A 288,358-nucleotide genomic window follows, 5' to 3' on the forward strand; every position below is an offset into this window, starting at 1 on the left:
AGCAAGGAGGTTGTGAGAGGGAACTGCTTGCTTAAAAGAGGGCATCAGGGTCAGCCTAAAGAAAAGTGATACGTTGATCTGAGCTCATTGCATTTAGATTGCTTAGACGGACACAAGGTAGATTTTAAAGCAGAATCAGACATGCCTAAACTGGATTTTTAAAAATCACGCAAAAGCTCAGCCCATTTCTATAGTATATAAGGTTAAAACAAATAAAGAAATCTGGTGACTACGAAAATACAACCCCCAATTCAAGACTCTCCTTAACCAAACCTGTTCTTTCACAGGTATCAGGGCCACGGGGAAAAAAAATTTTAACACCTCCCAACACCTGGAGACACCGCACTGAAGAAGTGAACCTGGACTCTAGTCACTGTACCTGGAAAACGAGAGCAGGTGCTCTGCCCAAGACACGAAGGAGTGGGTGTGAATGGCTCAGAAGCCAGTGGAACCAGCTGTGCCGCGCGCCATGCTCTGCTAGCCAAGGTGGGCACTGTGCGAGCCATCCTCCTCTCCTCCACTGAAACAGGGTATCTTATCTACGACGAAGACACATACCTCAGCTTCCACAGTTTCAAGCAACTCCAGTATGAAGGCAGTTAACTAATGGGGAAAGGATGGTAGGGTTCGCTAAGCAATGCAATTCGGTGTCCCATGAGAACAAAGATGGCCTTGATAATTTTGCTAATGCAGTTTTGCTTAATCAAATAAATCTTACTATTCTGGATCGGGTATTTAACACAATGCAAAGATATTCATTGCTTTTTGCAAAGGGCCCACGACCTTCTTTGCGCAGGATCTGAAGGACTATCCCCGGTGTCATCATGGCTCACACACATACATCCTGTTATATGCATGTATTGCTCAAGTTGGGGAGCTAATTAGAAATCTAAAATACAAAGCACAGCCACAAAAGGCTCACCAACTCCATCTCCTGTACAGAAATCCTCTCCTTATGAAGGCACCATATCACTTTCAAACTTCTGTTGCTCCTTCCTTCATACGTCAAATGTCATCGAGTGAAATCTGAGACCAATGATAATGTGCTGTTGATGACGACTGCAAATATTGATGTTAGTATGTATGTCCTGTAGATCATCATAAATTATATACATTTTGAAAACTGAGAGCAATCTATTTTGACAAATTTTTGTTGACAAATTTTAAAGGGCTATAAAATTTGATAAGCTAGATCAATGAACAATGTTTTGAGCTATGTTTTTCTCCAGCCACTGAACAAGCATTTCATTGTTGTAAGTCTGTATGGGAGCTGTGGCTTTGGGTATTCTGTTCAATTTCAAAGAAACTTTAGAAGCTCACGCATGCCTTTGAGCATGCAAAACCAGGGGCAGTGCATCTAAACCACAAATGGAGAGTATGCTCCACATACATGTGTAAATTAAAACCTATAAAATAACATGGACATTGTAAAATTTATGTTAAAACTGATAACAGCTTTACTGATTTACTGACAATGAAAATATATAGCATTTTTTCTGTCAGAGCATTTATCAACACTTGGCAACCCTGCACTAACTTGACATGTAAGATGATCAAAATGGATTATGTAATCTTTCCCATTCATTTCTATTGATTTTAGTTATGATAAAATTCATCAGTGTGCCTGGGAACCCTCAGGCTGAAAGGCTCTAGGAGACAAAAAAAAAAAAAAAGAAGAGGGGGGGGGAGGATTCAGCCGAGTTATAATAGGATGAATATAATTTTAGAATAGGATTGCACAAATACAGAAGTCGTGCCCTAAAGGCTCCAGCAATAAATTAATACAAATAATCTTGGCAGTCTAATAAAATTACATCTGTCTTGGCAGTGATTTACTTTTGAGATCAAATTACAAAATTTCAAGCTAAAAGAATTAATGTTTAAGTGCTATTAAAAACAGTTTTTGAAAATATTTTCAAACTTTTTTTAAAACTTCAACAGCAATCAAAGTTATTTCTCTGACTGCAAGTAACATCAAAATGCCAGCAAATGGACCATTTTAATCACTTTTATTGATTCATGCTTTCAGTTCTTATTCAGTTAAAAACAAGGCACATTAAATACATCCTCTTATTGCTCTATAAATGCATGCAGCTCATTTCGTATATCAAAAGTAATAAATAATGGCGATAAAACACCAAGACAGTTATAAAAATGACAACCCAGCCTCAAACATAGCATTTAACAGTCCAATCTAGAACAATAACCCAACACGACACATAAAAGTGCCACATGTGAAAACATTCACTGTGTATATCCACCTCAGTACTGGGCTTATACCTGATATTCTTTAAAAACACAGTAGGGCCGTTTACTCCCTAAAAAGGGGTAACATAATGCAAAACAGTGCAAGTTACAGCATTATTGATGTCAATATTACCACATTCATATGCCAAAAATCTTTACAAATACATTAAAAAAGGAAATAAGATCAATGATCATTCTTACAGTATGTTTAGTAAAAGTCAGAATGAAATTTTCATTGTACAAAAGAGTAAGCCACATAATTTGAAACAAACAAAATGAAGCTAGAAACTAAAGCAAAATACGGAGCATGCATTTAATAGTAGAGACCCTAAAGTTTCAGTCAGTATAAATTGATTGAAAGCAAGAACATTGCAAATAGCATGATGGGTATGAGGCAGGCAACCTTGGCTTACATAATCCAGCATTATCACTACGGTTATGACTGAGGTAGGGGCTATTTAAAGGAGCATCTAGCTCTCACCACGGATGAGGGTTCCTTCACCTGAATCCCCTTAAAGGCTCTTGAAAGATTCACTTGATGATAAAAGACCATGTACACCCATACCCTATCCCCACCCCAACAGAATCACCTACATTCCAATTATGCGAAAAGCGAAAAAATTCTTTTGCACTTGGAGTAGGATTTTAAGGGGTTTATCCCCCTATTTCTTTTCTCCTTTTCTGAAATCAGGTTAAAAAAATAAACCTATACAGGTTTAATTAAGAACTAACACAAAACGTAGGGGTGCTTTATTCACAGTAAAGACTTGGAACCAGCTCATTTCCAAGACGAGTCTCTGGGATTGATGAAGGAGCGTATGTTTTAGAATTAGCAGATTTTAAGCAAAAGCAAATATGCTCAAAAGAAGAAAAGTGTGCTCTTCTTTGTCCTTAAAGGAACTTCACTCATAGCAAAGTGTGTATAAACAAGGCCTGCGTTACAAACACAGCTCTGCCCGGGCCAGTCAGGTTTTAAGCAGGATCCCCACTGTAATGGACTCGGGGAGAATGCAAGTCATCCTTATCATGCTCTAACTAGAAAAAGAGAGAGGGGGAGAGAGAGAGAGAGAACAAATGTACAATACTGTGGTACATCATCTGTAATATTTTAAAGGGCAGAACTTCTACTCATTAAGTGTCACTGGATTCTAAACAATGAAATTTATTGTCGGGATAAAAAAATACTGAACTACAAAGCCACGTGTTTCCATTATTTAAAAAATAAAATAGAAGCCAGTGTAAAAAGTTCTCACCCTGAAAGCAAAACTTCATTCACAGTGGTACCCGGGAGCATCGCTTGCTGTGTTTTAGATTTTCCTTTCAAAGAGGCAAATCTAAAACATCCTCTTTAAAATCAAAAGGAGTTAGAATGCTATCTTACCTGTGTTTCGAGGTGGGGGTGGGTGCTTAAGGGAATGAATTTCCAGTGTTTATATTATGACATACAGACTCATATCCCACTAAAATGAGACATAAAGATATTCTACAACGTTGACATAAACAGAAATAATGGCACAAAAGTGTTTTATGTACCTGTTAAAAAAAACTAAGACTCTACACCCACGCAGTGAAAACCTGTCGTTAGATACAGGGTTAGATTTCCTACTACCTACACAACCTGATCTTGAGACACAAAGTAGGTAGTTCGCAAGAGGAGGGCACAATGATTGGCTAAAGTGCCACCAAAAACATTGCTGAAGCATACCAAAATGACCCTGTCAATTCAACACATTATTTGTTAAATGCAATACAGATTGATTTTTGTTTGTTTTGTGTCTGTGTTGGGGGAGAATGTGTGTACTGTGTATGTTCTTATTTTTTTCTTTTTCTTTTTAGTTGACTGAGAACTCTTCCACTGAGTAAAGAATGAGAAGGGCTTTACAGTAACCAAAAGGATGTTGAGTATTGTGCCTTTTTACAAATAATTGTAAATAAAGTTACCTAAGGGCTCGTTCTCTCCTCCTTAGTATCTGTTTACAAATACTCCCTCCAAACAGATGCAATAAACTGAGCAAAACAGGTCATGTTTGACAATGTCACATGCCATAAGATTTAGGATTAAAAACTGTGCTTTTATATGTAGATATATAAACATAGGCTTTTAATTCTTAAATTTGTTATTACTGTAAAGATTTGAGAAATTCAGTCTCATCCCATTACATCCAATTTATCACTCAAAAGCTGAATTTAAAGTAAAAAACAAAAGCAAGGATCTTCATGGCAACTGTAATAGTGAAAGAAAAACCAGCAGTGACTTGAGGGAAAAAAACGAATTGCTGAGATGAAACTATCACTGTAACTCCCAGCAAATGTCAATGCTATCCTTATCTTATACCTGCGATTCTGCAAGCTTTCAGACTTTCTCCTTCAGACTTGTTCCTGTAAGCAGATCAAAATTTTTCTGTCCCTCTCTAGTTTTGCCAGTCATGCTCTGGATATAAAATTGTGCAACTGTTTGGATGGGGAGGCAGAAAAGCTGAAGGGAGAAGGAAGGGGCTGAGAGGTAGGTCTGCAGAAACTATTATTTTAATAGTTCACTCCCAACTCAATTTCTTTCGAGACAAATAATATTTACAAGCTTAATACCCAGAGCTTTGTGTATCTCACAAAATTTTTCCAGCATTTTTTTTATTTCAGCCAACAATATTCTGCCTCTGGAATTCAATTAGAATAAATAAATACACAAAAAGGGAGTCTGTCAAGTCTAACAGGTCACAAAATGGATACAAAACATTAAATCAGGGTGCATCAAAAATGAGAAAAAAGATAAGGTACACTTTTTAGAAGCTAGAGTGAATGGCAAATACAAATAAAGGGGTATACGTCAACATCCTAAAGCTTTGGAATGTTTCCCAGTGTTGAAAAAACAGCAGCTATCCATATCCACCATTACGGAGTGCTGTATTTTGTAACTGTTGTTACATGATGATTTGTTGTTCCTATGTTTGTTGGCTGACGATTTACGTGCACACACTCACAATCCTCCGCAACTTCGGTCCACCGGAATGGGAACTCTTCGGTCCAGGTTCTCTTCTGCTGTTTTCATTAGGATCGCCAGCCGGCTTCCAGACACTCTTCCTTTCTGAATAGCACTCATCAGCTTAAGAGAGAACATACGACAGACTCAGAAGGCAGGCTGGCTTACTCCCTTTTTCACGGCATTTTAATGGTTACCTTCTCATAGGCAGAGGTCATTAAGTGTTCCACCAAATGCCATAGCAGGTCCTACAGCTCAAATAAGAATATAATTTTTTAATGTTTCAAAAATGGGGGAAGGGGTAGGTAGTTCACCACGACTGTAAAAACCACATTAACCTAGCAAAGTCAGTCTGCCTTTAAATGCAAATCAAATGTATTAGTGTTTTCCCCTTAATACACTTAGGACACAAATGTTTTTGAGCAACTCAAATATTGGATCTTCAGTTCCATTTAAAGATCTTAAAAAAGAATCTCAGGGATTGAACAAAGACAACCCGTGATCTATATTTAACTACTCTTTTTTTTTTTTCTGTTACTGTACTTGACAACTTCAAGTCCTCTAAATCCAAATTCCTTAAAGACTTGATAAAGTAATTTACATTTAAATCCTTGAAAATGGACCCAGAGATCTACCTTAAGAATTAAAAGTACTCCACAGCCCAGATTTTAGCTAATTCATTTTTATCCAATGGATAAAATCAGAATTAGTCTTGAAATTACATGCAGTCAGCGGGCAAAGGCCTTTAATCTGGAAGGCACTCTGCAATTATGAGCTTGGGTTTTTTTTTTTCTTTTCAAGTTTATGTGTTTTTAACTATTTGCTTTTCTTCATATCACTTCCCCAATCTTTTCAGTTATTCATTTAAAAAAGAACTGATTTAGCCATTCACTGGCGGGGGGGGGAGGGGGCAGGGATGATATATATATGCATACACATACATGCGCACACACACATATACACACACTCAAAATATTTTCTAGGGCTAGTTTTTAGCTCACAGAGATACGTTCCTTTAAATGGCTCTGAATAAGAAGAGTCCAAGGCATCTGCCAAGGTGCTGGATCAGAATTTCATGACCTCATTAAAAGCTGTTTCACAAGCTACTGCTTATTAAAGATTGACTCCTACATGCAGAAGTGACATTAGAGCACAAACCTAAAAATAAGGCCATATAACCGTGTAATACCTACAGTGAACCTTCCATGAGGATTACTGAGAAACCAAATCTACACTAAAAATGCTGTTTAATGAGGTAAACGTGGGCTCTTAATCTTAAGAAAAAAATACTGTACTTAATAAAAAAATCCTGAAAACATACTTTACATATGATGACTGATAATAACATAAACAATGCTGACAGCTAAAGACAGAACAATTTATTGTTTATTGTTTATTTCTCTGATCGCATAAAAACCTTCAAAGTTTACCAGAGCCACCAAAACTGATAAAGCTGGAGTTTTTTCCTTATCCATAAACATTACATGATGTGCAACCTTAAAAAATTCAAGAGTTTATTTAAACATTACATGTATCTTGAAACCATAGTACAAGAAAAAAGTAACACTTGGGTGTGACTATGTTTCATGAGAAATACGGTCAGCATTTTTTTTAAGTTGAAAATTACACTGTATATTTGTACTTAGTAGAGGCAAGAATGGTCTCTTTCATTACGAACTGGACAAAAAATAAGGAATACTCAATTATTAAAAACTGTACAAGAAAACCTGCAGGTGATTTACATTACTTTCTACGTGTTTAACTGTACTGTATTCAAGAACATTACTTAAAACCCAAACCACACAGGACATCCACAAAATTAGATTCTTATTATTTCTAAAATCCTAGGTCTTCCAGCCCTAAATACTGTTGTTTATGTATAGTACACGTGAAGTAAAACATAAACTATTTCTTTAAAGTTTTCTAAAATCCTGGCACAAACAATAAAATATTCTCAAAAAAAACCTAGCCAAAAATATATTCAATGGTTTCTAATTGTCAAGTATAAATTTTAAACTCAATTTAAAATGTGCACTTAGACAGTAAGCTAAAGAACTAAACATTCTTTTTTGTAATGCTGGACACAACCTGTGAAAATTTTCTGCATTTAGATTCAACAATGCTCTTATCTGCAGCTCATCTCCAGAGAGACAATTACCATTTCCTTTGCCTTGATCTTGTTTGTTTAACTTGACACAGTGAAGAAAGGGCTGACATTGACCAAAATCCCCAGCATTAATTTATTTCATGTTCAGCATTCATCATTGCCATGGCAAGCAAGACCTGGCATTCATTTGAAATACCTGCCCAAGAAGCACTACAGAAAAACCCTGGCCGCTCGGAAGCCAATGTATTCTTGCTGTGATCGGAGTCCTATGGACGGACAGCCACAAATGATGCACAGGGTCACTGCATCTGTCTCCTCTAAGGAATGACGTGCAGCATCCAGTTTGAAGTTAAAGTAACAAAATGTGTTTCCTTCATGGTTACGATTAAACAACTGAGCCTTGAGTAAGTGAAAATAGAAATGCTTGATCATATGATATTGACCCCAGAAAGCATATTTCCTTTCTTTTGTTTTTCACATTCTTCATAATATAAGAATATAGTAATTACATTGCCGGTTCTCGAGTAAATATGATTCTTAAATGAATGCAACTATGATTTTTAAAACGTCTTCTTCTAAAAACTTATTTTCCACCTTAGAAATGTGTTCCTTCTTGAAGCAGGCGTGGTCCAGCAGTGGTACTCCATGGCATCCTTCTTAAAAAAGCACACTTTTTATTCACCCCTTTAAGCCGTAATTAACTTCAACTTACTCTAAATGGTTCATCACGACAGAATGTGTCTTACAAGCAGAGGAAAAGAACATGCACCACACTGAGAGCCTCATCCTCGAGAGGACACAGATCAACCTTCGCTGGCGTCAAGCTCTCTTTTTTCTTCAGAATGAAGGGACAACTGTGTGGACTTAAAACTCTTGTTGAACACGCACTGACAACCAAAAGATAAAAAGCAAATACATGTGTTTCCTTTTAGTACAACTCACCTGCAAAAATTCATTGAGTTCAACTTGTCCATTTTTGTTTAAATCTACTTCATTCAGAATCTCATGTAGTGTATTTTCATCCATTTGGACATTGATGCTCTAAAAAGCACAAAATAACAAGGTTTAACTACAAATCATGCAGATCCCTTTTAATAATATTACCAACTTTTCAAAAATTAAAAGAGAAATATTACCTTTAGAAAGCACTAGATAAAGAAAACATTAATATAGCCTTTACATTCTTTGCTACCCAAGACCATTGAACAACAACAAAAAAATTACCTCTAACACACGCTGAACATCAACAATGGTAATAAAGCCCTTTTGGTCTGCATCAAACTTATGAAATCGCTTCTTGTACCTGGAATACATCAAATAATAGAAAAATGTGCTTGTGTAGGTGAAGAAAAAAAAGAGAGACAGAGAAACTTATTGGAAGTACCTGTCGATGTCTGAGGCCAGTAGGCTAATTTCAGAGCGATCTGTCAACTGTTCTGATCGAGATTTATAGCCCATTTCATAATACAGAAACTTCCTGGCTGTTTCAAGTTCTTCCTAAAACACAGACACACACAAAGGTGAAAGATTCATGAAAAAAAAATACTGAATTTTTTCTTCTGGTTTTCTAAAACGAGGCTAGCTCATCCTCACTTACCTGACCAGTACACATTTTTATTTCTTCCAGGTTTATTGAGGTATTATTCATAAACAATAAGCCCCACCTACTTTCGGTATGTAGTTTGATGTACACTCTGCTGTGATCAAGACGTCAAACATTCTCTCACCCTAAAACGCTTTCTTTGCTTGTTTGCAGCTCACATGTTCCCCTGGCCTCTAGTCCAAGGCAACCACTGATCTGGTTTTTTGTCACCTGGTTTTTCTTCTTCTAGAGTTCCATGCAAAAGGGTTTACATAGCAGGTGGTCTGTAGTGTTTGACTGTTTCCGCAGCAGAATGATTCTAAGATTCATTCCTGTTGTTGCATGTTTTACTACTTCGTTTCTTTTTACTGCTGAATCTTCTTCCACAGTATTGACTAGCAAAATCTATAGGACCAAATCCGTGTGGGTTTGGAGACAAAAAAGCAATTAAACGTAAAGAAGATATCTAAGACTTGATCAACTACTAAAACGTGTTGTGCAGAACATCAAGACAGACATCACCATAGCTATTCTGAAATTCTGTCACTAGGATTCCAATAGTTGGGTTGAAGTCACAGAATAATGAGAAGAAACAAGCTATCCTGACTAGTTCCTCTTCCTGTTTTCAACGTCCCAATTACAACTGACACTACTGCTGAGGATTATGTCATTCATAGTTTTCATCATATGTGTCTCCTATCTAAGAACCTTCCAAATGACTCTACTGTACTATATATTGTTCATAAATACCTCTTTCCTCCCTTATACCTACACTAGTATATAAATGCCGAGAGAGGGGTATAAATCAGAGAGATCCAAAGATAACCTGGGGTGTGGGAAAGAGCCACAACAGCTAACATGCAGCCCTTGTATAATATGAGTGAAAAATAAGCACTCGCCATGGTAAGCTGGTAAGATTTTGAAGTCGTTTTTTGATAGCATAACTTAGAGAAAGCTCGCTAGTAAACAAGTCTAAATCCCCCAGACTTCCTATCAAAGGATCTTATGTAGGTGTCAAGTGCCTTTGCTCCTTCTTCTTGGGAAGACAAATGAATTTTCTGGATTATGACCTCTCTTCGTTCCTTTCTCTTAGGAGAAATGTATAATATTTACATGTTTTAATATAAATGTATAAATAACAAATATATATTATAGCAAAATAGCTATAGTATACATAAAATTGGAAATGCTAAAATATTATCTCGGCTAATAGATATATAATATATACTACATACTATATACACTATATGATATATCACACATATACAAACACAACACATAAGGTATATATAACATTTGTAAAGTCACAATGGGCATTCTTTTATGAGAAGTAAACTTCTATGAAGTTTACTCTTCCTAGAAGAAAATCCACCATTAATAAAAACCAATATTTTTCCATTGTATCTATTTTACCTGGTTACGTTCTACCAAACTGATTCCAGGTTCATTTCCCTAGAAATAGCATCTCTGATGCTTCCCTCCAAGAATAAGCTCTTCTTTGATTCACGTCACTTCATCACTCATGTAATTTAGCCATACTCCATCAAGCAAGGAATCACGGAATTTCCAAGCTGGAAGGGATATTTCCCCAGAATTCACCCCATGTACCTCCCTAAGCCCATATTTTCTTTACAACATTCCCAAAATGGAAGATGAGGTCTCTACTGAAAGAACTCTTACAATCGGACAATAACTCAATGCCCCTGAAAGTAGCTCGAAGGGGATGTTGAGATTAAACCCATCTCTTTGCAACTCCTCCAATTTGTTTGGGATTTCCAGGTACCTGGAAAGGAGTAACTCTCAGCTTCACCAGCCCAGAGATGATTTCTATTAATGTAGCTTAAGACTGCAATTGCATTTGGGGGCAGCCACGACCCAATGTTAACTGCTTTGCATTCACAGATAACAGAAACCATATTTCATCTTCGCATGTGCTACTGTTAAGTAAGCCTTGTCAAATCTATCAGGAATGGATGAAGTTGTTTTTCTACCTATTGCAATGTTTGCCATTTATCTCTATTAAATTATATATAATGAAATTTCACCCCTGCTTCCATTTGTCATCAAACATTCACTCTCCATCCAATTTCTTATTATTAATATACCACAGATGTATGCCATCAACACTATAATAAGCACTCGAAGCAAGGTAGACTAAGTCGAACCAAGGGCAGAGTCCTCAGGACCTGCTTGCTACCAGAGACGACTTCTGAGGCAAACAGTGATCATTTGACTAATTACACATCCACCAATTTAAAAAAGACATTACATGGGGCTTCATAAAATGCATTGAGAAATTCAAATACATTATGTCTATCACAATTGGCCTGATCTAACCACCTTACTAATCTTTATAAAAAGAAAATGAGATATCCAGGATGATTTTTTCCTAAGCAATTCTTTACCAGCATTCAGTGATCACTATACTTCTTGTGAAACGCTGATAAACTTTAAATGCCCCAATCTAGAAACTTTCCAATAACGATGTTAAAACCACTGGTTTATCAGTTGCAAACTGTATTTTTCTCTTTTCCCTTTTTGGAATTTGGTACTGCATGTGCCCATTATCTGTCTTCTGGATCTGTTCCTATCTGCCACAATATTTAAAGCTTGACAGTGGTTAAATAAACTCCATCTGCAGATTCTCTGAGTGCCCTGAAGTATAATTTGTCTGGGTTGGCATACAAACGCATTTACAGCAACCTCCTATTTGAACATCTATTTCCTCTGACCAATATTTATTTTGCTCTTTTCACACTGAAAATCATTATCCTTGACCAAAAGGATAAAAAGAAAAACAATTTGGTATTAAACTCTAAGTTAAAAAGTTCTCCCTTTTCTCCAGCATTCAAGAATATGGTGCCGGTCTCTTCAAGCAATAATCTAGAGAAGGCCTCATTTGTGTTCTTTTCTATGTTTAAAAGTTATTTTTTGCGCCCTCAGCATTTTTTCCAACATTCAGTCGATCCCTGGCGGTCTTCATATACATCCACGTTATTCCTGGATACTTTTTCATTGTTGAGCACTTGTCTGCCATCTGTTTTAAATTTGCTATTTATCAACTTGGTGGGGTTTTTTTTCAGTCACTCCCTTTCTTCACTTGCTTCTTCCTCACTGAAATCACTTTTGAAAGAATTTCTTTTCGTGATACTCTCTCAAATCTACTTAAACGGCCTTCTCTTTAAAGTATCTCAATGAAATGTATGCTTTGCCTGAAAGGTATAAAATCTCCTTACCAAATACTACAGCAGAATTTCCAAAAACAATACTTTCTAGGCAGTACTAGTCTCCTTCTCCCCCCGGACCTTCCAAAAAGTGAGAGTTGAGTCTGTCTCTAAGTTCCCTTTTGGAGACCAACAATGCCCAGAAGCATTTTGAAGGCACCAAATAATCCACACTAGAGAAAATGGTTTCCTTTGTTTAATTCACAATTTTCTAAACTCTTTTGAACATGCAGTCATCTTCTGACTTATTATTAGTTACACCCTGGGGGACACAATGTGGCAGTGTCCTACCTTTTAAATATCTCCAGCAACTCCCTTCTCAATCCCCAGCCTCCCCTAGACAATGCCTTCCTCCCTAATTCATTCTCCCAAGTTGGCTGAATTTGGTTTTGAATGACAGTTCTCCAAATCTTTTTCTAAATTTGGAAAACACAAAATACATTTCTGAGGTATGTATGTGTTATAACTTCTCAATTAGATTTTAAGATCCTTGAAACTATAAGCTATTTATTATTCTCCTAAAATATCTGGTACTGTGCCCAGTTGACAAGTCACTCATTAAGTATTGACTGGTGAAAACAAGCACCATTCATCTACAGAGAGTTATTTATCACCTTGTTCCTCTTTCACTTTTGCAGGTGAAATAATCCCAATGCTTTTAACCTTTTCTCAGAAGTCCAGCTTTCTAACCTTTAATTCTTTTTTTCCCTTCTCCTTTGTTCTCTCCAGACTGTCCACAGACCTCATTAACACTCCAATGTCTCGGATACTGAGTAATAACTTTAGGTCTTTTATTTCTGCTACTTTGTTGAGGGGGATGGGAGAATATTCCTGAGTACATAACTCTGCTCATAAAATCTGAACTGAAGTTAAATCTAGTTTCCTCGGGAGGGCCGAACACCAGTTTACAGAATTTTCTTCCTCCTCTCTACCTCCTACAGCTTGAATTCCTGGCACAAAATACCTTCCTGCATATTCAAATCATTCCAACCATAATTTCTACAGGAACACATTATCCCCAGTCCTTCTATCTGGTACAAATGAGTGCCTCTATATGCAGCTTCAGTTGATCAAACCCAAACTCAAAACAGGAAGAGCAAAAAAACAGTCCCGTTAATGCAGAGTAAGTTCCCTTTTGGAGACTGACGAAACACATAAACATTTTTTAAGGGACCAAATTATCTACATTAAAGAAAATGGTTTCACTTGTTTAACTCACAATCTTCCAAACTCTAGGTTAATAGGGCAGGGTGGGGAGAGTGTACATTCTAGGATCAGAAAACCTGGTTTCACTTCCAGTGGCACAACTTACTAGTTGTGTGAACTCTGGTGGGGATTTACTCCCTCAGCCTATGTCCTCAACTATAAATGGGAATAAAGGTTTATGCCTGACAGAGTTATGGTCAAGGTTAAGGAGCTCTTTCAACTGGTAAGTTCCACCAACAGTATGCTACATTCATTGCAGTACAATTATAATTTCTCAAAAGTGGGACCATTTCACCCCTGAAGACCCTGACTCTGATAGTCCAAAAGAACCCCCTCGAAATCTTCTCTTTTCCCTAACATTTCTCAACCATCTTTGGGAATCTACACCAGAATGAAAACAATTTAAGGGCAGAACCCATGCCCAATCCTTTCTTACATACATGACAGAGATCCTCAATAATGTTCATTCACTCATTCAATACATATTTATCTAGGGCCCACTACGTATGCCGGGCACTGAGTGCAGAGAAACAAACGGATCATGCCTTCTCCTCTGGGGAGCTTATTTCCTGGAGGATAGGCAGACAACACATAACTAAATACATGGTATGTCAAATGAGAATAGATGCTAAAGAGAAAGACAAAGTAAGAAAAGGGTAAAAAACGTCATTCAGATGAAGGAAGGGGCTCTTGCATTTAGCCCCAGTAAGGATGGTCTCTCTGGAGTAGAGACCAGTAGGAAGTGAGGGAGAAGGCCGTGAGTATATCTAGGGAAGAAGATTCCCAGCAGAGGCGGCAGCAGGATGCGAGTAAAATAAAAGCAACTCGACCTGTGGGTTGGAGGGGAGTGAATGAATGGGAAGAAGGACCAGGGATCAGAAAGGTGGTGGCCAGATCACACATGCCTTGTAATGACTCTGAATTTACTGTGAATAAAAGGCAGCTGTTTTAGCAAAAGAATTGTTAATTAACAGCCCGCATTTTACTAATCCTATCAGCAACATTTGATACAGCAGATTACTTTCCTCTTCCTAAAATACCTTCCTCCTTCCTCTTCTGGTCCCAACTCTCTCCTGACCCTTCTCACACCTTTTCCAACCTCACTAGCTAGAACTTTCCCTGTCTCCTGGATTCTTCTAAGCTCTGGAGAGCCCAGGGCTCAGTCTTTGGACTGTTTGCTGCCATCTAACCACATGAACTCCCTGGATCTTATCCAGTGTGATGGCTTAAATGCCACTCAAACTTACAGGTCTGGTTCAGAGGCTCCTCTGGACTTCAGACCGACATGTCCAATGGTCTGGCTTGTTTTAATAGGGTCACTGACGCTGTTAGAGCAGGGACTCTGGTTTGGGGGAGGGAAGCTGTTACGATAATCCATCTAAGAGATGCTAAATCAGGGCAGAGCAGTTAAATGTGTTAAGAAAGGGTTGAATTCAAGCCATGGTTTGAAGGTAAATATGACAAGGTTTGCTAATGGATTTAGATCAGATTATGATACAAATACAAAGATTTAGCCCTAATCAATCAAATACAAAATAGCTACTTACGACACGGTGAGGCTAGTAGCAGTAGTAGTTTGGGAAAGGTAGGAGAGGAGAACCGAGAGAGATAGTTCTATGGACTAAATTATGCCCCTCAAAATTTGTATGCTGAGCCTTAACCCCCAATGTGATGGTATTTAGAGACAGTGCTTTTGGGAGATAACTAGGTTTAGATGAGTCTTACAGGTAGGATCCCTGTCTTTGTCTCTCTCTCTCTCTCTCTCCCTCCCCCCTCCTCCATGTGAGGATATAGCAAGAAGGCAGGTTTCTGAAAGTCAGGAAGAGGGTTTGTACCAGAACCCAACCATGGCATACCCCTGACCTCAGATTTCTAGCTTCCAGACTTGAGAGAAATGAATGTCTACTGTCGAAGCCACCCAGTCTGTACTCTTCTGAGATAGCACCCTGAGTAGACTAAGGTAGGCGGTGTTCCAGAAAATAGCTCAAGGAAGGAGGAATCAAGCGCAACAACGCTGCTAGTTGAGCAGGAAGGATGGAGAGTTGACAAGTACATTGAGCCACATGGAGGTTATTGGTGAATGTGACCAGAATTACTACACTTGGTAGCAAAAGTGCCTACATGGAATGGGTTCAAGAAAGACTAGGCCAGAAAGAACTGAACTAGTGAGCACAGAAAGTAATTTTTGAATGAATACATAAAAATGACTCTGTGTATTAAAATAGTTTGGTTTAAAAAAATGAAGATATTCTGTTTATTACAATAAGCCCAGGGCTATGTATGTGGGCATCACTGGCTTTCTTTTTTTAATTTGGATATAAATATAAAATTTCAAATGGCACAAATCAACATGCATTTGGTGGTCAAGCAGTAAAACCAAAGCCAACAGCTTTCCTACTGAAGGCAAATATTCAGGAGAGTGAATTTCACTGCAGATTATACTCTGAGTGTTTTCAATGAATACCAGAAAAAGGTCTACCCACAATCATTATCTTTTTCAGGAACTATGACCATAAATTTGAGAACATTTTTCTATAAGGGATTTTCCAGAAGCAACCAACAAATTTTTGGTACAAGAATATCTTTCCAGTTTCCTAAGACCTGGCAGTATGAAATACACACACACACACACACGCGCGCGCGCGCGCGCACGCACACAGAAACTGGCGAGAAACCCAAAGTCCCCACAGAAACTATGCTGGCCTCTACTAACAGATGGAGACATTACATGTTTATAATGGTTCCTATGATTTTAAAGACTTCTATACAATACCTGTTTTTTAGAATCATCCCAATTCAGTTCTCTGCCCATCAGTTCGACAATCCTGGGTAGGGCTTCCTCTGCTGCCTGGACATTCAGAAAGGCCAGGCGAGTGCGGCGTGAAATCATATCCACTGCAGTACAGGCGTACTCCTTAATCCCATATTTCACCTGGGTTTGAATTAAGGTGAGATCACTGCTTTAGGTATTTTAAGAGGAAATAAAGTTTTACTGCCAAAAAATTGTGCTCAGGAAGTGACATTTTTCTTTATAAACTCTGGTCTGTGGCAGGCATGAGACAAATAGTGTCATCATCCCAGTTCCCCGTTTGCCTGCCAAAGGAATTTGGGGAACTGGGACAAACTGGACAAGGGTTAATGCCTTCCTTCTGACTAGAACCTGGCACACTCCTGCAAATTGCCTCGCTTCTTATTTACCATCCACAGTAGCCGCATACCTCTTTGTTATACATAACGTGGATGTTAATTTACATAGCTCAGCAGGCAGAAAACAGGTATTAAGAAGTTACGGTCTCATCTGTTTAGGCTGTCCAGAGATTTCGGTCTCAGGGCAACCAAATGACAGAAGCTTTGCCTTCAGTCAATAAGCGAATGTTTACTGGATACCAGGTTTTAACGTGAAGTGAATTTTAAGTAAATATAAAAGCATGGTCTCTGGTTTCTAAAATGTGAAATCCTGATGAGAAACAAAGCTTAAATCTTTGAGAAGTGTCATATCAAGGTGAGTCATGAGACACACATGTGTGGCACAGGAGTTGCTAACTCACAAGAGGGCAAACCAACTGTGGGCTCACAAGACTTGGGTCAGCTCCATGGAGGAGAAAGAAACCCATTATTTCCCATTATTATTGTTATCATTACCAGTATCAAGTCAGAGATAAAACAAAAATTTGTAAAGGAAAAAATCTGGGCTAAACAATTTACTTCAGGTTTTAGCTGACACATGTGTATTAAAACATAGCTGTATTTTAATTTTAAAGATAAAAAACAGATGAATGATATCCCATGCAGACAGAAAATTCCCACATGGCCATTCACATACCTCGGCTTCAATGTATGGAAATTCAGACACAAGACGCACTCCAACAATGGGCCACCTTTTTCCAGTCACACTTGCCATTTTGGCCACCTCAAAAGCCTTGTCACCATAGGTGGCGGCAAGATGCTGTGCCACCTAGAAAAACAAAATGGCATTAGGCTGGTACTCTGAATACCAATAACTTCTAGGTACAAAGCAAAAGGAAAAAAAAAAAAAAAAGCACGTGCTTATCTTGTCAGCTGTTTACAGCCTGTAACTAATAGTTCTAGGAGAGCATTAGATTTTGATTTTGTGGGAGGAACCCACTTGGGCCCCAAACGCTTAGGCCAGCACTAACTCTGCTACCCATGTATCACTGTATCGGTGACTGATGAAGCTTCAGCTTCATTCTGCTCCCAACATCACTTCTCAAGAACAGCCTTCCTCACGTTCATGGTAGACAGAATTTGGGATGCCCTGTCTGCTAGGAACAAAGCAAATAAAACCCCAGGTTTTTAAACAGAAATTAAAATGGGCATCGTGTTGTAGGCCACTAAAGCAAGTAAGCCCTTTCTCTTTTTCTCCATTAGTTCATTTCCACAGCACACAGACAGAAATGATCCCAGAGAAAAGAAAGTTTAAATTGGTGAGGCCACACGGCTGCTGATTCTGTGACTGGCAATAGTGAGCTTAGGTAAGAAGTAAGATGGTATGACAATCACACTCGCCTCACTTTCGAGGCCATAATCTTGGACAAGCCTAATGTAGAGCGTGGGGCTCCAATCCTTGCCACCTTGGAGAAAAAGCCCAACTGTTCTACTTGGTCCTGCTTTCAAGTTATTAGCCTTGATAGCAGCATTGATGGTGTCTTCTGCCATAGACCGATAGGTTGTCCACTTTCCACCTACAAATAAGTTGATAAATAATCCATTAGGTTACTACCCCTTATTTTTTTATAATTAACCATTTATCAATTTATGGATAACAAATCTACCTGTTGTTTAGAGCAAATATGACCAAGCAATGTGTTAGACTTTACTCAGAATCCCAAAAAAATTAAGTAAGTCCCTGTTGATTAGAATTAAAAGAGATTCCAGCGTGACACCAAAGTCAAAGTCCCATGTAAAGCATACCCAAACAACAAGGCAACGCCCCGTACCTGCTATCGTGATGAGGCCGCTCTCACTGATATCCACAACATGATTTCGGGAGATGGACTGCGTGTCTGCAGACTTGGGGTCTGTGACAAGGGGACGAATGCCGCTCCACGCTGCCAGGACATCCCCTCTTCTCACTGGGAAGGATCAATGACAAGAAGATCACTCAGACATCTTAGTAGAACTATCAAATAGTTAATAAGCAGGAAAAAGTACAGCAAAAGCAACACATGAATATGAACTTTAAGGGGAAAGACCTTAAACATAAGAACTAAGTAGTTAAGTACAAAAAAACTCAATTATTTTTACAAAGATAATCTCCATTTTTAAAAAGGCAAAAAAACTTGAAAATCATTGAAACTGGTACTGAAGAAGAAACAAAAGAAACAAATGCTAGCAACCCTGGGCTGGGACAGTTTGAAGTAGGTAAAAAGAACAACAACAACAACAAAAAAAAAAAAAAAAAAAAAACAGGAAGAAACAAAATAAAAACAAACCAACAGACTTATGACTTAGGGTCTTTTTTCCTAAAATACATCTTGCTACCTCATCTCAGGGAAAGCAAAGACCCTTAATAGAGCATTTACAGCAGACTCCGCCTTGTCAAAGTACTTGGCGTATCACATTTCATCTCATTTACCTCACACAGCCCCACAGCGCTGGTTGTTACTATTCTCACTATACAGATGAGAAAAAGACTGAAAAAGTTTAACTGACTTGCCCAAAGCAAACATCTTCTAAATGACAGAGCAGCACATTCTTATCCATTGAATTGTACTGTTTCTCAACTGCTGAAAATTTCCATCCTCTTTTTTTTTCTTTTTTCATCCCATTACCTTTATATCTGCCACAAAAAAACAGGTATACGATCTCCTCCCAATATAGGTACACAATACTTGCATTACTGTTTACGGAAACTCTTTGGAAATTTAAGATACTATAAAATTTTTCTTACTATCTCTGCCAAAACAAATTGCCCATAAATACCAACAAAATTAGACAGAAGTTAAATAGAGTACTCATTACTGACCAAAAAATGGCTAAGAAGGGTAGACCAACTGTTGTGGTGCACCATCAGAGGCAAGGGTAGGACCTATGCGCAAAGCCTTCGAATCAACTTTTCTTTAGCCAAATCAGGCTCCAGAACTGAGAAACTGGCTTAGCTTTTCTCCTCTCCACTCTGCAAATCAAGGACAGGACTGTGTGCACCAGTCCCACAGCTGCCACCTCCGGGAAGGTAATTGCTTACCTGGTCCTGCTGCACTTACTTTGACAAACTAGTTAACCCATGCCTGGATACTAGAGAAACGCAGTTTGGTTTACACCATGACTTGGGGGCATTCTCCATCTTACTCCTGGTCATCACCCACAGTGATAAAAATAATGAGAAAATGGAAAAACTGGATATCCACATGCAAAAAAAAAAAATAAGATGGGCTCTTACTTTCCACCATATGTATAAATTAACTCAAAATGGATCAAAAACCTATATAGTAGAGCTAAAAACCATAAAACATTTAGAAGAAAATATAAGGGGAAAGCTTCATGACCTTGCATTTGGCAATGGTTTATTGCCTATGACACCAAAGGCAGAGGCTACACAAGAAGAAACAGATTAAATGGACTTCATCAAAATGGAAAATGTTTGTACATCAAAGGGCATTACCAACAGAATGAAAAAGCAAGTCAGGCAATGGGAGAAAACATCTGTAAACCATACAACTGAAATGGGTTAATATCTAGGAGATGTAAGAACTTCTAAAACTCTAACTAAAAAAACAAACAACTCAATTTAAAAATGGACAAAGGATTTGAATAAATATTTCTCCAAAGGAGATGTGCAAATGGCCAATTATCACATAAAAATATGCTCTAATTAGAGCTCACTAATCATTAGGAAAACAGAAATGAAAATCACAAAAATATACAACTTCATACCCATTAGGATGGCTACTATAAAAAAATTAAGTAACAGGAAAACTCAGAAAACAACAAATGGTGGCAAGGATGTGGAAAAACTGGTATATCTTTGTGCATTTTTGATGGGAAAGTGAACGATACAGCTACTATGGGTACATGCATGGCAGTTACTCAAAAAATACAACAGAATTACTGGGTGATCTAGCAATTACATTTCTGGGTTCAAACCAAAAAGAAAAGAAAGCAGAGAAAATTTCAATTCATAGCAGCACCATTCATAATAGCCAAAATATATAAACAACCCAGTGTCTACCAACAGATAAACAGATAGGCAAAATGCGTTATGTATGTATACTGAAATATTATTCAGCCTTAAAAAATAAGGAAGTTCCGACACACGCTATAACATGTATAAGCACTGAAGATATTATGCTAAGTGAAATAAAGCAGTCACAAAAGGACAAATATTGTAGGATTCCCTTTATGTGATGTACCTCGAGTAGTTAAACTCATAGAGACAGAGAGTAAAATAGCAGCTGCCAGAGGGACGTAGGGAGGTACAGGGAGTTAGTGTTTGACGGGTACAGACTGCGGACATACAAAATTCTGAAAATGGATGGTGGGGATGGTGGCACTCAAATGTGCCTGTATTGTATGTTACGGAATTATATACTTAAAAATAATTAAAATAGTAAATCTGATGATATTACACAATTTAATCGTGATTATACAATAACAAGACAAAAGGAAAATCTGACATAATTCAAGTTTGAGAAGATTACAGAAATATTTTACATACAATACAGAATTATCAGTGCCCCTACCAGCCCATACCACACCTATGCCTTACTTCGAATTAAACTGTTTCATTCAGAAGGTACAGTTTGGACGGCAGAGTGCAGTCTGGATTTTAGATCCCACCCACCTGGTGGTCATGGGCTTTTATACAGTGAACCTCCTAGATGCTTATAGACAGCAGCCCCTGAAAAGCATTTAAATATGTCCCAAAAACTCGAAATGATTGGAGTAGCCCATCAAAACAATAAAGAAAAAAAGAAAGAAAGAGAGAAAAGCACCTAACCAAATACAGAAAAAAGACCCTAGGAAACAGTTATATTGGAGTTAAAGTAAATCTGGCAATATTTTAATATAGCCTGTTAAGGGCTACACTCTTACCATGACTGTATTCTGAAAGAAGGAGTACCCACAGGCTTGTATACAAGGGTGTCTAATAACCCATATCCAAACACTGGATTTGAAACAAAGGAAGAAGAAACATGACCCGGTAAAGAAAGCCTCAGGCTTCCCGGTTTCTTAACAGGAGACCACAAGGGAGTCTTGATGCTGAGATTCCAGTTAGAACGGCCCCTCTGATGTGTACATTCTCTTAAATCACTTTAAACCTAACGGCTCACATGGAATGGGGCTTAATTTTTGCTTCAAAGGATTCCACAAAAATCTTGTAAAATCTCAACATAAATCATGCAATGTTTTAATCTTTATAAAAAGCCTAACTAGGAAATTACCACTATTTTCCATTAGAGCTTAAATCACCCTGAGTCAAAAATAAAACTCAGCCAACTGCTTAGAACGTCACTGTGGTCAGCACAAAGTCTGAGAGTGTGTCTGTGAAATTCCTTGGGAAGCCACGTTGGCCAGGAATTTGGGTTCAACTCTTAAAGCCCTCTGACTGATTTTAGAATTATTTGATGGAAAATCAGACTTTCTAGAGAACATCTGAAGCACATGCAAATAATCTTTGTGGCATGTGCTTTACCTTTTCTGGTATAAAGGAAAAAAAATACACATGAAATTGTGTTGTCTGAAAGGAAAAGAACGAACTAAAAAATTTAAGTTTTTCATTCACAGAGAAGCATTAAATAAAACATTAGATATACTGATACCATTTTTAATGCTTACTCCTTAAATTGAAACTTAAGAAAAGAAAATGCGTCCCTGGCTGGCATAGCTCAGTGGATTGAGCACGGGCCTGCGAACCAGGTAGTCTCGGTTCGATTCCCAGTTGGGGCACATGCCTGGGTTGCAAGCCAGTTCCCTGCAGGCCAACTCCCAGCAGGGGACGCACAAAAGGCAACCATACATTGATGTTTCTCTCCCTCTCTCCTTCCCCTCTAAAGGCAAATAAATAAATAAATAAATAAATCTTTAAAAAGAAAGAAAGAAAAGAAAATGCTATCAGGAAGAGTTTGTAACGTATTAGGAACTTTCATTTATTTTGCCTGATATCATAACATTCAGCTTTCAGCCTAAGAATTGTGTCAGATAAATTTTGGGATTCAATTTATTTTAAAAGATACATTTAAGGATAACCAAATTTTAAATCATATTTAAAATACGGATCAGTCTTTATGGCCTACAAGATTTTTATATTATTAGACCAGAGGATGGTTGGATCAGGTTATCTTTCTACCATTTTTCTCTCAACCTTGAGATTTGATGATTGTTATGGATAATTCAAAAGCTATTTGCTGCTGAAGAATAAAGTGCTTCTATCTCCTCACCACCCAAAGTAAGTACTGACCAGTCAGGCCTCAGGCATAATCTATGTCCATGGGATTCCATGAAATACAAATTCTAACCACTTGTGCAAAAGACAGGAACTAACTGAACAGCTTTCTCTCTTTTATTACCCAAAGTAGTATTTTCCCACAGTATTCACTCACAGTGGAAACCTTGCACGCTGTTAAACAAAAACGAATTAAGGTTCTCTGAAACAAAGGAATTCAAATGCAGTGGACAGCACAGAGAATCTTTTACATTGCCCGAAACTGCCACAGCCATTCTGTCACCATGAAGGAAACAACCCCAGTTAGAAGTCAACTTGGAAGGTGTCAGGGCGAAGAGAAACAAAGGCCATGAACCTTAGACACTGCTGAGTAACTAATCACCTCTTGAGCCTTTTTACATTCGGAGTTCTTCCTTTATACGTAACAAAAAGCACAAATTCAATGACTATGAAATTGAATATTTCCTTCTCTAAAGGTATACATAAACCCTTTCAGATCCTGGAGAGCAACACTGTGCCACAGACTTTTCTGCAGTGGTGAAAATGTTCTATAGCTACACTGTCCAATTCACTAGTCACTTACGCACGCAGCTATTAAGCACTTGAAATGCAGCTCATGGAAACTGAATTTCAAATTTTATTTGATTTTAACTAATTTAAACTTAAATAGCCACATGTGGTTATGATACTGCACAGCACTAGAGTAAGTGATGCCAAGCAGCAGACCTCAGACCTGTCCTGCTAGGTCATCAAGCTGGTCACTGCCACCATGGCCCCCTTGCCCACATCTCCATGGAGCATCTTTTCTGCGACATTTGACTGTACTTCCTTTGCTCATTAGTACTTCCTCTTGCAACATACTGTAAAAGCGCCCTTCCCCCCAAATACTTTACTGTCATAACAAGTTTCATATTTACCATTTCAAAGTATTCTCCTCTCCTACTAATATCACAAGTTCAAAGAAATAATATATATATATATTTTTTTAACTGAGTTTAGTACTCCTACCCTCAAGTTCCTACCCAGATACCAGTTCTATCATTCATGTCATAGCCAAGAGTAAGTAGCGAACATCACCTACTTTAACTCTCCATGGTATATAATGTGAGAAGCAAATAACTCAGCTCAAGGCTTTTTTTATGCTTCAGAGATCAAAGATTCATCTTGATTTTTCTGGTTCTCATACTGCCAGGAAAGCTAAACAAGATTTTATTACCATTTCATCTTCCTCACCATGTTGAAAGCCTTCAGCAATGTCAATTCTAATATTTCTGAAGACTCTCTATGTATAGTATATATAGTATTCATGCATAATGATCAATAAATATTAAATATTAAGTGGTATATTAAAACATTCTCTGAACTTTCTATATGAAACAACAAGTGCTGACATTGCCAAATAAAAAGCAAGAATATCTGGGGCTCTCAGCCAATACGCTAGGCTTTATGTAAGGTTTCTAACAACTGTATATTTAAACAATTGGATATTGCCTTTCAAAATAAATGAACACTTTAAACAAAACAAGATGACAGGAAACAACACTACTATTAAAGCTGAGAAAAACCTCATTAAACACCACTTTTCAGAGTGGCTCGCCCACACGGCACCTAGTCAAATGTGTAAGTGTCTACTGCCCAGTTGTTAAAATAAACCTGCAAGTACCTTGAGCATATGAAAGTCCTTGGCTACATTTTCCAAAAGAGAGTGAGAAAATAAAATCACCATCAGGTTTCAGAAATATTTTACTATAATGCTGATAAATAACTAGTTCAGGTTTTAGTATATATAACATATAAAGAATAAAATATCATAAAAATAGTAAAGTTGAACACACATTTTTCACAGCTGGTTGAAAAGATTAAATGCTATGTAATTTTTTCAAATTATAATTAATATTCTTACTCATAAGAACTTGGCAAGACAAGTGTTTGTTTTAAAAATTAATACAAAATGAAGCCCATGGGAAGTGACAAGAGCTAAATTTGTGGTTTTGTTTCACATCAGCTATTTAGCCATACATTTGGGGGTGTTCTTTCTCATGTGTGCCACTTTCAAAAAAATCAATAAAAAGCATGTGAAAATATCTAAACGAGCACAGGGGAAATAGTGTCAGAAATCAATCCTTCTCTACCAGCATGTTTAACCTGCTGAAATGAAGTGTTAATCACAGAAATAAGATACCATATTACATTTATAAACTAATGAAACTAGAAAAAGCAAAACATGTGACACTCTAATTAAACAGCTGGAAAGCATCCAAGCCTGTGTAAGTTGATAACCCTGGTACAATCTCTGGCAGTGAAAAGGCAGGTCTGCAGTGAGTTGATATGGCCAGCTCAGTTGTTAATTGAATAGCAGGCAATCTATAAACACGACTAATTGCATATGTGCAACCCCGTGCACAACTAGAGAAGCTGCCTAGAGAAGCACTCCAGAAAAACTACATGGATAAAGCACTCAGCAAATCTTCTGTCTCTCTGGATCCCTTTAAGCCATAGCTTAATGGTTAGTTTCGCCATTGCACCCTTCTGATTAACCTCTACACAGCAAACTTAACGATACATTTTTCAAAAGGTCATTTTTCTTCCTAACCCCCATATGCACCACACAATTATCAATTACCCATTCATTTCAGAAAAGAACAAACAAGTAATCTAGAAAATTCAGCCTGTGAATGGAAAGCTTTCTAAATCGTAAAAGAAGAAGACATGGTCTTATTCCCAACAGGCAAAATGCTTTTCAGAATTCTTCCAACGCATTTTGCAGAAGTGTGGCAGCTGCTGTGAACAGCATGGAGTGTTAAGATTTGACACTTTTTTTTTCTTAAGGATATAGCCATTTGGGAAGGCTCAGAAACTGTTGTCAGAATTTTACTATTCATCCATTTGATAAATCCTTTTAAAATGATATTTCAACCACGGTGAATGCAAACATTTTAAAACTATTGCTCTAGAACTTAAATCAAATTTTTTAATTTTTGAATCTGTAGATAAGACTGCTCGCCCAAGAGTTTAGTTAGGAAACAAAAATCTCATCTAGTTTAATATGTAAGTTTAGGTAAGGCTAATTGAGATCAAAGGTCACTACCATTCTGAAGATGTCAAGCAGCTTACATAAATGATTTGAGAGACTTAATTCACTCCCTAGTAAATATAATATCACATCATGAAACCCGAAACTACCAATTGGAGTATTGTACAGTATTCAGAAGCACAAATACTGAAGCTAGACTGACTTGCACTCACATCATGGCTCCAATACAAAAGAGCTATTGGCAAGACTGATGGGACTCAGTTTCTTCATCTGTAAAGTGGGAATTAAAATACAGCTCATACGGTTACCCTGAAGAATCAGAGATAATACAGGCAATATGATAAGCAGTGTCTAGTTTAAAAAATACACAATCATGTTAGACTTTTAAAAAATAAACATGTGGCCTTGGCTAGTGTGGCTCAGTAGATTACATGCCAGCCTGCAAACCAAAAGGCTGCTGGTTCAATTCCCAGTGAGGGCACACGCCTGAGTTACAGGCCAGCTTCTCAGCTGGGCGCATGAGAGGGACGACCTACTGATGTGTCTCTTGCACATCAATGTTTCTCTCCCTCTACTTCTCCCTCCCTTCCCTTCTCTTTAAAAATAAATTAATTAAATCTTTTGTTAAAGCATGTGTTACCCATTATACACAAGTGGAAAGATTAAAATATATGTATTAATAGTACGTACTCAAATAACTCAATGGTGCCTGAAGCTGAATTTTCTCTCAATTTCTCTCTCGTTTCACCAAAATCCCTTGGGGAAAAATACAAACTTGAACGTCTTCATTTTAAAACATCCTTCAGCTGACACTCTATGAAGACTGGGGGTAATTTCTCAAACAGGACGCTTTCAGTCCATTAGAAATAAGAATCAAAAGCAACCATAAAGAATCATTCACTGTTAATTGTTTAAAAGGGTAAGTTTGTAAGTAGGCAAGTGTGACAGAGGGGTGCACAGGAACGTAAATGAAGTGTATGAAAGAACTGTGATCTCTGCTTTTACCCCAGGTATCTGCTATCTGGAGAAGTCTTAACCTCGAGACCCCAGATCACCAGGAGAAAGGCCTGGTTTACAGTGTTTAGATATCAAAGTCAACCACTTTTATCAAAAATCACAACTGACAAAACTGTTAGTTTCACCTTATTCCCTGACTACCAAAAGGTATGTTGACTGAAATAAGCTTTATAGATCAACCAGGTCCCCCCAGGCATTACAAAAGTCTCCAATCTATTTATAGACAGAATAAGAGACTGGTACAAGATCCAGTCCCTGTTACAGCCCAGAGCTTATTTCACTGGTGGAAATCCCCACCTACATTATGGGCATGGAGGCCTTTTGGAACCAAATCTGTTTCCTGCACATCCAGCCTCTCGGCATGTATAAGCAGTTAGATTTCTCATCGTTACTGCACTTGAACTTTAAGAATTTGGAAACTGTCAACAAGAGCTCTCTGCTCTTGAATTAATTTTACTTCTTGCTTCAACAATCAAACTTCCTGCTCATTGGGCTAAGATATAAATCCATAAGTATTAGTCATATAGATTTCAATTACATATATTCAATATATGTATTGTAGATATTCAATACCATTATTGTAGATATACAAAGAGACTCTACTCAAAATGAAATCCATTACTTGAAATTAGAAGTAAATTGAGCTAAATTGTAAAATATAGCTCAATTAAACTAGGAGAGTGACCTGAATCATTTTTTAAAGTTGTCTGTTTGTAAATACGTGATCACATAATAAAAAAAAACCATCTTCTTGGGGAAAAAAATCCACATATGCTAGTGAGTCACATCAAGACAAAAGTTGTTTTCACATGTCCTCCACTGAAGCCAACATGTAGAAGATTTCTGGTATAAATAAAGACTATTTTCCAAAAACCTTACAATGTTCTAATCTTCATATATAAAGATTTCCAAACTGCTAACACCATCAAAAACCACGATAGACCTATCATTAATCCATTTCAATTCAAAATCATCATGAATGGAATATCAAACAGAGAGCAAACTTTGTAGCTGAATAAAGAATCCTTACCCTCATGGAGCTCCAAGTGAAATATATCTCCAACTACTACCTATAACATAAAGTGATGCGTACTAGACCAACCTGCCATGGGAACAAAAAGGTAAAAAGCCAAGATGAAACGTTGGAGCAAGGGTCATCCCAGAGCAAGGCTTCAGTCTAAACAAGGAGGAGGTTTAAAAGCATACGACCTGATTTGGATATAATGAGTAATACAATAGGATTAGACCACAGGTGGCAAACACAAGGCCGGTGGGCCCAATACGACCCTTCACCTTGTTTTATCCGGCCTGGCACCTTGTTTCCACCTGGGGGCAGCGCCGAGCTCTCACTTAACTGTTAAGGGTGGTTACATTTATACAGTCCTAAAATTACATTTGGCCCTTTGAAGGCAACCAAAAGGCTGATGTGTACCCCAGTGAAAATGAGTTCGATACCCCTGGATTAGACCATAGAATGCACAGAGGAAGTTGAACATAAGTGTGCAAAGACAGACTGTGTAAAGGCTTCGATTCCATGTGAGATAGTTTAGAACTTTTCCAAAATTCAGTGGGGAGACATATAAGGGGTATTTTAGTGCAGGGAAGTGATGCCCAAAATTGTGTTTTAGAAAAACAGTTCTGATGGAGAGAGATCAGACTGGGTCGGGACAGAGACCAGTCATATGGAAGCCAGTTAGGGGCCAAGGTAACTGCCCAAGTGAGAAATGACAGGCACAAACCAGGACAATAAAGTGAAGGGGGATTTAAGGAGTGAGCACTGACAGGAACTGAACTAGATGTGACGAGAGAAGGATCACCAAAGACAGGCATGCCATTCCTAGCTTAGCTGGCTAGATGGATTGATGAGGCTATTAACTAAGGAAATACAGAAGGATGTTTGGGAACTTCTGAAATAAGCCTGGATTTTTTAAAAAATCACTATATATTTTCATGGAAGAAAATGTTATGACATCCAAGTTAAAAAGAAGTACCGTATGTTTAGGTTAGCACTGGAAAAAAGCAAACTTTGGCTTTTTTTATTCGAGCAAGCATAGTTACACTTCTTACCTAAATCCACTACCAACACTTTACTTGCCATGTGGTAACAGCTCACTAAGCTTCTTAGAAATACTTCCATGCTCTCATTTTCCTAATCATTTCCTACGAATATCCTGTATCTGTAAATCAGATCTTTCCAAGCTCTAGAAATTAAATAGCGATACAAACATTTCAGACTGCTCTCAAAGAGCATGCATGCTTAAAGCTCACATATGGCACTCTAATCTTGCCATTAAAAATTATCAGAGCCCTGGCTGGTGTGGCTCAGTTGTTGGGAGCATCATCCTGTAAACCAAAAGGTCACAGGTTTGATTCTCCATCAGGGCACATGCCCAGGTTGCAGGGTCATCCCCCAGCCGGGGTGCATATGAGAGGCAACCATACGATGTTTCTCTCTCACATCAATGTTTCTCTTCTTCTGTCTCTCCCTCTCTCTCTGAAATCAATAAGCATGTCCTCAGACGAGGATACAACATATATAAAACATATATACATGCATATGTATATGTGTTTTATATCATAAAACATATTTTCTGATATATATATATACATATATACATATATATATATATACATACATACATACATACAGAAAAAGACTGTATAAGTAGTAGGGGGAAAAGGCAACTTCTTCCCACTGTGTTATAATTTGGTCCTCACAAATCTTCTGGAAGAAGCGGTGAGCACTAAGCATTAGAGCAGGCCAAGTGTGGAGATGAGCCCCACTGGAGACATGGCAGGTACCTAGACAGAGCCGGCACGTTATGGGAGATTTCTAAAAGGGAGAAGACAAACTTAAAGGAACGTGCACATTACCTTCAACATCACAACTCAGGTAGTTACGCACTTCATTCAAAATAAAGTTGATATCTTCTTCCGAAGGAATAGGATGGTGTGTAACATCTGTTGGCGTGTCAGTTGTGCCAGCTATAGTCATCTTTTGCCAGGGTAAGAAGAAAATAACTCGCCCATCACTGGTAGCTGGATCAAGAAGTCCCATGTTCTCTGGGCTGAGGTAAAAATAAAATTGTTTATTTTTGTAATTAGCAAAAATTTAAACTTGATCCACAATCTATTTCATTCACCAATGCTCATATAAACAAATACAAACAACACAAGCCATTACTTTTACTGCCACTAACTTACTCTATAAATGACTTTAAAAAAAACTGGGTAACAAAAGGGAATGGAGCAATTGTAATAGTAATATTCCACAGCAAAATCAGCCCTCCCATCTCAAAAACTCAAGGTTAATTATGAAAGTGGACTTCAACTTACAATTGTTTGGGTTCTTAATATTTCTTGGATCATTCACATCAGATAATGTCAGTGAGATAACTGTCTATAATTTCTTTTATGATGGTCCATTAAGGATAGCTCTTCAACCTTTTTTCAAGTCTATGAGAAGTACTTTCCTGGGACCTCTGACATTTGGCACATCTTTTAGCAGGTCGCAGAAGCACATGAGAAAAGTGTAGGGTTTAACTAACTTTCTAGATACTAAAATGTGATTTAAAAGTTTCTTTGCCTTGTGCCTAGGTGAATTTGTACCACTTCACCAGATATGAGATTTCTTACTTCATTTCAATTTGACAGAAATTTCAACAAGTACATCCATAAGAAAGGGGCTCAGTTTTCTCCTACCTCAATAACAATGTACTAGGATAAGGTCAAAAAGTAGAGGAATATCTAAGCAATGAAACCCTTAAGCAGGCAGACGATACTACTGTATTACGCTATTAAACCAACTTTCAAGGACGCCTCCTCTGAAAGGTTATATATATACAGTCTTCCAAAATACTAGTTAAGAATTTATGCTAACTGATACTTAATACTCTAAAACCAGCCCTGGCTGGCGTAGCTTGAGCACGGGCCTACGAACCAGATGATCGCGGTTCGATTCCCAGTCAGGGCACATGCCTGGGTTGCAGGCCAGTTCCTTGCAGGCTAACTACCAGCAGGGGACGCATAAAAGGCAACCATACATTGATGTTTCTCTCCCTCTCTCCTTCCCCTCTAAAAATAAATAAATAAATAAAATCTTTAAAAATAAAAAAATAAAAAATAAAAAATAAATACTCTAAAACCAAATTACACACTTGAAAGGATAAGCAACTGTTTTAAAAAAAAAAAGTAACAAAACCTGTCCAATCATTATTAAATCACTAGGAACTGTTGTTTTAATGTATTCATTAACCATTCAAAGAAATTTGGAGAAATCTACCATAAGGTATTTCAGTTTCTATTAATGCAACTTCTGCAATATGAAACACAACTCCATTTGGTTTAAATAAATGTCAAGTAATCTCTCTTATACCCACATGTATAAGGATTACAGACTAACAACTGTTTTAGAGCAAGTCAAAAATAATTGTTTTATTAAAAGGAAATCTACAGTCAGCATAGCTAATGCATTTTCTTTATGTAAACCACCAGAAATACTAGTCTTTGTTTGTCAAACCCATCAGCCTCATGAAATGCCTAGCATGTCTACACAGCCTTTGGAGAGAGAAGTCACTGTCCGCAGCTCACCTGAAAGACACAGGAGTGAATAAGCCACAGCTCTACTGAGCATGTGCAAAAAGCACCCCAGAAATATGTCAACCATTTAAACATTTGGCTAAGATTTCATCTTCATTCAGGGCTACTTAAAGAAAATAATTTTGTTTTCATTTTCAAATATTGAAAACTGTATTTTCAGTCTCTGTATGACTGTATTTTTTCTTTGTATTTGTCATAAAACTCTCTCAAAATCTTCAACTACTAACTATGTGTTTTGTAAGCACCTAATTTGAACCTGGGTTAATATGTCCGTAGATTAAATCAGTCACTTAGGGATTGGAAATGAACTCATCCAGAGTTCAAGCTTTCAAATTTGGTAAATAGCACTATATTGAAACAAAAAGATAAATTCCATATTTCAACAAATTATGTTAGTATATCTTATATGTGATCCTTTAATGGGCCAGATATCATATAATATGCCTAAATAACTCAACAAACCTCAACATCAAATTATAATATTTAGCCACCTAGACATAAAATGCTGTTAGAAAAGCAAAAGTACCAAATCCTTTAAAACGTTTCAATGCAATAAAAGCAGTTTAAAGGGTGAAGGTGATGGTTACCAACACACGTAACTGGAACCTGTAGAGAATCAACTGCTTAAGTGAAGACATATGTGTCAAACATAAACTTAACAAGCACAGAGGGAAGACAAAGCTATTAATGTCTGGTATAAAAATTTAAGAATCCATTTGGAAATACCTTTCATCAGTTCTAAATTACCTAATTCATACTCTCCCTTAGGGAAAAGTTTGTTTTCTTATAATGAATTAATTCTGCAAGGTTCCACTGAAGTTTGAAAATGGATATAAACTATGAGTAGACCATGTAGAAGACAACAGAGTGAAGCATAGGCCTTTTTCAACACAATTTACTTGACATCAACAGCAAAAAAAGCTTACTGCTCATTTACGTGTGTGTGTGTGTGTGTGTGTGTGTGTGTGTGTGTGTGTCCAGGATGGGAGGTGGGTATAGAATTAAAAGTAATGAACAATGTTCTCATACAGACCACTGCCTTCCTGAAGTACCTTTATTTAAACTGAAATCAGTTTAACTACTTAGCAGTCAGTGGTAGAGCTAACAGTACACACACATATTATTGAAAGAAAAAAAAAAAGAGACCTCTTGTCAGTGGTAAAAAACATCTTTAGGCTACAGGGAGATGATTTTCATGCATTCCAGTTATTTGGTGTATTGTTGCTGCTTTTGTAAGAGCACAGCCACAGCTCATGAAAATTCCAGATCTGATAAGTAAACTAAAGAGTATCTTTAAAAATGATTTCTCTGTGTTGGGTTTTCTAAAATTAAAATAATAATTTTGTAACCACTGCACAAGAGAATCCCCCATGTGGAATGTTAAGGTCATAAGAAGCTCAATAGATGCCATAAAGATACTCTGAAAACAGTTCAACAAGATATATTCACACATGGCCCTTACCCTCCACTTAGCGACCTACAAGCAAAAAGTCACTAGCTACTGAACTCATTGCATTTCCAAACTGTGCATGCAGGTTTTAGTTGAAATGTTAGTTCTAAAGTTATCAGGCAGTTTATAGGGCAGCCACAGATGGTCGCACTCATCCCAAAGGACCTAGTTAAAGCCTTGAGTTAGATTTGCTGAGTGTGATTGACTGATGAACCCAGAGAGGTATTTCAGTCTGAGATCTCTTCACTCCACCCAAGAAAATGACTTGTTATGGAGAGCAAAACTTTCCTCAGGGACGCCAGAACTTCAGCTGCTCAAGGTCAGTGCCAAAGAGGTAATAAATCCTTACTAAATCCAAATTGCAGTCCCAAACCAAAAGGCTCCTCCGCAGCAGCCAGAACAGAACCGGGCTGCCAACCTCTCCTCCAGGGTTTCCTGCAGGCTGTGTGGTACTTCTACAGCCCAAAGTGCTACTAACTAAGTATGGGACCTCCATTCCTCCCAAAATAGAATGAGATCACTTACATAGGTACCTTAGACTGTGACTAATGCTTTCCTGATCTGCAGTTAGGGGGCCTAAAGCTAATGCAAAATTTTTAGGATAAAAAGGGCATAACTGGTGTGGCTCAGTGGGTTGGACATCATTCTGCAATCTGAAAGGTTGCAGGTTCAATTCCCAGTCAGGGCACATGCCTAGGTTGAGGGCCAGGTCCCTGGTTGGGGCCGTGTGAGAGGCAACCAACTGATGTTTCTCTCCCTCTCTTTTTCCCTCCCTTCCCCTCTCTCTAAAAACAAATAAACTTTTTTTAAAAAACCTATTAAAAAGGCATTCTGTTTTGAAAATATTACGTGCATTTTTCTATAAAAAAATAAGAAATATTTTTATTTCTTTAAAAATACCTATCTACTCTATTATCAGCACATTATAAAGCACAGTAGAGAGAATATACGTAGCATGACCTCTTTCATATAAACATTTTAAACAGATATACAATTGTGCAAGCATGAACATAAATTTCCTAAAAGAGATCAGAAAGAAATGTTACTGGTTACCAGGGAAGACCTGAAGTGGGGGAATGAGATAGAGTCATGAAGAAGCAGAGGAAGGCTTTCCCTTTTCATTTTCTATCTATTTTTCTCTAGTGATTAGTTCTATTAATTTTGCCTATTATAGGAGTTGCCTGGGCAGTAAAACAAAGAATCATATTTTGTTTCCCTGTTTTAACTTCTCTATACTAAAAATTCCCTCATAAATATTATATTAAAATGTCAATTTTAAGAAAAAGTAATACTCTCACAATTTGGACAAGTTAACAACAAAAAATGTTAGTAGAATTCATTCAAAAATATTTACTGGTCACTATTATGTTCCAGACATTGTACCAGGAGCTGGGGGTATAGCGGTCAACAAAACAGACAAAAAGTAATCAAAGGATGTATACCTTGTCAAAATGCATACAAATTAGGTACTATTATGAGATAAGGAAGCAGAAGCTAAAAGCAAGAGCTTGCCGAGGTCACAGAAATCAGCAAGAAGTAAAGTGATGAACAAACCCGGGAAGTTCTCCAGCAAGACACCGCCGTAGCCCTCACTCTCCGTACAGTATTCTGCCTGTGCACCCTCAAAGAGCAGAACGGCTTCCCATTTAAACAACAGGCAAACTAAGGTTCCCTGAATAAACTGGCTTTTCCCAAACGATGTCATTTTTAAGTGGCAGAAATAACATAAGGGAAAATATGCTTGGAAATCATGGGGCAGTTGTGGGAAAAAACCACAAAATATAATGCACAAGAAAATATGTTGACTCTGTTAAGATCTAAACAAATATGAGGATCATGATGATGTGTGCATCTGTAGTTCAGATATTACATTTGTACTCTAAGATATGTTACCTCCCCACAAAAAAAAACCTTATAAACTAGCTGGCCTTGCATGTTTTAATTCAATACCAAATAAACGTATATAATTGTGACTAGAATTACTGTTGAAAACTTCTCCATATACAAAAAACATGTACAACATTTACATATATTTACTTCTCTTCCTTTCACATGAACTAAATTTGTGGTTAGCAGTTTCTAAAACTCTATTAAGTAGCACTGCATAAATTTTTATTATTAAGACTAGAAGCATCTTGCTTTTTCCAGTCCTCAGTAAAAATACTAAAGACTACAAACCAATTACTTGTAGACATTTAGAAAATGAGCACGAAACCTTGCAAGTTGGTGGATAAATTCTCTTTAATGTTTTCCTTGGTAGAAGTGTAATATTTTTCAAAGTAAAAGTATATTTAATACACATTAGGAGTATTTTTGGACTCTATTAAGGGAAATTCAGTTACTGGTAAACTGATAATTAATAAGGCTGTATCATCTATCACACTGCAGGATGGCATTCTAGGAGAATACATATATTAAACAAAATAGATTGCTGTATCCACTTTATTAAATATTAAAAGATTTATATGTTCTTTTGGGGAAATTATAAAAATAAGAAATACCTCTCATTCTAAACATATAACCTAGAAATTATAACCTTTAACCCAAAACTGTATTACCTAGAGATAATCATTATTTAAATATAACATATTTCCTTATAATCTTTTCTTTATATACTTATATAATATTTAGGTCCTATTGCACATATAACCATGCATCATCCTTTCTAAATTAACATTGTTTAGATTTGTTTGGATCATTAGTGTTATCTTAGGACACAAATTATTTACAACTATAATTTTAATGACTATGTAGTATTACCTTGTTCAGATATACCATATTATGTATTATCTATTCTCCTAAAGTTAGAAACTAAAGTGGTTTCGAATATTTCTCAGCCACAAATAATGTCGTAAGGAATATCTGGAACATAAATCATTATTTCATATAGAATTACTGGTGTGCCTACTAGACTTACCACATATGAAAATAAAAACGGTATACATGTTCAATACTCTTAGCATGGTCATATGAATTTTTTCCACAGATGTCTTAAAACGTACATGAGGGTTAATCATTGTTTAATTTCATATGACCCAAAGCCGTATGGATGTTTCTTTTTTAATTTTTTAAAAATTTTAAACACACACACAATTGAAGAGAATATTTTATTAAAGTGTCCCTCACCCAAAACTGATATTCTTATTTCATCTCTATCCCTACCCATTTCTGTATTTCTATTTGTCTTTGTTACCATGGTAAATTACAAATGCTATCTGATTTTTACTTGTTATAATATTTTTCAAAATATATTTCAGAAATTATTAACCTAAAAATACCAGAGTGGTCCTTATTTTCAAATTCTACATAAGCAAAGTTTGGAATTTCATAAAACTAAATTTTTAAATTTTTTAATCCTCACCCAAAGATATGCCTTTATTGATTGGGGGGGGGGGGGAGAAACATTGATTAGTTGCCTCTCACGCATGCCCACACCAGGAACTGAACCTGCAACCTTTCGGTGCACAGGACAATGCTCCAACCAATCGAGCCACGAGGCCAGAGGAGCATTTTGATTTCTTAATTAAACTGTCATTTATGAAATTTTGGCAAAATTAATTTTCAATCTTTTAATGAAAATGGAAATTCAAAACACTAAGGCCTAATCTCTGATGATGAGCACACTAAAGGAAGTATAAAATGGATCCCAAATCATTAACTCCTGGCAAGGAGCGGTGCCATGAAAGCTAAGAGCTTGTACTTCATGTTTTAGATGAGTTCCTGTACTTATTTCTCATTTTTTTCATTTATTTTTTAAATATAATTGGCATAGAATACATATTAGTTTCCAGTATACAACACAGTGATTAGACATAGTTCTCCTCATCTCGTTTTAAGAAAGCTGTGCTCAAAGAATAAACATAGACAATTTCTGTGGCCCTCATTCTCTGTGACAGTCACTGAACTGACAGTTACCTGTAGTACCCAGGCATCACAATGTGGACACCAGCACTCGGCTGGCAGATAGCTGCGGCACACTTATCATCCATTTTGCGCACAGTGTCTGTGAAAGGTCCTGTGGCATTGATAACACATTTGGCTCTCACATCAAATTCCTGCCCTGCAAAAGAAAGCAGCATCAATCACACACCCCATTTGTTTCTCTGCTCACTGATGCTTTGGATTATTAATTCATCTATTAACTTAATCTATGGCGAAGTGTATTGTACACAACACTAAGTGACATGAACAGCCAGAGTTATTGAAAAGCCACACAAAAGGCTTGCACCTGAGTAAATTTTCCAAAACAAAGTCTGAACTGAGGGGAAGAAAAGCATGCCACTTTTTCATTTCAGCTCTCGGTTATTTTGCAAAATGCCCAGCATCAAAGTGCCAAATATGAAGGAAGTGGAATAATAAAATAAGCTGCTTTCTCTTTAAAACTGGAATTTGCAAACAGTGGTGCCATGTGACAATATATTTCACATTATTGGTTTGGTTCAAGGAAACGATGTAATTTGGAAACTGTGCCTACGTGACTACAGATTCAAGACAAGAATGAGAATCTAACCCAAGTTAAGTGATTGACCTTAATGATGTACAAATGCACTGTTTATGACAGTTAAATGATACTTTGAAACTTGGCCCATTTATTTCATTTATTAGTAACATGTTTCTGTAAAGAAAATGAAATGCATTCATAGTTGTGGGAATTCCATGATCATTTTTTATTATTGCATTTAATATCATCATCATCATCATCACCATTTAACACAAAAGGGAAAACTGCCAAGTTCCACAAGGGAAAATTTTCATATTAAAGCAGTCATTGTTGAATATATGGAATATAATTAAGATGACTCTGAAATCTGGCTTCAATAAAAAAGAAGTAACAGAAAAATAATTCAGTCATTATATAGGCAAAGCAAGATGCTAAGAAAGACCTTCCTGCCAGAGCCTTTGCGTACCTGTGAGCACGTCCTTGCACCGCACACCGCTCACTCGCTGTTTCCCTGTCTCGGGGTCTGTCGTCTTCAGCAAGCTCAGGACCTCCATGTAATTGGCTGTGGCAGCCCCGTACCTGGCAGCAGTGAGAGCAATGGCAAGGTTCATCCGCGCATCATTGTGTTGTCCTGCAGCAGGGGAAAGGAGCAGAGGAGGGACAGGAGTCACCTCAAGCCACAGGCTGGTGGTACAGCAGTGTGTCACAACAGATATGTCACATCTGTCCCTGTCACCCAGAATATACGTGATGGATGGTCAGCTCTAGAGGGCATGATTTAAAAAGACATGGTCATTCTCAGTCAGGCATCCACCTGCTCCTTCACCAAGTGCACTTTTGTATCTCAGGGCAGAAAATAACCCTTTGCTACAGAGCTGATATCAATTATCTGAAAGTTAAGTAGTAATTATTCTCTGTTTGGGAACATATGTATATGTCAGACTTTTCCTAATACAGACAACCCGTATGCCTGAAAGTGAGGCAATTCAAAACTTCAGAATCTCTGACACCCCAACTGGTGTTGATTAACAATTTTTATGAATCTATGCTCTATCTAATATTCAAAATCAAGAGCTTAATCTTTCACAGAGAATTTCTTAGTTTTCTATAAAAGGATTTTCCTTGGTTTGAATTTTGATTAGAGCTCTTTAACATGTAACATTTTTTTAATCGCACATAAAAGGTAAGAAATTAAGCAGGGCAAAATTTAATTACAGAACAATTCCTACCTGTATTGTTAAAGATTTATTGCTGAAAAAATCCTACTTAAAGAAAACTAAGGGGGAGGAGAAGGGGGGAAAGATGATTAATCACTTTAAAACAGTGGCATCACTAGAGACTTTTTCTATTTATTATTGCCAGTGAGGTTAACGCTGACTGGGAAGGATTACTCTACATTGCAGGGGCCGGTGCTCTGTGCCCTGAATAACTAATTACCCAGGGCTGGATTGTACTGAAGCAGGGTTCAAATTCCCACACATTGGGATCAGTTCTGGGATCAGTTCTATCAAGATAATACCGATAAAGGGACGAATTTGTAATGAATATTGTTGTTGATTTATGTTGCCAGCATACCAAACATTTCGTATAAATGGTTTATGTAAAGGTTCTTCCTTGTGATGCAGCCTGTGCAGTGCCAGAAGCACACCACAGGTAATCTGTTCCAGCTAAAAGGGCAAAGTTATAAAGAGAATCAATGACTGAACAGGCCGCCGCCCCTCCCCACAAACATCTTACTCTAAAACTGCTGGACTAACACAATCAGCCAAGAACCTTTCCCTCAAAATGAAATTCTCTATCAAGCGAGGAACATACATTGCACATCAACATGCAGAATGAGAAGTTATTTTACCCCCAAATTAACAGAAGTAGAAGAAAGAAAACAGTAGCAGCAGCAGTACCTGCAGTAGAAGTAGGAAGGTTAGCATTTTTTATCAACTTCAACTTAGTGTGATGCTAAAATTGCTATTAAACAGTCAGTTGGTATATTTACAGTTTAAGAAACCAACTTTTATTAATGTAAGACTCCTTAATTAAAATTAGAATATGCTCTGCAAAGTACAAGAGTCCGAATTAAAATTAGAATATGCTCCTGCATAAAAGAGTCCGAAGAAACAAAATGCAAGTAACACTATAGATCATCTCTTTAAAGATATCACAAATCTACACAAAAGAGAGTTCCCATCCCCTCCAATCTTTCTAGTAGATTTATGTACATAAATAACACTGACACACCAGGTGGGTAATTTTAAAAATTTCAAGACCTGCCTATAGGTGTGCCCTGATTTACACACAGGGCAAGTCTCAAGAAAGTCATGTGTAAATCAACTATTTTCCACCCTGCATGAAATCACTATGCAAAGGAACCAGACATAAATCCCACTTATTAAATGACAGATTCCTTTGTAAAATGGTGTATCTATTATACAATCATCTGGTAATAAAACTCCAAGTTCCAAAAATACAAAAGCTTTACTACTTTTTAAAATATAAAATTCACTGGGGCAGTACAGTTCATCAGGCTCTGGGGGTTTATACCAAGAAAAGCCTCCCTAATTACCTTCCAAATCCCAGTACTTTTGAAAGGGAAACAAGATCAACCTCAGTCAAGTGTGTGGTGAAAACAAGTTCCTTTGGCTCTTTGCCACACCTGCCCTGACATCCAACAGCACCTGCCTGGACTCAAATCAGGTATGTCACTTACTTATGCCACAGTTCTCCTCCCATTCTATCTAGAATTGTGAGGTTATCTGCAATTTCCTGAACACCTGTCTTATTTCACACTTGCTTGCCTTTACCCACACTCTTCTGGCTAGAATACCACCGTGGAAGCTCTGGACAATTCCTATTGCTCTCTCGTGATCAGATTCAAACATCTCCCCGCGAAGTCTCCCCTTCTCTGTGTCTCTCCAAGGCAGAGTCGTTCATTCCTTCTTCTGAGTCAACATCATACCTTGATCCTTCCCTTTTTATAGTCATTAAATTTAAGGAGAGCAGGAAACCCCAGAAATGTGTAAAGTCTGAATTTAAACCCGAAGTATCCTTCATATTTAAGTTGCATCAGTGGGACGAAAGGAGAAATGGTCATGTATGATTCCCTCAAGACTTATCCCACAAGTTCCCCCTCTGCAGAGGAAAAGCAAACACCGTTATTACCAGCTCCAAGAAACTGGTAACTTGACTTTCCTCTGGGCCCAGGAGCTTGCACCTCTACCCAGAAGCTCCCTTCTCTGCAGACGTTCAGCTTAATTCACTTACCTCCTTGAATTCATGGTAGGCCTCCTCCCCAACCTACATTATATTCACCTTTACCCTGAGATACCCAGATGCTTGGAGTATATGCTTCCTGGGATAAGTGGTATATTTTCACTCTTCTTAACTAAATTTCTCCTAGCCCCCTTTCTTGACATTTTGCAAGGTATCCGTATGCCTCCTGCAATTCTATTTCCGGAGAAAAAGTTTTTGACAACACTGCATGTCATTGGAATGTGATACAATAATCTCAACTCCCCCACTCAATTGATCTGCTTATTAAGTTTGGATTTTCAAATCTGTTTCCTCAGAGCCAGGCAATATGATACTGTTCACTAATCAGTGAATAGCTTTACATTGGCACTTACACAGGGACCCAGATGGGGCCTGTGAAAATCTGTTTCCTACTCTTCTCCTTTTGCACTTGAAATCCTGCATATGTGCACATTCTGAACTTACAACTCATATGAGAGGAAGCACAGAAGAGGTGGAACTGTAACTGTTTTCCCTTGTTTAGAAAAACAAAATGTTAAATCAGCCCACCGAACAGAATGTAGGTCAGTCAGTGGTGACAGAGAAGGATTTTGCCTTAATCCTCAATGGCCTTGCACACAGGATAGTGAGAAATATTTTGAGTGAAAAATATTTCAGAATATAATCACGTGATAGGCCTCAAATATAAATATTTTGGAGACATAGCAATATTGCTCTCAGAGGGTTTCAAAGTTTGGCAGCTAAGTTAACATGCAAAACAGCGGGGGAAAAGAGAAATAATCATTGAATGTGTGAACGGGATGAAGAATGAGTAAATATGAAAAAATCCTAGGTAACAAATGACCTGGCATTTTCCTAGGCCTTCACATCTAAAATTCTATGATGCTGTGAAATTCTACATACAATCTTCCTTCAATGCAGCACACTTTAAAATGGCCATTTACATCGCACACACTCATCTATAGGGAGCCAGGAATTCGTACAGAAAGTATAAAATTGTTATAAAAAATAGTTCTTGATTAAAATAACACCTGTTCATAAATTCATTGTCAATTAAAATCGCCACTGTTGAAATGTTAGTATTTCCTTCCATCTCCCTGTACCCGGACTCTACTTCTAGCAGGATGGACAAGATGCTTTGGGAAAAAAAGAAAGAAAAGGAAACTTCCCTAAAGATTTAATCCCATTTCTGACAAAAGGCACAGGGCATGCTTCATAGTCCCGGACTGAAAGAGTCACAGTGACCTCTCGGGAAGTCTCTCCTTGGCAGTCAGGCAAGAATAATTCAAATGATAATAACCTGCAAACTCAAGCTGATTTAATATAATCATTATATTTAAAACTTCCCTGTCTAATGGGAAGAGTGCAGTAGAGGCAGAGTGTAAAAAAAAAACAAAAAACAACAACAACAACAAAAACCCCACAAAACCGTGTGTGTGTGTGTGTGTGTGTGTGTGTGTGTGTGTGTGTGTAAAGAGATTACTAAATTCTGGATTAAGTACAAATGATGACTAAACTCAAGGAAAACTCAAAATGAGAACATACTTTTCATGGTCAATTGTGACAATGCATTTCCAAAAGTAAATTATTTATAAAAGTGATTATTCGTGTGGGTAGGGATCAGGGAGACACATGAAACAGTTCAGGGAGAATGCACCTTACAGAATACACTGGTGAATGGCTCTGGCCTTGGAATGACTGGGTCACAAGTTTTGGTGCTTCTCTGGGCTTCAGTGTCCTACCAAAGGAGAGGAGTCGGGTGCCCTGCTGAAATTACACAGTGAATGTAATGGCTGATCTTCAATAGCTGGCTGCTACCCTTTTTAAGACTTCAACTTTTTCTGCATTTCTGGTTTCTCTCACTTTGGCCTAGTGTGTCTGAAGAGAAAATGGGCATTAATAAAGACCAAAGTACAGGTGCTTTATAAACTAAATCATAAAAATAAAATCAGAAGTTGTGTTCTCACATTAGACCTAGAGTTATAATGAAATCATGATTTGATTAGCCTTTATGGGTTATACAGTGTATTGCAAAAATGGTCCCAGTTCTTCACCCTTCCTTGTAGACAGGCCCTTTGCCTTATGTCTGAGTCATCTCCCACTCCGACTCTGGACCCAGCCATATGAAACCGCTTTCATCAATAGAATGTTAGTAGATGTGAGGGGGGAAAAGAAAAAGGCAGCCCTTCAAATGCCATGAAAAGGGCATTCCTGGGCTAGCCTGCTGGGACCAGGAGGGTGATGAGAGGCATGTGGCAAATTGCTCCAGTCATTTATTGCAGCCAAGGCCACCCGACATCAGCTGACAGACATGAGTGCCAGTTCAGCAAAGAGCAGAAGAATCTAAGCCAACCCCAGACAAGATCAGAAAAACCTGACCACTCCCATGCAAGAGCAATAATGCTAATTGTTTTTATGCTACTGAGGTTCAATAGTTGTGTGGAACTGTGGCAACAGATGACTCGTACCAGCCATGTAACCAATTTTCTAATAAAGTTAGTCGCAACCAAAACACTGGTTCTATCTTCAAAACTGCATTCTTAGATGGCTATTTAGAACACAATTCATTTTCCTGTAAAAATGCTATGACTAAATGATGGTGAGGTGATTAGTTTGTGCCACAAACGCAGTTTAGTGCATAGAGGGATTGAATAAGGGAATTGGTAATGATTCTAACAGCCTCAACACTCCCAACTCCCTCCCACTGACCTTGAATCTCCAGGCTAACCCCAGTGTCCATCCTCAAATACAACTCTATTCTTTCATACCTCTGGCCTTTCACTCATGTTGTCCCTACTCCACAGAACACTTTACCCTGCTTGGAACACTATCAACTTTTCATCTTCATGAAATCTTTCCTGACTCCTCTTATTCAAGAACCTTCTCTCTTCTGTGCTCCCATGGCACTTATTAGGGTACAAACAATCATCTAAACATTTACATTTGACACTCATTACTGAGCAAACCGTATTCAATGCTTTTAATGTACCAAGGGTTGTCCAAGGAACCAGGGTTACAGCAGACACCCAAATAATCACAATTCCAAGCCTAGGGAACCTTGATTTTAGTAAGTTCCTAAAAGAACAAGACAGCATCTTATTCAATGGCTTTCACAGTACCTACCATAGCATTTGTTACCTGGAAGGTATTCACATATTTGTTGAACAAATGAATGAATGAGTTAATGTACCTGAATACAGAACATAATCGCAGGTCAAGTAAGAGAAGTGTGCTCAAGGCTAAGAGAGTCTAGGAACAGTCCCCAGCCCCTCAGCCCTACTCCCCACTATAGCTGTGCTCTCCACTGAACCAAGGCACTATCGTCTGTCTACCCAGCTACCCAGCAGACAATGGAAACAGGATGTCTTCTATCACATAATTGCTGGTGAAAACACAAACAAAAGGAGAAGGCCAGTGATAAAGTTTGATGTGTGATTAAGACAGCAAGCAGCAGATCTCTTCACCACATATTGATTGAGTACATACTGTGAGACAGGCATGGTGCTAGGCACTAGGAATCCACTAAGTAGGGAGAATAAGACCAGCTGGTCTCTGGTCCATGGAACAACATTCTAATGGAGGAGACTGGTCAAATCAACTACAATAAATTAATAAGGCAATTAAGATTGTGAGAGGGGGCTCAGGCACGGCAGTGGAGAGCAATGGGGGGGGGGCGGGAATAGGGACAACTGTAATTTAACAACAATTTTAAAAAATTATTTAAAAAAGAATTGCAAAACTAGGGAAAAACAGGTGGCAGGGAGATCAACTCCCCGGGGCAGGGGCTGTATGTTAGGGCAGTCAGGGAAAACAGCCAAGATGAGCAAGTAGAGAAAATGCAAAGAAGACAGGTCCTAACAGCAAGACCACCTCCTATAAGAGGTAATCACTGCTATTTGCAGTTATATCCAAAGCTTATATGAAACATAAACTATAAACAAAGTGACCACGGTATTAACACATCTCCATTTGAGTAAAAAGTACTGGGAAAGTCATTTTCCTTATTCATACTTTAAAAGTATTTGCCTATATTTTACATATACTTATCAGGAATTAAGTTTTAAAATCTTCCTGGGTTAATATACATTTTTCCAGAACATGTCTCCTCGTATAGGCGGTAACACTCAAAACAAAAGCATAACATTCAAAGTTTATGAACCGGAGTAATTTGCTGTCACTTATCTAGACTACATCTCTCAGGAAGAGACACCTGTTAGCACTATCCTGTAATCAGTTTTATTATTAAATACAAAGGTACAATTAAATACAAGCACCAGATGTGACCTGCATCATAATTCTGCCCAGCCTTTCTCCTCACAATATTCTTTTCATTATCGTGGGCCTTTTGTTCCTTTTACATTTCTTTTGTCTCTCCCTGGGTTCTCAAATAAGCTATTTACAATCTAAATAATTAGCAATCAGCATGGATCGGTGGTCTTTGGCCCCGTGTAAACGAAACATTTGAAGTGCCTTCACATGACATATTTAAGTACATAAAGTGTCCATTCTCTGACGACTTTCCTTTCTTCCAAGAGTTTTAAATGAATCTAATAAAGAGTAGGTTTTCTACTTTCCAGGTACTTAGAAATCTAGCTAGAGTTGAACAAAAATAAAACCACATTTAAACTGCAAACAACAGAACACTCTGGGTATTCATTAACTGCCTCTGTGCAAAAGTGTTCTATACGTCAGTTCACAATGAAGACCCTGCCCCTCCATGCTTACCCAGGACAGTTAATTGTCTCTCTAGAACAAACCCCAAACGGATTTTTATACTTTTAAGAAAAAGGGCAAAGGATCCATGTGATAAAAAATTAACTGAAATAAAGCTGAAAAGTCAACACAATTGAGACTCTTTTGCAGACCATTGAACCACGTGGCCTGAAGCCACAGGTAATCTTCCTTCGTTGTTTTTAAAATGCTGTAAAGTCACTGATAAGCCACCTTAGAATGTCCAGTTTTGAAGGTAAAGGTCTTGCTTTACTAAAAACTGCAGTTGTGAACACAGCGCATCTTAACCCAAGGTAACTGTCCTGCAAATACTTGAGATTTATTTCTTTTACAAGTATTTATTAAACACCTACTATGTGCCAGGCATTGAGCTAAGTATCATTGTAGACAGCAAAAACTGAAACAGATTGGACTGACTCAGCTGCCCCAGGACTCTGAGATACAAGAGCAAGTTTATAGTCTAACACGTGAAAGTCACGAGTTCCAAAAATTCTCTCCAGTTCTTAGCACATTTCCTTTCTCTTTCATCTGCAGTTTTCCTAAAATATCACCAAACATAGTGCTCCAGACATATCTTCTTTTTCTCATGTTACAGGAAGTTTTGCGAGCTTCTTTCATAGCAGAGTGTGCTTAAGTTAAAGTCCCATCCCCACCAACTGTGAAACCTCACACTAGTTCATCTAAGGTTCTTTTCACTCATCTCTACAAGGGGAATATAATGGGATTGACATAGGGTTAACATGAGGAATAAGTGAGACAGGCAATGTACACTGCAATATACTGTATTTTGTGGTGTAGAATGTGCCCCCATACATAATGTACACCCATGTTTTTGGTCTGAACTTTCAGGGGGAAAATCTTTCATTTTAATTTTTGAATTCAATCATTTATGTATTTATGTATTTATTTATTTATATTTTGATGCCTGTTTTTTTGTATTATTATATTTTGCATACAGACATCATTATTGCTTTCTAGAGTTACACTTTTAACACATCAGCATACATAAAAGAATTTAAAAACATTTATACAGTTACAGAATCACTATTACCCTTGTATATTGTGCATCCTTATTTTTCCCACAAAAATTTGGGCAAAAAAGTCTACATTATACATGGCAAAATGCGGTAGTAGTTCTCAACAAATATTAGCTATCATTATTAAAAGAATTTACTAGAAAGTCAAGGTCACCTTATACCTTAATTAAAAGATATGGCTGCCTAAAATATTTTTTAAAAAGTAAAAACAAAAAGGCCTTGTATATTCTCTAGTTCTAAATGATTTATGTTCTTCAGTGTAGCAAACTTTTCCCAAAATGTGTCACAACAATCTCCAACCTCTGCACTTCAGGAACACTGTCTACTCTTTATTTCTTTCTCTCTTCACTTTTTACCACTGACAGGCAAGGCATTCATTTGCATGTGTCACAAAGAACAGGAAGACAGGAGAGTGGTTTTCCATCCAGAGGAGAGGGAACAGCATTGACAGGATAACCAATGTTTCACAAGATTAGAATCACAAAATCTTTCTTAATCTACAGGACTTCACTTTCTCTTTCAGTTATTACAGAGGAAGTCAACACGTGCTATAAATTGGGGAAAGTCAAAAGACCCGTGCTCTAATCTTTCAAACAGTCGCTAATTAGGTGCCTTTTTGTGATAGCTAACTGTCTAGGTTTTGTTCGGTTGGTTGGTTTCCAAGCAACTAACCCCATCTTCTCTGCCCATCACCTGCAGGAAAGACAGAAGGCCCAGTGGAACACAGGCCTCTAACCTGGCACCACCAATCCCACGATCTCAATACAGACTTCACCTCAGAGCTAGTGACCCAGAGAACCTCACTTTGAGAATCCAATCTGAAGGTGGAGGCAAGACAGCAGCAGTGACAGACATGTCAGCAGTGGTGGCAGAACAAGATGGGACATGCGGTCATCAGCATTAAAGTCTTCGATGGTGCACCAGTTCTGGGACAGGATTTTGCTTTTGCTTTGGTTGCTGCAAGTCATTTTTGGTCCCTTTTTTCCAAGCTTTGTCTTCAGCATTCCCAGTATTTCTCCCTGTTGCTCACTGTCCTCTCAAAAAAACACTTTTCTCTTACATCAGCCAGATTTTCTTTTTTCTTTTCTTTTTTTTTTTTTGCCTGAGACTAAAATCCTGGGTGAGACCCAACCCCTGTGCCTCACTATCCTCACTGCGCGAGCCACAGAGTGAAACTTCGTCTCCTCTCCCAACTCTTCCAGCTCTACCAATTTTATAAATTGCAGTCACAAAATTTCAAATAAAACTTGAGAATCTAATTCTATAACAATGTAAAAGAAGCCTTTACAAAAGAAACACATCTTTCACAAAAGGACTGGCAAAAGGAAGTGAGTCCTGTCACTTACAAAGAAACACCTCTCAGTCCCCTCTCCTCATTCATGTGTGAGTACACGCACGCAACTTTTTACAAACCTGCCAGAAAGGCTCAGTCGGCCCCAGGAGTGATTCTGAGTGTGAGCTACATAATAAATACAGGAAAGCCCGTGCTAAGGACCAGCTGGGGAATTCTAAGTGGAAGCAGCCTTTTGAGAACTTTTACCTGTTGCAAGGCCAGTCTCATATCGAATCAAATTTCTCTCCCTGATCACAGAAAGATTCCACACCTTATCAAACTGTTATCAAATCAGCCTAACCAGAGTCCAATGTCCTAATTGTCTGAAAATAATGTGTACTATCACATTACATGAAAATCCAGCCAACTCTCTAGAGCCCAGGGAGAGCACTGGGTCAGGGGACGAGGAACACCTGAGATTAGGACGAAGCACGCCACAGACTGAACACTCCTTTACCCACCAGAGTCTGTTCTTCAACCACTAAGTAAGGTTTATACCAACTTCTCTGCCAATCTTCTACCCACATGGAAATAATCCAATTAGAGCATACATGGAAGTATTTGTGAACTGGAAACCATTATAAGAATGCAGCTATTATTGTTAATGAAGGTTTGTCTACTTAATTTATATTCCCCCCCCCTTTTGTTTGAAACAGTCTTTAATTTGTTACCCAAGTCATAAGTGTGTGTATTTCTCAGTTATCAGCATACTATCTCTTGGCAATCCAGATTCAATGTTTATTGAGAAACTTTATTTGGGGTTTGACAGTCTAAGAAAGGAAGAAAAGTAAGATTTAATTATTCTAAAATACAACACAAAACCTTCAGGCTCACTTCACAAAAGGGTTTTAAAACTATAATAACATCCAACTGTTTCTGCTCAAATTTGATTATTTACTAAGCAAAAATCCTGATCTTAATTTGGTTATTCAAATGTGTTTGCCATACTGGGATTTTTAGCAGCAATCATAAATCATCTAATCCACATGAATATATTGTGGATTATATGTTTCTCAGGGAAATTAATAGAGTATTTGCAGGTGACATGATACTGTATATAGAGAACCTTAAAGATTCTACCAAGAAAACTACCAGAACTGATAAATGAATTCAGTAAAGGCACAAGATAGTTACGTTTTTATATACCAATAATGAACTATTAGAAAGGAAAACGAACATAAACAATCCCATTAACAATTGCACCGAAAAAAATACCTAGAAATAAGTTTAACCAAGGACATGAAAGACCTGTACTCAGAAAATTATGACACTGAATAAAGAAACCAAAGAAGATACAAATAAATGAAAGCATATACTGTGTTCATGGATAGGAAGAATTAACATTAAAATGTCCATATTACCCAAAGCAATCTACCGATTCAGTGCCATTCCTATCAAGATTCTAATAGCATATTTCACAAAATTAGAACAAATATTCCAGAAATTTATGTGGAACCACAAACAACCCCAAATAGCCTCAGCAACCTTGAGAAAGAAGAACAAAGTAGGAGGGATCACACAACCCACTAACAAACAATACTACAAGATCGTAGTATCAAAAACTATGCTCCTGTCATAAAAACAGACACATACATCAACTGAACAGAATAGAGAACCCTGACATAAACCCACGCCTTTAAGGTCAATTAATATTTGACAAAGGAGGCAAGAACACACAATGAGGTAAACATAGTCTATTCAATGAATGATGTAGAGAAAACTAGACAGATACATGCAAAAAATGAAAGATCACTACACACCATGCACAAGAATAAACTCAAAATAAAGACTTAAATGTTAGACTCAAAACCATAAAAACCCTAGAAGAAAACATACGCAGTAAAATCTCAGACATATCTTGTAGTAATATTTTTTCTGATGTATTTCCTCGGGGAAGGGAAACAAAAGGAAAAATAAACAAATGGGACTACATCAAACTATAAAGTTTTTGCACAGCAAAGGAAACCATCAACAAAATGAAATCCCACTGAATCAGAGAATATATTCACCAATAATACATCTGATAAGGGGTTAATATCCAAAATTTATAAACAACTTACACTGTTTAATATCCAGAACATAAACAATACGATTTAAAAATGAGCAGAATGGAGACCATTGCACTTGAACAACAATTTTTAAAAAGTTAAAAAAAATTTTTTTTTTAATTTTTAAAGATCTTTTTTAAAGATCAGAGATTCTAAATAGACACTTCCCCAGAGAGGACATAGAGATGGCCAAGAGACATATGAAAAGATGCTCAATGTTACTACTTACCAGAGAAAGACAAATTAAAACCACAATGAGATAACATCTCAGACCTGTCCATCTCACACGTTATTAAGGAATGGCTATCATTGGTAAAATCAACAAACAAGTGCTGGTAAGGATGTAGAGAAAAGGGAACCCTAGTGCACTGTTGGTGGGAACGCAGTGACTGGTGCAGCCACTGTGGAAAGCACTATGGAGTTTCCTCAACAAAATATTTAAAATGGAACTGCCTTATGACCCAGTGATTCCATTTCTGGGAAGAAACCCAAAACACTAATTCAAAAGAATATATGCACCTCTATGTTTATAGCTAAGATTTGGAAGCAGCCCCAGTGCCCATCAGTAGATGAGTAGATAAAAAAGCTGTGGTACATTTACACAATGGAATACTACTTGGCTATAAGAGGGATGGAAGTCTTTCCTTTTGTGACAGAATGGGTGGACCTGTAGAACATTATGCTAAGTGAAATAAACTGGTCAGAGAAAGATAAATACCATATGATTTCACCTATATGTGGAATCTAATGAACAAAATAAACTAATAAACAACACAGAAGCAGACTCATAGATACAGTGAACAGACTGACAGCTGACATAGGGGAAGAAAGACTTGGGGGACTGGGTGAGAAGGGTAAAGAGATCAAGCAGCAAAAAAAAAAAAAGCCCTCACAGATCCAGACAACAGCATAGTGATTACCAGAGGGAAAGCGGGGTGAGGGCGGGTAGGAGCGGGTAAAGGCGGTGGTAATAACTGGTGATGGAAGGAGACCTGACTTGGAATGATGAACACACAATACAATATACAGGTGATGTATTACAGAATTATACATCTGAAACCTATATAATTTTATTAACCCATGTCACCCCCCAAATTTAAATATAAAGAAATTTACAACATCTTTTAAAGAAATGAATAAAAATTAGGGGCAGTAAGTTAGTTCTATCCACCCAAACCATTCACCACCACCGGTTTATCTCTAACAAGGACAACAGTGCCTGGCATGTAGGAAGGTGATAAACTATGTGTTGTCTAAAGTAATCCATTTACATTTCAGTAGTCCGTGAGTTTGGCTAGTACCCATCAATTTAGCTGCTCACCCTGAGAGAAATTAAAAAATAAGATACTGAACCTTCCCAGCCAAGACCACCTGATGAGGCAGAAGACTGAAGTGCAAATCAGCTGAACAGGGCCCTTCCTTTAATGTTAACTACCTACCCCCAGTTAGGAGGTATCTGTCTGGTATTTCTCAGATAAAAGACACAAACAGAAAGTTTTACACACTAGTTATCAATAAAATTATGTCAATATTGCAGCCACATTCATCAACTACTATGCCAGATGCTCAACCCCTGGTTTTTTTTTTAAGATTTTATTTATTTAATTTTAGAGAGGGAAAGGGAGAGAGAAAGAGAGGGAGAGAAACATCAATGAGTGGTTGCCTCTCACTGGGGACCTGACCTGCAACCCAGGCATGTGCTCTGACTGGGAATCAAACCAGCAGCCTTTTGGTTCACAGGCCCTCGCTCAATCCACTGAACTATGCCAGCCAGGGGCCTACCCCTGTTTTTAAAGCCAACAGATTTGTTCCTCTGGAAAGATGAACACAAATAAGAAAAATAGACAAGTCAGAGTAAGAAAAGAGATCTACTTTGAGAAAGTAGCTGATCATGCTACATAATTATCTACACTTTCAACAGGCTAGAAAAATAAATTAGATAACTACATTCTATTATCTAATTTGAAAATGTACTCTTCTCAATAAAAGGAAACAATACATTTACACACACACACACACCCCCAACTTTTGCTTTATTATTCTAACCTTCAAGGATACTTCAACATCTATCTGGCCAAACCACACCCCATATAAAATAGGGATACCGACAATGTACTGAATGATACTGAAGACTATCTTTACTTTGGTTGATGACAACAAGGTAGACAAAGGTCCTTATCAGTTACACCCGCCTGCAGCACTCTAGGGGTGGGGATGGCACACTTGTTCTGCAAAGCCACACGATCTCCATCAAACTACTCCACCCCGATGCTGGCAATGCCCGAATGAATGAGCGCAGCGTGTTCCAATAAAACTGCACCAGTGGGCACTGAAACTAAAACTTTACATGTTTTCATGCCACGAAATTTAGCCATTTAAAAATAAATGGACAGTAGGTAGAAAATAGATAGGGGGAAGGGCAAGAATAGTAGGGGAAACACAGAATCTAAAGAACTTGAGACACGTGGTCATAAACTAAAGGGGGGCAATGGTGGGGGGGGTGTGCAGGGTGGAGGGGAATGAAGGGGGGAGTAGAACAACAACTGTAATGGTATAAACAATAAAGTATATTAAAAAAATTTAAAAATACCAAAACCATTCTCATCACACAAAAAAACAGACAGGTAGAGATCTCACTTCTGCACTAAGAGGTGAGAGGGGGACACTGTGAGAGGGAGCAGGCAAAGGGAGGAAACAGATTAAGTAAGATTACCCATGAGTGGATACTGTTAGAACTGGGGAGGATGCATATGGGCTCAAAATCCTCTTCTATTTTGTATAAATTTTCACCTTTTGACAGTAAAAAGTTAAAATTTTATAACTGAATGGGGGGAATTTTTCACAATTTATACATATACATCGTAGACGCTAAATATTTTATAATTTTGTCAGTTATACCTCAATAAATTGGAGGTTAAAAAAATTTTATTTTATTTTATTTTTTTTAATTATTTTTCAAGTACAGTTTTCTGTCTATTACTCCCATCCCATCCCACCCCCCATCCTCCCCCCTCCCTCCCATTTCCACCCTTCTCAGTTGTTGTCCATGTATCCTTTATATAGGTTCCTCTAAATCCCTCCCTTATTTCCCCTGAAATTCCCTCCCCTCTCCCCTCTGGTCACTGTCAGCCTGTTCTCTATTTCAGTGTCTTTGGTTATATTTTGCTTGCTTGTTTGCTTTGTTGTTTAGCTTCCTGTTAGAGGTGAGATCATATGGTATTTGTCCTTCAACACCTGGCTTATTTCACTCAGCATAATGCTTTCCAGTTCCATCCATGTTGTTGCAAAAGGTAGGAGCTCCTTCTTTCTTTCTGCAGCATAAAATTCCATTGTGTATATGTACCATAGTTTTTTGATCCATTCATTTACTGACGGGCACCTAGGTTGCTTCCAACTCTTGGCTATTGTAAATTGTGCTGCTATGAACATTGGGGTGCATAGGTTCTTTGGGATTGGTGTTTTAGGGTTCTTAGGATACAATCCCAGCAGTGGAATTGCTGGGTCAAAAGGCAAGTCCAATTTTAGTTTTCTGAGAAAATTCCATACTGTTTTCCATAATGGTTGTACCAGTCTGCAATCCCACCAACAGTGGACCAGAGTCCCCTTTTCCCCACACCCTCTCCAACATTTGTTGTTTATTGCTTTGTTTATGATAGCCATTCTCACCGGTGTAAAGTGGTATCTCATTGTAGTTTTAATTTGCATCTCTCTGATAGCTAGTGATATTGAGCATCTTTTCATGTGTCTCTGGATCCTCTGTATGTTGGAGGAGGTTAAAAAAATTTTAGAGAGGAAGGGGAGGAGGCAGGGAGGGAAAGGAGGGGGGGAAAGATGACTTTTGCTGCCACCGCTGGGGGCTCCAATGACAAATCTATAGTTAATGTGGTTCGGGTGCGGTTGCCTTTACCCTGACATGTGCTGTCACGTTTCCACATCAGTATAAAACATTACTTGTCAGAACTTCCCCTCTGGGGGTGGGGGTGGGGGTGGGGCGGGGGGCAAAAAACTTACTACAGATCTAATAAATGCTCTGTGCTTGAGAAAGACATTTCTGATATTCTAGACAATTTAATTCAAATCTGCACTCAATAAATATACAACAGCTTAAAAATAAAATGACTCAATAGACTATAGACTCATTTCTGATAAACTATAACATAAATTATTAAATAGTACCAGTAAAACAGCTCTTTCACCAAAAAAAGTTTCAATGAACATCAAAAAAAAAATTTCCCTTTGTCTTCACAGCACTGGAGCACAGTAACATACAGCAAAACTCAGGTGCAAAAAAAGTCAAAACAAACAAAAACTAACCACACCTTCAGTCTTTTAATCTTCTCCTATAATATAAAAAAGGAGTAATAAACTTAGATATTATACAATGCCATACCAAACTGAAAAAATATTTATTAGTTTTACTTTCAACTTTTAAATATTGCACAAGGCTAGAACATATGACTGTTAGTAATGCCCCCCCCCTTTTTTTAAATTGTACAATGAAAAGTAAAAAAAATCAAATGCCACACAGTGAGTTTAGTTTCAATTCTCAGTTTTCTTGGAAATGCCACAGTGCTTACTATCAAATAAAGACCCTATTAGTTTCTGAGAGAGCCGAGGCACCGTCACCCGGTTGTAATTACTGACAACCTTCAATATGCAGGCTCAGCCCTAGGCAATCCCTGAGTCAATGCAGAGTCAACCCTGATCTTACTTGGTAATAGATAAGGAGTCGAGTCCCATCTCCCCATCATTGGAACCTGCCTGCAAACCGCCATCTACACGGAACCTGCAGACAAGGGAGTCCCTGATGTTCGCCAGGCTCCGTCTCTCCTATCACATATACCAAGCACAAGAGTCCACGCCCAGTACCTGCTTTGTACTCCAAGTTCCTACTTGGACTAGAACTCTGTTCTCATCTCAGCTTACTTGGACACAACTCTGATGTTCTGCCTCACCCTTCCCTTAAAGACTAGCCTCTATCCCTCTATTTCAAAAATGTTGCCTAGTGACCCCCCTTAGACTACCGTGCTTTTCCCCCAAAAAATCTTCAAAATGTTGCCATGCACTTGACCCTATGGATCATCACTTCGGTGAGAAAACTGCTCTCCTGCTCACAACTACACCAGACCCCACACACTGATGAGGATGGGAGGAGGAGCACTAAGCCTGCCAACCCAGGTGAGATGGGCAGTTTGGAACGGTAGCCTGTTCCCTCGGAGGACTGCTGACAGCCAGGCGGGACCTTGGGTCTGCCTGCTCCAGGCTCACTTCTCTTCCTCTACCAGACTGCCTTGGGAGAGCCCTGCCCTTGAAAGTTACTGAAGGGCGTCCATATTTTAAGCACAAGAAAGATTTGAGCAGACATAGCCAAGGTTTAGTACTGCCGCATCCAGCGCTGTCCATAAAACGATTCTGTGCATTCCTTGCCACCTAAAGACAGTAAGAAAAAGAGACAGCTACCCAATCCTTTATCCACGTCATAGTTCAGGATACAAATTCAAAGTCAATTTTACTTTATGAATTTTTAATGAACCACTCACAATTAAAATATTTATGTGTAAAACTGTTAAATTCTAATTTAAAAGCTAAGCCTAAGAATGAAAGACCCACACTATAACAGTCTATTCACCTTAAAAAGAAGGCAAAATTATAATATATTACTTCATTAAAATATAACTTTAAATACTGCATATCAGTCTTCAACTTAACACACGTCTCAAACCGCTCAAGAGCACTGCACAAATACACTCTGTAAAACAACCTCACAGCTCTTTGATGGGACCGTATGTTCATTAAAAGGAAGTATTACTACTTACATACATAAGGTACATAATGAATTCGGTGTGTGTCTAGAGTTGGCTAATGGCAATGGAGCACATGCCAAAAGCACAGACTATATCAAAATGTGATTTGTCGAAGTAAGATCTTAATATGATGCGGGTTAGAAATAAATAAATAAACCAGTAACATTCTGATACGGGATTAGTGAGGACAGCTAAGCCCAAAGTGAGACCAGGTTGCAACTGACATCCCTTGTTCTATCTATAGCTTTGGCTATTCTTCTCTCTCTTCCACCTGCATAAGTACAAAATTAGCATGCACCAGGCATTCTTCACTCTCCGAAGGATTTATGTCTCTAATGCCATTTTAAAGACTGATATTCTTTCCAAAATGTTGACATAAACCAGTTGGGTAATTACAGATTTTTTTAAAGCCCACATTATTGAAGTTTTTAAAAATCTAGATTGTTACTAAAAACAAAATTTAGAAAACAGTTGACTTTATTAATTCACTTCCAAATTGAGAAAGATTTAACAGAAGACTAGAAAGAGCAGGCATATAAATTAAAAGGCCAAGCCAATTTATCAAAAAATAAGAAAGTCTAGTTAGTGGACCCTGGAGTAGTCCAGGAAATGTGGGCAAAGAGATAATACTTCTCCTTGTCTTAACACCTTCTCTTTCACATGTCTTCACCCCTCTCTCAGCCTGGGCTCCTTCAGAGCAGCATAAAAATCTCATCCCAAACAATTCCTATTAGTCACCGATCATGTCCCCTAGATTCTTTGAGTTTCTGCATTAAACACTGTTTCACTCACTGGGTGCCTGCAGAATCCAAAACAAACTCCTTAGTGTGACATACTTGATGCCCCATAATCCAGGCCCTGTCTGCTACTCCACACTGCCCTACCCACCCTGTGCTCAAGCTCCACACTGCTGCTTTCTGTGTTCCATGTGCCTTCCTACCTCTGGCCACAATGTTCCCTTCCATGTTCTCACCTGGCTATACTACTCATTCTCAAAATTCAGCAAAGTATTACGTATTTAAGGAAGCTTTTCTATACCGCCCCCCAAACACCCACCTTAGGTCTACGCCTCTCACAGAACTTCTCCCACAGTACTAAATACACTGGTCTGCTCCCCTGTATCCTCCAACAGTCAAACAGCTTTTGAGGAAAGGAAACACTGTATTATTCTGTGTATCTCCAAACCCCATCACATTGCTGATGTACATGGTGCTAAGATATGGTTACTGAATAGATAAATAAATAAGACTGCTAGTTACATTTTTTAAAAACTAAGAATATTATCTCATCTAGAAAGATAATAAATCACCTTATTTCGTCCTGCTATGCAAAGTGTTGCTTCCATTGTAGTCACTCCAAACCTTCCAAGACTACTACATGGAGGTCAATCTTGAAGAAGAATAGAGTACAGAACTAAAAGAATAAAATCTGAGAAAGAATTGACACTCATTTCTAGAGTCTACACGGATGAGGCAACATGTAACATATGCCTAGACCTCTAGTAGGCACACTTTACCTCACAAGTAACGCATCTCAACATTCGGTCAACTTCATGAGGCTGACATTCAGCAATGTTTACAAGGAAACCATTTTTGCACATCCTGGGACTTTCCACAAACTTTGGGAGAGCAGATACATCAAAACCAACTCAAGGGTGGTAAGCTCCAAACCAAAGCCCCTGCTGACAGAATCGGATTCTTTAACGCACTCAAAGACTGACAGGTGACAGGAAGGCCAGGCAGGAAGCCCCGTAATTTGGGGAGCAGCAGCTTCATCAGCAGAAACATGTGGCTAAAATTCAGTTCCTGCTTCCAAACCATTCTCCAACACTCCTTCTCACAGTTCATGAGTTGAGGAGGGAAAATAAGACTACTCTGCTTTTCGTTATTTCCTTTTCACAGATTCACCAAATACACATGCATCAAAATCCATTTGAGTGCTCCTCAATGCAGCAGTGGTACAGAATTCTCTGGGGGACTCCTTTCTGGACACAGCAGAACTGAAAGCAATCAGAGTGGTCGGCATCTACTGAATACTCCACGCTCAGTGACTGCTGCTTCCTCCATCCTGGGAAACGTCCCTTCTTATGGAGGTAAAGGACCCATGGGAAGATCAGGGGTAACAATCCCGAGGCTGACTTTAGGTCTCACTGCCGACAGAGCTGTTCTGGCACACACAGACTCCCACCTGACACAACGTGCTACAGCTCTTTCTCACTGAGTTCAGAAAGCTTCACGGCACCTTGTTTTAATATGCGTCTGTCCAATTCCAGACAAGGCAGGATTTGTATATCAAATACAGGTGGCAGAGGTAAAAATTAGGGATCCCCGCCCCGAGCTGCCTATTAATACTCTTCTAAATTCCTGTCTCTTCGTTGGTTGTGCTCAAAATCAGGTTTTACCTGGCTTCTAGGTGGCATTACTCACTAGTAACTGCTGGTGCAGCCAGGAAAATAATTTTAGTAAAGAGCTGATGGAGCCCTGGCTGGTGTAGCTCAGTGGATTGAGCGCGGGTCTGTGAACCAGACAATCGCTGTTCGATTCCCAGTCAGGGCACATGCCTGGGTTGCAGGCCAGTTCCCAGCAAGGGACGCACGAGACGGAACCATACATTGATATTTCTCTCCCTCTCTCCTTCCCTTCCCCTCTAAAGATAAATAAATAAAATCTTTATTTAAAAAAAAAAAGAGCTGATGGGATCAGTCCTTCTGGTGTCTCTAAAATCCCAAGTTCAGTATCTGTGAAAAATGGCCAAAATGCCCAATTCAGATGGAACTAAAAGAGGAAAAGAGTCTGAAATGTGTAGCTCCAACGGGACATGCGGGAAGGGAAGCGGCTGCAGCGACTCTGATCCAGCGGAGCAGAGAGGCAGGGAAGGGGAGGCTCAGGCCCAGACAAAACCACCCAGCACGTGGAAGGGCCTCAGTCACACCCAGAGGCAGGCAAAGGCTTGCAGACACAGATAACTAATAAACAAAACAGGAAAAGATAAATTTCAGACAAATGTTATCCAAATTAAAATGTATGGGGTATATTAATTCTATTCACATTTGAGGCGGGTGGGGAAAAGGGATGGAACAGGGTTACATTAAGTACCAAATATTGCAAATTTTAAGTTACTCTTTAGTGAATGAGGTATTTGTTTCTAGGTATTTATATATTTTAAGTTGTATGTGTCGTGTTTATGTTCGTGTTTCTTTTAAATAGCGTTTTTTGCTACTTAAAAAACAGATATACCTGTGAAGAGAAACATGTTTTTCTCTCCATTCATACTTAAGGATTATGAAGGCACCAGTTTTACCCAAAAGTGTGATGAGAAAAATATATAAGGAGAAGACAGAGGGAAAATGTAAACATATATATAATCCTACTTCATAGAATACTTTTTCCTTATAACTAGCATGTACTGTTACCTATTTTTTAAAATGCTGCCCGAAGAGACAACTACTGACAAACATCATATGAATTTATTTTAGCCCCTTAAGGAGGGTGATAGTATATTTAGGGTTTGTAAATCCTGACTTCATTCAGATTACCCTTTTAATGATAATGTGTTCATACCCCTTCTTTTACAAAGACAGACTTGAGGTACCTACCGAGGTACCAGGCTTGGCACAGAGAACATTATCAGGACAGAGAGAGCAGGAGAAGTCTCTGGAGCCTCCTCACAGCTCTCCGTCAGTCCATTTTTGCCCTCGGTGAGGGGAAGCAGCATTGCATGAGTCCCCAAGTACACTTGTTACTGCGTTCATGAGAATTAGAAGGGGCTCAAACTCCTGGGACATACGAAGTTTCTAGTTTACTGAGAGACTTTGGCATCATGCGGCCCTAGTTAGTTCAAAGTTATATATTAATTATCATTGACATAAGAACATAGAGTATAAGTTATCTGACTTTGTTGTTAATCTGATAGTTGCTCATTTAACTATTGTGTTCTTTTATCATTTTCTGCTCAAAAGACTTAGACTTCTCAATAGATAGCAAATTACAAATTAGTAAAAGTATTTCAGTGAATGCAAGAATACCTACTTGGTTTTGCGTAGTAAAGGAGAAGTAGATACATGACTTATATGGGAAGTCAGTTATGTGTGGTGTTTCTTTTCTTTTTTTCTAATTTTTTAATTTTTTTTAATTTAATTCTTATTCAAGTACAGTTTTCTGTTTCTTATTCAAGTACAGTTTTCTGTTTCTGGTGTTTCTTTTAGTATGCAGTTCTGAGGGGTTTTTTTTTTTAAGTATATGTGGTTCATGTTTTCTATGGGCAGATATGATCTAAGCAGTTGTTTTATTAATATAAAGTAAGCATTATATTAGTAAGTATTAATATGAGTAAGCATTAATAGTAATAATGAAACCAGCTTGAAATTCACAGTCTAAAATAGTGTTCTATTTGGCCCCAGAGAATATAAACTACCAAGGTGTTAGGTTTACTTATAAGAACTATGTAGCAATGATTTTTTTCACTGTGTTTCTATATTACATTACCAGGGTTTGACTACAGAATAGGTAGTTGAAACTATAGTACGAGGCTTTTTAACTGAAGAGGTGCTTTTATTACAGCTATTTCTCGTGAGGTTAGACACCAGCCTAGAATTCCGTAGAGTAAGAAAGCTGCTGTGTATTCTTGTGCAGAGAACAACTCCAAACGAATTTGACTACTGTTTTATTTCTATTTCTTCCCTTTTCTAAACATTTACCTGAGCAAAGACTCGCTATCCCCTTGAAAGAATGCTAAAAAACATGCTAGAGTGGGCAGATGAGCAGGCACCTAGAAACTCTATTGACAGATGCACGAGGCATTATAGTCTCAAATAATAAAGTATCGGGAAACTCAATTCCTGATGACAAACCATTCTAGCTTTTTATTTCCTATGTTCCATATTCCAAAGGCAATAATTTCTGACTTCCTTTTTTTAATGTGTGACTTAAAAGATAGTATTTCTGAAGGAAAAAATGCTTTAAAGAGACAAATGCTTTAAATAGTCACTTTCTGCCTCAATATGCAGCACATTTCCACCTGATTAGCATGGCTCAGTGGGTTGGGCATTGTCCTTCAAACCCAAAGGTCACCAGTCTAATCTGGTCAGGGCATGTCACACGCCTGGGTTGCAGACCAGGTCCCTGGCTGCGGCCATGCAATAGGCAACCAATCAGTATTTCTCTTGCATATCGATGGTTCTCTACCTCTTTCTCCCTACCCCTTTCTCTAAAGATAAATAAATAAAATCTTTTTAAAATATGCAGCACATTTAAACATGGCTTACATTTCTTGGGCATATGGTTTCCTAATGGCTCTAGAACAAAAGCAGAAAATCATTCAAACTTTTAAATCTTAACTGTAAACTATAATTAATCAGTTTCATGTTTAATTTTTCTAAATGTACCACTAATGTAAAAATAAAATTATACTAAATATATAATCTCATAAATTAATATAAAACAGACCCATCTATTTAAAAAACTATAATTAACACAAGCATTTAGTCTGACTAAGCAGATTGGCATTCAACACAAGCAGATGATAGGAATTAGGTTTTAGCAAATTTAAACAAATCACAGCATATTTTACATAATGACAAAATCATGCATTTGTGACTCACAGCCTAATTTTAAAGAGTCTATACAATAAAACTACTGGATGTGCCATTATTTTGTACTGTCCAAAGAAAGAAATATTTTGTTTCTGCTAATAAGAAAAAAATAACTTGAAAATGTGGCTTATGGGTGACTAAGGCTGTACCAATAGATACATTTTGATCCAAGCAGCTAACATAGCTATAAAGTTTAATTCTGTAGAACCGGGGTCTTAGATGCTTTTTAAATTCACTTTCAAACCGTGGTGGTTCCTTATACTACTACGGAATGAAACAACCACTATATTAGCGGGGAAACACCAAGGCACCACTACTATCCAAGAAATGCTAAGAAGGCAAACACAGATGTGTGCATATATACTAACATACATCCACATGCATACACACAATGAAAGAATATACCAAAATTTTATTTTTAAAAAAACATATTTAAGGAGGAGGGAATAGGGTAGAAGAAATAGGGGGAGAAGCTAGCCTTATTTGGATAGTCTTTATTTTTATTTTCCTTTGAAACTCTGTACTTTACATAATTAGTAAACAAAAGCACAGCTTTAAAAAAAACAAGTCCCTAATGAGGTAAAGCAAATTAAATTGATTTGTAATAATGAGTTGGTGGCATAACCCCACTGATAGGAACTATGTCGAGTAGCTTCAAAAGACAGTAATTTGTCCAACTATCCCCATTGGCATATACTCAAAAACAACAAAAAATTTTAAGCTGGTTTCAGTGATATTTGGAGGTATGACTAATGATGTTAAATAAAAGCCATGTACTCCTGAATTTCAAGTGGAATTATGTCTAAGAATTCATCATGTTTTTCTTCTTTAAACAAAACTTCCTTCCTTCCTCCCTCCCTCCTTCCCTCCCTCTCTCCCTTCCTTCCTTCCTTCCTTTGCTGAAAGGACTACAAAGACCAATCAGTAGCAATAAACATCCACAGCTAATAGATTATGGTCTCTAATTACCATTTTCCACAGGAAGGAATCATGACTTACTGAAAATGTGGTTGCCTCCAGGCCTAGAGTAGTAAGTTTCAAGAAGAGCCTGCAAGGACCTGTTATAACAGCACAGAAGTCATCATGGACCACTGACAGCACATCAAAGGGCCAACCTGGGGAGGTGCCCACAGGCCAGAGATGGCGGTGATTTGAACATCAATAAGTAATGAATTGACACACACCAAATGGACTTAAAATCATGAGTTTAGTTGGTAGTCCAAAAAATTCTAATAACATTGAAAGGATTCTAGAATTCCAACTCTTTATCTTTGGAAACTAATAATTAATGGAAAGAATCAAGCATTTATCCAGACATTTTAAACAAAATACAACAAAAGGGAGACAAAGAGTTGATGCAAGAAAATTATAAGCAATCCAACAAATAAATGAAGAGGAAAGTTAGGAAAATACCATTTTGTAACTTCTTGGCCTCTGATAAAATACTATTAACTAGGCAATGATTTTAAAGACTGATATATTTTTAAGGCAATGATTATAAAGACTGATATATTTTATAAGGCAAATAGACGTGTGATGGAAATTCGTACCACTGCCTCTGAAGTATATTTGACAAAACAATTTGATCCAAACCCCTTAAAGCTAGTCACTAAAGATGTCCCGTCTTTCCCCAACAAACTGTGCTTCTTCCCATTTTTATTTGTGCATTATCCTGTCCTTTAAACCTGGGCTGCCTCCACGATTCATTTTTATTAACAGAATGTGGTAGAAGTGACATTGTGTGACTTCCAAGGCTAGGCCAGAAGAAAACTTGCCTGTAAACCTTGATCTCCTGGCGCACTCACCGGGGTAGGCTGGCTGCAACATAAAAAGTCTGACTACGTAAGAGACCAACCCAGCCATGGGGGAAGCCACAGTGAGACAGAGGTGCAGGGCTGGCCCCAAGCTGTCCCAGCCTTCTCAGCTCAAGAGCCAAACAAGTAAGAAAGCTTTTAGAAGACTCTAGCCTTAGCCACTATCCCACTGAAATCACAGCAGGGATCCCAAGTGAGAAACACCCAGCTGAGCCCATGCATCCTCAAAACTACGAGTCCATTGGGGCTTTAAGCCACTAAGCTTGGGTGTTCTGTCTTATGCAGCAACAGATCAACAGAAAAAGCCTAATTACCAATGTGCAAGAAATACAAGGAAACTGGTAAATAAAACCATAGGGAAACAAAGGAAGACATGGAAAACCTATTAGTTAAAAAGAATGAATTGAGGGCCCTGGCTGGCGTAGCTCAGTGGATTGAGCGCGGGCCTGTGAACCAGAAGATCACGGTTCGATTCCCAGTCAGGGCACATGCCTGGGTTGCAGGCCAGTTCCCTGCAGGCCAACTCCCAGCAGGGGATGCACGGGAAGCAACCATACATTGATGTTTCTCTTCCTCTCTCCTTCCCTTCCTCTCTAAAGATAAATAAATAAAATATTTTTAAAAAAAAGAATGAAATGACAAATGTGAACCTTAAATAAGATTTTGTTTGTTTTATGGGTCGATTTTTTTCAAAAAAATCAGGAGCCAATTACAGTTAAAGGAACACGGGGAACATGTGCACCTGACCAGATATTTGATATTAAGAAATTATTGTTAACATCTTAGGGGTGGTTGTATTTTAAAGAATAAAAAGTCCTTTAAAGAGACAAGCTAAAATAGTCACGGATGAAACACCTGGGGGCCGCAGGGACTAGACAGGTATCTAATGAAGTTAGCCATGAACCTGTAGGTGTTCAAATTGGAAGTTCATTTTATGGATCTCATTACACTTGCATATGTCTGGAATTTGCCTTAATAAAAATGTGCATACTTTTTTGAACTATTTAGCTGTTTTTTGTTCAAGTGTGTGACCAACTTAAACCCTAATGGTAGCTGAAAGAATCCATGATGTTATAATCCATATTTTGTAAAACTCTTTCAAGTCAAGAAAAAAATTACTTTCATTTTTCCACATGTCCAAAATATTGATAGAAACATTCAGCTTTGACAGCACTTCTCCTTTAAAATAAGAATCATAATACCTCATCCCAGCACACCTACTAAGCAGGATCCATGAAGAAAATGTATGTGGAAAAAAATGTTTGAAACCATACTCTGCTCCTCAAATGTAGACATTGTTGGTCGTGAGGACCATGTTTGGCATATCTGGCAGACATGCATTAAACTCTCCCAGAACCTGATGGCACAGAAGTCTCCGCTTACTGAATATGGTTCCAATGCCAGATACAATGGCTGGAAAATAGCAGAAGCTCCATAAATATTCTTTTCGATGAATGAGTAAACCAAGGGGAAAGGTTTACTGTTTTTTGATACAAGAGTTTTTGCCTTTGATTCTGCATCTTTTCACAAAGGGTCAACTAGCCACAGTGCGTGAGAGGTAGATAACAACACAGACACACCAGAACTGATGCTCTAAAACCTCATATGCATACAAATCCTACTAATGGTGAATGGTAGCACTGCTTTTAAGATTTATAACCAGAGTACTATGTGGATAACTACTATCTCAGGATCCTACACCTGGTCAAATCTACTTTTCTATGCTTTTTATTATTTTAAAAACTAATAAAAGAATGAAACCCTGGTATTTAATATTGTACATGCTGGACAAATAAGCAATAAACAATTATAAACCTTCCTAGGGGCTACTTTGTTCTATCTCATCATCAAGAAGCTAAAGCATATGTTAGATGTTAGCCTGAGTGGATAGAAATGTGTCCTATTTATTCAAGGTTTCATTTGAAGCCACAATTTATAAGTTTTGTTTCTTAGGGGTACATGTCAAACTTCATTTAGCATTAGTTGGTATCCAGATATACCAAACAGAAAAAAGGCAGCATTTGGGGGCAAAAAAAATATGCCTGCTATATGAGCAATAATGTCAGTTTCATTTATGTTACTCACAGAAAACAAGAGGAGAAATACAATGAAAAACTAACAGTATGAAATCAAGATAAAAATTATCCATTTAATTTATAAGTATAAAACTGCATATGGACAAGAACTGTTAAAAACAAATGTTTTAAAACAATGTCTAAAATATAGATAATTTTAGAGTAAGTTCTTTTAAAATGCATGTTTTCTAACTCTTAAATTTCAAAGATTATATACTTATATGGAGCATACTTGTCTGCACAATACTTTCCTTTTTCCTAAAGAATGTTTTAAAAACTGATCTGGGAAAATCTGCAAATTTTAATTTTGTAAAGGGACATTTTTGGAACTGTCTCTTTACAATGAATCTCCAATGAATTTGATGCTTCACTCTAAAACACTTTCATGAAAATAAGAATTTGATAAACTGCAGAATACCCATAAAATTGACCCCAATAAAATTTGAATAATGTTCTAAAATGTTATTTCACATGTATTAATGCATTTAAACCTTAAAACACCCTGGGAGTTAAATTCATAGATGTGTAATGTGGGGCTCAACACCCAGTAAAGTTTGTAAATGTAAGTGATTCATTGCCGTATTACTGAATGTTTCAACTTCACGACAATACTACAGAAAGCAGTTTTCAAGTATGACTGTGATGCTTAGAATTACGAGACAAGTTATGATGCCATTTTCAACAGTATTTTTCTAAGACTCATCTGTGTTGTCCAGTTTGGCTTCATTCATTCACTTTCAATGCTGTGTTTTACTCCATTATGTGAATATGCTATAGGTTATTTATTCATTTGCTCCTTGGTAGATGTTTGAATTATTCCCCCTCTTTGGAATTATACACAGTGCTGCAATAAACATTTTTGTACTTATCTCCTGGTGGACACTATGTAAGTTTCTCTGGGGCACATACAGTAGAAACACTGAGTCACAGGTGTATGCATGCGGACACCACGAGTGTATAATTGTTTAACAAAGTGTTTATATCAACTTATATAACTGATCACATCATACTTTTACAAGTTTAAAAACAAAACTAAACAGACCATTCTTAAATGTTTACAAATGATAAAAAAAAAGAAGATAATTTATGTGATAACGTCTGGCCAGGAGAAGTCCAACCATTGTTAATATAATGAGAATGGTTTGCACATTGATGTAAGCTGGCAGCCAAGGTGAGTGGACCAGAATGAATGCCATGGGTGAACAATGACGACTTCACTGTACTAGTCAGTGGATACTACAGATGCCTCTGAGTGAGCATGTGTGCTGTGTGGCCGCCACAATCAAAATGAGCAAGTAGAGCAATGAATCTGTATCTAATTTTATGTTAAGTATGAACATTCCTCCAAGTAAACTATTTGGATTGATTCCGAAGGTTACAGCTATAGGCAGCTGGTGATGTAACTGGCAGCTTCATCACAACTGCACACCCACTCATGCACCACATCTCTTGCAAAGATTTTTGGCGAAACATCAAATCACCCAGGTGACTCAGCCCCACTACAGCCCAGCTCTGGCACCCTGTGACTTCTGGCTTTTCCCAAATTAAATCACCTTTAAAAGGTAAGGGATTTCAGGCCATTGATGATTTTCAGGAAAATTTAGTGGGGCAGCTGGTGGTGATTGGGAAACCTGTGTGAGGTCCCAAGGTGCCTACTTTGAAGGGGACTGAGGGGTCATTGTCCTATGTGAACAGTGTTTCTTGTATCTTTCATCTTCAATAAATGACTCTATTTTTCACATTGCTGGACACCTTCTGGACAGATCTCGTACATGTGTTATATGCAGTCTCCCACATGTATCAATATATTTACACAATTTTCAACCTCAGTATGTATAGTAATGAGGATGTGAAAAAGGAGCCTTGAAAACTGTTGGCAAATAGAACTTCACATTTCAAATAAATTTATTGTATTTTAAGATGGAAATATAAATAAAAATAAATAAGGTAATGTATCATGTGGAATTCTGACAATTTTGAGGTTCCCCAGATAGTTAATAGTTTTTGTTTCTTCCTAGACCCCTCAAAGTTCATAGAAACTGGACCTTGAGAAATGAAAGAAGGGAATTGTTAATGTTTACTCTTCCAGAGGAATTTTTCCTCATTGAATACATTTTGAAAATAGTCAAATTAGTCATTTACCAAAATGTAACAAGATGACAAATTACTAACACAGTGGTTCAAAAAGAAAAATTGAGTGGTACAAAAGTATGGTGAATGACAGCATATAACTTCATATGTACATTTATTTATAAATACATAACTGCACTATTTTACTTATATATTATAGACATTTGAACTATATATAAAAAGATACTTATACAGGATTTGATAAAAACAGATGTAGTAGGAACTCTAACATGTTGTTCCTGCACCCACTGGATGGTCCTGTGCACCCCATGGGACTCACACACAGAGTGTTAGGGGTCACCACACCCTTGTAAGAGCTGCAGGAAGAAGCAAGTGGCCAAAATTGCATAACAGCACTGCTATTTCATTTGTAAATCCACATCATTCAGTTACTTATTCAACCTATTTCTATTCCTCTAAAGAAATTAATGTGTCTGTTTTATTTAAAGTAGATAATACCCAATTAGTTCAAAAATGGTGTTTGCATAGAAAGTAAAGGAGGATTAAAGGCACCATCTTTAGATTCTACTTATGTTCCAGGACCTCAATGGAAAAACAAAGCTGAAAAAACATAAGACAAAAATGTATCACCTTTCTGTTACTGGGTAATTGATTTTTTTAAGCTTTCAAATAGATAAAATCAACACGTTGAAAGACTTGTCTTTAACCCAGGTTTTCTTTTATTAAAATGTACAATTGCAGGGGCATGCCTGGAGTAGTAACACTTTGTTCCTAACAAAAGAGTCTGCACGCCACAATATGCCTCTTGCCAGAGGCATCGTTCCCCAAAGCACACAGCTAACTGCATCTCCTGCTGTACCTGTAACAATTTAATTGTATAAGTCAGCCTAGTCAAGCATCTCTCCAGCTCATGACTGGGAGACATGAAATTCATTGTCATTATTGTCCCTGTCATTTTGGATCATTATATCCTGCTGCAGAATTTTCCTCACTTCAGTGCATTTTTACCTCCAGGAGCCAGGGATTATAGCTGAGGTTGGGGGGGAGGGCAGGACCATGAACTACATTTACCTCGGGGGAGCCAGAGATTAAATTGGCCTGCTCTCTCACAAGCTGAATTCATCTAGTTGTATGCTCTGAGGTTTAGGTTGGAATAAAAATGAATATTCTAGTGAAACTTGGGCTTCAATTCCCCCTTTAAAGCATGGATATAACCAACTTTTATTTACATTGGGAAAACTAACGTAATTTCTTGTAGGTTGCTATTTTCCTATGTGTGTAAGGAATACTTAAGGGCATCATCAGGTAGAAAATAACATACATCTCTCTCTGTCAATGCCTGGAGAAGAAAAGAATTTAAAGATGTAACATTGTTCCCCATTTTTATCTTAGAGAAGCTTAGTGGGGGCACTTAATGGTTTTAAATATTTAATCATTTAAAATTGTATCTCATTTCTTGTACACAAGATTGGATTACTGGAGTCCAACTAGAATGGCACCAAAGATCTACTCTGGGAACAAGAAGATAGAAATAAACTTGACAGAGGGAGATAAAATACAGTCCTAAGGAGACTGGCTTTCTCTCCACAGTTGGTTCACACACTCTCATAGCCTGACAAGTTACCCAAGCCTGTCATGCCTTAAACACTTCTTGCTGACTCGGGAGAGTGGAACCAGTCTCATACTCTGCCCGGTACACCCCCCTCATCAGTGGTAATGGCCCTGGCCAGGGGTCAGCTGATGGCTCTCTGGTAGGAGAATGCAAGGAGTAAACAGAAAATACTAGGACATGTCTCAGTGAGTAGACCCATGAGCTGACTACACATTTTCTCCAACATAATATAAGAAGAAAATATAACCTTGTATGTCACTTCCTATTCCAACTTTCATCTCATATGGATTTTACTGAGCAATCTGACATTCATATCGTCTGCACTGGAAAAAAACTGTAGTTATTCTTCTATATGTGAGTTTGTTTTCAGCAGTTAACAACAAAATATGGCCACAGATCATAGCTATGCCAAGCACAGAAGAGCCATTATAATTACTGCATTTAAAAGTATATGTAATTTATTTTACTACCTTTATGGACTTTTGTTGAAGAATAGATTTTGCCTTAATCACATGCAATGGTCATCATTATTTATTCAGGATGAAATGTTTTCATGAGTTAATTAAAAAAATGTTGACCTTTGTACATTTTGTACTTCAAAGGGAACACATTTCAACTAACTGTAACACCTCAGTATTGAAGGAAACTTCCAGACTGTCTCAGCCTCCAGTCCAAGTGAAAAACAATGATTTCTAGTCTGTTGACTATATTTTCACATAATTACACTTCACTTTTCATTGGTGCTAAAGTAACTGTCTAATACAATACTAGTAAGAGTTTTTAAGTTCATAAAATTTCTTGTAGCATTTGAAAGTTCTTTTAATTGCATGTGCCATATTTTTAACATAATCAAGGTTCTCCCAAAATGAGAGCTATAAAAATTAATTCTGTTGACTTTAAAATGATAATTTCACGTTATGTGAATTTCACCTCAGTAAGTTATTTTTTCAAGTAAAGCAGTTATTTAAAGACACTCAAATGCATTTTTAAATCAGTTGGGTGACCGTCACTGCATTCTTATAAATAATTATTTATGGATATATTCTAATACTTTCTTACTTATTAAGAAAGGTTTATACTACAAATTGCTTGTTTGCAAAGTAACTGTTCAGGAAGTTATGTTTTGCTCTCTGAAGTACTTTGGTAACAGGATGATGAGGTGCGTTACCTTGTGGCCAAGGAACAAGGCACCCCCTCCATTCTCTGAGTGCACATTGACTGCATGTAACTTCTTTAACTATATGCTCCTTTTTGCATCCTATTTCCATGTTGACATGTAATTTGCTTACCACAGCATTAGGTAAAACAGGAGTTCTATCTGTGCACACAGTTGGAAAACCACAGAACTATACTTTGGCTCGTATTCTTGTTCTACCTTACTTCAAGAATGACGGTTAGGCCTGTGTCATTTCTGAACAAGAATTAAAAGAAATTACTAGAATATAATTATTTTTACCCTTTCTATTCAAGACTCTTAAGTCTTTTACAATATATTTTCAAATGTCATATTAAAACTATTTTAAATAATGGTCTTTAAAGTTTTCAATAAAATGTGCTAAGTTAATAATTTTCTAACCTATAACAAGCTATAAAAGTCAATTCTAAATTAAATACTCGATTCCCTTGATTCTAATAGGGTAATGTTTCTTTTGCATATGTGACATCAATCTCCCTTTGTTTTTTATGTAGAACCAATAAGAATTATAATTCATAATAACAGCAAGCCAACATAAGACAGGATGCCACAAAATCAGATATGATACCCACTAATAATCCTCTTGAGAGTCAGATATACACAAGCTACAAAAGCAATCAAAACAGTCATGATTTGATGCATCGCATGATAAGCAAAAGCAACCAAGCATTTGAGAGGGTCTGTGCTGGAAGGATTAGCAGTAAGAGGCAAAGGGCACAACACTTCCATGTCAGAATGGGCAGGATGCCATTTACAGAATGACTTCTTCCTCCTCCTGGACCAAACCCTCTTTAATATAATCATCCAATAAACTACCATGGAGTAGCATTAAGGCGCTGATGCTGAGAACGCAAATTCACAGTTAAGGTTGTCCTTTAACATGTAGGCTCAATCAAGGGCTCCAAAAATGCAGTTAAGTGCCCCCCCCGTGGTGGTCGGATGCTGACAGGCATTGTCAACTGTGAATTTTCTAGCTTTTAGTGTTTGTCTGAGGCCCTCAACATGGCCCTAATATTGTTGCTCCTGGGCATTTTCTTGAATGTGTACCTGTTGCTCCCTCTGCACGTGCACACTTTGCATGCCAACATGAAAGCCTAACAGACAGCTAACTTGATTCAGATACCTAACACTGGGGAAAAAATGTGGGGCCGGTCCTGAGGATATCCCATAATATGAAGTAATATATATATTAAAGACTCCTGAAAAAAAGAAACAAATTTTGTTCATGCTAGAAGTTTAGATCCATAACAAAAACTCACATAACGGAGATTAAAAAAAGCTCACTGAGCGATAGAACCCAAGCTGTCCCTTGTGCCTCAAAATATCTAAGACTTTTTGTATGTGCGCAGTCCTAATATCCTTGGACTATTTTCTAACTCTACACACCCTTTAAAAATATAGTAAAATTTCACAAATGGCTTTTCCTGCTTTATAGTTAATGTTGTATTGTAGTCCATCTGAAGATTTATTAAGAGGTTAGTTCCTTCAAATAAAAGTATGCAAGATCATATTGTTCACACACAAAATGAACACTGAACACATGGCAAATAGATACTAGACAATGTCCCTGTGAGGAAACGTCTAACAACATGAAAATAAGCAATAAAATCTGAGGGTTCAGTTTGACAAATGCTATGTTTGTTTACCTTCATCACAAATTATATGTTCAAGAACTATGTCCTGTGCAAAATACAAACATACCAAAAAAAAAAAAAAATCACATACCATCATAGTAGACAATTGCTCCTACCAGCTTGTCCTTCTGCAGCATTGGGAAATGCTCGAGGGCTCTGGATTTGCTGAGGACGTAACTGCCTCTCAGGCAATTACTTCCTGCTACCAGATCATACAGCTTGATTCCTACCCAGTAGTAAGGTAACTGCCACCACCTATAGCATAAATAGGAGAAACGGTTTCTTTAGAAACAGTGTATAATATTTTAGAATACCATTTTAAGTTATTAGATACTTTTAATTTAAGAAAAGGAACGTATGTTTAGAAGTGTACTGCAAAAGAAACAGAACTGCATCACTGTTTTTGACACCAGCCTTGCTGCACTATGCAAGTGAATGAATCAGAGCCTTTACATGAATCAGTAAGACAATCGTCCTTGAGCTGGTTGCATATTAGAATTCTCTAGAAAGCATCAAAAAAAAAAAAAAATCAGGCAAACAAACTATCTAAAGAGGGGGCCTAGGTGACTCTAATGAATACCTAGGGCAGAGAATCATTGGCTTAAGATGTCCTAAGAAATCTATGACAAATATGGACAATTATAAAATCTGTCTCTAGCCACCTCCCCCTAAACTCATGGCTAACAAAGTTACACACTCCACTTTTTCATATTACCTGTATTCTAATTTAAGGCAACTTCCTGGATAGCTCCAACAATAGAAGGAAAATGGGGTTTTTATAATTGACAACCTGACATCTCTAAACAAAGTTAAGTTTGGGTTAATGCACACATTTAAAATGCTGTAGGTTTGGAGCTGGTACATGTTAGGCTCAGATTTTGTACCAGAATCCTTTTGGGCTTTGCATTTTAGTGTTCAAATGGGCCCCTCCGTTCCTCAAAGCACATGCAGCTGACCATTAGAAGCTGGGGTAAGACACTACTGATTATAAACACAGAACGCAGCCTCCTCTGCCTCCAAGGTGTATCCCTTAGAAGTGGGTCAGTAGGAAGTAATTCAGGAAAAGCCACTCTTTTAAATACAACAAAGGAAAATATTTGAGAATAATTAAAGATTAGGACTAATTAAGACTACATTAAGAAATACAAGTTGAGGGAGTATTTCCATTAAAACTGTGTTGTTCTATTGACCTCAGACAGGCAAATGTATATAGATGGTACCAACATGCTTACTTGTAAATTGGAAGCATTATAGGCAGCGGAGCTGATAAATGGGGAGCAATTTCTAGCAGGTTGGCACGCTCATGAAGGGCTTCTTTTACCATCTTATACTGAAAAGCAAAACAGACAAAATTAGTTTGGCAGTAACAGATCATAATATTTTCAAATGGCAAATAGACACCCTGCCAACTGACTGATACACAGAAACCTCTCTACCTGTGAGCGAGGATAGCTCCCTTCTAATCAAATTTCTAATAATATATCATGCTGTCAACCTGAAAGATTTTTTAGAAACCTTAACTGTATTTGCATAGGAGAAAAACATGCTGTCAGAGTTCCCAGGTGTAAGATATTTTCCTGACTTGAGTTACAAGATTATTATAACAATTTATCTTGCATTCTCTGTATTGTCACTTTTCTCGGTCCCCATATTTTCCCATGTAAGAGATAACAGATTGCTCAAATTCATGCTAAGCATTCCCTTCTTGCTTCCACTAATCCAGGAAGAGATGATACTTAGGAGTTGCACAGTATTTTATAGATTATTATTTAAAAGCTTATCTCTTAATTCCTCTGGTCCTTATTATGCCTCTCTGAAAACCAGCATTGCTAGCATGGTACAATTTTACAAATGAGAAAACTGAGGCTCATAAAAATTGAATAAGTAAGCTGGAACACATCCCAAGTCAGCTGATTCTAAACCTTATGCTCTTTTCCTTACAGCCATCATGATGTCAAAGAGACACCCAAGAAAAGGGGACAGATTCACAAGTGACAATGTCAAGTTAGTGCTGCTATGTTTTTCACGTATGAAAGGCAGATACGGAGGTTCAGCTGATTTTTTTCTCCCCTACCCCTCTGGGAAATGTCATCTTCCACACTGTCTTGGCAGTTTTCAAATGGTGGCAGACTGGACACAATAAAGTGTGACATAAAAAAGGCATGACTCAGATCATCTTTGCCTTGAGAATATGTCAGTGACAAGATTAACGTGTGATTGCAGTTTCAGTTAAGAGGATTAATTTAATACTCACCACCACCACCCCAGCCCCAAATTACAATGCAGCTCCCTGAAATGGCTTGGGAAGTAGCAATTTGGTGATTGGTGAAAAAAAGGAAGGGAGGGAGGGAGGGAGAGAAGGAAGCAGGGAGGAGGGATCACAATTGTTAAAAGGCAACATGTCCAAAAGTAATTTTGTAAATCTGCTACTCTGACACGCCTATGAAGGAAACGCCTCTGATTATCCAGAAGCATAATACCACAGGAAAGATCTTGCACACCTCTCCTCAAAGACATTCCAGCAGAATACACTAAATGGGTATTTCCAGGAAGAAATGTTAAAAGCCATAAAAAAAAAACTGATTTAATTGGGTAGAAAAAAGCACAATCACAATTTTTGTTTAACAGCCAACATACACAATTACCTGCTCAATATCCAACTTCATGATAGCCTTCTGAAGGTATCTCACACCACCATGGATCAATTTAGTGCTTCTGCTGCTGGTCCCTGATGAGAAATCATCTCTTTCTACAAGGGCTGTTTTTAGTCCTGTGTAACCAGAAAACCAAATTAACTTCTTAAATTACACAATTTGTATGTAATTCATTAAAGGCACTTCTCCAGGGTAGAGACAATCACAAGAAAAATTACTCTGAACATGGATAGATTTGTATTCAAAGTGCGGCACACTGTCTGTATTATAATGAAGAGATTTTAGTCTCTTCCTGGGGGAAAAGTCAAGGCAGAACCAGAAGCATATTAAACTGTGAATGAATCACAACTAGAAAATATTACAGTACAAAATCATGGCAGTAACAAACTCTGGTGCTTTAATAGAGTCCAAGGAGAGCCTGCACCCGTCTTCACCCATGAGAGCTAACTCAGCACTTTCATGAGTCCCTCTGGAGCCCCCACTCATCCCTCAACCACAGCTGTCTGCACATGTTCCAGCTCTGTATCTCCAATGTACTCTAACGTGTCATTGATAAACCTAGACAAGCCCTCGCATGTGCCGGCTCCTATTCCTAGAATGATGTTATAGTGGGTAGAAAATAGTGAGAGAGAACAAAGATACCACAACAGAAGAAGAAAAAAGAATATTAATCTCTGGTACCGAGGAGTTCCTGGCCTAATTTCGGACATCCTAGCACAATATTATAGACCTACAAAGAAAAAGCCAAAAAAAAAAGAGAGAGAGAAAGGAAAAATAATGAACACAGTACAGAAAAGTCAAGACAATATTCTTGGTAAAGCTGAGCAAAGAAAGGTCAATTTTGGAAGTCATCCTTCTCCCCATCCCTTTCTTTGAGGGTTGCAGTAAATCTCTTAGAGATGAAATTCTTTTGGCTGGATTTTCTTTTCTTGCAGAGACATCCCGACCTCCCCAGCACTGGGTAGGACCAGCAGCACTCTGAGGCCCATGCACTACTTAGAGATGAAATCTGAAACTTCAAAAGACCCAAAGCATATATCAACACCCAGCCATGAGGAATTTTCATGGTCTGGCTGGCATCCTCTTGGGGGATGAGAGAATGTCATAGAATCCAATTACAATGAGAATATGTAACTGGAGCAGTTTGGGCTCACAAAGCTCATATAAGAGAACCTGTGCATGTACTCAATTCAGAGCCATTTATTACATTTAATACCAAAGGGTCGTTTTTATAACTTTTAACAGTTTAAATATCGTACCCAAATGTCATCATAAAATCAGGCCAATTCCCTTGACTCAAAAGGACAAAATATTTGGAAGCCATGGAGAAAAGAGTAGAGAACTTTGATTCAAGGGCAAAAACTGTTCATGCTCTAACTAAGGAGCAAAATAACAGAAAATATGAGTACCAGAGACCCAGGTCACATATTTAAACATTTATGCCAAAGAAAGATCTGTAAAGTTCTCCACTATGAAAACTCAATCAATGCTTAATAAATTTAGTACTGGATATAACATATAAAAAATAATATGTCATTAGTACATATTTCTTACAAGAACACCGAGAGTTTAAGCGACGGGTAAAATGATGGGGTCAGGAATAAACGGCAGGGACTCAGCTGCCATGAGGCTCCCACCGCGAAGAGAGGCACGCAGGAAGCAGGAGAGCTGCCCAGACAGTAAATTCAAAAATGCAGAGGACGCTTGTCTTACTGTGGATTAAATTCAGGACAACCACCCCAAATTGTGTAGTCAAGATTACATTTATATTCTTTAGGAATGAACTGTCTTGGCGAGCCATGGTAGCACCTTTTCTTAGGAATCCCAACACATCGAGGCCCTCCAGCTCTGAAATCAGCCATTTTTCTTTAGTTGAAGATCAGATGAGAAAGCTGACTTTACAACGGTATTTAAGAGCCAGATTATTTCAAAAATACCTCTCTTTCCATGGTGGAATCATAGGCATGGCATCAAGACACCCAAAACAGGAGAGGCAGGGGCACAAGACCGAGACAGGACAGGCAGCCTGCAGTCCAGTCCAGCCCCCAGCCTGGGCCTGCCCAAATGTCTGCTGAAGGCTGTGGGAGGGGACATCTTCATTCCCATAACGCCCACTGCCGAGTGTCTAATTTCCTACCCTGGTGTGTGGGCTGGAACTAGTACCTGGCTTCTAATGAAAGAAGCACAGCTAGAATGATGGCATTACAATTCCGTGACTAGGCCACAAAAAAACTGACTTCTTCCTTGTTCCCTTTTGCTTGCTAATAAGCAAGCTGCCGTGTTGTGAGTCAAGGAACCATGGGAGGCCCCCGGTCAACAGATCATGAGGAACTGAGCCTCGGTCCAACAACCTGTGAGGAACTGAATCCTGCCAACAGCCATGTGACTTGCTAGCAAGCACAGCATCCTGTGAGAGACTCAGAGTCAGAGGCCTAGGCAAACGCACAGATTCCTGACCCACTGAAACTTTTAACAGTTTAAATATTATACCCAAATGTCATCATAAAATCAGGCCAATTCCCTTGACTCAAAAGGACAAAATATTTGGGAGCCTTTTGCAGGGTAGTTCATTGACGATGCAATTCCCCTGTATGAACAAAAACTATAGCCAATGTACATTTTATTGTACCTGGGCATGAGATCTTCAACAAAGACTGAGTCTAAAGACAAGTGTGTGTTCCAAATAGGTGGAGGGGAAGAAAGGAGCTATCACTGGCAATGATCAGCTTAATCAAGAGAAAGTCAAATGCTTAAAATAACCCAACTTACGTAGGAGCTCCTTGTCCCTACACAGGGGCTGGAGTGCAGAGTGCGGGCAAAGGTGTGAAGGCGATCCAGAGGGAGGAGTGGAAAAGGCCTATCAAAAGGGCCTTCCATCTGCTTTGGGGCATGTGGACCCTGTCCGGTGGGCCATTGTTTCTCGTAAGTAATATCCAGACTCCTCAAAAGGAAAATGCCTCTGAGAACATACCTACAAGTCATGAATCCTTTTAAGAAGCAAATCCCCCGCCAAGATGGAGGCGTAGGTGGAAACACTGTGCCTTCTCCCACAACCAAGTGTGAATACAACAAAGGTTTAGTACACAAAGACACAGCCAAAGAACAGAAAATTGAACTATACCGAAGTCCAACAACAACGAACCGTTCAACCAGGACCGGTAAGAGGGACGGAGCCAGCAGCAGAGCAGGGTCAGGCAGGAAAGATCCCCTGACCCAGGCATGCAGGCAGCCGGGATAGCAGTGTGCAGCAGCCAGAGTAGCAGCTCGGACCCAGTGAGAGTGTGGGGCAGACTGACCACAGTCACACATTTGCGTGCAGATAAACCAGCAGAGTGAGCAGTTGAGATGGACCACTCAGGCCCCAGTGGGTGAACCCAGCTACAGAGGGCTGACCACGGCCATACATTCGCACATAGTGGGACAGAATGTGCCCCGGCGATGGTGGCAGCTGCAGCGGCAGGAGGAGGCAGACGGGACCTCCATTGCTCCTCTTGGACCCTGCCCCCACATACAGCGTCACAATCCAGCAAGTGGGTTGCCCTGCTCTGGTGAAGACCTAGGGCTCTGCTCCTCATAAGTAACAGGCACAAACAGTCCAAAATATGGCTCAAGAAGAACTCAAAGCCCCAGAGCCGATAACTCTAAGCGAAAAAGAAATAGCAAACCTCTCAGATGCACAGTTTAAAACACTGGTGATCAGGATGTTCACAGAACTGGTTGATTAGTCACAAATTAGAGGAACATATGAAGGCTAAACTAATTGAAATGAAGGGAAATGCACAGGAAACCAATAGTGATAGAAAGGAAACTGGGACTCAAATCAATGGAATGGACCAGAAGGAAGAATGAAACATCCAACCAGAAAAGAATGAAGAAAGAAGAATTCAAAAAAATGAGGAGAGGCTTAGGAACCTCCAGGACATCTTTGAACATTCCAACGTCCAAATTATAGAGGTACCAGAAGGGGAAAAGAAACAGCCACGAGTGGAAAACTTATTTGAACAAATAATAAAGGACAACTTCCCCAGTCTGGCAAAGGAAACAGACTTCCAGGAAATCCAGGAAGCTCAGAGAGTCCCAAAGAAGGAACACACCAAGGCACATCACAATTACATTAGCCAAGATTAAAATGAAGGAGAGAATCCAAGAAGCAGCAAGGGATAAGGGGACAGTCACCTACAAAGGAGTGCCCATCAGACTGTCAGCGGATTTCTCAAAAGAGACCTTCCAGGCAAGAAGGGGCTGGAAAGAAATATTCCAAGTCATGAAATCCAAAGACCTACAGCCAAGATTGCTTTATCCAGCAAAGCTTTCATTTAGAATGGAAGGACAGATAAAGTGCTTCTCAGATAAGGTCAAGTTCAAGGAGTTCATCATCACCAAGCCCTTATTATATGAAATGCTAAAGGGACTTATATAAGAAAAAGAAGATGAAAAATATGAACAGTGAAAGGACAGCAAACTCACAGTTATTAACAACCATACCTAAAACAAAAGCAAACCAAGAGGACAGCTAGATCAGGAGTGGAACCATAGAAATGAAGATCACATGGAGGGTTAGCAACACGGGAGTAGGAGGAAGAGAAGGGGGGAGAAGGTACAGAAAATAAGTAGCATAGATGGTAGGTAGAAAATAGATAGGGGGGAGGGCAATAATAGTAGGGGAATATGGAATCTAAAGAACTTGAGACACGTGGTCATAAACTAAAGGGAAAAAATGGTGGGGGAGGGGGTGTGCGGGGGGAGGGGAACGAAGGGGGGGAATAGAAGAACTGTAATGGTATAATCAATAAAATATATATTTTTAAAAAATAAGCAAATCCTTTCTTAGGAAGTACAAGATCTGCCCTGGCTGGTGTGCCTCAGTGGATTGAGTGCCAGCCTTTGAACTGAAAGGTCCACTGGTTCTGATTCCCAGTCAGGGCACATGCCTGGGTTGCGGGCCAGGTCCCCCAGTTGGAGGTGTGTGAGAGGCAACTGTTCAATGTATCTCATCAATGTCACTCTCCTTGTTCTACCTCCCTTCCCCTCTCTCTAAAAATAAATAAATAAAAATCTTTTTTTTTTTAAACAAAGCACAAGATCTGGCATCAATGCCACATGAGCATAAACTCGAATAGTTTGTTCAGTTACAAGGTATCCATTTGGAAGAGAAAGGGTATGTTTGTTGATTCTTTATCATTATAAAGAAAGAAATAAAATTAAAATTTTTGAGAGGTTCTCAGATATGGTTTTGAGAAATACTATTGGGTTGCCTATCAGGAGAACCACCAAAATACCTTACACTGAGAAATCAGATTAATGCTCTAGAAAGATTTCTCTGAGAGTGGGCATGGAGGGTAGGTAGGTCTGGATGGGGAGAAGAGATGGAGACAGGAGACCATTTAAAGGACCCATGCCAGACAGCAGGAGCAGGGCAATGACACGCCCAGCCTTAGTAGGCAGACGACGATACCGGAGAGGAATAAGAAGAGAGAATTTTATGGGTTCTTGTTAAAAGAATACATTTGCCCCCCCCCAAACTGACAACATGAGGCAGAGAACTACTCTAGGAATTAGCAAGCCATCTCAGGAGGATATTTCAGGATATTTAAGTGAGAGCTAACACTTTAAAGCCTGAAGACTGCTTTTGCAAGTATTGGACATTTTAAAAACTTATTCACATGTATGTGTGTGAGAAGCCCTAGTGAATACCAACAAAAGTTAAAATGGGATCCTCTGTTAAACCAGGCCGTTTTCCCTGTTCCATTATTTCCAGTGTCGTATCATCAAGCTATCCATCAGGATTTCCGGAGAGAAATAATAATACTGCTCCTTCCAGACCAAACAATACAAAAATGTGGTCTTCCAAGTTATAGCTAAATTGATATATGAAAACATCGTGTAATCTAAAAACATTACCAGAAGTTTTTAGAAACACCGAAACTATATATTCTACAAAAATAAAATATTAAAAAATTTTCTACTGATGCTATATGCTAAATGTTCTGAATTTCTCTCTCATCTTTCTTGACAAGAACAACAGAACGAGGCAGAGGCCAAGACATGACTAGAAGTTATGGCTGTTTCTCAAAAGTATATTCCTTAGCTGATTAACCGTTATCTAACATGCTCCCTTCAGTTTCGCTTCTCGAAAACCCAAACTGCTTTCTCTCCTCAAAAATTACATGCCTGGGGAAGGGGGTGGGGGGAGAATACTGATCTGAAATTAAGAGCTTAGTTTTCTGATACATTGAAAGTATAAAGCAAGGAAGTAAAAAGAGAGTGCTGTTTACCTTCTCAAACAAACTGAACAGTATTTTTAACTGATATTCAATGCTAATATTTGTGTTCTTAGGGAAATAATTAACTTTGAAGGACATCAAAAATCATGTACCCAGGCTTCAGGCCAGTACTCCTGGCTGTATTTGAGGGGCTAAAAAAAAATCTTCCCTCAGAAGAGAAAAAATGGCCTCCCCACACAGTAGGCCATGAAGGGGCTGGCCTCTCTGCTTTTGCAGTAATTCACTAAAGCAGTTCAAGATTTTATGAGAAAGAGTTTTTGTTTCTTTTCTTTTGGGGAGTTTTTCTTTTTTATAGAAAGCAATAAGCTCTATTACTGCTGAGATGAATGAACAAGAACATTTAGGATGGTATTATTACTTTATTCTTCGTTTTTACTTTTGATTGCTTTCAGTAGGTATTCTCAGGAACTTCATGACACTGGTGAAGTTTAAATATTAGAGTGAAATTAGTCTGAAATTCTGAAGTGAAGTGAAAATATGATTATAGTACAAGAATAAAGTCAACTTGAAATCTATGTCTCAGTCATCTTCAGCCCATTTCTTAGCAAGTTCAAACTGCATCTTCTGGGTGGAGGGAGAGGTGTGAACTTAACTTTATAGTTTCACCTTAGTGACAATGTCCAGCTATCACGTACTTCCGACTAAACAAATTCATGAATCAAGACAGATAAATGAAGTAATCTCCCCAATAAGTCTAGTTAAATAGATCACTTTGTAAGTTATATAAATGTCTAATTAGCTGTGACTGGTGTGTCTCAGTGGATTCAGTGTTGGCCTGCAAAGCAAGGGGTCACTGGTTCAATTCCCAGTCAGGGCCATGCCTGGGTTGCAGGCCAGGTCCCCAGTACAAGGCATGTGAGAGGCAACCACACATTGATGTTTCTCTTCTTCTCTTTCTCTCTCCCTTCCCCTATGAAAGTAAATAAACAAAATCTTTAAAAACAAAAGTCTAACTTCTGGCCAAGATGGAGGCATTGGAGGAAACACTGTGCCTCCTAGCACAACCAAGTTTAAAGAAAACAAAGCTTTAGTAACAAAAACACAACTAAAACACAGAAAATTGAACTGTACAGAAGTCCGACAACAACGAACTATTCAACCAGACTGGTAAGAGGGGCGGAGTCAGCAGCTGGGGGAGAGGGGTCGGGAAGGAAAAAGTGGCCGGACCAACCCAGGTGCGCAGGTGGCAGTTGGCAGATCCCAGGCGTGGGGTGGCAACAGGTGGACCCAGTGAGGGCACAAGGCAGCTGGCTGACAGAGGTCACACATTCACGGGAAGATAAACCAGGCAAAGGAGCAAGCAGTGAGACAGACTGCCCAGGCTAGGGCCCCAGTCACAGGAATTAAAGCCTTGAAGCATCAACTTGGAAAAACTTTCAGGCTCCAGGTGCCGGGAGAAGCTACCAGGCTCACACAGAGTTTGTTGGAGAAACCTACAGGGTCCTGGAGGGTGTACAGGCCCACACACCTGCGAGCTGGCACCAGGGGGGCCTGGTTTGCTTCCGGAAAGCAGCAGAGGGGACCGAAATCCAAGAGAGAGCAGAACAAATGCCATTGCCCCTCTCTGACCCCACCCCCACACAGCATCACAATCCAGCAACTGGGTCGCCCCTTCCTGGTGAACATCTAAGGCTCCGCCCCTCATACATAACAGGCAGGACCAGACCAAAAAATTATGGCTCAATCAGAACAGATCAAAGCCCTAGAGCCAATACTTCTCAGTGACCAAGAGATGGCCAATCTATCAGATGCACAGTTTAAAACACAGGTGATCGGGATGCTCACAGAACTGGTTGATTTTAGTGACAAATTAGAGGAACAAATAAAAGCTAAACTAATTGAAATGAAGGGAAATGCACAGGAAACCAATAGTGATGGAAAGGAAACTGGGATTCAAATCAAGGGAGTGGACCAGAAGGAAGAAAAAAAATGACTAAACAGAAAAATATGAAGAAACAAGAATTTTAAAAAAATGAGGAAAGGCTTAGGAACCTCCAGGACATCCTTAAATGTTCCAACATCTGAATTATAGGGGTACCAGAAGGGGAAGAGGAAGACCAACAAGTGGAAAACTTATTTGAACAAATAATAAAGGAGAACTTCCCCAATCTGGCAAAGGAAATAGACTTCCAGGAAGTCCAGGAAGCTCAGAGAGTCCCAAAGAAGTTGTACCCAAGAAGGAACACACCAAGGCACATCATAATTACATTAGCCAAGATGAAAATGAAGGAGAGAGTCCTAGAAACAGCAAGAGATAAGGGGACAGTCACCTACAAAGGAGTTCCCATCAGACTGTCAGCTGATTTCTCAAAAGAGACTTTACAGGCAAGAAGGGGCTGGAAAGAAGTATTCCAAGTCATGAAATCCAAAGACCTACAGCCAAGATTGCTTTATCCAGCAAAACTTTCATTTAGAGTGGAAGGACAGATAAAGTGCTTCTCAGATAAGATCAAATTCAAGGAGTTCATCATCACCAAGCCCTTATTATATGAAATGTTAAAGGGACTTATCTAAGAAAAAGAAGACAAAAATATGAACGGTAAAAAGACAGAAAACTCAGTTATTAACAACCGCACCTAAAACAAAAGCAAACCAAGAGGACAGCTAGATTGGGAGCGGAACCATAGAAATGGAGATCACATGGAGGGTTAGCAACAGGGGAGTGGGAGGAGGACAATGGGGGAGAAGGTAGAGAGAATAAGTAGCATAGATGGTAGGTAGAAAATAGACAGGGGGAGGGCAAGAGTAGTGTGGGAAATGTAGAAGCTAAGAACTTGTGACACATGGACATAGACTAAAGGGGGGGAATGTGGGTGAGAGGGGGTGTGCAGGGTGGAGGGGAATGAAGGGGGGAAAATTAGACAACTCTAATAGTATAATAAATAAAACATATTAAAAACAAAAAACCAAAAGTCTAATCACTGTATTGTACACTGGAAACTAGTAAAATATTATATGTCAACTATAATTGAAAAAAATTATATAATTTTAAAAAATAGTTGGGTGAAAACGGGAGAATAATCACCATCTAAGGGGAGGAATAGTACGACATTTAACTTTCACAACATGAAACAAGTATATTTTAATGCCTTTTACTGATTATTTTATTATGCACAAAGACATGCTGTATGTAGTAAATGCCGAGAAGAGAACAAAACTCTCCTGTAATGACATAGCTCAGTGACAACCACAGTTGAATTTGGGGTGCTTAAACGTTCACATTTTCTGTGGATGTATATATGACCACATGCACACATTTTTCTCAATTAGGATCACATAATGCACTCCATTTTTTTCAGTTAACATTGTTCAGTGTAAACAGCTGTCCAAGTCAATACATAGTTTTTATTAATTCACTTTTAATGTGTGGGTAATATTACATTAAATATTTGCAATGATTTCTTTATTCAATTTCCTATTTTTGAACATTTGGGTTACTTCCTACCTCCAATCTCACAGATAAAACGGCAAGATTTCATTTAAACTCTGCATCTTTAATTATCTCATTAGAATAAATTTTCGGATGAGATTTATTTTTAGATATTTTCCAATAAAATGGAAAGAAAAATCCCTATAAAATAACCATCAGAGGTACCAAGGTAATAACACACAAATCAAAAAATGTAGACATTCTGTACAGTGGAACCATAGCCTTGGTATTAATGGCACAGGTCCCAAGAAAGAAAAATCACATCACTTAAGGAAAGGAGTGTTTATCTTTTTTTAGAAAAGCTCTGGGCACTTACCCTTTGATTTCAGAAAGCCACTGCCATTAATAAGAAAAGGGACTAACCCAAAGGCTGAGCATTTTATACAAAGTATCAATTTCTCTAAAACATCACACTCCTGTTAAGCTGCAGCATAATCTTGGCTCTTTAATCCTCCAGATCAGAATCTTATGGTTTGAACTAGTATTTTCCAGCAGTAAATGTTAGCATTTTACAGAATAATATTAATAATATTATCAGTATAATATTAAACTGATTATTTAATAGTTATTTAATAATATTTAATAATTATCATTTAACAATATTTATTATTTAATAATTATTATTAATAATATTGTCAGAATATTGAACTGATTATTTAATACCTATTTCCTTTTATATTCAGAAACAGATAAACCACTAATGTAGATATTATGATAAATTAGAACATACTATTAACATATTTTGTTTCCATAAAATCAAAGCAGGCTCAAAATTATATTAAGCCACAATATTGTTTATTTCAAACCTTGTTTTTTTTTAAAGATTTTATTTACTTATTTATTTTTAGAGGGCAAGGTGGGGGAAAAAGAGGGAAAGACACATCAATGTGTGGTTGCCTCTTACACACACCCCACTGTCGACCTGGCCCACAACCCAAACACGCGCCATGACTGGGAATCGAACTGGTGACACTTTGGTTCCCAGGCCAGCACTCAACTCACTGAGCTACACCACCCAGTGCCATAACTTGTTTTTTAATTTATAGTATATTTTAGCCATTTTCCCTGTAAATACTTATAAATTTCTTTTCAACAACTGCATGTACCTAATTTATTAAACCAGGTACCAATTTTCTGCCATTATACATATTTTAAAATTAAATTTTGATCAATATGTCATTAACTTTAGCTTTGAACTCCTCCAAACAGAGAAAATTGTATATATTTTATATGTAATAAAATATATTTCATATATATTATGTATATATGTATTTAAAAACATGGTTGACTCAACAATAAACACTCCATGGACCAGAAATGTAGCAGGCAGCAGAAACTCAGAACAGAATACTCAAGCCCCCACAGCCTCTGTCTTGCTGGCCTCTGGGTCTAGAAATAAGCAAAGGAAACCCAGATTTCCATACCTATAGGGTAAGAGGAACATAAGTCTCTCTGTAAGGAGAGGTAAAGAAGTCAGACTAGCACTTGGATGAAGATACTGGAGAAAGGTTCAGGCTCTTCAGAAAAGAGGTTGACCGACTCCTCTTAACCACCATCGGGGCTGGACATGCCTAAAAGGCAGGAAGACAGCCAGCCCCGAGGGCAGCATCCGAAAGCTCCGCCAGCCAGTGTGGCAGCTGGTCGGAGGGATGCCCAGTATCAACACAAGAGCAGGAGCCCCAGTTTGGTTCTGGGAAAGTCGCAGATGGGGCTGGTTGGCGGCAGCAGTTATATGCACAGAGGTGACAGTGTGGGAACAGAAACTGATAGAAAACTGACTTAATACCAAGGAAGGAAAGGAAGAAGAAATAATGTAAATAATGAAAGGAAAAAAATACAAAATAAATGTATGTGGTTTCAAATAAACGGATCAAATTAACTGCTGTTAGGCATAAAAAACTAGGTATATGCAGTTTATCATAGACATACTAAAGCAAAAGACATAGAAAAGTTCAAAAGAATTATGACACAAACTGTTTGATATATTATAAATACTCCCCAATTGTCATGTGTTTGTTATAATTTGTGCCATAAATGATTTCAATTTTTTAAATTTATTTTATCGTTGTTCAATTAGTTATCTGTATTTTCTCCCCACTCCTCCCCCTACCCCCACCAAAGAGTTTCTGATCATAAAATTGATTTCATAAAATTGATTTCAATTTTTATGAAATCAAATTTAGCAGGATTTTCCAGAAGAAAAGAATGGCTTTATTGGTATTCCACTAAAAAGTATCTTTCCCACTTTGTTTTTTAATAATCCACATATACAGCCCTGGCCAATGTGGTTCACTTGGTTGGAGCATCGTCCCATAAATAGAAAGGCTGCAGGTTTGTTTCTGGATCAGGGCACACACCTAAGTTGTGGTTTCAGTCCCCAGTCAGGGCATGTATGAAAGGCAACCAATTCATGTTTCCCTCCCTCTCTCTCTTTCTCCCTTCCCCTCTCTCTAGAATCAATAAGCAGGATCTCAGGTGAAGATAAAAAATGAAAGAAATTTCACGCATACCTTCTTCTAATAGATTTATAGCATTTTGGTAAATCCTTGATCCACATGGAATATGATAATCAGAATATGTGTGCATGTTTATGTGTGTATAAATTTGTGGAAGTGGATAACTCCAACATCATTTGCTAATAACCAATAATGACAGATTTGAAATGTCTTTACCATATTCAAAATTTATGTATTTAGACTCTTACTTTTGTTACACTGATCTTTCTATTCCTTTAGCAAACTACTTTAATTAAACTAGCTTTGGAATACACTTTAATCTGATAGATCTCTACCTCCTTTCTCATTGGTTTTTTAAAATTAATCTAGTAAATCTCATAGGCTTATTTTTCCGGATAAACTAGCAGTTTCTCAAGCCACCCCCCCAACTCCTGCCAAAGAAAATCACTACATTAATTAAAATTACATTAAATTTCTAGATTAACTTTAGTAGAAAACTACAACCTAGTCTAACTAGCAGTATTCAGCAAACTTTCACGTGGTGCGATTCTACTGTCCCAGAGTAGGATTTCCTCTTCCCTCACGGTGGGAGAAGGTTGATGGTAGAAAGGATATGAGAGGCAGAAACCTGTAATTCCCCAAATACACTATCCTCCAAGGCCCTCCCCTTTCTGCAATGCACATACACCTCCTTTTCACAAATTTTTACTTATGCGGAAGGGTGTTATTATGTTCCTTCATTTATGTCCGGGAAACCAGAGGCTCTCTGTTAAGGTTAACAGACATGCAGAAAGTCACAAGCTAGTAAATGATAAAGTCAAAATCTGATCCCACTTCATTCTAAGTCCATAACCTAAGTCCCTAATCACTGTGCTATATATACTGCCTTAGACTTGAAGGACCTGTAGTGAGAATTCAGGAACTGCTAGCCAGATCTACTCATAAACTAAAAGCATATACACATTTTTAAACAAGACAATGATAATTAATGTTTTCCTCCAGCAAGAAGCAGTCTTCTCTGGAATTTTAATAGAAACCATAAAGGTTACGTTTATAAATCAGATTTTAAACCAAAACTGTATTAGGTGATCCCCGATACGTAAGTAAAGTCACATACAAGAACAAAAAGAACTGAAGGAAAACACCTTGAAGAATGCCGAGAGAGTGAATGTATTTATCAGCTTCTCCGCATGCCAGCTCTCTTTGGGGGCAAAGTGCCTACCACTGGGCTTTAAGGCAGTGCTTCTACCCAGGAACTGGACACAGAGGTAATAATCAATGAAACATTTTCTACTGATCCCAGAGACCTGCAAGAGAACGTGAGGAGAATTGTGCATATTATGTTTACAAAATAATATTTATTCCCAAATGAAAATTGATTGCCAAGAAAATGCAGATGGTAGGAATGCAAACAAATGTTCATTAAGAAGACTCGATGACTTTTTTCCTCTTCCTTGTACACTTTGTGTATCCATTACCCAAACTGCACTGGGGCCTAGTATTTTATCAAAAAGCTTGTGAAAACATTTTTATACACGCCCTTAAACATCTAGTGTTCCCCCCAAACTTTGATGTCCTGAAAAATGTAATTATTACTGGTAACTTTAAAAGATCACAGTAATTTATTTTTGTCAAATGTGACTAAAGATTAATGGATACAATCAGGAATAATTTGGTAAAAACATACCAAATGCAGAGAAAGCAAAATTTGTTGTTAAGTGAAGCATCAAATATAATAAAAGAACAAATTCCATGAATGAATAGCAACAATGCACAATTCATTAACCAAATGTCCGTGATTATTTCACACTTCAGAGGGCTACTGATATGATCAGAAATGGTAATAAAGGGATAAATATAGATTAACTTCAGCATCTCTATACATTTTAATTATAAGGCTGCCCCCTGAGGCCTACCACCAAAAAAAAAAGAGAAAGAAATACAAGGTTCATCCATCCCTTTTAAAAATCGTAATTCCAGATATGAAATAACACATGCAGCCAATTATTTTAAAAAACAACAATCAATATGCCAAGAGATTAGAAGTACATCATTTTCTTAGCTATTACTAACTATAAAAATTAAAAGTCTGGTCGACATTCAGACTCCAGAAATTCCTATGTCTCTAAAATCATTATCATCACTATTATTACCCACAATCATGTGCTAAGTAACTAGTTAATGTCCTGATCAGTAATGAAAGTCCTTCACTGCTCAAAGGAAAAAAAAATACATTTTTCCAGCAAATATTGATACATTATAAGGTCTTTGAGGGCAAGACCTTATCTTCTTAGTCTGTACTCTCAGAGCTGATTCAGTACTTGGCTCCCAAAGAGTACTGTTCTAAATAGAGGGCGGAAAAAGTAAAACTGGAAACAGCCTAAAGAATCATTAAAAATAACATCCATATTCTTGCAAAATTAATTTTGCAGTCGTTAAAAATAATGTGTATTATGTATATGTAAAGATTAAATACACTGATATCTTAAAGAAATACTGCAAAAACTACAGTATAGTCTTGTATTTTTAAAAGGATGTATCTAGGAAGTGCTCAAACGTGAGCATAGGTGAGACTTTTCAAAAGGAGAAAAGAAGTAAAAGGCATTTAACAGTGTTTGCCTTATCACTTCTTTCAGTCCTTCAACAACACCAACCCTTCAAGGGAAACTGCCTTTCCAGCCCCCCTTAGCTCCGCCAAAAGCTCTAGGTCTCTGTTTTAACACTTCCTCTGCCTTCGTAGACTCTTTTCTCATTTTCTCCTCTTATCATCAGCACACAGTGAGTGAGTCCTCAATTCTGCACTCTACCAAACTGTGCATTTTTTTTCCGGTCTCCATGCTGAGCAATCCTGGACTGACATGGGGACACACGCACACATACACAGAGAAATATCCTGTGTAGATAACAAATTTACATTTACTGATCTCAACGAAGTAACCCTACACCCTATCACATTCTCCATAAGGTAGTTCTAAACCTTTTGTACAAAGTTCCGTATCCTGCCTATAAGCAGAACATAGCTGTTCACAGTCACAACCTCCTCTTTTATATCTTAGAACTTTTGCCCTTTGTTTCTGGCCCAGGAAATGTCTCTTACCTCCCTGCCAAAGCTAAGACACATCTCTGGTATCCCATTGTGTTTTTACCAGACATTGTCTCACATGCTGACTTCTATTACTTGCATATTAAAGTTCTCTTGCACAGGCTTTTATCTCTGAGTCTGCAGAAATATTCAGATTGCTCCTATCTTTAAAAAGAAAAAGGAGGGATGCATGCATTACCTCCCTTCTTTACATCCTACTATACCATCAAGGTACCTCCATTCTACTGTGTCCCTAGATCTCTTTAAAGTACATGTCCATGCCTGCTTCTTCCTTATTGCCTATCCATTCCGTTCTCTTTAAGATCTTAAAGTGGTGTATTCAGTCAGGTCCAGAGGACTTTTCCCTGAAGTTCTGCCTGTCCACCCTTCTATCTTTCTACCCTCCACAACCTGGATGCTCTGAGTTGAAAGACGCTGTCTCCCACAAGCACTGCCTCCATACCGCTCCTCCTGCCTGTTCCTTCCGACTGGAACACTTTCAGCCAGCAATGCTTGCCTATTAAAATTCTACCTATGCTGAATAGCAGCTTTCTTTCTCCTGACCAGTGTCTTCGATACAATTAGCTTTGCTTTTATACATCCATAATGCTCAACACTTTTTGAAAGACTGAGTCCAAATTCCTTGCAGCGGTACACAACCCCCAATTTGATAGATCTACACAGTCTCTGTAATGTTATTCAGCTACACAAACACAAACTAAAGAACTGTGAGCATGCTAAAGGCACCAACCATAACAATTATCTTTGTATTCTCAAGCAGTGCCTTGCACATCACCATGCTTACACAACAGGCACTCGGTGAATATTTGCAGAATTGAAATTTTAAAAGTTGTTATGTATTTCAGTACGTAGCATGAACATAAGTGGAAACAGAAATATATTTTTACTGAACCCCACTGGGAAAATGATCCTGCTTGACATAGAAAATTGTCACTGGTAAATTCTAACTCCTGGGGTCACGCTGGCACAAGTTGGGGTAGTCCCAAACAAGGCTCCCCATTATGTTGGGAATATGTCCTCTCTTTCCACTCTCCTTCTCAGGCCTACAGGGAAAGAGTTGAGTTCAAATACCTTGAAGTAACTGCAATCACTCTTCCCACCTGCTTTAGGATGTCCAAAAATAATCCGGCTCAAGTTACAAACCATGGAGACAAAAAAATTATATGAAAATGGGATCTTCCTGGCAACAGAAAAAATTCCAGGGCCTATATTTTGTGTTTGCCATTATTGAGAAGTGACAAAGGGACCTGGGTTGTGAAGTCTACATAGACCAAAATTTAAGTGTGAGTGCTGTGCAAATATAGTAAATCTCGGGCAATTTTTTGGTATGTACCTAAATCTTAAATTTAATTCATTTCTGTAAGAGTAAGTTCTACCAAGTATGTAAGGTAACAAAATCTAGGACGGCTGCAGTAGTAAAACAGTCTAAGAAGAATTACTTTAGGTAACAAATTATCATTAAGCATGAAACTGCAATAAATACTGAACCTTAGGGAGTGCCTAAAATACTGAGTCCAAATTCTTTCCTTCCTGACAGATCCAAACAAACCAAAGAAGCATTATTTGTCCAGGACCATTGGTTCTAACGGCCTTCATGTTAGTAATTACAGCTCTAATACTATCTATCACATTTGTGTGACAGAACAGTTTTCAAGTCCTCTTCAGGACACCACATTTAACCCTCTCAACACCACTGACAGAAAGTATTTTTCCTTACTGGAAGATACGGAACCTTAGAGAAGTTAGGTTATTTGCCCCACGTGTGTATATGTATGTGTATGTGTGTGAGTGATTCCACAAAAACAGACCACAGGAAAAATTATTTTATTAAATATATCTTATGTAACAGCGGTGGTGGTCCATACTAATATTTCTTGCTTTCCATGTCAAGTTTCCATTTTTAAAAATGGAACTTTTGATCGCGTCTTTCCTAATGTTGGCTAACAGAGTGACCGAGGGAGAAGTGCAGGTTGGCAGTCTCTTATTCACAGACTGGAGTCTCCCAGACTGTGATCTGTATTTCACCAGAAGAAGTGATTTTAAGAGTTACAGGGGAAAAAGCAATGCCTTGCATATCGCCATGCCTATACAACAGGCACTTGGCGAATATTTGCAGAATTGAGATTTTAAAAATTGTTCTGCATTTCAGTACATAGCATGAACATAAGTGGAAACAGAAATATATTTTTTACTGAATCCCACTGGGAAAATGATCCTGCAGGGAACTATTTTAATAGAATAATTCACTTTAATGAGATTTTCCTACTCTTTACTGACATGAGATTTTAGATCATATACAAATATTTTTATTTCATATAGATGCATTTACTATGTACTAAAAAATTAACAAAAACATCAGATTCATAAAATCAGAGGAATACAGTTTCCTTTTTAAATGAATTCATTTAAGTGTATAAAAGACTTAATGTTAAATTGTGTAAGCACGAACATTAAACAAAATTGAAGGTGCTTCGCAAAGGATGGAAAGTTAGTAACCACGAGAGAAACATGGGCACTAGCACAGCATGCCTACCATGTTCTTACACTGGGAAGCAAGATGAAGCCTTTCTCCATCTGCGGCACACTTACCCACCTTGGGGGGGGGGGGGGACACTTACCTCTGGTGACAGCATCCAGCGCACAGCCACACCCTGTGGCTCCTCCTCCAATGACAAGGACATCGAATTCCGACGTGTTTTGCAAAGTCAGTAGCTGAGCTTCTCTGGAAGGAGGCTCCCTGTTGACAGGTTCTGAAATGTACTCGGCTGCTTCAACATAGGCCAGGGTCATCTGACGGAAAAGGGGGACACTCTCAGTTGTCCATCTGGAATGCTGATTTAATGCATTTTACAACACACTGAAAGAGAAATGCTAAGGAAGACCACAGTCCACATGGAGTTATACAACCGACTGCCTTGTGGGGGGGNGTGTCAGTGTGGGGGGGGGGGGGGGGGAGTTGTTGAAATCTAGGTGTTTCGTTTTGGGGTTTTGTGTTTTTCATGGATCACAACTATTGAACCTTAGAACACTTGGTTTCAGATTCACCTCTCTCTGCTGCTTGTTATGGTTTCATATACAGATAAATTTAATTATTTCCCACATTGTATGGCAATTCCCAAATACCAAATACCTGTTTAAGACAATTTATAGAACACATAAGGAAATGTTTGTATCCAGTAGCAGCAGTTCACTCCAATAACATTTTAAAATTTTGGAAGGAGAAGTAAAAAGCATTTTATGACTTTCTGAAATATCTTAAAAGTGTATGTTCTTCATTCCTGAATTCCCCTGATAAAAATATATTCTAGAGATTGAAGGTCCATAAATTTAAGTCAGTACAATTAAAAAGAAATCTCTTTAACACAAGTTTAAATAATTAACTAAAGCCAATAAGAATAATATTTTTCAAAGATGTTAGTCAGAGATTTACCCATTTAATGTTTTAATATAAAGTAACAAACTGTACACATTTAATATACACTACTTTGATCTTTGAAAGCTTTAACAATAATGTAACTAAAGCCACTATAGTTCCCCTAAGAATAACGACCTTCCATTAGAATGTAACTTATCAGCCCAAATTCAAAACAATGCTCGTCTTAAAAAATATAACGCACTTGCCAGAAATTAAGAGTCGAAAGCCTAGAAAAATAGATAAACATCTGTTTTTTCCCCAAATGCTAACACTAGTATCAGTCACTATATTGAATAGTGCTGGTCAACACTGCTCTAACAGTTCATTACCCACAGATATGAGGCCTGTCCGGAAAGTATCCAGCCAAGGACTATGAAAAAGAGGCATGGAAGATACAAGATACAAGAAACACTGTGCATAAGACAATGACGCCTCAGTCCCAAAGAAGACACAGTGCTCCCAATCGCCATCAGCTGCCCCATCATATTTTCTTGAATCCCATTGGTGGTCTGAAATCTCTTCCCTTTTAAAGTTGATTTTAGTTTTGGGAAAAGCCAGAAGCACCAAATCTGGGCTATGGCGGGGCTGAGTCACCTGGGTGATTTAACGTTTTGCCAAAAAACTCTGCATTAGAAGCGATGCATCAGCACGTGCATTGTAGTGCATTGTGGTCACAATGAAGCTGCCATTCACCAGTTGCCCACAGCTGCAGCCTCCTGAATCATCCCAATAGTTTTCACAGAAGAATGTTCAGGCTTAACACAAAATTTGATGCAGATTCCTTGCTCTACTTGCTCAGTCATTTTGAATGTGCCAGCAAGACAGTACACATGCTCACTCAATGGAATCTGTTGCCCCCCTGACCAGTACAGTGAAGTCGTCATTGTTCACGCACATGCATTCCAGTCCACTCTCCTTGGCTGCCAGGTTAATCAATGTTGCCCAAACCATTCTTGTTATACTAATAATGGCTGTACTTTTTTTGGACAGACCTCGTATCTTTTCTATTTTCTTTTCTTTAAATCACAACAACTACACAAGCCCAAGTAGCAGTGTTTTTTTCCCATTCTGTTGTAAGGGGCACACAGGATGCTCTGAACCACAAAGCCACAGCTTGCTCAGAGAAAGGTGATCTTGGCACTGACCAAGAGATTGTTCTCATAACTGATTTTTATTCATTTAAATAAAATAAACCAAATTCCTCCCTACAGTTAGATTTAAATATAATCAGGCCAATTGGATTTCTACAAAAATGAATCTAGAAGCCACAGAGTACACTGAGAGACACCTAGATTTGGGTCTGAGAGTCCTAGTTTAGCACTCTTGTTTACCCGTAATGTGACTTTGGACCCTCTACCTCTCTGGGCTTTCGTTTCTTCACTTGTAAAATGGGATAAAGCCCATGCGATGCCCCTATCTCTTCATCTCTGATTTATCCCCCATCTGAAGGGTGCAATGATATGAAAGCAGTTGGTCAACTATAAAGTGCCACCAAAGAGTTACTGTTGTTGATTCCTTAATAGCCTATAACAGGGAACTTTCACAGCACGTTTCACTAATTATCATAAAAATAAAAGGTTATAATCAGGTACCATAATTTTTTAGGCTACTAAATCACATGCCAAGCCACAAAAACATTATTCTGCCTTACATAACTTTCAATTATCTGCTAATAACCATTTCCCTGTGTTCACATTTGCATGCATTCACGGGAACAAACAAATAAGTTTAACTGTTACACGCTGTGGAGAGTGAAACAACTTTCAGTTGTTCGATGAGAAAGATATTTATATAAATGTGTGTGTCTATCTACAAAAAGCAGATGAGGGCAGGACAGGATTTGGGGCCGTGACAGACAGGTAGGACGTGGACATGAGACTGACAAGTGAATGAACTGCCACTGCATTTTCACACATCCAAAGTATTTGACATTTATTGTTTGGTAAGTTTTCTATGAATACTTGAAAAATAAATGCATTATGATATACCTCAATAGAACTTGGTAATACTGAAAGCCCCGTATTCTTCTCTGCTATCAGGTCCTAACTACAATACTACACTTGGCTGAACATCTTCAGCAAGAATGCCAGATCTCATTGATGGGCATCTCCCATGCCTGTGGGTACCGCATTCCATTGACCACACTGATTTTCTGTCTTCATCCCCTGCCTCGCCCGTCTCACCGGCACACTCTAACTTATCTTAATAACCAAGAACACCTTTTCAACTTACGTTTCAAACATTCACCCTAAAAATTCTTGAAATCCCTGCACATTCTTGTCTTTTTATTACTGCTGCACCTCCTACTCACTCCTCAGCTCAATCTAATCTCAATTTTCTCATACATACTGGCACCACCACCACCACCAAAATTGGCTCATGTCCACTACGGTGTTAAATCCCATGAGCACATTCCACCCCTTATTTTAGTTGCATCTTAGCACACACAAAACTGTTCCTTACCTAGGCATCTGGGAGACAGCCTTCTAAGCTGAGATTCTCATTCATTCTCTCTCTCTTCTCCTTTCTTCTCCTCCTCTTCCTCCTCCCTCCTTCCCTCCCTCCTTTTAACCTTTTCCCCACCCGTCTCTATGTGTCTCTTCTATTTTCCTTTGGACAGTCCTCTACTGCCTAGCCTTAAACACTGAGGTTCCTCTTGGATCTGTCCCAGTCACTGTTCTCAGATCACTAAAGACTCTCTCTAGAGAATCTCTTCGACCTCCATATCGTCAGACATCTTTTACACCAGGCTGATTTCCAATTTTTTACCCTATTCCAGAACCACATATCAAACTACCTATTTGGTACCTCCATTTGGATGTCTCACACATATCTCAAAACTGCACTGATGACTTTATCTCCCCAAACTTTTTTTCCTGTCAATGTTACACAACATCTCAGTAAAGGTAAAATTATTCATCCAGTTGCTTGTACCACTTTCTCAAGTCCTGTGTATGATGAATCACTGATTTCTACCAAGTCCATCTCTTAAAAAATTCTCACATCTAGTCACTTAATCTTCACCGCCACCTTTCAAGCCAAGATATCCTCCCTTTCCCCTATACTAATATCATACCCTCTTACAGGTCTTCACACACCTGCCATGCCTCCTTCCAAGTCATATCTACACTGCAGCTGAGGCAATTATTTTAAAAACCGTCTAGCGTTGCCTCCACGTGTAAAACCCTTCAAGAGCTTCCAACTTAAGTTAATGTGAAGCATCTTTACTCTACTTTCTTTTTTTTTTAGATTTTATTTATTTATTTATCTTTTAGAGGGGAAGGAGAGAGGGAGAGAAACATCAATGTATGGTTGCCTTTCGTGCGTCCCCTGCTGGGAGTTGGCCTGCAGGGAACCAGCCTGCAACCCAGGCATGTGACCTGACTAGGAATCGAACCATGATCCTCTGGTTCGCAGGCCCGCGCTCAATCCACTGAGCTACACCAGCCAGGGCCTTTACTCTACTTTCTAAGGTTCTTCACAGTCCTTTAGAGCAGACAGTACCAGTGCCAGCGTGGCTCCAACATAGCTGGAACTCTCGCACATTGCTGGCAGAAACACAAAGTGATAGAGCCATTTCGGAAAAGTCTGGGAGTTTTTCATAAAGAGAACCATACATTTACTATGCAACCCAGCAACTCTCCTCCTAGTAATTACTCAAGAGAAATGAAAACCTGTATTAATACAAAAACCCACAGGCACATGTTTATAGTGGCTTTATTTATAATTGCCAAAAACTAAGAAAATCTCAAACATCCTTCTACTGACTAAACAAACTATCATACATCTATACAATGCAGTAATAATTAACAATAAAAGGAACAAACTACTTGGAGAGATGAAACATGAATGCATTTCATATTCATTATGCTAAATCATGGCAGCAAATTACGGTTTTCCACCCAAATTTAGCTGCCACCTGTTTTAATAAAGTTTTATTCAAACACAATCACGCCCAATCATTCATATAGTCCATGACTGTAATAGTCGAATGAGTATCAACAGAGACTATACGGCCTGCAGGCCTAACACTTTAATACCTGGCCCTTTACCGNCTAAATTCTTGCACTTTCAACCAGCTCATCTCTTTCTTTCTTTATGAACTACTTTCTAAGGTTCTTCACAGTCCTTTAGAGCAGACAGTACCAGTGCCAGCGTGGGACCAACATAACTGGAACTCTCCCACATTGCTGGCAGAAACACAAAGTGATAGAGCCATTTAGGAAAAGTCTGGGAGTTTTTCATAAAGAGAAACATACATTTACTATGCAACCCAGCAACTCTCCTCCTAGTAATTACTCAAGAGAAATGAAAACCTGTATTAATACAAAAACCCACAGGCACATGTTTATAGTGGCTTTATTTATAATTGCCAAAAACTAAGAAAATCTCAAACATCCTTCTACTGACTAAACAAACTATCATACATCTATACAATGCAGTAATAATTAACAATAAAAGGAACAAACTACTTGGAGAGATGAAACATGAATGTATTTCATATTCATTATGCTAAATCATGGCAGCAAATTACGGTTTTCCACCCAAATTTAGCTGCCACCTGTTTTAATAAAGTTTTATTCAAACACAATCACGCCCAATCATTCATATAGTCCATGACTGTAATAGTCGAATGAGTATCAACAGAGACTATACGGCCTGCAGGCCTAACACTTTAATACCTGGCCCTTTACTGAAAAGTTTACCAATCCCCGTGCCAAGTGAAAGAAGCTTGACTCAGAAGCCGACATTTGGTATGATTCTGTTTTTATGATATTCTATAAAAGCGAATGTATGGAATCAGAAAACAGATCAATGATTGACAGGTTTTGGGTGTTGGGGAAGGTGAAGATTGACTACAAAGAGGAAAAGAGAATTTTTGAGGTTGACAGAAATGTTTCTGTATCTTGACTGTGGTAGTGGTTATATAACTATAGGTACTGTGAAAACTCACAGAATTGTATATTATAAAGGGGGAATTGATACAAATGACTATTTGTATATAGTCATTATCATTATGTATCAGGTACTATTATAAAGGTTTTACTTTTTTCTACTCATTTAACCCTCACAATCACCCCATGAACTAGGTACTGCTCTGGTCTCCATTTTTTTAATGGATTTATTTATTTATTTATCTTTAGGGGGGAAGGGAAGGAGAGAAGGAGAGAAATATCAATGTATGGTTGCTTCTTGTGAGTCTCCTGCTGGGAACTGGCCTGCAACCCAGGCATGTGCCCTGACTGGGAATTGAACCTCGATCATGTAGTTCACAGGCCCGTGCTCAATCCACTGAGCTACACCAGCCAGGGCTTTCTGGTCTTCATTTTTACAGAAGAAGTAAACAGAAGAGAAGTTAAGCAACTGGCCCCTGCTTATACATTTGGTATATGGTAGAACTGGGAATTGAACTTACACAGTCTGGCCACAGAGACTTTTACATTGCTACACCATACTGACTCTACATATAATCTGAGAAAAAAAATTAAGGAAAAGACTAAATAGTTATAATAGGATGAGTTATCACCAGTTGCCAAATGCAGAAAGTTTTTTTGGTTTATTTTTTGGTATGGTTTTGTCGTGGAGGGTTTGCTGAACAGTCCTTCCAAACAATTTTTTTTAAATATACGACACTATTGAGGGTAATTTATTTAATTTCTGACACTCCATTTAAAATAACATTTTATTTTTGTTTATTTTTCTCATAAAAGCTGGGAAGTGTTGCAACTGAGAAGCTAAGCACCAAGTTTATTTTAGAGGGAATAAACAGCCTTAGGCCCTACTTCTAATTATGACAAGAAACTCACTTTGGCTTCATATGGCTTTGAGTCACAAACACATCTGCACTCTACCTTCCCGAGAACATGCTGACGGAGGGGAACCGAAGAGAAAGTGGGAACAATAAAGCAGTAGCAGTAACAGCACGGTCTCAGAGGCCTCTGTGCTCCAAATCTTCCCCGAACTGCCCTGGACTCACCCTCCTTCTTCTGAAGGAGCAGGATCCAACAGGAATCTGGGGGATAAGCTCCATTCAAGGACTGACCCAGAGATTCTGGGAGGAGTCTTGGAAAAGCAACCTGTGCAAAATCACCTGACAGACCAAAACCCTCTCGTGTGTCCTGAGAAGACATCTTACCTACTGTCATTCATTCAATCAGTGCGTATTGAAGGTCCTCAAAAAATCTATACAATGGCGGACAATCAAAAAGATAAGAAGGAAAGTATAATATTGCTTAACCGCTGGATTTAAGATAGAGAAGATACTACAGGAGCCACAGGAGGTACCCCCAACCCAAACTGGAGAATGTTTCCTAAACATTATAGCTACATCAGGTCAAGATAGACGAAGAGGCATTAGCTGGGTGACAATAAACTATAAATGAAGTGGACTACCACGGGTTAAAAGAAAAAGTCATACTAGCGAATTAGCACATCACTTTCTTAAAAATATGACTACACACTCAATATTTAAAAATTGCTATTTCACATAAAAATTAAGATTTCTGAGATAAGTCTGCTGAAACTGAACTCCCCTTAGGTAGGACTTGTGTGTTCTTATTAGACCAGCATTCCCCTTCTCTGGCTTGATATCACCAGTCTGGCCCCAGTAGGCACAGAAGTTGGCCAACCCTGGCGTGCAGACAGGACAGGCCCAGCACCACCTGATTCAGAACGCATTTCCTCATTCCGCCATTGATGCGGGAGGAAAGGAGAGCCCCAGGCAAAGCAAACTGCCTTTTCCCTAGCACAGTTCCAACCACAGGTCCCAAACAATAAATTCTTATCTTGGATCAATAGAAGAATACATAATATTTAATATTATTTTGATGTTATTTATGATTATATTATGGACTATGAGAAAATAGTTGTTATTAACTTGGAAGCAAATTTTTGTATACATTTTAAAAAGATAAAATTCCTCCAGCATTCTGATAGAAAGCACAGAGCTTTTGTTAAGAGACTGACACACTGAACACTGACATAAAATTGAGAGCCACATTCATAATCTGTGAGAGTTTATATCCCAGAACACAGGACTCCGAGTGAGACCGGCTTCACTATGTCTGTACACCATTAGACTTGCAAATTAAAACAACAACAACAAATTCCTAGACATTTGCAACTTGGGGTGAGACCAAAAATAAGATCTAATAATTAGTGTCTATTTCTGAAAGGAGTGCATATTTAAAGACCACAGGCAATTAACAGCCAGGTTGTCCTGTAATCATGTAGAGTGATAACTGGAGTATAAAGTAGGGTTTCATGCAAATCACTACATAATGCAAAACTATGTCTCTCTCCCATGTTATGTGATTTAATCACATACTGATAATGGAACTGTTAAATTTAAGGGAAATTGCTTTGTGTTTTGTTGACACTGAAATAGACTGTATATCTCTGGAAAGTAAATGCAACAATCATCTCCTTATAGTGAATCTTAAAATATTTTAATGGCCTTTACCTTCTGAGTTACTTTGTTACTCTAAACAACAATTTTTTTCTTTATAATTACATGACAGTAAGCAGCATTTCTCCATGTAAACATACCTGGTGATGCACCCATGATTACTCCATAGAAGGGGTGCAAATGAGTAGGCTGGGGCCAGGAAAGAGAAACAAGACACATTCATCTTTCCAGGGTGGCTGAGAACAGAGCTCTAGCTCACCTGGAAGAGGCCATCCAACCCTTAAGTGACCGAAGTCTCTGAGAAATCACAGAGAAACTGTTTTTATAATAGTAACATGTCGTTAAGAAACGTTTTATAGCTGAAAAATAAGGAAAGTCATGTGGCTCTGCCTAACTCTACTTTAAATAAATTTACATCACAACAGACTACATAACTTGAGGTTTAAGGAATATGTGTCATTGGTTTCCAATTAAGGATTTTAAAGATATGAATCAGTGTTTGGAAGTGTCTACACCTGCTATCATTCTTCAACTCCAAAACTGAGAATCAGAAGGTCTGGATAGGGAGCCTGAGGTCTGAACCAGAAGGTCTGGATAGGGAGCCTGAGGTCTGAACCAGAAGGTCTGGATAGGGAGCCTGAGGTCTGAATCAGAAGGTCTGGATAGGGAGCCTGAGGTCTGAACCAGAAGGTCTGGATAGGGAACCTGAAGTCTGAATCAGAAGGTCTGGATAGGGAGCCTGAGGTCTGAACCAGAAGGTCTGGATAGGGAGCCTGAGGGAGGACACAAGAACTGCCACCTGCGTGATTGCTGCTAGACCACACACTCTACTGTGTTAGCTCCTTTAGGTACCACATTGCCACAGAAGGGCCCTGACCAGGTAGCTCAGTTAGTTGGCATGTCATCTTGCCCAGGGGTGTTCAACCCACCGCCCAGGATGGCTATGAATGCAGCTGAACACAAAATTGCGAATTCACTTAAAACTTTGATATCTCTTTGCTTTCGTTAGTGCTTGTGCATTTAATGAGTGGTCCAAACAACTCCTCCTCTTCTAGTATAGCCCAGAGACACCAAAAGGTTGGACACCCCTGCTCCTAAAGGATGTAAGTTTGAGTCCCAGTCAGGGCACACACCTAGGTTGCAGGTTCCAGCCCAGTCAGGGGCATACAGGAGGCAACCAGTTGATGTTTCTCTCTCACATGGACATTTTTTTTTCTCTCTCTCTCTTCCTTTCTCTATCTCCAACGTCAATGAATGTGTTCTCAAGTAAGGATTAAAAAAAATTTACCACAAAAATACATCCTTTGACCAGCAAGGAAAGAGTTTTGTGCTTCCTTGGGCAAGTGACAGAGAATCATACTTCAAGCCCAGGTTTGACCTAAATCACACGTCCTCACCTCTGCTAGGTTACCTTTGCCTATATGAGTAGGTCACCTGGGCCCCGTGACCCACTCTCCTCTCTGACACCACCAATGCAGGAAGGTGTCGATGGCAGCCAGTGTGATCACAAGTCCTGGGGACCCTGCCTAGTCCACAGCCAGCCACACTGCACAGTGAAGCTGACAACCAAGGTTCCAAGAAATAGCTCTTCTCCTTAAAAACCGAATACGCATGGAAGCAGGTACAGAACTAAAGAAGGTTCACTCTTCCCAGAGTCCTCTCAGGTGAGTAAAATGCTGACCCAGTGAGTCAAATGACTGTTTCCAAGCAATCCAGATGGCCGCAGGCTACATGTTAACCTTATGCTCAAAATAGTTTGTGGTCAAATGTGTGATGAACACTTTCCACTTCTCTGTGAAATACTTCGTCAAATGTATACATATTTAAAACTTTTCTAGTTTGTACTCACAAGTTTATAATTAGATCTAAAATCATCTTTGTTGAAAAATCACAAATTATAAAATAAGTGAGTAAAATTAACATTGCCTAACTTATCTTAAAGCATCTGTTTTCCTCTTAATTTGCAAAACTCTACCTAGAGGAAGCCTTCCTAACATAAACACAACGTAACTATTAAGCAGGGAGATGAAGAGAGAAAAGCTAAAGGACTCTGTCTGAAGCATTTATAGAAAGTTTCCTCAGTTCTACAATATCCCCACAAAGTTTCTTAAAGAGGCCTTAAAATGAATAAATAGTTGAAAATGAAATGCAATGTCAAATCAAAATGAATGTCAGTGTTGCTCAGTTAGCAACAGCCGAGAAGCTCACCAGCTGTCAACGCTAATCATAGCTCAGCCGTTGACTCACTGTGTGACCTACAGCAATACAGTTAACCTCGCGGGTTTTGTATGCCAGCAATAAAATAGCATCACAAACTCCTCGAAGGCCTGGTGTGAGTTAGAACTCGAAGATATTGCCATGGCCCCACTTTGGGAGCTAAGTGTTAAACAAAAACCAAAATTATAAGGAAGATGATAGGATGCTCTTCAAAGAACATTTCCAACTCTGTCGGCATAATTTTAGTGCTTTGATGAAGCATGCCTCTGAAGAAACAGTCAACCATATAGCATGGTTAAGAATAGTTTCAACTGGCCTTATCGAAAACACAGTGTATTCAGAATCTTCATCAAGCTTTAGATATCAGACACAGCCTCAACATATTTGGTTGTATTTCAAGGAGGAAAAAACACCAGTTCTTCCAGGAATCTGTGCATGGGGTTCTAAATAAGAGAAATAAATGAATTAAGGAATCTTTGGCATAAATTCTTAAAACTCACACCAAAAGAAATGTAGCTTGTTCGTCAACTACACTTGAAACTAAAGCCAGGACACAGATGTAATGGCTGGATGCTTAACAAAACCTTTTCTCTTCTTCTAGGGAACACTACTGGACCACATTCCCCAGCTCCCTTACAACTGGCTGGAAATGGTCCAACAGGTCAAAAGGCCCTATAACATGGCACAGCCACTAGAATAAAGGACATAGGTTCCTGTATACAGTAACCGCAAGGAACAAGTCCCCAACCTTTTCACACTGAACTGTAACATGGGCAAGAAATAAATCTTTGCGATTAGCCACTGAACTTCGGGAGTTGTTTATTACACCAATTAGCTCACTCCACTAAATACACAAATATGAGATGTACTTAGCACTAAAATCCAAGATTCACAACTCGCCTGCTTTGTATGCAGTTATACAGGGTTTGGAATCTTCCTGTGATGAATGAGTCCTCATTGTTTACATAAAAATAAATCCACAGAGATAAAGCTCTAAAAGGTAAAAGCTCTAAAAGATACAGCAGAGATATATCTACCTTCATATTTCCCACAAGTGATGCTGACTGCACTTTAAGCTGGCAAGTGGAACGAAGAACCCTATTCTTCCATCTCTAGACCTCTCTCCTCCTAAATATATATTCTTCAGATGGCATCTAATGATGTAGTTTCTACCGAAACATAAAATCAACAAAAATGAAGACTGTTTAAGAATGGCTGCTATTACAGTACTACAGTACTTTGTAAGTTGTTGTTTTTTTTTTTAAGAGAAAGGCTGTTTATGAACCTATGAAAAATGCCTCTGGCGATGAAAGATTATTTACTCAGAGAGAACAAACAAGTCTGGTAGCCTGAATTGACTCACAAAGTTAAAAGCAATCTGGTAAGCAAATGTGTCACATAATAATTTCAGTTACCTCAGTGCTCAAGGTAAGTTATACTGCTTTCAAACCCACAGATATGCTTTAGCTTAGGAATCAGAAGAATATTCATAACTGAAGTTAAATCCTTAAAGATACTGTGTTCAAAAAATAGAGTTTTACTCAAAGATAAAAAGTGAAATTTTTAGAATTTAAATTTCTTTAATTGATATCATGTTCCAGATGCTATGCTTAAGATTTTAAGCATGTATTTATTTTTATCTTTTAAAGGCTTTATTTATTTTAAAGCAGTTTTATGTTTACAATAAAATTGAGAGGAAAATCCAGAGATTTCCCATGTACCTCTTCCCCCACACATGCACAGCCCGGCCACTGTCAACATCAGTCACCAGTGTGGTGTATTTTTTACCAAAGATGAAACCTATGGAATATTGACACAACACAATCACTGAAAGTTGACAGTTTCCTTAAGGGTTCACTCTTGGTGGTACACATTCTGTGGGCTGGGACAAATACATAATGATATGTATCCAGCATTATAATATCACACAGAGTAGTTCCCCTGCCCTAGAAATCCTCAGTGCTCTGCCTGTTCATCTCCCCGGACACACTCCCACCTCCTGGAAACCACCGAATTTTTTTTACTGTCTCCAGAGTTTTGCCTTTTCTACATGTCACATAGTTACAATCATTCAGCAGGTAGCTTTTTCATAGTAACTTTCTTCACTTAGTAATATGCATTAGTAAAATGCATTTCAAGTTTCTCCATGACTTTTCATGGCTTGACAATTCATTTCTTTTTAGCACTGAAAAATAATTCCATTGTTTGTACATACCACAGTTTAGTTTACTTACCCATTCACCTACTGAAGAGTATCTTGATTGCTTCCAAGTTTTGGAAATTATAAACAAAGCTGCTATAAACATCTACGTGCAGGTTTTTTTGTGGACATAAATCTTCAGCTCCTTTGGGTAAATATCAATGAGCATGATGGCCAAATTATACATTAAGAATATGTTTAGTTTTGTGAGAAACTAAACATCCCCACGAGCACTAAAGGAGAGTTCCTATCGCTTCACATCCTCACCAGCATTTGGGGTTATGCTTATGATACTGGTTTCTCTTCTCTCAACACTCATCTGAACTTCAAGTTCCTCTAACATCTACCAGTGTCTCTGTCCAGCAGTTAACCTAAGTAACATAATGTCAACCCAAAGCTCAGCTGTTTAAAGAAATCTGGTGATGTATCTTTTTTATCATGCCTACCAAGGTGAGGTCTATTTCAAGTTTTTGTATCTTATGTCATGGAAAGGGTAAGAAATACAATAGATACTAAAAATCCACTATGTGTCAGGTGCTATGATCACTGGTTTCTAAATACTGACTTAGTGCTAGGCAGGGGAAAGAGCCGGGGAATGAAGTGACATTAACCTTACCTTATAAAGAAACTAGAGCTCTAAAAACTTTCATAAGCTGTGCACAATAACAAGCTCACCAAAACCCGGCTACATTTCTATAAAAGACACATTCAGGAAGCTAAATATCTTTTCATCTGGGGATCTATTAAAATAAACCCGAAAGTACATCTTACTGTGATTAGATATGATCATTCTATTTTTTGGTTGCTTTGCCAATATTTTGGGTTGCATCATTGATACTACCAATCAAAAGGCCCTGGTTCATTACTCTCTTACAAAGAATGTTTTGAGAGGGAGAAAGAGACTGAAATTAAAATAATGTCCTCAAAATTCCTATGAATTTTAATTATTCATTCATTACTTTGCCTCTCATTAGCATGAATGTTTTTCCTCACAGGTTTTGATGATATTAATAACAGAAGTAGCATAGGTTCACCTATAATTCAAGTCATCTAACACATCATCACTATCATTCTTATATCCCCTTGATTAATACATGAAGGTGAACTATAGTGTTTTGTAAATCATTCAAAGTGCACTGACTTGCTAGCTCTTATTCTCTTACAAAGTGAAAGACTAATTTGCAAAGCATAAAGATCCTGTTATTAGTAACTGTTACTATATCACTGACTTTAAGAAAGAATAATTTTAATTGCATTGTAATTCAAGCTAAAATGATATATGAAAACTCTGATTTACCAAAAAATGTTAGAGCTTTTAAAAAAATGTTTGTTCTTTAAATGGTTCACCATATAATTTTGATAAATAGCACTGTACTATGTAGCACTTAATTTACAAAAAAATACTATATTCACATAACTTTTTAGGAACATATCAGCCGATAATCAAGTCTACCATAACTCATATAAGCCTAAATAAAAATAAAAAAACAGTAGAAACTTCAAGAAATTTATGACTTACAATAAGAATTTAAGTCAGTAACTGGGACTGTCCACCTTGTTATTGGCTCACCTTCAGATCAGAACACAAGGAGAAGAGAAACAGAAGGGTGTTTCCAGAAAAACTGTTTTCTAGCCATTCTCCAGCAACCTCAGATGAAGAACATACCACTTGCTACTAACCTCAGTCTTAACAGGGTGTCTCTGAATGCAAGAATCTCCAGTGACAAGAACAACTCTGTTGCCAAATACACCACACTTCATATTCATGTAATCTGGGAATCTAACAATAGCTAATCATTTTTGAAAGCTTACTATGTTCCAGAAACTCTTCCAGGCTTTAATTTTAATGCTCTTCCACAACACTATGGGGGAAGTACAGCAGGTTCTTAAATAATTTCATTTTGTTATAACATAATGAGATGCCATAGGAACGTAACTTTTTAAAAAGCTAAAGTTATTGGGGTGATATTGATTGGTTAATAACTTAAATTCCAAGTGTACAATTCTATAATCTGTCACCTATATATTGCATTGTGTGTTCACCACCCAAAGTCTAGTCTCCTTCTGTCTCCATATAGTTGACCCCCTTTATCCTCTTCGACCCCCCCACCCCTCTTACCCTCTGGCAAACTCCATGCTGTTGTCTGCGTCTATAAGTTTGTTTTATTCATTTGTTGCTCTCTGTTTTACATCCCACATATGAGAGAAATCACATGGCTCTTGTCCTTTTCCATCTGACTTATTTCACTTAGCATGATATTCTCAAATCTTAACTGTTACATATACCAATTATCCTATAGCAAAATTAGTTTCCTTATGCATTATTCCACTTAAAGTCACAGAATCTACCACAGACTTGCTGGCCATTCTTCTCCTTGTTTTACCAATAGGGGCAAATGAAGCTGAGAGAGTTTTAGAAATTTGCCCACAGTCACTTAATTCTTAAGAAGTAGAGCTAGGTGTTAGATAGAGGTGGCCTGCAAAGACGGCTTTAAAGATCACACTCTTGTGTTTTCTGTCTTTTTGCTCAGGAATAAAACATAATCAATGGAATCTCTCAATTCCTTGATCCTAATAATATCACTCTCCACACTGAAAGGAGACCTTGATTTCCATACTCCAAAGCCCACTTCCTGCCTATGTCCAGCACACAAAAAAAAAAAAAACAGAAAAAGACTTTCCTCCACATCCGGGCTTTGAGAAAGCTCTCAGTGGTTCTCAGGTTCCACCTCAAAGTCAGCTCACAAAAGCCCACTACACCTTCACAGTGGGTAATGGAAGGAATAAACCTAACTTGTGTTAGGTGAGAGGGCCCACCCTCAGACCTAAAATAGATATTTGCTACATTGACCATACCAATGGATTGAAAAGAAACCCACACTATCACACCAGTGTTTCCAGTTAGGGCCTTGAAGGTATGAAATAAATGGTGAGGTTTGGTTTTTGTGTGTGCGTTTTTTTTAATTTTCAAAAAAAAAATGCCTTTGGTCTATTACAAAAAGACAAAAGCTTAGGGCACCCTTCAGTTAAATCTCAGCACTGCCACCCTAGTGTTGCTCCCATTTCCCTCCTGACCATTTCCGGCCCCCTCCAGCCAACCCCATTCTTCTTCCAGAGAAACCCCCCTGAGGAACCTCATGTAGCCCTGACTTTAACACCCTCTACTCTGCCCTTCACGAAGGTTGTTTACTGACTTAAAAATACCCAAGGCCCTCTCTCTTGATGTAAACGACCCTCTCCATCTACTACTCCATTCTCTTATCAGCTCAGATTAGGAAAAAAGGGTGTCCCATGAAATAAAACTTTTCTCTCACTAGATATTAAGGAATCACAAGAAGAGCATCCTGTCCTGAGAGGAAGATTAAGTGTCTTCTAAGGCCTTTCCCATTAAAACTATATTATTAAACAGACCTATAATAAATAGGAGGTGACAAACACCTTGCTCCTGAAAATGTGCCCACCGCTACAGAAGCTGTTTGCTTGCTACATTCCTGGTGGGACTTAAGTCAGAGGTAGGATGTGTACCCCTATACTCAGCCTCTGCCCCTCGACACATGGCTGGTCTGGGCATAGGAAAAATCAAGAAGCCTTTGTGGAAACTTTGTGGAAACAAAACTTAGTCACCTACTTGTGGGTAAGGAAATAAAAGGGGGGCTGAAATTAACAGAAAGCCTCTTCAAGACCCCTCAAAAAACCCCTACATACAAAACTAAAGTGGGCCTGTGACTGGGGATGCATTGAAGCCACAAACCTCCTCCCCTGCAGGTGGACACAGTCAAAACTCAGCCGACATTCACCTCCTTCCCCTACCAGCTTCTGCACTTGAAGTGGAGATTTAGTTTGCCTAGCTCCAAAAATGTGTACAATAATGACAGTAACAGTGCTCTCCTTAGGCCATCATCTTTATCCCTTCTAAATCTGACTTCATTTATCACAAAAGAAATAAAAATCTCTAGGCTTCACTTGGGTCAACAATGGACACTATTCACCTTTAAAACACGTAATATAAATGTAAACAATGTGCTCATAATGAAGGAAGTACTACAAAATAAAGTGAGACAATAAAATTTTTGCTATCACCCCTAAACCCCAACCTGCCCCCAGAATTGTCAGCATCTCCACAAGTATCTCTATTTTCTCACCTATTCAAGCAACTGAGTAAAATGTAAGTGGACCACATCTTATCCAATTTAATTGTGCTTTCTGTTTAATTAATCAAAAGAAAAGTACATATGATGGTTTCCCTTCTATATTCTCCCTTGCAAACTGTAAGCTAATTTGGTGCCCAAACACTTACAAAACTACCCCATCATCAAAAGTGCTTTAACAATTGATCAACTTTTAGAATCAACTTGTTTGTATTTAGGATGCAACCCCCGTCTGTATTTTAGGAAGGAAGCTTTGTACTGGAGATATCAAATGAGCCCAAGCTAGGGGCCAGGGGGACAGAGCTGCAGATATAGAAAGGCCACCAAAATGTGCCTGAACTTAAAGCCAGGAGATGGCTCTCTCATACATCAGCATCTTGGGCTTTCAACACCGACTCACTCTTAAAAGAGGGTAATTTGTCGGCCAGAATCATCCTAGAAAACTGGAAAAAATATATAAACACCAGCTAATAATACTATAAAGTATTAGCTTTTTCTGTTTTAAAAAATGAAGCATGCCTAGTCACATTTAAGGCCATGCTTCTAATAAATCTCAGCCAAATAATGAGTATATCAAGGGGCAGATTTTTCTTGACTATTGAAGTCAGGAAATCCCCTTCCCAGAATGGTTCTGATTGGCAGATATTTTCTGAGAGTAGACAGCTGAGGCCTGTGGTCATTTTACATCAATGGCTCATACGAGTTGGTCTCCTTTTCCCCTCTTGCGCCTCCCCCAGACTTTTTTTTTTTTTGCCAATCACTATGTCTACATCTCAACCTGCTACCCCAAATATGCTGATAGCAATGGCTTACAGATACAGGAATTACCGCAAAAGAATGCACACACTTGGATGCATATCTTATGCAACTCATTGACTGAATATGCCTATGATGATTTTTCTCAAAAACCCTTGTCAGCTTGAAATGATAAATGACTCAAACTGCTGGTATCTGTTTCATTTTGTCTATTAGGGTGGTCGGGATGTCTAATGTAGGAAGGAGAAAATGACAAAATGTCCCAGAAATCAACAGACTCTTGCTTGCCCTGATTATACTGACTAAAACTCACTTCTAACTAGACTGAATGGATAAAGTATCAACTGTTTATTCTGTTCTTTGAGATTAAAGAGAAAGCAAACACTAAAAAGAAAAAAAGAAGAAAGTTAAATTATAAGCTCGAGGTAGAACATGCCCTACTGTGGTTAAAAAGACATAAACCACGCACAAATTTAGCAGCACCTCATCATATTAAATGTCACTACCTCTGCACTGGCATTTTCCAGTGTCGTTACCGACAGCACTGGTCAGGGCTGGCAGAAGTAATCTAGTCCATTAAAGCCCAAGTCCTAAACCTAACTGCTCTTCTGAAACAGCCTCAGCAGAAGTAACATCTTTTCACCTTCACTTTTAAGGAACCAAGACAACATTTTAAAAGAATGTGCATTATCAAGTAAAGACAACTTCCATAACAAGTTAGCCAATTAATAATAACTGAAGCATATACACCTGGATAAACCTTTATTTAACATGATCATAGTTAAGAATGAAAAAGACTAACAGAACCTGTTCAATATTGCCCATTATAGGAGGAAGCACTAAAATCAGCTTTAAAAAAAAACCCATAAACCAGAGAATTGATTCTTCCTAGCATGTGTATTTGAAGTAGTATTTCCCACTCAGGACATGGGACTCCGAGAGTGTGGCTGGCTCCACCGCCTAGTATCCCAAAACCACCAAGACCAGCAGTGCAAGACAACCATGGCTTAAAGGTTTTCACAAAAATGCAGAAAATCAGTAGTTCATAGATGATCCAGCTATAAATAACTACCCAATTTCCTTCACCACCATCTTTGCTTCGGAAATGTACCACCCAGCTGGTATCACAAAATGCCCTTACATCATGGGGAGACTTACACTGACTAGGGAGGTGGCTACCAGCATTTCAAGCCTGAAAACACAAAACTATTCACCAAAATTATTTCCCTGGCATTAATTTGAACTATGGGAAGGCATGGTTATAGTGCCTTTTTTCTCCAAAGAAAAATAAAATGAAAATAAACTCAGCACTTTAAATTATTTGGAAACTTCATGCCAATCTCATTTTCATGATTTTCCCATACAAATTTTACCAAATATAAAGTAATACCACATAACTAAGCATTTAAAAACAAAATGAAGATTCAAAGTAGGGCCTCTTACATAGGCTCTTTCTTTCCCATTTCCTTTCTCAGCTGCCTACCCTCTAATAAGACAAACTTCTGGCAGAGACATAGAGAGTACCCAGACATGTGCAAGAATTAAACAAGGAAAGTCTAAATGAACAAACCCTGGCACTTGGAAATGAAGCAGTCTTTTAAAACCAAAAAGCCAAAACAGAGGCTAAATTACATAATGCTTTCTGATAAATTAACTTTGAAAAAATGGGATACACACAATTCTCAGACATGATTAAGGCAGAATTTTAAATTAGTGTCTTTCACATCAAGCTGACAGTTTCTAATAAAATCATGAGTGTACACATGCTCACCCACATTGTTTTTTTAACATCTAATCCATATTATTTTTTCCATTACCATTTAGTCCCCTTGTACCTCCCTCTGCCTGTAATCACCACCCTGCTGTCCATGTCCATGAGGCCTTCCCCACATTGTTCTTTAACAGATTAAAGTTTACAGTATATTAAATACATACACCATTACTTACTTGCTTCCTTCTGTAATGAGCAAACTGAGAGAGGCCTAGGACAGTTGCAAGAGCACCTCCTCCAGCAAGAATAGTCCCTTTCACTGCCTTTTTAAATGCCATTTCTTAGCCTGAAAAAGGTGGGGGGGGGGGGGAGACAAAAAGTTAATTAGGATTTTTATTGCATTAACAGTCCCAATAATAAAAAAAGACTGTACAGGTAATGAAACTGTGTTAAACTAGAAAGAAAATATAAAATAAGGAAGTTACTAACATGCCTATTTGAATATTACCATTCAAAAACAATAAACAAAAAAATCCTAGACATGGGAGTTGACTATACAAAAGTAACTTTCCAACAGGAATTAAAGAAAGAAAACCAAATTAAGGGACACAGGGGATATTCAGATAGTACAGAGTCAAGAGAGCTGTGAAAAGAAATGTCATTGTATATTTGACAGAACTGCATGCTGTCCTCGCAGATTTGTTCAGCCGCTAATCCGCTCCACAAGGAGAATGGGTGGACGTCTTCTACCACTCAGCACGACAATGAACAGTCAGTCACGCCTGCTTCAGGTCCTTTGGCAAGTGTTTAATTCAAATCATGGTACAACTCCCTTCCTGAGTGTGTTTCCCCTTCCTAATGAAGTTCTTACTATAGCTCAAGGCCCACACACTCACATTTCCATCTCTCTAAGAATCCACTCTTCACAGACAAAAAGTCAAAGGAAACCATGCCTTGGTCCTTTCTCAAAGTGCCAGTTTAACACTGCTACACTTCCTTTCACTGAATAAACTTTAAAAAAAAGTTATCTCTAGCCAGAGTTGCATGACACCACAATTTCAAGGGAAAACACTACAGACCAAATACTCTTGTGCTCACTGTATATTTCTAAAATCTTGCGTTGGTGTTAGCTCTTGACTGTATTTCTTCCCACCTTTAAAAAAATTATTTCTACTATTAGACTCATAAAATGTTTAAAGTTTTTTGAAGACTTAAATGTTCTTTACTTTTCAGAAACCAAAAAAGAGCATAAAAATGAAAATTTCATCAGAACACCTCTAGCTAGCTTTTATTCTGCTAAACAAAAAAAGATAACACTGTGTGATCACCGAAAAACATTCTAACCTACAGCCAGTAGTACCCGCCTAAGACTTTCATTCACAATTACAGCTGGAACACCCGCACCTTTCAGGGAAGTCTCTCTCCTATTTTCCTGAATGAGTGGAGGTCTGACCTGTCTGGACAATACCCCTGATAACTCTACAGATATTTCATAACTTAAGAAAGTATTTACCATGAAGTCAGTTTTAACCCATGTATAGTAAAGAACTTATAGTATCTCAATGTAAACTATGACACCTCAAATGTTTGGGTCCTTAAACAAAGAACTACAGTGCAGTTGGTAACCACAATCCTGCAGAAAATTTATTTTGGAATACTTTAAATTATATACTAAAATAAAAGTTGGCATTTCCTAAAACTTTATTTTTACTCTGATCTCATTCCTTCTGACAAACTCCTAAATTCTAAAACTCATCTTTATTAAGATTCTCACCAGAAAAATATTTCACATGCATCTGTTCTCTGTGGCTGGAGGTCTCTTCTCTCTCTCTTTTTTAAAGATTTTATTTATTTACTTTTACAGAGGGGGGAAGGGAGGGAGAAGGAGAAGGTGAGAAACATCAATGTATGGTTGCCTCTCCCATGCCCCCTAACAGGGACCTGGCCTGCAACCCAGGCATGTGCCCCACTGGGAACCCAAATGGCAACCCTTTGGTTTGCAGCCTATACTCAGCCCACTGAGCCCTACCAGAGTTCTGTTCTTGAGTGTCCCCTTTGTCTATCAACCATCCTCTCACCCCCAAATTATGCAAAACAGTTGGTATAGGAGCTTCTATTCATCATTCAGTCAACCATAAAAAAACCCTAATGTCGTCCTGGCTGGTGTAGCTCAGTGGATTGAGCACAGGCCTGCGAACCAGTGGATCGAGGTTCAATTCCCAGTCAGGGCACATTCCTGGGTTGCAGGCCGGTTCCCTGCAGGCCAACTCCCAGCAGGGGACGCAAGAAAGGCAACCATACATTGATGTTTCTCTCCCTCTCTCCTTCCCCTCTAAAGATACATAAATAAATAAAAATCTTTAAAAAGAGAAATAAAAAATTATTTTTTAAAAAAAGACCTAATGTCCAATGTTGCTCTGACAATAAAAACCACAACTTAGCCTATTTGGAAGGCACCCATTTGTTACAGCTAACCATCACCATTCCTTGAGCACCAACTATAAATGCTCAAATGAGTTCCTATGGCACAAAAGAAACCCTGGCGGCCCAGAGTTGATAGTGTGCTATCTCCGGGCTAACTGGGTTCCTCTGACAATTAAGGACAGAGAATAGAGACCCAGTAAATACCTAAACAATCCATCTGCCCTCCCCACACAGACGGCCTGATGTTCCCTTGGATGTGTTTTGTAGCTGATTGACTTTAGCTCAGTATCACTGCTCCTGTCTTGATAATGTCATTTATGACCTCAGAAAGGATACCACACATCAACAGCCAACTGAGGGATGTCATATAACACAGTCAATGAAAATCTTTCAACAAAGGCGTTCACTCAGCCTGTTAAGTTTGGAGGTAGTTTTTCCAGTTGTCTAGGTTCCTGTATTCCTTGCCACCTAATTATATTGCTTAAATTTTATTTGTCTTGAACCAAAACTTGCTAAGGGGGATATTTTCATGGGATTTCTCAATGAGCCACTAATACTAACAAAAAACTGCATTAATATATTATTTTGCAAAGTTAGCAATAATATTGACTATAATCAATAGTTTCTCTTTACAGTTATTTCATAAAATAACCGATACTTAGGGAATTTCTATTGTGATCAAATTCATCCATAAGATCATCTAGCTAGCTGTAATGAGTAAATCACACTCACAGGTAATTAAAAAACAGAAGCACAGAATCAGTCAATTTGACCTGGCTCTCCTATCATGGTGATGATGACGATGACAACGATTACTGTTATAATGATAATATTTGCCATTTACTGAGTATTGGCTAATATAATAAGTACCATGCTTTTCATTCTTTATACATATCAGCTCACATCAACATTACATCAGAATTTCATAGAAGAGGCAACAGGGGATTTGCCCAGCATCACTCCCTAGGAAGTGACAAAACCACAACTTAGTCCACGCTCTTAAGCACAGGGTAGTTCTGTCCTGCCTTTGTTCTCAAAAGGCAACTTCTTCCCAAAAGCCACACCATGTGTTTCTGTTACCCCCCATAGAAAGTTCTATTCTGAAAACTCACCCAATGCCCCTTGACTAGGGTCTCACTAAGGCAGTGAAAAATCCTCTGACAAAAATGTACTGGCAACCTTCTGCCACAAAATGTAAGAACTTTGTTTTAATGTTGAAAGAAATTTAAAACCTACATATGGCCAAAATAAACCATATGCTGTGGACTACTAACAACCATTGACACTCCATTATAAGGAGAAAAGACTTCACAATGATTACAAAAAGACTGTTTTCTTCTAAATAAAAGCTGCAACAAGCAATTTAGCAAAGGGGAACAAGAATGTCAATAAATCTTCACCTTTTGCAACTCAAAGCACAAGAAAACCAAAGGTGGAAATATTATCCCCCAAAAGAGTTTAGCTGAGTTAGCAGAGCCTGATATCCAGTAAAAGCCCACAGATTAAATCCCAAATACACTGACTTGGGAGTGACTCCTGCATTTGCACAGACCAGTGTTGGCCCTCCAACTCTTGCAAGGAGAGCACCAGCTCAACTAAACAAAACCCTAGATGAAAAGGTTCTCAGTTAAATATATTTGTCGGTTATCAACAGCCCTCAAGGGATTACAATGAATTGAGAGAATTAAATATCAAAGTCTGTCTTGTAACTCACAATTATAACTAATTTGTGCTATGTTGAGTGTTATTATTACTGATAGACAAGACACCCCCAACAACCAATCTTGAGAAAGAACAAAGCTGAACGTATCATAATTCCTGGTTTCAAGCTATATTACAAAGCTACAGAAATCAAAAGAGTATGGTATTTGCATAAAAACATACACAGCTCAATGAAACAAAATAAAGAGCTCAAAAATAAATGCACACTTAAATGGCTAACTAATTTCTGACAAAAGAGCCAAGACTATGTTCCCCTGGGAAAAGATAGTCTCTTCAACAAATGGTGGTGGGAAAACTGAACCACCACCCGCAAAAAAGACTGAAACTAGATATCACTATCTTACATCATATACAAAAATCAATTCAAAATGAATCAAAGACTTCAACATAAGACCCGAAACCATAAAACTCCTAGAAGAAAACATAAAGAGTAAGCTTAAGATCAAGTCAAGGAGACCAACTGGAAGGCAATGAACAGTCCCCAGGTGAGAGAACAAGAGTCTGGTTAGGACTATTTGAAAAATGCAAATGCAGAGACTGATGCTTTGCAGAAATCTCTAATGGCAGCAACAACCCAGAAACCATGACGAGACCTGAAAACCAATTACAGACGGAAGCAGAAAGAGACTGAACGCCATCGGGGTTTTAACCTGGGTAACTGGGAACTGGCCCCAAACATCACAACACTAAGACTTAGAAAGAGAAGCAGGTTTAATGGAAAAGAGCTTAGTTTGGAATTAGGGAGATTTGAAATATTGACAGAACACCTATGTAGAGAAAACAGCAAACAGACAGACAAGTGGGTCTCGAACTTACAAGAGTAGTCAGAACTAAAGGTATGGTTTGGGGGAATCTTCTGCCTAGAACCACGGGCACAGAAACATGCACTCTGGCAAACAAAAACTGGGTTTGCCACTTCTCTAAGTCTGTTGACCCATGTTTTTATCTACCCCCGCAATTTCCCTGGTTCAACTTAATTCTTAGCTGTCCTTTTAGGAGTCCCATTAAAAATATAGTGACTCGGACAACATGAACATCCATCCACTCAGATCCTACTGCAAACAGTCCTTATGTGCTCTCCTTTCTGCCTCCTCCTATTCAGCAGGACAGCTACTCTCTCAGCTAAATCATGCATTTGGATGACTTAACCACACATTTTAGACTTAAAAACAAGAAATAACTATCCACTAAAAAAGGCTAAGGGTCCCCTCAGCAACCACCCACAAGCAAATTTATTCTAGAACAAGAGCACACTTCCTGGCCCCTGAATTCCTGAAATAGTCTTCAAACTCCTCTCTCCATCTTACAGTCTTCCTCTCTTAATTTAGCATAAATAAAAATCTATCCATATGGATTATCACTCCTCTGTGGATATCCACTAAGGGCCCTCACTTTTATAAAAATTCTCCTATCCTTGGGCCTCTTGTGTGGAAATAGCAATTTCCTTTCCAATCTCCATACTCACCATTAACTTAAGAAAAATTGGGACTTCTCAGGGTTTCGAATCTTTTGCCAGCATACAAGTAAGCATATTTCTTTCCCCTCGTCCCTTGCAAGTGTAGTCAGTATGTATTTGGGGAGGGGTGGGGGCGGAAGTATAGCTCAAAGATCATTTTTAGAAGAGTAATTTCAATCATAAGCTTTGCAGTCCATGTGTTCTCTAGCAAAATATAAGGGACTCCATGCCACCCTGGTCACATAAACTGAGAAACCCAGATGAATGAGAAATTTAAAACATAAAATAAAAACACCAGGATGTAACCTAGATGTATGCAGCACATGCTCCTTCCCTAAGCCCTTTACATCAGCATATGCAGGTTCAAAAGTAGCAAGAAGCTCCTTACCCTCCAACTGTGTAGTCACCCACCTTGAAGCGGTCCATTTTAAGTCATGACACTCAATCAAACTCACAGAAGGTACAACAGTTAGGGCCAGGCCTCAGGGTCCATCTGTGTACAAATTCAATGACTTGTGGGGCACAGTTATATGAATCTTCCAAAACAAGGGTGCAGGACCTCATCAGAGGAAGTCCTAAGCAGCCATGGAACTTGGTAACAAGTCCACAGCAAAATGGAACACGAGTGAGCTCAAAAGTACCTTCCCAATGAGCAGCCCCATTTTATCTATAAAAGTCAAGATTTCTGGGTGCTTCGAACAAGACGTTTTTCAACAAAGCAAACCCTTTATTATTCCAGTTGATGTGATATCAAATGTTTTGTACACTTCTCTACACGAAAGTACATCAGGGTTCAGGCACACCAAGCATATGCTAAAGTGATTAACACAGTAACAATCAAAGCACACCATGCACTAACTTCTCTTTCACCAAGGTTGACGTTACAGGGTCAAAACTGCAGAGGAGTTCTCCCCAGCCAAGCCAAGGCACTTCTACATATAACATGTCACACATGTGATCCCTGCAGAAACACAAACATGCTTTTCTGAACGTTGTCAGACCCTAAATGAACAAAGTAGTCAGCATCTGAGGCCCACTGGACTCTTCTTTGGAAAAAGAGAGGACTCCTAATACATAAACTGAAAAATCAATTGCCCTTTGTTTTAAGTCAGGATAGGAAATGGACCCAGGGCTTATCCACAAAAAATTATCCCAATGGAAATAAGTGAATATATCAAGTCCTAAGAAAATAGCAGATACTTTTATCTTTGAATCACCTTCTTCTCACCTTTCCCCTATTATTAAATAAATAAAATTTTAAAGCCACAAACTCAACAATAACAATGACAACCTAGAGTTATAAAAAACACATACACTGAACAGAATATCAAAGAAGAAATGAAAAGTTTTTTCTGAAATTATTAAGAAAAGTATTCTGATAAAACAAGATAAATGAAAGAACAAAGTAAAAGTCAACAGAAAAGTTAGAAATACAATGAATTGCCAGATACTGGATGTCCAAAAATTTGGACCTGGTTGATTAGGAAGTTAAAGCTATATAACCATATACACCTAAACCCTAGCTTTGTCCTCGTCTCTCACGCCCCATTAGAAAGCCAGACTGCGGTAGGAAAGGCATGTTCTATTTCCAATTTCCCCAGGAAATCCCAAGCCAGAAGGGCCCAACCCAAAACATGAAAAAAAAATTTTAACAAAGAAAAACGATTTTCATAAAGACAAAAAAGAAACAAAACCACGAAACAAAGAGAAAATGAAAGAAGATGCTATATTTGTATTGGTTCACATAGCTTCAAGCCAGAAAATATGTTGGAAAAGCTTCCTACTAATCTCTGGGGCACTTTTGGTTTAGTTATATCACCTCAGGAGCAAATACACAGCTACAGATAACTGAGAAAAAGGTTAGCCCAGGACTGTGCCTCAGGCTCAAACGAGGGCAGGATCCTGGAAACTCGACAGCACAAGGAGTCGGTTGGCACAGAGATGGGCTGAGCTAGTTCCTGAGGTTCAAATCAGCATTTAAGGAATATAAGCAAAAGGCACCAAAAAGAAAAAAAAAGAAGAGGAAGTAAGGTCGACAACCATTTAAAGTGAGCCAGAGAAAAGGCTCTATTTGTTCCTGGGGGGGGGAGACTGTCTTAAATGTTATTACATGAATTCTTTTTGGTGGACAAGTTATTTTTTAAATTTATTTTTTAACTTAATAGTTTCAAATTTAATAACCAACTAAAGGGTTTATTTCACAAATGACTCTAAAATAAAAACACAGAGAGGGAAGAAGGCCAGAGAGGGACAGGAGGACACCAACTTGCACTCTGGTAATCGCCTGTAATATAAGACTTAATGTTTTTAAAATAGCATTTTCAAGTCAACTTCCATATTATGTATCTGTTTTCTACCATTTCTAAATTGCACACCAGTACTACAAAGTCACAAATTTGACCTTTCCCCTTATTTTCATGAGGTTCACTATAGAAGTACAAGAAATCAATGAAGCCCATCTGAGCTAATAATAGATTTATACCCATTAAATGTAAATGATCAGTTTAATTCCTAATGGAATGATTTCTATTACATTTGCTTTCCATAGAATTGCTATTAAATAATCATAAAAACTATAGTTAGTTCATGAAAGTAAACTTGTTCTCCATTTTAAATTCATTTTAAAACCAAATTTACTATATATTTTCTATCATCCTGGGTATGTTAATGGATTTTTGTTTAAAGTTGTAAAATCCTATCTAACACATTTAGTATAAAATTAGCAAACTTGCATTTATACAGTAAGGCCTGTTTGAGTGTAGGTCATAGGGTAATGATATGGGTGTAATAACTTAAACTTTTAATTTGAACATTTCACCTAAAATGTCATATGATGTGCTTGAGTGTGATGTTGTTATGTTACAGAATTATATGCTTAGGATTTCATAATAAAAGATTTTGTAATAAAAAAGGGTGTATTTTTGCTGTGCCCTGTATATTAACTAATAAGGAATGCCTCACTAAAGAAAGAGTACGGCAAACACTGAAAAAAACCTTGAATTCTGCCTGAGAAAGAAGGAATGTTACGAATAAATCACATAAAAAAGTTCTTCAGGCAAACAGACCACACTGGTCCTGCGCTTCCTGGACCTTTTCTGCCCCTTCACTAGCCCTGTTGTTGGGTTACAAAAATGGTTCGCATCGCTCTGGCAGCACAAATCCTCTTTTAGATTTTTCATGCTGTTACAGAATCTACTTTGGTAATTAACACAAGAAAAAAAGCCTTTTACTTTGATTTAGAACAAACTGCATATCAAACAATCGACTTCAAAATATCTCTTTAGTGTATCAAGCCTCTCATCCAGATTTATTCTAACAATCATGGCTGTTGAATATACATCGCAAAATGTTTCATAAAGAAATTACTTCACCCTATAAATAAATGTATTTTAAATGGACTTATGTGCTACAAAATAGTACACAGGCACAGCGAATCAATAAAAGGGGTCATAACACACAGCGCAGGGCAAAAGTAGGTTTACACTTGTGAGTACATGAAACAGTTTATTTTCATATTATTTGTTAATTACTGTATTATTTTTCCATACAAAAACTGTAAACCTACTCTTGCCCCATCCTGTATATGGGTAATAATAAACTTTATAGTCAAAAAATAAAAAATAAAAACATAAGAAAATTTCAATTAAATAGCATGTTCAGAAAAAGAAGTACGCTGGATAATTAAGTAATTATTTGCCTGATTCTTACTAAGAGATCTCTTTTATTATTCAATATCCTATATTTTATGAAATATAGCATTATAAATTAGAAAAAACTACGCACTAAGTATAGTCGTTTTTCTTTGAAGACTCAAAAATCTTAAGACTCAAGATCGTTATTCTGAAATCTCTTATTTTTTGAATAGCATGGCTAAAGAAGGTTTGAGAATCTGCCTTCCAATGTAATAAGCACAAACAAAACTTTGAAAAGCTGCCTTTTTTAACTTCAAAATGCTAATGCCAATTGACTCACTTAGCTTTTGCTCATTATTTTATCACAGAATGAAAGGAAAATGCACCAATTCTTTCCAAAGTTCCAGTTGCAATTGCATTATATTTATGTTATTACAAATGTATTTTAGTAAATACTTGAACATAGTTCATGAAATCCTAAACTCATAAAAAACTATGTTAATTTTTTGATAATTAGTTATGGCACAATAATTTCAGCTACTTTAATTTACTTACATTGTACAAAAAAAAAGTCGTTCTAAATTTGATTACAGCCCTGTTAATGCACAAATCATGGTTGAGAGTTATAACAAAGGCCAAGAAGTATGCTAGGGTAAGAGACCAATTATTCTACCTCCTTGAGCTTGAGAAGATTCCCAGGAAACAAAATTAACTTTGTATCCTGTAACCTTTTTCTCCCCTGTAGCCTGACGAAATTTGGACTTAAAACATACTCCCCTACACATCTAACTAATAATCTATTGCATATGTAAATGTAACTCTCAACAAAGGGCCAAATTACAAACACACAGCACACATGCAAAGGAAATCTAAGCTGTAGTACAGTCAAAATAATCACGTAATATATTTTTGGCTTAGTGACCAATCATATTCTCTAAAAGTGACTGACCCTTAATATTTCAAACAAAAATTTCATTTAAAAGTGTGGAATACAAATCATACAACATTTTGTTAATGCTGTCCTCTCATCCCCCAAAATGGGGGGGAAAAAATAGGTCTTCCTTCACCTATGCAAAAATACTGAGCAAAGTTCTTCTATCTCTTTAGTCATCTTGGCTAAAACCAACTCAGTCATAAGATCGTCCTCTGCCCACTTGAATAAGGCGTCCTTTTGAAACCTCTCCTTTCAGATTCTCCTTTTCTTCTTGAAAAGGACTGGCACCCACCCTACGTGGAAAGCATTCAAGTACTGGACTATAAACAAGTCCAGTCACTCTGCATGAAATCACTTTGTTGCACAGCGAATACCCTCACAATTGACTGTCTAAGATTTAAGTAACATGAACAGGAAAAGATAAAGGATTCTACTCAATATTTCCTCTAGAGTTCCTATTGCTGGAAAAAGAAAAAATCTCTATATTATTCTAACTCTCAAAACACCAGATTTTTAAAAATCGCCAGCAAGGTGAGATTAAGGGGACTTGCCTTGCCTTGTAATTTTGTTTCTACCACTAACTTGCTTTGTGATTTCAGGAAAATCATTTGAATTTGTGGTTTCTCATGCCACAGATAAATAAAGTATTGCTGAAAGTGTGGAGAGCTATTTTAAATTTAAATTTGTATTCTTTTCTTCATTCAATAGATACAAAAGGAAAAAATCTTAACTAATCTTAATGTTCTATTTATTGAGCTATATTAGGCAGTAAAGGCACAAATTTATTCTTTCATTCAGTAATTATGAATAGACCATCTAACAGGTGCTAGGCACTAAACATACACCTAAGTACAAATATACAAAACTCCTGCCTTGAAAGAGTTTACATTTGAGAGTTTACAGTTTTTTTAAACGTCTAAACCATTTTCAATTAAATATTTTGTCTTAATTTTTTTATGTATTGATTTTTAGAGAGAGAGAAACATGGATCTGTTGTCCTACTTATTAATGCATTCACTGGCTGTTCCTTGCATGTGCCCTGGCTGAGGAAGGAACCTGCGACTTTGGTGTATCGGGACAATGTTCTAACCAACTGAGCTACCCAGCCCGGGCTATAGTTAGTCTTCGCACGTAAACAATATTACCCATGAATTCAATTACTGACGACTTAAGAGTCATCCATATGAACGTTACACTACGCTATGCAAGGGTAATGTCCTCAAGGGACAGCAAAAGGAACAATAGCTCTTCCTTCAGTGGCCCCAACCAACAGACTATGCCCATTTGAATTCTTCCTCTGTCTGCTTTCCAAAGTTTTCCTGCTTCTTTTAAACTATCAGGTTGGTGGTAATTTGCCCTTTTGACCTTTGAGCTCTCCAGCTTACTTCAAACTTGTTACCACTATGGCCAGAAGTATGAGAGCCAAGTTAGCTAAAACTGTTTAAAACACAAATGAGTAACTCTGAGCTAGGCAGAGGAGCAACTAATGAGCAACTTAGCATTTGGATTTCCAACATTCTGGCTCTATCTACTCAAAGGACTTTGTCCTCTTCACTCTTCTGATCTAGGTCAGTGGAATTTCCGAAATAATTTCTGTAGTTTGCTGTACACAGTATGGATGAGACGACAGAAACTTCTTAAAATCTGAAGATTAAGCCCTGGCTGGTGTAGCTCAGTGGATTGAGTGCGGGCCTGCGAACCACACGATCTCGGTTCAATTCCCAGTCAGGGCACATGCCTGGGTTGCAGGCCAGTTCCCGGTTCCTGGCGGGGGACTCATGAGAGGCAACCATACATTGATATCTCTCTCTCTCTCTCCTTCCCTTCCCCTCTAAGATAAATAAATAAAATCTTAAAAAATTTTTTTGAAGATTAAGCATTTCAAACCAAACACACACAGTCCAAGATTAGAGAAAGAACAGACCCACATTATCTTGAAAAAAAATTGACAACATTGTTTGAATCTGCTCTAGAAACAATCAGAATAATTTTTTCTTTGCTCTCTTGGATTTAAAGGAAAATGTATAGATTAATGGACCAAAATACAATCTATCTGCCACTCCTAAAAAAACTTCAAAATTCCTTATGGAAGACTAGCTTATGAAAAACACCCTTACAGTCAGTGAAGATAAAATAACAACTGTACACTCTTAAGAAAATAATCAAAGCAAGAGTTTAATCAAATACTCAGGAAGTATCACTGAAGAACCTCCCCAGGCAAGGAAAATAAAAGGAAGTACATTCAGTCCTGCAACGGTGCATTCAACTGGGGTTTACTGAATGCCTGCTATATACTCAGCACTGCTCTGAGGCTGGCAATTTCTCTGCTCTCACAGACTGGGGGAAACAAAAATTAAACATGTAAACAAATTTTAAAATGGAGTATTTTGAAAGTGACAAATGCTACGAAGAAAATAAGATGAAATATTGGATTCGAGCAGTGAGTTTCAACCTTCTTCATCTCATGGCACACGTAAACTACTAAAATTCTGCAACACACCAAAAAAATTACTACATTTTTTGCCAATCTGAACCAAAAAATAGGTATAATTTTGATTCATTCACATCAGACGGCTATTGTTGTGCTGGTTATTGTCATTTTTCATTTGACAATTTAAGGGAATGAGGTTAGTGCCCCTGACTAAATAGCCAAGCATTGCAATGTTTTAAAAATTCTTGTGGCACACCAGTGTGCCTCGACATAATGGCTGAAAATCATTGGTTAGAGACTGACTGAGGGCAGGGAGATCCACTTTAGACAAAACATTTATTGAGGCGATTTTTGTAAAAACGTAACCGAGGAGGAACCACCAGCCACACATAGATCTGCGGAAAGAGCCTTACGCAAGGAGGAACAGGTATGCAAGCCTGGCCTGTGGGGAAACTGAAAGCTACTCGCAGCCCAACAGAGGACAAGGGTTAAGGTTCCAAATGAGGTCAGAGAGCAAGACAGGGGCTGAGTCGCCTCTGACTTCCTCCTAGAGAAGTGCTTATTCTGAAGAGAGAGACAGGAAACCAACTGAGGATCTTACCCTGTGCAAGAATACTATGAAATTTGTAGGAAGGAAGAAAACAGGAGGGAGAGAAGAGCCTCTACCCTTATTACCTACTAAGGTGATAACAGTAAAAGTAGTCATTTTTTTTCTTAAGGACACTATTAGCCATGTTCATGGTGAATAGAGAAAAGCATGAAAAAAAATGACATAATAGAGAGAGGAAGAGTTAACAAGTCACATGAGAAAACAGAATGTAAACTACAATCAAAAACAGGATTCTGTAATAGAAAAACAAATACTTCAGGGATAATCTTGAATGTAAACATCTATTGAATTTAACACACTTGAAAGACTGTTCCATCCCACTCAGCCTAACAACCTGGTAACAAAGAGCAGTCTACTGAGAGTGCCTCTCAAACACCAACAGCAGAGGTCTTTTTTATATTTCTATTTCCCCTTGGGCTGGGGTTGTTTGTAAGTGACACCCCCCACACACACAACTCATTATATCCTGAACTGATTTTGGACTCTTCTTGGAAAAGAACCCTGGGTCACATCTCACCAAGCTGACACACCTGGAACATTCCCCACCAACCACAGGCTGAGAAGCTGAAGAGCTGTGAGAAACTTACTGACCCACTGAGTAGAGATTTAACAGACAAGAGAGACTGCACATGATTAATTGCAGTTATTTATATTTATGGGTTTGAATCTTGAGTATGTCTGGCCTCTCCCCATTTTATTTCGTAATTTTCCCCCTGTTGGAGACTGAAGAGCAAAAGTCAATTGCCTGAGTATTGGCATCACACTGGAAACTAAAGGGCCATGCATTTCAATTCCAGCTCAAGAAACACTCTGGCTGAGCAGATGTAATTCAGCAGACCCCAGTGGGCTAGGCTCACACTGTTGTCAGTCAAATCGCACAGCTGAGAGAAATCAGCGGAGCACATTAGCAATTTATACTCAACAGCCTCTCCTCAACCATAAATTTCAAGATAATATTTAGTGAAACCCAAAGTTAACCCAAGAAATTTAGCCCATAGTTTGAGCCTACGTTCTTACCACGAGGCAGTCAGGAGGCAAGTGACTCACAAAATGAAATTTCTAATAGAACTCCTGAAAAAAACCCAGGTTCCAACATCAGTGCAGCGAATTTCAGGCCTGACCTCACCCAGTGCACTTGTACCTACCCCCTGGGTCATTAGTCTGGCAGCCATGGCAAGCAGCACGGCTTGTTTTCAGGCTGTATTTGATAGCCCATCCCATTTTGACAATCTCAGCCTGCACAAAGCCAGACTTCTCTGGACTTTGGTCTCCTCATACAAAAGACTGAAGTGCGTTTACTTTCCCATGGCACTTTTAGATTCCATCACCCTGGCCTTTTCCTCTCCAGGGTCTCTGGCCATCTTTCCTGTTTACCAAGCTGGACAATGGGTATAGGTCACTCACCACCAAAATGACTGCCATCAACACCTCTTACCCCACTCTGACTTTTTATGTGGGTAATAATTATAATAAAGTTAAGGAACATCTAGAAGTAAACAGCAGCCTTAAATAAGGTAGACATTCTAGAATTTCCTTGTAGCTTAGGAATTAATTCTTTCCAGGTTAACTACACTCTGGATGGAGAAGAGGTGATGGGCAAATGGAGAATTAATTATTATGAACACGAAAGTAGATAAATCAGTATCTGCGTATGTATTTAAGGATATGTGCATACATACACACATACACATAAAGGCTAGAAGATTAGACCCAAAAATAATTCAAAATCTATCTCTTCTTTGAATGGTAGGGTTATCAAAGTCATTTTTATTTTCTTCTTTGTGTGCATCATTTTTTTTAAATTTTTAAAATGAACATGGATTATTCTCATAATAAAAAATAAAGTCCAGTTTGGGGAGGAGGACTGTAAAAAACAAATTAAGAATTCTAAAGAGCACCATGCAGATAGATAGCTGCTACTGAACTAAATCCCATGTCATCTGACCATCATCTGAGTGATTTTCCTGTTACAAAACTTTTCTCATCTTTAATGAACTGAAGTAAAAGATCCAGACAAAGAAAAGAAAAGAATAGTTTGCCTGTATAATTTATTAGGAATCTTAGAGTAAGAACTGGAAAATGTCATGAAATTATCTACCATATTCTGAAGAACAGCCTCTACACTAACTAAAATGAATTTGCCTTGAGCACCAACACAATAACTACTTAAGCCCAAGTTAAATACACCAAAACTAGTCTTGAAATTTTAGTTATTTCATATTACATCTTCTAAGGGATTTAAAGCTTAACATACCACCCAAAATCCCAAGGACTAATCAAATCAGTGACTGCAAAGCTGATGGAACTTACTGGAATTTGGTGTTTCCCCAAAGTTAACTCCATAAGCATAGAGATCTATCTCTTCAGTCAACAACACACCCAGAGTGAGGGGCAGGGGGGCATCCACTATGCCAGGCCCGGAAGGAAAAGACCACTGATAGGAAAAGGACAGGACACCCTCAAGGGGGACAACTTTCCTTCTGTCTCCCTACCCTGTGACAATTCAGCGCTCTCGTGAAGGAACACAGCTAGTCCTCTAAGCAGAGCTGGGGTCCTCTGGTCCTGGGGTGCTCACTGTCCTTGGTGTATCAAACAACACTGACCAGTCCAGAGAACATTCTCTGCAGGAGGCAGTCGGTGTAGGGACCATCAAAGACAGACAGTCTGGTACTGAATTCCAACTCAGTCCCTCACTAGCTGTGTCACTGTAAGCCTTAGTCTTCTCATCCATGGAATCTCATCTGTTTCACAAGAGAATTTGAGATAATATAAAAAGGTGTAGGAATGCATCTGCTATGAACAACTCCCATTAGTGAGCACCTATAATGGGATCCCGCATTTGCATTGCCAAATTGGGGTGACAGAGAAGACTGTGGTCAGAGAAGAGAACAAAAGCAGCCAATCTACACACAGCCATAAGCCTGCTTTAGCCTAAGTGGCACTTGACTCTAACCAAGACAATGCGCTTAAGACACACAGGTTGGGGAAATAAATCCCATCATTTCCCTGAAAAAAAAAAAAAAAAACCAGCAGGCAGGACTCTTCCGGTATTTCTCCCCATTTCTCCCCAAAATAAACATTCTCTCAATTAGAACAGATCCTGGTACTTGTTCTACCAAAAACAAAAACCCTATAAAGCCCAACATCTGAAACAGACCTAACTCCAGGTCACAGATTACCTGTTGCAGAGGTCAGGCGGGGGCCACGGGCCCTTTTTCACCTTAGGTCAGGCTCTACCCACGTGAAGTCCAATGTTTATCTCATCTATCTTGAGCAGTTCAGTTGACAGATCTAAAACATGCCCCATAGCAGGCTTGATGCTTGAGCAATGGTTTGAAGCCTGAGTTAACCTAAGTCATTAGGACAACGTTGATGCACCAGCGTGGGTTTTTTCCTCTTTTCAGAGTATTTTTTGAAACTTATTTTTAGTTCAAAGAGGGTAAGGAATTGCTTTCTGGCTCCATCACAAACTCTGAACACCATTTTACCTTAAAGAACATACTAATATAAGAACATATTAATATCTTACTTCCACGCTGATGGTTGCCAGAGCAGGGAAAGATGAGTGAAAAAGGTAAAGGGAAATAAGAGGTCTGAATTTCCAGTTAGAAAATAAATAAGCCATGGGGATATGGGGTATAGCACAGGAACACAGTCAAAAATAGTACGCCCTGGCCAGGTAGCTCACTTGGTTAGAGCATCATCCCAATGCACCAAAGTTGCAGGTTCTGTCCCTGGTTGGGGCACATGCAAAAATCAAGCAATGAATGGCATCAATGAGTATAACAACAAATTATCTATCTCTCTCTCTCTCCTCCCCCCCGCCTTACCTCTCTCCCTCTAAAATCAATTAAAAATTTAAAAAATTTTTGTAGTAACCACATGGTGATGGATGGTTACTAGACTCCATATGGTGATCACCTAACTAGGTATGTAAATGTTGAATCACTCTGCTGTAAACCTGAAATTAATATAATATTGTATGTCAGTTATACTTTAATTTTAAGCAACTTAAGTTTATGATTCCAATTCAGAACAAAACAATAACAACTGTGAGCAAAATCACTATATAACTCAAGTAAATAAAAGTCACTCAGGAAAAGAAAAGTAATAGCATTAAGTATGCCTCCCATCTGAACTCATAGCCACCACTTTTCTTCTGCATTCATCCTCTACTTTATCAAAAAATTTGCCTCCACTGTTGAAGAAAAAAGAGCATAGACAAAATATAATTTAGATTTCACAACAGAAAGGCAGTAAGCAAACTCAAATATGTACTGAATTTCCATTTATTCAACAAATACTCATTGGGCACCTAGTGTGTTAGACTGAGAGTAAACAAAGATGAATAATTTATAATTTCTGGCTTTAAGAAATTCATAGCTTAGAGAAGATTCTAAAACATGTATCTCAGAGAACATACAAGTGATACATACAAGGTTTGGGAAAGGGGCTAAGGGAGTAAGTACCCTGGGGGGAAGGGAAGGCAGGAAACATCAGGGCAGGTTTGCAGAGAAAGCAATAATTAACTCGAATGTTGAAGGTTCACTAGGCGCAGGCTGAACATGAGGCAAAGACGTGATGATATGAACGAATATTGCATTTTCAAGGACAAAAGGGCGTGATATGCCTGGAGCATAGGATGCTATGCAGTACTCACAAGTGAGAAGGTGAGGAGACTGAACAGGCAGCAGAGGTAAATCTCTGGAGATCTCATGTGCAGTTCAGAGGTCTTGGGCCTTTGTCCAGTAGGCAATAAATTGTCAAGGAAGGCTTTTCAGTAGATTTGTTAGTTATATACTGTGCTATAAGGACTGTGTTAGTTCAGTTTATACACCTTATATCAGTTCTTACAACATTCCTAGTACGATTCGACTGAATCACACTGAATTTAAAGAAAACCATTCTCCCATTCCTAGTTCCTTGAAGCAGGGTTAAGAGATAAACTGAAAGGACACGCATCTGTGAGCAGGGAAATCAGGAGACTGAATGTAAACATCCAGAAATAAACTCTAAGGGTGTAAATGCCAAACCTATCACAATGACAGTGGAGTGGGGAACACGAGTCAAACACATTTGGGAGGGAAGACTGCTAAGATGATTGCCCCCCGCAGCAGCACCCCTTAGTTTCTGCCATGTAGGAGAAAGCACCACCCCCAGGGATCACACCACCACCTTGGCTAGGAAGAGGCTCACAGAGCAACCGATGCTCCAGGCCACTCCCGAGCAGTCCCAAGGAGGCCTTTATACCCCACGATGGCCACCAGGCCACCAGGAGATGCCCTAGGGCTACAGAAAATCTGAGGAGACTTTTGCTCACCTTGACCACCAAGTCAACAAGAGCTGCCACAAGGTCTTCACCCAGCTTCCTACGAGACATCACAGGACTAATTCCAGCATGCCTCACAATACCCTTTACCTCAGAAGCCCAATCTGCCCCATTTTTCGCCTTCTCCGCCCTCCTCCCGCCCATTCTGTCCTCTGAAACTCAATATCCCCCCCTCCACAAACTCCATATTGTTCTCTCCCCTGAATGTTCCTTTCATTATGCAAAACCTGAAAACAGAGAGAAGGCAAGATTTAACCTGAATTTTGAAGGCTGAAGCCTATTAACACTGTTTTTCCAGCATTCCATCAAGGGAAGATTGTTTATACACTCACATTTAAGTCGGATGTTCAGCCAGTATAAATAGGGATGGCTGTACCAGCTGCTGAAATATCAAAACGTTTCTGAACCAGATGGTAAGTAGATCCTTTCCTGAGACGGTCCTATGATTCAGTGAGTAAAGAGTTAATGCCTAGCTGCACAAAAGGCACCAGCACCCTGCCAGAGTAAAAGCTTGCATCAGGTGATTTCCATTCTACTAGAGTTGTAAATACTTTGAGTAACACCCTAGCTCCTATCCCAAAAATCCCCCAGGCTGGAGACAGATTAAGTGTCTCTCCTTTTACCTTCCAATTTCTCCTGTATCCTCTTTCAAAAAATATTACCTTTTTAAAGTTCATGTCACTCCACTTCACGGCCGATTATCCCACCTCACTGTCATCCACTCACCTACTGCTCTTTGCCCTCATTCACTAATGACCTGAGCAGCTGGCTGTTTCCCATTCCAAACTGGCACCTCTCTTCACCCTTGCTGTCTTCTACATTTCCATGGAGCCTCCAATTCCTAAACCACCTCGCCTCTGATGATCTCTTTGACCTCGTCTCAGCCACCCACTCTCATTGTTATAACCTCTCTGAGATGACATCTTGATCACCTGCACCAGCTCTGAGACTTCAAGCATCCCACACTGTGAACCCCCCTTCTCTTCTTCCAGATCATCTATTCTGGGATTCCAGCATCTTCGTGGCAGTATCTGCTATCCAATCTACTGACCCTACCATTTCTTCCACGATTACTTACACCCTCATTTTCATTTATTGAGTTTAGGGTCAAGATCCGTCATCATAATCTCTCCTTTGTAAGCACCCTTAAGTCCCTTGGTCCCCTCTTCCTGTTTCTCAATTACCTGGCTAATCCTCAAATTAAGCCCAACCATTTGCCTGCTCCAAGCCTCCACTTAAAGAAATGCTTGGAGAAAAACACATAACCACAACTAGCCTCAATTCAAATTCGTGGCTGCAAATCTCTAACTGGCACCTCCCAGAGATGTTACAAAATAGCCATTGCAAATCTTTTTTCCCCCCAACCAGTTTCACCCCTCCCTACCCCAACATTATCACACTTTCTTGGCAAATAAAACTCCATCTTCCCACCACCTAAACCATGACCTTTCAGTATCCACCTAGTCTCTCTGCAGTCCTTTTTTTTTTCATTCTAAGATTTTATTTATTTATTTTAGAGGGGGGAAGGGAGGAAGAGAGGGAGAGAAACATCAATGCCTGATTGCCTCTCATGCACCCCTTATTGGGGACCTGGCCCACAACCCAGGCATGTGCAGTGACTGGGAATCGAACTGGTGACCCTTTGGTTCACAGGCCCAGCGCTCCATCCACTGAGCCACACCAGCCAGGGCTCTGCAGTCCTCCTTTTTACTACAAATGTAACCACTAACCTCTTCATCTGTTGTTGGGAACTGCTCTGCCTGGTTTCAGGAGCTGTATCCCCCTCATGGCTAAGGCTGAGTGAGTGACCTTGGGACCATAAGACACTAAAGAGACAAAGTTTATCCCTGGCAGGGGCGCTGCCCCTGCTCCTTTTACTTCACCCTGCCTGGCCCCCAATGCTTGATCTGTTAGCCAATGACAAGTAAGATTCCTCAAGGGGGGGATGACCTAAGACAGGCACAATCATGGGGGACCCCCCAGGGAAGGACTTGGGGGCTACAGAAAAAGGAGGTGATGGACCCTCACCCCTCAGCTTTGACATAGCCTGAGTCTTCTTTCTGTCTCGGAGAAGTCTCCTAATCTCTTGGCTGCCTTACTTCCCTTTCCTGACTTAAGCCTCAAACAATGCCTTAAGCCTGAAACAATGCTGGAGGTGGGTGCCACCCTGTGCTGGAAAGGGCGGGTTCCCTGGGACAACCAGGCCCAAGAAAGAAAATGTAAAATCCTGTGAAACCTACTTTGCTAATACCCTCAATTTAAATAATAAGGGACCAAGCAGGAAGTGAGTTTGTTGCCCAAAATTGTATGGCCCTTTAGCTATCTGACCCTGACTCAAAACAGGCCCTCAGAGTTCTTTGAATGCTATCTATTATTTAATCATTTCTGCCTGACAGTGATTGATGAGCTTTTTGTATACACCCTGCATTCCTATGCAAATGAACCCAATAAAAGCCTGTCAAGGCAAGGGTCAGGGTGCTCTCCCCTTGAGAGAGAAAAGCCCAGCCATCCCTTTTCCTCCACAGGACTCGGTAGTCCGTGTGAATTTGTCTCGTATCTCATCCATAATGCCACGGACACTGTGGGCTGGTAGCTGTGTCAATCTGCGCCCTAGATCTCCTCACTTCCTGACTCAAAGATTCATACCCCAACATTGATACATCCCTCTCTCCTGTCTTCAGCAGTTTTTCTCTACTTAAACTCATGCTGCTGTTACTCTTTGGTGCTGACACACTCTCCCTTAACCAAGATCTCCTTCCAAGAACTTTTCCATTTCCAGATTCTCTTCACAACAAAATTTCCTTAAGGAGCTGTCTGTAAGCACTGTCTCTACTTCCATAATTCAGTCTAATAACTTTTTATCCCAGCCTCTACTTAAACTGTATGTTGTCCTGTTAAAACCACAAACGGCCTCCTTCCACCAAATGCAATCGCTACAACTGACACATCCCCTTTAAAAGATATTGGAACTCAACTTCAGGGATGTCACCTCTCCTGATTCCCTTCCTTTCACACCAGCAACGGCTCCTCTTCTAAGTAATTCAGTCCTTCTAGTGGCCCCCTTCCCCATCTGTACATTCTCTGTGATTACATCCATCCAGGATCAAATACAACCTATACACAAATAACACCTAACTCTGTATCTTCAGCCAAAACCCCACACAGAATCTCCAAACTCAAACTCCACTTATCCAACTGCCTGACATCTTCAAAGAAATTCCCAATAAGCACCTCAACCCTAACACAACCCAAAACAGAATTTTATATCTCCCATCAAGCCTGCTTCTCTCCCAACTCTCCCTTCTCAGTTTATGGTCCAGCTCCACAAGTAATAAATGTAACCTTTCGGAGAGTGGGGAGAGATGGTGAATCCTGTAGTGACTGTGGGACATCCAAGTAGAAATGCCCATTGCGTCTGAACTCAAGGAAGAGCTCTGGTTGGTGATGCTGACTTGAGAAGCATTAAAATGAGATGTAGTAGATAAATTTGATGGTGCAGAGAGCATCTACAATGAGAAGAGAGTAGATTAAGGAACAGACCCTGGGAATGCCAATATCAAGAAGATGAATCCTTAGGAAGATCCATAAGGAGTAGTTCAAGAGAAAACCAAAGAATCACAGTAGTCTAGAGAAAGTTCAACTTCACAAAGGAGGGAATGAGCGACATCACAGAAATTTCAAGCAGTAAGATCCCATTAATTTGCCAGCTAGGAGGACACCAATAATCACAAGAACAGATTCATCTAAGGTAGAAGCTAAATTTCCAACAGTTGTAGAGTAACTGGAATGTGCAGAAGTAGAAAAACAACATAAAATACACTTCCAGGAAGCATACCTTGAAAGAAAGGAGGAAGTGAGCATATAGCAAGAGGGGAGGGCAAGGTGGAGAAAGAGATCTCTGGTTTTCAGTATGGTTTGTTTTTGTGCTGGAAGAATCTTGAGCATTCTTGTAAATATTAAAAATGCAGATGCACATGGAGAAATTTCATGGAGTAAGCTATCTGACGGGATGGGAAGTATTGAGGAAAGCATCAACTTTGGATAACTCTACCTCAACAATGGTAGTAACTGCCAGAGTTGGTAGACTCAGAAACATGGAAGGTGAGGAAAGGAGAGAAATTATCAAAAGTTGAAATATCTGTGTGTTTTTTTCCAGTATAATAGGATGCAAGAACACTGTGGGGGGTAGTTAATTCTTCACTAAAAAAACCAAATCCTCTTCTTCCTGGGCCCCGGGCTGGAGTACATTTGCTAATTTCCCTTTGCTAATAGGTGTGTCTATGCACCTGATTTCCTCCCAATGGTGAGTGGAACTGATACATTCATTCCAAGACAAAGCATTCAGAAAGTGGATATACTTCTCTTTCACCATCCACTAGCTGGATGAAGTTGGAAAAAAATGCCCTAGGGCAGTGATTTTCAACTGACATGCCACAACTATTTTTAAAACATGTGATACCTGACTACTTGGACCTCTTTCCTTTAGACTGTCAGATTAAAAAATGACAACAGCCAAGACAATAATAGTCTTCTGGTGTGAATGAATCAAAATTACACCTATTTTTTGTCAGATCAGCAAAAAATATATTTTTTGGTGTGCCACAGAATTTTGGTAATTAGTGTATGTGTACTGGGAGATGGACAAGGTTGAAAATCACGCTCTGCGGGATGGCAGTCGCAAAATACAAGGTTGCAGGGTGCCCCAGTCATGCAGCGGAGGGAAGCTATTCACCACCAACCAGGACATGACCTGCTGTGTTCGTGCTTTAATCTACTTTCATGTCTTTCTGTTATGATAGTTTGGTCTGTTCTAACCACCATCAATTATTTTCTGATTTTAAAAAATGCACAGGTAGGGAAAAAGGGTCAAAGAAAATGCCATAGATTCAGAAAAACTACGGCAAGAAATGGGAAAAGACACTGTCTAGGAACAAGTGCAAGAACTATCTTGTGACTGCAGCTGGAGAACATAAATGTGTATGTATTGCCAATTGGCATGAGTGTGTTCATTTTCCCAATATCATTCACAAACCCAGGTGTAGGCATACAAAAAGCAGATTGATATCAAATTATGGGTTGTTTCCACATCTGTTAAGACTAAAGATGATTTTAACAATGTCACAGACTCCTAGAAGTCAAATGAAAAGGACTATTATTTTAGGAGGGCATACTGTGCTATGCATCCAATGTCTGAACAAGTTCAGCATCGCAGGCGGAAACTGCTGAACCAAAGGGTAAAGTATTCGAAACTGGAAGTGTTAAAAGGTAAAGTTCAACAAGGACAGGAATCCAAAGAAGTAAAATTCAAGGAACACATTACAGATACGCAAGAAGGATTCTCTCATGATTCTATTTCCTCACAGTTTTCAAGGAAGTTGACAGATAAAATGATGTGCACAAAGTGTTTAGCATGGTGCCCAGAATACAGTGATTACTCAATAAATAATACTTATTACTATTTATTATAATAAAAAGATAGAGTTGGACTAGCTCTCTAGCCCCCTTCCTATTTTAAAATTCTGTGAATCTCTATTTTTAGATAACTATCCCAGCTATTTAATGGTGGGCTAGAGTGGGGTAAAGGGGTTAATACTAGCAAATATTAATGAAAGAAATAAGGGAAAATAAACTTGCTATGAGAGATCCTACGCACATAAGCCAGGAGGGAGATCAAGGAACAAACACAGCATCTTCCAGGTGCAGATGCTACATCTAGAGAGGCTGAGAGAAGCAAATCCCACACCCAGGTAAGTAAGAGGGAAAGTTGGGGGGCAGCAGTGAACAGAAGCCACTGGCCAAAACTGCCTCCCCCTTGGGCAGGACAGAGTAACAGAACACCCCATGCTTTCTGTTGGGCTTTAAAAGACCAGTCACCTCATTTTACAGAGGAAGGAACTGAGCATTTCAGAGACTGCCCAAAGCCACACTTACATGGCTATGATGTCACTTCAGGGATGCAGAAAAGCAAACAGTGCTCCCCAAAACTTTTCTACCTAGCCTACATAAATGGTTCCCAAGGTTTTGCTCCCTCAGAATCCAGAAACTTTTCAGAAGGTGGCAAGTTAGTTTTTATCCATCATCTTGTTATGACTTTATTTTCTGGATTCTTTCTTAGGAGACTGGATTAAGTGGGCAGCTGGGAGAGAAGGGAGAAATGAGTGAAGTGGAGGAAGAAATGAGTGAAGTGGAGGAAGAAATGAGTGAAGCAGAGAGAGACTAAGAGCTCTGACAAACGGGATAATATATGACCTCCTCATTTGTACAATCCTTCACTGACTTTCAGGAATTGCTTGTATAACTGGCTCAAACGCAGTTTTCCTCCCCTCCTCCTAAATATCCCTTAGATATCAAACATGTGGGGAGATAGGGGAGGCCTGAAAAAGATAAAGTATCCAGTTTAACTGATTATCTGAGATGCACCTGCCTGTGTGTTACCTAATGTCTAATCCATCCAACTCATTTCTATCACTTATTTGAGTAATTAAGTGATGAGTGAATTATGAGATAATCATTCATTCAACAACTACTTACTCACTGCCCCCCCCCATGCAATACACATGGGTTGGGCATATGAGGTGTACAAGATTGTGTAAGACCTGGCTTTTGGTATGCATGATATTCTGTGGGAAAGGAAATGGTGTATGTTTAATTAGCATACACAGAAGTAACTGTGAGACTTGTGAGTGGCATAAAAAGTATAGTTGAAAGATTTAGGAAATGTACATACTCACTGCAGCATTATTTATAATACCCAAGATGTGAAGGCAACCTAAATGTTCACTGATAGATAAGTGGATACAGATGTAGTATACATTTACGATGGAATATTACTCAGCCATAAAAGAAAAAGTGAAATCTTGCCATTTATATAATATAGATGGACCTAAAGGTATTACACTAAGTGAAATAAGTTAGAGAAAAACAAATACTACATGATTTCACTTATATGTGGAATCTAAAAAAAGCAAACAAAATAAAAAGAGATTCATAAAAACAGAGAACAATCTGACGGTGGCCAGAGGAGAGGGGGGGTAAGGGAGTGGGTATAACACGATCCCCTCAAGGGGAATATAGTCAATAATACTGTGATAACTTTGCATGGTGACAGATTGTTACTAGACTTAGTGTCGTGATCACATTGTAAGGTACATATAAATGTCAAATCACTACATTGTACACTTGAAGCCAGTATGTCAACTACACTTAAACTTCTTAAAAAATAGAATTTTTTTTAAGACAAAGGGGATGACAGTGGAAGACCAAAAAGAAAAAGAAAAAGTACATGGCACTTCTGACTGGGGCTGTGGGGCTGCCATCATGAAAATGGCAGCCAGCGGTCAGCACATCCCAGGACTGGTGGAATTCCAGAGTGGTAAAGTAGGAGGAAGGGCACTGGCATAGGGTCTGCAGGAAGAACAACACAGATTAAGAGAATTCCAAGTAGTCCATTTTGGCTGAATCACAAGGAGGATAAAGGAAGAAACTTAAACTTGGGGAAAGACTGGGGAAGTCCATAAATGCCAAGACAAGTACTTAGAACTTGATCCAATAGGACAGAGTGAGCCACGAAACGGTGGAACAGAGAGTGGTAAGATCAAAGCAATTCTGACATTACCACAATGAAAAAAAATCCTTTCTTTATTCCACTTAAATAAATAAAATGACTTTTGAGAACCTAGTACCCTGAGCTGCAGTATTTTTACCACTTTTCAAATGCACTTAGATTATTGCACATTAATGAAATCTTAATTGCATAAAATATTAACAAAAATTTTCCTAAATATTTACCTTGAACATACTTTTGTCCGTATTGTGTATAACCACTGGCAGAGGTCACTGCCAGACTTGGGTGAGTAATCAAGCTTTCTAAGCTGGGTCAACAAGTCATACTCAGAGGCTGTCTCATTAGACAGCAGCAGCATCTAGAAACCTCCTTTTCAGAAAACAGTCTATTAGTTTACGGGGTCTGTTTTCTCTGTTGTAATAAAGTTTTTCACATAATATAGGTAAGTAATCAAGTATGAGATTCCAGAGGACATATCACTATGTTAATATGAGGCTTGCCCTGGCTGGTGTAGCTCAGTTGGTTGGGCATCAGTCCACAACCAACTGATGGATAGGTTTGGTCCCTGGTCCAGGCACCTTCAAAAGGCAACCAATTGATGTTTCTCTCTCACACTAATGTTCCTCTCCCTTTCTCCCTCCCTTCTCCTCTCTAAAATCAATAAGCATATCCCTAGGTGAGGAAATATATATATATATATATATACATACATAGATATAGATATACACATGCTTAAAAATCTAAATTAAGCAGCAATTTAAAAAATCCCCACACATTAACAGTATCTCACTATTAAATAATAAATTACATCCGTATTAATATCAATTTGCATCAATGATTAAAAGACCTTCCCAAATAACATTTTAAAGTTTTGTTAATATGTATGTCACAACAAATTTTTATTTAGGAGCAAAATATTTTCTATTAATTTTTCCCACTAACTTTAGTAAATTAATAGGACCAAAGCTTGACCTGATTAAATTCAGAAATCATGTTTTGTCCACCACATAAATCATAACTCTAATTTTGAAAGAACCAACATAAAATTTTCAACTAAAAATGGAAAACAAGAGCACAAATATGATATAAAAAGAAACATTTAAATCAAGGAACCAGTAAGACCTTCCAACAAAAAATGAAAGTTCTAGAAAACAAGAAAAAAAATCATGGTCACACTCATGTCAGGACACAAAATGAGAGTCCTAGACAAACTGACCACAAGTATTATCTAAACATCCTCAGATATTCAAACCAGCAACTTCCTGAGTTTCTTTTTCCTTAAAAGCACCTAGGGTCAAGTCCTGGACAGATAATACAAGAACTGACCTCCTCTACAGTTGTTCGAGATTTCCTGGCTTACAGCCACCTTAGCCCTTGTCTTTCTTAGTTAAAGCTGAATCTGATCACTTCTGCCTTCTACATTTCTTTCCCCGACCATGTCAACAATCCTAAAGAAGGAAACATACAACATGCCCTTTATTAGTTTCCTCTTCCTATATGGCACACTTCCCAAGTTTTCTTCTTACTTCAAAGGTGATGGGTCCTGATGGAGTTATTACCTAAGTATTTTGATGAACACCGAAAACCACTTTGATAATAACTTCCTAGTTTAGTTCCATTCAGTCCTCCTCTATCTCCCCAAATAATAATCCTGAAGTTAGCCAGTTGTGGAGGTGCCAAACCTAATGAGTAGTAATGTTCCCTGAAACTTCAAATAAAAACTATATCCCATTGCACACAATTCACTAGAGTTAACAGGCCATCTGACAAAATGTTATGCAAGTAAAATGTTAGAAGTGGCAACTCTAATCCTGGGCTTTAAAACTTCACATACATAGTGAGAAGTATTATTTACTACACATACAGAGTTTTACCATAGGTTTCTAATATCCTTTTCCATAGAAAGTTAATTTTTTAAAGTATTTAACTGTGCTGGCTTTTTACTACACTGAAATACAAAATAGAAAACATTCTTAAAACAAAGATGATCTTCTTTTGCTGTAATCTTCAGGAACCTTTAAGCCTCCCTCTTGTTAAACTGACAGTCTCTTCACCACAGAACTGTCTCCAGTTCTTGCGCCCATTTTAACACCTCCCTTCCACAACCGCAAGAGTCAAAAGCCAACACTCTACCACTCGGTATATGATTAGGCAAGATCTTCTGTTAGTCTCTAATTGTTTTACATCTGTATGTTTTACTTTGTTAAACAAATTCAAACTTCTCAAAGGCAGGATAAACCATACATTTTCTTTGCCTGGCACTTGTTGCTATATAATACTGCACAAGTTCGCAGAAAACTTTATTAAGAAGCCCAGGGTGACATACATTTGATTTCTAATGCTCTTTCTAAAGTGGTGTTTCTGCACTTAAGACAACCTAGTGAGTTCAGGTATTGACAAAAGAGAATCACGTTTTGGAAAACCGAAGCAGAAACATCATCGCATTTAAAAAATAATAAATAACAGAGAAGAAATTAAGTAATAATCTAGAAATTACTTCCCTTCTCTAACAACCATAGCTGTCACTAACTACCTTCCCCACCTCCATCCCCCAATCACACACACCAAATTAAAAAGGAGAAAGCCTGGATAATTCAGGCACAACACGCAAGAGCTAAATTATCTAGCTAACTATATTCTTTGCCCAAATCTTCTTTTTATACGTGTAAAAAGAAAATATATAAGACGGAAGGAAGCTAATATTTTTCTACATTTTCCCAAGGATATAATTGAGGCTCAGTGAGTTTTAATAGGTTACCTAAGGTCAGAGTGTTCGGTTTTCTTCCTCCTACTACACTCAGCTATAGTTTGACGCAAAGTTTAGTCACTCACTGAGAAAACATTTACTGAGCACTTATTACATGGCTAGTCAACCCTCTAGGCATTAGAAATACAAGAGCGTGAGGCTGACCAAGTCCTCTCACAGAGCTAACATGCTAGTGAGGAAAGACAGAAAACAAACAAATTACAAAACTGGATAATTTGGGTGTCACAATAGTTCACCAACATGTTTTTGTACATTGATACTCAATATTTTTTTAAATATGCATGAGATTAAATGGTTGCAAACACTAAACGTGGAAGAGGGGTGTAAAACTCACTGACAATTGGTATCGCTGTGGCCCTACTGTCAATTACTACTGCAGTTTATAAAGATGCAATTACATTGCATCTTTATAAATCAGAGCGAGAGCCCTGGCTGGTGTGGGTCAGTGGATTTAGTGCCAGCCTGGGAACCAAAGGGCTCTCAGTTCGATTCCCAATCAGGGCACATGCCTGAGCTGTAGGCCAGACGTAGCTCTCACACAAGGATGTTTCTCTCCCTCTTTCTCCTCCCTTCCCCTACTCTAAAAATAAATAAATAAAATCTTGAAAAAAATAATAAAGGGAGAGAAAAGGAAGCACGGCTTTAATACTGTTCAGAATTTCTTTATAAAGTGACTATGTGAGACATCAGAATGAACAGCTCTACCAGCGTTGGTTCTCAAACCCCAAATTCCACCTTTATCCATCATTCACTAAGGAATTGGGAAGTTATGTGAAGAGTTGATTTGCAAAATCAAAGGAATGTTACAACTTGACATATGCCCCAGTGGGAAACATCGTAAGGTGCTCCAGGCTACATATGGTATCCATTGAGCAAAGGCATCCAGCTTTCAGCAGATGGCCAGCAAAACACTCAGCAGCTACCAGGAAGTGCTTGGCCCCAGTTTGGCAATTACCATTACCTTACACACTCCAAAAAGAAACTTCGTATCTCCTAAACTTGGAACACGTACAAAATTCTAACTGCTCCATTTTAAGCAGTAAAAATGCGTTGTAACTTGCTCTTCCTTCCTTCACAGGTGTAAATTGACTAAATTTGCTGTTAGCTACTTCTATAGCTGCCATGCGTGATACTTACAATATGTTGCGTAATTTGGGTTGGCCTATGCCACGACGACTTGGTGAGAATTTGTGTTTGTAAATTACTTTGGAACTCCTATGGAAGGCTGTTGGGGAGTGAAGGGTCTTCTGCATGAGGTGGAAGGCAGTCTGGACTTCATGCACAGGCTGTACCTTCCTGCCAACGCATGCTTTGCAAAACTCTTTTTTGCTGGATAGAAGTTACTACTTGGGGAGTGGAGGCTGTTTCAAGTTCATCAGCTTACGCCTTCCACTTCCTCCTAGAACTGTCAACCTTTACCACCTAAGGATCTCAAAGAGGCCTCAACGCCCTTCTAGACTTTTTCCCTACCTGGCTTCCGAAGACAGCGTAGATCCTCATCAGAGGAGCGACATCCACAGCCAAAAGTTTGCAGTAAACTTTCAGTTAGATACCAACCCTCCCCCCAAAAGTCCTGCCACTTAACTAAAGAGGCGAGTGTATTACTACACCCCACCGCCCCACAAAATGTAAACAGCTAAGCCCTAGATAAAAATGGGTCCCCACCTCTGTTGCTGGGGAAAAACTAAATCTCCAGATTCCCGCCACCACCCACCCCAAACTGGAGTCAAAGCGGACTGACCGGAATCTGAAAGGGACCTCTACAACTCTGGGGTCAAAGGGACGGGGGGGGAGGGGAGGTCCTCCCAAGGAACACACACCTGAAACTAATCCTGTGGCGCGAGGGAAGAGAGGGGCAGGAGCACCTGGTTCCTCCGGCCGGGGCAGAGTGGATCTCCCTCGGAATCAGAGCCTCGGCCCCAGGACTCGCGGCGAGGAGCGCGTGGATGTCACTCCCAGGCAGGCTGAGCCAGTGTAACCCGACGCGCCCGGCGCCACCGCGCCCCCTCCCGCCAGGCAACTTCCTTCCCGGGCTCCTCCTCCCCCCGCCCCCGAGGGTTGGCCTGGGTGGTGCAGACGCCGCTCCCGCGGGCTGGGGCCTAGGATCCTCCCCGGCGGGGAGACGCGGAAGTGGAGGCGGGAGCTGGGGCGCGGGGGGAGGGGAGCCTTGCGAACCAGCCAGCGGCGAGTAGCGAGGTCTCCGCCGCCCAAAGAACGTCACTGGACGGGGACTCGGGGACCAGAGGCTCACTGGGTGGGGTTGCGATGGGGCGGCTGCGCTGGCCTTCGCCCCAGGCGGCGGCTGTTCCTGCCCTCCGCCCTGCCTCGCCAGTCGGCTGGCCGGGCAGGAAAGCCTCGGCCAGACTAGGCCCGTGGAAGACAGTGGTGTCTTGTTGCCACGGTCCTTCACCTTTCGAGCCGCCCTCGCTACCGGCCCGGGAGACACTTGCCCACTTGCACGCCTGCAGGGTTGGCTTACCTGAGTTCTCGTCACCGGCCCACGAATCTAGCTTCCCCCTGCTCTGTAGGCAGGCTTCCTTGGGCCTAGAAATGCGACTGGGAGGCTGGCGACCCCCTGGGACCCGGCCGTCAGAGTTCTGAGCCCTCGCCTAGGCTCCCCCCGCGCGTTGTGGAGGCGCGCGTGGCCTCCTGACTCGCCTGTGTGTCAGCCTAGGGACCTGCAGCGAAGACCAAGCCCAAGCACCGGGGAGGCGGGGGGGGGGGGGGGGGGGGGGGGGGGGGGGAGGGGGGAGATGCTGAGCACGAGCTCCTCAGGCCCAGCCTTGAACAGGTGGGGGGAGTCCGTGAGCAATGCAGTTGAGCAGCTGGCTTCCCATTTGCACCCCCTAAAACCAACCTTGCCCACTGAGCATGCCCAGCTCATTTGTTGGAACTACAAGTATTAGGGTAGATGAGGTGGAATCAAGGAGGATGCAGATGGGGTTCAAATGGACTCCATTTCTTTAAGACAAACTTTTCTTCGAAGGCGACCTCTGGGCGTTTTACAAATATCATTTGTTGGAAAATACCAAGGGGGGTTGGAAAGGCCTTCCAAAGGAGGGCAGCCAAATTTGTTTGAACCACAATCACAGTGCTGGGGTTTTCCAATTATTTATTAAGTCACGTACTAATGTCTTTAAATAACACATAATTATTAAAACTGACCCAGAAGAATGTGTATAGACGCACTGGGTACCAAATTCAGTAACTTCGGGAAACTAGCCCATCCAGTGGGTAGCATCTCTGGCGGAACAGTGGTTGTCAGCCTTGGCTCCTGAAGGGATTCAGAGTGGGCCTCACCAAGATGTTCTACTTTGCCACGTGGAATATTTGGAGCTGAGACAATAATGACCCTATGGGAGACTGGCAGAGAAACTTTTACCTCTCCCTTAAAGAATCTAAATTGGGGGCTTTGCAGATAGTAAGAGTTTCTTACAAGAAATCACTTGTTATGACTTCTCTATAGAACAGTGCAAACACCTAATTACTAAACATCTGTCCATCGTATCTTCCTGCAAATGACCTTCCAACCCCCCAGAACCCCAAAGGCCTGATGTCATTTTAGCTCAGAATGTCGTATGTACCTCATTTTGCCTTTCTGTCTCTGAACCTCTCTTGAATGTGGGGTTCCCATTGGTATTTATGTGATTACATTTGGTTATTTTTCTCTTGTTAATCTCTCTTCTCCGTTTGATTATTAGAACAGCCAGAAGAACCTGGAAGGGTGAAGGAAAATTTGTTCCTTCTGGAAATACACATAGGAATGGGGGTGGAGGTGTAATATGACCAATGCCAAGTTCCCATTTCCACATCAATTGAATCCATCTGTGGAGGGAGCCTGGAAATCCTTATATTTTAAACCTGGTTCTCAAAGGGGAGCTGTGGGAGCCAGCAGCCAGCAGCCAGCAGCATCACTTCAGAACTCAATACAAATGCAAGGATGGCTTCACTCAGATGAACTGATTCCTAAAACCTGGGGCTGCGGCCTTTCCGATTTAACAAGCCTTTGCCCTGATTGTGCTGCACACGAAAGCTCGAGAAACACTGTTTAAAATCTTCCCCAGGTGATTGTCAAAAGCAGCCAGTGTTGAGAACCAATGTAATAAAGCAACTCTTCTATCAATTTTTTAAAGCCCACACATTTATCTGAAAGACCAACATGTTACGCAGAAAAGAAGTAATCTAGTTGAACCAAGGTACCGGTCCTGGATCTCTTTCCCCCTGATACACCCAGAACAGTTCAGTGTTTGGAAAATGGAAACCGTCTGTTACTCACTTTGGTACTTTGGCACCTATCGTACTGCCTATATAACATAATAGATGTTTGATAAGTGTTTATTGGTTTGAAATGAATCCTTAGGTGAACAACTTGTTCCCGGAACTATATGCGTACTGTGAATTTCCCCCACAAGTTCTGGTCATCTTGTGACCTAAGAAGCCAGTAGGGATTCAGTTCTCATCAATAACCCATGACCATCTATGATAGTCTAACCTAAGTTAGGCTCTAATGGAATAGGACAAGGGAGGAGACAGCGAATTTAGAGAAGGTTAAAAAAAAAAGTCAAAATGATTGAACATGATTTCTCATGCCAAAGGTGGGGCCCAAAACAACCAAAGGAAAGCCTAAGGATGCTAGGAATCCGGTGGGATTCAGCGAAGGTACCGAAGGCAAAAGATATGTGTGGGAGAGGTTAGGAAGGAGAGATAAGGATGCTTTTCTAAACAACCCCACCTCCACTCTCCATGCCCCCATCCTCTATTCATACATCTGATTTCAACTACAGTTCTGGAAAAAATATCAATAAAGTGTTATAACACAGTTACTTCCATGTACTCCATGAAAACATAGCTGACATAATTATTCACCAGAAATTAGGCACCTGTTTTTAAGGCAAAAATCGTTTTTAAAAAGTTGATAATTTTTTAAGGTAAACACTAGATAATTTCAAAATGCAAAAGTTTATGATACTTCTATTTCAAGATGCACAGAAACTTAGGAGATCAAAAAGTATTTCCTATTTACTTCATCAGTATTTTTTAGAAGGAATAATATATATAAATATTTTTTTCCTTTTAGCCTTATACATAATACTTTAAAATTTAGAATACTATTGCCCTGGGTGGATGGCTAAATTTGTTAGTGCATCATCCTGTACACCAAAAGGTCACGGGTTCCATCCCTGGTCAGGGCACGTACAGGATGCACCCAATCTGTGTTTCCCTCTCAAACATTGATGTTTCTCTCTCTCCCTCTCTCACTCTATCTCTGTTTCTCTCTCTCTCTCTCTCTCTCTCTGCCCCCCTCTCTCCCTTCCTCTCTCTAAAATCAATAAACATATCCTTAGGTGAGGATTAAAGAAAATTATAAAAAATACTTAGAACACTGTTTATGAATAGCTAAAGTAGGCTCTGCCTCTCTCTCTCTGTCCCTGTGCCTTGCATGTTACCAGAATTCCACTGAGTTTTGCTACTGTTTGGGTTATCTAACAGAAGCCTAATTTCTCATATACCTAAGCAATTTCTTTTGATTATTAAGATAATTGTGTGGGAGGAAGGGAAGTAAGTATTAATTTGGGCACTACTCTATAGCAGTAAGTATTGCACTAGACCCACAAACAACATTTTTTTAAAAACTTTCCTGTACGCATGCTTGCTACAGCTTCCTTTTAGCTCATGGAACTAAAAGAAAACCAAGCAAAAAAATAGCCTGAGGATTAAAACATGGCAAACTGAGTGAAGGTGTAGGAGGGGAAACACTTACCATGACCCCAATTTGAAAACATGAAGTAATTACTTCAGCAGAACCAGGAAGTTAAAAGTCTTAAGTGTTTCTCCTTGTCACCACTGCCATGACTCAGCATTTGGAATAAAACTCTGTTTACTGCCTTTCAGGGTGAGGGTGTCAAGTAACTTTGGTGCCACCTAAATCTTTTCTGGTGTACCTAAGAAAATTTTAGAACATGGGTTTTCAGTCTCACATGGCCACCAAAATCTAAAGGGTTTCTTCTTTCTATTCATTCATATCTTACCAAAGCCTATGTTTGCCGACAATAAACGTGTCTAGCTTCCGTAGTGTTGTCAGGTGAATTTAGGTTATCTTCCGTATCCTAGTGTAACTAAACTCATGAGAATTTCTTCCTTTCCCAAGTGTGGACAGTATGGTACCTGCTGCTAAGGGATCTGAAATCCAACTGCTGGGGGTGGACTTTCCCCAGCCTGGGGGAACCTTCCACTGGGGATTCTGCCAAGCACCTCTCATGACCAACCGCCTCTTCTGACCATCCACCACATGCCGAGGGCCAGCTGTTTTATTCCCTGCCCATTTCTAGAGCATCAACATAAGAATGTCCAACCTGTAAGACATTTTTAGAATGTCTTTTATAGACATTATAGAATGTCTATAAAAATTTATTTGAGCCAAACAGGGGATGTACCTGGAAGTAAGAACTCAACAGACTGCGAAAAGTCTTCTTAAAAGGCAGTTTGCAACTTCTCTTATGAATTTGAAATTAATGAGGGCGGGGGAAAAAAGAAGACATGAAGGTAGAAGAAAGCAAGGCAGGTTTGGAGTACAGGTATTTAGCAAAGTTAGTGCTCTTTTGAGGGTGGTTTTACTTGGGTCTGAAAAGAGGCATTTCGAAGGCGGGTTAAATGAGATGTACAGAAACCAGGGAGGGCTAGAGGATCTAGAAGAGAATCCATTCCTTGATTCTTCCAGCTTCAGATGGCTGCTAGCATTTCTTGGCTTGTGTCTGCATTATTCCAATCTGTGTCCATGGTCACATTGTTTTTGACTGTGTGAAAACTCCCTAATACTTTTCTCTTATAAGGATCTGTGTGTTTGCATTTGGGGTCCATACTATCATCCCAACATCCCTTATTTAACCATATCTGCAAGCACTTCTTTATCCCGCTCCAATGTAAGGTAACATGGATTCCAGAGAGGCCATTCAACCCACCACAGAGTAGCTTTTAAAGCTTTACATTAGCTGCATAAGCCTGGGGACAATTTGCTTTTCACTTAGCCTAAGAGCAGGAATCCAAGTTGTGTCTAAGGTAAGCATCATAATAGAAAAGCTAGAATTTCGTTTGCAATACTTTGAGAACCACTTTAGGAAGGCCATCTTCATCATATAGGACTGTTTTCATTGCAAGACCAGAGGAGAACCAAGTTGATCAGGAAGAACATATGCTCAGGAAAAATTGCCTTCTTCCATATTTGACTATTGAAATATATTTTTAGAACACACCAGAAAAAATATTTTTAGATGCCCTGACATCAGTTTCTGGCTTCTTATCACATATCAAGTTGTCTCAGTTCTCAGAAACTTGGCCAGGGCTAAGAGTCAGGCAGAAGGAAAGGAGATTGTTTACAGTTTGGTCTAGAGAATTTAAAAATATAGACACTCTATTAAGCAGTCCTGGTGGGGTAGTTGAGTGGATCAGGGTGTTTTCCAGATACGCCAAGATTATAGGTTTGATCCCTGGTCAGGGCACAGGCAAGCATCAGCCAATGAACACGGAGATAGGTGGAACAATAAATCAATGTCTCTCTCTTTTTTTCTCTCTCTTCCTTCCTCTATCTCTAAAATCAATCAATAAAAAATATAGAAACTATAGACATTCCATTAAACTGTTAAAGTTCTCCTTGATGAATTTTCCATTGAACCCTTCTTTCCTTCCAATTTACATCTGCCAAAAAAGATATTTCAAAAGGAAACTTCGCGATATAACTCAAAGATAATAGAACAAAGATCCTTTGCTTTCCTGTTGTTCATTTTTTTATTTTGGCTTTGCATGATGCTTTTGCTGATAGAGAAGGAATGACGGAGATTTGCTTTTGAGGCCAAGGTGGTTGCTGAGGAAACAGCACTGGTTACTCTCTGGCCTATGTGCCCTGTGTGTAAAGTGCCTTCCTCTTGTCTTGGCAAAAATTAGGTCAGTGTTTACATGTTTGAAGGCTGCTGAATTAAGACTGACGTTGTCATTTGAAAGCTAATCAGTCATGCACAGTCATAAGCCCTGTCCATTGCTATTGGTATCCTATTTTTGCTAGTCAGATTCATTCATTTAAAAGAATTCACATCAAAACATTACAAACAGAGGTCAAATTTATTCTGAGCATTTACTGCTGAGATTCAAGCCATCTTCAGGTTATATAACAGGTATTCAGATGTGCAACTGAACAGATCTCCAGTATCTTGGGCTGTTTACCCTTGGCTCAGCTGCCTGTTTCACAGAATCATAACCAGGTTTTACTCTGAACAATGCAATTCTCCATTTTATTTCAGTTCCCACCCGAGAACCTAATACTTATTCATGTTCTTTGCATGAGTTTTCTAGGACATTTCTGCTTACCCACAACATTCCTGCTGTTATTAAATAGGGGACTATGTTCCAGAGACAACATCATTCAGTTACAACATGAACCTTTGCGAAAGCTTGTTTTCAGCGCTGCCCTGTCCTGGGGAAAAAGTGGACGTCTGCCTGAGGAGAGTTCGCATTTCCTTCGCCCTCAAGACCTTTCAATCTAAGTGAGTTTTCTGGCGCCACTTCATACTGGCACTTGAAAAGTTTACTTCAAAAATGCTTTCCCAGATTCTTATAAAGAAGAAATAAAATTTAAAGTACCCATTCAAACATATATTTAGTGTTTTTATTTTATCTTCTCGAGGTTCATATGTTTTCACGTCATTGTTGATACTAACTCTCTGAGAATTACTGACGTGGAAAGATTTTCTGTTGGATATTTCTAGATGTCTATGATTCTGCTTTTAACAAGTAGGTGGAGGCCTACAGAATGAGCTGTTCTAATTTCAAAGTTCCAAAGTCATTGACCAGGTTTTGTTAATGATTTGTTTTAATGTTTTTCTGGACAGCATTATTGATCTTTCAGAAACTCTAATTTTTTTTCTTTGTAAGTAGTAAATTGTAGTCTGTTTAACTTACTGTTACATTTGTAGTATTTACAACTATTGTTAACAATGAATAAGATTATAGATGCATACAGTGCTTAAATTGTGAAAACTACTAAAATGCACCAAAATAAAAAAATATAATGAGTGTGCACAGTAATTGGAGCTGGGAACAAAGGTGTCCTGGTTCAATATCGGACAAAGAGTTGCTGACCCCCAATTTTGGCCCAGTGATACTGATTTTGGACTTCTGGCCTCCAGAACTCTGGAAGCGTATATTTCTGGTGTTTTAACCACCAACTTTGTAGTAATTTGTTAGAGAAGCAAATGATATAACTTCTTCCATTGACTTCTCCTTGACACTGATGCCAAACTGCCTTTGTAGAGCTAGCCCCTCAGTCAGTTACTACCAAAACTTACATTAAGTATGCCAAAGCAATATGCAACCATGCAAAAGGGCTCGATTTTCTACCCTGTGAGAAAGTCAAGCAATACCAGAGCCTTCTAAAAGTTGAGAGATTCCTGGATTATTCTCTTTTGTGTTTTTTCCAGCTTTTCAATAAGTAAAGAGATGCAAAAACGAGGTCGAAAAAAACCAGAGTATAATTTAAATGTTACAATTAGCCCACTAATGCTTAGCAGAAGGAATACTGTCCATATAGGTCCACTTAGAAATCGAGCAAAATTTTACATTTGAGGTCTGTGATAGACAGATTGCTGCACCCCCCAGACTGTCCATTAAGAACTTGTTTCACCAGCTGCTGGGAACATCTTCAGCAAGTGGCAGCTAGCTGCCAGCTTCTTCAGAATTTGCCTCTACTGCAGAAAGCTACCTCATTTAAGGTCATTCCTGCCCTGGACAAGTCCCTACCCTGTGCCTGAGTTAAGCAGGGGTAAGGCTCAACTGGATCATTGGGAGATAACTTTGATGCGCTATGTATCAAAGTCCCTAAAGTCCCTCAGGTGGTGACTGAGGGTTTGTTCAGTCTACATCATGATTCTACTCCTCCCTCGGCCTAACCCTGTCTACTCTTCCCTTGGCCTAACCCTGCCTATGTGCGCTTCTTTTCATGAGAATCCCTAATAACACTTCTTCTGCTTCCAGAAAACCCAACCTGTGTCAGGACCTTTCATGAATGCGGGGCCTAGGTAACCAACACCCTTGAGTTCTGCAGAGTTCTGAAATCATTCTTTCTCCTTGTTCTGATTTCTCCCCCAGGGACTGTACCTTTCTATCCATTCAAATCAAGAACCATTTGCTAAAGCCAGGAGCCTCTGCCATCTGCTCGACATATCTCAGGGCACAAGGCCTCACTGAGCTGCTTGCTGTTCAGGAGCATGGTTGCCAAAATTTTCCTCACATCCTACTTTTCTTCAGGTTTCCCTAACTGAGGTGTTTCCAACTTTAATTAATCAGTGGGTACTTGTTGAGTGCCACCTATGCACCGGGCACTAATCTATCATTCCAGGGACACAGTAGTATATGCTCTTATCACACAGTCCAAACTGTAGTAGGTGATATCCTTCAGGTTGACATTCACATAAGCCTATACCAGGTCAGATCAAATGAGTTGACTAGCCTATATGTAAAACAAATAAGGAATGATGGCGTCTGTGGCATCTTGGAGAGAGCATACCATGGCCCAAGAGGTTAGCTCACTACCTTAACCTAGTGATCACACTTTGTGTTACCAACTAGGACAACAGGTATTAGGTGCCTCCACATGTGATGTAAGGTAAAGTCTTTCTCATGTCCTCTGAATTATTTTTGCTTCAAATATTTAACCTGAATTAATCAGGTTTTTAGATATGAAGTCTAGTCTACAATACAACTGACCATTTCAACAAGACAATGTCATAGGAGAAAAGGGGAACCCAATCTAGAGTAAAAGGGACTAGTGTGACATAAACAACTGCAAGGCATATGTTTTCATTGGGTCCCAGCTTGAATAAAAAATGAACATAGAAAACATTTTAGGGATACTGGGGAAATTTGAATGTAGACTAATGAAGAGGACATTAAGGAATTACAACTGAAATTTTTTCAGTGCGATAATAATATTGCAGTTATGTAGGAAACGGTCTTTTTTTTTTAAATGTATGCCAGCCCTGGCTGTGTGGCTCAGTGCACTAAGGGCCGCCCTGCAAATCAACAGGTTTGATTCCCAGTCGGGGCACGTGCCTGATTGCACACCTGGGGGTGTGCAGGCGGCAACTGAAAGTTTCTTACACATTGATGTTTCTTTTCCTCTCTTTCTCCCTCCCTTCCCTTCTCCCTAAAAAAATAAATAAATAAAATGTTTTAAAAAAATGTATGTATGCTAGAACAATTAAGGATAAAGTAATATACCCACTTTAAATTGCTTTGGTCAAAATATAAATGCATAGATATAAGTATTGACTTTTATAATATGTATAGCAAAATATTAAAAATTATTGAATGTGGAGGTAAGTGAATAGATATTTTTTCCATTTTCCCACGAGTCTTAAGATTTTCATGATCAAAATCTTCAGAAAAAATAAGAGGCTGCCTTTATGCAGCTCTCATTCATTATTGTCATGAGTGAGTTAGGCCTACTGTTACTAGGTACTCCAAATTAAAAAACAACAACCTATAAATCTGGAATTTGTGTATAAAATATTTTTTCCAATAAGAAAGTATTAGCAATCAAATTTAAAAACAATAAAAAACAGCAACGACAACAACAAAAAATCTCTGCAGACCTGTTACAATGAATTTGGATGCTATAGCTGACCTACAGGCCTCTAATTCACCATCTCTGCTTTAGAACCTTTGTACCTTAACCCTGTAATTCACCATCTCTGCTTTAGAACCTTTGTACCTTAACCCTGTAATTCACCATCTCTGCTTTAGAACCTTTGCACTTTAACCCTCTAATTCACCATCTCTGCTCTAGGACCTTTGCACCTTAACCCTCTAATTCACCATCTCTGCTCTAGGACCTTTGCACCTTAACCCTCTCCTTATACCTTAGCTCTCTCACAGTACTCCTGATTTCCTTCTTTTTCCAAATGATATCTAGCTTTTTATTTTTTTCCAGCTGACCTCTGTCACTTTCCAGTTCCACTGAGCAGTTGGCAGATAATGTGAGAATTAATCAGGCTATGGATTTCTCTGGAGTATCAGATCAGTTAGCAAACTGAGCATTGTTTAATAATTATCCTAGGGCACTAAACAGTATCCTAATGATCTAAAATAGTTATTAAAGCTCCCCACTTAGATTATTAAATTGCAACATCTGTCTTCAAGGAAGCACTTCTATTGCATGTAATATTTACCAAACATTTATAACTGCTTTTAGTTATATCTCAGATACTATGATAGGGTTATAGTTTTTCATCATTTAATGGCTGAGAACAGTCGGCATTGAGTCTTAAAGGTAACTTCAGTTCTCTGCATGAGGAGGTATTACACCTAGGCAAGCTTCCTGGATGACAGGCTGCTGCTTATCCAACTGTGCCACATTCTCTCTGGCTCTTGTTTGCTTTATTAGCTAATTACCAGGCTGCATATTCAACCCAGGTTCCAACTATATTAAGGGCTATTTACTAGCTAAAATCAATACCCTTTCGATTAGACACCTGGCGTGGCTTTTGGTAACTAAGCATTATTTGGGCTTCACTGCTTCCACTCCATCAGGGAGTTGGGGAAGTGCTATGTTTTGATTTTTTACACTTGGTGACTACTGCTCTTAGCGGCAGGAGATAAAGGGCAGTGGCGACTCACTCTGCCATGGCAGAGAATAGGAACAAACACGTAACAGTTATTGCACAAGAAAAGGGGCAAAGGACAATAGCGTGACGAACAGCGATTTCACTATTTTAGAGTTATTTTTCAATTAGAGAAATCTCTTTGGATCTATGTCTGGTATGTCAGGCTCCACATTAGCCCTGAAAATAAAAAGATGAGTAAAATATATTTCCCAACTTAGTCTAGTTGGGAGGAACAACATTGGAAAAATAATTTCTATAAAAGAGTAAAAAGAGCAAAAAGTAGTCGCAGAACTGGGTTTTGACATAGCATGGCAAAGGGAATGATTCATTCTTTTTAGAAAAACAAATGCCAACAAGGCTTTTGTATTGTTAGTGGTGAAACCAACCCAACAGGCCCTTTGTAATGTAGGTGTTTTGTTACAGAAATAATCCACATCTGCTTTGGAAACGTGAAAATATATAGACAAAAAAGAGAAAAAAATCTGTCATCCCACCACTCAGATCACTATTAACCACTGTTAATAACTTGTAAGAATGTTTTGTGTGATATGTATTCACGGCTTTTTAAAATAGTAAAAGCTCACATCTGGGCGTGTAGCTCATTTGGCTAGAGCATTGTCCCAATACGCCAAGGGTGTGGGTTCCATCCCTGCTCAGAGCACATATGAGAATCAACCTGTGAATGTATAAATAAGTGGAACAAAAAAATCAATGCCTCTCTCTCACACACACACAAATCAATAATTTTTTTTAAAAAGAAAGAAATTATTAAGATAGTAAAAGCCCATTCCTGGCTGGTTTGGCTCAGTGGATTGAGCACTGGACTGGAACCAGAGGGTCGCTGGTTCAATTCCCAGTCAGGGAACATGCCTGGGTTGCAGGCCGGTTCCTTGCAGGCCAACTACCAGCAGGGGATGCATGAAAGGCAACCATACATTGATGTTTCTCTCCCTCTCTCCTTCCCGTCTAAAGATAAATAAATAAATAAAATCTTTAAGAAAAAAGAACTTAGCCATTATCAAGTGAACTAAACATGATATTTATTTTAAATAGTGTTATTATTAATATAGTGTTCTATAACTTTTCATTTAACCTAATATCAAGAATACCTTTATATGACAATAAACATAGGTTGATATCATTTTTATTGACTTCACAGCATTCCCAGGAGAAGATATACCATGTTTATCCAACCAATCGACTATTTAAAAGACCTACAAAGATGGTTTCCAGTCTGTATTATAAATAACATGACTTTAAATATATTTGTATTCTTGTCCAATTGATTCTTAAGGATATATCTTTCAAGTGGAATTCTTGAGTCAGAGATGATGATCATTAGAAAAAAAATTTTTGACACTGTTACTAGCTTGCCCAAGGAAAGCTTTCAGTGGAAGGTATTCCAGAGCTTGGTGTTGAAAGATAAGTGGAAGAGAGGTATGAGGAAAAGAATGAAGAAATAAAAGGAAGTCACTGTCGTTAAACGGTTAAATCATTAAAGTTAAGTAGGCTGAGTCATGAGGGAACAATTTTATTCTTGTTTTAATGAGCCTGGAACTTACACTTGTGAACATTCAGTTGTGCACCAGTGCCCGGATATATCTAAATTCCACAGATAAACCTCTGAAGGACTTAAGAAAAAATGTTCATGTGCTGGAGATGTGTACAGGGTGGGCATAAGTAGGTTTACAGTTGTCAATATGTGAAACACAGAGTTTATTTTCATGTTATTATTTATTAATTATTGTACTTTCCACACCAACAACTGTAAGTGAACTCTTGCCCACCCCGTACGTCTCTTATAGATAACCAGTTGTCATGCTTAAGAAAAAGGAGTTATCTAAACCACCTGGAATCCAATACCCAGACCACCTGACATCTGGAAGATTACATTCCTGAGCCAATCTCTAGGCTAAGAATGCAGAACTGATTTTTTCAAACATGTGCTTTTTTGAAAACTGAAAAAAACTCTCAAACTTTGTTTTCTCCTTTGTAACACTTTGGGCATTGCCCAGTTGTGTTTTCATTCGCAAATCCTAAGATTGGGGAATTTAGTGGGAGGTGATAGGAAACAATGAACAGGAAAGATTTCATTATCTTTAAATTGTTCAGAGATGAGGTCACATGCTAAAGCACAATTTTCAACCTTTTTCATGACAAGGTACACATAAACTAATTACTAAAATTCTGTGGCACACCAAAAAATATATTTTTGCCAATCTGACCAAAAAAAAGGTATACTTTTGATTTATTCACACCAAATCACTATAGTTGTGTTGGCTGTTGTCATATTTTTATTTGACAATCTAAGGGAAAAGAGATCAGGGCCACTGACCCAATAGTCAGGTGTGGCATGTTGTAAAAATTCTTGCAGCACACCAGTTGAAGATCGCTGCTCTAAAGCAAGATGTCTCTGGGGCTAAACAGATTATAAGAACCAATAATTTTACAAAAGAGCTTTGTGATAATCTAAGATAAAGAATATAAAGAAGAGTTGGGATGTTCCTTTCAACTCCCAAGCATACTCTAAGCAGTTGGAGTACTTCTGAAATGCTAGCGACGTATTTCCATGACCTACAACATCAGACAGAATTTTCAAAAACGGCAAACCACTGCTACCTCTTGGCCCAAACTATTCAACCTCTCTCTGCTCTCATGAAAAGTACAGAATGAGATGCAAAGTTGTTGTTTTTGTTTTATAATAAGTGTATGTTAAAAAAGAACCTAGAAAACTGGCTTTAAAATGTCTTTCTAGGAGTAAAGAGTACTTTACATAGATTTTTGTCTCTGTAAAAACAGGTTGAGAATGAAGTCTCTGCATTCTAATGAGCATCCCCAACTAGTTTGAATGCACGTAGTCCTCAGACTGTGTACCGTGTTGAACAGACTGCACCACGTTGAACATCTCTGCTATAGACCTTTGCTACTCAAAGAGCTCTTCCTGCATAAACAGCAAAAGCATCACATGGGTGCTTGTTACAAATGCAGAATCTCAGACCTTACCCTAGACCTTCTATACAGAATTTGAACTTTAACAAGTTTCCTGCATGTACATTAAATTTTGATAAACCCGGTTCTGTAGAATGACTGTTAATAAATAATCTTGGAGTAGATCCAACATAAAAAAAAAATCCCATGAAAAGTAGAAGTTCCACCCATTTGGTTTTAGGGGGAACAAGAATTCAGACAATAGTGAATACTGGGAAGATACAGCAAGAAGCCTTGTGTCTTAAATTCTTTCCAGCATCTATTGAGTTATTTAGGCAAAAAAAAAAAATGATTCCCGGAAGGATAAACCTGTGGCAACTTTACAAACATTCCAGGAAAAGTAAAGAGAAAAAACGACCCCTTTCTGCTCACACATCAATTTCTAATTCTTTTCTAAGTATAAACGACTTTATGGGTAGTTGCAACAAAAACTTAAACAGCTCGAAGTATGATCAATAGATGCTAAATGAAATAAAATTGGTTTTGGTTTTATTTTTCTTGTCAGTTTCTATTGACCAACCTTTTAAATTATAAAATTATGCAGCTAGAACTAAAAGCAAATAGGGACAACGATGAAGCTTTTTATTTCACATTACTAGTTTGATATCTTAAGAGCTGCAAACTTGGAAGAAATACATTTGATTGAGTTACAAATTTCATTGTGTTCGTCTCTCTAGAAATCTGGCTAAAGATAACCATCTTGTAATCCAATCTAAACATTTGTTAGGATGTCAAGTTTAGTTAAACAGTTAAATAATTATTTTTGATTGTTATGGTGGGATTTGTACTAAACCCAAAGGGAGAAATTTATGTTGATTCAAGTAACACTTTTGTATCCCACAATTCTGTTGCCAGTGGAAATCAGGGTCTTCCACAGGATCACAAAAAAAAACACTTCACAGACCCACGTGTGGGAGATTGTGACATGACAAAGTTTTTGCAGGTAGAAGTCTGTCCCTGGGTTTCCAATGTCCTACTTCTGTTCAACACGCCACAGAAAAAGTCCGACTGTGTTTTCCATGAGGTCAAAACAAAGACCAGTGTCCAAAGTTTCTGTTTCATATTAAAATTTAGTCTTGGGAGCCCATGTGTTCTGTTGCAGGCCTTGGTACATCTAGATGCACGTGGTTACCTGTGTTCCCCAGCAAGGGAAAGAATGCATGAATAAATGGGGCAAGAGAGAATATGCAAATGAACAGCGTGAGTGCCCGTCACCAAGTAAGAGAGAGCTTCTTTGTTCCTCCGGGGTTATAACCAGAAGCTTTCCCAAAATAACCCATCAAGTTCCCATACCTTTGTGGGCTTATGATGGGTACACCTCCTGGCCAATAATTCCTTCCCAGGTTAGACTGATCAGCTTCTATGGTCAAGAACCTACCCTTGTGCCATTTTGGCTTCTATTATGCATAAATTTACCTCCCTGTGTGCCCTCTACCAATCTGGCACTGGAGGAAGAGAGATCTACCCTGGGGAAAATTCCTGTGCTTGGAGGATTAAGTCTCCTTGGCAGCAATGTCCTGGAGTGTGTGAATGAGTCTGTATATGCTGCAGCTTCCTGGCTAAGAAAGCAGGCCTGCGCCCCAGTTTATTAAGCTCAATGCCTAATTCCCTTTGCTACCCCTTCTTAATAACTGGCTTACTACCTACAGTAACAATTTCATTATAAAAATACTTAGGTAATATTTAAGGATATGGTAGGATATCAATCTCCCCTTCGGATAATGCAAGTTTGACCACATTCTGTCTCTTCAAACTGGTTCTTATTGATGATAGGGCAGATAATGATGATAAAAGACAAAAAAAGGTCAAGAAAAAGAGAAAAGCAGAAGAAAACTTCTGGAGAGTAGAAGAGATCCACCAGCTAAGACCAATCAGTATGGAAGATTTAGGTCACTCAGATGTGTAAATTTAATGCAAAAGTAACAAGAAAAAGATTGGGGATGCTAACTCTTCTCCTTAAAACTGGAAATAAATGTTACTTATTCAGGAAACTGAGCTTTATTATTTGCTGTAGTGGTTCATGGTCCATTGGGCTAGTAGGAGAAAAAGGGCTCCCGGGAACCCTGGCTGGATGACGCGGTTGGTTGGAGGGTGGTCCAGTACACCTGGGTCGTTGCAGGTTTGAATCCCAGGTTGGGTGTGTGTGGGGGTCAACCGACTGATGTGTCTCTCTTGCATAGATGTTTCTCTCTGACACTCTCTCTCTTCCTCTCTCTAAAAATTGGTAAACATATCCTCAGGTGAGGATTAAAAAAAAAGTCTCTGTGGAAATTTCTTGCTTGCCATTTTATGATTCATGGTATAATATTTCTAGAACTTCTGATATTTGTATATGTCTTATACTGGCCTCAGCCTGCCAGTAACCAATGTTGTGGCTAGACCAGCCCTTGTGGTTATTATGATTGCAAGACACCATTCAGCAATAACCATTAAAAAGCTCTGAAAAGGTAGATGTTTATTACTTACAGGACCTGAACATTTTACAGACCACCTGGGGCCACACAAAGAGAACATGCACATGGTCTGGGTTTGCATTTACTGGGGCGGAGGTGGGAAGCCTGAGGTTTCATGGGCTCACTCTTTATTGATGAATTTAAAACACAGTGGGGATTTGAAGCACAGGAAGAGAACACAAAGAGGTAATCCACATGGTCAATTTTTGAAATCAGCCAAGATTTCAAGAATAAAGGAGGCTGGGGTGGGGGTAAAGGTGACAGGACTTTTTACCTAGTCAGTGGCTTGGCAATTTGTTTAATGCAGATAACCATCTTTGAAGGAAGTAGATAACTCTTTGAAATGGACCATCAAAGCTTAATTCACATTTGAATTATAAAAGAAAAAAACAGACAAATATCAGGGCTTAAACTACAGAACCATCTCACTGTTTTTGCTTCCTTCATTATTAATATTTTTCTCCAAATCAATTTACTTTTTAATCTATCTTACTTTTTAAGCAATTTGCTGTTTCCTAAGAAATAATTTCCATAAAGTAAACAGTATTATAAAGAAATAAAAATAAATCTATACTTTTAAGTGTCTATATGCCACCTAAAAGCATCTCATAAATCTACAGTATTTGAAGAATCTTGACATAATAGGTGCTCAATAAATATTTGGTAAATTAAAGGAGTAAATCCTAACTTATTTTTAGGTCTTGTTTAGGAATTTGAATATACAAGATACAAACAGAAAATCTTTACTTGTTTATTAAGACTTTGCCCCAAATCATCAAATCAACCATAATTTTCTTCAATGGCATGTTTAATTTTATGCAGCCTCAGAATTTCCCTTATTGTTTGTATTAATCAAATATTAATAATATTTTGTAACTTTTCAGTGATCCTTTTCTGTTTATCTTTCACCTTGCAAAGAATGAGATCAAAGAAAAAAACAGGAAGTAGTCCAAGGCCAAACGCTTCTGAATAAACTTGATTGATTTACTCATGAATGAGTATGTACTATGTGTGCGACATTCTGCTAGTTTCTGACGTGGATACTGGCTGCAGTGTCCTCGGCATTATGGATGAGATATAAGACAACTTCACACGGACTACCGAGTCCTGTGGAGGAAAAGGGATGGCTGGGCTTCTCTCTCAAGGGGAGAGTACCCCGACCCTTGCCTTGACAGGCTTTGTTGGGTTCATTTGCATGGGAATGCAGGTGTATACAAAAAGGTCATCAATCACTGTCAGGCAGAAATGATTAAATAATAGATAGCATTCAAAGAACTCTGAGGGCCTGTTTTGAGTCAGGGTCAGATAGCTAAAGGGCCATACAATTTTGGGCAACAAACTCACTTCCTGCTTGGTCCCTTATTATTTAAATTGAGGGTATTAGCAAAGTAGGTTTCACAGGATTTTACATTTTCTTTCTTGGGCCTGGTTGTCCCAGGGAACCCGCCCTTTCCAGCACAGGGTGGCACCTACCTCCAGCATTGTTTCAGGCTTAAGGCATTGTTTGAGGCTTAAGTCAGGAAAGGGAAATAAGGCAGCCAAGAGATTAGGAGAATTCTCCGAGACAGAAAGAGGACTCAGGCTATGTCAAAGCTAAGGGGTGAGGGTCCATCACCTCCTTTTTCTGTAGCCTCCAAGTCCTTCCCTGGGGGTCCCCCATGATTGTGCCTGTCTTAGGTCATCCCCTCCTTGAGGAATCTTACTTGTCATTGGCTAACAGATCAAGCACTGGGGGCCAGGCAGGGTGAAGTAAAAGGAGCAGGGGCGGTGCCCCTGCCAGGGATAAACTTTGTCTCTTTAGTGTCTTATGGTCCCAAGGTCACTCACTCAGCCTTAGCCATGACGGGGTTACAGCTCCTGAAACCAGGCAGGGCAGTTCCCAACAAGTTTCAGGAAATGTAAAGATAAATAAAACTTAATCCTAAACTCAAAATGCTTAAAATGTTATGAATAAACCAGGCAGTTATACAGGTAAATGTAATTCATGGCGATACACAGTCCAAGAGGAACAATGTGTAAGTGTCACTGGAGTACAAACGGGTGAATGGCCAGCAATGCCAGAGCATAGCCAAGATGAGGTGTCAGTGGATACAGGTTGTAGCTAAGACACTCAAAAATCATTTTTTAAAGATTTTATTTATTTTTAGACAGAGGATAAGAGAGGGATAGAAACATCAATGTGTGGTTTCCTCTCACACACCCCCTACTAGGGGCCTGGCCTGCAACCCAGACATGTGCCCTGACAGGGAATCGAACTGGCAACCCTTTGGTTCTTAGGCCAGCATTCAATCCACTGAGCCACGCCAGCCAGGGATCAAGAATCATCTTTAAAACACATGCATACGTGAAAGAATAGAGTCAGATGTTAACTGCATGGATAAACAAATAATAATCAGTCCAGATCTAACATGTCCAGTATGTCAGGCAAATGAGTTTGAAAGTTAGGAGAAAATGATATGAAACACGGGGAGATATTGAAATATTTTCATTTAACTTTAAACCATGAATTCTGATGCATTTGTTTAAGGAATATATCTTTTATTTTCCATTGTAATTTCAAAGGATGAACCATTTCAATTCTTATACAAGTGAGGTTTGGGGAAAACCATAAGATGAAACAGAAAGTCTCATGATCCCATGCCAGCTCTGTTACTAATAGGCCACTTGTTCTTTGTCAGACTGTTGAGGGCAAAGGGGAACTAGCCAGACATAGCTGTAAGGAAACAAAAGGTGTTTTACTAACTAACGCAAAGAGGCTCCGGGACGCACCCGAAGAGCAGGGTGTGTTCCAGGATGTGGTGTAAGAGCAACAAGGTTAGTCAGGCAGATAGCCATCTGGACAGTTACTAGGGAGGGAAATTTTGCCCCTGTGCACGAGCTCAACTGACCAATCAAGTAAAGGAGCACGAGCCAGTGCACGAGTTAACTCACCAATAATCAGTGACCCTATTATGCCCCTGAGCCAACCGCTAACTGCCACATCTGCTTCTGTATCCAGCTTGCTTGCGCGCCTCCATAAAACCCTAAGCCTGTAAGCGTTTGGCGCGACTCTCATTTGCAGCCCTTGCAGCCACCGTGTCTCCAGACACTTTGGAGAGTTAGCTCCTGCGCAGGTTAAACTTGGCCAATAAAGTAACATCTTTGGAACCCTGAAAGTCTCCGACATTTGTTCTCACGGTTGGTGAATGCAACAAGACCACAGCATATGTGGGCCTGAATTTTCCTCAGCTCTGGTGACATCCAACTTCTGATTCTAGTTGCAAAACATATTCACAGTCTAACAACTACTCAGCACCATCACTGCCGCCATCTTGGTTCCAGCCCCCACCATCTTTTGCATGGGTTATTGAAATAACTTCATAACTTTACTCATTGTGTTCTTTCTTGCCCCATTCACTATTTTCTCAACTCAGTGCCCAGTCTAACTGTTAAGTAAAGTGATGTCACTCCACTGTTACTACCTTCCCTTATTGTTCACAGCCAGTCTTGATCCTTCCCCTGGATACCACCTACCCACCTATCTCCCTAATCTCATCACCATCAACTTCCCTCCCTCATTCCATTCCGACCATAGGACCTCTGCTGTTTCTTACTCTATACAGCAAAGCTGCCATTTTGAATGAAAGGGCAGACAAAGTGCTTCCCAGATAAGGTCAAGTTAAAGGAGTTCATCATCACCACGCCATTATTGTATGAAATGTTTACGGGACTTACCTAAGAAAAAGAAGAAGATCCAAACTATGAAGTGAAATGACAACCAACTCACAAGGATCAACAACTGAACCTAAAAAAACAAAAACTAAAGCTAACCAAACAACTAGAACAGGAACAGAACTAGAGAAATGGAGCTCATATGGAGGGTTATCAGCAGAAAGGGGAAGGGAAGAATGGGGGGGAAAGGTACAGGAAATAAGATACATAAGTGATAGGTACAAAATAGACAGGGAGAGGTTAAGAGTAGTATGAGAAATGGAGAAACCAAAGAACTTACATGTATGGTCCATGGAAGTGAACCACGGGGTCGGAGAATGCTGGTAGGAGGGGCAGTGCAGGCGGAAGGGGGATAAAGGTGAGAAAAAACAGGACAATTTTAATAGCATAATCCATAAAACATGCTTAAAAAAAGCACCTTCCACACTTCCCATGGTATACTTTTCTCCACAACACTGTCATCATTTACAGTACTTCCATTTTGTCCTATTTTTTGTGTCTTGCTGATCTCCCCATATTAAACTGTTAGTGCCACAGTGCAGGGATTTTTGTCTGTTTTGTTCATGTGGCTCAAAGAATGTCTGACAAATAAATGCCCTCAAAAAACTGTAATGAATAACTAAAGTTACATTTTTATTTACTTATTTATTTATATATTTTTTTATTGTTGTTCAAGTATAGTTGTCTCCATTTCCACACCACCATTTGTGCCCCGCCCCACCCACCCATCCCTACTTCCCAACCTTGAACTTACTAGCCTCTTTGGCTTTGTCCATAACCCCCTTTTGTTCTTTGATAGCCCTTCCCCTATTTACTCCGATTATATCTCTCCCCACTGCCTTCTGGTTACTGTCAGTTTGTTCTTTATTTCAATATCTCTGTAAATTGCTTGCTTGCTTGTTTTGTTGATTAGGTTCCTGTTAAAGATGAGATCATATGGTATTTGTCTTTCACCGCCTGGCTTATTTCACTCAGCATAATGCTTTCCAGTTCCACCCATGCTGTTGAAAAGGGTAGGACCTCTTTCTTTCTTTCTGCTGCATAGAATTTCATTGTGTAAATGTACCATAGTTTTTTGATCCACTCATTTACTGATGGGCACTTAGGTTGCTTCTAGCACTTGGCTATTGTAAATTGTGCTGTTATGAACATTGGGGTGCATAGGTTCTTTCGAATTAGTGTTTCAGGATTCTTAGAGTATAATCCCAGCCTTGGAATTGCTGGGTCAAAAGGTAGTTCCATTTTCAGTTTTCTGAGGAAATTCCATACTGTTTTCCACAGTGGCTGCACCACTCTGCATTCCCACCAACAGTGTACTAAGGTTGCCTTTTCTCCACAGCCTCATCAGCACTTGTTGTTTGTTGATTTGTTGATGACGGCCATTCTGACCAGTGTGAAGTGGTACTGCACTGTGGTTTTAATTTGCATCTCTCTGATGGGTAGTGATGCTGAGCATCCTTTCATATACTTCTGGGCCCTCTGTACATCCTCCTGGGAGAAGTGTCTTTTCAGGTCCTTTGCCCATTTTTTTATTGGATTGTTGTCTTCCTAGAGTGGACTCATATGAGTTCTTTATATATTTTGGAGATCAAACCCTTGTCCAAGGTACCATTTGCAAATATATTTCCCCATATGGTTGGTCCCCTTTTCATTTCACTGATGTTTTCTTTAGCAGTGCAGAAACTTTTTATTTTGATGAGGCCCCATTTGTTTATTCTTTCCTTTATGTCCCTTGTTCTAGGGAAGGTATCAGTGACCATATTGCTGTGTGGGATATCTGAGACTTTCATGCCTATGTTCTCCTCTAGGACTTTTATGGTGGTGTGACTTATATTTAAGTCTTTTATCACCTTGAATTTATTTTTGTGCATGTTGTAAACTGGTGATTGAGTTTCATTTTTTTTCATGTAGCTGTCCAGATCTCCCAACACCATTTGTTGAAGAGGCTATTTTTACTCTATTTTATGCTTCTGCCCCCTTTGTCAAATATTAATTGACCATAGAGACTTGAGTTTATTTCTGGGCTCTCTATTGTTGAACAACTAAAGTTTTTAATGAAAAGCAGTAAGTTTGGATCAGACTCCCATCTTATTCTACCCTTTCACAGTTGCGTAATAGCATGTCTCATTACGTTGTCTAAAAGATGGAGAAAATAGGAATGTTCATCATCATAATAATATATCTACTGTGTCTAGGTAGATACTATGTAATATCTTTATGCCCGTATTTAACAACATATATGAAGAATCTATTGATCTTTTTTAGGACTGCCACTATTATTTAGAATATATATAGAATAATTAATGACATTGCCCACTTTTAATGCAAATGTCATTGGCACTACAATCATTTGAAAAATAAGTACTCAGCTCTGGCTGGAGTGTCTCAGTGGATTCAAGGACGCCTATGAACCAATGGGTTGCCAGTTCAATTCCCAGTCAGGGCACATGCCTTGCAGGCCAGGTTCCCAGTAGGAGGCATGTGAGAAGCAACCACACAATGACGTTTCTCCCCCTCTCTTTGTCCTTCCCTTTCCTCCTGGTTAGAAATAAATAAACAAAAAATACAAAAATAAAAAATAAGTACTCATTAAAATCATGATAGTATTGTAATTACCTTTGAAAAAGTTTTCAGATCTCATTTACTTGCAATGTCAAAAGTTGATTTCTTTTTAAATAAAATAAAACAGTAATACGGTGCTACTAAAACCACTGAGAAGTCATAGAGCGACAGAGCTAGAAAGTAACCTGAGATCATTTGGTTAATACCTTTTCCATAAAGCATGTGAATATCTACGCTACTCAGGACCCACATATTTCTTAGGGTGGAAACACATTTAGACATGGTTATAAGAAGCATTATGAATATTTTCAGATAGTAGACCTATGCTTTAAGTTTTCATGTGAATATTTGGCTTCACATTGATTCTCTCTGTTGCTTCAGCATCAATTATTACAGAAGTGTTGGCTTTAACTTTTAGTTTATATATAATCTGAGGAATAAGAACATAGGTAAGTAGTAAACTGCATGTTGTTTATAGTCAATAACTGTTAGTCTGCTTTAAAACATGAATTCTGACAGCAGTTTTATTTAGAACACTAAGATGAGAATGGGTTGATATATTCTCTGTAATTATATTATAATTTTTAAATTTAAGTAACAGTAAGAATAACATAAAGATCCTGTCCTTCAATGATAAGGAAAATCAAACTTTTCCATCAAGTGATTTATGCATTTGCATCAAATATTTAAATTTAACATTGTCCCTGGCTGGTGTAGCTCAGGCTACACCTGAGCTGGTGTAGCTCAGTGGATTGAGCACAGGCCTGCAAACCAGAGGATCGTGGTTCGATTCCCAGTCAGGGCACATGCCTGGGTTGCCTGCTGGTTCCCTGCAGGCCAGTTCCCAGCAGGGGATGCACGAAAGGCAACCATAACATTGATGTTTCTCTCCCTCTCTCCTTTCCCTCTAAAGATAAATAAATAAATAAATAAATAAAATGTTTCAAAAAATAAATAAATTTAACATTATAAATTCTTTAAGCAGATATGACTAAGTTTTTGAGGCAAACTGAATCCAATTGAACACTGCTGATTCACTATTGTGTTAGGTATATAAATCACTATATCTACATTCTCCATACTTCTGTGGAAGAATTTAGAATAAAAAAAAAAAGAGGCCCTGGCTGGGGTAGCTCAGTGGATTGAGAGTGGGCCTGCGAACCAGACAATCGAGGTTCGATTCCCAGTCAGGGAACATGCCTGGGTTGCAGGCCAGTTCCCGGCAGGGGCCAGTTCCCAGCAGGGGATGCACGAGAAGCAACCATACATTGATGTTTCTATTCCTCTCTCCTTCCCTTCCCCTCTAAAGATAAATAAATAAAATATTTTTTAAAAAAAGAAAGAAAAAAATCATGTTTCAGTCCCAGTTCTGCCTCTTTAACATAGTAGCTTTATTTAACTAACCCTCAGTTTCCACACTAGCGGAACAAGGAAAAGTTACTATCCCACAGTTTTTGCAAAGCCAAATGCCTTAACAGTACCTCATGATCATACATATACTATAAATATAAAGGGACATATGATTATTAATTTTGACATCACCTTCCAAAATAACCCCAAAGAGTATAAGCAAAGATAATGAAATATTGATGAAATAAAGGGACTGCCAATTTTGCTAACTTGACAAAAATATATTCTGGCTACTAAGTAGTTCCTTCTCTCAGCTTTACATTTACTTGTCCTTATAACCATGTTCTTAGTTTTTTACTGATTATAAGCAGATTTTATAATGTTGATTCTCATTTATTATTACTAATAGCTAATACTTATTGAGCGAGCCTGTGTGTCAGACACCATGGAAGATCTTTGTATACATTAGCCCTTTCACGTCTCACAACAAGTCTTTGAGGTAAGTACTGTTGTCTACCCATTTTACCAAAGAAACAGTGGAGACAGACAGGTAAATGCTTTGCCTACATTTACAGAGCTAGAGATGGAAATGGGATTTAAACCTTGGCAGCCTATCCATATCCGATACTTTTAACCATTATACCATGCCACAGGGGGTTCATACTAATGTCTGCAGTACTTTCCTAGGGGGACTGATAAAGCCTGTGTCTTTATCACTCAATACTGCTAGTAGAATCTTTGAGTGGTTACCAGTGCTTTCAACTGGCTTGGGCAAGCACTTCCACTCAGGATGGTAAATTGAGCCAAGGAAACTACTTCGTATCTGAGTGGGCTTGGCTCTTCACCAAACGAATTTTCCTGGCCGGGCATAATATCTCTGAAGCTCCTGAAGGAGTCCATGGGAAATATTCTTATCAATGACTTAAACATTAAATACTATTTTTATACGTCCTGGTTCTATTATATAGGATCAGAATATGGCAATATATTTGTAATTACTTAATCTTTCTGAAGATTTGATGACACTTAAGGTCATAGTAGAAGGCATCTTATTAGCTTGATGTCGTCTTGCTACTTGGTGTTAAAGGAAAAACTGCTGAAAATGCCCACTGCTTCACTGTTTAAGATACAGAACTTATTATGACTAGATTGTACAAATCAGAGTAGATCAGTTATGAGGTATAGACCAGGTGTCAAGATTATAGACCTCTGGAGCCAGAATACCAACACTCCACTTAATTTTTGAAAGATCTTAAGCAATTTACTGAAGCCCTAGTGTGTCCATCTGTTAACTAAAGTTCTGGATTGAAGTAATTACTTTGCTGTTAGTTCAAGCTGAACAAAGAATGGTTTCTTAAAAATACTGTATGTAGTTTTACATATTTTCACCAGCCCTATTATTTTCCTTCCACGACACAGAATTAGTCTTAGAAGGGGGAAGATAAATCACATTAAATTGGAAACAATCAGTCTGTGTTAGACATTCAGTTAATTGACCAAGTGGAATATTCCTTTCACCAGCACAACATCCTTTTTGGGTAAATATTGTATATGTATAACAGAGGCAAGGGGAAGAGTGAAGAGGTCTCTAAGTAACTAATAGCATTATTAACCTTTTAAGCATAAAGTGAAGATAACATGGTCATGAGTGCTAAGGGCAAAACAGAATCAAATAGCATCTGACTTTGCAGTGCAGCCCCTTGCAATAAATGAGTGTAAATAAAAAATAAAATGCATGCTAATGGTTCTTAGTGTTCAACCAAAGTTAAATCTATGCGTGTCTATTGAGATATGTTACTTCCACAATTTCACTTATAGGATAAGTCAGTCCTGGGTGGAAAAAGCTCATAGCATTTACAAACAACTCAAAAGATGGACTTTCCATCTTTTGACAGAAAATTTGTGCAAAATGCAGAGAGGGCAGAAAGTTGTATAAAGCATCGCCTTGGCCCCACTTTCTAGGCCAGTGTCTTCTAACCAGGACCCTCCCAAGTGAGCTGAACTGAGCCTAGGGAGCATTGGGTTAGAGGAGATAAATGCCCAAGAGTGCGAGTACCAGGAAGCAAGGAAGCTGACAGTCACTCACAAGAACAAGTCTAGGGAACTAGGGAAGAGGAAGCCACAGAATACATACTCCTAAAAAGCCAAAATTTAGGAGCACAGATGCTATGGAATGCCAGAACCTGCAGAGCAGGCACTGGGTGGGAAGATTTGAACATAAGGAAATTAGATCTTTACATAACCTACTATACTATAATTTTCCATCAGTACTCTCTACTTGGGAATAGAGAGGCTTGGAAGAGACTTCACCCCCGGTGAGAGACGCCTTCTTGTTGTTTAACCATTCACTGTACATTCTCAATCTTACCTAGAAACAGTGGTCTGGCCATCCAACAGATTTCAGTAATGAGGAGTGTGTTACAGATAGCAAAAATAATCTCCTAAGTAAAAAGCAGAAGTGCTAGAACTGGCTGTAACTTTATCAATGCTATTAATATATCTCTCTGTTTCTGTGAAGGGCTTGAAATCCTTAGCTTAAAATAGAGAAGTACACTTTAGGTATCTGCAGCTCATCCAAGGCTGTGCAGGGTCTGGTCCACGGACCCTATTCAATTTCTATGACAGGGATATATACCCACTATGAAGATGAAAACATTAAATATTTTATGAACTGATGCTACCAAGCATTTGAACTTACAATAATTTTCCTATGTTGTAATTCCATGTTTACCAACATCCATGAAATTACAACCTCACTTTATACTCGGACCATAAAAACAAAAATGTCATCATATATAAATAATAATGATGATCAAGAAAAACACATAGTTTGAATTGGAAAGCAAATAACTGCCTTTCTTGTTTTATGTGCATTTGACCCAGAGAGATGATTGGATTTTGATTGTTCCAACGAATGAAGTTTCTAAACTTGCAAAGTTGAAGGCTGGACCCAGAGCTACGGGAAAGTAACCAAGAAAAAAGCTTTATGGCGAACACTCTTGGAAATTATCTAGCCTAATTATTTTTAAAAATTAAGTATATTTTATTATGCTATTACACTGTCTCCTTTCTTGTTTTCTCCCCTTTGTCCCCCTCCACCCAGTTTCCCCCTTCCCTCTAGCAATCTCCCCACTTAGTTTATGTCCATGGGGCATGCATATAAAGTTCGTTGGCGTCTCCATTTCCTATACTATTCTTGACATCCCCCTATTTTGTACCTACCATTTATGCTTATTTCCCACACCTTTCCCCCATTCTCTCCCTTCCCCCTACCATCTGATAACCCTGCAAATGATCTATATATCTATGATTCTGTTCCTGCTCTGGTTGTTTGCTTAGTTTGTTTGTGTTTTTTTTTAGATTCAATTGTTGATACTTGTGAATTTGTTGCCCTTTTAATGTTAATAGTTTTGTTCTTTTTCTTAAATAATTCCTTTTAACATTTAATGTAACAAAGTCTTCTTGATGATGAACTCCTTTGGCTTTATCTTGTCTGGGAAGCATTCTGCCCTTCCATTATAAATGATACCTTTGCTGGACAGAGTAACGTAGGTCGTTTAAGTCTTGCTTTTCATTACTTTGAATGCTTCTTGTCAGTCCCTTCTTGCCTGAAAAGTTTCTTTTGAGAAATCAGCTAACAGTCTTACGGTAACTCCTTTGTAGGTAACTCTCTCCTTTTAAGATTCTTTCTTTGTCTTTAACCTTTAGCATTTTAATTATGATGTGTCTTGGTGTGGTCCTCTTTGGGTCCAACTTGTTTGAGACCCTCTGTGCTTCCTGAACTTGTATGTCTGCTTCTTTCACCAAATTAGGAAAGTTGTCTTTCATTATTTCTGTCAAATAAGTTTTCAATTTCTTGCCCTTCATCTGCCCCTTCTGGCACCCCTATGATTTGAATGTTGATACATTTCAAGTTGTCCCAGAGGTTTCTAAGTCTTTCCTCATTTTTTGAATTCTCTTTTCTTCCTGTTGCTCTGATTGAGTGCTTTTTTCTTTCTTCTTTTCCAGATTGTTGATTTGATTCTTGGCTTCATTTTCTCCACTGTTGGTTCCCTATAGGCTTTTCTTTATTTCACTTAGTGTAACCTTCATTTCTCCCCTTATGTTTTTGCCATATTCAATGAGTTCTTTGACGACCCTGATCACCAGTATTTTGAACTCTGTATCTGATAGATTGGTCATTTTCATTTTGTTTAGTTCTTTTTCTGGAGTTTTATTCTTTCATTTGGGTCATATTTCTTTGTCTCTTCAACTCAGTAGCTTTTATGTGTTTGTTTCTGTGTATTAGATAGAGCTGCTTCAACTCCCTGTCTTGGAAAGGGCACCTGTATATTGTGTGGGGCAGAGCCTTAGGTAATCACCAGGGTGGGGCAACAGGCTTCAATGCCTTGTGGCTCTGTGTAGGGGGAGGGCTCAGAGAAGGGACAGTGCTGCTGCCCAGCACTCCCCCAATTTCTGGTCACTTCACCCACTTCCTGTTTGTGACTGGCACCCTTCTAGCTGTTGCCCTGATTGTGAATTCCAAAATGGGTAGATTGTGTATGTTCTAAATCAATGAGAGCCCTTTAAATGGATTCTCCTGAAAACCCAGCAGTTTCTTCCGTCGCCCTAACCTCCACTGGTATTTACAGCCAGGAGGTATGGGAATTTATCTTCCAGGTGCTGGGCCCATGGGCTGTGCAGTCTGGACTGGGGCTGGGATTGCTCATTGCCAAAGTATCCTTCCCAATTTTTACCTACCACACACCAGTGTGGGACTGCCTGTTCCACTGACACTGCCACCACCTCTCTGCTCCATGCCACATCCCCCCACCTCTCCGACCATCTCCAGACTCTGTCCCTCACCCATGTAGATGAACGTGGCTTCTTAAACTCCTTGGTTGTTGGAGTCCATACAGATCTATTTTCTGACAGTTCTGGTTAACTGTTTTGAAATATATTCATAATACTCTCTGTGATTGTATGAGGAGATAAAGTTTGTCTACCTAGACCTCCATCTTGACCAGAAGTCCTCTAAACTCTCTTCTTCCCTTTCAAAAGTGATTTTAGTTGTAGGAAAAGCCAGAAGTTGCAGGGTGCCAAATCTCGGCTGTAGGGGCGCTGAGTCACCTGGGTGACTTCATGTTTTGCTAAAAAATTGCAGGAAACATGATAAGTGAGTAGGCACATTGCTGTGTAGAAGTTGCCAACCACCAGTTGCCCATAACTGTGGCCTTTTGATCATCCTAATAATTTCTGCAGAGGCATGTTCAAACTTAATGCAAAATTTGATGCAGGTTTATTGCCCTATTCATTTAGTCATTTTGAATGTTACAGCCACACAGTACACATGCCAAGTCAAAAATTTAAGACTGAAATATTCTAATTACTGAATGACTTTTTCCTGATAACCTGACCAGTTTTCTAGGACTGCTGTACAAAGTACCCAAAATATGTGGCCGAAATAACAGAAATTCATTGTCTCACAGTCCTGGAGGCCAGAATTCTAAGATAAAGGTGTTGTCAGGGTTAATGCTTTCAAGAGTTGACAGGGACAATCTGTTGCATGCCTCTCTCCTGGCTCCTGGTGGGTTGCTGGCAATGTTTTTTGTTCCTTGGTTTGTAGAAACATCACTCCAATCTTTCCCTTCATCTTCACATGGAGTTCTCCCTTGCATGTGCTTGTTTTTGTGTCCAAGTTCTTCCTTTTCATAAGTTCAAATTCATATTGGATTAAGGTCCACCATACAACCTCATCTTAATTATCTCCAAGGACCCTATTTCAAAATTTGTGTAAAAAATGGTCAGATTCATAGGTACTAGGGTTAGGACTTCAACACATGAATGTTTGGAGGGACAGAATTCAACACATAATATCTGATAAATAAATTGTACCAAAATTTTCTATCATGATCTTCTATGATATTTTGGGGGTAATTTTGCAACATTTGAATATGGTATAAGTGCTGTAATTCCAGAATGTGAGAGAAAGAGAGAACAAGAATGAGAGAGAGAGAGAGAGAGAAAGAGAAGATGGTTGACATTTTAAAAAAATATGTCCAGCCCTGGCTGGCATGGCTCAATGGATTGAGTGCCAGCCTGAGAACCAAAAGGTTTCTGGTTTAATTCCCAGTCAGGCACATACCTGGATTGCAGGCCAGGTTCCCGGTTGGGAGTGTATGAGAGGCTACCAATCAATGTATCTCTTACACATTGATGTTTCTCTCCCTCTCTTTCCCTCTCCCTTGCCCTCCCTCTAAAAGTAAGTAAATAAAATCTTTTAAAAAATATGTCCAGCCTAAGTTGAAATTTTCTACCAAAACCTATTGATTAACATTAATATATATATTGAGGAGCATTGATAAGTTCCTTTGCATATGCAATTCCCAATGTCATTCAGAATATGTGAACACAGACTTCATATCTAATATTGCGTTAGGGGTTACTGAAAAGCAATCACAAAAACAAACGAAAAATTATATAAAAGTTTATTTGGCTACAAGTACAATGTGTTAGGGAAATATGAACAACAGTAAAATACACACAGTAAATACTTAAGAGCTCAATTTTGACAGTGACTGAAAATATTGCAAGAGCTCAGAAAAGGAAAATTCAAATGAGATTTATTAATGTATGAACAGAAAAATCAATAAGAAAATAGGAAACACTCTAGTAAACAGGGTTCATCAAGAGAGAATTGATTAAATTATGCTATATCTCTCTACCATGGAGTACTCTGCCATTATTATAGCAAGTGAGGATCTTCCTGTGCTGAAATGGACATAGATAGAGGTTAGACAAAAACTATTAACAGGCTGCAAACTTTAAGAACTGGGTTCAGAAAACAGACAAGAGCAGGATACTAGAAAGTATGAATTATACTTTATACCTTTCCATGCTGTTTGCATTTTTATAATGTATATCCTTTATTTTGAGCATTTTTTTTTGAATTGAGGGATCTCTTTTGTCTGGAGTTGAGCTAATCATATGTCTCTGTTCATAGTAATTATTATCATTTGACCATATCTCTTTGTTGTTCTGTATCTATACATGCGAGTATATATATGTGTGTGTGTGTGTGTATACACACACACACACACACACACACAGAGTCCAGCACAAATAATGCCCCTTTCTTATTACAAAATTTTTATTACAAAATCATAAGCATGTAATTCTGTAACATGACAATATCACACTCAAACACGTCATATGACATTTTAGGTAAAATGTTCAAATTAAAACTATAAATTATTACATGCATATTATTACTCTACCAACCACACTCAAGCACAGGTTACTTCTGCTGGATCCATGTATAACACAAACTTTATTCACATATTCATATTCTATTCCTTTTGCCTTTCCATATGTCATCACTATATTATATTTAACATACATCTTTTTGTTTATAACTTTACAAGACATGTATTGTTTTCAATGCATAATTTTAAACTTATGCAATTTATATGGTTATAGCTCATTTTGTAACTTACATTACTCACTAGGGACCATGATTTGGAAAGCATGTGTGCTGCTCTGTGATGCCTCTGATTTGCTCCTCCTATGTCCTGCCGACAAGCATGCACCATCATGGTTTACTGGTCCACTTTCCTGGAGAACACTTGGGTTGCTTTCACAAGTTATGCTGCAGTGAATATCCTTGTACAAGTACATGAGAATTTCTTTGCAATAAAGATCCAAGTGGAAATGCCAGGTCATAATTTACATGTAAACCTAATTTGCCCAAGTGGTGCCAGCTCCTCTCCCAAATGGCTGCACCCAACCACATGCCCACAGATGGTACAGCGGGGCTTGCACCAGGGTTACTTGCACCAGGGTTACTGGCCTCCATGTCACTGTTCACACTCAGGTGAAGGTTAATAATGTTGTCAGATCTAGTAGGTATAAAATGATATCTCTTATTTTTGCTTGAATTTCTTTGATAACTTTTAAAAAATGTAATGGAAAAAATGTTTATTTATATCTTTCCTTTCACTCTGCTCTGGCTTCTTTTAGAATCCAGCTGTGTGTTTTCACTTACCCAAACTTATGTATTTTCTGTACAACCGTATTTCATCTTCTAAAGCAATATAAAAAGTTCACAGATGATTGGTGCTTAGAAGAATCTTGAAAATCTAGAACAATATCCTCATTTTTAAATCCAAAAAAACTCAGACCTAGAGAAAATACTGACTCATTTTATGAAAATAAATTAAATAGCACTAGCTGGTGTAGCTCAGTAGATTGAGTATGGGCCTGGAAACCAAATGGTTACTGATTTGGTTCCCAGTTGGGGCACATGCCTGGGTTGTGGATCAGGTCCCCAGTGGGGGCTGTGAGAGAGGCAACCACACACTAATGTTTCTCTCCCTCTCTTTCTCCTTCCCTTCTCCTCTGTCTGGAAATGAAGAAATAAAATCTTTTTTAAAAAATAAAATAAATTAAATAAGTGATATTATTATTTAATACATAATATTACAGGATTATGAGGGACAGAACCAGAACTGATAAGCAGCAAAGTGCAGGGTGGAAGTGTCAGGGCTTTGGAGTCAGAAAAATGAAACTAAAGAAGTTGGAATAGTTGAATAAGGCTTCTCAGGGGGAGATAAAGCTGAAACAACCTTTTGAAAGATGCACAGAGAAGGAGAGGAAATTTGTTGAATGAAGAAAGTGACTTAAACAAAGCCATCACCACAGGGCACAAGCATGCTGTGTTTTTTGCATAATAGAGAGCAGCAAGAATGTATGACTACATACAGTAAGACATTGGGAATCTGGAGAATCTAACCAGACTGTAACCATAAGTTTTAGGGCCTAGTGCAATTGAAAACATAGGGTCCCTTATCCAAAAATTAAGAATTACAACATGGTCATCAGAAGAACATTAAGCCAAGCGTGAGACTCTATGAGACTGCACATTCATGAAGCTCTCCCTGAATCCAGCAAGATTTAGTACATGTGGTTGGAATTTGGATCCAGTGATGTTTGTGAGCCTAAGAGTAATATAATGTAAGCAATGTTTTAAAAAATATAGATCTCTCTAGGGAGTAATTCCAAAATATATATCAAAATTTTAAATGTCACTTCCAGCTGAGATGGAGGTATATGTAGATATACTTTGACTCCTTGCACAACCAAAAGAAGGACAACAACAAGTTTAAAAACAAAACACAACCAGAACTGCCAGAAAATTGAACTGTATGGAAGTTCGACAACCAAGGAGTTAAAGAAAATACATTCATTCAGACTGGCAGGGCGGGGGCGGAGATGGGCAGCTGGGTCAGAAAAGCCCCACAGCAAGGTGGCAGCTCTGGAGGACTGGGTAGTTCCACATTTTCTGGCAGGTAAACTGGAGGAACAACTGGCGAGTGAGACAGATCTCACAAGACAGGGTTCCAGAGTGGGGAAGGAAACCTTCAAAATCTCTTGCTATAAAAACCTTTGGGGTTACAGGGGTGGGAGAAACTTCCAGCCTCACAGTACAGTTCATTGGAGAGACCTACGGGGTCCTAGAATGTAGACAAACTCACCTACTGGGATTCAGCACCAGAAGGGCCCAACTTGCTTGTGGGTAGCAGGGAAAGTGACTGAGAGCCAGCAGAAAGCCCAGCAAGCAACATTGTTTCCTCTCAGATCCCTCCCCCACTTACAGCGCCACAAATCAGCAACCAGGGTTGCCCTGCCCTGGTGAACACCTAAGGCTCCGCACCTTACAGTAACAGGTACACTGAGACAACTGAGACAATATATATATATATATATATATATATATATATATATATATATATGTATGTATATATATATGGTCCAAGTGAAAGAGCAGATTAAAGCTCCAAAAATAGAACTAAGCAATGAAGATATAGCCAATCTATCAGATGCAGAGTTCAAAACACTGGTAATCAGGGTGCTCACAGAATTGGTTGAGTACGGTCACAAAACAGAGGAAAAAGTGAAGGTTATACAAAGTGAAATAAAAATATACAGGGAACCAATAGTGAAGTGAAGGAAACTGGGACTCAAATCCATGACTTGAACCAGAAGAGAGAAATAAACATTCAACTGGAACACAGTGAAGAAACAAGAATTCAAAAAAATCAGGAGAGGCTGAAGAACCTCTGGGACAACTTTAAAAGTCCCAACATCTAAATCATAGGGGTACTTGAAGGAGAAGAGGAAAAGCAAGAAATTGAAAATTTATTTGAAAACAATGAAGGAGAACTTTCTCAATTTGGCAAAGGAAATAGACTTCCAGGAAGTCCAGGAAGCTCAGAAAGTCCCAAAGAAACTGGACCCAAGGGCGCTCACACCAAGGCACATCTTAATTACATTACCCAAGATTAAAGATGAGAGAATCTTAAAAGCAGCAATAGAAAAGGAGGCAGTTACCTACAAAGGAGTTCCCATAAGACAATCAGCTAATTTCTCAAAAGAAACCTTGTGAGCAATAAGGGGCTAGAAAAAAGTATTCAAAGTCATGAAAGGCAAGGACCTACATTCAAGATTATTCTATACAGCAAAGCTATCATTTAGAATGGAAAGGCAGATAAAGCGCTTCCCAGATAAGGTCAAGTTCAAGGAGTTCATCATCACCAATCCCTTATTATTTGACATGTTAGAGGGACTTATCTAAGAAGACAAAGATCAAAACTATGAACAGTAAAATGACAACAAACTCACAAATATCAACAACTGAACCTAAAAAAAAGAACAAAAACAAAAGTAAACTATACAAACAACTAAAACAGGAAAAGAATCACAGAAATGGAGATCACATGGAGGGTTATCAGTGGGGTGGGGGAGGGGGAAATGGGGGAAAAGGTGTAGGAAATATGAAGCATAAACAGTAGGTACAAAATAGACGGGGTGGGGGAGGTTAAGAATCACATAGGAATGGAGAAGCCAAGGAACTCTGTTGTGTGACCCATGGTCATGAACTAATGAGGGGAAGTGAGGAATGCTGGTGGGAGGTGGGGCACAGGGCTGAGAGGGAAAAGGGGGAAAAACAATAGGACAAAGGTAACAGCATAATCAATAAAACCTATTTAAAAGAAAAAAACATTCAAAATGTACTCACCCTTTGACTTGGCCATTGCACTTCAGGAATTTATCCTGCAGATATTTTCATACAGAAGCAAAATGGCATTTGTTCAAAGGTATTCACTGTTGTGTTGGTTGTACTAGCAAAAGATCAGAATCAAAGTAAATGTCCTCTGGTCTATGGGCATACCACCCTGAATGTGCCGACCTTGTCTAATGTCCTGTGCTAAGGAGTGGGTTAAGGTAATTACAATAGCTCGGTGCAGCGCACATTCTCACCATCTTCAGGCATCGTAGCTTTACAGCTGGGCTCTCTGTATCCACGCCTTGATTCTAAATTCTTAGGAAACTTGGCTATAAGGTACTATGTGTGATTGTGAGGTGGAATAAATAATGTTTTAATTCCTAGTCAGTAAAGGGTAGTTACAATTAAGCACAGAGCCATTACAAAGAGTTAACTCTAAGTGTACTTAGAAGAAAAGTTTTCTGAGATTATTTTTCTAAAAAAAAAAAAGAGGAAAGAAAAGGCAATGAGCACAACAGGACGTATGGTATGTGCCACTTGTGCATAAAAGTAAAATGCAGTATTTGTATCTACGTAGACTACCTGTGGCAGGAAACACAGGAAACCGATGACAACAGCTGTCTCTGAGAAAGGGAAACCAGGAACAGAGTGGGTGGGATGAAGACACACTTTTTAACACACACTCTTTAAAAATACAAACAAACTGAATATTCCTTTTTAAATTTTTAAATTACAACTGACATACAATATTATACTAGTTTCAGGTGTATAACAAAGTGATTAGACTTTTATATAATTTATGAAACTATGCACCCAATAATTCTAGTGCTCATCTGACACTCTACGTAGTTATTATAATATTATTGGCTATATTGTCTGTGCTGTATTTTATATTCCCATGACTATTTTATAACTAACAACTTGCACTTCTTAATCCCGTCTCATTTTTCATGCCTCTCCCCAACCACCCTCCTATCTTGCAACCATCAACATTTTAACACACACTCTCAAACCTTTTGACTTTTGTACCATATGCATGGGTTCCTTATGCAAACAAGTATATTTTAAGAAACCAAGTGACTCGTGAGGAAGAAGGGAGAGCCCTTCTGAAGGGAGGGGAAAGACATTTCTGCAGTTGGATGGTAGGTAGCCAAGAGTCAGAGCTCAAGTATTTAAATAAATGCCACACACAGTGATGGGCATAAAGAAAAGGAAAAGGAAAATTTACACCCACATTTTCTCCACCCTGAGGGCTTTGTATGGATGTGATATGATCAATAAGTCAATTCTTGAACCAGCAATAAAGTAACGATTGAATTTAAAAAAAATTTAAAATAAGAAGCAAAGAGAAAAGGAGGGAGAGAAAGAAAAGGAGAGAGGAAGAAACTCTGACTGGTAGCAGCATGCGGGATGGCAAAGGAAATAAATCAGAGGTCTCTGAGGAACCTAGGGAGTGAGCAGGTACGGCTCTGCACGAGGTAAGAGCGACCGGCGGGCGTGAGGGGTCATGGCCAGCTACAATGCCCTTTGAAAAGGGGCAACCAGCCTTGCTGGCCAGTGGGGACGTGCTGGAGGACTAGGAAGGAGCAAACCGTGAACAGGGTGATTTTGCAGTGACAGTTTTCCAGGAAATATCGCTGCCTTCTCAACATCTGCATGCATCTGAGAATTACACCTGGATTGTTCATTTCCATGCCTTGGTTTTAATCCTTAGGAAAGTAGGCCTTAGGGTACTACTTGTGATTCTAAAATGGAATAAGTAATGATTTAATTCCCAGCCAGTAAAGGGCAATCCAAATAACCGGCTCCTCCAGTTCCCCAGGGCTAGTTTGTAACCTGGGACAGAAATAAGCTGTGTGTATTAAATCAATACAATCACTCACAAGTTTTTTTTTTTTTTAATGTCATTGCTTTGGTGGCTGTGTATCCTATGAACTATCTCTGTTTCTTAATGGTTTGCTTTCTTCAGGTTACATCAATCTGGCCACGTTTCCACAGTGAGCCAACACCAACTGGGGACTAGGTGCCTGGAACAAGTGTTCCAAGACGCTATGATGCAATTTACACTCCTTGCCTGCCCTTCGGGCTGTCACAGTGACCAGATTTCCCAAAAAGAGATGACGGTATAACGTCCTGGGACTCCCTGCCTTCTTCCTTCTGCCAGCCTCAGTGGGGGCGGCTCACCAGGGCCTGGGGGCAGAGCAGACTAGGGAACGTGTTCTTGTGTGCCACCCAGAAGGCACTCTTGGCCACCTTGTGGTTTCTCCATGCTTGACCATACCAATAACAAAATCACTGTCTGCCACAGCATCTAAGATGTGAAACAAAATTATTACAGAGTACATCCATAATATATAATAATACATGTATTTGTCACCATGTGTTACTGAGAATTAGAAAAGGGGATAGGTTTTGCCTTCCTGAAGAAGGCATCTGTTTCGACAGATTCCGTGACACCCTACTTCTCTGTTTCTCTACTTTTGGCTCCCCAACTCCCTGTACTCCCTAAAATACAGCTTCCCAAGGCTCTGCCCTCAGCTCTCTTCTCTCTCTATGATTTCCTCCATGTCTACGTGTTTGCCTTGGACTTCTGGGCAGCTGACTCCCAACTCCACCTCTGTCTGCAGCCTTCATTTCCCCAGATCCAGATGCCAACTGCTCAGTAGGCACCTCCCCCTACTTGTGTCCGTATTTCCAGAACGAAACACTTTACTGCACCCTGTTCCTTTCAATCCTTTCTCCTCCAGACTTCCCGACATTATACCACTGTTCTCCCAGTCACGTAAACTGGATTCCTACTCATTCTGCCCCATTCCTACTCATTCCTACTCATTTTATTTCTCATTCTGCCTTGCCGTGAACCTCACGCTAGAGTCCTCACCCTGGTTCAGGACCCCATTGCCTCTCCACTCCCACTAAAACCTCCTGGATGAATTTCTCTACTTTCAACTTGCACTTCTCTTACCCGTCACCCCTTCAAATGCTCTGATCCTCCGGCTGAAAAAAATCATCAGTGGCTTCCCTTGCTACAGAATTTACATTATTCTGAGAAATTAGGGATGAGTCCTTCAAATATTTCTCATGGGTTTTACTGTCCCTTGGTAATTCTACCACTGATGAGTTTCTTTAAACCTTTTTTATCCTTTCATATTTTCAGCCTACATCACATTCAAGGAATTCTCTAAATTTACTTTGTTTGTGATAGTTTCTCAGTTAGTGTTGTTCAGGGGCAAGCAATATAAATGCTGCTAATTAACTTTTTTTTTAAAAGGACAACTTATTGTCTGAAGACAACTTACTGATTCACATAAACCAAAATCCAGGCATGGCTGCTTCTAAAGGCTCAGTGTTATATTAGAGATGCTTATCTGTTTCTCTCTCGGACAAGCAAGTTCGAATAAGCAATCTCAGCTATAAATTCATCATGTTTGTTCACCCTAGGTGAAAGGTGCTTATTTCCTTGCTTATATCTCTGGCAAAAAAATGATGGCAAGAATTTGATTGTCCCTAGCATGATCACATATCCATCTCTACACTAAGCACAATGACGAGGAAAATATTTGGCTAGACCTGTTTCATAGTTCTACCATTGTGACAGAAACAGATTTGGGGAAAAGCTAGCCTTACCCAAATCTCAAGGTTCTCTACACAATAAAAAAATTCTGCCAGACTTGTATCAGAAAGTGTGTGAACTGCTGGACACACATATACTCACACACCCCCTGATTTTGGCTGCATGTAACAAAATGCCCAACTTAATGGGGATTAGACAGTAAAGATCTTTCATTATCTTACTTAAACAAAAGCCTGAAAGGAAAACATCCAAGGATGGTGCAGTGTCTCTTTCCATCTTTCTGCTGGGTCCTCCTTCGTCACCCTTCAAGTCACAAGATGTCCGGGAGCTCCAAGCATCATACCTCACACCACAGTGTTACGAGCAGGGAAGGAAAGGCAGAAGAGATGTCCCATCTTTTCCCAGAAGACCCTAGCTGACTATATACCTCCCTCTGGTTGTCAGGAACTGTCAGAATCCAACCCCAGATAAAATTTTCGGAAGGAAAATAGGATGACTGGCTTAGGGTGCTACATTTGTCCCAGGGACTAGGTAGATTGGTACCGACTTTCATTGAGAAAGAAAGTAAAATGGCCTTGGGTAGGCAACTAATAATGTTTACCATTACATCATATTCCTTATTTAATTCCTTATACCCGGTTTAAACTTCTGGTAGTGTTTCTTACACTGAGGGCTGCGTTTATTTATTTTTTTTAGATTGTTATTTTATTTTGAGTCATAATATTTTGGAGTTCAGAGAAACTTGGGTCATTTAGGTCAGGGCTTTTCAAAGTTTGTTTTCCACGTCAGATTTTTAACCCATCAAACAAATGCAAATAAATGGGAGAGTTTAAAAATGAGCTGATTCAAGTGAGACCTCTCCACCCAAAGAAGGTGGAGTCTTACCAGGCAATGGCCCTGACGTCCTTCGGGAAAGCTAGAGCCCATTGGAATGCCATTTAAAAACCCAGATCTCGCCTCTGTTCTTTCATTTTAAAGAACAGGGGTTCAGAGAGGTAATATGATTTGACTTTGTTTTTCCACAGGTCACTTAGGATTGCAGTCTAGATGTTCAGCTTCCCTAATCTCTTTATATCTTTTGTGTATTTATAACCCTATGATATATTTGTCTTCAATTTTTTTCTGCATCCACTTACTAAAAATTTCTTAAAAACAAATTTTAACAGGAATTCTTATATTACTTCAGTACCCTTTCATGATCTTTTTCTAACTCCATTCTACTATTCCTGATATATAATATCCTGAGCTAAGTGCAGTATTTCTGGTGCCAGTACACGGTGATTTATTCTGTTGTTGGCAGAACGGAGTGGTGGCTAAGCATCTAGATGTTAACTATGACAACTACATGTTTTCCAGTCTTTCATTGAGGCTTAGTTTCCTCATGTATTAAGTGGGAGTAATTATAATACCTCACTGGGTTGAAGTCCATGGGTAATAATACTAACACAGACCAGCACACTGACCCTGCTATGTGTTTGCTGCTATTTTCTCATAATTCCCCCTAAATCCTCTTCGGTTTTCAATGATCCTGAAAATTGTTGGAAATTTCCTTCCCAGAGATAAAGGACTAAATCCAGAAACTTCTATTTTATGTTTAGATTCGTTTCCATAAATGCATTCTTTTCACTTACTTTCTCCCCTCCATCTATCCTTGTAGGGTTTTCAATTTTGCTTTCCATGGAAACTAAGCATCAGGGACCAGACTCATACTATTTCACACTGAACAGTCATTCACAAAGAAAGAAGGGGCAGCTAATTTAGCTTAGAGCTAAATTACATTACTTGGTTAGAATCACCAACACTTCAAAGTTCCCGGTTCACATTACAGAGATCCAATATAGTCTTATAATTTGGTTCAAGATATCCTAGTTCCCCTTCACTGCTCCTTTGTCCCTAATCCCATTCCTGACAAATATCATCATGTATTTGTCTTAATAGCTATAATGCTAAAAAATAAAGGGGTGGGGTGAGGGGAGAAGAGTCATTATAAATTATCTAAATGTCTGAAGATACAGCTGGATAATTGTGTAGTCCTGTACATCCATAACATAATTTTAATTTGCCTTCTTCACCAAAGGAGAGCTTCAGAAGAATGTCCTCATATAGTTCAACATAAAATTAATGTGAGATTTTCTGTAAATGTTAATGTTTTTTCAATATTTTGGATAATTATTTAATTAAGCATTACATTACTTTCTCTAAAATGGAATATATAAATACTATTAGAGAAAAGAACTACTCGTACAAAAATATCTCTATTTGTAGTATGTAGAAAGTAAACATGTACAGTAGGCATTGGTGGTTCAGTGGTAGAATTCTCGCCTGCCACGCGGGAGGCCCGGGTTCGATTCCCGGCCAATGCAACTTTACTCTTTTTGCACTTGCACGTCCTGAGTATTGCAAACAGGGTTATAATAACAAGGAAATGTTTGCTTTATGCAGATAAATATGAATCAAGGCAAATTCCCGTTTTACTTTTACTTTGTGTAACTAAAAGTTCTGATTTTCTAAGCCTCAATATTCTTTCTTAGCCTCCCATATCGTTTTGGAGATCCCTAGCCTATGTGAGCAAAAACTACGTATGGTAATATAATATATAGTGTTGTACGATATAAGTAGGAAAAAAACACAAACGGCTGATTGGAGATGCCGGGGATTGAACCCGGGACCTCACACATGCGAAGCGCGCGCTCTACCACTGAGCTACATCCCCCAGCCGAAGTCCCCTCTTCTGGTATAGACTTTCATTCAATTTATTTAGCACTAGCCAGATGTCTACATTAATTTCAAAATTTTTATTTTACTGAGTGCTTTTGTTGTGCGCTTTTACCCTTCCTACCTCTTTCTTTAGCTGCTTTCTGTGGTGCATCTGGACCCGGCGCAGCCAGCAGTCTGGGACGCAGCGAGGACAGACTCTAAGCGCTCCTGCTTGGCGTTTGGAGTCCGGGTAAGGAGAAATCGGGCACTCAAACCCGCCACGGGGGTTGAGACCTGAGAGCGCCCGCCCGAGCCGGACTCCTTGAGGTGGAGTCAACAGCGCAGGCGCAGGAGAGTCTGGGCATCTGGGTACCTCCTTCCCCTGACTTTGCGACTCCGACTCCTGCCGGAGAGTTAGCCCGCCCGACGCGCCGCCAGCGTCGCAGTAGCGCTCCTCTAGACCTACTCCTGAAGCAGAGTGGCGGAGACCTTCTGCACGCACCTGAGAAGTGTAGGTTTATCTGTACAACCCCCATCCCCGAAATAAACCCTCATCCCCGAAAAAGGACGCCTTCACGCCAAATCCCCACCAATTGGGGTAAGTAGAGGTGACAGCCAACTTTTGGAGATGCAAATGATTTCGCAACATGCTCTTCTTTTTCATGGGGCCCACAATGAAAGAAAGAAAATGATACAGCCACTCTCTTTGTAGTTTAATTATATATAAATGACAATAAAGTCAGGGCAGGGGACCTAATCAAGAAATGTTTTTCTCTTTGATGTTTACATCTTGGACACTCCCGACCGATTGATATGGTAGTAATGTAAGAAGTCATCGAACACCTTTAATGTCCCGTGAAACTTCCTTGACCACTAATCGCACTCCCAGCCCCATATGAAGAAATGTACTGTGCCTTCTTTCTCGGAAATTTCTTCTCTCCAGTTGTTTGCCTGCTAGGTAAATCCCTGAGCTAATTTCCATTATAGTTAGATGAGGTGTGTTCGTTCCTTCCCCATGCAATTTAAACGGATACCACCCCACACAAGAGAAGGCTAGGTGGTAGAAGCCTCAGACATTCTAATGAAAAGAACATGGAAGGAACATGGGAGGGATTTGGTGTCAGGGAAGCTGGGTCAAAGTCGCTTCCAACCACCATGGGTAAGGTTGACCTCAGCAGGTAGCATGATGAGGGCCTAGAATTTCCACTCCCTGAGTGCAGCAGAGCATCCCTTATAAATGACATGGGCAGCAGACCCAAAGCCAGAGCAGAAAGCTAAAATTTCAAAAACTGGATAAACCACAGCTTCATAATTAACTCCTACATTAACAATAAATGTTATGGTTGCTGACAGCAATTTAAACAAATAATAGCTCCTCATCAGATTTTGTTTTTAACCAGAATAAGCCACATGTTTAGCTAATGACACAATAATACAGAAGGTATAAAGAAAAAAAAAGCCTCATCATTGGACAGTCATAAAGGAGCTCTTCTCCAAGCCAGCTGTGGAGCCACCATGCTGGCCCTAAAACTGTCTGCATCTGGATTTTATGAGAAAGAAATCATCTTTCTTCATGGTTAAGCTTCTTTATTTAGAATCTTTCTTTTCCACAACAGAACCTAACTTCTAATTAATAAAAAGAATTCTTCTTTCTAGGACAAAGGTAAACACGCAGGCGTTATGTTGCCCATGTGGCCCAAACAGACCTACTTTGATGAGAAACAGTATTGTCAGGTTTTTTTTTCCCTTGAATTTTTGTATTTTGAGTTCATTCTTCATTTAACTTTTAAAACACTACTATAGTTGAATATTAAAACAAAAGCAATAGCAAGCAGTGAGCATATTATGACTATAGGCCCTCACTCATTCACTACTGTATGTGAAATGCCAGCAGTGAGTGTTGTTCACGGGCCCCAGTAAGAGGTCTGACCCTGAACACCAACCCTAGGATGATGTTCATCATCCTCATACACTTCTCCATTGTAACGGCACCATCTTTCTTGATTTGGATCAAAGGCTACCAGTTCTACCTGGTCCATTTCATCAGTCTCTTCTACTTCCTTCCTTTTAGGCAGAAGAGAGTTTATCAGGAGAGAGAAAGCCTTTCTTAGGAAAGTTTACCTTAAATTCAATGATCAGACAACCCTTTTCATATAGTCTATGATAAATTAGTCTATGATAAATTAGTCTATCATACAGTCTATGACAAATGCCTTCATTTAGCACACACTTGATATCTCCATGCCTGAGAATCTGATCTGAATGAGAGGTGATGGCTATGGTTTGGTTGCTAAGGGTATCTATTGGCTTTTGGAAGCCACACAATGCTTCAACCAGCTGTATGCCCATACACATGAAAAGGTCTTCTCGTTCAATGAAAACGATGTGGTCCTTCTGATCTAAAACAATGGTAGTATCTCCTGGCTCTAGTCTTGGTTGTTGGTCTCCTTCACCACAAAATGTTGTCTTTTGGCTATCTTTCATGCTTTTGTCATTTGAACTTCTAGAATCTTCTCTCAAACTATCTTCCTTCCATTGCAGATTTTGCATCTATTTTCAGGACTGATCCATTCCCCAAAGGCCCTGGCACCCCATGCACACAGACTGAATGTGCTAAACCATTCCTGGTTCTATCTGGTGAATTATTATTTGCATACCAGTACCCTGGCAGTTGGGACAGCAGTCTACGGCTCCTTTCTGCTGCCTCAGCATTCACATTGGTAACAAATCACATTCTTTTGCAAAGTTAGTTTTCTTGTTGTCTCGTTGGATAAATCTTCTAAGGTTATTGAGAACTGATGCACACCATTTTTACCTCTTTTCCCCCTCTGCGTCCTTCCTCATCCTCCAAAAAACATCAAAGATGTCCATGGGGGAACTAAAGCCACCACCTGTTCCACCTTCTTTAATTGCCGGTTCTCCTTTATCATATAATGCCCTTGTCTTGGTCTCAGAGAGCACTTTGTAAGCTTGAGACATCTGTTTAAACTTCTTTCCTTCATTTGGATTCTTACCAAGGTGCTACTTCAAGGCCCACTTCCTGTAAGTCTTGTTCAATTCTTCTTGGGTAGCATTGGGCTTGACCCCCAAAGCATGATAGTAATTGGTTGCTTTCACCATTTCTGACAGCTGGTGACCAGGCTGAGGCAGGTGTGGAGGGGCAGGAAAGAGATTGTTGCTTCACAGCTCAGAAAGCCACTGCTCATCCCCTTCTTACCAAGTGTTCTGGAACGTTCCCAGTATTGTCAGTTTTATAACACAAGGCTAAAGCTCTCTCAGCACTGCCAGTGAGCTTGGGCTCTGACAGTCTGGATGACAGCCCGTGGTTGTCCTGTTCACTAATTCTAGGTAAAGAAAGGATATAGACCTTTCTTGCTTATTTATCACCGAAAGAGGAAGGGAAATAAAGGCAATTGCACCCTAAGGACATACTCTTTCTCAATAGTTCCTCTGTATTTTAATTGTCCTTAACTAATTAGAGGCAAATTAGGAGGAAAAAGACAGCATGGGTTTTCCCTGGATTCAGAGGTTTAGCTCCCAAAGATTGTACATGCTGCTCCTCTCCAATTCTAAGTCTTTGCTATTATGTTACAAACTCCTCAAAAATGTGAGATAGATGTAAATGTTAACTGGTATCCCAAATGCTCATATTTCTTGCCCCTCTGACTAACAAAAATGAAGCCAACTATGGTATTATCCTCACTTAGTCAGGAAACTAAAGAGTTTCCCATGGATGTACAAAAAGGCAGAACGAATAATAACATTTAGATAAATGTTGTGTGGGACTCCAGAAAATATTCCATAGCTATGCAAATATATATGTTGGAAATATAACACACACATATGCTTTAAAAACTCTATATACTTTATTTATGCAAAACTCATAATATTAATTCAGTAATTTTGACTGGATAAATATTCACTAAATATTGGTTGGAGATAGAGATTAGAAGAGAAGGAGGTATGTAAGATGATTTCCAGTATTCTGGCTTGAATAAGTACATGCAGGGTGGTGTCATTCAATGAGACAGAAAACACTGGAGAGAGAGTGAACTTTACAGGTGGTCATTAGTTCTATTTTCATTTTGTTCAATTTGAGGTCATTTGTCTCTGTGAAAGGAGATCTTAAGTTGATACTTAGATGATAGATTTAGGGACAAAAAGACAGGCTTGGCATTGAACTACATGTTGGAGAAACATTGGTATAGAGAAAATAGAGTCATGAACTGGATGGGACTATTTAGGGAGAGAGCAGAGAATGAGACTAGAAAGAACTAGTGGTCTAGTTTTGAGGCACTCTAACATTTAAATGCTGAGAAAGGAGAATGAAAAGGGACAGTCAGGGAGACAGAAGAAAACCAGAAGAATAAGGTTCCAGGGATGCGGGAGATGAGTTTTAAAATACTGGCACCCGAAAAATAGGTCAGATATCCAAGATTTAAAATGTCCATTAGTTTTAGTGACATGGAGGCATTGTTAACTTTAATAATAGTTATTTCACTACAAAATCAAATGTTAATTCTTCTAACACATGCTATGCAATTTTCAGTTATTCTGTGTGGGAATTTTCCTGTCTTCCAGTGAAAGAGCTATTTCATACTCTTTACCTTTTAATACATACCTTAAAGAAATTATTTCTTTTGAAACAAATTCATCTGGAAATTAATGAGATCCAAGGAATGAAGAAAGAACAAGAGAAAAAATGACTTTTAAATCACGGAATTTGCAAATAGCAAAGGTCTCTCTCTCTCTCTCTCTCTCTCTCTCTCTCTCCTGTTACTAAAACAATTACATTTGTTCATTTACTCATTCACTTACTCAATGAATATTATGCAGTGTTGCCCATGCTCTGACTGTAGTTAAGGTCAAATGGGGAAGATAGCTAAATATAAAGAAAGTATCAATAGCACAATAAAGGCTATGGTAGAAGAAACTAAGAGTTCCGGAGGAACACATAATCCAGACCTAGGTGATGAGAGAAGATTCTTGGGGAGATTTGAAATACGAGTAGCAGTTAGCCCATTGAGGATGAATCAGGACATGGAGAATGAAGAACAGCTAAGCAAAAGAAACAGAACACGCAGTGACCAAGGCCCAAGAAGATCAACGTGGCTTTAAGGGCCAAAATTACATTTAGTGGGGGTTATGTGCTATATTATGGAGTCCAAAAAGGAAGAGTCGAAGCTGGAACAAGTGGGCAAGCTTACAGATCTGTGAGAAAGCACACAGAGTCCTATGGAGAAAAACAACATGAACTTTTATTTTTAGAAAAGTTATTCTTTTTGTGGTATACAGAACATACGGGAGGGGGCCCCAACAGGAGACAAGAAAAACACTGGAAGCTTCCTCTGGGTATTCAGCAAAGAACTGATGGAATCAGACAAGAGATGTCCATCTAGGGCTGCACTGTCCAATAGGGCAGGAACTAGCAACTATATATTTAGATGTAGTTAATCCAAAGGTAGAAGGTAAATATACCATTAATAATTCTTATCATGAGTATATATTGAAACAACATTTCTGAATATATTGGGTTAAATAAAATAGATTGTTAAAGTTAATTTCATTGTTTTTACTTTTTGTAGCTACTGAAAAATTTTAACATTTACACATGATTCACATTATTTTTCTATTGGACAACATTTATTTAAAGCCTTTGCATTGGAAATAAAGAAAACTTAATGAATAAAGAGATACTGAGGAAATAGATTTGACAGAAATACATTTCAATTGGATGTAGGGGACAAAGACAAGGAAGGGATAAAAGCTGCTTCTGACTTGAGCGAGTAAGTGTAAGAAGAAAATGGTAGATTGAAGAGCTCCTCAAGGCAAGAAAAGCATTTTTTGTTTTGTTTTTATTTTAAGATAGAAGATTTGGTATATCTGAATGAAAATATAAGGGAATCAATCATAACAGAGGGAGTCAATAGATATGTGAAAAGTTGTTGAAGTGTCTTCCCTTAGTACAAGGGAGACACACCTATCCTACTGAAGCAAAAGAAAAGAAGGAAAAGATGAGTTGTGGAATGCAGGTAATTTTATAGATTTGGTGATAGTAATCGAAGATTTTCTTATGAAAAATCCCATTTTTTTTTCCTGCAAAGAAGAGAGTTCATCTAGTTGGTCTCTTGGCCAAGTTCTTATGTTTAAAGATTTGATAAAAGTGGAAAAACTGAAAAGAAGTTGGAAGAATTTCCAGGCAGCATGGAAGCCCAGATGAAGTCAGAGAGAGAAACGGAGAGAGCCGCTGGTCCAGCAGAAGGCCTGAGAAAGGGGAGCCTGTGGCAAAAGGACAATGGGGCCAGAAAGTCTGGGAATTCACAAAGGCGTGGCTAAAGAAATGAATACAGAATCCAAGATTTTCCTGAAAGGAAATAAAGAGGAAAGGGTTGACCATGACTGAAGAATTCTTTGACTTGAAATGAGACAACTGTGATCAGTGGGATCTTTGAAATAAACATTTCAAAGACAGGGAAAGATCAGAGTGATGACATTGCCCCAGAAGTGGATAACTAAAGTAGAATGGAGGTGAAGGTGAAGGTTAATAAAAGTGAGAAGATCAAGGGATTTATAGGCTTGAGTAGTTCGTGGGGATATTAGTTCACCTTAGGGACATAGTGGGATCTGAGTGGAGCAGCCAGATACATGTCTTTAAGCAATGGGGGTGGGACAGGGTTGGCGACTGGAGGGGGGTACAAAGGCATAATATAGTAAATATCTAATAAACATCAGTTCTTTTAACAGTCCATGTGCAAATTAGTAAATGATCATAATTTCACATTAGAATAATGTTTAATCCTTTTCTCCACAAACAATGGAGACACACTCTCTCAACACACACACACACACACACACACTCCATACACTCACATATGCTCCCCATGGCTGATGTACATTAATCCAGTGTCTTTAGACAAAAACTGTTACAGGGAATTGGGGGAAATGTGTTAAATTGTACACTTTCTTTTTGTGGTGCAGGTAGAAAAAAGATGTACAGTTTCTTAGCATCATTAACAATAGAAACTTCACAAATGTGCTCAAACAATAGCTTCTAAAGGTTAGGGGCAAGCCATGCTGGTACATGCTGAGGAAGCATTTTTAAAGACAGATATTTATGGTGAAAAGAGTGCTGAACTAGGAGTCAGAAAACCTAGTATCCAAGCAGATTAGTGAGTTATCAGTTGGACATTTTAGGCGTGACATTTAACCTGCTGAATCTCTACCTATAGAGAAGACAGGTGACTTACAGTTCCTATAATTCAGTAGGGTCTTTGTGAGGACTCAGTAAGAAAATATGCAGGGGACTTCCGGCAAAGATGGAGGCATAGATAGACATGTTTTGCCTCCTAGTGCAGCCACAGAAAGAATTACAACTATATCTCAAAAGAAATAACAACTAGAACTGTCAGGAGATTAAGCTGTATGGAAGTCTGACAACCAAGGATCTAAAGAAGCCACATTCATCCAGATGGGTAGGAGGGGTTGAGTCCTAAAGATGAGCAGAGATACAGTGTGGTGTGGAGAGCTGACAGTAGCAACAGAGGAACAGGTGGTCCCACACCCACGTGTGGTGGATAAAAACTGGGAGGGATACCAGTGGGGGTTGGGGTGGCAAAAGAGAATGGATTTTCAGGAGAGTCCATTTAAAGGGTCCACATGGACTTAGAACATACACAAACCCACCCACTCTGATATTCACCAGCAAGGCAACAGTTGGAGGGTGCCAGTCGCATATGTGAAGTGGGTACAATGACTGGAAATGGGGCAAGTGTGGGGCAAACATCCAGAAGCCAGGCAGTGGCATTGTCCCCTCTCTGAGCCCTCCCCCCACACAGAGCCACAAAGCAGTGAAGCGGGGTGCCTGACTCTGGCGATAATCAAAGGCTCTGCCCCACACAATTTACAGGTGCCTTTTCTAAGACAAGGAGTCAAAGCAGCTGCTCTGCCTAATCCACAAAAACAAACACAGGGAGGAGGCCGAATTGAGTAGGCAAAAAAATATGGCCCAAATGAAAGAACAGAATAAAAACCCCAGTGAAAGAAACAAGCAAAATAGAGATAACCAACCTATCAGATGCAGAGTTCAAAACACTAGTGATCAGGATGCTCAATGAACATCAGGGATGTTCCTTGAGGATGGCAAAAACATCAGGGAAGAAATGAAGGTTACACTAAGTGAAATAACAATCTACAGGGGACCAACAGTGGAGAGGATGAGCTGAGAATCAAATCAATGATTTGAAACAAGAAAGAAAAAAGCATTCAATCAGAGCAACAGGAAGAAAATAGATTTCAAAAAAATGAGGATGAGTTTAGGAACCCCTAGGACTACTTTAAACATACCAATATCTAAATTATATAGATGCCAGAATGAGAAGAGGAAGAGCAAGAAACTGAAAATCTATTTGAAAAAATAATGAAAGAAAACTTTCTTAATTTAGCAAAGAAAATAGGCATACTAGTCCAGGAAGCTCAGAGAGCCCCAAACAAGTTGGACCCAAAGAGGGCCACACCAAGACACATCATAATTAAGATGCCAAAGTTTAAAGATAAAGAGAGAATATTGAAAGTGCCAAGGGAAAAGAAGAGAGTTATCTACAAAGAAGTTCCCATAAGACTGTCAGCTGATTTCTCAAAAGAAATTTTGCAAGGAAGAAGGGACGAGTGGTCCCTTTTGCAAGAAGTATTTTGCAAGAAATTTTGCAAGAAGTATTCAAAGTGATAAAAAGCAAGGCCCTACATCCAAGATTGCTCTATCCAGCAGAGGTATCATTTAGAATAGAAAGGCAGAGAAAGTGCTTCCAGAATAAGGTAAAGCTAAAGGAGTTTATCATTACAAAGCCCTTTTTATATGAAACTTAAAGGGACTTAAGAAAAAGAACAAAACTATAAACATTGAAAGGGCAACAAATTCACAACTATCAACAACTGAATCTAAAAAACCAAACAAACAAACTAAGCAAACAACCAGAGCAGGAACTGAATCGTAGATATGGAGATCATTTGGAGGGTTATCAGTCAGGAAGGGGAAGGATGAGAATGGGGAAAAGGTTCAGGGATTAAGAAACATATTTGGTAGGTACAAAATAGACATGTGTGTGTGTGTGTGTGTGTGTGTGTGTGTGTGTGTGTCTCAAGAATAGTACAGGAAATGGAGAAGCCAAAGAACTTATATGCACGGCCCATAGACTTGAACTAAAGGGAGGGATTGCTTGAGGAAAGAAGGTACAGGGCCAATGAAGGCAAAAGGGAAATTTTTTTTGAGAACTGTAATAGCATAATCAATAAAATATATTTTAAAACTAAATAAAAAATGTATAGTAAGAAAAATTCTTTTGTGGCTCATTCAATGCTCATACAAGTTATCTAAGGGGATTCCTGTTATAGTTTCAGCAAATATTTATCATGGTTCCTAAAATACTGATAATACTCACATTCATAATGGAGAATTAAGAATTGGATCAAATTTATGATTTCTGAAGAACTGCTACTCTTTTGTTGATGGTAGATTATTCTGAATATTTGTGAGTTGGCTTTTGTTGTTGTTATTTAGGGGAAGTAGCAAAATACATTACCTGTTTAGAACTTTTCTTTTAATCTTTAGAGGGGAAGGGAAGGAGAAAGGGAGAGAAATATCAATAGCAAACAGTTGCCTCTCATGAGTCCCCTGCTGGGAACTGGCCTGCAACCCAGGCACGTGCCCTGACTGGGAATTGAACCGCGATCCTCTGGTTTGCAGGCCAGTGCTCAATTCACTGAGCTACACCAGCCAGGGTTACCTTTCTAGATTTTCTTGAAAGAGTGAACCTTGTACCATTTCACTAGAGTCACCTGAGATGTTTGTTTAAAATACAGTTGCCTGGACTTAGCATCTAGAAATTCTACCCTTTCGTCTGAGACTCAAGAAACTGTATCCTATTTGACTCCACACACTAAAAATTTTTATAACCTCTTTGTTGAGATATAATTTATATACCATTTAATGCGCCCACTTAAAATGTACCATTTATTCATTGTTGGCATATTCCCAAAGTTGTGTTGCCATCACTATAAGATTTGAGCTCTGTTGGATTAGGTAAAAGTTTTACAGAGGTTGGGAATGTGGTCCCAACCTCATTGGGAATGCTCTGTGGTCATTGTATGTAGAATCTCATCCCAACTCTGAGTATAAAAATAGATGAAAGACAAAATCACTGTATGCCACCAGACTAGGCTGCTTCCGAGCACTGGGTACTTTCTGCTAAAGAAATTTCCTCCATTTTACGAAAAGGATTAGGAGATACTATAGGGAATGCAATTGCTGAATGGCCAAGTGAACATGGGATTTTCCTTCTCCTTGAAAATTTGTAAGCCTTGACCTTGTTTTCCCAGACTGTGGATCAGAAAGAATTTGTAAGGAAAAAGAATCATGATTATGCTGGGTTCCTCGGCTACTCTTCAGTCCTGTGTTCTACCTAAAGGTCTTTTTCTCTTCGTAAGAATTCAGGATCAATGCAACTTCCTAATATCTTTAAAGAGATGTTTAGAGAGAGCATGTCTTTAATGGCTTATTGACATTTTCAGTTTGTCTGCTTCCCAGAACTCCATTGTTGACTCAGTTTTATCCCTGTTAAATTAGAGGGGAAAGACTTTTAAAGAAAAACACTTCATTGTTTCCATAAACGGTAACATGAACAGTAACGTAAATGGTAGGGTGTGAGCCCGAAACACCCAAGGCTTTAGAAGTAGTCACAAGTCTATTTAAACTGATTTTTAGATATTTTGCAAAGTGCTTTTCTTCCTCTGTAAGAAAAAAAAAATGTTCTGGAGTATCATATTGGTGAAGCTGGGTAAGTTTTCCGGTTTTCACAGAGGCTTTCTTATTAAGTTTATAGTGTGGTAACTTTCCTGAGTATCATATTTCACTGATGAGTATTATTATATTATATACAATGAGGTATGTCCAGAAAATATCCAACCACATACTATGAAAAAATAGAGTATATACAGAAGAAGATACAAGATACAAGAAACATTGTGCATTAGACAATGATGCCTCAGTCCCCTTCAACGCAGGCATCTTGGGACCTCACACAGTTCTTCCAATTGCCATCAGCTGCCCAGTCATATTTTCCTGAATCTCACTGATGGTCTGAAATCTCTCCCTTTCAAAGGTGATTTTAGTTTTGGGAAAAGCCAGAAGCCACAGGGCACCAAATCTGGACTGTAGGGGGACTGAGACCCCTGGGTGATTTGATGTTTTGCTAAAAAACACTGCATGAAAATGTGACGCATGAGCAGGCACATTGTCGTGATGGAACCGCCAATCACCACTCGCCCAGAGCTGTGGCCTTCTGAATCATCTGAATAGTTTCTATGGAAGAAGGTTAAAGCTTAATACAAAATTTGATGCAGATTCATTGCTTTACTCACTCAGTAATTTTTAATGCAACTGTGACACAGTACCCATGCTCACTCAGTGGCGTCTACCGCTCCTACGACAGTGAAGTCATCATTGTTCACACATGTGCATTCCAGTCCACTCTCCTTGGCTGCCAAGTTACATGGATGTTGTACAAGCTGTTCTCACTGTATTAACAATGGTTGGGCTTTTTCTGGAGAGACCTCGTGTGTGTGTCATATATGTCATATACATATATGACACACACATATGACACACACACACAGGCCTCACTTCTTCTGTTGGAGCTAATAGTCACTCTAGGGAGGTCATATCAACATCTGAGTTTAATTATGAGGATGAGCAAAAAAACCCACAAACTCTTATAGAGAGTTTAGACCAAACCTTCCTTTTTTTTTTTATAGGTGAGAAAATTAAGGCTTAGAGAGATTTGGTAACTTTGAAGGAGAACACACTCTTCTGCTTTGCTTAGAGTAGATAATCACAATTTTAGAGGAAGTAATCATGAATTAAAGTTAAGAATTCAATTAAGTATGATTTTCAGGGTGAAACCCTAAACTTTTTAATGAAGTCCTAGCCTCTATCAGTAGCCAAGCACTATATTTTCATGATCATGCTATTAAAATGAAAGCAAAGTGCAAGTTACGTGTTAAAATTGGTTATTTTTCATGACATCAAAATAAAAACAGAGCGAGTCGTGCTTTCAACTTGGGTATTTTCCTCTGCTACGTATGAAGATTGTCGGTTCCTTATAAAGCTCAGCTCAAACTATCTGTGAATGGTGTTCAAGTTCCAGAGACCTTTGTTCTCTGGAACTTGGGAAACATTGTTCAAGCCACTGCTAATACTGCTACATATAGATCCCATCGGGGTTTGAAGCTCAGGCCCCCACAACATGACCCTTGTTTATATGTCTTGAAGCAGCCCCTAGTTCCAGGAAATACGCTGTCATCACACACTTGACAATTTTTGGTTGCCATCAACCACGTCACAAACTTAACACTCAGCTTTCCCAGTCAGTCTTTCCAGGGACCCGACTCACCTCTTGTTGTTTGGGTTTCCATGCTGACATTTAGAAAAACAACAGCCACTTGACTCATAAAGCCCTTTCTCTGTGTTCGTACTAATTTTATTATTGACTTTCTCTTAAAAGCTCCAAAATATTTTAAGGACTTTTTTTTTCTTTTTTGCAAGAGTGAGCTTCCAACTTGTATTTTTCAAGTGCTTCCAAAATTTTTCTTAACATATGTTGCACGAAGTCTGTCCTATTAGCAGAAACCACCCCTCTTCCAAATAGCATCAAAATCCAAAGATTTAGCCTTTCAGAGAGCGTTTCTAGGTGGTGCCATGAATTTGAGCTTTGTGTTTAGTGCAAATCAATTTGTTTAGATTAGGTTCTCCCATGTCGCTCATCTATCATCATTAAAGATTCCAAGTTCATATACACTCCTGTAACATTAAATTTGGTGTTGTATCTGGATGGGGACACATTCTTTGTATTCACTAGGGCAGTGAAAGGTTTTTTTAAAAAAATGAACACAGCAGTGTAACGTTTGATCCTAGAATTTTTGAACAGCTCTCTTTGCTTCTTCCTTCCACTCAGGAAAATCTCTCCCTCCCTCCCTCCTTCCCTTCCTTCCTTCCTATTTAATCTTCACTCAAGGGTTTACCCACTGATCCTACAGAGGGAGGGAGGGGGAGAGGGAAAAGATCAGTTGCCTCCTGTACCAAACCCACACCCCAGGTATGTGCCCTGACCAGGAATCAAACCCATGACCCTTCGGTTTATGAGATGATGCTCCAGCCAAGGCAGGAAACTCTATTTAAAAATCATAGGATTTAAAAAATATTTGTAGCAAATTAAAAATTTTAGAGAGGCCTTACTGTATGTGATTAAGCATTTTAAAGCCTGAATCAGATCTCCTGGGATTGGATTTTAGTATTTCTATTTCCTACCTGTGCAGCTTGAAAAAAATTACTATCCTTTGTGTGCCTTATTTTCTTTTTAATAAACTGTTGTTGCCTTTTTTAAAAGATTTTATTTATTTATTTATCTATATTTATTTACTTATCTATAGATTTTATTTATTTATTTATTTATCTTAAAAGAGAGAGGGAGAGAAATACCAATGTATGCTTGCCTTTCATGCATCCCCTGCTGGGAGTTGGCCTGAAGGGAACCAGCCTGCAACCCAGGCATGTGCTCTGACTGGGAACCAAACCGCAATCCTCTGGTTCACAGGCCTGTGCTCAATCCACTGAGCTACACCAGCCAGGACTGTGTGCCTCATTTTCTAAGTGGGAATAACAAAGGCTAAATGGAAATTAAGTAGTAAACATATGCGAAGCACTTAGAACTGTGCCACACAGAAACAATAAATGTTAGCTATTTCTATACAACTGCATTACGTAAAATAAAACATACAGATGAGTTACCAGATCTACAGATTCTGTGGAGTTTGGAGGCAAACAGTTTTGTGTCCCCAGTGTACATAAACAGGATAATTCTGGGAGGAATTTGAGTTCCTTATGGCTTTGAATTACTACTTTATTTCCTTTTTATTTTCCTTATTGTCTTGAAGAATTTTATGTATTGCCTTGAATTTCACCTTGCATTGTAAAGAAATAATCCTATAATAGGAGGTATTTAAGAAGTTTTCTATGGCTGTTATTTGTGACTTTATTTAGTTTTGATATCCTTTTCCTGATGGGGCTGAGGTTTGAATGAAACTTTTTCTAAATGACTTTGACTAATTCAAAACATCATCATTCTGGAATTCTTCCATAACAACGGTATCAGAGAAACCTACAGATGTCTACAGGAGAGCAATTTGAAACAGGGTAGGAGGTTTGCTTATTCTCACCCATGAAGAAGGCTGTTCATAACATAACCAGGTCTCTCACAGACTCGTGGCAAGACCAGAAGCTGAAACAAACATTTTTAGTATAATTTAGGATATTTAATTCTTGATTTACTTTGTTCTCGTTGGGTAAAGGCAATGGCCCAACCATTACATCAGTAGTTCCTGCTTACAAGACAGGAACTTGCTGAAATACTCAAGCTACACAAGACTTTACTTGCTCATAAAGAAATGGTCATAGAACATGACTTAAAACTTCACCATTGGACTATGGAGATTTACACGGATTATGCTCTTCAACAGGGGTAAAGTATAGTGCATTTTACAGCAGAGGTGTATATGCCCGAGGATGTGAAGAAAATAGTGATGTCCCTAACACCTCAGCATCTAAATAATGACAAACACTCTCTTGGACTGTATAAATTCCCATTCCTTATATTCTCTGCCAAGGAATTTAGTAATTTCTTGTTTTCTCTAGTCCCCACATCGAGGTCAATCTCACCTTCTCTAGCAGGTTTCCAGACTTGCATTTCCTTCTCGTCTCCCTGTGTACTCCACCAGGCGTTGATTCAACTCCACTACAGCTGCACAACAAGGGCCTTGGCCCTGATCCCAAATCGAATCATATCAAAAACGCTGGCTGTTCACAGCGCCCTGGATGGCCCGGACGATGGCCCTCCTAAAGACAGATATCCTGTGTCCATTCAGTGACAGCTCATGCTTCCAGATGGGAGGAGGTTCACAACAAAAGCCAGAAGTTGAAACATCTACTCTCAGAGGCACAGAGGAACGTGTGGTGATGGGAAGAAGGCGGAAGAAGGCCATTGACTCCTAATTTAAATGCACTCTCTGGTATAAATTCACACAAGCCACAGTGCACCTACACTCTGCCGACTGTTGGGCTAGGCCCTGTAAATATAGAAATCAACAATGCTTGACCTACCTCTAAAGATGGTACAGCCCATAAAAATACTACTCTGAAAAAAACAGGGTTAGGAGGAAACAAAGCAGTACTTGCAATTTCAGGAGAAGACTTCTCCAAATGAAAAAAGAAGTGAAAAATTGAAATGGTAATAAAATCAGCTGAAGTAGCTTTTCTCCCCCTTTTTTTGGGGGGGGAGGGAGGATGAGGGTGGGGCTGCAAAATGACCAAGAGGGACTGTGACAATGTCTATTCTCTGTAACAACAGCTAAAGTTCCACATATGTCAGCTCCTACAAAAAGGGTAAATGCTAGCCTTTATGGCTTTGACATTCTGAAATAAGGAGGGTGAAAGTAGTTACATAGATTTACACAGATTTAAAGTAAAAAAAATTCCAGATAATTAAGTGATACAGCTCTTTACAGCCCTCTAATTTATAATCCCACTTGTGAATTATGGAAAAGCTGATTTTAAAATTAAGACAGCTTTTAATTAGGACAGATCATTAAGCAGGACCATCTGTATTTGATTCTAAGGATGCTTGATTGTACCATTGTTCCATATTTCACCCTAATCTCAGAAATGTGTCAATATGTATGTTAAGGTAACTTGGTATTTATTATGTTTAGGCTATCAATAGCATATAACCCAAATTTGTCTACATTTATAATTTCAAGAACTAAGAAAAAATAAGTCACAGAAGCAGCTAGGCAAGCTGTATAGAAAGGAACAAAAAGCCATCTTCACATGCCTGCAATTCACCACCATTTGAAAGACAATGGAGAAACAAACATCTAAAGAGATTTAAAAAAAAAAAAAAACATCTACAAACTTTTATACTTAAGCTGTCTTTCAGGCAAGACAGCAAAGGAAGAGTTCCTTTGGTATGCACCACCTCGGAGAATATCTTGTCCTGAAGTTATAATCTGATTAATTTGGAGATGATTTAAAATTAAAATTAAGAAATCAAAAACACTGAAGTAGTGACATAAAAGAATTTGTATAGTTTTCCTTACTTAGTCTGGACTCCTCTCAATAATCCAGTCGAAAATGTGGTCTCACATGAATTCTACAGTTTTGTAAAAATCTTAATGTGCAATAATTCCCTAATCTGCTCTTTCCTCCTTTACTCATTTTTACTTCTCTTTTTCAGTTAGCTGAACATGAATGTTTCTTTGCAAATCTGTACCTTCAAATTTATGTAGAACCTCTCCCCATATTTAGTGACAACATATAATAATATCTATTGTTCTGTAGTTTTATCACTTGTTTAAAATGGATACAAACTTCTGGTTAATGATTACATTTGTTTATCTCTGAACCTTGCACAAATCTCATTAAAATAAAAACAAAGGAATAAAATATGGTATAAATCCACAGGAAGAAAAATAATGTGAGAAGAAATTATTGGAGAGAGGAGGTAAACAAATTTGGAAGAAGCAAAGCAGATGGGTGAATCCTGGGAAGGCTCAGGAGTACAGCAGGAACCTAGAAAGGCATAATAGGAGAAACGGGGTGAGCGGATGGCATGCAAAAAAGAAGCAAGCAATCAAGAAAGAGAAATTTGATATGTTTGATGCTTTTCACTTCAGTGGGGCAGTTTATTTTTTTTAAATTAATATTAAGATTTTGAGGGGTAAATAAAATTAGATGTACAGAAAATAAACAAAATGTAACAACAACAAAAGCAGACAATAATTAACTCTGGAAAGCAAAGTTATAGGAAAAAAGGGAACACAATTATAATATGCTCCATATTCATCATAAAGAATATTTATATGGAGGACTTCCGGCCAAGATGGAGGTGTAGGTGGAAATACTGTACCTCCTCGCACAACCAAATTTAAGGACATCAAAGATTTAGAAACAAAAACACAATCAGGACAGGAAATTGAACTGTATGGAAGTCTGACAATGAACCATTCATCCAGACAGGTAAGAGGGACGGAGTTGGTAGCAGTGGAGAGGGGTCCAGGCAGGAAGAGGTGGTAGAGGTGGTGGTTGGCAGAACTGGGTGCAGGGAGGAAATGAACAAACCCAGTGAGACTTGCTAGGTGGTTGGCTGACCACAGACACACATTCACAGGCAGATAAACCAGGCAAAAAATGGGCAGTGAGACAGACCGCGCAACCCAGGGCTCCAGCAATGGGAAATAAAGCCTAAAAGCACCTATTGGAAAAACTTTCCAGGGTTGAAGTGCCAGGAGAGGCTCCCAGCCTCACAGGAAAGTTCGTTGGAGAGACCCACAGGGTTCTGGAGGGTGAACAAGCCTACCCAACCAGGAACCAGCACCAGAAGGGACCAATTTGCTTGTGGGAAGCAGCAGAAGGGACTGAAATCAGAGAGAGAGCAGAACGAGCGCCATTGCTCCCTCTCAACCCTGCCCCAACATACAGCATCATGACCCAGCAACTGGGTTGATCCACCCTGGTGAACACCTAAGGCTCTGCCCCTCATACATAACAGGCAGGACCAGATGAAAAAATTATGGCTCAAATAGAAGAACAGATCAAAGCCCCAGAGCCAATACTTCTAAGTGACCAAGAGATAGCCAACCTTTCAGATGCACAGTTCAAAATACTGGTGATCAGGATGCTCGCAACTCGTTGATTTTGGTTGCCAATTACTCCAAAAAATGAAGGCTACACTAAGTGAAATGAAGGAAAATGCACAGGGAACCAACAGTGACGGGAAGAAAATGGGGACTAAATCAATGGAGTGGAGCAGAAGGAAGAAATAAATAATCAAACAGAAAAGAATGAAGAAACAAGAATTCAAAAAAATCAGGAGAGGCTTAGGAACCTCCAAGACATCTTTAAACATTCCAACATCCAAATTACAGGGGTACCAGAAGGAGAAGAGGAAGAGTAACAAGTGGAAAACTTATTTGAACAAATAATAAAAGAGAACTTCCCCAGTCTGGCAAAGGAAATAGACTTCCAGGAAGTCCAGGAAGCTCAGAGAGTCCCAAAGAAAGTGGACCCAAGGAAGAACACACCAAGGCACGTCATCATTACATTAGCCAAGATTAAAATGAAGGAGAGAATTCTAGAAGCAGTCAGAGATAAGGAGACAGTTACCTACAAGGGACTTCCCATCAGACTGTCAGCTGATTTCTCAAAAGAGACCTTCCAGGCAAGAAGGGGCTGGAAAGAAGTATTCCAAGTCGTGAAATCCAAAGACCTCCATCCAAGACTGCTCTATCCAGCAAAGCTTTCATTTAGAATGAAAGGACAGATAAAGTACTTCTCAGATAAGATCAAATTCAAGAAGTTCATCATCACTAAGCCCTTATTATATGAAATGTTAAAGGGACTTATCTAACAAAAAGAAGATAAAAAATAGGAACAGTGAAAGGACAGCAAACTCACAGTTATAACAACCACACCTAAAACAAAAGCAAACTAAGCACACAGCTATGTCAGGAGTGGAGCCACAGAAATGGAGATCATGGAGGGTTTGCAACAGGGGAGTGGGAGGAGAGAGGTGGGAAGAAGGTAAAGAGAATAAGTAGCATAGATGGTGGGGAGAAAATAGATAGGGGGAGGACAAGAGTAGTGTAGGAAATGTAGAAGCTAAATAACTTATGACACATGGACATGAACTAAAGGCGGGGAATGCGGGGAGAGGGGGTGTGCAGGGTGGAGGGGAATGAAGAGGGGGAAATGGGACAATTGTAATGGCATAATCAATAAAGTATATATATATTTTTAAAAAGGACTTGACCCAGAGAGATCTGATCCCATCACTGGGGAGAGGTAGGGAGGGGCCATAGGTGGAGGCAATAGTAAACTGTCTAGAATGGGATTGTTTGAGAAGCTGAATGCCTCCAGAGTTCATAGAATTATGGGCTAAAAGATTTGAAATAAAAGAAGGGCTCTCAGTCTCCTGAATGGGCTAGCCCTGGGGCTCTCTCTCAGGCTGTATTTCTCAAGGAGGCCTGTATGATCATGCTGCAAATGCCTGCATTTCCCAACAGATGGCATTTTGGATCGATTTTGGATGGGAATAAAGTCTGCATGCAGCCTACGCTTGGGCTGGTCTGACAGAGGGTGGCAGGGTTATTAGGGTATTCTATAAGGGACAACCTCTGCAGCCTGCCATTCTCCCAAACTTGTGTAGCTTTTGTATTTTCTGTTGTTTTAGTTTGTAAACTAACCTAATAGATATGATAATTAAAACTAACAGGGGGAAATGATAGGAGATCTCAGGTGTTAGAGTTTAGTCTTAATTGATAGGCTAATGCATGTGGAACGCTGTTATTCCAAAATTGTGAAGCTTTTGAAAGAGACTTCTTTCCTTAATAAAAGGGAAAATAATATTTATATGGACATGGAAGTATAAGTAACTTATGTTGATTTCACCAAAAATTGAGATACACTAAATATTTAAAGGGTGGGAGGGGAAGTGAAAGACTACTAAATACTCACCTTCTAGAGTTCTGAGGTAATAAGTATTGTCCTAAATTAGTAATCATAAGTGTAAGTGAAAGCATTGAGAAACATGACAGTAGTGCCTAGAAGTCAAAGATTAAAAGAATTAAATATGGTCCTCTCTGGGAAGACGGACTAAGAGGAGTGGATCCATGAGGAGAAGCAGAGCAGAAGACTTCCATTTCGTATTTGTCTTCTTAAACTATATGCATACACTACAATACATTGACAAAATTAAAATAAAAATAGCTATGTTATTTACTAAGTTGCAAATCACACTAAAAGAATTATTATATGTAAGCCCCTTTTCCCTCTTCCATAAAATAGAGCTACATACAGCAATGGTGGTCATTTTTTATTGCTAGGAAGCTTGAGTTATGATTTTCTCCATCTTTAAAACTCATATTGATTACCTGAGTCATTTTTTTAATTGGGAAAGACTAATAAACCATTCAGTAGTAAATATTATCTGTCACCTAAGACAAATGAGTATTTCTTTGTTAATTATGCTTAAAACACAAGTATAAATAGATTTACCTCAGCTATATAAAACAAATATTTGATGTATACTGAAAAATAGAAATGGCACTTCAATGAGATGTCTATTTTTCCCTTCATTTGTTCATTTGCTCATTCCTTTCTTCCTTCATCTTTTCCTTTCCTTTTTATTTTACACTTCTGTATTTTTTTCATTTTAAAAACCTGATTATTTCTCTTAGAATCAAAAATACATACAGTTTAAGGCTCAATTTAAAATAAAATATAAAAACACAAAACTTTGTATATAACACTGTGTGTATATATATATATATATATATATGTAATATACACACACAAGCAAAAGACAATGATAATACACTAAATTTTAATGATGGTTATCTTCTCTGGTGGGATAAGAACCTTTTTTCTCCCTTCTAATCTTCTCTATTTTAACATCAGTAACAATATTTTAGTGCAACAATATTTTATTGCATGAAATATTTTATGCAATATTTTGCATACTTCAGTAACAATATTTAAGTAAAATAAATAACATTTTTCTTAAAGACAATGTTAGTATATAGCCTATTTTATTTTACCCAAACTACTTTAACGCCTGGCAGTGAGGGTCTGTGAAGGGGGCTGTGGTATACAGGTAGCCAACAGCAAATAGGCTATGATGGAAATTGTGGTAATTTCTACAGCTTTAATTCTCTTACTCAATGTGAGACATACTTATGGTCTTGATGGGATTTATAGCATCTCCAGCTTCAGGCACTGGTCCTGGTGTGTTCAATTGATTAGGGTGATCCCATTTCTTTTAGCTCAGCATTGATTCAGGAACACATTAACTCAGGGCTGACCAGTGAACACTTGGCATTCCCTGGCTATAGTCATTAGCTTATGGGTGGTCCAGTCTTCTTAGGGATGGAATTTTGTTCTGGTTTCAGGGACAGCATTCTTACACTATGTGGATCCTGCCAGCCATCTTGAGATGCTAGCCCAGAGGCAAAACCAAAACACAGGGGAGAACAGAAAGAATCATTGAGCAGAGTTGTGATTAAACAGTACTTGATGGACACTACATATCTAGACTTTTCACTTACCTGAAACAATAGATCATCTATATTGTCTAAGCAGAAGGAGTTAAACTTTGCAAACCAGAGTGTTTCTTACGTGTCAGGCATGTTATACATGTTATTTCATTTAGTCCACTCAAAACAATGCTGCTACATTTTATTACTCTTATTTTAAAGTCAGAAAGTTAATGGGGGAAAGAAGGGGGAGAGTTGTCAAGGACCGTGTATAAAGGGCCTATGGACAAAGCCAAAGGGGGTTAGGATTGAGGGTGGGAGGTGGGGAGTAGGGGGAAGGAAATAAAGACAATTGTGTCTGAACAACAATAAAAAATAAAAAATATATTTGGTAGCAAAAAACCCCAATAAAGTCAGAAAACTAGTGATAGTGATGTTGGTAAATTACCCAATGTCAAAACCCAGCAATAGTTTTACTAATTTTTATTTTGCTAAGGACATTTAGCAAAGTCCTCTGAGACTCCATACCCCATTGAGTACAATCTGGTTTAGTGAACAGCTGAAATATCCCCAAGCAAGATTTAACTAGGAAGAGAGAGAAATAAAGATATCCTAGGTAAGGACTACTCTCACCTTTCTTCCTTAAAATAGAGAGATGACAGTATTGTCCTCGAAATGTTGAGATTTTCTCAAATGCTCATGGAGGAAAAGCCTAGTCCAGTATTTACTGGCAACTTTAACAATCCCAGAACACATGCCTAAGGTGAGAGAACTTGATTTCCTGCTTCCACACTGCCTTCATGACGTGGTTCCTGTCAGCCTTTGCAGTGACTTCTCTCGCTATGGTACACATACAGAATGCCCAGCTCGAGTACTGTGGTTCCCTGATTTTCCCATATACTTGCAGAGCAGCTCTATTGCCTCCCAGCCTTTCCTGACTTTATTCTCCTGGCCAACTTCTACTCGAATTCAAGATTCAAAATAAGCAGATCTCTTCCATGAAATCTCATGAGAGTTTTTGGCAGACTTCTGTGGGTGGCACTATTTCTTGCCATGCAAATCCCTCCCCCCTTTTGGTCCCAAATTAAGCCCATAATTTGTTTGGAAATCAAACAAAAATCCCTAGTTCTTAAGAAAGGTGGCTCCAATATCTTGTCTAAGCACTGTCATGGGACCAACTTGTCGCGAGTACGATGTACGGAGAAGTCTGTTGAAGGGTTTCAAGGAAGAGTTTTCTCTCCTTAATATGAGGACAGTATACCAGGGGAAACCCCCTTACCCATACCACCTACTTTTTGCTGCATTTGGATACTTTTTTTTTGCTAGGACAAATGTGCCAGAACATTTTTGTGTGGCAGTTATCACTTGACTATGAGGGGAAGGCCAGCAGAATTGCCAAGGCAGCAGCCTAAATGTCATTGAGCCTCTGAACCCAACTCTGCTGAAACCAGTTAGTTGATTATTTTGTTGCTTGCAGCTTAAAGCATTCCTAACTGTTACCTTCTCTGTGTGAATAAATGCAATTATGGAAGCATCCCTGTCATACCCTCAGAATCATTTCTACCTGAGGCTGAAAATATCTTCACTCTTTAAGCAGTACCATGTTATTGATAACAGGAAAGCATTTACAATTGGGTATATTTGGATGCATACTCACTATGCTGTTAAAAGCAAGGCAGCTACCTTGACCACAAGATCTCATGCTATCACTAGGTGGCATAGACTAATATAAACCTGTATTGACCAGATGAATTGTCCTTACAGTGTGCCTGAATACAGAAACACAAGAAGGAAAATTTTGGGCTGAGAAGAAATAAAAAAAAATTCCTGGTCTAATGATTTTCCAAGTCTCCCAATAAGAAGAACAAACCTCACATTACAGGAGCCAAAATCATCTATCATCAGCTATATATGTTTCTTGGTCTATATTATTTCTGTCCCAGACACTGGAAGTCTGGACTTCTCCCAGAGAAGAGAACTGTCATCCTGTCACATGATGGCAATTGGCAAGTCCTACCAAGAAACTTTGGCAGATTCTTAGAACAGGACTAACATATGTTTTATATATGTGTGGGTAGGTGTATATATAGCCATCCATCTACATACATATATGTATACTTATTTATTTATAAGCCTTAGTTAAAGTTAGAAAAATTAATTTAGATGCATATGTATAAGTCACACAAATTAGCACTAGCTTTAGAAAAATTAGTATAACCCTAAAAGAAATCATTCTGATTTTTTTAAGTAAAAATGCCAATGCAAATTTTAAAAGTAGAACATCATGTGAGTTAATAACTTTTATCTTTAGGTTATTGCTCATTTATGTCAGTGATTCATTCACTCATTCAAAGTCTTTATGAAACCAACTACGCCACAGACAGATAAGACACAAAAACAGAGTCCTTTCCCTTGAGAATCCTATGGTCTAGTAGTAGCCAGAAAAAAACAGAAAATAGTTCATTCATTCATTTATTTAAAAAAATCATATTAAGGCACTCTATTTCTGTCACATGTGATGATAATAAAGAGATGAGGAGACAGAGAAGTTACCTGCTTTTATAGAGCTAATGCAATATTGGGGCAATAAACAGATACCATCAACATATATACATATAACAGAGTGATACATGCAATGTAGAGACTTCAAATAGAATGATAAGATAAAGAGTAATTGTGTGACATTTTTAACTGAGTGGTAGGAAAACTCTTCTAAGAAAATATTTCAGTGGAGACCCAAGAGGCCATTGGAAGAGGATGTAAGGTGAAGTGAGAGTCTTTTCCTGCTGTTGTTGCTGTTGTTATTGTTGCATCAATAGTTATAGTTGTTGGTGTGTGTTTAAGAGCCACTAGAGGGGTTCATGACAAAGGGAGTAACTGAGCAGAGAAATGATGATTTAGGAGAGGGTGAGAAGGTAATTGAGAAACCAAGCCCATAAAAAGGTGAGGGAGAATGGGATCCAGAGAAAAACTAGAGGGGCGTGTCGCTGATGGCAACAGAGACACTTGCTCTAGAACAACACTAGGAACTCAGAGAAAAGGTATAGAGTGAGGTGAATGGACAATTTTAGGTTGGAAAGGTGAGGGAATTCTTATTTTATTACTTCCATTTTCTCAATGATTTATACAACAACATTATAAGTAGAGAGTGAACGTGACTAGGGGATATAAGGAGTAAAGACAAGATGTAAAGACAAGACAAAATATCATTTTGGAAAGTGGGAATGCAAAAGTCCAATGGAAGTAATAAGATTGCTCTTGACCTCTGCAATGGTTAATTTTATGTCAACTTGACTGGGTGCCCAGCTATTTGGTTAAACGTTATCCTGGGTGTGTCTGTGAAGGTGTTTTTGGATAAGGACAACATTTGAATCTGTAGGCTGAGCGAAGCAGACTGTCCTCCCCAGTGTAGGAGGGCTCATCCAATTCTTTGAAGGCCCGAGTAGAACAAAAAGGCTGACGAAGGAAAAATTCGCTCTCTGCCTGACTGTTGTGGAGCTGGGACATGGATCTTCTCCTACCTTCAGACTCGGACTCATATTAAAACTTATACCATTGGCTCTCTTGGTTCATAGTCCTCTGGGCATGAACTAAAACTATATCATTTTCTCTCCTGAGTCTGCAGGTTGGTGACTGCAGATCTTGAGACTTCTCAGACTCCATACCTGCATGAGCTAATTCATTATAATAAATTTATCCATCTATCTATCTATTTATCATCATCTATCATCTATCTCTCACCTAGCGGTCTGTTTCTCTGAAAAGTTCTGACTAACACAACTACCCATTTGAGATGTATAGCAAGAATTTGAAGTGCTTCTGGCCAGCATAGTTATTGTGTCTTCATCCATGTTTGTTTTGGTACATGGGAATTATCGATTTTAACCAGGGTTGTAGTTCAGCCAGGTAAATAAGGTGGCAGAAAGAAAGGAATAAAGGGTGTTGTCAAAGAGTGTCTTAATAATGTACCACAGAATCAAAGGTGGGTATAGAGGGAAGACAGGACCTGAGGAGGGCAGAATGACAATGGTATGATCACAAACTCAACAGACTAGAAAGTCTTAACAAAGTCAAAATGTTGCTTGTGTACATGTACCTGATTTAGTGAGCTGTTGGGTGACAGGAGTCAGAGTGGCATGCTTGAACTTGAGATTTGAAGACGATGGATTCATTGATGATCCCAAGGTCAAAAGTATGATATGAAAATGTGGCTAAAGGTGGATGAAGAAAAATATTATTCTATTGTAGGTGGGGAGGTATAGAAACTTAGAGTCCAAGGTACTAGATGTATCATCCATGCAGATATTGAAGTCAATAAGAAAGAAGTCTGTGAGAATAATGGCAGCATAATTAAAAAAGGCAGTAAGTCAGGGGCTAATATGGTCAAATAAGAAGGTAACTGAGTTCTCCGGATGGCAACAACAAGGAGGAGGAGTAGATGACAGAGTCTGACAGCATGAACTTCAAAGAGCTGGGGATTTGGAAAGGTGAGGGAGGAGAATAGATTTGGAAGCAGCTCTGGAGAGCAAGAACAGCCACTCCAGGATCAGGCCTGTCGTTAAGTAGAATGTTAAAGAAAAACAGCTTATACTGACTATGACATAACAGAAGTTATTTCAAGAGGATACATTCAGGTTTTACTCAGAGTAAGAGAGTGGAAGGAACAGGCAGAGATGAAATTAAGGATGCAGACACGGGTGCTGCTGCTGAACCGTGAGCTTCGGGTCGTAGAGCCCAGGGGATCGGAATGGCAGCAGAAGTGAAAGGACGAGTCAGCGGAGTGGATGTGCAGGTCAGTATGAGGATGAATGTCTAGCTATGGGTCAGCAAACTGTTCTACAAAAGGCCATATAATAAATATCTTAAGTTTCTCAGGCCAAATGGCCTTGGTCACAGCTACTCAGTTTTGCTGTTTTCATGTGAAAACAGCCATAGACAACAGGTATAAAAATGGGCATGATTGTGTTTCAATAAAACTATACTTATGAAAATAAGCAGTAGGCTGGATTTGGCGTATGGGTAATAAAAAGGTAACAAAACGAGTTTGGGCTTCTGATGATGAGCGAGGTAAGACACAGAAATGTGGATGAATGGGTGTTTGATTCTTTCCTGGAGAAGGGGGAGAATCAGTTTAAGATGGAAGATGTCATGCTCCCAAGTGTCTATTGGCTCCTGCAGCTCCCAGATGTGGCAGCCAGGAATGAGAGAAGACCTTGACCTAGAACTCCTGTGATGGGGCAAGGAGCATCACTTTGGGTGAGGACATCTGCTTTTGAGTGGTTGCAATGTAACACAGAATGCAAATGGCTCTCATTTCCCTGGACCTAAAGGCTTGGGACTACCTCTTCTCCAGGATGCTCAGTGTTGTTGATCCCATTGAGCTGACTCCAATTCGAGAAAAAATGGTGGTGAGGGTGGGGGGAGAAGGCTTCATATAAATGGGAACACATTGAGATTCTAAAGAAAAAAGACACAAGCACTGGTAAATATGGGAATGGGCAAAGTTTTCTTACTCTACTCATGTATACATCCAAAGACTCAGTCACATCAGGTGTCTCCAATGTTTAAAAAAGATTCAACACTTTCCAATCAAGCAGGCTTTTAGATTTTAGTAAACATCAAATTGTCTATTTGAGGCCCTGGTGTCTTATGTCAGACTCATTTAGAGTCACTCATCAATCACTCATTATGTGAGCAACTTGAGCTCAATATATAGAAATAATCTTAAAAGATCCTTGGGTTGAGTTTGCTGCAGCTTCTAAGTAAACTGTACCCAGAAACGGTCTCTTAGATGCTCATTTTAATGAATCCTGAACAAGAGGTTTTCACCCTCATCTCTAAAAGATTTTTACCTCACAGCCCTAATTTACCCTACAGAACTGGACCTCATTGATGCTATTGTGGTTTTGTTGATATTATTAAAACCTTTTCCAAAATGTTTAAATTATTCCATGATAATAAACCAGGTAGCACTTTATAGGGAGATATTAACTCTTTAAGACTCCAGGAGTATAATTTGGTTATTTTGCTAGTAATCTGAAGGCATTAAATGTGCTTCTTGATAATGAGCTAGGACCTGGGATACTGGTTTATCGCTTTTAACTTGTGAGGTTTCTGTTATATGATGACAAAGAGATGGACCTGTCTTTTAAGAGAATTCTTTGTTTGATCTTACTAAAAAAAAAACACACACAGAAAAAATGGTTTGATTCAATTAAAGTACAATGGTATGAAAATCCATCTTTTTTCTTTATTTAAACCCTTCTCTTCTTATAATAAATATACATTTTAATCAAAGACATGTTTATCTCCTCACTTTGGCAGCCTCCCTATGTTTGTTCCCATGTATTAAGTGGAGCTTTTATGTCTCTCAGGCTTGGTAGAGTGGCCTCATGTAGAAGTGTCCTGCAGACTACAGTGGCACAGCCTCTGCTATTATCCAAGCTGAGAGATGCACCCACCAAGTGGGCTGCGCACCCTGCTCTTGTAGATCGCTGTTGGCACATCAGTGGGAGGAATTTATCCAGGCCAGTCAGCTGCAAGGACTGGCTGTGACAACTGATGACCAACCTCCAACCACCTAGGAAGATCAGCTGTGCAGGGGCGCACTCCCCAGAGAAAGACTTCTTTCAGCAGAGCTTCCGTGATCACTGAGTCCACCCCTTGAGTGTGTTGTTTGTGGAGGTGGTTGGGTGGTGGTGCTTCGATGTGGCCTGAAGCTGTCCACTGGGTACACTGGCTCTGGGGCCTCCTGGGAGGGGCAGGTCAAGGTCAGCTACCACCTCTGTCCTGCATGGGGCCATGGCATAAGTTACAAAGTAATCTTCAGATAGCTGCTACTTGTACTTTGGAGCTGCCCAGGCAAGGCCGAACTATGAACCAAGGCCGGCTACTGCTACTTCCAGGCCTGGGGCCGGTTAGCAAGACTTACAGGGCTCACTAAGACCAGATGCTGCTTATTTGAGAGAATTCAGGAAAATGTGACGCATGAGCCAAGACAAGCCATTTATATGGAAAAATTACTGGAAACAGCTTGGATGAACCCAAAGGTTGGATAGGGCAGGGCCTTGGGAATCACCAGGGTGGAGCAAACAGCATGAGCCAGGTTGATGGAGTCTCAGATATGGCACCCACCCACTGGCTCCTTTGTGTGTGTGAGGAGGTGTCTTAGGAGAGAAACAATGGACTCTTCCAGCACTTCTGTTGGGAGAAAACTACCCTTCCAGCCCTTACCCTGATGCCAGACAATTCAGTCCCTCCCATATGTCTCTAGTGCCTTTCAATTTGCTGCCCCCGTGCTGGACCTCAGAGGGAGTGAGTACAAGTAAGTCCATGTGTGGGACCTTAAAGAGAAACTTCCTGGGACTCCAGAAGTTTCTGTCTTCCTCAGCCTCAATCCCTGTAGGTTTTTGCTGCCAGAAGTTATGGAGACTTCTCTTTCTGGCCCTGGAATCCCAAGGGCCCACACAAGGGGTCCTTGTGTGGGGTTGGAATCCCATGCTTTGGGGAGGGGGGGTCCTACAAAGCTGAGATATCCCTCTTGATTTTTATCCCCCATAGACAGGTGTGGGACCACCCCATTCCACATCTCTGCCCCTCCTACCAGTCTTGACCTGGTTTCTTCTTTAATTCTGTAGTTGTACGACTTCTATTCAGCTTGGTTTCTGGTAGTTCTGAATGATGATTGTTCTGTAGTTTAGTTGCAGTTTTGATGTAGTTGGAGGAGGCAAGCCGTGTTTACCTACACTGCCATCTTGACCAGGAGTAAATGTGACATTTTACCTGCTTGCAATAGGTCTTTAAGAGTTTCTTTTAAAAACGCAAATTTGTACTCTTGGAAAGATAACATTTTTAAAAAGTAAATATTTTCAAGTTCTTAATATGTATGTCTTTACAAAATATTTCAGCAATGGGACAAAGGACAGATAGGTTTTCAGGTGTGGAATAAGAAAAGGGCAAGACAAAGTTGGGGAAAGGAATAGGAAATACTACCTCCAGAAAGCAGGTAGCATCAAAGAACTGAGTATGTGTGGTAGGGGCTCCCAAATGGGACAAAATGGAAGAATATCTAAGACAATATTTTATAGCTACATAATTTTATGCAAGATAAGTTTTGCTGCTTCTAAAAAAATTTTCAATAGTACACTAAGCAATGAATGAGAAACAATGCCTGTTGTCAGAGAGCTTATGATTAAGGAAGCGTTTTTTTTCCTTTTCACACCTGTTTGTTCCACCATTCTTTACATAACCTCAGACTTTTTATCCATGATCACTTGCAACAAATGATTCTAGTTCACATCATTCCTAGGACAAGGATGCTAACAGAATTGACTGCTAATTAATTTTGTTGTCCCTTTTCATTGATATATTTTTAAATATAAGAATTGATATATGACTCATTCACAAAACAACTGTAATTGGAGTTACTTAGCTACCATCATCATAAAGCTAATAATTAAAAGGATAATGCTGTTTATAATAATAATAAACTGAAATCGTTTTAGGGTTAGAAATGTGAGTCTAAAAATGATATCTTCATGAGCTGCATTTGAATTTTGCCTCAGATTTGCTCAATTTACAAATCAAAAATAGATTTTTTTCTGTCAGCAAAGATCAGTCTTGTATCTGAAAATCAAGCACAGCTTGTACATCGTCATTAACCATAAAGGCTCTGAAATCAGAACTTAGCTGCCAATTTTGTTGATGATGCATAAGATGAATTCCAGTACAGCTGGCTCTGCTGTCCTATGCTAGCTCTGTAGTACTGACATTAGTGAAAATCTGTTTGTTTTTTGTTTCAGGAAATTAAATAGCAATGACTAAAATGAAGCAGAGGGAACAGATATATCTGAGTAATAAACCGGTGCCATTTTTATTTTTAAGTTTATTTTTTCTTGCAAATCCACCTTAATTACTCTAATAGTACTTTGGCCAATTATGATGATCTGGAAAAAAATGTGAAACTTCTGCAAAAAGAGCACCTTCAGGTGCCCCTTTTTTGTTAAGTGGGGACCAAATAACAAATCACTTAAAACTTGAAATCCATCATAAGTAAAATAATTTTTTCAATGATTATTCTTTTTAATAATGTGTCTACAGGCAAATTGTACTTCTAAAAATATATTTATTTGCTGACATGTCAACTGCCTTTTCAGAATGGGCATTCTTATGATTTTGGCCCAATTTTAATGCCTTAGTTGCAGAGAAATAAATCAATTTCTAAATATCGCCTCAAGATGAGGAAATAAAAGAATTTCAACAAAACATTATTTTAATGGCATAAAACCAAATTCCAAATCCCTAAATCTATTGGAATTTTGGTGAATCAAGGAGAGCTTTATCTTCTTTTCCAGAAAAGCCTTAAATACGCTGTGCCAACGTGGAGGTGAGGTAAGAACTGAATAGACCCAGACACCAACTGTCACCACTTCCGGAAATCTGGTGAAAACAAAGACTTTTTTTAAAGACAGGAACAGATGGGGAAGAAGAGAGGAATTAAACCTCAACATACTTTTGAAAATTGAAAAAATAGGTAGGTGAAACCAGACTGACTGACTTAGCAGACCCTAGACAGTGGAAACTGAGCTGATCATGGGAAAAGATGAGAATCACGCCCATTAATACAACGGAGTCCTCAAAAGGTTCAAGAAATGGTAGTGCTGGGTCATTCTGGAACTGAAAGTGCAGCAGGGAATTCAGTGCTAAAAAAGGATTCAGTGAAAGCTGAAAGAAGAAGAAATTACCTCCTTTGATCTCCTTCCCAACTCCATCCCATTGGGAAAATGGATCTCCCCACCAGGCAATAAGCCTGTGGTTTTATTTTGGACTGAGGAAGGCCCAGCACAGCAGAAGATCTGAATATTCTATTGAGAACACCCCCCCCCAAACTGTTTCCTACCCTTGTTCCCAGGACACTGGCAGCCGGATCTCAACTTCTCAGGAAGGATGTAGGTGGTCTTTTCTCTGGTAACCTGACCACCCCAATTGGAAAGACCTAAATGTATTCCCAGCAAGGAGGGACACCCAACAAACACCCTTCCCCAATCACCCTGCAGCAAAGCTCAAAGTCAGTGAGCCCTGAGTGTATCAGACTTTCAAAGTGCCCAATCAGCTTTCGGTTTTTGATTATTGATCAAAAGCAGAAATCAAGGATTATAAAACATCTGAAAAAACCTTCACATGGAAAAGAGAGACCAAAATAAACAAGCAATCAAATGCAAGTTGGAGGAAACGGATACCATGATGCAGAGAAAAATAAATTTATATACATACACATATAGTCATACAAATATATCTACATATATATTTCCACTTTACATCCTCAGAGACTTAAGATTTTATAGCCTTGAAAAAAGAACAAAATACTATACAAATGGAACATTCTGAGAACTCTTGAAAAATAAAATATGTAACAGTATAAATTAAAAGTATGATACACCAATGTTTACAGCATCATTATTCACAATAATGAAAACACAGTAAGCACACACTGACAGAAGAAGGGATAAAGAAACTTTGGTATATGCAATACATACAGTGGAATACTATTCAGCTTTAAAAAGGAATGACATTCTGACACTTTTGCATGTGTGACCTTTGAAGACATTCTACTAAGAGAAACAAGCCTGATACAAAAGAATAAATATTAAATGATTTCACTTGTATGAGGCTTGTATATCAAAGTCATAGAGAAAAAAATGAAACGGTGGTTGCCAGGGGGCTTGGTGAAGGGAGGAATGCGTAGCTACTGTATTGTGTGTGAGTGTGTGTTAAATCCGAAAGAGAATATACAAGAAGGTAGAGAGATATACATATTTGCTTCTGGGAAAAGGAAGTGTGTGGCTAGGCAAAGGGACATGAGGAAAACTTACTTTTTAAAACGTATCCTTTTTTCCTTTTGAATTTTTTATTGCAACTTAAAAATGAATAAACTCCTTAAAAAGAATACATTCTTTAAAAATTTGTAACCCAGTTTTAACCAAGTCATTCAACTTGTAGCAGTTTATACTGAAGAAGTATCTGTAGGCATGGGAATATCTGCATTAGTAAAAGATTGGAAACAAGTTAAATGTCCATTCCCTTGATATGGGTGAAATGAATTAAGAATACTCTTGCAATGATATGCAAGAATAATATGCAACCAAGAAAAAGATAATTCGGCATTCCTTGTGTACGGATACAAAACTATCTCCAAAATAAATTGTTAAGGAAAAATAAAAAAATATATACATTGTCAAACATACATTTGTGCTTATATTTGCTTATATGTACATAGACTATCTCTGGGAGAAATTACAAATATTTTATAACAATGGGTGAGCATGGAAAGGACTGAATGGCAGGTGAACAAGAAAATGACAGAAATTATTGTCTACATACTATATTGTACTTTTTAAAAATTTTGAGCCATTTGAATAGGTTACCTTTGAAAACTAAATTGAATTACAATATTGAAAATGTGGGGCATTTTAAAATAGCCTAGATTATTTTCATCTTGATTCTTTCTTTTTTCTCTATCGCAGCAAAGCCAGTATGCGCTCCTTCATCTAATAATAACATTCTGGTTGTAGTTCTGCAGTGCTTAAGAAATAAAATCTGTCACTCCTGCTGGGATCAGAACAGTCGTCAGCATATGTGGGCAGCAGTGGGTGAGGAGCTTTTGAATTTGAGACATGTAAACTAAATACCAAAGTTGAATGTATTATAACATTATTGTTGATATAGGAGAAGTCTTATATTAATGACATTTCTGAAGATACCAGTGATGTTCTTCCCTGACACAGAAGAGGGTAAGACTCTGTATATCAGCTTTATACCATCCATTCAATCAAGGTAGACCAGAGATATGAAAACAGAGAGGGTAATGGATTTTAAAGATGTGTTGGGGTCCCTTTTCAATGGTACGACTTACTGGGATAGATAGAGGTGCATAGTTTCTGGTTCTTCCTTTCTCTTTGAAGTGTTTAAAAGCTACTATGCATATTAGAAAATTGAGCACAAACTTAACTTCATAGAAGATTTTTGAAAATGCTATATATGGTTTAATTGCAGGAAATTAAGTGGGCTCTGGGTGTCATAAAGCCCCTGACAACAACATGATAAAGATGAGGTGCAGAGGTGAAGAGCCTTGCCCCAATGTTCGTCCATTCGTATTCGAAATTTATGTTCACAAACCCACCGTGCTGTCTATCATATTCCATATTACCATCTCTCTACACCTAGACTCATTTAAGATGAGAAATATTTGATGGAATTACAGATCTATTAAAGAAACACATTCCAGAAGCCTTTCAGTCACTGTGTAGGAACATCTACTTTCTTAAATTTGACAGATTTTTGAGGACATTGCTGTTTCTGCTGTGGTGCCATCTGTCTGAATACTGAGAACTTGGGAAATCTTTAACTGGGTAAATCTTTAAATGGAATCCTATTAGAATGACAAATAACTTTAATAACACTTTTTTAAATATCTAAGTATCCAAGTGAAAGGTGCAACTTTCAGTAGAAATCCTAAAGACGATACTAGGCAGAAAGAAGTGTTTTACTGGAAGTATTGGCCAGGGAGAGTCATGGCCAACAGTCTTTAGAAAGAGAGCCATGGTGATGGTGTGGTGCAGAACCAAACACAGCAAGAAAGCCACTGGTGACAGGAGACAACACAGATGGCTGTTGCCAAAAGTCCAGGAAAAAAAGGGGATGAGAGTTGAAGGAAGGGGGAAGAAATAGCCAGATTTTTTAGAGGAAGGAAAGTGGGCATACAGGGATTTGGTGTTCAAAGCTACAATTGACAGGCGGCTTCGATACACTTAGCAAAGGTTTTACTCCCTCCCCGACACTCTCGTCTGTCCCCAAATTGTCTGCCTGTCCACAGACCTCTCAGGGCCTTTGTTCTCCTCCATGCTTCTTCTCAGGCCACCACTCATTTCCCTGATATTTGCCAGGAGCTAGGACTGTGCGTGGTGGTGTTAGACTTTGGTTCTTGAGTACAGCAAAGAAAGAATTCAGAGCCAAAACTCTAGTGCAAGAAGTTTGTTTAGCTTTTTAGAAAGAAAGTCACAGAGACAGAAGAAGTGAGCCAGCTGGGCTGTGTGGACTCAGGAGCCAAGTTACAGAGGGACTTTGGAGAAAAAGACCAGAGAGACATCATGCCTTAGGAAAGAAAGGGTAGGGAGGTGCAGGTGTGCTCTGGAGGGAGAGAGGGAGGGAGAGAGGGAGGGAGAGACAGCAGGCGTGCCCAAGCACTGGGTTCTTTATCTTAAGGTTTTTTACCTCTTTCCTAATGGTGGGGATTTTAGAGGAGGAGCTCAATAGAATATTCACCAGCATTCCAGGTGCTTCCTTTCAGGGATATGGTCTCAACTGACCTTTTGGTCATTGCTAGGCCAAAAGGTCACTGGCCCCTGCATCCTGCCCTGATGCCAGCCTGATGGCATTGTTTTGCCTGGTTTTGCTGCTTTTCTGGGCCTGGAGCTGAAGCACAGCTGAGGCTTAGTTGTCATTTCTAGTTTGACCAAAACTTTGTCTCTGTGGTCAACAGACAGGAGGCTTCATTCCTAAGATTATTCAGTACTGATCAGAACCTCATTGTCCTGAGGACGTCATGCTTAAGGGGGTGGTCATGCAGGGGAGAAGGAGGCAGATGGTTCAGGGTGCTGGATGGGGCCAGTTTGAATCAGCTATCCGTCTCAGTTTCCCCATTCCGCTTGCCAAGGAATTTTCCTAGCTTCTTTCTATCCTGCCTCAGGACCACAACACTAGCCTTGGAGAGCTATGATGTGCAGGTCACAGTTCTCAGTGTTGTTCTTTTCCCTGATTGCCCCAAACCCCCACCACAGAAATCTGTGCAAGTGTTCATAACAACTGAAGGTTAGAAACAAATGAAGGGAATTATAACATACAAGAAAAAAAAAAACCTGTTCATGAAATAAACTATACAGTTCAAAGAACAACAAAAAACTTAATATTCCCACAGAGGGACAGACCCCAATTCCTGCCCTTGCTTCCCTTGTCTTAAGTCCCATCTCAGGGCTCGCCATTATTTACTTTCTTCTTGGAAAGTACCTTTCTTCATACCTCTGCAGTACAGATATCTTCAATACTTGACGCCCTATTCACAGTAGTGTGATGCTACGGAGTGTCCATCCCCCTTTCCCAGTCAGTGCAACCCATAAGACATTCTTTGTAGTCATACCTTTCCCAAAGTCTGAGTTAAGCTGTCTAAAGTAATACTACAGAAGGTCTCTAACTGCGCAGTCCCTATTAGTTTGCATTTCAATTTTTGCCTATTGGTAGCAATGAAGATTTACCACCTTATTCTCCTTGATCATCCATTGAATTCTACACATACATACCTCTCAAGAGCAAAGAATAATAATCGGAGGCATTCACATTAAGGAAGAGAACTATTTCCCCAAATGTAACATAATCTGCACTGAGTCTAGCCTAAATAAAGATAACTGGGTACGTTTTTTTATGCAGAGCTATGTCGATTCCCAGTTTGTTCCCTCTCCTGCTTCTAACCATGCCCCGATTTCCGTAGGTTACAAGAAATAGGATGCATTGCAGTAAACTTTTCAAGTGACAGCAGCTCCCTTCCAACACAAGATGTTGAAATCATGGAACTATTAAAGAGTATAGACGTGAATGTGTGCGTGACGTGGGTGGAGGGCCACTTTTCCAGTATGATTAGCCTGGTTCTTTCAAGATTCTGAATTTATTTGCTATTTGAGCTAATGTTTTGGTCCTTGTCTATAGTAAAATACCAGACATACATAGTACACATAGTGTTTTGTATACTTTTTAGGTCTGGGGAACAAACAGACATGTATAAGGGAAAAAAAAGTCTTAAAGGGAAAAGAAAGAATGTCTTAAAAGTAAAAGAGAGAAGAACAAAAGCCAAATTCTAAAAGTGAGAATTCTACTAAAATTTTTTGATTTGAGAGAGGGGAGGAGTAGAGGGACAGAGAGAAACGTGGATTTGTTGTTCCACTTACTCATACACTCTTGGGTAGATATTTTCTATGTGCCCTGACCAGGGATCAAAACTGAGACTTTGGAGTAACGGAATGATGCTCTAACCACCTGAGCTACCTGGCCAGAGCAAAAAAGAAAATCTTCAACTTTGTAACATATTGCTATATCTATGTGAGAATAATATAAAGAATGCTATATTACAATGAGTTCTGATTAAATTTAATATTGCACTCTCTGGATTTATACCTTTGCTATTCCTGTTGTGGCAAATATTTAATCCACAAGGATTAGATTAACTCTAAGGTCTCAGCTATAAAAATGTCTGATTTTTTTCTGCTTCCACATTCATTCATTTAATGTATTCAATTACTTTTACTATTCACAAATAATTGTAGATGATAGCCTAATGGCCATATTCCTAAAATTTTCAAGATGAATTGGTGAGAATTCCTGAGAGTCTGTGGGTGGGAGGTGTGAGCATCTGAATAGTGTTGATGTCAAGTAAAAATTCACAGAAACTGTGGCACCTGAGTAGAGTATTGAGACATAGACAGGATGGGAGCTCTTTCCAGCTTGAGGATAGAGTTAATGCAAACACACTAGTCCAAGAAGCAGCACGGGCCATTTGGGGAACTATTTACTAGTTGACTAAGACTGGAAGTTGGAAGCAGATTGCAGCAATTAAGTGGTGGGAAGGACCAAAGTCTCCAGATTTGATTGCTGAATTTTCTCTTGTAGTGATAGAAGGATATAATATCTCCACAGCAAGAAGAATGCCATCCTCCCTGCAGGTTTAACTAAAAATGGGCTCTCCCATTTGGTTTTAACAGGCCACTTCCTATGTGATAATATAAATCCTCTCACCTGTCTGGTATCAGTAGCATAATAAATTAGTATCCTACCTGTATGCACTGATGAGTCATCATGTAAATTTTGTACTTATTATGCCCTAGCACAAAAGCCTTGAACAGATATTAGGACAAGTGTATCAGTTAGGACTCTTTCTAATGCAAATGACAGAAAATTCAATCCCAATTGACTTTTTAAAAAATATTTTATTTTTTTGTTATTTTTTAGAGAGAGGGGAAGGGAGGGAGAAAGAGAGGGAGTGAAACATCGATGTGCAAGAGAAACATGGACTGGTATCCTCTTGCATGCTCTGACCAGAAATTGAACCAGGGACCTATCAATTTACAGACTGGCACTCAACCCATGGAGCCCCACCAGCCAGGGCAAATTACAAATGACTTTAAAAGAGAACTGCTTTACTCAGAACATTTCAGAGCCAGGTGATAGGTCTAGTTGCAAGAACAGCTTGATGCAGGCTCAAATATCTTCAGTACCCAATCTCTCCATTCTCATCCTTTGGATTCACTTGTTTTGTGGTGGCTATACTCTCTAGCACACTGTTGCCTGTGGTGGCATTTACATTTTTCTTTGCTCAAGTGCAGAGAAGAAAATATGGAAGACCTCCTTCCTGGTGGCTCCCACAAAAGTCCTGACCAATCACTGTGGCTACCTGGGGTGCTGATTGGTCAATAGAAGGAAGAACTAGTGCAGTTCCTGATACAAATGAGTGAGATCTAGGTAGTATTCGTGTGATGATTCATCTCTCATGACACATCTGGATGCCAGAACCAAGACCAAACAAGACTTCTTTGCCAAGTTTACCCTGGGTCTGTTCTCCAGTATCGTCCCAGCTCCTGTTTCTTTTTCTCTGTTTCTTTCTCCCCTCTATGTGCCCAGTGGGGATCCTCTTTCTATTTTCAGGGAAAATACTATTTTTTTATCCTCTGAAGATTCTTCAAATACTTAGGCTATGTCCTGTAGCCCTTTTCCCCGAGAATTTAGGACTTTATCAGACAAAGCCAGCGTACATCAATAGATGAGTGGATAAAACAACTATGAGGCATTAACATAATGGGACAGTACTCAGCCATAAAAAGGAAAATTTTACCCTTTGCAACAGCATGGACAAACCTGGAGAACATTATGGTAAATGAAATAAGCCAGTCAGAGAAAGACGAATACCATGTATTTCACGTATATGTGGAACCTAATGAACAAACTGAACTATCAAGCAAAATAGAGATAGACTCAAAGATAGAGAGCAGGGTAACAGCTGTGGGCGTGGGTGGATTAGGAGGTAGACCGATAGAGCAGAAAGGAAAAAGAACTCAGGTACATGGACAACAGTGTGGTGATTGCAGGGGGGAGGGGAATATAAAGGGGTTAAATGGTACTGGAAAAAATACAATAAACAGATAAAATTGTCAAAAACTAAAAAATAAAAACAAAGCCAGAAATACTCATAGAACACTTTTGTTTGCCCCACCGCTTCTTTTCATCTCTTCTTGAGATGACGAATAAACCTATCAGGAGACTTGCTTATTGGCATGGGGAGGGAGTTAGGAAGCAATAGCAAATAATGCAAGGAGAAAAGCAGTGTAGGCACAATTTAGATTTCAAAATATTATACCAAGAATTCACATATACAATATTTCAAATTAGTAATATGGAAATGTTTAAAAATTTTTGTTCTCTTTTTTCTGTAAGATATGAAGAGGACGAGAAACCACTGGCAAATAAGCTGGTAAATGAGTGGGCCTTACATACGGTGTGTGATGAAAATTAAGCCTGACATTCTATCTCTGTCCCCTTACTTTTAGCAAGGAATTTATGTATCAGTCTCTGCTGCTAAGTATTAGCTCTGTTCTTGTTAATGAACAGTCAAGTGTATAATATTTTTGGCTTACAGCTTTGAATATTATATCCATGGTAAATATGTTGAGTTTCTTTCACTTTTCTGAGGACTGAACTCTTTAACATTGTTAAATGCACATTTTCTTATTGTTGCTCAAGTACAGTTGTCTCCATCTTCCCTCCATCACTCCCCCCACCCCAGCCATCCCCACCTCCCACCCTCAAACCTATCCCCCTTTGGTTTTGTCCACATGTCCTTTGTAGATGTTCCTGTAAACCCTTCTCATTCCCCTCACCCCCCATTATCCCCTTGCATCTCTTCTCTGGTTACTGTCTGGTTGTTCGTAATTTCAATGTCTCTGGTTATATTCTGCTCACTTGTTTGTATTGTTGAGTACGTTCCACATATAGGTGAGATCATACGGTATTTGTATTTCACTGCCTGGCTTATTTAGCATTATGCTCTCCAATTCCATCTACACTGCCACAAAGAGTAGGAGCTCTTTCTTTCTGTTGTGTGGTGTTCCATTGTGTAAATGTACCACAGTTTTTTGATCCATTCATTTACTGATGGGCACTTAGGTTGCTTCCAGCCCTTGGCTATTGTGAAATGTGCTAAGATGAACATTGGGGTGCAAAAGTTATTTTCAATTGATGTTTCAGGGTTCTTAGGGTATAATCCCCGCGATGGAATTGCTGGGTCAAAAGGCAGTTCCGTTTTTAGTTTTCTGAGGCAATGCCACACTGTTTTCCACAGTGGCTGCACCAGTCTGCATTCCCACCAAAAGTGGGCAAGGGTTCCCTTTACTCCACATCCTCTCCAATACTTGTTGTTTATTGATTTGTTTATGATGGCCATTCTCACTGGTGTGAAGCAATATCTCATTGTGTTTTTATTTGCATCTCTCTGATGGATAGTGATGCTGAGAGCATCTTTTCATATGTCTCTGTAAATACACATTTTTTAAAAGAATGTCTAGCAAAAGAAAATGAAGAAACAATAGACTTTTCCATGTATATCATCCAGTAATGTCTTTCAATAAGATGCATGGAATCAGGCTCCAACTAGGAAAACAGAAACAGCTCTAAATAGTCAACACAAGGAGAATTTAATTCATGTATTGTAATTTGTAAAGTAGGTGACAGAAGGCCTGAGAAACCAAAAAGAGGACAGTGGTTTTTCAAGAACATAAAACCACTAAACTCAAGGAATAAAGGGAAAAGGCAAAGTTGTGGGGCATTTGGCAGAAGTGTGGGAGCAAAGGCGGGGGGGTGGGAATACACTGCACCTCCCACCCTCCAGCTCTCTACTCTCCCACGGTTTCTTTGCATGAGTCACAACCCGCTGGCAGCCAGCTCCTAAGGAATGTAAGGAAATGCTACTTGCAGAATCAGCTCCTTGTGAAGGACCAGAGAAGGGGAAGGGAGAACCGGGAATAGAGAGCAAACAGGCCTACTACTTTGAAACCTCACAAAAAATTTTTAAAATTCATTATTAACACGTCCTGGTTTAATGTTATAATTTATACTTCAAGATCAAACTTGTTTGCAATAGATCCCATCAGTGAGTTATTAGTCTGTTTTAAGGATGAACCATTAAAATCTGGACAATCTTATCAGGAGCAGTTATGTACGTACCAAAGTCTGTCCAGAACGTTTCCAGCCAGGTACTATGAAAAAAGAGATATTTATTGAAGAAGATACAAGAAACATTGTACATAGGACAGTGATGCCTCAGTCCCCTTCAAAGCAGACACCTGGAGACCTCACACAGTTCTCCCAATTGCCATCAACTGCCCCATAGTATTTTCCCGAATCAATGGTTTGACATCTCCTCCATTTCTTTCTTTAAAAAAGATTTTATTGATTTCTTTTTAGAGAGAGGAAGGGAGAAAGAGGAGAGAAACATCAATGAGTGGTTGCCTCTCGAAACATCCCCTACTGGGTACCTGGCTCATAATCCAGGCATGTGACCTGAGTGGGAATTGAACCAGTGACCCTTTGTTTTGCAGGCTGGCACTCAATCCACTGCACCACACCAGTCAGGGCTGAAATCTTTTCCCTTTCAAAAGTGATTTTAGTTTTGGGAAAAAGCCAGATGTCACAGGGTGCCAACTATGGGCTGTACTGGGGCTGAGTCACGTGGCGATTTCGTGTTTTGCCAGAAAACTCTGCACAAGATGTGCAGAGCGGGCATAACGTGCACAAGATATGCACAGGAGCAGGCATAATGTCGTGATGACACTGCCAGTCACCAGCTGCCCAATAGCTGCAGCCTTCGGAATCATCCCAATAGTTTCCATGTTGGAATGTTCAAGCTTAACACAAAATTTGATGCAGATTTGTTGCTCTACTCACTCTGTAACTTTGAATACAACAGCCACACAATACACATAGCTCACTCAATGGTGTCTACTGCCCCTACTGACAAGTACAGTGAAGTCATCGTTGTTCACTCATGTGCATCCTAGTCCATTCTCCTTGGCTGCCCGGTTATCTCAATGCGGAGCAAATAGTTTTTGTTATATTAACAATGGCTTGAATTCTTCCAGACAGAACTCGTATTTGTATATTTTGAACTGATGATGTTGGGAGCCTCATTAATTTTGCCGAATTTATTTTAATTTTTTTAAATTTTAATAAGAACATAGCCTGCCTCATCACTTTTCTTGTTAACCTTCTATTTATCCATTTGAAGGTTGCTGAGATTTACTTATACTCTAACTTCAGTGATATTTTCCAAAATGATTTTTTATCACCAAAACTATACTACACAGGACATGGCAAATATTTGTGCTCATTCCTTTGAAACCTCAACCTGGCTGGCATCACTCTCTAAATATAGATCAGGATTAACTGAGTAATAAGGCAAGAGTGCACAGTAGTTTCTTTAATAAATTTTTCAATACTGTTACTGTAGAGGAGTCTTTTTAAAGGATTTAACTTCAGGTAGACAGAAACTGAAAATATTGAGAAATGTCCACATTCTAAAACCTTCACTGTGTTTGAACAATTGTAATAAGCATTATGCTATCAAGGAGCCCATAATAAAAGGTTTTCCATATTTTCAGTCTGTTATTTCACAAATTTTAGCATGATGGTTTTGTTTTTTCTTTTGCTTTTAAGAAATTAGTCTCTTCAGTAGATTTCTCCTAGTCTCTGGGCCAAGCTTTATTTCTGCCCTCTAACACTGGGAATGTTTCAATGTTAGCACACATACTCAAATTCTTATTCTGTTCAGCTTTTAAGGTAAGGATAATGGCGACTGGAACTGACCACATTAAAAAGGGGTAAGAAGTTAAGACAAAGAGTTTTGATTTAAAACTATGTGAGAAGCTGGGAGTGTCAGGAAAGTAGCAGTGGAAGAAAAATATCTCTTTCTAAACTGCAGAGAGGGAACTTGAAGATGAAATTAAGTTAAAGGTACCAAACATTTTATGGAAAAGGGAGACAGATGTGCTTTTTGAACCGGGAAAATACTGGTTAACTTTTAGTTGTGATCACACTTTGATAGTGTCTATGCGAAGCAAATGTTTTGGCTCTAAACGTGTTTCTGCCACTTTTATGTTTCTGCCACTTCCGCCTTCACCAACCTGGAGACAGAACACTTACGGCAGACTCTGACTCTCTGGTGAGGTTCAATCAAAAGAAAACTTTTACCTATCCCACAAATACCACTCATTGGCAAACATTTTACTGTCTTTCAACAGAAAAATTCCTCCTAAAGACCACACAAGCCAGAATGGAGGCAAGATTGGAGAAAGTGGTCCCAGTACATTCTGCTACCCCATAATTCGTTCACTCACATAAAAGAATGTGGTGTCGGAAAGGGCCTAAGACATCAGCAGACTGTCACTATATCGGCAGTCATGTAAATGAAGCATTCAGCTTTCATGGTATTGTTGAATTCATTTTTTCTGAATTGGCCCTAATATATTTTCTTTTCGTAGATTTTACAAAATAATAAATTGTCAGGAGCTGACTCATCCTACATTTGGTTATCCTTTTCCCATGAGACACTGGGTGCTCATATCAGTAATTTCATACCTCAACACAATTATGTTCTATGGCATCCTAGGATGTTAGTGTTCAAAGGGGCTTAGAAACTACTAGTCCTTCATTTGCAGATGAGGAAACTGAGGCAGGCAGAGGCTGTGATGTCTGCGAGGTGGCACAGAGAGGAACAGTGAATATAATGAAAACCCAAATTCTGTAGTCTCCCAACTCCATCGTGAAGCATTTCCCCAGGCCAATGTAGGGGAAACTACTCTATCCATGCCAGATCACTTAGAACCTCTGCTTGCTTGCAAAGTATATATCAGCATCCCAGAAAACCTGGAGTTTGTATATCTGAGACATTTTGCTCAGGAGGAGGGTTATCTTGATAGTCTGTTAACAGACAGTCCCAACACAACTACTTCTAGTTGAATATGGGCACCTTGCAGGGCAAAATTGTCCGGGTGTGGGAAGGATGGAAGGATGGAAGCCAGATCAGCAAGACCCCATTAAAAAATTTCCCTGGTGATGCCCTGGCTGGTGTAGCTCAGTGGATTGAGCGCGGGCCTGTAAACCACACCACTGCGGTTCGATTCCCAGTCAGGGCACATGCCTGGGTTGCAGGCCAGTTCTCCGCAGGGGACCCACGAGAGGCAACCATACACGGATATTTCTCTCCTCTCCTTCCCTTCCCTTCTAAAGATAAATAAAATAAAATATTTGAAAAAAATTTTCCCTGGTGAGAAAGCCCCTTTTAAATAGCAACCTTGATGAAAGTCTAGAACCGTTGAAAATGTGTAGACTTTCGGAAAATGCGAGTGTGCAATGTTCAAGGCCATACTAAGGCGGAAAAAAGATTTGCAAAGTGGTTTGGGAGTGACAGCATGAGGTCGAGAACCCATGCCCACGCGGCTTCTAGCGGGCACCCTTTACACAACTCCCCTTTACACAACTCCCCGTATTAAAGGAGCAACGAGGGTCTGCCCCGCAGAAGAGGCCCCGCAGAAACCTAGACGAATCAGGTGGCGTTTGAGGAAAGTAAAGATAGGGTCCAGATACAGCTGAACCCCATGCGATGCAAACACTCGCATATACTTTAGAATATGCTCGATCAGGGCAGTTATGATGCAAGTTTTTGTTTTGAATTGAAATGTACTCCCCCCCCCCCGCCCGGCCCCAAGCCGGCCTGTATAGAAGGCGCGTGGGAGAGCAGAGAAAGCGACAGAGGTCTAAGTCATCCTGAAGTACAGATTCCACCCTCCCCCCAACTCGTGGCCAAGCCCCCTGCCTTCCCGTTCCCAGTGTGGAAGTAATCCACGCTGAGCCCCGACCCTCCAGTGTCCCACCAGGCCGGGAGGGCGCCGGCCGGCCTCCGTCCTTCCGAGTCGCGTGCGGGTCCGTGCGGGGCGTGCAGGGAGGGGCCGGGTCGCCGCGGCCGCGGGAGTACGGAGGGGGACCAGGGCAGCGGGCGGGCGGTTTTATTGTTCCCTTTGCCCTCCTCCTCCCTCGCCTCGCCGCGGCGTCACTGGAAAGCCGCCCGAGCCCCCGGGCGACGGGTTATTTATAGAGCGGGCTGCGCGCGCGTCACGGAGCCCGGCCGGGCTGACGGGGCCGCTGACGCGCTTGGCCGCAGGGCCGAGTCCGCCGGGCTGCGCGCCGGGGGCCGGCGACAATGGGCTTCTGTGCGCGCAGCTGCAGCCGCCGCTGGGGGCCGGGGGCGCGGGTCCCGTGGCCTCTCCCCGACCCCCTCCCGCCCGCCCGAGGTGACCCGCCTTTTCCGCCCCGGGCCTGGACTGACCCCTGCCAGCTGCTTTTATTTTATGTTTTAAATTTTATCAGTGAGTTCCCTTTGACCCAGCCTTCCCTCCCACTTACCCCGTTTCCCCTGTCTTCCCCGCAACTTGGGAGGGGGGGGGGCCATTTAGTCGGCCGGGGGCAGCCACTTGGCGCGTCCGGGGGAGCGGGACGCACACCAGGCGCAGCCGGCGGGGGATGCGGTGACCGCGGGGCCGGGAGCGCCGGGCAGGTAACGTATCCTGGACCCGGAGCGGGGGCTTTGTGTGCGGTGGGGGAGGGGACCTAGGGTGCCTGCGAACGCGGGGCAGCCCTCCTGGGACTGCAGTCGCCCCGCTCCTCCGCCCCCCGGCCGGCGCGTGGGAAGCCACCGTGGGCGTGTGGCGCTGAGAGCGAAAGAGAAACTTCTGCGTGACTGACTAGATGAGGCTCCTCCCGTGAGGCCGAGGTGATAAAGGACAGCGCCCCCCACCGCGGCGTTTTTCCGCAGCCCAGCCCCCGTCCACTCCCACCCCCGGCCTCCCTCCCTCCCTTTACCCCACCCCCTCCCGAGGGATCTGGCCTTTCCCTCCCACGCCCGGCGGAAGGAGGGGCTGCAGAGGATTTGGGGGGACTTCCTGCCTCTCCGCGTCCAGCTTTGAACCCTCCCCTTTCTGCCGCCCGGAGCTGCGAGAGCTCGCTCTGCAGCCTCTCGCACGTGGCAGGCAGGCCAGGAACTTGCTGTGCCTTCTAGGAAATTGCAATCGATTTGTTATGCAGTTTCGCTAATTGGGAGTTCAAAATTAAACTTTAATAAAGCATTTGTGTCGTCTCTTCTAATTGTGAAAGCTTCCATCCGTCCTGGCAGATAGACTCTTTAAGACTCAAGTTAATGGCGCTAAGCTAGATTTCCCCCCCAAGTACAATTCCGTCAGCCGGCGTCGGCGCAGCTGGATTTCCGTAAGGTACAGATGTTGCTAATGGCAGCTTAAGCACGGATGGGCAGATAGCATACGGAATGCAACATGTTGCCATATGGTTCTTTTAGCCTTTCACCTCCAGGGATGTCAATCACATATATTCTGGGAGGAACTTAATGACTCTCTGAACGGCAAAATGAGTTACCTGGTGCAATTTGTATCCCTTGACCTGATACGTTGTAACACCAGCAAGACAGAATCTCACAGTTTCTGTGGTATAAATGGAACTACAAAGCCACATTTCAAGTTCTGTAACATCTATTTGTAGTTTGAGGGGCTCTGCCAATCAGCCAGGCTGTAAAATCTGTTTGTGTATTGCCTTCCCTCTCCCACCTTTGGGTGATACAAAGTTTATAAGGCTTAACAAAATTGTTGTCTTGGAAATCGCCAATCAGCCTTCCAAATGGTAATCAATGAGGGTATGAAGCAATGGAAAATATGATTTCCAGAGATAGTTACTTAAGAGTTAGCAATACACCACTATACTTTTGGAACCCAGAAAATTAAAGGACTCCTATGAAAAGTAGGTATTCTTCAAGTCATTTCAACATAATTCCTAAATTCACTCATTAACTATTTAAAATTCTGTTTTTTTAAATGAGATCAGTCATTCTTAAACTTTGGAAAGCAACTTACAGAAAACAGTGCTTAGAAATATAAAATGTAAGAAATGTAAGGAGGACCTTCTCAGCAAACCAATTTCTATACCTGCCCCCCTCCTACACGAACACACACAGACTGTGTACTTCAACTTGAATCATGTATGTGGTAGTACTGGTCATTTGTTCCCCTCAACACCCCCCAATACGTCAGTGACAGCACACTGAAGTCACTGTTCAGATCCTAGTGGAATGATTCTGTAATACTTCACAGGTCTTATTTTTACATATCTTGGTAACTAACTATATTCAATTTATTGCCTCTAATTTCAGATGATAAATTTGATTGTCCTTACTGTATTCCTCCTTTTTCCTTCATTAATGCAGAGCGGTAACGCTGAAAAACAAGAAACTCAGGGTAACAAGTACAATGACTCACTATAGCACCTTTTTACCTATTAAAGGATATCTGAACTCTATAAACATGCTGTCTTTGAAAAGATTTTGCTTCCAACAGTGTGTAAGCCACAGTAATAATAAAACTACACAAAGTAGACATAAACAGTCGAAAAAGTTTATATTTTTAGTCAGGATATTTCAGTAAGTTAACGTTTTGAAAGATTGTCTATACATCTCGTCTTTTCAGAATCATTTTGAAATTACGAGATAAGGTTTCTCAATTTGTCTCCTTTTGTGATGGCTGATAATTTGTAACTTAGTGCTTTGATTAGTGCAATAATTTTTGATAATTATTATCAAGTAATATAGGATCTTTTGTGTGTATATACATGGCAGAAAATCTTATACGGAATGCATTAAGCTATATCTGAGTTATGACAACTCTGGGGACTGTTTTTGGTAATCTTTTAAAGGCTGAGATTTTGTGTGGCATCAGCATTCAGTGAATTTTAATATTGATCAGTAGTGGCCTTGTGAATAATGACTCCATCTCCATGACTTCTGAATACACAGTGAGTGTGACCTTCAGTCAGTCACACAGAACTTCCCTTATAAAGTTGTTATTGTCATGAGCAGATATTGCAGCCTTTTGTTAGGTCCCATGATTATTAACATGTTCCTCCTTCAAAAGTCAAGCGAATGTCCTGCTGTGCTGCATTTCAGAGTTCAAGCCCATTAGTAAATAAAATTCTAAGCAGTACTATGTACTTTTTCTCAAATTATTGCATATAGTTGGTGAATAACTTTGGGCCCTTTTATAGACTTAAAATATGTATATTTTTGGTATACATATCCAGTGACAAAAGCAAGATATGTATCTTGCATCATGACTTTTATTTTAGATGAAGATTTGATGGATTTCCATTGTTGCCCTAAATGAGGTGGCTAGCTGCCAAGGTGGCCCCTACAGCTGGAAAGTACTAACGTTGTTGTTGTCTGCAAGGGATCTCTTTCTTTTCTTTCTTTCCTTTTTCTCTTCTTCCCTCCCTTCCTCCCTTCCTTTTCTTCCTTTTCTTCCTTTCTTCCTCCCCTTCCTCCCCTTGCCCCTTCCTTCCTTCTTTCCTCCCTCCCTTCTCTCTCAATTCCACCTCCCTTTTTCATATTGCCTTTCCATATTGCTAATTTTATAATTAGTTTGGATACAAAAACTTTAGAAAATGGGTTTGTACTGGCCAAGATTTTCACCAGTGTTTTTGGTTGCCTGCTAGTTTACAGACTTTATCTTGAGCTGGTATGTCTATGTTAACTGAAAAAATGAGAAATTTAGGACAAGGTATATCCCCCTTGTTCTAAGTAATTTTAATTGTGATGTAATCCTGGCTGCTTTCTTAGTTTTGTACTCATGAACATATTTTAAAACATTAAAAATAGAGCAGATTTGTGCATTTCTCAAGGTAACATAGGAGAGGTTGTGGGTAGGCATCGGGCCTATGACAGAACTCCAGTCGAATGAGTGAGGAGGGGAGGAGAGTCAGAGAAGACAGTCAGGGAGACTGTCACTGGCCCTGTTTGCTTTTCATATTTAAACCCACATCGCTGCATTGGAAAGTTGTTCCTCTCTTTTGTAGCATTTCATTTTTAAAGAAATTTTTAAACTGTCAATCTGTAAATATTTAACCAGCCAAGGAGGAAACACTTTTATTCTCAGCTATATATGCAGCTTTGTTTTTTATCTGGTTTAGTGCTAGTGCCATGTAAATACCACATACAATTTTGACTTGGTTTTCCTTACATTGAAGATTGACAGAGGCTTCTTTAATTAATCTTGTTCTATTTCATGTTCTGTATTCAGATATTGAAATACAGTATTTTATACATTTATAAGATTGTGTTTGCATTTATTTAATTTGTTTCTTTTTTTTAAAGCATGTACCCTGGAATGTTTGTTCTTCTTCTTCTTCTTCTTTTTTTTTTTTTGCTTCACATCATTACTCTGGTACTGCTTGATGTAACTTGATTAGCTCCCTCCCCAGTCATGATTGGTAATTAAAATAGGCATTAAAATTAGTCACTTAGCAATTTTGCTGTTCAATTGGCAATTAAATTACTTAATTGCAATTAAAGTCCTAATTTTAATTGGCAAAATGATAGATGTAGATTTAAGATAATATGTATAAATACTTTAATAAGTGTCTATATAAGGATTACTTAATTACTCAACTTCAAGTTTATGCTGTTAACTTCAGAACTTTTAAGTGAGCAATGAAATTTATATTACATCTATTCAAAGGATATGGTAATTAGATTTATTACTTATCACTCTAAGGGTCCTTGCTATACATTACATTTGTAGTGTTAAAATTGTAGGCTTAATAATTGCAGAATTATGATGAGAAAATGGGCATGTATGTTTGTCATATATAAAAATATCATATCTTTATTTTTTATTAAACTGACAGATTCCTATCCACCAGATAGTCAGAGGAAAAAAATCTAAAATGGTTATCTTATGATTAAAAGTACAGCAAAAACTAGCCAGTTAAGATATACACATAAAAACAGTTGTAGTGTGTATGTATTTTATCAGCTTAGAGAAAGTGCTATATAATACTGTGATGGTTGCTGTTAATAGCTACTTTTAAAAGTTCAAGTGTTCTAGATATTTTCTTAGCACAAAGCAACTTATTTTCAGAATCTTCAAATGTCTTTTAGAACTTTGTACATCGTAATGACTCCCATGTTTACTGAAAGTAGCAATGAAATAAATCTAAAACCAGAGTTATATGTCCTTGCTTACTCAAAAAATTTGTTATAGAAGAAAATATTTGTTGTTGCCAGGGGCTGGGAGGAGAGGAACAGGAAGAGTTATTGTTTAATGGCATAGAATTGTAGTTTTTTAAAGCAGAAAAGTTACGAGGATGGATAATAGTGATGGGTGCCCAACACTGTGAATGTATTTAAAACCACTGAACTATATACACTTAAAAATGGTTAAGAAGGTAAACTTTGTTATGTGTATTTTATTTCTAATAAAATAGAAAGTATTGTGGTTAATTTAAAAGCAAATATTTAGGAGACAGTTACCCAGACTTAAACATTAGAAAATAAGATAAAGGATTCGTATTATGCAAAATACTTTTTGAGTGGCATGAGGTTTTACCATATGTTCAGTTTTATCATTTTAATTTGTAAGTAGATGGTTCTAGAAAAAATCCTGTTTTCTTCACATCTTTACACATTTCTAGAACTGAGTTCTGAATCAAAGTAAGACAGACTTTTTAAAGTTTTTGCATTAGGTGGTTTTTGGTGAAAATGGGCTGAGTAAAACTGAGTAAAAGCCAGAACCAAAATGTAAATGTTAGCTAAGCAACTGACTTGTTCTCTAAGCATCCTGTAAAAAGGAACACATTATTGCTTGATTAATGTCTTGTTAATGCAAATGAAATGGCAAAAGCAAAAAAATAACCTTAATATTAAAAAAGGATTTTGTATTTTCAGAAACAAATTTCTTCAAAGTGAAAATTTCTTCTATCAATACAGTAAAACTTCATGCCAAATGACAATGCCATGAATGTTTGTCCAAATATAACCTCAAATATACATCTCATTTTTATGCTTACAATACATTATTATATTAAGAAATTTTATTATGAAATATCCTAGAGCTACCTTTTTATAATATGACTTATGTATATTCACTGTATTTGAATTGTAGAGGCTACTCAGAGTTCATTTTGGGAGACTAGTGAAATAAATCCCTAAAGGCCCCTTTTCGATGCATTAAAATAGAAAATCCTATGGGATTACATTTATGTTTGCTTTCTAAATTATACCAAAAGCTCAATTTTATTAAGTATAATCTGCCTACTCATGCACAAAATAAAATGCTTTGGTTTAGATGTGAGTGTATGTGTTATTTACATTGATTTTATAAGAATATTCTTCCATACGTGTGCCAACATGTTCTGCTTAATATTGGTTAGTATGGTAAAAGATAATACCATAACATTACTTTCCTAAATGCTTCTCTGAGCTCATCTAATAGTAGCATATATTGATAGGAATAACAATCTTTAAAGTTATTTTATTGGTTTCAAAAAAAAGATCTACTTAGGAATAGTACCAATTTTCATTCCAATTTAGTTTATATTTTAAGAAAATAGACCACCAATAGCGGGTAACTTGACATATTTATACATGGCAATAATTTAAAGTTATATCAGATTCTAGGCCTTTAAAATATTGTCCTTTTAATTGAGTCGTGAAATAGTTTCTATTCAAGAATCTATTTATGTTCAAGAATATTGAAGGGTTGCGGTCATATGAATGCAGAATTTCAGTTTCTTTTAGCCTAAAGCATCATTTTTAACATTTTCTAAAAGGTTTTCCAATTGTCCATTTTGACTCCATTATATGTGTAATTAAACCTCTGTGCACAAAAAGCATTTTCTTATGTACTAGCAAATACACCCACAGGAATCCTCTTCTAAACTATAATTTATTTAAACATGTAATCATAGGATTTTTAAAACATGCTTTCATTTTTCCAAACTGTGTGCCAATTTGAACTGCTTGGTGATAAATTGAGAGATTTTATTACCATTTTGATCCCCCCCACCCGCCCCGTGACCTAGTAGTGAGTTAAACATGAGCAGGAGGAAATAAAGAAAATCTATTGTGAAACTAATTCCATGTGTTAAACTGTTTCCCTTTACCAGACAAAGAAGAGAATCACAGGTTTGTAGATATTTATGGATGCCAGCACAATTTGAATATTTGGGCCTACAGCGTGCTCTCCTCCGGATTGGCCTAAGTAGTGATAGCTATGTGTGTTGGGGGGTGGGGGTGGGGTGAGGGTGGGGGTGGGGAGGGTGTGTGTGTGTGTGTGTGTGTGTGTGTGTGTGTTATCCTCCTGAATATTGTAGAGTCAGGCCCCCTACTGACGGGATCAGTCAATTACAGACGTGGGCGTTTCTACTGAGCCTTCCTTCCATTAGAATCTGGTGGGGACACAGGAATATGGAGTTTTGACAGTAGTCCTTCTTTACACTTTCTGATGCCTGTGCTCAATCCTTTCCACCCTTGCACATCCGAGCCCTACCAAAACCGCCAACCCAAGAAATAGCTTATTTGATAACTGGTTTAAGTGAGTATTTCAGTCTTGCATCTGGTGTGTCTTCCTAAGAAGTAACGCTTCCCAGAAACTAGTTCTCTTCCCAGCGAACTCTTTCACGGATTGTAGCACTGGAGGAAATAAGTCTACCTCGTCTCTCATTTTAATGTTATGTTTAAACACCCCATTCCCAGTTATTAATAATTGTTACAATAAGCTGTGAAAACTGCCTCTCCATCTTGGGTGCATGAAGACTTGGGCAAAGGCTAGGTTATCAAGAAGCCAGGCTCCACAGGTTGCAGTTACCGAGCAAGGAGCAATGAACCACAGGGCGGGTTCCTTGGAGCTCACTCTAAGAACTCCAGAACACTCTTCCACTCTCTAGGGGGAAATTCTCAACTTGTCCTGAGACTCAACCCAGGCTAAAGTGTTTTGTTTTTTTAAAGGCAGTAACGGTGGAGGAGCGTGTGGAGGAAATGTATCTACTTAAATGTGCCTTTTTGTGTATGAAGTGTAATGGTTACAACCTTAACAGTTCTCCCAGCCTGTGCTTTCCTAGGAATATATTTAAACAAATAATAACTGCCAACCCAGCGTGGCTGTGCTTGATTTTCCGATTGCCCGAAAATAGCAGCTGGGAGCCTGCCCTACCGCTGGGATCAGGGAAAGCTCCCTTCGGGCGCGCCCTGCTCCCTGGCGGAAGGGGAAGGGAACCCGGGAGGGCGCCACCGAGCCAAAGCTGCTATTTTGGGCCCAGCCGCGCGGGTGCGTCAATGCCTGAGCCCCTGCGTCACCGCCACCCCCACCCCTTTCCTTCTACCCGGCTCTCCAAACTCTCACTTTTTCCCTTTCGTTCGCGTGGAATTGATTCTGCCCACGGGGCTCTGACGCTACCGAGCTCATTCTAATAAGCTATTCTTCGCCCTCCTCCCCTAATCCCCCTACTCACACACCCTCACTCGCCACCACAAGCCCCCCCCCCCCGCCAACACACACACATGCACACAAGCACACACATTTCCTGGTTTACTTTTTATCCCCCCTCCAGCCCGTTCTAGCACAGCTGAGCTGCGGTGGCAGCAGCGGCGGCAGCAGCAGCAGCAGCGGCGGCAGTGGCAACATCTGGGGAAAACTTAAGGTGGACACGTAGGATTTCCCGAGGCTGCGGCGCTGGAGAGCCTGCGGCTTCCCGGGGCAGTCTCGGGGCACCTGATGGCTTCGCCTCTCCGGCCGCTGGGAAGCGGGAGGCGGCAGGAGCGGGCTGAGGCAGGGGTGCAGAATAGAGCTGAGCAGCTCGGAAGCGCGGGTAGCGCCAAGGCGCTTTCGGCCCGTTCTGGGAACACGAGGATGGTGGGGGCGGGGAGTTGCCGAGGGGCCCCAGTGGCCTGGAAGCCAGCCCCGCGGAGAAGAAGCCCTCATAGGCCCGGCCAGCTCAGGCCGGGGGACTGGCAAGGGGGTTTGCTCCTGGGAGAATCGGCATTTCCTTTGCTAGAAAGCGCCTTGCGCCCTCAGCGTGGTGGTTGGATTGACTTGCCAAGCGGAGTCCGCGGCGACTCAGAGGGCCGCGGGGTCGAGGCACCCCCACAGCCTTACAGCCCGCCGGGGCCCCTCTTCTGGGAGGGCTGAACGCGCACCCTTGACGCTTAGCGGAACTGTTCTATCACCTACTCCTCAGGTTTTGTCTTTCTTTCTGGGCTCTCACATGGAGGCTGTGAGAGCCCTTGAGCTTCAAAGGAGGGTCAATATATTTCACTAAAAGTCGTGGAGGCACCTCCCACGAATTTTGGCACCGAGGAATGTCGAAAAGTAATAGATCGGCAAATGGTGAGATGGTGAGATCAGAGCATCTTTCTGCAGAAGTCGCACCTGTTGCCCGCACCGGCTGCCTTGTCTGTGAAAGAAAAGTGGCCTCGCTCTGACTTTTGGGTTCCCTATGGGCTGGGTCTCTCGTTCTCCCTCCACTCCCTTCCTCACGCACCACGTCCTCTATTGCACGTGAGCAATAGAGGAGCATTGCAAGGAAAGAAGGAAACACCAATTAGCCCCTACCATCTCAGACTCCCAGAGAGACAGAGAAGGAGGGAGGGGGGGAGAGAGAGAATGAATATGAATATGCCAGAAGAGGAGGTGGCGGCCTGGGACAGGAAAAGGGAGAAGAGGGGGAACACACCGCGCTAGGGAAATCCCACCCCAATTGCCTAAGCCCTCGGAGCGTCTCGTGTCAGGGGACGTCTGTACTCTCTTCCGCTAATGGGGGTGACCATTGTGGGTGGGTGAGGTTAGGGATCTGCCAGGCACTTCCCATCCTTACGACTTCAGGTGCTGGCTACCTGGCCCACAAGAGGGTTTCTTTCCGCCCAGGCTTTTGTTGCACCCTCCCCCACGTGTGAGAGGCTAGGCGGCGCCGGTGGCGCGGGGTTTGGGGGAGGTGGGTGAGATGTCGCTCTGTGGGCTGCACGGACCAGAGTGGAGAGGTCACACCTCTTTCGGAAAAAAAAAAAAAAACCCGAACTGGCTACCAAGGTGAACCCAGAATGGTTCCCACCTTAAAATCGGCCCTGCTCGTGACGTCAGGTCGGAAATATACCAAAGCGAGCGCGGGCCAGGAGTCCGGGGAGCGCGGCGGCGCAGCGATTGGGCGACGGGCCTCTGACGCGCGCTGACGCGCGGAGACTTTAGGTGCATGTTGGCAGCGGCAGCGCGAGCCACATAAACAAAGGCACATTGGCCGCCAGGGCCAGTCCTCCAGGAGGCTCGCGCAAAGCTCCGCGGTCCTGCTCGCCAGTCCAGCCAGCCGCCTTCCCCTGCTCCCTCCCGGCTCTCGGCGTCTCCGCACTCTTTGCCCCTCTAGCCCACCCTCCCCGACCTTGCGCCCGGACTCCCAGAGGGAACTACACTTCGGCAGAGTTGAATGAATGAAGAGAGAAGTGGAGAACTCCTAAATGAGTAGGTGACGCCCGTGCAACTCGCGTTTTTTAATCCTTCTTTCTTCTTTTGCACGTCTCTTCTTTCCACATCTGTGGTACAGGTTCTCTGGAATTGGGCATCAGAGGCGCGAAACGCGAGTGGGGCCGGAGGATGGGGAGGAGGTGTCGCGCAGTTACGGAGGGCATTTGTCCGAACTCTAGCGGGGAGTTGGCTCCCAACAGAGATTTCCAGCCTCCTCATTGGTAGGCATGAAGGGAGCATAGTTTGGAGAGCTACGGACTTGCCCGCGAAAATGAATGTGCGCAAAGTTTGCTCTTAGTGCGGAATTGGTTGTCGTCTTTAGATGCTAAGACTCCAAATCCTGTGTATTCGAGGGGCCTGGACGCTGCCCACAAAGTGACAGGGAGCGAGAAAGTGCTTCAGTTTATGTGTTGCTTGGGAACTGTGTCACCGCGGCTGGCCAGTGTGCTAGTGTTTCCTGGGTATTGTTGAGTAAGGGAAGGGGGTGGGGTGGGGTGGGGTAGAGTGTCCTGTTACTAAGTTGACTGAAATGTCTGTTTTTGATATATGCCGAGCTTGTGTGTGCGAGGGTGTCCGATACAAACAGAGAGAATATGTAAAGAGTACAGTTACGAAGCTGTGAAGTAACCAGGGGGGTAGTAACCAGCACAGAAACATCTCTCATGGCTGTGAGGGTCAAGAGTCTCCTTTCTTTCTACTTTTTTAAGGTTAACCTCTCTCCATTAATGAAGCAAGATCCTTAAAAGGGAGGGGGTGGGGAAGAGAACAGAAGGATTGTGTGTTTGGCTTTCTTTTTCATTAGTAATAAGATTGTCTGTGGTGTAGAATGTCTTCCGAGTAGGAACGTTTGAAAATTACTAGGATACAAGAATACCTTGCCCCAGCAAGTGGGCAGATTGTGGCAGGCTGTATAGGGAAGGTCTTCAGCTTGCTATGTTGGGAGTCACTTCTAACATTGGTGCCCAATACCAGATAAGCAACGTTGCCCTCTCTCTGCAGTGGACCTAAAATGCTCCTAAGATGCCCCTCTTTCCACCCCTCGGCCATTAACAATGTTGAGAGATAAGTTTCCTGGAAAAGTGAGTGCCAGTTCACCTGTTTCCCCAGTCCCAGTGCTCTGTCATGTTGACTTCAGGGCTGCCCAGGCCTTTCCAACATTTTGTATCTCAAAGGGGTGGAGGGAGAGGCTGCCTCATTTTATATTCTTGACTTCTACTTTCTTCTCCCCTCCCCAAAGAACAGCCAGCTTCACCATGGGGGGTGGAACAGAGAAGGTTTTAATGCTGTATTTTATTAACCTCTAGTTTCTTCTTTTGGGGTCTGAATTAAACCGGAATGGAATGACACTTCCCTCCACCCCCCATACACCCTACCAAAGTGTCCGATTTGTTACATCATAAGTATTAAGCAAGTACATGGAGTACCTTTGCTTCTTCAGGACCCTCTCTCTGCAAGGATTTATACAGTGCAATGGGTGGCATGTTCTGTTGTTTTCAGCCATCTCTTTTACACATTTATGTTAACTGCTAGGTTTGATGAAGGCTGCTCACAATTTCCAGTGAAACAATCATGGAGGGCATAGAAAGGCCTGCCTGGTGAGTCTACAGATGCCTGGCTGAATCTGTCCAGAATGTCACCCTGAAGCTTTCTGTGTCTGTTTTCAGGGAGGAGATCTGACAGGCTGGACTCCCCATTGCTTTTCTAAAATCTTGGAAACTTTAGCCTTCACTGAATTACGACACTGTCCACCTTTAATTCCCTTGAAAACGCCTGTAACTCGGCTGAAGGTTAGTGCAACTTGATTTCTCCCCCTCCCCCATTCCCTAAACCTCAAGACAAGGGGCAATGCGGTCTTCCTCAGCAAACCCTGTGACTTAAGATTTTCCAACCCTTCACCTTCGGGAACAACTTTCTCATTGTGCAGGTCAATTTCATTTCTGGAATGAGTTTGCTGAACCTGAACTTCAGAGGAAAAGGCTCATTTGAGCAGGATTATCCATGAAAGGGGGTTGATGGGGGGCATTTGGAAATAGCCGGGCTTTCTAGCTCTGGGTCTTTATTTGGCCAGCCTTTCCACACCCTGCACAGTTTTGCCCTCTTAAGGATTCGCGCTCTCCACCCTTCCCCTCGCGACCCTACACCTCTCTGACTGCCGGGGGCTGCTGGTGTAGCTCCAGGTGTACCCGAGCCCGGGAGAAAGTGTTCAGTTGCCCAGGCTGAGTGTATATTATTACCCTGTTTCATTTCCAGCCATGCCTTGTGTTCAGGCGCAGTATGGGTCCTCGCCTCAAGGAGCCAGCCCCGCTTCTCAGAGCTACAGTTACCACTCTTCGGGAGAATACAGCTCCGATTTCTTAACTCCAGAGTTTGTCAAGTTTAGCATGGACCTCACCAACACTGAAATCACTGCCACCACTTCTCTCCCCAGCTTCAGTACCTTTATGGACAACTACAGCACAGGCTACGACGTCAAGCCACCTTGCTTGTACCAAATGCCCCTGTCCGGACAGCAGTCTTCCATTAAAGTAGAAGACATTCAGATGCACAACTACCAGCAACACAGCCACCTGCCCCCCCAGTCCGAGGAGATGATGCCGCACTCCGGGTCGGTTTACTACAAGCCCTCCTCGCCCCCAACGTCCACCACCCCTGGCTTCCAGGTCCAGCACAGCCCCATGTGGGATGACCCGGGCTCCCTCCACAACTTCCACCAGAACTACGTGGCCACCACGCACATGATCGAGCAGAGGAAAACGCCTGTCTCCCGCCTCTCCCTCTTCTCCTTTAAGCAGTCGCCCCCCGGTACCCCTGTGTCTAGCTGCCAGATGCGCTTCGACGGGCCCCTGCACGTCCCCATGAACCCGGAGCCGGCGGGCAGTCACCACGTTGTGGACGGGCAGACCTTTGCTGTGCCCAACCCCATCCGGAAGCCCGCGTCCATGGGCTTCCCGGGCCTGCAGATCGGCCACGCTTCGCAGCTGCTCGACACGCAGGTGCCCTCGCCGCCGTCGCGGGGCTCCCCCTCCAACGAGGGGCTGTGCGCAGTCTGCGGCGACAACGCGGCCTGCCAGCACTACGGCGTGCGCACCTGTGAGGGCTGCAAAGGTTTCTTTAAGGTGAGCAAGGCCTGGGGCGGAGGAGGCAGGTAGGGGCCCCCTAGGGCCGGGAGCCTGGGCGTGAGGTCTCCACCTCGGTGCGGGCAGCTCAGGCCCAGCTGGTCCCGGAGGTTCAACTTCCAGGGTCTGCAGAGGTTGCGGTGGGGGCAGTCGGGTGCCTGAGAAAAGGAAGTGGGGAGGCCGGGAGACTCGGGGTCGCATCCCCTGCACGAAGCCACCCGGCAGGCCCCCCGCCCCAACTTGCTGGAGCGGGAGTTGGAAGAGGGTCATTTGCATGTGCTCGGAGCTGTCTTCTCTGTTCAGATTGAAATTGGTTAGGACAGAGAACCGTGTCTGAGCTAACCAAGTGGAACAGAATTCCCTATGGTCAAATTAAGTGATCTCTTTATTTCGCCATCCTGATTGAATAATCTTATCATTTTAAATAGAGAAGGTCTCCAAGGAATGTAAATAATATGAATGCCCACGGATTTGTATTTACTGAACGTCTCCTTCTCCTTCTCTTGGCATATAAAACACAGCAAGGAGAGGCAAGGTTAGCTCAAATGTTAACGCTATCAATTTTCTTCTGTAACATGCCCTGGGGGAGGAAAAAGAAAAGAATGAGAAAAGAAAAAGAAATAAATAAAAAGGAGTTGGGTATATGTGTTTGTTTGGGAAAGGTAATGTAGACCCCAGCCGTTCAGAAATTGTCTGTGGATTCCCTCTGTTGCTGGTTTTCAAGAGAAAAATAATTTTCGGTCTCTATTGTCTTTTTTTTTTCCAGCGCACGGTGCAAAAAAACGCGAAATACGTTTGTTTAGCAAATAAGAACTGCCCAGTGGACAAGCGGCGTCGCAATCGCTGCCAGTACTGCCGGTTTCAGAAGTGCCTGGCTGTTGGGATGGTCAAAGAAGGTAGGTCGGGGCGAGGGGGCGAGGGGGCGAGGGGGCAAGGGGCCGGCTCCGCGCCCATGGCCTTACCCCAACCCCATTCTCCACTGCCAGAGCTGGGGGACTCCTAGCCCTCCACCCGCGTCTCGCCTCCACGATCCCGCAGCTTCCCTAGCCTGTCCTAGAGGAAGCCGCCAGGCCCTTCTCCTTTTAACCATATGATTCATTTGGAAGAGGACATAAAACAACCCAGCACTTTTTTTTTTTTAACAAGCAGTGGGGCCTCTGCCACCCCTCCCGTTGCCCCGCGGCTGTGGCCTTCCCCCGGGAGGGGCCTAGGGACAGGCCGAGGCCGCAGCTGGGTCCTACTTGGCCGGTCGGCAGTAACCGGCTCTTTCTTTGCAGTGGTTCGAACGGACAGTTTAAAAGGTCGGAGAGGTCGTTTACCCTCGAAACCGAAGAGCCCACAGGATCCCTCTCCCCCCTCGCCCCCGGTGAGTCTGATCAGTGCCCTCGTCAGGGCCCATGTCGACTCCAACCCGGCTATGACCAGCCTGGACTATTCCAGGGTAAGAAGCTGGTGGGGGGTATGTATCATGTGGACAAACCGACAGATGGGCAGGAACCCCTCCCCACTCCCATCACTAGAGATTAAAGGAGGCAATCAAGGCTGTGGCGTCACAGTGCTGGGCAGAGCCACAGAAGACCATCAGACTCACAGACAAGGGTAGATAGACATGAGGACCTTGCAGAGGAGGGAAGAAAAGTTAGGCCACGGTGGTCAAATCTCTTCCAGCCCCTTCTGTTACCATGGTACACACACACTCACATATTAATGCCTCTGATGCCCAAACCAGAGGCAGTGTGAAAGCCCCCACTGGATTTTATTCCCGATCTTCCACGGAGGTGCTTTAATCCTCATCCTCCCTGGCACACCAGGGTGGGGAATGCCTGCTCGGGGGTCCGGAAAGGGAAAGAGAGAGGGTCCACGGAATGGCAGTGCGGTGGAGGATCAGGGGGTCAGAGTCCTATTTTTACCCCAGCTGTGAGGAATGTGTGGGCTTTAATTGGAGGAAGTATGTCGGGCAAACCCAGAAGTCACTGCACTTTTATTAAGATTTGCAAAGGGCGCCTCTGCTCAAGACCCACTCTGGGACTGGCATGAATACTAACGTGTCAATTGTTTTGTGGAGATAAGAGTGAACGTTTCCCAGGGCTGGATGGCACTGTATTTCGTCTGTATGGAAATGGTAATTTACATATTTAAAGCGAAGACCTCATAGCACCATCCCTAATTGAATTAATTGCCCCGGAACATCTAATTTCCTTACTGGTCAGAGAGAGGTTTAATTGTTATAAAAACCTGGCTCCACTACTAGAAACGGGGTTAGCAATTTCACGGGTTATATATTTTAGAGAACCTCATTAAGTGCTTTTTAAAATGAAATTCCAGTTCCAGGCGAACCCTGACTATCAGATGAGTGGAGATGACACCCAGCATATCCAACAGTTCTATGATCTCCTGACTGGCTCCATGGAGATCATCAGGGGCTGGGCCGAGAAGATTCCGGGCTTTGCTGACCTGCCCAAAGCCGACCAGGACCTGCTATTTGAATCGGCTTTCTTAGAACTGTTCGTGCTGCGATTAGCATACAGGTAACGGAGGAAGCAATCCAGGCGGCCAGGGGAGAAGGAAGAAAGCAATAGAGACCAGAGAAGAGAGGAGAAAGGGAAATAAAAGGAGGGAAAGAGAAAAGGACCGACTAGGGAAAAGGAGGGAAAGGACAGAAGAGAAAGATTGAGAAGGGAAGAAGTGAGCCCAGAAGTCTTGGACAAACGGAGGGGAAGTGGGATAGGGAGCGTTCTTGATTGTTAGGATATTGAACCCTTTCAAGGTCCACTGGTCAACATTTTATTAACTCTTCGGTAATTAGGTGCCTCTTAAATCCCTCATTTATTGCTCTTCAAGTAATTAGTTGTTTAGCTTTTCTCTCTCTCTTTTTCTCCCCTCTCTTTCTTTGGTATTAATTGCAGGTCCAACCCAGTGGAGGGTAAACTCATCTTTTGCAATGGGGTGGTCTTGCACAGGTTGCAATGTGTTCGTGGCTTTGGGGAATGGATTGATTCCATTGTTGAATTCTCCTCCAACTTGCAGAATATGAACATCGACATTTCTGCCTTCTCCTGCATTGCTGCCCTGGCTATGGTCACAGGTCAGTAGAACAGGCGCAAGGCACTTCTTCAGAACTGCCCAGAGGGATTTGTCCTGGTTTCCCCTTGCCACAGACTCTACCCTGGTGTTGCCAGCTAGCTAACCACTTTGTGCATTCCTCTTTTGCTTTTGATTGTGTTTTCTGCAGAGAGACACGGGCTCAAGGAACCCAAGAGAGTGGAAGAACTGCAAAACAAGATAGTAAATTGTCTCAAAGACCACGTGACTTTCAATAATGGGGGGCTGAATCGCCCCAACTATTTGTCCAAACTGTTGGGGAAGCTCCCAGAACTCCGTACCCTTTGTACACAGGGGCTACAGCGCATTTTCTACCTGAAACTGGAAGACTTGGTACCACCACCAGCAATAATTGACAAACTTTTTCTGGACACTTTACCTTTCTAGACCTACTCCCATGCACTTCAAAGGAACTGGAAAGAAAACCTAAAACTGTCCAGAGGGGGCAAGTCACATGGGCAGAGATATCCCCTGAGCTGTCTCAGCTCTTGCCAGCCCCCTCCCCTTCCATTAAACTCCCAGCCCCTTAATCCCTAAAGGAAAACAAAAAACAAAAAAAACCCCACAAAAACTGTTGCTATTTCCTAACCTGCAGGCAGAACCTGAAAGGGCATTTTGGCTTGGGGCATCCTGGATTTAGAACATGGACTACACACAAAACAGTGGTATAAACTTTTTATTATCAGTTTAAAAAGCAGTTTAATGTTCAGAAGAAAGATTCCTAATGTATGATGGGAAGGGTTTGGCCACGTTTGGTTGTTGCAGTTGAGACAAATGTAATACACACATGTGCACACACACACCGTAAGGGGACCCACAAGGATTGCCCTTTAACAGACTTTAAAGTTTTCTGCTGTAGAGAAAGCTGTAATATATAGTAAAACTAAATGTTGCGTGGGTGGCATGATTTGAAGAAGGCAAAGGCTTGTAAATTTACCCAAATGCAGTTTGGCTTTTTAAATTATTTTGTGCCTATTTATGAATACATATTACAAATTCTAAAAGTTACGTGTGTTTGCAAAAAAAAATAATAACTACATAAAAAAGGGACCAGCATGTTGATTCTAGGTTGAAGATGTTATAGGCACTTGCTACTTCAGTAATGTCTATATTATATAAATAGTATTTCAGACACTATGTAGTCTGTTAGATTTTATAAAGATTGGTAGTTATCTGAGCTTAAACATTTTCTCAAATGTAAAATAGGTGGGCACAAGTATTACACATCTGAAAATCCTGACAAAGGGGACACATAGTGTTTGTAACACCGTCCAACATTCCTTGTTTGTAAGTGTTGTACGTACTGTTGATGTTGATAAAAGAAAGTTTATATCTTGATTATTTTGTTGTCTAAAGCTAAACAAAACTTGCATGCAGCAGCTTTTGACTGTTTCCAGAGTGCTTATAATATACATAACTCCCTGGAAATTACTGAGCACTTTGAAATTTTTTGTTTTTTTAAAAATGTCTAAAATTGTCAGTTAATATATTATTTTATGTTTGAGTAAGAATTTTAATATTGCCATATTCTGTAGTATTTTTCTTTGTATATTTCCAGTATGGCACATGATATGAGTCACTGCCTTTTTTTCTATGGTGTATGACAGTTAGACACACTGATTTTTTTCTGATAAATTCTTTCGTTGAGAAAGACAATTTTAATGTTTACAACAATAAACTATGTAAATGCACAGAATTTTGTCTTCTTTCTGGGTGAGGGAAAAAAGCAACAGACATTAGACAGAGTTGATTGATTTGGGGTAGGTCACTTAGTTAACATCTGAGTTTCAAACTGCCAGCCCAGCTCTATGCTGAAAAAAGACACTGGGTAATTGAACTAATTTCCAGAGAACTCAGTACAATATTTTTCTTTAACCAGAGTTTTCCAGTGTGGCAACCTACATTGACCAGGAGCGATTAAGAGTATCTCAGCTTCTCTGTTAACTTTGCTACAGCTTTCAGAAGAGAGTTCAGGACACCAAACAGCTTTTGAACTTCTGCAAGTCCAAAGTCTTGTCAAATTTTCATCTTGCACAATGTTGAGGAGGTATCTTTTTAAGACTCAGGAAGTCAACATAGATGTGAAGTGTGCTGCACTTAATCTGGAACTTTTCTAATTCCTCTATTTAATATTGTTGTGAAGATTCTTGGTGGAAGAACCAGCATTTGGGGCCCTCTGGGCCCAGCTCTTGGGTCTTTGGTATAGAGCTGAACTCTGTAGGGGCATTTCTTGCAATTTTTTCTTCTTCGGTGGATAATGATGAGATTGATCACAGTTTTAGGATAATATTTCACTTTAAAAGTTTCTCAAATAAATAATAAAATATTCCTGTGTCAGGTGCCTTGTGTGGTATAAGCCAGTTATATCACAGCCTTGTGATTTCGCCCCAAATCAACTTTTAGCAGGAAGTAATGCTGTTCATCCACTAACAGTCTGGGCTGCTGCTGGGCACCCCGGCCCTTGGGCAGTGGGGGTCCACTGAGTTTCACCACAGGACAGCTGTGAATTCATAGGGCACAGAACACAGGGCAGCCTTCTTCACTGACCTTGGTGAATTACTGATCTCCTTCCATCCCTGAAATTTACAGTGTTACTGTTCTTAAAAAACAAACTTAGAACGGGAAATTGCCATGAAAGTCCTCTGGTTACTTTTATTTTGCTCCCCTCTTCTCAAAAAGACGAGTTTTGAGGGTGGGTTAAAGAGAGAAAGCAGGTGTCTCAGTAACTTAGGTTGTTTTTAGGAGCTGGGTTTCTCTGCAGGGAACTTTGAGTAGCAAAAGTGAGTGGCCATGTAAGAGACTGAATAGTAAGTGAAATATTCAATTGCCCGGCTTTGTTGAAAAGATGAGGCTTGCCTTTTTTATTTTCACAACTTCAGCCCAACCAAAGCCGAACACTAATAAGCAGAAAAGAAAGAGAAAGCTCTTTAGATATACTAGAAGTCTGCTGAGCCGTCAGCACTCATGTCCCAGGTGTCTGCAGCCTGAGACAATTACATTCCGACTCAGAATCCCAAGGAGTTGAACCAGAAACGAACTCTGTTGCCGTTCTCCCTTAAGGAAGAGGCTGCGCATCACCCGAGGCCAATGGGGTGTTAGGCAGTGAGCATCCCTCCAGAGAATTTGGGGTGAAAGGAGGGAGGGATGACCTTCTCCCATGGCCGCGTGCACACTGCATGCGCCGCCTCCGCGTATCTTCAATTGTAATACCTGAGTTACAAAGTGGCTAGTGCTTTTCTGCTTCATAGTTATCTAGTCTCTTTCCAACTCCAGGCTGTGCATCCGGGTTCTGAAAGGAAAGAGCCTCGCACGCATTTATCTCCCTGGGATTTTTCGAGATCGGCGCAGCTGAGGACTTTTCCTGTCTGTCCTAGTCTTTCTAGGAGTAAAATGCAGGAAAAGCAACAGACATTTTTTTGGGCATTGCAAAAAAGCTAGATATTGCATGGAAGTTCTTTAAAACGAGATTAAAACTTTATAACAGGGGCTAATTTCTCACTCCTCTTCCCACGTCCTCTTTAAGGATGTCAGTTATTGTATATCGTCCTGGTTATGAAAGGACATAATCATTGTTCCGAAGACCTGACCATACATTTCTCAGCTTAGCGAGGTCTAATTTTAAGTTTTCGCGGTGCCCTAGACCCCCTTTGAGTGGTTGTTTAGAAGGCCCTGACTTTACGGAGAAATGCCCTTAATTCAAAGGACAGGTGAGCTGCGCTACAGCCTGCTGCTTGCAGCAGAACCACGCTTCTCCTTGCTCCTAGCGACGGCCGCCCTCTCCCTAGGTGTCCAGGCTGTCCTCGGTCCTCTCTCTGGCCTTCCGCTTGGTCCTGATGCTAACAAAAGAGAGACCCCGGGCTCAAGGAGCCGATAGCACCCTGCAATGGCAGCGGCACCCAACGACCTTATCTTGAGTATTTCTTTTGGTGCTTGACTCCATCCCTAGAGAGTTTGGGTGCCCTCTCCACTAAAATGCCTATCCTAAATCTCACGGGACACTGGTGTGCAGAGTGAGAATGTCAAACTGAAGAATGTCACTTGTAGGTTCAATTTCACTTTGCCTTGAATCACTGCTTCCACACGAATATTCAATTATCTAGTTATTTTAAACCTAGGCGCCGCCCGTGAATATTTCCAAGATACAAACAGGTCTGTGAGGGAAAAGTTTGATTTTACTGTCATATTTTGATTACAGAGTTTTCCGGTACAGGGTCCATTTTCATCCTGCCAGGCCCTGTGCAGGGTGGCGACACTCCAGCGCTTCTAGACATCGCGCGTGGTGCGCGTCTCCGCGCCACCGGCAGCCTGCCTACCACCGCACACACGCCCGTTTCCCTTTCTATCCGCGGCGCGGCAGCGCGGAGGTGGCTTCGGAGAGGAAGGATTGGGGGTCTCCCGGACTGGCCTCGTTTCTCTCACTGGGGGACGCCTATCTCCAGGCCCTGTGTGCCTGCAGCCCCCTAAAAAATGAAGGAGGGTTCTACGAAGGCGGGGAGGAAAAGAGGTTGTCTAGTCCTGAGGATTTAAAAACTTTTTTTTTCAGTATTATTTTGACAATTGAACAGAGTTCTGGGAGTATCTCTGAGACATCCTCCTCCAAAAGGGTCTTTAAGGTTTTATTTATTTATTTACTTGCCCCCAACGTGCCCCCACAATCCAAGGACAAGAACTGTTGCTTCCTGGACGCACCTGGGAATTTCTCAGGAATCCAAGCTTCCCCGGCATCCATCGAGCCGGCACTGGACTAATTTTACAGTTTCACAGAAGACGGATGGGATTGGGGTGTAGTCTCTCCTTTCTCTCCATCGGTCTCAGTCACGGCCCAAAAATGCACCCGCTGCAACAGTGTCAGGGAAAGGATGTGCTTAGGTCCCGGCGTCTGACAGAAGTCAAGGCAGAAACACCCCACAGCTGCATTTTTGGGGGGTTTATGTTTCCCATGGCTGATTTTACTGGTAAAGCAAGACATGAATTTCAAAGAGTACCAACATTTTTAAAAAAGGAATTCGTTCTTAATAATAAAATAAACACGCAAAAACCCGATTTCATTTGTATCTTTTAAATTGTATTAGAAACCCCAATTTGGATACTACACGTAAACATTTAGAATGGCGAATCTGTCATTTAAAGTCATTTTCCCTTAGTGTGTTTCCTGAGCACGGCTGGAAACGACCGCTGGGGTCCGCAAAGTCTTTTCTCCGACCTTGACGTTGCATTTCCTTAGGGAAAGTCCCGCGTGAGTCAGAGGCCGCTTCCAGAAGTGGTTCAGCTTCCAGAGCTGGCACGGAGGGCCCCCACCCCAAGTCGGGAGCAGGGAGACGCACGCCTAGTCTCAAACCCCCGACGTGAGCTTCGGCCCAACAGACCGTGGGGGCAAACTCCGGAGAGCGGGGCTCTAACCTCTTACACCTAGTCCCATGCCTTCTCACTAGTGCTCTACCTTCCCTGCGGGGTTTGATTTTTGAGGTCCCAAGGTCACTGGAGAGGACGTGTGTCCGTTTGCCGTTTGGCTGGGAGAGAAAGTGGAGGCGCAAGCGGTCCGGCTAGGTCTACTGCGTTTTGGAGACTGAGAATTTGACTCTGCAGGTTGCACCCGGATACTTTGCCGAGGGAGCCCGGGGGCAATTAGGGCCAACTCGCCCGGGTCAACTTTGTTTCCTCCGTTTCTTGTCCTGCCAGCTCCAGCTGTTTCCTGCTTCTTTCCCAACTGTTGTCTGTCCCATAGGCCGGAGGTCGCAACAGGTTCCAGTCGCCGCCAGGGTGGATCCAGTGCGTCAGGGCGCAAGCACGTGCAGCCGAGATTGCTCCCAGCTTTCCCTGCACCCACCGATCAGTGGTCAGTCTTGGATCTCCCTGAGTTGTGAGTGGACTTGGAACGTCCATCCACAACACACTAGGGAAAATGGTTTTTTCTACTTGTGGGCGGGGCAACAGGCCTTAGGACGCGAGTTGGACGCACGTCGGAACTAAGCGAAGGTCTTGAAGAGGGGCCCACACGTCTGCGCCACACGCGTGCCACACGCGTGCCACGTGCTCGACTCCGAAGCTCCGTGGAGAAATTGCGGGCATCCTGGCAGTGCTTTCGGGTCTCCTGGCAACCGGTGTTAGTAGCATTAGGCCCGCACGCCAGAGGTAGTGACTGGTCAAGTGTTCAGATGAGTGCTGCGCGGGGTGGGCGGAGGAGCAGCCAGTTTTTCCCCCCGCGATGAAGACGCCGACAGGCGGAGGCTGCCCTCCTCCTTCTGGGCTTAGCCCAGTTCTCTTTGCAGAGCTCAGCTGGACGGGACACAGCGCCCGGCGGGGCGGGGACCCGGCTCCTTGGAGCGATCCGTTTCTTCTTCCCCCAGGTCATCTCTAACACTCCTACATCTTTATATTTCTATCTAAACTTGCGTATATTGAAACCAGGATTTCCAGGATATGCGCCACCTGTCGTAACACTTGCAGTGACCAAGTTACCGTTAAGGGACTTTCTCTGGGTAACAGAGGGTGGTCGAGGGGCTGCTGTGCGTGTTTTCCATCAGGTTCTAAAGGGACTTCCAGAGGCACAGAGCCTGCTAAGATATTCTGCCTGTGGTATCTTGCAGGAGAGGATTGCATTGACTACCACACGTTAAACTGGACTTTTGAAAAGCGTGCGGTTAGAGAGAGGGGAGACACTCCATCAGTAGGCTTCCAGTAGGCCAGTGTTTTTCAAACTGAGGGTCCTGACCCATTAGTGGTTTGCGAAATCAATATTGTGATCATAATTTTTTCAAAGAAATGAAGGAATAACAGTGTCACACATGTGTGCTTTGCATAAAGTATAAAGAGTCTAAGCATTGTTTTCTGAAACTTTTCTTGGCCACAATATGAAATATATTTATGAGTATGGGTCTCAGTCAGAAAGTTCGAGAGCCACGGCTGAGAGACTGACTGTGCTGCAAGTGAGGGAGAGAGGCTGGCTGTACTGAGAGATGCTGACCGGGGAATTTGAGGAGTGCAGTTTTGTGATCAGTCCTCTCCTATTTTTTTTGTTTTGTTTTTATCTCCCATCTCCTCCCCCATCCTCCCCAACTCCCATGGGATTCTATCTATCTTTATCCTCTGGCTTGTTATGTTTTTGGACCCTCGCTAGGCATCCTGAATAAGGGCCAGGGTACAAGTATGTAAAGCTACCCTCTTTACCTGCTCCCAAGTACTTACCTAGTACTTGGAAAGAGAATGAATAGGGATGATGGTCGTGGGGGAAGATAGAGAGAAAGGAGTGGAGTGAATGGCAAAATAACCACTCACCATGTGCCAGGTGTTCTCATTTGCATGCTGTTGCCTGACACAAGGAAAGAAGGAGAAGCTTTTGAGGGAAATAGGTAGAGATAGAGATGGGTAAAGGTAATGGACCATACTGTCAATGATCACATGAATGGGGATTGAGTTGATGGAAGAAGATGGGGAAATATGAGGATTTACTTAATTAGGGTGCTAGAATTGAAGGCCTGGAAAGGAGAAGACAAAAATGTCCTAGAAATACAGGATTTCAGGGCATCAAAAGAAGAGAGAGAAGTGACAGCAAATGAAAAGAACACATAAAGGATGCTGGGGTTATGTACACAGGTATGAGATGACAATTAGGTGTGGAGGCCCTAGTAAGGACTGTGTGAGTAAGGAGAGGATGGCTTTAGGTGTGGGAAGCCTTGGGCTAATGCAGACAGCACAGAAATTTCAGGCTGTCACAAAAGAATTAAAAGGAACAAAACCATGGGCATGGAAATGTGCCTCCCCTGTCATTCCACTCCAACTGAAGGGCTTTGAACTGAGGCTTGTTTCCTGAAGGGTGCTGTCGTCTCCCCACAGGAGTGAGGCAGACCCCAGAGACTTGGGCCCATGTGAGTGACAGAGCCCGGTGGTACATGGAGCCAGCTCCCATGGTTTCTGAGGTTCCTCCATCACAGTAACTCTACCTACTGTAAGTTGCAAGGCGAGACCTTATCTGTTGTAATCCTCTCAACTTGAGTCTGTGAGGTGTGAATTATTACTTCCATTTTACAAATGGGGAGATGAGGCTCAAAGCTGTTGTTAAATGCCTTGGCCTGTAAGTAGGTGAGATAGTGGAATTCGAATTCGAAACTAGGACATGCAAGTCTAACCCACTTTGCTTTTGTGCTACTCGGTGCAGAAGGATTACACCTTTCCCCACTGCTTCTGCAGAAACTATGGCTTTCTCAGCAGAAACCCATAGTCGGTTTCTGCTGAGAGCTGGGGATGTTGTCTCAGGTGGGTCAGACACCTATGAAATCTTAGTGGGGTAGTGATAATAGTATGGGGGTCTTCTTACTTTTTTTTTCCTTTAAAGAGAATAAGCTTCTGTTAGATTGCTGTTCGTAGTAAATGTATGGAGTTTTTGAGTTGCTTACTTACTGCTCAGGAAAAGAACGGGAATGGTTGCTGCATGTGTTTTTGTCACTGAGAAAGTCCTATTAAAGGCAGTAAAGAGAAAAAATGCTTTTCCTCCTCAAGCTGTTTGAATTTCCTTGTATTAATCATTTGATTTTTAGCCAGCTTCTAGGTTTCCTATGAGGAAAACCAAATTGCACATCAGCGAATTCACTTTAGTCACAGCCCCGAGCAGACCACTTTGTAAAACCCGGCTGGCTGTGCACGGCCATTTACTCTTTCCTTCTACTTCTTCTGTTTTTGTGGCCTGCAATGTTTAAATGTTATTAACATTTTCTTAAAAGCTACTCTGACAATCTACCAAATGGCATAAATAGATTTTGCTCAGAGTGTCAAGCAGAGAGCAATATTTCTTCAGAAGACTATCTGCACCTAACTTGGTATGGTCAAAGGGTTGCAAAAATAGTCTTATTATATTACAAAATTTATTAGAATATACACACTTGACAAACAAAATATGGTGGATTTAGGTCAGCTGTTTGCTTATACAATAGATTTTGCTCATCTTTGACATTTAATTTAAGCTTCTCTTATCTGAGGGCTAGGAATGGAATAAGTATATGTTCTACATGTATTATACTTCTTGCTTTTATAAAACTTACTTGTTGGCAGCTTTCTGGGAATAATGCATAACCAGTGACTTGAGGACAAGGAAGCCTTGTGAGATGCTCTGAAAGTGCCTTTCTGAGATGAAGTTCTGTGAAGTTGAATTATGGAGACCTTAACAGGGGTTTCCATGTTTGAGGAATGCAGATAGCTACGTTTGCTTTCTTGGTCTTTTGCTTAATTATTCTCCCTGCATACTGAATTGATATAGCTAAAAAGAAGCTTCCAGAAATCCATAATGAATATTTGATGCCAAGAGTCTATGTTTTGTGTAATCGTCCTCCTCTCAGCACTGTTGGGCAGAAATGTGTGTGGGCCACATGTGTGGAAACAGCATCAGAAACATGAGACACATCAGTGACTTATTTTTAATATATCTTAGAAAAATAAAGTGCTACTGTGAAATCTGCAGTTGTGAATGTGTTAGACCCAAATAACCTTTAAAAGTGGCTGTGGTGTAGTGGGAGATGTTGGTGTTCATGAGTGTTTTGACGTGTTTGACATGTTATGTATGGGGTACTGCTCTGCCTTGCATGTCCCCACCCCCCGTAGTGCATGTTTTCTCACTAAAATGTAGCTATAGGTGTTTATACTTGGGGTTTGTAAGTCTGCTTGTTGAGTGAATGATTTGTTGTTATTTATGCAAATGATGATTTAATGAGTTAGGCGATGACTGCTTTTTTATGTTACGGCCAGAAGAAGAAGGCGGTATTTAAAAAGAAATAATTTGATTTTTAGTGTTTAAAGAAAAATATTCATTAAAATATATTTGATACGTGCCAAACATCTTAAATTTGCTATAATCCTAAGTTAGCAAATAAGGGAAAAACTATTCTATGGAATTATTATGCCCTCAGAAGTGGAGGAATTTGGGTACTAAAATCTGATGTAATGAGTAGAGGTTTTGAAATCAGTCTGAGTAGGCTTTAAGATTGTCCTTTATTCATTTATTTTTGAAAGGGGTGAAAAGGTCCCTAGTAGGGAATTGCCAGTTGAACTGAGAGGTCTAGGTGGCCTTGAGATAAATATATTGTACAAAAACACATGCCTAAACAGATGGAGAATCAGAGATTACGACGGCATTCTCTGAATAAGATAGAGGCTTGGCACAGTGGTCATCTTCCCTTCGTACTATCTTCATCAGTTTCCAGAATGAAAGTCAGTAAATGAGTTCAAAAGAATGAGCTAATGTTTGGTGAGACATTCTTTAAATTTACGAGTATCATGTTGTTAAAAGAACTGCATTTGTTTCTTTGAGTATTGGAAAAGACAACTACTTTGACAGAAAAGCATTTGCTCCCACTTTTTAACTTGTAGGACAAACATGAGTGCTACACAGTCTGTTCTAATGTCTATCGAGACTTATCTAAGGAGATATCTGGCTGAAAGTTTTGTATTTCAGAACTAATACGTTGCTAATTACCATTTCTCTTTTTAAAACAGATATTGCTAGTAACATGGTTTTTCTTTAAATGTTACTCTCTTCAAGACTATAACCGACTCTAAGGCTTTGACATTTTTCTGTCCCAGATATTTCTCATGTTTCTAAATCTCCACCTGTTGTCATATGCCAGGGTAGCGCCGTACCTCCAATTGGGAGCACAAAGGCGCAACTTTCTCTGTCTAAGACGTCAGGGCTGCTTTTCTTCTGCTGTGGAAGTTTTACGTGCCCTTTCCTTTGTACCTTCTCCTTGAAGACGAACACATCACCTCTATGACACACACAGCAAATGTGGCCTGGGGTTTGACAAGAATACCAGAAGTTTACTTTCCGTTAGCACAAGTATTTAATGTCTCATCTTGCAATTCAAATGGTATCAAGAGACCAACTTGCATGTGCTATCTACTGACGTCTTCTCAGTTTCTCTCCTTGAGTAATAAAGCCTTAGGTTTTTCACATCCTTTCCTGAGCAAAATTTCATGTATAAAACACAAAACAATAGAAAACTCATCCATTGAAGGTGCAGTACTGTTCTTTTAAGAATATTATTTTGATTTGTAGAGCAATGTTAATGATTATAGTCTGACACTAACAAGACTGCAAATCTCATTTCCAATGTTATGAGTTAGGAAAAGTTGCAAGGGTTTTTTTTTCCTTGAACGTGCAGTGTTTTGTATGCTTAACATTGCTTTCATCAAAATATGTACTGTTGACTCATTCATTACATTTCTTGTATGTACTTAACTGAAAAGCAAGGAAAGAAAATCAAGAGCTTGTCTTTCCTTGAGTTAATTTGCCTTAACATGTATTCAAAATAAGCATTCCAATGTAGCATAATATAAGCATTGCATTGTAGCATAGTATAAAATAGTTATGAAATTTGATGATTATAAAAAATTGGTGTGGATGAGAAATGCATCATTCATTAGATTGCAAGTAGCAATGTCTGATATGGAAAAGGCAAGGTACTATAAACAAGAGCTGTAAATAAGCAGTTTTTGCTTTTCGGTAACTAGAATACAAATACTTGCATTATGTAGACATATTCATAAATTTTGATGATAACTTAGTGAAACAGGATCATAAATATGGAAACTAGGAGTATTATTAAATGTATATGATTTTGCAATGAATGCTTATTATTTTTAAAAGTCTGTGTTCCTATGGCTTTCACTTAGAAAAATCAATCTCTCAGTGCTATGAGTAGCCTAATCAGTTTTTTCCTCCAGCTAATAATGGTAACTTCCAAAATTGAAGACTGAAGCCCAGCAGTCAAACTTAACAACCCTTTGATCAAATTACAAAACTGGTGACTAAAAGGAACATGAAACCCGTGATACATTTTCCCAAAATCTTATTTGAAATCCTACTCAAATTAACATGAACACTGTCATATGCACTGAACATTGGTTGAAAGACTATAAATAAAATCAGCTGTTATCTGGCAATAAGCTGACTTATGTGGAGTGATTCAGTGGGGCTTTTTATAAGGTTTTTATTTAACCTTATTACTAATAACTGGTATAATGGACAGAGATCACACGAATGGTACTGGATGGAGAACTTGGGGTGACTGGGGACATACAGTGGCACAAAGAGGGGTCAGGCGTCCGCGGAGAAAATACAACGCTTCTCAGCTGAGCAAGATGAAAGCAAATATATCTAGTACATGTCTCAGCATAACAAATTTGAAATACGGAGTATTAGTGCAAGGGAAATATTTGTAAAATGCTAATGCTTGGAGTGAAGGGTAGATGAAAAATTGGGTAGAAATACTCAATGTGAAACTAGAGCCAAAAAGCTTACATGCTTTTAAAGCTGTATGCCCAGGGACTTCTCACTATCAGAACAAGAGAGGTGCTAATCTTTGTCTGTGGACAGCATTGACTAGGCAGTGCCAGAATCCTGCGCGCAGCCCTGAACTTCCTAGCACCAGCGAGATGTTGACAAATTGGACAGATTTCAGAGAACCACAACAAATATGATAAAGGGCTGAAGCAATTGACTTATGAGGAAAGATTAAAAGAACCAATTATGTGTTGCTTACTTAAATAAGACAAGCTCTAGAGTGGAGAGGAGGGACAAGAAGCCATGTGTGATTATTTGAAGAGTGTAAATACCAAGGTAGGAGATAAATTGTTTAGATTGGTCCAGGGTGGCAATAACTAAGAGGAGGAAAATAAGTAAAGAGCAATTTGGTAGATTACCAGAAACATAATATGCACTGATGTTAATAGTAAAATAATGGCAGGAATTTTGAGGAATTAGTAAACTGTATTGCTTTCTTTTTAATGCAAAAAAGACTGCTTTATTAATTACTAGGAAAACTTAGAGGAGAAGGAAGAAAAGGAGGAAAAAACCAACAGTTTACTTCAATTTATCATGTGAAAATATGTATATGTAGTTTAAATTAAATATAACATTCAAAGAAAGGTCAGAGTGAATCTTAAATTAGGCTATCCTAAAAATAGGACCGTTCCTACTTTCGTAGGTCTTAGCATTAGATCTACTTTTGACCATATATATTCTATAGTAGGATAATCTTACCTGGGTCAATGTAAGAAGAGGATTTTAGTGTTTTCTTTTAAAGAATATTCCTCTCATGGAATTGTTCTTCTCTTAATGGAAGTGATGTTGATGGAACTCAGTCCAGTATGAAATAGATAAAAGAAGTAAGAAATGTTTTCATTGGTCTTTTATTAGTAGTTTTTCTGGCATGCTTCTCTGAAATTTGGCTCAGTGGGAAGGGAAAAATATAAATGGAATGAAGTGGCCACTTTAAAATATAATAAGAATGGAAGTGAGGGAAAGGACATTACAAAGCATGCTGCTCCCGAAGCCAAGCAAAGGAAAAGATTCTTCCCAGTGTCAATGAGAAATAAAAATGAATCTAAAGACAATAATGGCAAATGACAAAAAAAAAAGGAGTGACTCAAGGCTCATAAGGATCTCCTGCTTTCTCTGTCTTAGTGAGAGAGTGATTTTCCAGTGCTAGAAGAGGCAGCATGTGAGGTAGAGATGCAGAAGGAGAATCTCATTAACATGAGCTCTCCACTCCCCATGCACTTTGAAACTGCCTGCTGTCAGGCTGCTGAGAAGCCAGCATATGCAGGCTTCCAGGGCGCGCATGCTGCAGAAGGCTGCGTGTAATTATTTCTGGATAGGATCCAGTGTGTGATTCCATGATAATACTGTCTTAGAGTCTGTCTTGATTCGAACTGATATTTTCTATACGTACAATTTCAGCTTCTAACAATGAGGTATCATATTGGGGGAGCACACAGGTATTTTCTTGTATGCTTTGTAGTAAATGTTGATATCTGAACTCTGGTGGATTTGCTGTGCTGATTAGAATAAAGAAAAAAAAACGAACAACATTTGTTTTTACTTTTGGGGGGGATGTTGTTGTTTATAGCCAGTGCATGATAGCTTGTATCAATTATAGCCAATAATTGGCTCTATCTGGAGTGTCTTTAAATTTCTAATACGTGTGTTTTATACCAAAAGTTAACACATAATTTCAGTTTCAAGATGACATATTGAGTGTCTGCATTCTGTTACTCTTTTATAGGAGATCCCAGTTGTTCTTCTTTATTATTTTTATTTCTTAGAAATTATGTTTTTAAAATGCATTGTCCTAATAAAAGTCAGTAAACTATACTTACTAGATAGTTTTATTAAGTGGAGAGGATACTGTATGACTTTTTTATTTTGTAAATGGTTATAATTTCTTGTTTTTATTTAGCAAACTCTTCAGCCCAGACATTTAATTTAATCATTTTGCCTTAAAAGCAATAGAGAAAAAATTACGCAGGTAAACTGTGCTGTGAGCAAACATTTATAATTGCTAAACTGCTTTACTTTTGTTTCTGTGTTAATGATTTAGTGGAAAAATGATCTTGTTTTTGCACAAAAAACTAAAATAAACAAAGCTGTTATTATTGACTTTTTCTTGTAAAACTAACGATAAACTTTTCTAACAAGGAACATTTCTGCTATAACTACTTGTGCATTTAAAAATACCAATATGGGTAAGTGAGGGGGTTTATTTTATTTTCAGTATTACTATTAGCTTATTTGTAGCATTCTAAATTCTTCTAATCATTTAAAGAATGTTGAATTTTGGATTACTCTATTTCCAGTGTTTATACCTAGCTTGTAAAACTGTTTAATAGCAAAACATTTCTATTATTCTAATTTATTAAAAAACCAAGAATTTGTTGTGATACTAACTTTTTAAAATCATTTCTTTCTTTTTCTTTTTAGTCTTATCATGGCTTAAATGTGGAACTTTAATCCAAACCTTTCAATTTGCACGGTAAACTTTTTGCTCGGTTCAATCTTTACCTTATTTTGAGTTCGGGGTCTCACCACACAGTTTTCTGAAGTGATTATATGATTTTTTGTGTGCTGTTTGTGGTTCCTTTCTGTCTGTCCTTTGAAAGCACAGGACAAATCCAGTCAGGATGTAGGGCCCTGTTAAGGAAGCCGAGTGCTATGCAGTGACACTGTGTGAATGAATGGTCTAGATCTTTAAAAAAAATACTTTATTTATTTATTTAATCATTTATTTATTTAATATATTTTATTGATTATGCCATTACAGTTGTCCCATTACCCCCTTCATTCTCCTCCACCCTGCACATCCCCTCCCACCCACATTCCCCCCCTTTAGTTCACGTCCATGTGTCATAAGTTCTTTAGCTTCTACATTTCCCACACTACTCTTGCCCTCCCCGTCTATTTTCTCCCCACCGTCTATGCTACTCATTCTCCGTACCTTCTCCCCCACTCTCCTCCTCCCACTCCCCTGTTGCTAACCTTCCATGTGATCTCCATTTCTGTGGCTCTGCTCCTGGTTTAGGTGTCAAGTTAGTTTGCTTTTGTTTTCGGCGTGGTTTTTAATTGTGAGTTTGCTGTCCTTTCACTGTTCATATTTTTTATCTTCTTTTTCTTAGATAAGTCCCTTTAACATTTCATATACTAAGGGCTTGGTGATTTACTACATTATGGCACAGCATGTGACTTTTTTGGATACAAGAACACTATTATTGGCTATGACATAACTTGTATAGTGTTTATAATGTCTACTTTGTAAATTAGATTGATTTTTGAGACAGCAGTTGTTATCTTCTTAGGAAAATAAACATGTTTTTATGGAGTAATAAAAACAATAAAACTAAGGTGGTCTCACAAGTTGACTGGGGCCATCATGTCTTGCTTCCTGTGTCTGTCAAAGACCATATGCCATTTGACCTCCAGCTGCACAAAGGGTATCATGTCAGGGAATGGGAATCTGAGAAAAAATTTATGAGCACTTCAGTACTTAGACATTAACTACTTTTAATATGTCATTAAAAGAAAAGAAAGATTTATCTTTTGACGAATTTCTGGGACCTAGTGAAAATTTTTAAGCACTCAAGTGTTCTATCCCATAGAGCATTAACACATTTATATTCTAGATAAACATCTCAGAAATGGCTGTTTTTAGGCCCACTTTAGGAAGGGCATATTTTGCATATAAAATATTATGATACAGTGACAGAATATTATAGCATTTAGTGAATGATTCAGTGAATAATCTCCCAAGTATTTTTAGGATGCCAAGTGTATCTAAATTACATTATGTACATTTGGCTTACTTATACAGAATGTATTTATTTATAGAAAAAGTAGATTTTTGAAATGATTCTTTAACATATGTGAATAATTTCAATTGACTTTTTTCCAAGGAAAAAGATGTTGTTAAGTTGTTATGAATAATGAGAATTTTTGACAATGGGGAGCTTTGTTGCTTAACACTTTCTTTGTGGGTTTATAAATAACTACTTATATTCTAAAGATGTACACAATGTAGAGAAAATGCTTGAGGGAGTAGATGTATTATTGTATATAGAGATACTAAATTGCTTTGACACTTATTAGGGCATAAATAGTGGCATAACTAACCAAAGGTAAGCAACAAAATGGTAATTAAAATAAAACCTATTTCTTTACAGGTTCAAAGTTTGTCTGTTTCAAACAGGCTAGGTCAGGTAGATATACCAAAAGGAATTAGACAGTGAGCAGTTTTGCCTCATCTTAAGTACCCCGAGTTTTCACTGAGAGTCTGGGGTCTGCAGAAATGTGGGAATATAATATGTTGACAAGATCAATAGGATATAATCCTGTTTTAGAGCTTTTTGTTTTCCATGGGTATACATAATACCCAGTTTACTGATCTTGTGTTCCTTGTTATTTGTTTTTTGGAAATATTTTACTGATTATGCTATTATAGTTGTCTCATTTTTTCTCCATTGATTCCTCTCTGCCCTGCCACCAGCATTTCCCCACCCCCTTAGTTCATGTCCATGGGATGTACACATAACTTATTTGGCTTCTCCACTTCCTATATAATTCATAACCTCCCCCTGTCTATTTTGTACCTATCATTTATGCTTCTTATTCCCTGTACCTTTCCCCCCATTCTTCTCCTTCCCACTTCCCTCTAATAACCCTCCATGTGATCTCCATTTCTGTGATTCTGTTCCTGTTCTATTGTTTGTACAGTTTACTTTTGTTTTTGTTCTTTTTTAGGTTCAGTTGTTGATCGTTGTGAGTTTGTTTTCATTTTACTGTTCATAGTTTTGATCTTCATTTTCTTAGGTAAGTCCCTTTAACATGTCAAATAATAAGGGGTTGGTGATCATGAACTCCTTTAACTTGACCTTATCTGGGAAGCACTTTATTTGCCTTTCCAATCTAAATGATAGCTTTGCTGGATAAGGTAATCTTGGATGTAGGTCTTTGCCTTTCGTGACTTAGCGTAATTCTTTCTAGCCTCTTCTTGCCTGTAAGATTTCTTTTGATAAATCAGCTGACAGTCTGGTGGGAACTCCTTTGTAGGTAACTGTCTCCTTTTTCTCTTGTTGCTTTTAAGGTTCTCTCCTTATCTTTAATCTTGGGTAATGTAATTAGGTTATGCCTTGGTGTGTGCTTCCTTGGGTCCAACTTCTTTGGGACTCTCTGAGCTTCCTGGATTTCCTGGAAGTCTATTTCCTTTGCCAGATTGGGGAAGTTCTCCTTCATTATTTGTTCAAATAAATTTTCCATTTCTTGCTCTTGCTCTTCTCCTTCTGGCACTCCTATGATTAGGATGTTGGAACTTTTAAAGTTGTCACGGAGGTTCCTAAGCCTCTCCTCATTTTTTTGAATTCTTGTTTCTTCATTCTGGTTGAATGTTTCTTCGTTCTGATTGAACGTTTATTTCTTCCTTCTGTGCCAAATCGTTGATTTGAGTACTGGGTTCTTTCCCATCACTGTTGGTTCCCTGTACATTTTCCTTTATTTCACTTTGTGTAGCCTGCACTTTTCCCTTTATTTTGAGACCATACTCAAACATTTCTGTGAGCATCCTGATGACAAGTGTTTTGAACTCTGCATCTGATAGGTTGACTATCTCTTCATTGCTTAGTTCTATTTTTGGAGCTTTAATCTGTTCTTTCATTTTGGCCATACTTGTTTTTTTTGGTCTCAGCATACCTGTTATTTAGTAAGGGGCAGAGCCTTAGCTATTCACCTATGTGGGCAACCCTGTTTGCTGCATTGTGGTGCTATCTGTTGGGATGGGGTCAGAGAGGGAGCAATGCTATTTGCTTGGCTCTCAGCTGGCTTTCAGTTACTTCCTTTACTACCCACAAAATTAGGCCCTTCTGGTGCTGATTCTGAGGTGGGTGGTTTTGTGTATATTCTAAGACCCTGTGGGTCTCTCCAATGAACTCTCCTATGAGGCTAGGAATTTCTCTCACTGCACAACTCCCACAGATTTTTACAGCCAGAGGTTTTGAGGCTTTATTTCTCTGCACTGGAACCCTGGGCTGTGTGCTCTATCTTGCTCCCCAGTTGTTTCTCCAGGCTTATCGTCATGTGAATATGGAACTGCCTGGTCCTCCAGCTACTGCCATGCTGTGCGTCCTCTCCACCCTGTCTGCCCATTTCTGCCCCTCCTACTAGTCTGGATGAATGCGTTTCTTTGACTCCTTGGCTGTCAGACTTCCATACAGTTTGGTTTTCTGGCAGTTCTGCTTGTATTTTGTTTTTAGGTTGGTTGTTACCCTTCTTTTGGTTTTGTGAGAAAGTGAAGTGTTTCTTTTTGTTTACTGATTTCTGTAAAGTATATTTTATTGATTATGTTATTATAGTTGTCCCATTTCTTCTCCCCTTTATTCCCCTCCTCTTTGTACCGCATCTCCCTCCAGCATTCCTCCTCCTTCTTAGTTCGTGTTCATGGGTCATACATATAAGTTTTTTTGCTTCTTCATTTTCTATTCTTAACGTCTCTCTGTCTAGTTTGCACCTACAATTTATGCTTCTCATTTGCTGTACCTTTTCTCCTATCCTTCCCCCTTTCCTTCTCTGCTGATAACCCTCCATGTGATCTCCATTTCTGTGATTTTCTTCCTGTTCTAGTTGTTTGCTTAGTTTGTTTTTGTTTTTAGGTTCAGTTGTTGAGAGTTGTGAGTTGTCATTTTACTGTTCATAGTTTTGATCTTCTTCTTCTTAGATAAGTCCCTTTAATACGTCATATAATAGGAGCTTGGTGATGATGAGCTGGAGTATTTATACCTATGCCCCCATCTTGGCTGGACTCCTTTATTCGATGTTTTAATTAACCTACTTTGTGCTGATGACAGAAACCCTTCCAGAATTAGATTAAATAACTGGTTTAATGTTAGAAAAACATTTTAGTATTTTAGAAAAACAAAGGAAAGAAGCAAACTCCTCTGGAATGGTGGCCTTAGAATCTTTTAGGAGTGTTCTGGGAGATAGTTTGGAAGGTTTGTATAAATAGAAGAGTTAACTAAATGTGAGGCAACAGTTACTCCATAACTCAAGAATCCAAGGCATTGCATTGTATACAAGACAGGGGGAGACTCCTGACACTACGTATGAACATTGAAATAAAAATAGCAATATTTGGTAACCAGTTGGACATCTATGTTTCTTGAGCATTGTCAACTGCTAGCTGTATTACTTATCCTGTTGATGTCTCAATTTCCTCATCTGCAAATGAGAAAAAATACTCTGGCCCATGAAAATCCCCAGTAAGTTGTTGTGATTATTATTATTTTTTCTACTGTTGTATTATTAGGCTCTGAGAATACAAGCATATTTATTTCCATTCCACCTTCCCCTCTTACTAATTTTGCAGTTGTGCTTTGTCATTTGTAATGCTGTGTTATGTGAAGGGCCTCTTCTAGATTCATTTAATTGACCCATCTTGATGGCAAATTCTCTGTGTGCAAGTACACGAATGCTGGTAATAAAAAGAAAGTTTTTAGTCACTTCCTTTAGGTCTCTTACAGTCTAATAAGAAAGACATACATGAAAACAAACACTTTTCAGCACCATATGTTAGTAACACCTGTAAACCATATGTTAGGATGGAGTGCCCAAGAATGTTGGGAACACCTTTTTTTTTTAATACAAAAAGTAAATTTACTTCTAAAACAAAAAGGGAAAGCAAGATTGAAGGTATAGAACATAAAAAGGCCTGGGGATTATTTTTTGAAATGCTGGCATGTAAAATTCAAGGTAGGGTATTGACAAATGATTAGTTAGATTCATATTCAGAATCAAGATTCTATAAAGCCACATGAAGGAATTTATATTTTATAGTTTGACCAATAGGCAATAGGTAGTAATTAATTAAATTCCAACTAGGAATTAAAATCATATCACTAAGGTTTTATAAAGATTACTCAACTACATATGGAGGGTGAAAACTGAGGGTGAGAAGTTGATTTAAGAAATTAGCAGACTGCCTAGAAGGATGTTGTAGACATCAGAAAAAAGATGGGTGCTTACATTAGGCTGTGGCAATGGTCCTACAAAGAAGGAGAATGCATTTCTTTAGAGAGAGCACAGAGATAACTAGAAAATGGGCCAGTTGTAAGGGGTAGAGAGAAGGAAAGGAGTATAATCTGGTTCTCAGGTTTTAGTTTTGAGCATTAGAGTGATGGCAATAGATGCTATGGGTGGAGAGTAATTATTAGGAACTCTAAATACTCCAACTTGGTTTTTTAATTTATGATCTGTACTGGGCAATGTGGAGATATCAAGAACCTTCCCCACTATTGGTACAAAACATGTTCTTTTAATTTTTTTTTGCAATATTCTAACATGTATAGAGACCAGAGGGCTTCTGGCCAAGATGGAGGCATAGGTGGAAACACTGTGCCTCCTTGCACAACCAAATTTAAGGACAACAAAGATTTAGAAACAAAAAAAACCAACCAGAACAGACAGAAATTTGAACTGTACAAAAGTCCAACAACAACAAACCATTCATCCAGACTGGTAAGAGGGGTGGAGTTGGCGGCCAGCAGAGAGGGGTTGCGGCAGGAAAAAGTGGTGGTTAGCAGACCCAGGTGCGGGGAGGAAACAAGCAGACTCAGCCCAGTGAGGCACGCAAGGCAGTTGGCTGACCGCAGACACACATTCATGCGCAGATAAACCAGGCAAAAAATGGGCAGTGAGACAGACTACGCAACCCAAGGCCCCAGCACTGGGAAATAAAGCCTAAAAGCACCAATTGAAAAGGTGCTGGGAAAGACTTCTGGCCTCACAGGAGAGTTCGTTGGAGAGACCCACAAGGTCCTAGAGTGTACACAAGCCCACCCACCCAGGAACCAGCAGAAGAAGGGCGCAATTTGCTTGTGGGAAGCAGCAGAAGGCACCGAAATCTGAGAGAGAGCAGAGCAAGTGCCATTGTACCCTTTTGGACCCCATCCCCACATACAGTGTCACAACCCAGTAACTGGGTTGCCCCACCCTGCTGAACACCTAAAGCTCTTCCCCTCAAATGTTACAGGCACAACCAGACCAAAACATTATGGCTCAAATAGAAGAACAAATCAAAGCCCCAGAGCCAATACTTTTAAACGACCAAGAGATAGCCAACCTTTCAGATGCAAAGTTCAAAATACTGGTGATCAGGGTGCTCACAGAACTGGTTGATTTTGGTCACATTAGAGGAAAAAGTAAAGGCTACTCTAAGTGAAATGAAGGAAAATGCACAGGAAACCTACAGTGAAGGGAAGGAAGCTGGGACTCAAATCAATGGAGTGGACCAGAAGGAAGAAAGAAACAACCAAGCAGAAAAGAAGGAAGAAACAAAAATTCAAATAATAAGGAGAGGCTTAGGAACCTCCATGACAACTTTAACAGTTCCAAAATCCAAATTATAGGGGTGCCAGAAGGAGAAGAGGAAGAGCAATGAGTGGAAAAGTCATTTGAACAAATAATAAAGGAGAACTTCCCCAATCTGGCAAAGGAAATAGACTTCCAGGAAATCCAGGAAGCTCAGAGAGTCCCAAAGAAGTTGGACCCAGGGAGAAACACACCAAGGCACACCCTAATTACATTACCCAAGATTGAAATGAAGAAGAGGATTCTAGAAGCAGCAAAAGATAAGGGGATAGTCACCTACAAAGGAGTTCCCATCAGACTGTCAGCTGATTTCTCAAAAGAGACCTTACAGGCAAGAAGGGGCTGGAAAGAACTATTCCAAGTCATGAAAAGCAAGGACCTACATCCAAGGTTGCTCTATCCAGCAAAGCTTTCATTTAGAATGGAAGGACAGATAAAGTGCTTCTCAGATAAGGTCAAGTTCAAGGAGTTCATCATCACCAAGCCCTTATGATATGAAATGTTAAAGGGACTTATCTAACAAAAAGAAGATAAAAAATATGAACAGTGAAAGGACAGCAAATTCACAGTTACTAACAACCACATCTAAAACAAAAGCTAAGTAAGCAGACAGCTAGATCAGGAGCGGAACCACAGAAATAGAGATCATGTGGAAGGTTAGCAGTGGGAGGAGGAGAAAGGGGGAAAAGTTATAGATAATAAGTAGCATAGATGGTAGGTAGGAAATAGGCAGGGGGAGGGCAAGAATAGTGTGGGAAATGTAGAAGCTAAAGAACTTATGATACATGGACATGAACTAAAGGGGGGGAATGTGGGTGGGAGGGGTGTGCAGGATGGAGGGAAATGAAGGGGGGAAATGGGACAACTGTAATGGTATAATCAATAAAATATATGAAAAATATTCTAACATATAAATAAAGTGTAACTTTTAGTTAAAGCAATGTATTTATATAGTTTAAAACCAATCAAATAGCATTAAAAAGCTTGTAAGTTCAGTAGTATCTGGAAGCCACCAGTCTGTCTTCAGAGATAACCACTTTTAGCAGTTTTTCAAAGTATTATTATTATTATTCTGTTTGTAGATTTCCTAATATTATATATTTATTTATGAACTTCTCATTATGATAGGTGAGAAATTTCTTCTTTTCCAAGCCATTTTTACTTCTCTCTGCTTCTTTTCATTTCCCCTTCATTCTTTCCATGTAGTTATATCATAGTTTTAGTTCAGGTAATAGCCCATCATTGTAAGTTTTGATATAGTGAAAATTAAACTATGAGTTATTTGTTTTTAATTCTCACTTGAGGACAATTTTCATTGTTTTTTAGAGGTAGAAAAGTGGGAGAGAGAGAAAAGAAGAGAGAGAGAATGAGAGAGAGAGAGAGAGAGACAGAAAGAGAGAAGAGAGAAACAGTGAGTGGTTACCTCCTGCTCCCACCCTGACCAGGAATCCAACCCACAACCTCTGGGTGTGTGGGACGATGCTCCAACCAACTGAGCCACACCAACCAGGCCAAGCTATGATTTATTTTTTAATGCAAATTTTATTTTTCCTTTTAACCTCATCATTGTTTGCTTGTTTTTCAATGTTGTTTGTCACTCTACTTCATTTACTGTTTCCTGTATTCTTTCTCACTATTTTTTCAAGTGCCCAGATTTGTTGTACCTTGTTTGTAATTTCTTAAATATAATTCCAAACTCTCCAATAATTTCACCCTCTCACCCCACACCAAGCGAGACCTTTGTTCCTCATTTTCCAGACTTTCTGTTCTGGTCTTGACTGAGTGCAGTTTGGCCTGGAGCACAGCTCTCATCCTGAGTCTTGAGGCCATCCTTCAATGGCCTTCTCTGTTACTTCACTTGTTTCCTTGATTTTATGCTTTATTCTTTTTGGTTTTACTCTCCTGGACTGTAGCACATCCTTCAGTAACATTCTTAGAAAGAGTCCATGGAGTTAAATTTGCTATGACTTAGCGTGTTTGACAATAACTTTATTTTATTCTAACACTTATTGATAGTTTTGCTGGTTATAGAATTTAGGGTTGAAAAAAACTATTTTCCTCTGAATCTTAAAAGGATTGTTATACTTTCTTTTACCTCAGGTGTGGCTGTTGAGAAGCTTAGGTGCCATTCTGATTAATGCTGTTTTTTGTAGGTCTTGTGTGTGTGTGTGTGTGTGTGTGTGTGTATGGCCTCTTTTCCTTTCATCTGAAAGGTCCTAGGATCTTATTTTTAGCTTTAGTATTATAAAATTTTATGATCCTGGGCTATGGTATAGGTTTTCTTTAATTTATTATGCTGTGTTGTGTGTTTAGTGAGCCCCATTTACATAGAATGATATTCAGTTTTGAGAAAATATTCTCAATTATTTCTTTGACAATTTTTTCTTATTTACTCTTTTGGGAACTCCAAAGGAAAACCAAAAATTTTAGGCTTTCTGAATTAATTTTTTAACATAACTTTTTTGTGCTATTATTTCAGCAATAATCAGAAACTGACATTTTTCAACCACAAGTAGGTAAAAATTCGATGTATTGACCATACCCTTTCTTGGTAAGGGTGTGGGGAAATAAGCCTTCCCCTAGATCTGTTGGTGGCTATCTAAATTAGGATACCACTTTTGGAAGACAACTTGGCAGTCCTATGACAATAGTTTCCAAAACTAACTATCCATCCTGGAGAAATTCTCCGTAAACAAAAAGATTTTGGCTGCATGCATGCTTAGTGTAACATTGTTCCTAAGAGAATAGGCTGAAACAACTAAAATGTATTTTAGGGAAATTATTAAATAAACTATAATTTATTCAAACTATAGAATATTATGTAATTGGTAATAAACATGCAAGGCAAGATATAAATCTGACTATGGTAAATCTGTAGGATGTAAGGTTAAGAATAATATTTATAGTTATGTAGCATGTATAATATGATCTTAGTATATGTATTTATAAATAATATTCTATACATGTATTGCATATAATGCTTTATACATAAATATAAATGCATAGACAACCTTCTGGAATATTGAATATCATCCATTTAATAGTGGTAACTTATGGGGAGGGGTGTAAGACCTAGAGAGAGGGTGAAGAAACCTTTTTTGCTTTATTGTATAGACTTTTGCATTGGGATTTTTTCCCCCAGGGATTATGTTCTCATGTATAATTACGAATTAAAAAAACCTAAATTTATTTTTACCACCAAAAAAATTTAACCAAGAGACATCCACTTTTCATTTTAATCCTGTGAGTTTAATATTTTTCCCACTGTAATTTACACCTTGAAATTTGTGTATATCCTTGCTTGAGAAGTAGTTTTTATAATTATGCAACAAGCTGAACTTTATTTCTGAGTGTTTTACATGTTATTAACTGAAAACGTATTTGTCACTCCTTTCTCACATTTCCTGCTTTTCTTGAAGAATGCATAGAGTATAGAGTACAAAGAAAATCATCTATCAGGATTGACTCAACTGCCTTAAGCTGTGCGAGTCTCAAGGAATGGTTGATAATTAGTTACCTTCAGTGAGAAGAGAGAAGCAAAAAAGAATAAATTAGCTACCACACATGTGAGGCAACCTATAATCAAGAGTTCCATTTTATTCCCATGTGAATGACTTAGGGTTTTTTTTAAATTACACTATATCAAAGAAAAATAGTATATGAATACTTCATATTTGTAGCATTTTTGAAAAATTTATGAAAAAGAACATTTGTTCATTTAAAAATAAACCATATTTAAATTAAAAAATATACTACTGCAAAGAATGCAAATTTGTTCAACAATTGGTCATGGAAAAATGTCTGTTCTTTTAAAATTACATCTATGTAATTAGATTGAGTATTATTCCCTCTCATCACAAATTACTTGTTGATAACACTCGGTTCTGATGTTACCTGGTTTCTTTAAGAAGAGACTCATTCAGAGTTCTCTGTATCAATTTTCAGCTTCAGATTCTAAGTTCAGTTTCAGGTTTGTAATATATCCTGCTGCCAATAATCTTATGCAAACGTTAACTTCAGAAACACAATGTGATGATGGGTTCTGATTTTAAAGCAGTTATGAGTGTCCAGGTTGCCTTTCAAAGCAGCAGACTGCATGGTCCACTTGAAGGCTAGAAATTCTTCTATAGACAGATGTGTGTGGCATATGACCTCTTTTTAATTTTTCCATGTCACAATTGTCTTTTAAAGTTTCTATTAAGGTAAGCTAAAAAAAATCAGGTGTGCCACCTGGGATAAAACATAGCACTGTTATTTCAGAGCTATTTTATTTATCCATTAAGAAATGTCCACTTTATACCATTCTTCTTTTTTAAATGGGGTAATATAAATACTCAGTCTTTTTGAAAGAAAAGAGAAACATACATGCTCTAAGAAAATAAGTCATATACTTAAATTTTGATCCTTTTTTAAAGATATATTTTACTGATTATGCCATTACAGTTGTCCCATTCCCCCTTCACTCCCCTCCACCCTGCACATCCCTCCCCCACAATTCCCCCCTTTTGTTCATGTTGATGTGTCAAGAGTTCTTTAGATTCTGTCTTTCCCATAGTATTCCTGCCCTCCCCCCTGTCTATTTTCTACCTACTGTCTATGCTACTTATTCTCTGTACCTTCTCCCCCCTTCTCCTCCTCCCACTCCCCTGTTGCTAACCCTCCTTGTGATCTCCATTTCTATGATTCCACTCCCGATCTAGCTGTCCTCTTAGTTTGCTTTTGTTTTAGGTGTGGTTGTTAATAACTGTGAGTTTGCTGTCCTTTCACTGTTCCTATTTTTTATCTTATTTTTCCTAGATAAGTCCCTTTAACATTTCATATAATAAGGGCTTGGTGATGATGAACTCCTTGAATTTGATCTTATCTGAGAAGGACTTTATTTGTCCTTCCATTCTAAATGAAAGCTTTGCTGGATAGAGCAATCTCGGCTGTAGGTCTTTGGATTTCATGACTTGGAATAGTTCTTTCCAGCCCCATCTTGCCTGTAAGGTCTCTTTTGAGAAATCAGCTGACAGTCTGATGGACACTCCTTTGTAGGTGACTGCCCCCTTATCTCTTGCTGCTTCTAGGATTCTCTCCTTCATTTTAATCTTGGCTAATGTCATTATGAGGTGCCTTGGTGTGTTCCTTCTTGGGTCCAACTTCTTTGGGACTCTCTGAGCTTCCTGGATTTCCTGGAAGTCTATTTCCTTTGCCAGACTGGGGAAGTTCTCCTTTATTATTTGTTCAAATAAGTTTTTCACTCGTGGCTGTTTCTTTTCCCCTTCTGGTACCCCTATAATTCGGATGTTGGAATGTTTAAAGATGTCCTGGAGGTTCCTAAGCCTCTCCTCATTTTTTTTGAATTTTTGTTTCTTCCTTCTTTTCTGTTTGGTTGTTTCTTTCTTCCTTCTGGTCCACTCCCTTGATTTGAGTCTCAGTTTCCTTTCCATCACTATTGGTTTCCTGTGCATTTCCCTTCGTTTCAATCAATTTAGCCTTCATATGTTCCTCTAATTTGTGGCTAAAATCAACCAATTTTGTGAGCATCCTGATCACCAGTATTTTGAACTGTGCATCTGAAAGGTTGGCTACTTCTTGGTCACTTAGAATTATAGGCTCTGGGGCTTTGAGCTGTTCTTGAGTCATCATGTTTGGTCTGTTCTCACCTGTTATGTTTTGAGGGGTGGAGCCTTAGGTGTTCACCAAGGCTGGGCGACCCACTTGCTGGATTGTGACGCAGTATGTGGGGGCGGGGTCAGAGAGGGGGAAAAATGGCGCTTTGCTCTGCTCTGCTCTGCTCTCTCTCAGATTTCTGTCCCCTCTGTGGCTTCCTACAAGCAAATTGGGCCCCTCTGGTGCTGGTTCCCCGGTGTGTGGACCCGTGTACTCTCCAGGACCCTGTGGGTCTCTCCAATGAACTCTCTGTGAGCCTGAGAGCCTCTCCCAGCCCCTCGATCCAGAGAAAGTCTTTCCAGTTGGTGCTTTCAGGCTCTAATTCTGTCACTGAGGCCCTAGCCTGAGCGGTCTGTCGCACTGTTCGCTCCTTTGCTTGGTTTATCTGCGCATGAATGTGTGACCGCAGTCAGCCAGCTGCCCTGCACCCTCACTGGGTTCGCCCGTCATAACCCCACACCTGGGATCCACCAACCACCTGGTCTCTGCTCCTGGGTCAGTGGACCAAATGGTCTTTCAAGCCTGACCCCTCTCCACTGCTGACTCTGCCCCTCTTACCTGTCTGGCTGAGTGGTTCATTGTTGTCGGACTTCCATACAGTTAAATTTTCACTGTCTTGGCTGTGTTTTTGTTTCTTAAACTTCACTGTCTTTAAATTTAATTGTGGGAGGGGGCACAGTGTTTCCACCTATGCCTCCATCTTGGCCAGAATTCTCCTTGATCCTGTATGTAAGAGGAATAGTATGTAAATGTTGATGTATCTAAAACTATAGCTCATATTAAAAATAAGCATTTGTTTTGCAAAGAATGAGAAAACAATAGATTCAGCAAAATGAACAATTTCATACTTCAGTAGATCTGCATAAATCATTATTGCACGGAGGTTTGTAAAACACTCAGGTATGGTTAGAAAGATGCAAATATATCTATGAAAGTCATATACTTTTATATTTCCTTGACATTGTATTTATATATGTTTATTTTATTGAAAACTCACAATAAAAACAAATGTAATGCCTATTGTTAAAAATCACATATTCATAGCTGCCTAATGTATCTATTTCAAAATTATAAATATTTACTAAAGAAAGAATCAAGCTCTAATCAAAATAAATTATAATTCAGGAACAAGATAATATCATGTTTAGAACTTAACAATCAAAAATCAGAGAGAAGAGCTGTCACTGAGGCCCTTGAGTGCAGATAGAGTAACCTGCATTCTTTCATATAGATTTCAGCCAGATAAATAATTTTTACCTAGAATTATTCTGCTGAATAAGAGATTAGTTAGCATCTCTTTTTGATCCTCGTGAAGAATTCCTGGTTAGCCAATTCATAAAATACAGCTCACCTGGAACTCCAGGGACATTGGGAGGTGGAGAATGACCAGAGATGGGTCCGAAGAAATAAGTAGGAGCTGGATCACACAGGACCTCACAAGCAATATTAACGTCATCCTGAGAATGACACGTAGCCACTGACACAAAATACCAAGAGATGATATCTTTCTTATTTGAAGATGATGACTTAGGTGAAGATGACTTTTCTGTGGGGTCAAAAATGCCTAAAGAAAAAATTCATATAGAAAAATAAGGTATTAATTAATTAAACAAACAGTAGGTTTCTTCTATGTGCCAGATAGCATGGGGGATGTAAAAATGAAAGATGTAGATGCTCACCCTAATGGAGCATTCACAAAAATCACAGATACACTACATAGCAAGCAGTGCTAGAAGTATGCACACAGTGTAACTAGAATATAGGGTGAGGATGTTCATTTGCATTGTTAGGAGATGAAAAAATCTGGGTGAAGGGTTTTTCCTAGACAAGAGAAGTTACTGAAGTTACTTTACTTGCTTAGAAACCAAGTAGGAAATTACTGAAAGTATTTCTAGTGTGTCTGAGTGTGTATGTGAAATCTTCACAAGTTGTATAAGGCTTTTCTTACTTTGAAACAATATACACACATGAACTTGACATGGAGTTGACATTTCCACTATCTAAGGTTGTCCTAGAACATTTTAGACCTTAATATAATTTAACATATGGGATAACTGTGTTGCAAATGACCTCATAGAAGGAATTACTGAGACAAATATAAATTTAATGTTTTGCACAATCTATTCTGCTGTCTAAGACTCTTAGTGTTAATTCATTTCAAAATGTACTGAGTACCTGATATGTGCCAGGCAGTGTGCTAGGGCTGGGAGTTAAAATGAAGAGAAAGACAATGGTTTCAGCTACTTTAGAAACTACAGTTTAGTGGGATGTATAGTTAACTAAACAGGCAGCTCTACTTTATTGCTTTTCTAGTTGGTAAAGTTTCTCTTCTCTCTTACTGGTAGCTATCCTTTCTCAGTACTGAGCCATTTTAGAAATCTAATTTGAGATGATAGTAATTAGTAGTTATGGATGAGTAACACTGTTTTTTCTTCTTCAGCAGCAATTTCCTTTGTTTATTATTCCTAAAAAGATAGCATCATAAATACAGAATTGGTTTACATACATAATATCCTATTTATTCAGTGGGCATGTTTAAACCTTTTGGGAACAAGCCAGTTACAAATGAATGAATAATTATGTACTACTATATTTGGTAGAGTACTTACTGCATATCCTTTAAGTGTATTAACTCGTTTAATTGTTGAAATGACCCTATGAAGAGGGAATTGTTGCATTTGCCATTTTATAGGTGAGGACTGAAGCCCTGAGAAGTTAAGTCACTTGTCCAAAGTCGCGCAGCCAACAAATGGGAGCCAGGATTGAAGCTTTGACAACCAGGCTCCACAGCCATTGGTCTTAATCAACATACTGCACCGACGTCAAGTATTCAGTTGCATACAGAGGAAAAATTTAATGGTAGATTTTTAAATTCTAAACTTTAGATTGTTACTGATCATGATATAATCTGCCACAAAAGATCATTTATTTCCAGATTGCCCCCAGAGACCTGCTGTGGAGCCTGAAAGTTCTACCAGAAAGCTATTCCTTTGAAATGACACGGGTATTCCAGAAGTTGTATAATCTAGTTGTCTCTTAAACAAGTTTGGGGCCTAAGGGGAGAGCAGGTGGGGCAAATACATTTTAAAAAATTGGGGGGCAGGTCAAAATTTTAAAGGATTTTATTTATTTATTTATTTATTTATGTATTTATTTATTTTTAGAGAGGCAAAGGGAGGGAGAAAGAGAGGGAGAGAAACATCAATAATGGGTTGCCTCTCAGACACCCCCTACTGGGGACCTGGCCCACAACCTAAGCATGTGCCCTAGATTGGGAATCACACTGGTGACCTTTCGGTTCACAGGCCAGCACTCAATCCGCTGAGCCACGCCAACCGGGGCTGGGCAAGTCAGTTTTTAGGAGGAAGATAAGAGCACTGGAACCTCACACACTCTCTGTGGAGGATAGCACTGGTGCTGAACTGTATTGGACAGGCTACTAGGGCTCAGCACGAGGGTATTACTGCCGTGCTGCTTATCAGAGCTTTTTAAAATAAAGTCTTTATTTCCTGAGAGCAGTTTTAGTTCACAGCAAAGTTAAGAGGAAGGTACAGAGATTTTCCATATGTCCCCTACTCCCACACAGGTATAACATCCTATTATTAACTTCCCTATGGGAATGATAGATCTGTAACAATTGATGAACTTGTATTGACACATCATAATTATCTAAAGTCCATAGTTCACATTATGGTTCACTCTTGGTGGAGTACATTCTATGGGTTTGGACAAATGTATAATAATAATGTATATCCATCATAATCATATCATACAAAATATTTTCATTGCCTGAAAAATCTTCTGTGTTCTGCCTGTTCATCCCTTCCTGCCCTCTAACCATTAATCCTTTTATTTCCCCCATAGTTTTGTGTTTTCCAGAATGTCATATAGTTGGAACCATATAGTACTTAGCCTTTCAGACTGACTTCTTTTACTTAGTAATATGCATTTAAGTTTCCTCCATGTCTTTCATTTGACAGTGCATTTCTTTGTACTATTAAATAATATCCATTGTCTGGATATAGCAGAGTTTATTAATCTATTTACCTATTGAAGAATGTCTTGGTTCAAGAGAATGAAGGATGTCAGGCAATTATGAGTGAAGTTGTTATAAATATCCCTATTGAGGTTTTTGTGTGGACAGAATTTACTTCTTTTAAGTACATACCAAGGTGTATAATTACTGTATTGTATGGTAAGACTATGTTTCGTTTTGTAAGAAACCACAAAATGCCTTCTGGTTCCAATGTGGTTGTACCATTTTACATTCACAGCAGCAGTAAATGAAAGTCTGTATTGCTCTACATCCTTGCTGACCTTTGGTGTTGCTGATGTTTCAGATTTTGGCCAAATAAGTGTGTGGTGGTATCTCATTATTGTTTTAATTTGCATTTGCCTAATGACATACAATGTGGAGCATCTTTTCAAATGTTTATTTGCCATCTGAATATCTTCTTCGGTGAGGGTTCTGTTCAGGTTTTTGGCCCATTTTTAATTTTTTAAATTTTATTTTCTTGATTATGCAATTACAATTTTCTTGATTTTTCCCCCTTTCACTCTCTCTACTCAGCGCCCCTCACTCCCTCAGGAAATCTCCCCACCATTGTTTATGTCCATGATCCTATACTGTACTTCACATCCCCGTGGCTATTCTGTAACTACCTATTTATACTTCTTAATCCCCTCACCTCTTCATCCATTCCTTCATAACCCCCTCCAATCTGACAACCATCAAAACTCTCTCTGAATCCATGATTCTGTCTCTGTTCTTGTTTGCTTACTTTTTTTTAGATTCAACTGTTTAGGTATGTATTTTTGCCATTTTATTATTCATAGCTTTGATCTTTTTCTTAAATAATTCCCTGTAACATTTCATATAATAATAGTTTGGTGATGATGAACTCTTAGTTTTTTCTTTTCTGAGGAGCTCTTTATCTGCCCTTCAATTCTAAATTACACTTTTGCTGGGTAGAGCAATCTTGGCTGTAGGTCCCTGCTGTTCATGACCTGGAATATATCTTTCCAATCCCTTCTAGTGTGCAAAATTTCTTTTGAAAAATCAGCTGAAAGTCTTGTGGGAACTCCCCTGTAGGTAACTAACTTCTTTTCTCTTGCTGCTTTTAATATTTTCTCTTTATCTTTAACCTTTGGCATTTTAGTTATGATGTGTCTTGGACGGGCCTCTTTGCATCCATTTTGTTTGGGACTCTCAGTACTTCCTGGACTTGCATGTCTACTTTCTTTACTAAATTAAGGAAGTTTTCTTTTATTATTTTTTCAAATACATTTCCAATTTTTTGTACTTTCTCTTCTCCAATCTGGCACCCTTATGAGGTGAATGTTGAAATTATTAAAGTTGTCCCAGAGGCTGCTTACACTATCCCCATTTTTTATTCTTTTTTTCTTCTTGTTTTTCTGATTGCTTATTTTTTGCTTCCTTATGTTCAAAATCTTTGATTTGATTATCAGCTTCATCCATTCTATTATTATTTCCATGTAAATTATTGTTTATTTTTTTGGTTTATTTGTTTCCGACTGGATCTTTTTTATGCCATTGAGGTCCTCACTAAGTTCCCTGTGTTTTGAATTCTGTATCAGATAGATTGATTATCTCCATTTCACTTAGCTCTTTTTCTGGAGTTTTGATCTTTTCTTTCATTTGAGCCATGTTTCTTTATCACCTCATTTTGGCAGCCTCCCTGTGTTTATTGCTATGTAGTTGAGCCATGGTTGTTGTTGGCAGATCAATGGGAGGCATTTATCAGGCAAGTCAGCTGCAAGGATCGGCTAAGACCACTCACCACCATCCTTTGCCCTTTGTGGAGGATCAGCTCTGCAGGGGCAGTGTGTCGATACTCTGACATGATCTGTAGTTGTCCACTGGATGCACTGGCCCTGGGGTTTTCTGGATGGTGCAGACCAAGGTCAGCTCCCACCAGTGTTTTTCCTGGGGCCACCCTGCCTGAGCTATAAAGCAGTCTGAGATGGTGCTCATTTGTGGTGGTGCTGGAGATTCCTAGGTGAAGCCAAGCTGTGAATCTGGGCTGGCTGCTGCTAGTGCTGGACCTGGAGCTCACTGGGGCCAGCTGTTAGTTGTTTGAGAGGACTTAGGAAGTTGTGCAGTTGTTTGCTGCTGGTGCCCTTCAAGCTGCCACCCAGGCACGGGCACTAAGAGAGAGTGAGTCTGTGGGTGGGTTCTTTAAGAGGAACTGCTTGGGACCCTAGAATTTTCTTTCATTCACTCAATCCCCGTTGGTTTTTGCAACTAGAAATTGTGGGGACTTATCTTCCTGACAGTGGAACCCTGAACTGGGGGGGTTTGGTATGGGGCTGGCATTCTTCACTCCTGACATATCCCTCCTGATTTTTTTAGCCAGCAAACGTGGGTGTGAGGCCAGCCCATTCTGTGTCTTTGCCCCTCCTAACAGTCTGGATGGATGTGGTTTCTTTAATTCCGTAGTTGTCTGAGTTCCATTCAACTTGCTTTCTGATAGTGGTGAGTGATGTTTTTTCTATATTTTTAGTTGTAATTTTGATTTGGGTGTGTGAGGAGGTGAGCCATGCCTGCCTATGCTGCCATCTTGACTGGAAGTTTCCATTTTTCATTTTTGTTTGGTTTCTTTTTGTTGAGTTTTCAGGGTTCTTTTTATTGGTTGATTTTAATATTCAGTATGAAGTAGGGTTTAATATAATGTTAGTAAAAAGTAAGGTATAATATAATGTAAAACATGAACTAAAGAAAGTTTTGTATTTGTAGGAGCATCATGAGTTTATAGGAGATGAATTGTTACAACCTAAAAATGTTCAAAGTCAACCATGGCCAGCCATGTTATAAGAAAGCCCAAACTGGTCAATTAGAATATGTATCGAAAAAAAAAGATGTAGGCTATCCCCCAGTTACTATCTTAAATATTTCAACTGCAGTAAATACCGAGTTAAGAATCTCAGTCCCCAGGTGTATGGCCCCCGTTGAGTATTCCATCCATCTACAGCTAGTTGAATAACCACAGTTGAGGTCCCAGACATTGTGGAGCAATGACCAACCGTCCTTGCTGTGCTCTACCAGGCTTCTAGATGCTTAGAATCATAAATATTATAAAGTGGTTGTTAAGTAGTTTTCTGCTGACCAATAGATAGCCAGACATACTTTTATAGCCCCACTAACACCTGGATTAGGTTTAAGGCTTGGGTTGGGCTTGAGTCCTCACATGAACTAAACCGACCTAAGATGCTGTTTCAAGTACACAATTTTTTTTTGCAATTTGTCTTTAGCAATTTCCTTTGATAGTGCCAATCATTCATGTGAGGACTTGAGCTTTAATAACAAGTGCCATTGTTGGCATCTTAACACTTTTCCAGGTGTACTCTTGGTTTAGCTCTGGTTTAGCTGGTTCCATTGGTTTTGTATTCTTAGCCGTATTTCTCTGTTTTATTCTCTCTTACTGGGGTAATGTGAGAAAAACAGAAAAAGTAACAGCTATGGACATAGTGCATCATGATTAAGAACGAGACTTGTGGATTGAATAGAACTTAGGATGGCTTTTACATATGCAGGCTTTGGAAGATTCCTACTTTAAGTACGGATGATCAGCTATAATACGAGGCTCAGTGCTATGTGTAGTGAAGACTGGAAGCAGTTAGGAAGTATAACCTCAATAGATAAAATGAGAAATGGTAAAAGTATACACAGTTTGTTCAAATAATTTGCTGTGCCCTGAGTGAGGAACTTAGCCTCTCTAGATGTCTGTCTGTTTTGGATTTCATAAATTAAAAGGGTTGGATTAGAGGGCCTTTAAAATTACTCCATTTATAAAATGTTTGACCGTAAATGTAAAATAAAAGGTAAAGTTAGTGGTCCTGATGTATAGTATATGTTCTATAAATGTTTGTTGAGTGATTAATGTGAGACATGTATCAGACCTACCTAGCAGGTTCTGTGATAGTGAAACCCTAGCTTCACTAGGTTTCACTAGTGAAACATAACTTTTCAAGAATGTTATGATTTTCTAACTTTAGCATTTATACTTAAGCACCAACACTCAATAAAACTGATGTAGCAGATATGGTTTTGTATCATCACAAGTTTCCTTCTTTTCCTCTGGGAATTCCAACCATATTCCAGGAATATCTTGGTGGTATTCCTAAAAGATTTTGCTCTTTAAAATGGACATCGACTAAGGTGTTTCAAAATCAAAGTAAAGCCAACAGTCCCATTCTTCCATGCCACTGACTTAAAAACAAACAAAACACCATACTTATTTTGAATTCATTGGGAGAGTCACATGCAGTGTAAGAAATAATATTAAGACATGCCATGTATCCTGCACTCAGTTTCTCCTAATAATAATATCTTTTTAAAAAAGATTTTATTTATTTATCTTTAGAGGGGAAGGGAAGGAGAGAAGGAGAGAAACATCAATGTATGGTTGCCTCTCATGAGTCCCCTGCTGGGAACTGACCTGCAACCCAGGCATGTGCCCTGACTGGGAATCAAACCGAGATCGTGTGGTTCACAGGCCTGCGCTCAATCCAGTGAGCTACGCCAGCCAGGACTCTAATAATAATATCTTACATAACTATAGTATAACATCGCATCTGAGAAATTGACATTGATATAATTCACTGAACTTATTCAGACTTTATCAGCTTTACAGGAGCCATTTGTGTGTTTGTGTTTAGTCCTATGCTATATTATCACATGTGTAGATTAGAGACCAATTAAGAACCACAGGGATTCCACATGCACCTTTTAATAGCAACCTGTGTCCCTCCCCTACTTCTTTCCCTAATTCTTGGCAACCATCAATCTGTTTTGTATCACTATAATCTTATCATTTCAAAAATGTTATATAAGTGAAATTGTATATGTAACCTTTTGAGATTAGCTTTTTTCACTTGGTATAATTGCAAGCCACTGACTTTTAAGACTCAGAAAAATGAAGGTATAATAATGAACCAAGATATGAGGGAATTGATATTTTTGAATAAGAATTCCTGTGTTTGCTGTTTTTCTGATCTCCTGGATCAAACTACCTTCTTTTTCTTATTACCATTGCCAATTCGCGCTGTGTCAGCAATTTTTTAACCTCACTAAAAAACTCTAGGCTGAGAAGGTGGAATAGAAAAGTTGATTGAACATGTTCTGTCATTTACCAAATGTGTCATTTCTGACAAGAAGGGGTTATATTTGGTGACCACAAGGGTCTTTTTACCTTGGAAATTTATGGCTAGAATAATTAAGATCCCATAAAACAAATGTGTGGTGGCCACTTTAGCATCCAGAATTGGGAAGGCAGGAAAAGACTCCAAGTGATAAGGTCATAATATAAAGAAACTGGAATTGGGAAGTAACTAGTAGAGGTAAAAAACGAACAAAAAGTTGGTAGTTTCAGACAAAATAAAAATAGGTATTGTATCCTTGTTTTACCAATTAGAAAAGAGGACTGGAGAGTTTAATAATTTGATTAATGTCACACAGTTGGAGGCAGGATTAAGATTCAAGTCTATTTCCAAATAAATCGCTCTCTCACAAAACAAAACCTTTGCTGGCACAGACATAAAAGATGTAAGCATCAAGTAAGGGAGATTAATGCAGAATGAAGTCTGTATATTGGCTGAAGTAGAGTGGCCATTCTAGCCGGTTTGTAGGAGTTGGGAAGGTGTATGTGTATTTAAGAGACAACAGGGGGAATGCATTTATCTAGAGCACTGATTTTCAAATTGTGATTCCCAGACCAGCTTTACTAACTTCATCTAGAAACCTAGAAATGTAAATTTTCTAGCCCCAGGACTACTGAATGAGGAACTCTTGGGACTGGAGCCCAGAGATATTTTAACATGTCCCCTAGGTAGTCCCAATGGGCCCTAAAGTTGAGAACCAGCAATGCTCTGATGGGAAGCATATATTAGCTAGTATACGAAAGTGAAGTTTTGAAGGTTAGATTTGGTTCTAACCTTCTTCATTGGTTCTAGTCCTTTAAGAAGTTAAAGAAATTCAACTGAGTAAATTTGAAGATGTAATTTATTTATTTTCCAAAATTTATTTATTGAATTTATTGGGGTGGCATTGGTTAATAAAATTATGTAGGTTTCAGATGTACAATTCTATAGTACATCATCTGTATATTGTATTTTGTGTTCACCATCCCAAGTCAAATCTCCTTCCATCACCATTTATCTTCCCTTTACTCTCTTCTACCTTCCCCACCCCTTGTTCTCTCTGGTAGTCACCATACTGTTGTCTGTGTCTGAGTTTTTGTAAAATCCGTTCACAATTGGCTTTATGAAGTGAGTCATTTATGAATAGGACAGCATCTCTTCTAGCATCTAGAAGGGTTTGTACTCCAGGGGTTGTATGAAATAGAAGGTATTCATAAAAGGAAGAATAGGGCAAGGGAACTATTAACAAAAGAAAAGAAAGGATTATTTCTAGACCAGGACATCCTATTTGGGGAGGAAGTGTTTTCTAGAAATTTTATCATGCAGATTGCTTATGGTGAGGGGTGGGAGCTGGAGAAGACCCACGTGACAGTTTACCTTAGTAAATCTAAATTTGGTATCATGGGCTGTAGTGTAAGTGACACCATTTTGGGCCTGTGGTTGTCTCTTTAACAAAGTCAGTAAGGTCTTTCAATGGCTAAAAAGGTTGTTTCTGTTTTTAAGGGGATTCTTAGGAACTGCTTTTTTTTCTCTGCCCGGTGAATCTGGTCCCCTTGAAGTTGATCTCCATTGGCTCAAATTCTACATTTTATTTTGGCTTTGATTCTTGCCTTTGGACACTATTCTGTAAATCTGAGCACACTTTATATTGTATTCTGACTTGCTTCTGGTAGGGTGGCCCATTCCAGTCCTGGGAGGTTTGGGGGATATAAGGTAATTCTGACATGAGATGAATTGTGGATATTTGAGAAGATGGTGGTAATTTTTAACTGAAGAATAGATCCATCCCAGATATTATTCTTTCTTTCAATAGTCTGCTGCTCTTGGATCTGTCTTGCATTCACAGAATAATGCACAGTGGAGACGGAGATATGGAAATGGGTTGTCATATAACTGTGGTCTTGTAGAACAATCTATTAGAGATTCCTGGCTTGCTTAAAAGTTGATGATACTTGAAAGAAGCCACTGCCTTTGAGATGGAAAAAGGTTCCAAGGTTCCATTTCATATTTTGCCAAATTATAATGGAATTTGGAGTTTGGAAATAACATTATGTAAATTACTTAATACATGGAAGGTATGTGAAAGAGCACATTTTCTCTTTAGCAGATATGCTATGCACTACTTCCCTTTTTACCTGACAAGTCATATTTGATTTAAGTTTTTCTTTTTTTATTCCTTGAGGTTTATATTAAGCTTTAAAACAATATATGAAATAGTGCCTAAGGACCCCAAAACACTGAAGCCAGTGTTCATAAAGCATTTAAAAGGAAATGCTGATACATCTTTTGAGGCCATCCCTGTTAAGTCACTGTTACTATAAATGTCTGAGGAGCATATTAATATGCCTATTAGCAGTGTAAGTCTATTTCATTTTTGGGTCAAACAGTGAAAGGAATATTTCTTTTTTTCTTTTCTTCTTGTGATTGCCCTACCTGGGCTGTAACTAGCTGAACATTTACAACTCTGAATGATATAATGCAATTAAGACTCCCTATAACATTCTGATTTGCATATCTCATTATATAGAGTGACACCATTAGAAGACATGTGTTGAAGCTTTCAAAATGATTATGGTATGTGAATGTATTATGGGATGAATATGCTTTGCCGAACCAAGATTGTACAGTATTCACAGGCTTCCTTAGGCTAGCAAGTAGTTCTCGAGGAAGTGACTTCTGTGAGCAGGTACCAATCACATTCTTTATTTTGCTTTTCTGCTCTATGAACTGAATACAAAAGCCCCAAATAAGGAATAAATACTCTAAAATGGAGGTTTCAGAAGACAGTCATTATTCAAACACAACTAGCTGGGCTTTTCATTTTCCTTTTGTCCCTCCAGATCTGCTCTTCCGGTTGGGTTTGGTCAATGGGAGGCATCAGCAGCAGAGGGACGTTGAGGTGTTTGTTTTTCTGGTTCTTCCTTGCTGGGTCAGGATTTGGCAGTGACTGCATGTGGAGGAGGATTTGCATGAAATGAATGAAGTTCACACTTTCGAGCCCCTCAGATGTGCGGGCTCTTTCCAAAGCCTAGAGAGCTCCACCAGTGTCTTCACATGGCCATGTTTTTGTTAAAAGGAAAAAATATATTCTGACATTAAGAAGTATATTTAAAAATATGTTTTAGAATGTTCCAATAATGGAAGTGAGAAATTTAAGACTTCTGATTATGAGATAACAAAAATGAGATATAATTCAAATTCAACAATTAATAAAATATAAAACAAAAGTGATAAATTAAGCAATTAAATCAGCAGAAACTGTTCTGATGTGGAGAAATAAAACACAACTTTTTCAGATTATAATAAAAGCTATAATTCATAAGAGAAAGATAAATTATGAATAAAAAATAAATAGGCTCTTGAATTGAATGATAATTTAATTAACAAAGAGGAATGAATCTTACAGACACATTGGAGAAATATATAAATTGCTAGTATTTGACATAAATCACTGACATTGATGAAAGTAATATAAAACTCACACAATAAAACTACAATAAGGGTGGTTAAGAAACTGGCTAATGACTATTGTTATTTCAAACAATATTTAATATTAGTCACTACATAAGAAAATTTGAAGTGCCTTGAAATCTTATAGTTTACATATAAATAGATAAATAAACAAACAAACAAACAAATATATATGGCAAAAACTTGATAGAAGTTTTTCCAAATTTTAATACAAGAAAGAATAAATTCCACTTCTGGGAATATATCTGAGGAAGCCCAAGACTCTAATTCAAAACAATATACCTTCTCTTTTCATTGCAGTGTTATTTACCATAGCCAAGATTTGGAAGCAGTTCAACTGTCCATCATTGAATAAGTGAATTAAAAATCTGTGGTGCATTTACACAACAGAATACTACTCAGCCATAGAAAAGGAGGATATCTTACCTTTTGCGACAGCATGAATGAACCTGTAGATCATTATGCTGAGTAAAATAAGCCAGGGAGAGAAAGACAAATACTGTATAATTTCTCACATATGTAGAATCTAATGAACAGAATAACCTGACAAACAAAATAGAAACAGACTCATAGAGAGCAGACTGACAGCTGTAGACGTGAAGGGGGTTGCAGGGCTATGTGATAAAAGTGAAGGGATTAGGAAAAAAACCCCACCTAGACAAAGGTAACAGCATGGTCATTACCAGAGGGAAAGGTGGGTGGGTTAGGTAGAGGAGGCTAAAGAGGAGGATAAATGGTGATGGAAGGAGACTCGACTTGAGGTGATGAAGACACAGCACAATATATAGATGATATAATATAGAATTGTACCCCTGAAATTTATTAACCAATGTTATCCCAATACTTCAATAAAAAAAGAAAGAAAATATGTGACATTAACAATGTGAATTGTGAAGCTGTAGAATACTTTTCTGAACTTCCAAAGATGAAAAAAGAATTTCAATCCATCATGTTCAAGAACATGCTAACATTTTCCCCCTGTAAAGATTGATCTTACTAAATTATTAATGAAGAAACAATGAAGAATTTGCAACCAGAAAAAGCAGATCAGATAAAGACAAATACTGTATGATCTCATTTATGTGTGAAATCCAAAAAACAAAACAAAAAAATCCTCAACTCATAGATACAGAGAACAGATTGGTGATTGCCAGAGGTGGTGGTGGTGGGGACTGGGTGAGTAAATGTTGTGAAGGGAGTCAAATATACAAACTTTCAGTTGTAAAAGGGATAATTCATGGGGATATAATATATAGCATGCAACTGTAGTTAATGATACTGTACTGCATATTTTAAAGTTGCTAAGAGAGTAGATACTAAAAGTACTCTTCATGAGAAAAAAAATTGTAACTATATGTATGGTGACAGACATTGACTAGACTTATTTTGGTGATCATTTTGCAATATATGCAAATATGAAATCATTATGCTGTACCTAAACTAATATAATGTTATATGTCAATTCTGCATTAAAAAGTTAGGGAAAATGTGCCCCAAAAGCTGTGGTAGTTAATTAGGAAAATATCTTGCTATTTTTCTTTTTGTTATGTTTGTGCTACTAATTAGGTTTTAAAAATTTGTGATTTTTAACTTTAAAATATTCGTTTTTGTGTCTAATATTCGAATTACTTATTTTAAGAGAGTACCCCAAATTATATAAACTTAAGCCCCATAAAACCTAAGTCAGCTCCTGTCTCATGGCCTCTCTTCACACTGTAGTTCTAACTGGGATCTGGAAACAGTTTTCTCACTTTGACCCCTTGAGCCTAAAGGTAGCAAGTAGCCCTTTACTGCATTCGTGACTCCCTGAAGGATTTATCATCGTTCGTTGGATTTTTAACTCAGTGGTTTCTCAACCTTGGCACATTGACATTTCAGTTGGATAGTTCTCTGATACGAGTGCGGTCTGTGTAGTGTAAGGTGTTTAGTGCCACCCTTTGCCTTCACGCAGTAGATGTCAGGAACAGTGCCAAGGTGTGTCAGCCAAAAATGTCTTCAGACATTGCCAATACCTTCTAGAGGAAAATCATCATCTCCACTTGAGAATTACTATCTTAAAACTTTGTAAGTGGTCCTTTCTTTAAAATCCTTTCAAATGCTCTTGTCAGTGTGCCATTTTTCTAATAAGAGTTATAACTACCTTTTCAAAATGATGATAAACATTAAAAATAGGTACTTTGCATTTTTAAAAAGAGTTTACTTATTTATTTTTAGGGAGGGGGAAAGAGGGAAAAAGAGAGAAACATCAATGTGTGGTTGCCTCTTCCTGTGCCCCCTGCTGGGGAACTGGTCTGAAACCCAGGTGTGTGCCCTGACTGGGACTCGACCTGGTGATACTTTGGTTCACAGGCTTGTGCTCAATCCATTGAGCCACTCCACTGAGCTATGCCAGCCAGGGCTGTTTTTTTTTTTTTTAAAGAAGAAAACAGCTATGCATTATATTCCTATATGTGAAGTAATAATCTGAAGCAAATTATTTCTAAATAATATATAGCTTAAAATGAAGGAAATTTGTATATATGTATACCCAAATGACAAAATGAGTAATGGAAAATAGATAAGTATATTCTAGAAAGTAAAAGGCATAGTGTCAATATCTAAAAATGTTGCAGAAGAGCACTTGAAAATAATTTAACACAGAACATTCAAGAAAAATAAAGCAGGGAACATTATGGAAAAAACATAAGAGAGGCAGGTTGAGATAGAACCTTCAATGATGGCAGAGTGAAAGGGGGTGGCAAATCCTTTCTCTTCAAAACCAACTATAGTTTATTTTTTTGCTATTGAATTGCAAGAGTCCCTTGTAAACTTTGGAAATTTACTCCTTATTAGGTATATGACTTGCAAATATTTTCTCCCATGCACTCTGTTGATTATCTGTTCCTTCACTGTGCAAAGATTTTGAAGATTAATGCAGCATACTTCTCTTTTGTTGCTTTTATTGCCTGTACATTTGGTATCGAATCATGAAATTATTGCCAAGACTAATGTCATGAAGACCGCTGATTATTTTCTTCTAGGAGTTTTGTAGTTTCCAGCCTTACCTTTAAGACTTCAATCCATTTTGAGTTTATTTTTGTCCATAGTGTAAGATAAGGGTCTAGTTTTATTCTTTTGCATGTGGATATCCAGTTTTCCCAACACTATTTTTTAAAGAGATTAGCCTTTTCCCATTATACAAGATTTGTCCAGAAAAAGTCCAGCCATTGTTAATATAATAAGAATGGTTTGTGTGACATCAAAGTAACCTGGTAACCAAGAACAGTGGACTGGAATGCACACCCATGGACAATAATGACTTCACTGTACCAGTCGGTGGGGACAGTTAGCCGCCTGTTGAGTGAGTATGTATATTGTGTGGCCATCACATTCAAAATGACTGAGTAAGTAGAGCAATGAATATGCATCAAATTTTGCTTTAAGCTTGAACATTCCTCCACAGAAACTCTTCATATGATTCAGAAGGCCACAGCTCTGGGCAACTGGTGATTGGCAGCTTCATCAGGACAGTACACCAGCTCATGTATCACATCTCATGCTGAGTGTTTTGGCAAAACATCTTATCAGGTGATTCAGTCCCCATACAGCCCAGATTTGGTGCCCTGTGACTTCTGGCTGATGAAGTCAGAAGTCCCCAAAACTAAAACAACCTTTGAAGGGGGAGAGATTTCAAGCCATCAATGAAATTCAGGAAAATATGACGGGGCAGCTGATGATGACTAGGAGAACTCTGTGAGTTCCTGAGATGCCTACTTTGAAGGGGACTGAGATGTCGTTGCCCTTAGTATGATGTTTCTTGTATGTTGTATCGTCTTCAGTAAATGTCTGTATTTTTCTTATTACGTGATTGGATACCTTCTGGACAGATCTTGTACATCACATTTTCTGCATTGGTGCTTCAATGATCATTTAGATTCTTTTCACATTTTGGCTATCATGAACAGTGTCACATTGAACATGGAAGAGCTAATATCTCTTTTAGTTTATTTTACAACTAAAAGAAACTATAAAACTCCTAAATAACTCAGAAGTAAGATTTCTGAATCATATGGTAGTTCTACCTTTTTTAAAAAATTTCTATACTGTTTTCTGTATCAGCTACACCATTTTTTATTTTTACCAATAGTGTACAAAGATTCATATTTTTCATATCCTTGCCAACATTTGTCTTTGGTTTTCCGATAATGACCATCTTAACAGGTATGAGGTGATATCTCATGGTGGTTTTGGGCTTAGTATTGAAAACCCTAAAGATTCCAGAAAAAACTGTTGGAGAAGCAACCTAAGTACCCATCAGTAAATGGATCAAAAAACCATGGTACATTTACACAATGGAATACTACGCAGCAGAAAGAAACAAAGAAAGACCTCCTCCCCTTTGTGACGGCATG

At 39.4% G+C, this 288,358-nt stretch overlaps 2 protein-coding genes, 1 long non-coding RNA gene, 2 other non-coding genes and 1 pseudogene across 14 annotated transcripts; 2 read left to right on the forward strand and 4 right to left on the reverse strand.

The window, feature by feature from the left end:
- Positions 1-1,994: 1,994 nt before the first annotated feature.
- Positions 1,995-142,144, reverse strand: GPD2 (glycerol-3-phosphate dehydrogenase 2). 2 transcript variants are annotated; one of them, XM_037027808.1, is made up of 17 exons: positions 141,969-142,144; positions 111,516-111,625; positions 92,043-92,214; positions 74,143-74,267; positions 72,730-72,827; positions 71,589-71,752; positions 37,754-37,918; positions 36,762-36,906; positions 29,672-29,865; positions 18,302-18,436; positions 17,871-18,046; positions 17,167-17,298; positions 16,117-16,275; positions 8,716-8,828; positions 8,556-8,634; positions 8,274-8,372; positions 1,995-5,347 (listed from the first exon to the last, which is right to left on the reverse strand). In XM_037027808.1, exons 2-17 carry the CDS (start codon positions 111,615-111,617, stop codon positions 5,222-5,224), a joined length of 2,184 nt encoding a protein of 727 aa, XP_036883703.1. In that variant the 5' UTR covers positions 111,618-111,625; positions 141,969-142,144; the 3' UTR covers positions 1,995-5,221. The 2 variants fall into 2 exon arrangements, with proteins under 2 accessions (XP_036883703.1, XP_036883705.1); XM_037027810.1 differs by lacking the exon at positions 141,969-142,144 and adding an exon at positions 125,506-125,553.
- A 29,054-nt stretch (positions 142,145-171,198) lies between these two features.
- Positions 171,199-183,394, reverse strand: LOC118974432 (uncharacterized). Of its 4 annotated transcripts, none has more exons than XR_005063897.1 (4): positions 183,320-183,394; positions 178,499-178,651; positions 176,919-177,021; positions 171,199-171,618 (listed from the first exon to the last, which is right to left on the reverse strand). It is a non-coding gene; the product is annotated as an uncharacterized LOC118974432 (long non-coding RNA). The 4 variants fall into 4 exon arrangements; XR_005063898.1 differs by lacking the exon at positions 183,320-183,394 and adding an exon at positions 180,702-181,446; XR_005063899.1 differs by lacking the exon at positions 171,199-171,618 and adding an exon at positions 173,106-174,021.
- TRNAG-GCC (transfer RNA glycine (anticodon GCC)) lies at positions 182,773-182,843 on the forward strand. Its single transcript has one exon. It is a non-coding gene; the product is annotated as a tRNA-Gly (tRNA).
- TRNAA-CGC (transfer RNA alanine (anticodon CGC)) lies at positions 183,122-183,193 on the reverse strand. Its single transcript has one exon. It is a non-coding gene; the product is annotated as a tRNA-Ala (tRNA).
- Positions 183,395-185,042: 1,648 nt separating the features above from the next.
- Positions 185,043-186,297, reverse strand: LOC118974438 (dnaJ homolog subfamily A member 1-like; annotated as a pseudogene).
- A 51,129-nt stretch (positions 186,298-237,426) lies between these two features.
- Positions 237,427-244,572, forward strand: NR4A2 (nuclear receptor subfamily 4 group A member 2). 6 transcript variants are annotated; one of them, XM_037027815.1, is made up of 9 exons: positions 237,427-237,791; positions 239,459-239,581; positions 240,045-240,910; positions 241,677-241,806; positions 242,188-242,351; positions 243,236-243,438; positions 243,817-243,833; positions 243,938-243,995; positions 244,143-244,323. In XM_037027815.1, exons 3-9 carry the CDS (start codon positions 240,047-240,049, stop codon positions 244,228-244,230), a joined length of 1,524 nt encoding a protein of 507 aa, XP_036883710.1. In that variant the 5' UTR covers positions 237,427-237,791; positions 239,459-239,581; positions 240,045-240,046; the 3' UTR covers positions 244,231-244,323. The 6 variants fall into 6 exon arrangements, 5 of the variants coding, with proteins under 5 accessions (XP_036883710.1, XP_036883706.1, XP_036883707.1 ...); XR_005063892.1 differs by lacking the exon at positions 243,817-243,833 and having other exon boundaries at positions 244,143-244,177; XM_037027811.1 differs by having other exon boundaries at positions 243,817-243,995; positions 244,143-244,572.
- Positions 244,573-288,358: the final 43,786 nt, after the last annotated feature.

The sequence above is a fragment of the Sturnira hondurensis genome, unplaced genomic scaffold (genome assembly GCF_014824575.4).
Source record: "Sturnira hondurensis isolate 20B ecotype Veracruz unplaced genomic scaffold, ASM1482457v3 Scaffold0019428, whole genome shotgun sequence".
In the NCBI taxonomy this organism is placed as follows: Eukaryota; Metazoa; Chordata; class Mammalia; order Chiroptera; family Phyllostomidae; genus Sturnira; species Sturnira hondurensis.

What these genes read in the sequence shown, in the direction of transcription:
- GPD2 (XM_037027808.1), bottom strand. Translation starts at nt 111,617, where the DNA reads ATGGCATTTAAAAAGGCAGTGAAAGGGACTATTCTTGCTGGAGGAGGT. An exon ending in CTGGCCTCAGACATCGACAG is followed by an intron (nt 8,635 to 8,715) that starts GTACTTCCAATA and finishes GATGTATTCCAG; the next exon opens with GTACAAGAAGCGATTTCATA. An exon ending in ATGTTCAGCGTGTGTTAGAG is followed by an intron (nt 8,373 to 8,555) that starts GTAATTTTTTTG and finishes TGTGCTTTTTAG; the next exon opens with AGCATCAATGTCCAAATGGA.
- NR4A2 (XM_037027811.1), top strand. Translation starts at nt 240,047, where the DNA reads ATGCCTTGTGTTCAGGCGCAGTATGGGTCCTCGCCTCAAGGAGCCAGC. An exon ending in TGTTGGGATGGTCAAAGAAG is followed by an intron (nt 241,807 to 242,187) that starts GTAGGTCGGGGC and finishes CTTTCTTTGCAG; the next exon opens with TGGTTCGAACGGACAGTTTA. An exon ending in GTGCTGCGATTAGCATACAG is followed by an intron (nt 243,439 to 243,816) that starts GTAACGGAGGAA and finishes TATTAATTGCAG; the next exon opens with GTCCAACCCAGTGGAGGGTA.